The sequence below is a fragment of the Mobula birostris genome, chromosome 31 (assembly GCF_030028105.1).
Source record: "Mobula birostris isolate sMobBir1 chromosome 31, sMobBir1.hap1, whole genome shotgun sequence".
Taxonomy (NCBI): domain Eukaryota; kingdom Metazoa; phylum Chordata; class Chondrichthyes; order Myliobatiformes; family Myliobatidae; genus Mobula; species Mobula birostris.
Window position 1 is genome coordinate 6,059,397 of NC_092400.1, and position 249,816 is coordinate 6,309,212.

The 249,816-nt window shown below is 43.2% G+C and overlaps 1 protein-coding gene across 3 annotated transcripts; it reads left to right on the top strand.

Moving 5' to 3' along the window:
- Positions 1-14,412: 14,412 nt before the first annotated feature.
- On the top strand, positions 14,413-240,144 carry kremen1 (kringle containing transmembrane protein 1). 3 transcript variants are annotated; one of them, XM_072247518.1, is made up of 10 exons: positions 14,576-14,663; positions 33,086-33,197; positions 73,594-73,756; positions 138,746-138,837; positions 163,828-163,952; positions 165,422-165,575; positions 170,465-170,797; positions 176,663-176,827; positions 176,910-176,994; positions 236,315-240,144. In XM_072247518.1, the coding sequence occupies exons 2-10, from the start codon at positions 33,086-33,088 to the stop codon at positions 236,469-236,471; spliced, it is 1,386 nt and encodes a 461-aa protein (XP_072103619.1). In that variant the 5' UTR covers positions 14,576-14,663; the 3' UTR covers positions 236,472-240,144. The 3 variants fall into 3 exon arrangements, with proteins under 3 accessions (XP_072103620.1, XP_072103621.1, XP_072103619.1); XM_072247519.1 differs by lacking the exon at positions 33,086-33,197 and having other exon boundaries at positions 14,413-14,663; XM_072247520.1 differs by lacking the exons at positions 33,086-33,197; positions 73,594-73,756 and having other exon boundaries at positions 14,413-14,663.
- Positions 240,145-249,816: the final 9,672 nt, after the last annotated feature.

Sequence of the window (249,816 nt, forward strand, 5' to 3'; positions counted from 1 at the left end):
AGATTAAACAGAACATAAAAGGAGCAAAAATTATTGAGGCCAAATGTTTGAAAGTTACAAGAAATGGAAAAAAGTGTGATAGTTTATCAGTTATGATTAACTTTGATGAAGAGAGATTGCTGACTAAAGTTTACTTAGGGTATATGTGTTATGAGGTCAGAATATATATACCACTGCCTTTAAGATGCTTTAAATGTCAGAAATTTGGGCATATTGCAGCGGTCTGCAGAGGAAAACAAAGATGTGGAAGATGCGCTGGAGAACATGAATATGGGATATGTGAGGCGGGAGTTAGGCTGAAATGCTGCAATTGTGGTGAGGAACACAGTGCAGTTTATCAAGGGTGCATTATTAGCGAGAAAGAAGCTGAGATACAATTTATAAAAGTAACTCAAGGGATCAGTTACATAGAGGCAGTGAAAGCATTTGCTGGAAAGGAGAAGGCTATCCAGCAAAAAAATACAGGGAATAATAAACTGGTGAACTGTGAGGGCAGTAATATGATAAATAAGGATACACTAATTATGAGTAAGAAGGATTTCGTATTGTTTATGGTAGATGCAATTAACTGTTCAGCGCAAACAGACAAAAGAACTGAAAGAATTAAAATTATAGTCAAGTCTGCAGAAAAATATCTTGGTATTACAGGGCTTAGGTGGGAAGCAGTCAAAGATATGCTGAATGGAGGATCAAACAGTTCACAGAAAGGAAAGCAAGAAATTAATGGCTATATATAACAAGGGAATGCAAGGAGTCTTATCGCAAATGGTCAAGAATTTATGAAATATGTGTCAGAACTTAAGGAAAAACCTCAGTTTTATGTTTGCAAGAAAATTGGTTGAAACCTAGGGTAAATGTGCAGAACTCTATCAACAAGTAGAAGTACTCAATAAGAACAACTGTGAGCTGTAAGGAGATTGGATGAAACAGTACTGCATTTAAAGGAGACAGTTTCTGAAAAAGATGCTTGTTGTCAAAACTTCAGTGACATGGAAAACATATTAAAAATGGAGGAACTTATTCCAAAGTTACAAAAGAATAAAAGAATTTGTTGCAAAGTGGATTATCTACATTCGGATTATAAAATGAAAACATGGAAACAACTGAGGAAGAACTTTAAGATCTCAATAAACAACTACAGGCTTTGATTCAAGAAAAGGAAAACCTGGAAATTGCAGATAGACTTGGAAAACAGCAATTTTAAATGTTAAGCATGCGATAATGAATATTTTCAAACAAGAAGCTTTTAGTTTTACAAATGATTCAAATGAAATTAATGTATTTTGAGGTAATGCAATTATTTGGAAACCACGTGACAAAATTGGAGAAGGAAAACAATCTGTGGCATTGCTATTTAATGAGCACGTACAGCATTTGCAAGCGGAATTATAATTAGTTATACATCCTGCGGAGGGCAGTAATACGCCTAGATGCGTCTAAACTGCTGGAAATGGGAGAAGAAGAAGAGCTGATCATGGAGTCCTTGTGTTGAGAATGATTTGTCTTGTGGTCTCACTTGTCGCGCCACCAATGTACTGTTGGAATTCTTGTATATAACCTTTTGTTTCCATCTCTACGTGAGATTCTGTTGTTCCTCTGCACATGGGCTCAGTCATAGCCAGTGCACACTGTGACAGAAGGACTTCGAGCATCAATGGACTCAGTGGAGGTACAACAATGGCTTGGACATCGGTGAATTGGAGGTGAGGATACCTTCCTTTCTCAGTTCATGTCCTGAATCTTCCTTGCAAGCTTCTTCAGTCTATGCTCAAGACTTTTTTCTGAGATTCTCTGGGTCGGCAAGGTTTGTAAGGTGTCCCATAATATTCAATGTTTCTGAATTATATATGCAATGTTTCTGAGTTTTATAGGCAATGCTCCCGAGTTATATGCGCAATGTTCCACAGTTATATGCTCTATTTTGAATTTTTCAGCCTTGTCTCTCTGTCTCGGGTTTTACCAGATCTGACCTGAGTTCCCCAGAAATCCTGGGTCATCACGGGCCCAGCCTTAGGGAGAGAAGTACTGTCACGAGCCCTGCGGGCCGTAGAGCGTTGGCCTTCCAGGTTTTTCGAGCACATGTATTTCCTACTTGTTGTCATTAAGCCCTTGTGCTTTCTGTTTGATCCTCTCAGGTTAATTGTGTCTGGCACAGGTTCTCCGCTTTCTCGTTCAGTGCTGAACGCGGAGTCCTTATGTTGAGAATGAATTGTCCTGAGCTGGTGCTCAGTTGTGCCACCGATGCTCTGTTGGAATTCGTAATTATAACCTCTTGTTTCTGTCTCTGCATGGGAGTCTGCAGTTCCTCTGCACCTGGGTTCAACTGTAGCCAGCGCACACCATGACAGTGAGAGGCTGTTGTGGCACCACTCAGACTGATTTTCAATCTCCCTCCTATATGCCGATTTGTCACCACTTTTGATTCAACCAACAACAGCGGTGTCATCAGTAAATTTAAATATGGCATTGGAGCTTTGCTTAGCTACACAGTAAAGCGAGAAGTGCAGAGGGCAATGCACACAGCCTTGAGGTGCACCTATGCTGATGGAGATTGTGGAGGAGATGTTGTTGCCTATCCAAACTGACTGGGGTCTGCAAGTGAGGTAATCGAAGATCCAATTTCACAAGGAGGTATTGCGGCTAAGGTTTTGAAGCTTATTGATGAGTTTTGAGGGGATGATAGAATTGAATGCCAAGCTTTAGTCTATAAAGAGCATCCTGATGTATGCACCTTTAATGTCCAGATGTTCCAGGGTTTCCATTTGTCCTTCATTCTAGGAAACATTCACATCCGGCCTCAATACTATCTTTCTGTGGAGGAAAACCTGCACGATAATAAATAACCCACTCAGTGTTACACTCTATTCTCTACCTGTCTCCAACATTGAAATGATGCTAGTAATCTGCCTGACACTGTTCCAAAAAGCTTTAAATAATTCACAAAATTTCTTAGTTCCCTTTCCAAAACAGTGCTGGTTGATTCTTATACTGTAAAATAATTTTGTTTAAGAAATGGTATATATTAGGTGTTTCCTCTCAGCTTGGACCCCAGGAAGTAGCCCTGAAAGGTTTACTTCACAAAGCAACCCCAGCATTTTCACATAGTGGGGTGTGCTGGCAAGAAATGAATGTGTCCCCCAGTGAGGGAAGGAAGTGGAATATGGAAGTGTTAGTTTAGACCATTAGACCATACAACATAGGAGCAGAATTAAGCCATTCAGCCCATCGAATCTGCTCCAGCATTTCATCATGGCTGATCTACTATCCCTTGACCCTATACTTTATACTTTATTGTTGCCAAACAATTGGTATTAAAATGTACAATCATCACAGCGATATTTGATTCTGCGCTTCCTACTCCCTGGATTACAGATATTAAATATTAAAAATAGTAAATATTAGCAAATATTAAAAATTTAAATTATAAATAATAAATAGGAAATAGAAAAATGGAAAGTAAGGTAGTGCAAAAAAACTGAGAGGCAGGTCCGGGTATTTGGAGGGTACAGCCCAGATCCGGGTCAGGATCCATTCAGCAGTCTTATCACAGTTGGAAAGAAGCTGTTCCCAAATCTGGCCGTACGAGTCTTCAAGCTCTTGAACTTTCTCCCGGAGGGAAGAGGGACGAAAAGTGTGTTGGCTGGGTGGGTTGTATCCTTGATTATCCTGGCAGCACTGCTCCGACAGCGTGCGGTGTAAATTGAGTCCACGGACGGAAGATTGGTTTGTGTGATGTGTTGCACCGTGTTCACAATCTTCTCCTGTCTTCTCCCTATAACCATTGAAGTCCTCAGTGTTACATTCTTGCTTTTATTCTAGTCATCTCACAATGAATTGCCTTCCTTACCACCAACTCAACCTGCAAGATAACCTTTAGGTCATGTACAAGGACATTCAAGACCTTTTGCACCTCTGATTTCTGGAATTGCTCCCGGTTAGCAAATAGACTAAACCTTTATTATTTCTACCAAAGTGCATGACCATACACTTTGCTAGACTAATCTTAATAGTAAATAAACAGATGTACTGGAGTTCTGCTGCAGTAAAGGACAGGTTTATTCCTACTTACAGAAACCTTTCTTCAGGATCCTTGCAGCCTGTTCTTATTGTACGGGACAACAGCAGCATTAAAGCAGGAAATCTAATGCAGGGTGCTTCCTGGCCAGTGACTCTCCTGCTTTAATTGAGATCCATTATAAGCCACATGGATCATTAACATCTACAGAACATCAAGGCAACTCAGTTCCAGTCTATTTAAAGAAACATCGTTCGTTATAGGTGAACTTCATCAGTTTTCTAGAAATATACAGGTAAATATGCTTAACCACTGATGGCACATTTTTAAATCCATTTTTTTCTTTATTTAAAAAAAAAAGACTTGATGAGATAGTAAGTAGACTACCGTCTGACAGCTCCAGGAAACCCAGTTCGATCCTACCTCGGCTGTTGTCTTTGCGGTAGCTGTATGTTCTCCTGGTCACCGTGTGGGTCTCCTCCAAGTTCTCTGGTTTCCTCTCAATCCCAAAGACGTGGGCTGGGAGGCCATCGCAAACCATCCCTAGCATTTTAGTGAATGGTGGAATCTAGGGGAAATGGATGGGAAAGTGGGGAGAATAATGGAGGTTAATAGGTGCTTGGTGGTCAGCATGGAATTGATGGGTTGAAGGGCTTAATATGTGACACTATGAATCACAGGCATAAACCTTTCTTCTCAAAACTAGCACTGTACACTGACGGTGGATTAGGAAGTGCCTTATTTTTCTGTGGGACAGTCTATCCCTGTGATAGCAAGGAGGCACATGAATAATCTTTTGGATGGCGTGTGGCCAAGTGGTTAGGGCATTCGTCTAGTGATCTGAAGGTCACTAGTTCGAGCCTTGGCTGAGGCAGCGTGTTGTGTCCTTGAGCAAGGCACTTAACCACACATTGCTCTGCGACGGCACTGGTGCCAAGCTGTATGGGTCCTAATGCCCTTCCCTTGGACAACATCGCTGGTGTGGAGAGGGGAGACTTGCAGCATGGGCAACTGCTGGTCTTCCATACAACCTTGCCCAGGTCTGCGCCATGGAAACCTTCCAAGGTGCAAATCCATGGTCTCACGAGACTAACAGATGCCTAAAAAAAAGATCTGTGACTCACAGCCTCAGGCACATGTATTCAATCCTGACCTTGGGAGTACTGGAAGTGTCACATTTGCACATTCTCCCTGTTACTACGTGAGTTTCCTTGGAATGCTCCAGCTTCCTCCCACATCCCAAAGATGTGTGGGTTGGTAGGTTAATTGGCCTCTGTATATTGTCACTAGAGTGAGTATCTGGGGGAGTTATTGAGAATGCGAGTTAGTATAAATGAGTGGTTGATGGGCGGGCCGGACTCGTTGGTTGAGGGGCCTGTTTCTGTGCTGTATCACCCCGTCACACATCAATGGATAAAGATTCACTTTATTTGTCACATGTACATCAAAGCATTGAAGCATATGTTTATGGTATGCTGGGGAAAACCGGCATGTGTCGCTGCACTTCCAGTGCCAACACAACATGCCCACTACTTCCTAACCCTAACTGCTCTTCTTTGGCTGTGGGAGGAAACCCACATGGTTCTGGGGAGAACATACAAACTCCACAAGCAGTAAGCCTATGATATCATTCCTGTATTAGAGGGCATGTTTTCCAAGGCCTTGTCCCATCTCTAGATCCTTCCATTCTAGCCCCAAACTAGGCCTCGTGCTCTCCTTTGAACCGCACTGACCAAGGTCTTGTCCCTGCCCTTAACTTACACTGATTGGATCCATTTTCAATCCAAATCAACCAGGGCCCTGTTATCCCTTTCAATCTGGACAAGTCTCCCTCAAGTAATAGCCCAGTATGGCACAGAAATGGCCCTTCAGCCCATCATATTTGTTCCCCCCCATCCAGTTATTGTCTTTACTCTCCATTAATGGGAGATTCCCCTACAACTTCCCTCTGTACAAATGTTTGGGCAGCAAACATCATCTTCGCTGTCCAATGATAGTTCTGGCACCTTGTCCTTGACTGTCCACTTCCTGGGCAGCACAGTCTGTGGACAGGATGGAAGAGAAGAACTCGATGCTCACGGAGACAAGACCAGCACCGTGATGATATCTAAATCTGTAAAGCAAAGCCAGCTGCTTCACTGTCCCATGAACAACTGTAAATTAGGGAATGCAAACAAAAGCATTAAAAATCACGCGCAGTCTCAAACAGATAGCATCAAGCTGCAATCCTTCTGAATTGAGAAGTACAAATAAGCAAATTATGCAAATACCAGACTGAAAGCTTTTTGATTTGCATTTATGGAAATCTAATCAGTACACTGATCACAGCAGGAGGGAAATATTTGTGGTGCATGGCAAAATAAAATAAACACTTCCAGATTTCACATCTGCAGGATGAGAAATGGTGGTAGCCAGTACTCGATTTGATGGAGGATGAGAGAATGAAGGCTATTGATGCCTTGAGAATCCTCCAATCAGTTAGAATGCTGCAGCTGTTCGGAGGAGCTCGGGATTATGCTCTGAGGAAGATGTACAGGCTTTTTAAAAAGTTCCTGCAGGAGAGAAAATCCCTGACATTAGCCTGATTCTAGTGGATGAAGTGTGGTGACATAACCAGCAGCTTCTGGAGTCCACGTTCATGCGGTTAAATGGGGAACTTAGGAGACAGCTGACTGAGAGGGGTCTCTTGTCTCTGGACTCTCAGGATAAACGGAAGTTTCCTCCACTTAAGTTCTGGGAAGACCTAAGCCATTGACTTTATCCCTAGCCTTCATTTCCACCCTCTCGGTGACGCTGTCTGAAAGTGGACCGGACTACTGAGCGCATCTACAAAGAGCACTGCTGCAATAAAGCAGCGTCCATCATCAAAGGCCCTCACCTCCCAGGCCATGCCCTCTTCTCACTGCTACCATCAGGAAGGAGCTTCAGGAGCCTCAGGTCCCATGCAATAAGAAACCATAGAAACCATAGAAACTACAGCACAGAAACAGGCCTTTTGGCCCTTCTTGGCTGTGCCGAACCATTTTCTGCCTAGTCCCACTGACCTGCACACGGACCATATCCCTCCATACACCTCCCATCTATGCATCTGTCCAATTTATTCTTAAATGTTAAAAAAGAACCTGCATTTACCACCTCATCTGGCAGCTCATTCCATACTCCCACCACTCTCTGTGTGAAGAAGCCCCCCCTAATGTTCCCTTTAAACTTTTCCCCCCTCACCCTTAACCCATGTCCTCTGGTTTTTTTCTTCCCTTGCCTCAGTGGAAAAAGCCTGCTTGCATTCACTCTATCTATACCCATCATAATTTTATATACTTCTATCAAATCTCCCCTCATTCTTCTACGCTCCAGGGAATAAAGTCCTAACCTATTCAACCTTTCTCTGCAACTGAGTTTCTCAAGTCCTGGCAACATCCTTGTAAACCTTCTCTGCACTCTTTCAACCTTATTTATATCCTTCCTGTAATTTGGTGACCAAAACTGAACACAATACTCCAGGTTCGGCCTCATCAATGCCTTATACAACCTTATCATAACATTCTGGCTCTTATACTCAATACTTTGATTAATAAGGGCCAATGTACCAAAAGCTCTCTTTATGACCCTATCTACCTGTAATGCTACTTTTAGGGAATTTTGTATCTGTATTCCCAGATTCCTCTGTTCCACTGCACTCCTCAGTGCCTTACCATTAACCCTGTATGTTCTACGTTGGTTTGTCCTTCCAACATGCAATACCTCACACTTGTCCGTATTAAACTCCATAAGCTTCATTACCCTTCAACTATCAGGCTCCTGAACCAGAGTGAATAACTTCACTCATCACAACACTGAACTTATCACTGAACACAACCTTTGGGCTCATTTTCAAGGACTCTTGCTCCTTGTCTGTTTGTTTGTTCGCTTACTTATTTATTTATCTATATTTCAATTTGTCTGTCTTTGTGTAAAGCTTTTCATTGATTCTATTTTACTTCTTTGGTCCACTGTGAATGCCTGCAAGAGCAAGAATCTCAGTGTAACATTTGGAACATATATACACTTTGATAAGAAAACTTACTTTGAACTTTGAAGACTGTTTAGAACTGTATCATTCTTGAGACAGACAGTGAGGCAGACACACAGGTCAGAGAGTCAGAGGCAGACAGTCTGACCTTGAATTGAGATGAGGCCCTATCTCCATCTCCAGGGCTTACAGGCACAACTGGTGGAGCTGCTACCTCACAACCTCAGAAGCCACAGATGGACAATCACCATTTCTCCCTGAGTGGAGCTTGCATATTCTCCCTCTGACTGCATGGGTTTATCCCAGGGGTGCTCCAGCTTTATCCCACAGACATGCAGGTGAGTGGATGAGTTAAATTACCTCTAGAGTGGAGGAGGGTGATAGAATCTGGGGATAGTTGATGAGAAGGCTATAAGACATAGGAACAGAATTGGACCACTCGGCCTATCAAGTCTACTCTGCCATTGCATTATGGGTGATTGATTACACCTGTCAACCCTATTCTCCTGCCTTTGATGCCCTTATTAAACAAGAAACTATCAACCTCTGTTTTAAATATACCCAGTGACTTGGCCTCAACAACCATCTGTGGCAATGGATTCCACAGATCCACCACCCTTTGGCTAAAGAAATTCCTTCTCACCTCAGTTCTAAAGACCATAAGACATAGGAGCAGAATTAAGCCATCTAGCCCATAAAGTCTGCTCTGCCGTTCAATCATGGCTGATCTTTTTTTTCCCTATCTCCTCCTCAATCCCAGCTCCCGGCCTTCTCCCCATAACCTTTGATGCCATGTCCAATCAAGAACCTATCAATCTCTGCCTTAAATACACCCAACGATCCGGCCTCTTAAAGGGATGTACTTGTATTCTGAGGCTGTGCCCTTTGATCCTAGTCTCCCGCACAATAGGAAACAAGGTGGCAAGGATAATTGCAAATTTCACTTCACTCTTTATAAAGGAGCGAGGCAGAAGAAAGGAAATTATAGGTCAGTTAGCCTGACTTTAATGGTTGAGAAGATGTTGGAGTCTATTATTAAAGATGAATTTTCATGGTACTTGGAGGCACATGACAAAATAGGCCAAAGTCAGCATGGTTTCCTTCGGGGGAAATCTTGCCTTACAAATCTGTTAGAATTCTTTTGAAGAAATAACAGGCAGGATAGACAATGAAGAGTCAGTGGATGTTGTTTATTTAGATTTTCAGAAGGTGCCACACATGAAGCCACTCAACAAGCCAAGAACCCATGGTATTACACGGAAGTTACTAGCATAGATAGAAGGTTGGCTGACTGGCAGTTTGCAAAGAGTGGGAATAAAGGGGGCCTTTTCTGGTTGGTTGCCAGTGGTGTTCTGCAGGGTCAGTGTTGGGACCGATTTTCATGTTACCAGCCAATGATTTAGATAAAAAATTTAATGGCTTTGTGGCTAAATTTGTAGATGATATGAAGTTAGGTGGAGGGGCAAGAATTTTTGAGGAAGCAGGGTGTTTGCAAAAGGACTTAGACAGATTGGGAGAATGGGCAAAGAAGTGGTAGATGGAATATCGTGTTGGGACATGCGTATTCATGCACTTTGGTGGAAGGAGTAAAGGTGTGGACTATTTTCTAAATGTGGAGAAAGTTTAAACATCAGAGGTGCAAAGGAACTTGGGAGTCCTCGTGCAAGACTACCTAAAAGTTAACTTGCAGGTTGAGTTGGTGGTAAGAAGGCAAGTGCAATGTTAGCATTCATTTCAAGAGGACTAGAATATAAAAGCAAGAATGTAATGCTAAGGCTTAATAAGGCATTGGGTCAGACCACACTTGGAATATTGTGAGCAGTTTTGGGCTCCATGTCAAAGAAAAGATGTGCAGGCTTTGGAGAGATGCAGAGGAGGTTCACAAGAATTATCCCAGGAATGAGAGGGTTAATATCCCCATTCTGACCTTTCACTTCTTCTCACCTGCCTATCAGTTCTCCCTTGGTCCCCGCCTCCCTCCCTTTCTCCTATTGTCCACTCTCCTCTCCTATCAGATTCTTCTTTCCTCCAGCCCTTGATCTCCCCTACACACCTGGCTTCACCCATCACCTTCCAGCTAGCCTCTTTCCCCTCCCTCCACCTTTTCATTCTGCTACCTTCCCCCTTCCATCTCTATCCTGAAGAGGAGTCTGGGTCCGAAATGTTGACTGTTTACTCTTTTCCGTAGATGTTGTCCAACCTGCTAATTTTCTCCAGTGTTTTGTGTGTTGCAATGTACAGAATGAAGAGTGTTTGATGGTTCCTGCCCTATAGTTTCTGGAGTTTGGAAGACTGAGGGGGAATCACAATGATACCTATCGAATATTGACAGGATTAGGCAATGTTGAAAGGCCTAGATGGACTGGATGTGGAGAGGATGTTTCCAATAGTAGGGGAGTCTAGGACCTGAGAGCATAGCTTTACAATAGAGGGATGTCCATTTAGAACAGAGTTGAGGAAAAATTTATTTAGCCAGTGGGTGGTGAATCTGTGGAATTCATTGCCATAGATGGCTGTGCAGGCCAAGTCATTGGGTATATTTAAGACAGAAGTTGATAGTTTCTTGATTAATCAGGGCATCAAAGGTTACAGGGAGGAGACAGGCTTGAGAAGGATAATAAATCAGCAATGTTGGAGTGGCGGAACAGACTTGATGGGGTGAATGGCCTAATTTTGCCCCTATGGTGTTGTCTGCAATATTGCTGAGTTGGAGTAATATTTCTGCTAAATGGACACTTCAATGGTTTATTCTAATTCATCTATAACTTCTGCTACCTGGTAGGACAAAGGCAGCAATCACATGGGAGCATCATGGCATGTAAATCATTCCACTATCTGATTTGGAAGTGCATCTCTTCCCTGTCACTACGTCACATTCCAGGCCAATTGTATTAACAGAATTGGATTTCAGAAGCAACGCAGAAATGTACAACTACTTACACACCAGCTGTGTGACGCAAGTGAGAGGATGGATTTCTACCCCTGCATAATCCCTTCATCTGATTGGTTGAAGAAATACGCTCAGTGGCCACGTTATTAAGTACCCCTGTACACCTGCTCCTTAATGTATATACCCAATCGGCCAATTACGTGGCAGCAACTCGATCCATAAAAGCATGCAGATATGTTCAGAAGATTCATTTATTCAAACCAAACATTGGAATGGTGAAGAAATGTGATCTTAGTGACTTTGACTATGGAATGATTATATTGGTGCCAGAGTGTCGTAGAAAGTACTGGTCTCTTGGTATTTTCACGCACAATGGTATCTAGAATTTGCAGAGGATAGTGCACAAAACTAGAAAACCATCCAGTGAGCACTAGTTCTGTGCCTTGTTAATGAGAAAGGTCAGAGGAGAATGGCCAGACTAGTTAAAGCTCACAGGAAGGCAACAGGAACCCAAGTACACACGCGTCAAAACAGTGTTGTACAGAAGAGCATCTCTGAATGTACATGCCAAACCTTGAAATGGATGGGCTACAACCGCAGAAGACCATAAGCATACATTCAGTGGTCACTTTCTGCGGTAGGGGAGATGCCTTATAGAGTGGCCACTGAGTGCGTGTTAACTGTTTGACAACTTTATGTCGATGCCAAGTACTCTATAGAGGGCGCTGCACTGGAACGGCGCTGGTGACTGCCTCTCCCTATCTTGTCAGTGTCTCCAAAACCCGGAGTTCAAAACGAAACTCCATGCAAAGGAGACAAGAGTAAACGTAGCAATTAGAAAAGAATCAGCTCAAGGAGCAAATATAGGAATTATCAAAGCAACCAGAACAGAGAGAAAACAGGTACAGAAATGATGCTGCATGACAGGCAACTCAAGTTTAGACCGGGAAGATTACATCAACTGCTCGTGGTGAGATAGGTTTTTGCAGAAATTTATGGACTGCAGCATCTGCCGTTACAACAGTTTCATATATTTTAAGCAGACCTTTCACTGTCTGTGGTGTGAAGGGACAGGACATGTCTTGAGGGTGTGAGGTATGCCTGAGAATGTATTAGACTAATAGGAAACCTCCGTAACAAGTCTCTGAACACCTTTAGAGTGGGAATGAACCTGGCAGAATTGATTGGATTACCATCTGCTGCTAGACAAGGATGCACATGTTCCCTGATTTATTTAACCTTGCACTGGGAGCACTAATGAGTCGTGCACTAAGTGATGATGTTGGAGAAGTTCCTTTGTGCCGAGGCTTTAAACATTTGCTGATGACTTATTATCTTCTATAATGGATTTCCAGAGACGAGCTGTTTGTAGGGGGTAGAACATTTAAATGAAGTGTTCGGAAGAGGAATGCGTTGTCACTTGGAAGTATTGGAAAGGATGCACTTCAGTGCTGGCGAGGATACAGATAAATAGGTGGAAAAGTTTGTGTGGGATGGTGTCAGAGAAAGGCCAAGGATTACATCAGTAAAGGATTCGTTTGTTGCGTTTTGAACAGAATGGTGCGGGGAGAGGGGGTGGATGTAAAAGGGACCTGGGTGGTAACTACTTCATGCAGAAGATAGTGTGTATATATGGAATGAACTGCCGGAGGAAGTGGTTGACACAAATACAATAACAACATTTAAAAGACATTTGGATAGACAGATGGATAACAGGTTCAGAGGGATATGATGCAAATGTTGGAAATGAAACTAGCTTGGATGGGCATCTTGTTCAGCATGGACTGAATGGGCTGAATGGCCTGTTTCTCTGGGGTATTTCTCTATGACCCTTTAAAGCAGGATTTTTTTTGAAAAAGGTGAAGGCATGAGTTTATGCTGGGATACTTTTCTCCATATCGTCGTCCAGCAGGGACAAAAACTGTAAATTAAATCTTAAACACAAGAGATTCTGCAGATGCTGGAAGTATTGAGGAACACATACAACATGCTGGAGGAACTCAACAAGTCAGGCAGCATCCATGGAGAAGAATAAAAAAGCTGATGTTTCAGGCCAGATCATTCATCAGCTCACAGGGCTAGCTACATAAATAGAATATGGACGTGGTGCATAGATATTGCCAAGATCAACCTGTTGCAGAGAGGGAACTGGATAGTTAAAAGAGACGGACGACTTCAGAACGAACATTTGGCTTATTGTTGGATTGATAAGTTGGAACATGCAAGTAGTGGGCTGGGAAACGTTAGGAAAAGGTAACCATAAAAAAAAGCAAATTGCAGATTGTTGCAGGATCTCCTGTAGAGTCAGAGAACACAGTGCGCTCTGGAACTCCTGAGCTCCCTGGACACAGCAGTCCAATAGGTCCTCACATCTTTGAACTGGGTCTCTTGCAATCCACAGTATCTGCCTTGGTTACAAACCAGCTCCAAGCGAAATTTACTGGAGATTTACTCGTGCAGATGTCTGCAGACAAAATATATTTCTCCTTGAAATGAAATACGAAAGCACATCTGAAATGAAACTTTAAAAGGTGGGGTTGAGAGGATAATAAATCATCCATGATGGAGTGGCAGGCACACTCGATGGGCCAAATAGCCTCATTCTGTTCCAATGTCTTATGGCCTTAATACTATCGACAAACTTGGTTTCTTTGATACTTCCCAGCCTTGGCTCTTGACACCCTGGTTTTCAGTCAGATCTTCAGCTGAGGTCGGCTGTTTCCTCTCACATGGATACATAACAACACCCCCCCCCCCCCACGGTCGTCATTTCAGAGCAGACCAGGAGATGACTGCCCGACCTCCGGGCGGTTTTAGCCTGCGACGTGATTTCAGATCAAGTTTATTGTCATGTGCACAAGTACGGTGAGCTGCAGGTACATTGAAAATAAGCTCGCCTGCTGCAGTATCACGGGCACGTAGGCACAGACAACACACAGACTGTAAATTGTGCATAAGTTACACAAGGCAGTGGAGAGAGAGAAAAAACTGTGTAAAAACAAGGTCGTAGTGCAGAAAAGAAGACGCTGAGACAAATGTTCGGATAAGATCAGGGACAAGCAGGTCCGGTCGTGAGACAGGCGGCAGCAGGGACGCGGCTGCTCCTGTACCTGGGGGTGCTGGACTCCCAAGTTTCCGTATCTCCCGTCTGATTGAATTCACTGCCTATGGGATCTTGCTTTACATTCCCCGAGTTACGCCGGAAAATTCTCTAATTGCCGGCGAAGCTTTACGCGCGATGACACAAACCCTCTCTTTCAAAAGACTCTGGGTATGAGTACTTCGTTTTAATTTAGGGCTGGAGAGCGTGCACGACCGGATTTTATTGGGTTTTATTTCCTAACTGAGAGAGGGGACGCTGAACATCGCTCCCAGGTGCAGACCGAGTCGATAGCGAGGGTTTGTTTGCGGCTTACAGTCTTTTCCAAGCAGGTTTAGAGCCAGGCTTCCTGTCACATGCTCCCAGTAATAGGATCCCTCTTCGCTGGCTCGCTCGCTCTCTCCCTCCCACTCCCCCAGGCTGTCCTTAGGTACAGCTGGAGTTAGGGATCAGAGGGCTGAGAGGTGACACCAAGCAACCAACCTGACCTCCCCAGCCTGACTGGTGCCTCTCCGCTACCTGCCCCGCACAGCCATCCCCTCGCTCCCTTGCTCTGCCGTCTCAGCGATGGGTTCCTGGGCAGACACGCTCGCCCTGTACATGAGATTCGGATGTATAGTCACCCTCGGGTGGGCAGAGTTGAACACCGGTGAGTCAATTCGCTACCGCGAATGCACGGTTTTAATTTAATCACGTCTCCCGGGTGCGGCGATTGTGTTCGGGGTAGGGAGCGTTGAAGCGGCTCGGTGGGACCGAGGACAGGGTCCCAGCTCGCAGACAGAAAGAGGCACCAAGTGTATGCAACCGTAACCTGGCGTGGGGGGGAGTCGGTCGCTCCGAATTGATCGCTCTCAGACTTTCAGGATAGTTTTGCTCCATCATTTGCGACTTTCACAAAACCGACTGTGATCTTTGTTAAATACTGAAATGCATAGGAGGATAAAGAGGTAAATGAAACAATGCAGAGCTACATATAAATGTACCTGTATAAGTAACTGCTTATGACATCTCTAAATACTTATTATATAAATGATTAATTGTGCAAACTAATTAAACGTACAAAGATAAGCAAATAGATAGATAAATAGATAACTGCTGTATATATGAGGCTAAATATGTCGGTTGACTGAAAGCCAGCTAGATATGTAGAAGATGGATAAGCGCATGGTGGAAATTGTCAGACGCCTGACAGATCCCGCAAGTAGCTGGTCAGTGCACAGCGATCAACGCATGGCCGGGCACAGGCGGCTCGATATTTCAGCCAAAGCTGACACTGGCAGCTTGTACAGGCCGCTAGGTTCGGTTCAGACCCTTGACCCGTCAGCGTTCCGCTGTGATAAAGAAATCACTTTTACTGACAGTCCATTCGAGACTGTCTTGAGTCCATGATTAGATTGGAAAGAGGTCAAATATGTGATAATAACTAATACCACAGCGTGTCTTCGAGCTAACGAACCGATTCTGATTTAAACCCGTCCCTGGAGAATGAGACGTTAGCGAGCTGCGATCTGGTGTGAATTTCCTCTACACGACCGGGAAATTTAGTTTTAACATCTTTTTAAGTTCTTTATTGGTTTTCATGGCGAAAGGAAAGCGTGCGAAGATTTAGCTCTGAAATCCTGCGCGCAGTTTAACGTGGCTCAGGAAACACAATCCATTTCTTATCCCTTATTGAAGCCCCTCACACATGACAAATGATCTGGAGTCCGAAGCCTTCGTCTCATTAAAATAAAACGGTTCATTTTTTATTCTCTCTGCCAAATGTAGCGCTATTAATTAAGGAGCCCCGCTTTCCACAAATCGTCACAGGCATTAGTTCCTCAATGCCACCATCTGCGGACCGACATCCGTATGGTCTCGGTGCTCCAAAATTCAGCCTCAAATCTGCTCCCTGACGCGGTGACTGCTAACCACAACCTGCTGCCCGCCCGCTCGACCCTTTACAGCAAAGCTGTCTCCCGAAAGCTGCGGTACTGTACCCAGAAATCCTGCTATAAATGCATAGCCTTCCAAAACGATAAGTCTCCAAAGTTAGGAATCAGCCCGTCCCGTAAGATTGTAAAACACGGGAGCAGAATTAGGTAATTCGGCCTATCGAGTCTGTTCCGCCATTCCATCATGGCTGATTTATTATCCCCCTCATCCCCAATCTCTTGTCTTCTCCCCGTAACCTTTGACGTTCTTACTAATCAAGGACCCTATTAAAGCGGGGGTGTTTAAAATTTACCAAATGACTTGCTCTCCACAACCGCTTGTGGCAATGAATTCCACAGATTCACCACCCTCTGGCTAAAGAAATTCCGCCTCACCTCCGTTCCAAAGGGATGTCCTACTATTTTGAGGCTGTGCCCCAGACTCACCCGCTATAGGAAACAATGTGCCTCGGCACATTGAAAATGAAGTAAGATTGGGGCAAGCATATATATTTAAAAAACTGCAGATCCGGGAATCTGAAGTAGAGAGTACAGTTGGCACTCAACAGGTCAGGCGGCATCGGTGGAGAGAGAAACAGCTTCCAGATCGAGACCCTTTGTTGGAGCGGTCTGGGGGAATATTGGGACTGGTAATTATAGGAAGAATCAGGACGTAGTCAGATTAACTGATACAACAGTTGTTTTCTTGTTGTGAGTTGTAACGTCACCTCCCAGCTCCGCAGGGTGCCCCAGAAGCGGAGGCTGATCCAGTCTTGAGCTTGAGTCGGTCGTTACGATTAGCATCCGAGTCGTGGGGACGAGAGGCAACAGGAAGGGTGAAGGCCAGCTAAGAACTGCCCCCCTCCACCTGTCACGGTCTGGCGATCCTGGTTGACCATTGCAGGTTTGTGGAGACACAAGAGGTTCTACAGATGCTGGAAGTCTTAAGCAACCTGCGCAAAATGGAACTCCGCAGGACGACGAAGGGAAATGAACAGTTGGCGTTTCTAGGCCCGGAACATCGACAGGTCATTTCCCTCTATAGATGCTGCCTGGCCTGCTGAGTTCCTCCAGCGTTGTGTGTGTGTGTGTTGCGGGATTGGGAAAGCCGGTTGGAAGGAATCCTATCGATGCTCACTCTCTACGTTTGCGCTGTGGAATGATGCACCGAGATCTGGTGTGTGGTACTGTATATCCATCGCTTCGGGAACAGAGGAGTGGGATAGCGCCGCAAATCTCCCTAGACAACATGACACCCTTTAAGGAGAGACAAGGGACTGCAAGATGCTGGAATCTGGAAGTCCTGTTGCCGGACTTCGTTCCGAAACATCTCCAGTTCCTTTTCTCCAACAGCTGATACGCAACCCGCAGAGTTTTTCAAGCGGAAAGTTCATTATCCCCTTTATTTTTACCACGGAGGTGATTACACATACACCCCCATACCACGGAGGTGATTACACATACACCCCCATAAACAAAGCACACGGCGCCCAAGGTGTTAATTTTCAACGCGGGAAAAATACGTTAAGACCTGGACACAGAAATAATATCGGCTGCAGTTTGGAAGGTGCTGACAGTTACACTGAGTTAATTTTATTAACCATACCTATGGACGGGAACGCTAGTCATTTCTTGGAGCGGCATGTCACAGTTAATAATCTGGATACGTAATTTCGTTCTTTTTGTACAATGCATGGGCATTGATTAATATTAGAAGAATTTGGAGTTTAAATATTACCACTGGAATTTAAGATAATCTGTGTATAAACATGATTGGTGTCACTGAGAAGAAAATAGAAGGCAAAATCCCTCTTGGGAAGGAGATCCCAAGGTGAAAGGTACATTCCTGCCCCACATCTCCTGAAGTAGTTCATTTACCAACTTCCATTAAGTTCTACCCTTGCAGAGGAAGTAGAGGATGGGCATTAAACACCGGTGCTAGATACCTTTTAATGTGAACAATGTACCTTTGAGATGCAATAGGCAAATATGTTTAATTTTCATCAAACTTGGTTGATAACTGGCTGACATTACATACAACTACCGCTGAGTGAAAACAACTTTGTGTGTGTGTGTGTGTGTGTGTGTGTGTGTGTGTGTGTGTGTGTGAGAGAGAGAGAGAGAGAGATCACCTGAAGTGATTTCAAGGCAGTAATGTAATCTTGTGGCTTCACAGCACGATTATAAACTGTTCAAGTCTTGCTCAGGAAATATGTCATGTCATTGCACCCTTCAATTAGACTAGAGCCTTGTAATTGTTGCCAGATATCCATTATTGACTACACACCACACACATATGGACCAACGAGTTACTTTTCATTTAACCCTCTCTTATCAGTGACCCGACTAAAGCTCTGGTTCAATGGCATAATAACGTTCAATATCTTTTCTTGTATCAGAAAACAATTTGGACTCAGGAAGGGCATTGTTGGAACATTGGCTAAACCACAAAAAACAAGAACTCCAACTGCAAATAAGGCAATTATCTGTCTACAGTAATAGGTATTTATGTAATGTTAGTGCTTGGTTAAAACAGATTTTTTTCCCAAACCAATTGTTGCTGCATAGGCATATAGGGTGACCATTCTTTGATGGTGCACTTTGCAAGAATGTTGGTTGAGGGAGGAATGCTGGTGGAGGATTCAAGCAAAGTGCTATGGGATAATCAGTGTTCTCGTGAGTAGGCAGTGTATCCAGTTCAACATATCACTCAGCAGAACAATCTCTCTCACTCCAGAATTGCTGCAATGGGTGCAGAAGCACTATTGGAGGAATTCAGACCCTAAGCATCTAAAGCCAATGAGCTTGCTAGCAACAGAGATAAGTCTACAATAATAGGTATGATTTAGGAGCATATTCAAGCCTATAACACACACACCATATTTAAATGTAATGTTAAAGCCTTATAAAACAATTCAGCCATCTGTTATTCCTTATATAATGCAAACATAGTTGTCATAGAACATGACGAGAGGGAAATCGATTGGAATATAATCTAATATTTGCTTACGTCACACTGATGAATATTTATTTGCTGGAGGCTTACAGGAAAGATACCTCTATTATGCACTTAAATTCACTCCCCGAGTGGTGTATGGAAGTCTTCCTTCTCTAAAAGCTCTTATGTGATCTACTCATGTATAAAGGAGCCTTGGCAATGGCTCGTGGCAGATAGATGTCATGACCACTCACTGACTTGTCATTTCTGCCTAAAAGAAAATTGTTGTACATTGCTTCGAAAGCCTGGGACTAGAGGCGCTCAAATTAAATTTAAAGTGATCCAAATTGCATAATGGATAAACAAGTAACATGAAGGAACATTTCTGCTGTAGGACAGAGAGTCGGATGGGAAAACACTTCAAATACAATCTCCTCAAATAGTTTATCCTTATATTCCAGACCAAAAAAAAAATCAGAACCAGGGCTACACTCATGAAGCCAGTATCTATGGCCTGTTTCTAATCACCTTCGAAGAGGTGTGGCGAACCTCCTTCTTGAACTTGTAGTTCCTCCGGTAAAGGTGCTCCCACAGTGTTGCCCAGTAGTTCCTGGATATATTCCATAGCGATGAAGGCCATAAGACCAGAAGACTTGGAGAAATTAAGTCATTTGGCCTGTCGAATCTGCTCCACTATTTCATTATGGAACATCCATTTCCCTCTTAACCCCATTCATCTGCCTTCATGCTGTAACCTTCCACGTCCTGACTAGTCAAGAAACTATCAACCTCCACCTGAAATACACCCAATGACTTGCCCTTCACAGCCACCCGTGGCAACGAATTCCACAGATTCCTGACCTCTGGCTAAAGAAATTCCTCCTCATCTCCATTCTAATTGGACGTCCCTCTATCCTGAGGCTGTGCCCTCTGGCTCTACACTCTCCCACCATGGGAAACAGCTTCTCCAGATCCACTCTACTTAAGCCTTTCAGTGTTTGATAGGATGAAGAAATGGTAACATATTTCCTGGCAGATCTGTGCACTATTTGGAGGAGTAGCTGCAGGTAGTGGTGTTCCCATGCATCTGTTACCCTTGTCCTTCATGGTGGTAGGAAGAAGAGGCCATGTGAAGGGCTTTTGGAATATTATATGCAAGTGACCATGGTGGACTTTGGTGCTCACTGCATCTGCTGTCCATCAGAGGTGGTTGATGAGTGCCAGATAAACTGTCTGCTTTGCTTGGTATGTCAAGCTTTTTGATTCTTGCTGAAGCTGCACTCTGCCAAGCAAAGCGTGGAGTCACCTTCCTGACTTGTGCCTTGCAGATGGTAGAAAAGAGATGCATCTTTTGCCATGGAGTACTCAGCCTCTGACCTGTTCCTCAGCTGTTTTCTTTATGAGGTTGGTCCATTTGTGTTTTCAGTCAACAGTGAGCCCTGGGTATAAGGGTATAGACAGTGGTGGACTTGCCGTGCATTGTTAAGAGTAGCTGAAAGCTTCTCTTTTGTTTGGAAGACCATAAGACCATAGGACATAGGAGAAGAATTAGGCCATTCAGCCCATCAGGACTGCACCACCATTTGATCATGGCTGATTTATTTTCCCTCTCAACCCCATTTCCTGCCTTCGTCTCATAACTTTTCTCACCCTTACTAGTCGAGAACTTAACTCATCTACTTTCAATATACCCATCAACTTGGAACTTCCCAGTCATCTGCAGCAATGAATTCCACAGATTCACCACCGTCTGGTGAATGAAAGTTCTCCTTATTACTGCTCTAAAATGAGGCTCTTCTACTGTGAGGCTGTGCCCTTTGGTCCAACAATCTTGCACTATTGGAAACATCCTCGCCACGTCCACTCAAACTAGACCTTTCATTATTTAGTACATTTGGAGCTTTCCACTCATTCTTCTAATCTCCAGCAAGTACAGGCCTGGAGCCATCAAATGCTCCTCATATGTTAACTCTTTCATTCCAGTGATCATTCGTGTAAATTTCCACTGGATTGACGCCAATGCCAGCACATCTTTTCTTAGATATGGGGCTGAAAACTGCTCACAATGCTTCAAATGTGGTCTGACCAATTCCTTATAAAGCCCAAGTATTACGTCCTTGCTTTTATATTCTTGTCCTCTAGAAATGAATTCCAACATTGCATTTGCCTTCCTCACAACCTGCAAGTTGTATCATAAAGATACTTGTCCCTAAAACCATCCATTCCATCATCCAGATATTAACATACACCATGAAAAGCAGCTGACCCAACACAGATCCCTGCAGAACACCACTAGTCACTGGCAACCAACCAGGAAAGGCCCTCTTTATTCCCACTCTTTGCCTTTTTGTCAGTCAGCCGCTTTCTGTCGATACTAATATCATTCCTGTAATATTATAGGCTCTTATCTTGTTTAGCAGCTCCAGTTCTCCAGAACCATTCCATAATCCAGTAATTCTTGAAATATCACTACTGTCTCCAAAATCTCTTCAGCTACCTCTTTCAGAAGCCTGGAGGGTAGTCAACTTGGTCCAGGTGACTTATCTGCCTTCAGACATTTTAGCTTCCCAAAGTCCTTCTCTTCAGTGATAATGACCACTCTCACTTTTGCCCCTGGCCTCTTAAATTTCTGACATGCTGTTGGTGTCTTCCACAGTGAGGAATGATGCAATTTCCTTATCCACCATTACGCCTCTCCAGCATCATATTTTAGTAGTCCAAGGTCCAGCCTTGCCTCCCTTACTCTTTACCTGAAAATACTTTTAGTATCTTCTTTTATATTATTGGCTAGCTTACCTTCATATCTTATCTTTTCTCTTCTTATTATTTTAGTTGTCTTGTGTAGGTTTTTTAAAAACTTCTCAATCCTATAGCTTTCCACTATTTTTTTTGCTACACTGCATGCCCTTCCCTTTTCTTTTATGTTGTCTTCGATTTCCCTTGTCTGTAACGGTTGCTTCATCCTCCCTTTAGGATGCTTCTTCTTTGGGATGAACCATTCCTGAATCTTTTGAATCACTCTCAGAAACTCCAGTCATTGCTACTCTACTGTCGTCCCTGCTAGTGTTCCCTTCCAATCAATGTTGGCCAGCTTCTGTCTCATGCGGTCATTGTCCAGCATCACTGTGACATGAGGATTACTTATCAATAATTAACCCATGCCCGAATGTTGTCTAGGTCTTTCTGCACACAGGGATGGACTGCTTCATTTTGCTGAAGATTGCAAATGGATTTGAGTATTACATAGTCATCAATGAACAGTGTGACTTTTAACGGCTGGACCTAGGATATTGCACAGAGGAACACTTGCAATGATATTCTGGAGCCCGCAACCACAGCAACTTTACTTCTTGTGAGCTGTGACTTATCACTAGAGTGTTTTCTCTTTCATGTCCATTGACTTCAGTTTACCAGGGCACAATGATGCCACACTTAGTTAAAGATGCCTTGATTCCACACTTTCAGAATTCAATTCATTGGTCTATGTTTGAACTAAGGCTGGCATAGTCTTGAACCTACCATTTCTGACAAAGCCCAAAGTGGGCATCACTGGGTAGATTGTTGATGAATAGGGTCTGCTTGATAGTACGTGTATATGACACCTTCCTTCACTTTGCTGATCATTGAATGTTGGCTGATTGGGCAGAAATTAGCCTGACTGATAAACCCCACTTTTTGATAGCCGGATATCCTTGGACTGATGCTAGCATTGTAACTGTATTTGAACTGCCTGGCTAGACGAGCAGTTTGTTCTGGAATTTTGAAATGTTAATGGGCTGCTTTTTGGTCTCACAGTCTTTGTTGTAGTAAACAATGTCAGTCATTTCTTGAAGTCGCACAGAATGACTTGCATGGAGATAGATTTCTGTGACAGTGAGGGAATCTCAGGAGAAAGCAAAAGTGGATAATTTATTGGTGTCCACCGGCTGAATAGAGCTGCAAATACTTCAGCATTAATATGCTGGACTCTGCCATTGAGGATTGGGGTGTTCTTGGAGCTTTCTCATTGCATGCATTTTAATTTCTACCACCATTCATGACTGGATGTGTGGACTGTAGACCTTTAATCTGATCCATTGATTGCGAGTTTGCTTGGCTCCGTCTATTCCATTCTTTGGTTTGTTTAACATGAATATAACCTGCATTGTATCACTTAGCTACGCCTGGTGCTGCTTTCAGCAAGCTCTTCGTCATCCCTCATTGAACCAGAGTTGGTCTTTTGTGACAGTAATGGCAGAGTGAGAGATACACTGGCCATTAGGTTACAGATTGCATGGTGCACACTTCTGCTGCCCTTGATGGTCCTTAGTACCTCATGAATCCTTGCTTTTGAGTCAGTTCTACATCTATCCCATTTGCAATGCCACACAACACAATAAAGGATGTCCTTAGTGTGAAGGCATCAATAATGAAACGACTCACCCTTTCAGCCAGGGGTTTTCAACCGTTTTTATGCCATGTGCCGATACCATCAAGCAAGGGGTTCACGGATCCCAGGTTGGGAACCCCAGCTTTAAACTGACGTCTTGGAGTTGGGTTTTTGACTCAAGCTGAGAGAACTCTAGAGAGCTGGTCTTGACTTTTGCCTTTGATAGAAATAGCTGGGATTGGACAGGCTGCCTTTCACACACACACACATGAATCAGGTGCATGGTCCATTACCACCAATAATAAAGCCTGCATCAGCCTTGCACTTGATCCACCATCACCCATTATATTTCACTTGCTAAGTTCTGTGCATTATGTGAGCATCAACATTCAGCCCTATATTGGCCAATGTATATTCCATGTTAAATACCCTGCATTGAGTGGGATCTGATCCAATATTGTCAATTGCTAACTTGTGGTAAATATCCTTCTTAATTAAGCACCCAAGTCACCATCAGAGATTATATACCCTATTCTACGAGCACTGGGTCCTCGACTGACTATTTGATATCCCATGTTAAATGTGGGCCTGGCATACCTTTGGTTGTTACATATTGCATTTTAAATGGCAGTCCTCTATCACCCAGAGGACATATTACATGGTTTCCCAAATCCTTGATAGCCATTGCATAGATTTATTTGAACTAGCAATCACTCCTGCATTCACCTTCTGTACCTTAACAAGCAAGTGAGGTTTTATTATTGCAGATAACTTTCCATTTGTAAAGGATTAACTAAATTGTGGATTGTGCTCTCAGATGCTAGAATCCATGGGTGCCACTATAGCATAGTGATTAGCACAAAACTATTACACTATTTGGAGGAGTTCAGAGTTCAATTCTGACATCATCTGTATGTCCTCCCCCGTGGAATGTGTGAATTTTCTACGGGTGCTCCACTTTCCTCCCACAGTCCAAAGATGTTCTGGTCATTAGGTTAATTGGTCATTGGAAATTGTCCCATGACTTAGGCAAGGGTTAAGTTGGGAATCGTCGCAGCTCAAAGGGTGGGAAGGGCCTGTTCCACATCGTATCTTAATAAATAAGTAAATAAATAAATCTTACACGGTCTACTTTCTGACTTCAAAGGAAAAATACTGCTGTTTGAATCCAGCCGATGACAGTGCCTTATGAATGGCTGTTATTTTTTCAATACCACAATCAGTGTTCTACTGCTGCAAATCACATTTTTAAAAAAGGATTTTCCAGTAATTTCATTTCAAATACAAGTACTGTAGATGCGGTAAATTGGAAAATGCTAGGAATACTTAATTGACCTTCTATGAAGGTAAACAATATGAGTGTTTCAAGTTCAGGTTCATATTTAATCATCATTCAACCATGCATGAATATATCCAAACAAAAAAGCATTCTTCCGGGGCCATGGTGCAAAACACATTACCAACAGCGCACAGTGCACGGCATGCATATGGTCATGATAGCAGAAAACATACTGTAGCAAAAAAAATATGCAGTCCAAGTCCCTGAATGGCATGATGGTGCATGGAATGTTGTTCTGGTCCAGTTTGTTTTCCATCAGGCAAGCACTGGAGAGCAGCACCGAGCAAACACTGGAGAGCAGCACCGAGCGAACACTAGAGAGCAGCACTGCTGGGAGGGTCCCAACCCAGCATGGACTCCAGCGCACCCACAGAGGTCTCTGCTCTCTCTTATATCACCTCAGTGTCTTCTCTCCTGGACAGCTGCAACAGGCGACTCTGCTGCCTGAGGGCCTAGACATTGCCACAACCGAGGCAGCACAGTTCCCCCGCAGTCACATTTGCAAATGAGGCAGTGAACTGGATTTGTAGTATTCTACATTACCAATATCCAGCAGGGTCTTGCGATCACAAGAAAAACATCCAAGGCAATCACTCGCACCTTATTTTTTTTGTATCATGCACTAGCCTGCCATGACTACAGAACGCAAAAAGTCCAGGAGACAAGGTGACAATGGTATATAGTCAGTCCAGCTCTGTTGCTGTCAGGCAACTTGCTGATGGGGTAGACCTTCAGAACTTGATGTTCTTGATAACCAGCTGTGTCTTCTGATCACACAAAAAAAGACATAAACGACAGATAATTATACCTTTAGTTGGACCCGGAGTGCCCACTGTGACTGAGAGTGCCACCACCTTACCAGCCCTTTCAGGATACTGACTTATCATTTGAACAGAGCTACCTGTTTAAAATTGAAAGGGAAACTGTGCGCAAGACAGGATCGTTGTTACAGGATGGTAATTGAACCTGATTAGAGAACTTATTCATTTAGGCAATGACCCCAGGGAGCAATGAAAGCAAAAAATCTAAATGCATTTTTTTCTTAAATGCAGTTATATTAATCCCAAAAAGTACCTGAACAGGGTAAGATTGTCAGGGTACATTCCCAGCTATCCATATGTTCCATTTTTTTCTCTTTATGTCTCTTCATGTCATATGAAAAACAATAACCACAATCCCTGCACATATCGGGAACTTGTACAAAACCCTTCAAGTTTCCTCTTTGGCTACTGATGCTGGAAATCTGTTCCATATGTTGCTCACCCTTCTGCAATCTTGTTTATTTACATTAGGCTCCATTATCTTCAATGTATGCTGCTAGTTCTGAAGTTTCTGAAGAACGGAGCTCCAAGCATGCTGAACCACTTCATAACTTTAAAAGAACCTAATTAAATCTTCTCTTCAACTTCTCAAACAGGCAAGTCCAAGGAAACAGACCACGCAAACTAGAAATTGGAGTAGAATGTTTCAGCCTAAAATCCAGCACGACTTAATTCCATTCATTTGCTAATTGTGGTCAAATAGACCACCATGCTAGTTAATGTGGAAATGAGAGCAAAGAATGTTAAAGGTTCAGGATGAAAGCTTGTTGGTAGGATGAAACTTGTGGGGCTTAAGGCAGGTTATATTTATGTGAGATCTGTCTGATTTAGGAGGGACATTAATGCCACTGAATAAGAGATATTCCCTTCCCACATTAACTTTTTTCATGCTGTAGTTACTGAAGCCTAGTGATTGAATCAGATGTTGGCATTGGTGGTGGAGCCATCTGTTATTACCCTTCCTTAACTTTCCTTCAGAATATGGCGTTCAGCCGATTTCTGTGCTGTAGTCTGGTGTGCTACATAACATAAAAGGACAAAGTGATTCCAAAGTTGCCCCCAGAGTTCGCAGTTTAAATGAAATACATAAAATGTACAATCTTTGCTCTCATTGTTAATGATGCTATTTTTCAGATTGCAGCCTTGGAATTGCTCCCAGCTATCCATTACACTCTATGAACTGAAATACCTCATAAGTATATTAGGCAATGTTGTAATGATCGAAGGCATAATGAGCCAAATGCTTCTAAAGATGAACTAAATTACAAGTTGGCTAACATTGGCTTTCATGCTAGCTTCCATTGATTAGTGCAATATTTACTACTGACTGTGGTTGTTGATTAATTAATTGTTATCTAGGCACATTATCAGGCCCTTATTAATCTAGACCTTTTCTCCCTCAACTTCATTGGGTTTGTCCTCAGGAACTGTTCTTCCCCAAATCCAACAGGCTCATAGATTCTTGTCGAATGTCAAACTGATTGCCAGCAAGTTTCCATATAAGAATTGGAAAAACATTGCTTCCATCTTTATTTCAATGCGTTTTGTACCATGGAGGCTCTCTTTTCAAAAATAAAACCGTCCCAATCATTAGCAGAGGACACTTGACCAATAAAACAACCGTTCTCGTAGAATCCCCTACAACCTGATATTTTACTAAAGTACCAGTTAAGAACTAATATAATTAGTTGGCTATTTTATTCATCTTGAACTGTTAGGACTTTAAATACTTAAATAGAAATTATAGACATTTATCTTTGCACTGCCCTGAAACACAATATGATGCGCTTAAAACAAAATCATAGAAGGTGGGTATAATACTTAAAATGGTTAAAAGGAGTTGATAATGGAGGTATGGAATAACCTTTTCATAGGGTAATGAAGCACAAAGGAAGAACTAGGATTGAGGGGCCAAATGGCCTGCTCTGATCTCTATGTTGCAGCCGGTCAGGGCAAGGTTATTTATTTTCTCAGACTTGAAGTTAACGAAAGGGAGCGAAAGTTGTACTGAAAATGGGCTTGAGGGTTTTGAGTGCAGGCGGGGAGGGGAGGTGGTGCAATATTTCATCGGTGCAATATTTCATCAGTCCAACACATGCGGCAGTGAGCTTACAGTCTTTCTTGTGATAAGAAAGTGGAAATATGAATAGCTGACTACCAGAGAAAGGATGTGGCAGGTTTTTAAGAAAAAAATTGCTATTTGCATTACTGGTACTTTTTTGACCTTACTGTTATTGATACTAACACTTGGACGTATGTTCTGCAGGTAGGTGGATTTGGGAATGATGAAAGATGAAATGCTATAAAAATGTCAATGGTTTAGGTGGTATCTTTCAATGTGTTACTGCGTTAGTGGGGAGGTGCATTTCTGGGACGGTCACGCTTGCGACACCTGTTATTCAAAGTTTGAAACTCAAAGTAAAATTTTTATCAGAGTACATGCATGACACCACATACAACCCTGAGATTCTTTTTTTGTGGGCATACTTAGCAAATCTATAGAACAGTAACTGTAAACAGGATCAATGGACAACAAACTGTGGAAATGCAGACATAAATAAATAGCAATAAATAACAAGCTTAAAATAATAATATAACAATATAACAGAGTCCTTAAATGAGTGTAGTTATCTTCTTTTGGTCAAGATCCTGATGGTTGTGGAGTAGTAACTATTCTTGAACTTGGTGGTGCGAGTTCCAAGGCACCTGTACCTTCTGCCTGACACCAGCAGCGAGAAGAGAGCATGGTCTGGGTGGTGAGGATCTTTGATGATGGATGCTGCTTTTCTATGGCAATGTTTCATGTAGGTGTGCTCAATGGTTGGGAGGGTTTTGCCCGTGATGTCCTGGGCTGAATCCACTGCCTTTTGTAGGATTTTCCGCTCAGAGACATTGCTGTCCCATTCCAGGCCAAAATGCAGCCAGTCAGTGCACTTCCACCATGCATTTATAGAAGTTTGCAAGGCTTTTAATGACATGCCAAATCTCTGCAGACTCCTGAGGAAGTAGAGGAACTGTTATGCTTTCTTTGCAATTATATTTATATGACGGGTCTAGGGCAGGTCCTCTGTGATAGTGACACCCAGGAATTCAAAGCTACTGACCCCATCTATCTCTGATCCTCATGGACCTCTGGTTTCCCTCTCCTGAAGTCTTCCTTGGTTTTGTATGGACAGAGAATGAGTGTCTCCTCAACATGCTTGAACAGGAGGTTCAGGAGACTTGGGGCATTACACTGGGTTATACTAGACAGTTGGACCTGAATGCCAGGCTTTGGCCGCTGGTTCAACTCTATCCTCAACTTCTTTATCATGGGAGTTTCTTGAAGATACCTAGAGGATCTTGCAGTTGCTAGATGATAATGTACAAAGCTTTCTTATCACGGCTACCAGCTTGTGATGAGTGTAGTGGGAATGAAGAAGTTCTTGGATTTGTGACCAGGTCAGTGGAAGTGTAGTGTACCTCTAACTGCACACATTGGGCAACCTGAGAGTGCTTCTCCCCTCCATGAACTGTCCTCCCAATATAAGAATCCGCACATTCACTCGCGACTCCCTGGCCACCGCCAAACCCTTGACTTGTGACTGTCCACCCTCTGTCCTTCTGCTCACACCAGAAGATAGATGTAGCAAATACTATTTTCAGACAAACCTTAAAACATGGCTGATGATGGATAATTTTACTTAATTATTTATTTAAAAAATTTTTGAGATACTGCATGGAACAGGCCCTTCAGGCCCACTGTGCCATGCTGCCCAGCAACTCACCTGTTTAACTCTCGCCTAAGCACAGGACAATTTACAATGACCAATTAACCTACTAACTAGGACTTCTTTGGACTGTGGAAGGAAACAGGAGCACCTGAAGGAAACACATGCGATCACAGGGAGAATGTTCCAGAAAGCGCCAGAATCGAACTCTAAACTCCAAAGCCCTGGGCTGCAATAGAATCATGCTAACGGCCCCACAGGAGAGATACAAGCAAAACTGATGCTGGCAAGCAAGCTATTGGCTCTTTAATGTCCCATGACGAAAGTGGAGGCATCATTCAGAAGACGCCAGCTTGGGTTTCATACAGGAAGTACAGGGCACAGTTGTCCTGGATGAGGACGATGAACTCCGGGAACAGTGGAGAAATAGCAATCGGTGTGCACACATTAGAATGAGGTGGGTTCCAACTCCCAAACCCTGTTCCCTGTCAAAAGCCAGTCCTGCAGGTGGCCGTGCATGGCTCACACGAGCCCCTATTACACAATGTCAATGCACATCTCAAGGGAGTTGGGGAAGTAAAGTGTGATCTGTATCGAATGAGTTTAAAGCTGCTGCCTGGTGGTTGGCATAGATGCTGTGGGGCTGAGAGACGTTTTGCTGTGCTGTGGTACCATGACAAAGACACGTTCTTCTGATCTCTTGGCAACCCCGCACCGTGGGGCCCTGGATGCACATCTTATGTCTTCTGTTGCTATTTCTTGGAGGATACAGCACGTTGGAGGTCCCTGAGATGTGGCACCGTTGAGCAGCCCATAGTCCTGCTGTCACACGGCAGTCTCTTCTCTGCCAGCTGCTCTTATTCACTTGTGACATCGCGTGAAAGCCAATCTCGCTGTACTTCCCACTGCCGTCTGTAAGGAGTTCGTACGTTCTCCCCGCACCCACGTGGGCTTCCTCCGGGTGCTCTGGCTTCAGCCCACAGCCCTAAGGCATACCAGTTGGTAGGTTAATTAGTCATTGTAAATTGTCCCAGATTAGGCCAGGGTTAAATCAACGGCTTCTGGGCCCATCAGCTCAAAGGGCCATGCTGTATTTCTATAAATATATACAATAAATCCAGCAAAGTTCAAAGTTCAAAGTAAATTTATTATCAAAGTACATATATGTCACCACATGCTACCTTGAGATTCATTTACTTGCAGGCATTTACAAAAAAATGAAGAAGTACAATCGAATCTGCCAGCAAAGGTGGTGGTGGCGGATACGACAGGGTCTTTTAAGAGACTCTTAGGTACATAGAGCTTAGAGAAATAGAGAGCTGTGCAGTAGGGAAATTCTAGGCAGCTTCCAGAGTAGGTTACATGGTTGGCACAACATTGTGGGCCGAAGGGCCTGTGATGTGCTACAGATTTTCTATGTTTCTATGAATTTAAATATGATAAAATACAAGAGGAGAAGATGGCGGCGTGTCGGCAGTGCGCGCGGCCTCTCCAGTGAACGATATCTGTAATCTGTCAAGTAGGGGACCGTGCACAATTCTGATTTGATGGAGACGGACGTGAGAGTATGGAGGAACATCTGGAAAACTTCTGAAATGCCCGCTTCGCTGCCGCTGCTACTGTGTGGTCCGGAATCTCCGGAGGGGAAGGCCCCGAATCCTTGGCTTTGCGTGTTTCAGCGGCCGGGGCGAGGTCGAAGGTGCTCGGCAGAGGATGGCGCTCGGGAGGCAGTATCGGAGGGGCTGGTCGGAGGCCCGAAGTTTTCGGACGGATAGACTCAGTGTTGGCTGTGGTTAGCTGCTTCCAAGGCATCGGCAAGTTTGCGGAGCCTGGAGGTTTATGGCAGGGAGTTTCTCCCTTTTGCTGCCTGCTATCGGGGACTCGGGAGCCGATCGACTCGGGGACTTTGAGACTTTTTTTTACAGTGCCCTTGGTTTGTTCTTCATCAAATTATGGTATTGCTTTGCACTGCTGTAACTATATGTTATAATGATGTGGTTCTGTCAGTGTTAGTCTTTGGTTTGTCCTGTTTTTCTGTGATATCACTCTGGAGAAACATTGTATCATTTCGTAATGCATGTATGCATTTCTAAATGACAATAAAAGAGGACTGAGTGTTCTCATAATCTAAAAAAAATTCTATAAATAACAAAGACTGGTAGACAATTGTTATGCATACGAAGACGATAGCTCTAGAAAGTGAGATAGGCTGTGGGAGTCAGTTCAGCATTGCGGTGAGTGAATGATTAATAATTCGTGCTGGTTCACGAGTCTGATGGTTGCAGGGTATTAATTGTTCTTGAACCTACTGGTGTGGGACCTGAGGCTCCTGTACCTCCTGCCCAGTGGTAGTAGCGAGGAGAGAGCATGATCCGGATGATGGGGGTTCTTGATGATGGATGCTGCTTTTTTTATTGTGGCTGCACTCCTTGTGACCGTGCTTAGTGATGGGGAGAGCTTTGCCTGTGATGGACTGGGCCGTGTCCACAACTTCGTGTAGACCTTTACGTTCAGGTATCGGAGATGCTGTAACATAGGCATGAATCTTGCAGCTTAGGAAATACTTAGCTTTCTGGACAGCTGAAGGCCCGCTCTGAGATAAATGGCTTGAATTAGAGCTGCCAAGGTAAGGATGCTTAAAGGTGTCTTAGTGCCCATGGTTATTAATCATTCCGCGCTGACTTGGTTCCTGTAATTCAACATTGCACACAGCATGTCCGAATAACAGTGGGATATGTCATCTGCTAATGATGGGGCCCCATATCCCTATTTCCTATGGGGATTCATCGCAATGCCTCTAAGCGTGTGAGATGATAAATGTGGATTCTCTGTCCTTCCTCGGTGCTCTGCGCTCTCTTCTGCAGTGAGGGTAAGAAGACACCCATGAGTGAGATTAATGTGCTTCATGGATGAATGGAGAATATTTGACAAGGATGACTGTGAGAGAGAGAGAGAGGCATAACATTGCATGAAGAGAGGATTAGTATTTCCCAAGGGAAACGGGAAAGAATTGTGTTCAGTTCTGGTCGCCTCATTATCAGAAGGATATGGAAGCTTTAGAGAGGGTGCAGAGGAGATTTACCAGGATGCAGCCTGGAGTAGAGAGCATGTCTTATGAGAATAGGTTGATTGAGCTCGGGCTTTTCTCTTTGGAGTGAAGGAGGATGAAAGGTGACCTGGTAGAGGTGTACAAGATGATAAGAGACATGGATAGAGTGGACAGCCAAGACTTTCTCCCCCCAGGTTGCAAATGGCTATTACAAGGGTCATAATTTTAAGGTGATTGGAGGAAGGCATAGGGAGGATGTCAGAGGTTGTATTTTTTTTACACAGAAATTAGTAGGTGCGTGAAATGAGCTGCTAGGGCTGGCAACAGAGGCAGAGACATTAGAGACATATAAGAAACTTTTACATAGGCGTATGGGCAAAAGATCAATGGAGGGGAGTGTTAGATTGGTCTAAGAGTGGATTAAAAGTATGGCACAACATTGTGGGCCAAAGGACCTGTACTGTTCAGTGTTCTAAAGTGACAAAGGGGCACATGGACCTGCAAAGTGATTGTGCGGAGTAATGAGAATCTAAGAACATAGCAGCCCAATTAGACCTCTCGTCCCTTCAAGCCTGTTCCTGCCTCTCTATTGCTGAACTGTCCCAGGCCTCAGTCCCTGCTTTGTGCCAGTTCCCCGTAGCCTCCAGTTCTCCAATCTTCCAAAGACTGATCCACCTCCTCTTTAAACACCCCAAGAATCAGCCCTCCTTGGGGCTGAGAATTCATGAAGAAGTTCTTGTGTGCCCCATATTTAAATAGCTGTACCCTAGTCTTCTAACCATCACCCCTCATTTGAGGTGGAAAGTATCTCATTGTCTGCCCTGTCATTTCCCCTTCTGAACCTTTGGTGTTTTGTGGAACCACCTTAAGGTCCAAAGAAGATGCAATGCTGTGCAAAATCTTAAAAACCCTTGATTTTAATATGGTTTCAGATGGTGTGGGCTCCACAGATCCCTGATCTCAACATTGGATTACCAGGAGGGACAGGAGCAGACGAGACAGCCAAAGTCTGCACAAGAACTGTGGCTTTCTTCAAGGTTCTTGGTACAACCGACCAGCCAACTTTTTATAAGACTATATGATAGTGTACTTAAGAGAACTGATCCAGTTTCAAAGGCACACCAAGTATTGATTTGATTTAGTTTCTTTACTGTCTGCTGTTCTTTATAGTAAACTGTGTGATATTTAGGAACTTTTCATTTCATTATTTTTGAAATCATCTTCACGTGTCAGAATTTTCTTTTTACATGTGCCTAAGAGTTTTGCATAGTACTGTAGATCTACTTTCTTCAGCTGGCCAGCCCAGGAGTTAACTGAGTGAATCTTTTTGGATCTGCTTCCAATGGAGATAAACCTTTTTTTTAAATTAGCAAAATTATGCCTGCAGTTCCAGGTGTGGCCTTAGTTCCACGCAGCAGAACTATAACAGTGCATCCCTATTTCTAAACCCCATCCCTCTATCAACAAAGGCCAATATGTCCTTTTCGTTCCTAAGCACTTGCTGCACCTGTCTGCTAACTTCTTGTGATTTGTGCAGAAGGACACCCAGATCCTCTATACTTTACTCATTTTCTACTGTTGTCTCTGTTTAGATAAAAATCTGCCTTTAACTTCCTCTTAGCAAAGTACGTGACCTCACACTTTTACACAAGAGGTCATTAAATGCTTCCAGCACTGAATGCAGAACCAAGGGGCAGAGCTGCTGTACAGTAGTATTCCCCCACCATCTTCCTCACCTCTCATTAGAGGGACTGTAATGTATCCGTGGGCCCTTGAAGATGGAAGTATGAAATCAAAGGGGAAATCACTAATTTAAGAGGCAGTGTACACTTTGCCATCTGTGCTCAAGTTGCAGCTCTACACTCAACCAAATGTCGCTTTTAAATATCATGGGGCTAATATTGAGTCAAACCATTCTCATCCATCATAATCAAACAAACTGGTCAGAAAACCAAGCACTGATATGAGAAGTACTGTAGCTAGTTTGTAAAGCCAATCTCATGTATTCACCAGAGACCTCCAGGTCCTTTGCACACACCGCCCCAGTACTCCAACGTATGCTAATAGAGAAGGCTGTTCGTGTTCCAAACCAGAAAATGATTGGCTCTTCAACATTAATAGTCTTTTGGCTTTATAAGCACAAAATAACTACCACAAAAATCAATAAAACAAGGGTATTATGAGAATCTGTGCTGTTTTCTCTCTTGACTAGGCACATAACTCCAATTAATATAACTTAGACTTATTGATATTATCATCTTGTGGGTAGTTAATGGAGCACTGCAGGTTACAGTATTAGCAGAATAAAGTGATTATGGCTCTTCAAGGGGTTTGTGAGCTCCAGTTATACATACATTTGTCAGTACTTCAATGATAACAAATTGTGTTTAAATGGATCTATAAGAACAGAATGGGTGAATCATTTGGATGTGTGCAGGTTCAGAAGAACAGGGGGAGGGGCATGAGGCAAATCGACAAGTGATGGTTTTGGCGAGGACTCTGTGATTGTAGGGAAAGGGAAGATTGAGGAGATTACAGAATAAGCTCTGGAAAACAGCCATCAACGTTGGCTGTAGACAGATGCTCAGTATTGGAATTCCGCTTGCTATTGTGCACAATGTATATTCAGTTAAAACATTCTCCACTGCCTGACTTCTGTTGGTGTGGAACTGCCACCAGGAGCTCAGCGTATTCCTTTCCCACTCACCTTTGCACAAAGACTTTATTCAACGTCCTCCACTTTTACCTCTCTTTACACAACCTTGCATATAAAGAGATGTAGAACTCCAAACTGTCGTGGAAACATTGTGGATGCACAGTAGAAAGTAAAAGCCCAAGGCTTTGAAGTGGGCACTCTGAATATTTTGTGTTTATATTTGTTTCAAATTAAATGACATTTTACTTTGTAAAGTATCTATTTTCCCTTCATCAATTTCTCCATTTCCCTACATACCTGAAGTTGTTTGCTGTCTCACTCACAAGGGAGCCTGCATTTGTATTGTACTTTTATTAATTAAAATTTGACACACACACCTTACAAATAGAAAGATCCCAACAGTAAGTGAAAATTTTAAAATAAAAACATAGATTCTAGAAATAGAAAGTGCTATATGCACTCAGTATGTCAGGCAGCATCTGCGGAGAGAGGAAGCATAAACATTTCAGGTAAGGGACAATTTGTTAGAAATGGATGTTAGTTCTGTTGAAGGCTCCTGAACCTGAACCATTAACCTGGTTTCTCTTTTCTTTGTTTCCCTGGCCTGCTGAGTGTTTCCACTATCGTGTAAAGGTATATACCGTAGCAGCTTAAGACAGCATCTGTGAAGAGAAAGATAAAATTCATGTTTCAGATCAATGACTTTTCGTCTAGTATAACAGCTGTGTAAAAGGGGTAGATTTTTATGATCGACTTTAAGAAGGAGGGAGATATGGGGAGCTTTAGGGATGAAATTCCTGAGCCTAGGACCTATAAAAATTCAGCTGTAGGGCAGTAGAGCAGAAATGGATAAGGGCTGCAGAGATATGGAAGGAAATGAGGAGAGAGGAAGCCATGTAGGGATTAGAACTCATGGTGAGAATTTGGATATCTTGCGATTACTGTGTTGGGAGCCAATGTAGACAAGTCAGCAAAGGGGCGAGTTGTCAACAGAAAAGTACGTATTAGGATTTGTTCAACAGGGAAAATTCTTGCATAAAGTTTTATTTGTGGATAGGTGAATGTAATATGATTCACACCTACAAGCATTTGACAAACATTTTGAATTGTGGCCACTGATCTGTAGAACGGAAATTGTTCCAGTGACTTGGTCACCATCTGCTTACTTGCATAAATGACAAACACACCTGGCGAATCCCAGCTATTGTGTATAAGCTAGTTTTTAGGCTGTGTTACAGCGGAGCCCAGATTTCTTATTTAGATATTAAGAAGGATCAACAAAAGCTGCGGCTTTGTAAGATTGACAATTTGCAGAATTTAAGGCATCCGTTAGTCATGCGAGACCATGGATCTGCGCCTGGAAAGCCTTCGCTCTCCAGGGCGCAGGCCTGGGCAAGGTTGTATGGAAGACCAGCAGTTGCCCATGCTGCAAGTCTCCCCTCTCCACGACACCGAAGTTGTCCAAGGGAAGGGCATTAGGACCCATACAGCTTGGCACCGGTGTCGTTGCAGAGCACTGTGTGATTAAGTGCCTTGCTCAAGGACACAACACGCTGCCTCGGTTGGGGCTCGAACTCACAACCTTCAGATCGCTAGTCGAGTGCCTTAACCACTTGGCCACGTGGTTAAGGCATTCGGCCAGAATCAGAGTCATAGTCAGATTTATTATCACTGACATATGTCATGAAATTCATTGCTTTTCAGCAAAAGTACAGTGCAATACATAAAAAACTATAAATTATAATTAAGTATTATGTACAAAAATTAAATTAAACAAGTACTGCAAAAAGAGACCAAAAATAGAGAGGTGTTGTTCATGGGTTGGTTCATTGTCCATTTAGAAATCTGATGGTTGGGGGCGGGGGACAGTGGAGAAGCTGTCCCTTAAACATTGAGTGTCTCCTCAGGCTCCTGTACTGCCTCCCTGATGGTAGCAATAAGAAGAGAGCTTATTCTGAATGATGGGGTGTCATTAATGTTGGATGCCAGCTTTTTGAGGCATCGACTTTTGAAGATGTCTTCGGTACTGGGGAGGCCAGTGCCCACGATGGAGCTGGCTGAGTTTACAACTCTCTGAGCTTTTTCCAGTCCTGTGCAGTGGCCCCTCCACAGTAGACAATGACACAACCAGTAGGAGTGCTATCCCTATTGTACTTCTGTTGACATTTGCTGGAGTCTTTGGTGACACACCAAACCTCCTCAAACGCCTAATGAAATAATACCACTGGCATGCATTTTTCATAATTGCATCAATATGTTGTGCCCAGGTTCAGCCTGTCTACTCCTGACCCTACGATGAGGATTGCTGTGTATTAATGGCCTCTGCTTCTCTTTTGTATTCTTGTCCCAGACATCAATGCAGAGTGCTGCTTACTCACGCCCTCATATACTGACACTTTCTCCCTGCTTCTGTTCCTCATTGTTATTCTCTGTCACAGGGTCACAGAGAGATTTACTCGCTGAATCTGCTCTGACCAAAAAGCGTCCATTTTTTATGTTGATCTTACCCTATCCCATTTATTCTCCACTTACTCACTTACTGCCTGTTACGCCGCTGACGTTTAGGGCAGCAATGAAGGTCCTCCATCTCTGCCTGTCCTTGGCCATCTCCTCTATTGTGCCTCAGGTGTGGTTCAGGGTCCTCAGCTGCATGCAGATATCGAAGGATTTTTCATTGCTGTTTCCGTAACAATTTTTTTTGACCAGTCAGGGTTGTTAGCTCTGAGCTGAACCCCCAAACCTGGAGGACTGGTGGGTCACTATTAGTCTGGCCTCTACCAGTTGACCTCTTATTCTCCACCCAGTGCCATCAACTCCTCACGGATTTTACCACTCACCTACGTACGACAGTAGTTAGTTAATGAACCAACCTGTGTGCCTTTGGGATGTGGGAAGAAAGTGGGGCATCTGGCAGAAACCCATGCAGTGACCAGGAGAATGGGGAGAGTGCAGATGATCGTGGAGGTCAGGAATGAACTCTGATCTCCTGACTCCGAAGCAACCACTTTACCAGCTGCGCCCCTTTGTCGCCCTGTCAAGAGAGGAGAAAGAAGGGCAGTGAAGAGGCAGTGAAATTGGTGCAGGTGGACACGGTCAGGGATTGTCGGACTGGGGAAAATGGTGGGCTGTGGTTCTGGGATGTCAGCCCACTGTCTATCCCCCCTCTACCAGTAATGGGGATGTTAACTGGTTGCAACAGATAGAAGGCTAGGACTACGTGCGTGAAAGGGCGTGAGGCAGCCCACCCCTCTGGGCTGCCAGTGCTTCACTCCCTAATCCTCGCTACATAATGGTGACTGATGATTTAATAACAGCAGCTGGTTCTCAACAGTACCCGAGGGACAACCACATTACTGGCAGGTCCAAAATGTTTTGAAAATGAAGCATGTTTACGTAGCTTAAGAAACAAATATGCCTGCTGCCTTTTGGAATTACCACAATGAACAGAAAGTCAATATTACTTTTCCGCAGCCTTGTCTGTCTTGTTTGCACCCTGGCCACAATTTTTTGAAGCCTATCCTGCAATTTGGCAGGGCTCTACGTACAATTATGCACCATGTACCTGGCTCTTGTGCTGATTGATCTGGAGTATGAGCTGTAATTGAAATGTTGGTGTGGTATGTGAGTGGTATGATTGCAGAAAGGGGAGGGCTAGTTAGAAGATGGTCAGAAGTCATGTTGCTTGCCTGTGCTACACACATCACTTAATTTCCAAGCTCCTTCACTCACCCTTTGCAACACAATAAATACAGTCTTCTTCAGAACTCTGAAATTTGAAAAAGCTTTTGAGGAATTACTTTGTCGATTATGATCAGTGTGCAACTTTGTAAAATAGCTGTTTTTCTGAATGAGCTATTTCCAGCATACCTGAATTGTCATAGAGCCATAGCTTTATAAGCAGTAAGCTACTCTCAGTGCCCACTTTAATAGGTACAGGAGGTACCTAACAAAGTGGCCGCTGAGTACATGTTTGTGGTCTTCTCCTGCTGTAGCCTATCCGCTTCAAGGTTCAATGTGTTATGTGTTCAGAGATGCTCTTCTGTACACCAGTGTTGTAACATATGATTATCTGAATTACTGACGCTTCCTGTTAGCTTGAACCAGTCTGACCATTCCCCTCTGATCTCCCCCATTAACAAGGCATTTTCACCAACAGAACTGCCGCTTACTGGATGTTTTTTTTGTTTCTTGCACCATTCTCTGTAAACTCTAGAGACTGCGTGACAATCCCAGATGCTGAGCAGTTTCTGAGATACTCAAACCACCCCATCTGGCACCAACAATCATTCCATGGTCAAAGTCATTCAGATCACATTTCTTCTCCATTCTGATGTTTGGGCTGAACGACAACTGAATCTCTTGATCATGTTGCAAATGTACAGAAGGTCAGGTAACATCCGTAGAAAGAGAAACAGAATGAATGTTTCTGGTTGAAGCAGACTGCTCAGCAAACACTAGCCTCTCCCATCTATCCATCCCTCCCCCACCCTCTTTGCAACTTAAAGCTGACTTGTTTTTTTTTACTCCTTTCTGATCTAATGAAGTGTTAATGATATGAAGCATTAGCTCTGTTTCACTCTCCACAGATACTGCTTGACTGACCGAGTGCTCCCGGCATTTTTTTGCTTTTATTTCAGATTTTTCAACACCTGCAGGTTTTGATTTTCAAACGCTTTTTCCTGGTGGATTAATTTTGACTCCTTTTTGCAACATTTCTTTTACAAATTGGTTGCAAACAATGATGGCTACTCTCTAATGACATGAGGATTGCATATCTGGATAGACTTTATAAATGACACTGGAGGGTGTATACAAAATGGATGTTGATAGGCTCTTGATTAGTAAGGGCCTTAAAGTAAGGATGACAGGGAGAAGGCAGGAGAACGGGGATAGCAGGGATAATAAACCAGCTATGATGGAATGGCAGGGCAGACTTGATGGGCTGAATGGCCTATATCTGCTCTTTTGCCTAGTAATTAGACCATGTGGTTTAATTGCAGGATTCCCCATATTACAAGCTGCAAGTATCTGTCATATTTTTAAAGAAAAGAACTCTATTTAACAGAAAGCAAATTTATATTCCATTAAATATGACTTGACCTGAAAGTTAGGCTTGTGAGGAGGAGGGAGGAGAAGATGGTGGCGCGATGCAGCGCGCGTGGCCGTTCTGAATGATATTATATGTGTTAACTAGGGGCCGTGCACAATCCTGATTTGATAGAGACAGCCGTGAGAAGTACAGAGGAACACCTGGAAAAACTTCTGAAATGCCTGCTTCGCTGCCGCTGCTACTGTGCGATCGAGAATCTCTGGAAGGGAAGGCCCCAAATCCTTGGCTTTGCCTATTGCCTGTTGCTGGGGCCGGGGTCGAAGCGCTCGGCAGAGATGGTGCTCGGTGCTCGGTGTCGGAGGGCTGGTCGGAGGCTCGGAGTTTTTGGACGGACTCGAGAGTCGGCTGTGGTCAGGCGCTTCCAGGGTGCTGCATCGGCAAGTTTGCAGCACTGGAGGTTCATGGCAGGAAGAGAGTTTCTCTTCCTTCTACCGTCTGTGTGAGATGATGCGACCTTCGAGAGACCTTGAGACTTTTTTTTACCGTGCCCATGGTTTGTTCTTCATCAAATTACGGTATTGCTTTGCACTGTTGTAACTATATGTTACAATTATGTGGTTTTTCTCAGTTTTCAGTCGGTTTGTCTTGTGTTTCTGTGATATCATTCTGGAAAAACATTGTATCATTTCTTAATGCATGCATTACTAAATGACAATAAAAGAGGACTGTGTGTCCTCATAATCTAATCTAATCTAGTCTAATCTATTAGGTGAGGTAGGCATATGTGACCCTTTCTTCCATGGTATTTGGTGATGACTACTGTGTGTCCTGAAACATAACCATCTGACCAGAGTATAATTCTGTTTAGGATGGGGATATCTCATTTATCTTTTTGTCCACACCCATCCAAGGGAATGAGTGGTCACTTCAGATGAGGTATTGAGATCAAAATGTGAAAAGGATTCCTAATCCCATTAGGATGGAGTACGAATGTTGTACACAGGATTTATTAAGTCGCATTTGTATATTATGCATAAATCAAGTCACCATATTACAGGAAAGAAGGATTGCACTGGAGAGAGTGCAAATCAAATTTGCCAAGGATGTTGCCAGGACTGGAAAATGATAATAATGAAAGTAAGGCCATAAGATCGTAAGACGTAGGAGAAGAATTAAGCCATTTGGCCAATTGAGTCTGTGCTGCCATTCTATCATGATTGATTTATTATCCCTTTCAACCCCATTCTTCTGCCTTCTCCCTGTAATCTTTAACACTCTTACTAAGAACCTACCAACCTCCGCTTGCAATATACCCAACGACTTGGCCTCCACAGCCATCTGCGGCAATGAATTCCACAGATTCACCACCTTCTAGCTAAAGAAATTCCTTATCTCTGTTCTAAATGGATGTCCTTGTATTCTGAGGCTGTACCCGCAGGTCCTGGACTCCCCCAGTATTGGAAACACACTATTTACGTCCATTAATCCAATAGGTGGAATAATTTTTTTAAACAGTGGAGGCTGGGTGGAGACTTAATTAGGGTGTATTAAATTGTAGAGTAACTAGTAGGAGCAGACTACATCCCTTCACAGAGCAGAGTCAAAAACCAGGCTCTAGAGGTTTCAAATAATTGATTAAAGATAGGGATCTGCCACTCACTGACTGGAGAGGTGGTTGAGGCAGAATCCCTCATCTTATTTAAGCAGTACTTGGAAGTACACTCGAATGGCTGTGATTTGTAGGACCCAGAGCTGGGAGATAGGATTAGGCCTGGTATTGGTAGGTGTCCACCAGGTGACGGCACAGTGGCCTCCTTTTTTATCATATGCTTACTGTGACCCTGTGGTGCGTGGGACAGAGCTACCTGTCATCTCTTTCCCCTTCAGGTCATTTGTCTGCTGTGGGATGGTTGGGTCTAATTATTGTGAGCTCCTCAGCCTGTGATGGAGACTCTGCCGAGGGGGTGAAGGGAGAGCAAGCTTTCACAGCTTAAGCACAGAGCATGTCAACCTTGCCGAGGGTGTGCTTGGTTAGCCTCTGCAATAGACAATAGACAATAGGTGCAGAAGTAGACCATTCGGCCCTTTGAGCCTGCACCGCCATTCTGAGATCATGGCTGATCATCTACTATCAATACCCAGTTCCTGCCTTGTCCCCATAACCCTTGAATCCCCTATCCATGAGATATCTATCTAGCTCCTTCTTGAAAGCATCCAGAGAATTGGCCTCCACTGCCTTCTGAGGCAGCGCGTTCCACACCTCCACAACTCTCTGGGAGAAGAAGTTCCTCCTCAACTCTGTCCTAAATGACCTACTCCTTATTCTTAAACCCTCTGGTACTGGACTCTCCCAGCATCTGGAACATATTTCCTGCAATAGTGGGGGTACTGCCACGGGCTCTGATACACTGTGGGCTGTGATATATAACTGACTCTGGTAGACTGTGGACTGTAATATATATGTAACTTTCAGTTATATTGGCTCGTGTATGTCTAGGGGAAATCTCACCCAGAACCTGCCTCAACACTCCCCACAGGGTCGGTTGACGCCCGAATCAATCCCAAACATCAATCATCAGCCAGCACACCCAGTAAATTTTAACAGGTACACTTTATAGATGCTACTAATTCTATGACATTAATATAGATTCGATACAGAAAGGGAAGTAATGAAAAAAGGCACCAAGACTTATCAAAGTCCAAGTTCTTCGCGCGCTACCATTGGAGCTCAATCGATTCCTGACGACCACCCGGATCCTGTCGACTCCCAGCTCGGGACCACCCGGAGTGATCGACCGGAGCCTTTCCGCACATCCACCGTCCTCCCCGTCTTTCCTCCGACTCCCCGTCTCTCCGCCGACTCCCCGTCTCTCCCCCGACTCCCCGTCTCTCCTCCGACTCCCCGTCTCTCCTCCGACTCCCCGTCTCTCCTCCGTCCTCCCTGTCTCTCCCCCGACTCCCTGTCTCTCCTCCGACTCCCCGTCTCCCCTCCGACTCCCCGTCTCTCCACCGTCCTCCGTCTCTCCACTGTCCTCCTCGTCTCTCCTCCGTCTCCCCGTCTCTCCACCGATTCCCCGTCTCTCCACCGATTCCCCGTCTCTCCACCGTCCTCCCCGTCTCCACTCTGTCCTCCCCGTCTCTCCTCGGACTCCCCGTCTCTCCTCTGACTCCCCCCCAAAAACCCCGTCTCTCCACTGTCCTCCCCGTCTCCCCTCCATCCTCCCCGTCTCCCCTCCGACTCCCCGTCTCTCCTCCGACTCCCCGTCTCTCCTCCGTCCTCCCCGTCTCTCCCCCGACTCCCCGTCTCTCCTCCGACTCCCCGTCTCTCCTCCGACTCCCCGTCTCTCCACCGACTCCCCTTCTCTCCTCCGTCCTCCCCGTCTCTCCTCCGACTCCCCGTCTCTCCACCGTCCTCCTCGTCTCTCCTCTGTCTCCCTGTCTCTCCACCGATTCCCTGTCTCTCCACCGATTCCCCGTCTCTCCACCGATTCCCCATCTCTCCACCGTCCTCCCCGTCTCTCCTCCGACTCCCTGTCTCTCCTCTGACTCCCCCCCAAAAACCCCATCTCTCCACCGTCCTCCCCGTCTCCCCTCCATCCTCCCCGTCTCCCCTCCGTCCTCCCCGTGTCTCCTCCGACTCCCCGTCTCTCCACTGTCCTCCCCGTCTCTCCACCGTCCTCCCCGTCTCTCTTTCGACCCCCCGTCTCTCCTCCGACTCCCCGTCTCTCCACCATCCTCCCCGTCTCTCCCCCGACTCCCCGTCTCTCCTCTGACTCCCTTCTCTCCTCCGACTTCCGTCTCTCCTCCGTCTCCCCGTCTCTCCCCTGACTCCCCGTCCCCCCACCGTCCTCCCCATCTCTCCTCCGACTTCCCGTCTCTCCTCTGACTCCCCGTCCCCCCACCGTCCTCCCAGTCTCTCCACCGTCCTCCCTGTCTCTCCTCCGACTCCCCATCTCTCCTCCGACTCCTCGTCAAAAACCTCCGCATGTCCGCGGTCCTCCCCGTTTCTCCTCCGACTCCCTGCCAAAAACCCCCGCACGTCCACCATCCTCCCCGTCTCTCCTCCGACTCCTCCCCAAAAACCCCAGTCCACAGTCATATGATACAGCATTATCATCCGAAAAGAAAACAATACGTGACCACCCGCTGGTTAATAGCACCCTGCTGTCTACAATAACCCAAGCAACTGTCTAGTTAGAGACTTTCTCCGCATTCCTCAGTATCACATAACAAAGAAGCTATTTTAAACTTAACAAAAAAGAAAGACCCCGTACATATAACTGGCTCTGGTAGACTGGGGACTGTAATATATAACTGGCCCTGGTAGACTGTGGGCTCTGATATTCTGTGGGTACTGAACACATCATGGGCTTTTATGTGTGTGTGTGGGCTGTGATACACCGTAGGCTCTCACAAACTATGGGCTCTGATAGAATGTGAGGTATAACTTACTATGGGCTCTGACATGCCATAGGCCGTGATACACTGTGGGTTCTAATACGCCATGATTCCTGATACACAGTTGGCTCACATATACCATAGTCTCTGATAGACCACAGGCTCTAACACATCACGTGCTCTCCCAGACCTTGGGCTCTGGTAAACTCTTGGACACTTTGGGTCCTGGTACAGGCATTTTGTTTTAAAGGGGGTGCAACAGTCTAAACATAAAATATCAGGGTTTATTACTAAAGTGGGTTGCTATAGATTTGACACCAGATCCATTGTTCACTATATTGATTATATTAGAACGTATCAGGAATTGTTTTCAACATTAATTTCTAACCCCCTCTAGCTCTGAACCGTCAGTTTATAGAGAAAAGGGATTTCTTTGAAGTCTCTGGATTATATTTCAGTCTTGTAAAGCCCTGCTAGCTATTTCCTACCCTATCTGTTACAACCTGTAATAATACACCAAGTCATCTTTCATATTTAGCAAAGCAAGAGTGTTATGGAACAGTTCAAGGCCATCGTTCCTTCACAGCTTCGAATGACGTTTATAAAGTACTGGAATGACTGACAACCTTGATCAGACTCCTGTCATTTGCTCCACTTTTCCCTTATTCCAGATGCAATGGACAAAATAGGCAACCAGGAAAGAAGTTAAACGGTGTAACCTAATCAAGGGCTCAGGGTGTTGTCTATAAAGCCCTGTTGCATTGGTCTCACAGTGACATCTTTAAGACCTCTTGGTTGCGTTACATCTTTATAGCTGCCTCACAGCAATCTGTTATCCTATATGTTATAAATAAGACTTAGTAAGCATTTTGTGTTTGACAATCTTTTGATGTAGCTGTTTGATCTACTTGTTTCATTGACTGCCTTTGATCCAGAATATGAATTTGAACCCGACCGTAGACGTATGGAACTTGTGGCCGCCAGATGAACAAAATAGACCAGGCATTGAACAGGACGTCCTCGAGGGCATCTTGCTCTCTGATCAGCATTCAGTTCTGAGTACTGATGAGGGAGCTGTTCGCCTTGGGGGCAGAGGTAGAAACAAGTCCACTGTACCATATGTGGTTCAGCTGTACAGAGAGTGAGAGGGGAAGTTAAGAGTCCAATAATTACAAGGGACTCATAGGTGGGGAGCAGAGGGGCATTAGTATGATATGGTATGTTCCTTACTGGCTGCTGAAGTTAGAGATAACCTTGAGTAGTTGCAGGTTGTTCCAATGGGGGGGTGGGGTCTAGGGAATAAGAGGTCATGATGTTAGTTCCAATGACGAACATAGGAAAAGGGATGAGGCTCTACTGCCATATATTAAGAAAGAGATTAAGAAGCAGTACATCAAATGTGGTAATGTCTTTTGGAGGAGTTAAACTGTTTTGGCAAGGGGTTGGGCACAGGAAGTAAGGTTTACAAGAATGTGAAATGGAATTGGTAAGGTAAGTAGCACCAGAACATGAAATAGGAAGTTTTTAGACATTCTAAGATAGGAAACATACTTATGAATGCAGGTGTAGTAAATAAGTTGGCAGATGGCAGGAGGAATTACAGTACTATGTCATAGGAATAATAAACAGCTGGCTACCAGAAGGGCAGATATTGATTCCATATGTTCCTGGATGGTGTTTATGAGAGATAGGTAAGGGAGGAACAGAGAGGGAGTGTTAGTACTGATTAAGGAGAACATAACAGGTCTGGAGAGAGAGGGTGTACTTGAACGATAAGCTCAGAATCCATCTGTTTGAAGTTAAGTAATATAGATACAATTAATCTCATGTGATTGCTTTTGACACCAACTGGTGGGAAGGATGCTGAGGAGAACGTTTGCAAGAAATTGCAGAGATGTGAGAGACATAGAGCAGTGATAATGAGGAACTTCAAATATCCAAATATAGAGTAGGATTGTGATGACATAATGATCAAGGAGGAAGACGAGTTTCAGAAAGTGTGGCCAGGAGGACAGTCCTGATTATTTTCTGACCCAGTGAGGCCGAAGGGTTGCAGGAAGTAAGACAGGCCAATTTGTAACATATTGATGGTGGGGAGATGATTTGTGGGAGGAACATCTAGGAAACAGAGGTCATAATAGAAGAATATTTAGAATAGGGGTAGAAGATGATATGGACTGCTTCAAGATATAAACAGTCAATTGGAGAAGGGATGATTTCAGTAAGAAGAGAACCATCAGGATGCTCTTCATTAACTACAGCTCAATATTCAATATTATCGTCCCCCCCAAAACTCAATCAATAAGCTTCAAGACCTTGGCCTCAATGCCTTCTTGTGCAACTGGATCCTCAATTTCCACTCTTGCAGACCCGTCAGTTCGGATTAGCAACCACATCTGCTGCACAATCTCCATCTGCACAGGTGCACCGCAAGGCCATGTGCTTAGCCCCAGCTCTACTCATTTTATACTTATGACTGTGAGGCTAAGCACAGCTCTAATGCCATGTTTAAGTTTGCTGATGACACCGTTGTCCAAGACCGAATCAAAGGTGGTGATAAATCAGCATATAGGAGGGAGATTGAAAATCTGGCTGAGTGGTGCCACAACAACCTCTCACTCAATGTCAACAAGACCGAAGAGGAGGAAATGGAAGGTCCATGAGCCAGTTTTCATTACGGTGGAGAAGATCAGCAGCTTTAAATTCCTCAGTGCTATCGTTTCAGAGGACCTGCCCTGGGTCCAGCACCTTCATGAAGAAAGCAAGGCAGCAGCTCTACTTTCTTAGAAGTTTGTGAAGACTAGGCTTGCCAGATGAATCTTTGTCAAATTTCTATAGACACGCAGTGGAGAGTATACTGACCGGTTGCGTCACGGCATTCCCTGTTATAGAAACTCCAATGTCCTTGAACAGGAAAGCCTACAAAAGGTAGTGGATATAACCCAGCCCATCACAGTCCTTCCCCATCATGGAGTACATCTACATAGAGTGCTGTCGCAGGAAAGCAGCAGCCATCATCAGGAACCCCAATATCCAGGCCATGCTCTCTTCTCGCTGGTGCCATCAGGAAGGAGGTATATGATCCTCAAGACTACACCACCAGGTTCAGGAACAGTTATTATCCCTCAGCCATCAGGCTCTTGAACCAGAGGAGATGTCTGCACTGATCTTCATTCACCCCATTACTGAAACTGTTCCTTTCAAGGACTGATGTCACGTTTTTGATATTTATTCTTTACCTATTAATTATTATTATCATTTAGAAACGTAGAAAACCTACAGCACAATACAGGCCCTTCAGCCCACAAAGCTGTGCCAAACATGTCCTTACCTTAGAACTACCTAGCCTTACCCATAGCCCTCTATTTTTCTATGTTCCATGTATCCATTCAGGAGTCTCTTAAAAGACCCTATCGTTTCCGCCTCCACCACCGCTGCCAGCAGCCCATTCCACGCACTCGTCACTCTCTGCGTACAAAAGCTTACCCCTGAAATCTCCTCTGTACCTACTTCCAAGCACCTTAAAACTATGCCCTCTCGTGCTAGCCATTTCAGCCCTGGGAAAAAGCCTCTGACTATCCACACGATCAATACCTCTCATTATTTTATACACCTCTATCAGGTCACCTCTCATCCTCCATCGCTCCAAGGAGAAAAGGCCGAGTTCACTCAACCTATTCTCATAAGGCATGTTCTCCAGTCCAGGCAACATCCTTGTAAATCTCCTCTGCACCCGTTCTATGGTTTCCATGTCCTTCCTGTAGTGAGGCGACTAGAATTGAGCACAATACTCTAAGTGGGGTCTGACCAGGGTCTTATGTAGCTGCAACAAAAATTTTTTTTTTCTTTCTTTTTGTATTTGCTGTTTGTTGTCTTTTGCACACTTGTTGTTTGTCCATCCAGTTGGATGCAATCTTTCATTGATTCTATTACGTTTCTTGTATTTGCCCTGAATGCTCGCAGGAAAGTGAATTTCGGGGTTGTATATGGTGGCATTTACGTACGTTGACAACAAATTTACTTTGAATTTTGACCTTTGAACTCAGTTAGTGGAGTGTTAGATTGATCTTTGAGTTGGTTAAAAGGTTGGCACATCATGCTGTAAGGTTCTATGTTCTTACACTGGTGAGAGCCAAAATGATTACAGAACCAGTAAAAAATAAAGTAACAACGGCAGTAATAAAAGTAATAAATTAATAAAGAAAATAATTAAAATAAAGGAAGTAAAATATAAGCGAGGCAAAGAGAGAACTTGCAAAAAGACAAAGCAAACAAAAACAGAAGTCTAAACATAATAGTGAACAGGAAATCTCAATTCCAAACTGAGTCATGGGATGAAATTACTAGCGGCTGTAAATATGTAGAAAAAGAGTTAAGGATATGGGGGTATTCTTTCTTCTCCTTAAAGAGCTAAGCAATATCCCCATTGACTGCAGGGAATTTCCTTGTGATCAGTCCTTTGTCATCACTCAATGTGGACAAGGAAAATTTGGGCTTGTATAGAGACCTTCAGACCATATATCAGGAAAACACAGAAGATCTGAACAAAGTGATGAAGGACAGCACCTCAGAAACTACCCCAACTATAGGAGATTCTGGTTTTCCCAAACTGTCATCATTACTAATATTGGTAATAATGACCTCAGAACCAATAGAACTAGAGTGAAAACAAGTCAGCTTGATCTCAAGGATCTGAAAAGCATGAGAAAGGAGATACAAAGATGCAATAAGTTTGGTGACCTGGGCAGATCAGCAAAGGACCTGTGGTAGTATGACATTTCAGCTATAACTGACACATGGCTGGGTTGTGTAGGCGGAACTGACACCTTAACCTTCCTGGTTATAGGCCTTACAGGTGAAACAAAGGGATAAGAAGAGGGAGGTGATGCTGTAGCAATATTGGTTAAAAAAACAATCATGAGAGTGGAAGGACAATTAAACTAAGACATAATGGGTTGAAGAAACAACAAAAGTTAAGCCAGCACATTATTAGGAGTGTACTATTGAGCTCCAAGTAGTCTCAGGGAAATAAAGAGCTTATTTGAAAGCAATTTTCCAACAAGTATGACTTTAACTATCCTGGTGCTAACAGTGATGGAATTCGGCTAAAAGATTCAGAAGACACCAAATTCCCAAGTTGCATTCAGGACTTTGTACTTAACCAGTATATATTATAGTGTACCAATGCCTGATTTATGTACAAATGATATATACCAACCAATATTTGGGAGATAGGTCTCTCTGCAGGCCTCTTTATCCCAGAGATCTCATTTTGCAACTGCACTTCCAGCTTGAGAACTGTTTGGGTTATGAACTCTTCACAGGAATGAAGCCCTTTTGTAACCTGGCCAGAGTCTCCGCATGGTAAAGAGAAGAGTGGGAGATTGAATTCTGGGTGCTATTTCAAGCCATTAAGCAGAGCATCAGTGGGAAAACTATTTAGATTTGCGAAAAGGTAAATGCAGAATAAAAGTAAATATTCTAAACTGAAACAAGGATAATTCCAGCTATGTATTGGAAACATCTGTTGGGAGGTCAATCATTCAGATTCCAATGTGAAGCATTCAAGATGGAGGTTAAAGGGGTTCATGGTAAGCATACACAAAGCAAAAAAGACAGGGCAGCTAAGTCACAACCCCCTCAGGTCAAAAGATGCATAAATGGTAAGTTAAAGCAAAAAATGAGGGAATGTTATGGGAGTCACAGAGCTGTCCATATTTCAGAAAGCTTCAAAGAAAATGGAAAGTGTAGGGGTGAAGTTAAAAGAGCAAATGCAAAAGCAAGAGATATCAAATCAAAGATATTTTTATCAGGACATAAAGGTTGAGAGGATAATAGAGGAAAGAGTAGGGCTTGAAAGGGAAATAATGGAACCTATATGTGGAAGCAGAGTATGTGGATAAGTTTCCTTGCAACTGTCTTTGCAAAAGTGGGAGATGATACTGATAGAGTGAAGTGCTGTGAGTGAGACATGTTGATGAACATAATGGAGTGTTGAGGGGTGAGGAGAGGCCTGACTATAGTTTATAAAGTTACGGGAGGCGTAAGTAGGGGAGGCAGGCAGAATCTTTTTCCCAGGAGAGGAATGTCAGATACCGGACGGTATAGCTTTAAGGTGAGAGAGGGAAAGCTTAAAGGAGGATTATGTAGCCATGAGGAATTCTGCATTGAAGAGGGTCTGCACTCCAATTTTTTTTTTCTCTCCTCTTGTTGTTAGGAGAGAGGTGCCAGAGATTTGACAGACTGATATTATATCACAGTTTAAAAGGTAGAGAAGGGACAAAGACAGCAATTACAGGCAGACTAATTTAACTTCAGATGTGGTGAATTATAGGAATCATTTCCAAGGGACAGTGTAAACCTTCAGTTAGAAATCACGGATTAATCAAAACAATCAGATTAGTTTTGCTAAGTTATGTCTGAAGAGCTTAATTTAGTTTTAGTGGAGAAAGCAAGGAGGGTGGATGAGAGAAATGCAATTGAGATATATGGGTTTCAAATCATGGTTCCACATGGCAGACTGATCAAAACAGGAAACATTTGTGGGATCCCAAGGAAAGTAACAATTAAATTTGAAATGGTCTCAGTGCAATGAGCAATGGGGGAATGGTTGAGAGATGTTCTTGAGTTACCAGTGGAGTTCCACAGGGCTCATGACTTGGCTGATTCTCGGATGTAATGTTTATTTATAACTTAGACCTTAATCGTAGTGGGCACAATAAAGAGGTTTGCAGATGTTCGGCTGTGTGGTTGACAGTGGAAAGTCTTAAACCGCAGGAAGATGTGAATGGTCTAGTCAGCGAGGCAGAAAAGTTCTGAAAGAAATTCAGGGACAAAGGGGACTGGGGGAAGTCTTGAACTGCTGCATGAACTCAGTGGGTTGAGCAGCATCGCGGAGAGAAATGAACAGTCAACATTTCAGTTTGAGTCCATTCATCTGGCCTCTGTAATTCAGGTAAAGGATCTTGACCCAAGTCCATTTCCTTCCACAGATGCTGTTTAAACTGCTGAGTTCCACCAACAATTTGGTTTTTCTTTGCTCAATCCAGAGAAAATGAAGTGATACATCTGGGCAAGTATTCCGGAGCAAGGAAATATGCAGTAGATGCTATGAGCTGTGCAGGAACAAAGTAGACTTTGGTCTATATCCAAAAGGGATCTGCAAATATTAATTAGTTGGTTCTTAATTTTTTTTTAGCCAAGACATGGATAATGCAAACAGGAAGGTTTTGTTTTCTGGAACCATTTGCAGTAGTAGTTGGACATCTCCTGAAGTATTGTGTACAATTCTCGTCACCACAATACAAGGAAGATTAGACTGGGGTGGGTAAGAGGAGGTGCACTCAGTGGCCACTTTATTAGGTACATTTGTACGCTTGCTTGTTAATACAATTTTCTAATCAGCTAATCATGTGACAGCATCTCAGCTGGTCAGGCAGCATCCGTGGAGAGTGAAACAGAGTTAATGTTTCATATTGTTGATTTATCATTAGATCTGAAAAGGATTGAAAAAACAAATTAGTTTTAAATTGCAGAGGGTGGGGGAGGGATAGACAGACAGGAGAGGGCCAGGGTTGCCATGGTGATTCTACTGTTTGCTGAGCAGTCTGTTTCAAACCAAACCATTAATTATGCTCCTTTCTACAGATGTTACCTGACCTTCTGTGTGATTTTAGCATTTCATGCTTTTATTTGACAATATACTGTACACTCAGTCACCACATTATTAGGTACACCTGCTCATTAATACAAATATCTAATCAGCCAATCATGTGGCGGCAACTCGGTGCATAAAAGCATACAGACAGGGTCAAGAGGTTCAGTTGTTGTTCGGACCAAACATCAGAGTGGGGAAGAAATGTGATCTAAGTGACTTTGATTGTGGAATGATTGTTGGTCATTAACCGATAGGTGTTAAATTATGAGGTGCTTAAATGGGTTGAATAGATAAAAAAAATCCTGTTCCCTTCACAGGGATGTTAAAATAAAGGGATATATTTAAAGTATTTGGTAAAAATGGGGGGAAGAGATGAGATAAAGCTTTTTCATCTGGAGAGTTTATGGAGTATGGAACTTCCTCCCTGAAAGTTGGAAGCCTTTATCAGATGGGAAAAGTGCTTGAAGAGCTGTGATTGCAGGGATATGGACCAATTGCTGCAAGGTGGAATTAGCATGGGTAGTCTTCTTTGACTAACACAGTCATGATGGGTAGAGGGGCCTCCTCCAGTGTTATCAACCTTCTATAATCCCATAACCTGTGTCGTAGGATATTAAAATGTCTTTGTAAGCCATCCAGGATGTGGAACTCTATTGAGTGTGGCTCTGCAGGAGGGGCTGAAGTGCGAGCTAGCACAGCAAAACAGGTTGAAGGGATAGATAGGCTTCTCCATCCCAGGTTCCCCGTAAACAAGTCCTACTTACAAATCTACGTCAGGTGGATGAAAAAGACTCTCCTTTTGGACATCAATGTCATAAAAAGGACAAGGAAAAGATATTTCATTATGAAGATACAAGCATAGTCATAGTCATACTTTATTAATCCTGGGGGAAATTGGTTTTCATTACAGTTGCTCCATAATAAATAGTAATAGAACCATAAATAGTTAAATAGTAATATGTAAATTATGCCAGTAAATTATGAAATAAGTCCAATAAATAAGCAAATGAAGATGTTAGAAATCTGGAGAACACACAATGGTGCTGGAAGTACTCAATAACTCAGGCTGTGTCTATGGAAGTGAACACTAGATATTTCGGGTCAAGACCCTTCATCAGGACTGGATGGTGAAGTCTCGATCCGAAATGTCGACTGTTTATTTCCGTCCATAAATGCTACCTGACCTGCTGAACTTTTCCAGTGTCTTTGTGTGTTGCATAATGAATTGTCTTTCAACTCTGATTTCTGGATAAAAGACAGCTGCATTTTAATTTAACAAGTCAGTTTCCCTTGCCTGATCACATTAGCAATGTTAATAGAATATAGAAGATAAACCAGTATAGCACATATATTGTGCTGACGTATAACTGAGGCATTCTCAATACATGCTAAAGGAAATGGAAATCCACAGAAAGCAGCATGAATTGGCACTGATTTGTTATTTTTTCTCAGCACAGTAAAAAGATTTGACCCCGAGTACAGGGTCACAAGACCACAGTATTATATAGAACATAAAGCATAGATCTTCATAGCACAGTGCAGGCCCTCCGGTCTACGATATTGTGCCTACCTTTTAACCTATGCTAAGATCAATCTGACCCTTCCTTCCTACATAGATCTCTGTTTTTTTTCATCATCTGTGTGCCTGTCCAAAGGTTTCTTATATATCCTGAAAGTATCTGCCTCAACCACCACTCCTGGTGGCATATTCCAAGCACCCACCACTCTCTGTGTAAAAAAATTTTCTCTGACATCCACCCTATACTTTCCTACAAAAAATTACCCTAAAATTATGCCTAGCTATTTCTGCACTGGGAAGAGGTCTCTGATTGTTCATTTGATCTATGCCCTTTATCATCTTGTACAACTATATCAGGTCGTGTCTCAACCAAAGAGAAAATTCCTGGCTCAGTCAACCTATTTTCATAAGACATGCTCTCTAATCCAGACAGCATCCTGGTAAATCTCCTCTGCACCCTCTCTAAAGCTTCCATATCCTTCCTGTAATGTGGTGACCAGAACTTTAGCAGTAAGGCCTGATAAAATTTCCCCTATTTCGGCTGTAATATTAAGTTTTCATAAGATCATAAGACACAGGAGTAGAATTGGGCCATGCAACCCATCATGTCAGCTCCACCGTTTCTTCATGGCTGATCCATTTCCCTCTCAAACGCATTCTCCTGCCTCCTCCCCTTAACCTTTTACACTCTGACTAATCTAGAACTTATCAAAGACTCCACCTTAAAGGCACCCAGTGATCTGACCTCCACTGCTGCCTGTGTATAGCAACAAATTCCAGAGATTCACCACCCTCCGGCTAAAGAAATTCCTCCTCATCTCTATTCCAAATGGACATCCCTCTATTTTGAGGTTTTGCCCTCTGGTCCTAGACTCCCCCACCAAAGGAAATATCCTCTTCACATCCACTCATGCGTAGCACCTTGCCAAAGGCATTCTGAAAATCCAAGTACACAACATCCACCGATTTAGCCTATCCTGATTGTTATTTCTTCAAAGAATTCCAACAGGTTTGGCAGGCGAGACTTTGGCCTTGTTTTGTCATGTGCCACTAAGTACCCCAAAACCACATCCTTAACAATCGACTCCAACAAATTCCCAACTATTGAGGTCAGGCTAACTAGCCTATAATTTCCTTTCTTCTGTCTCCAGCCCTTCTTGAAGCATGGAGTGATATCTTCAATTTTCCAGTTCTCTGGAACCATGCCAGAATATATTGATTCTTGAAAGATCATATCTAATGCTTCCACAGTATCTTCAGCTACCACTTGCAGAACTCTAGGGTGTAGTCCATCAGGTCCAGGAGGCTTACCTACCCTCAGACATTTCAGTTTCCCAAGCTCCTTCTCGCTTGCAATGGCAACTGCGTTCACTCCTGCCCCTTAATTGCCTGTGTGCCTCAAGTTTAAGTATAGTGGCGTGCTGTACAATTGATGTAGTTTTATGAAAGAAAAGCTGCTTTCTGATTGGAGGAACTTATTATCACTGGTATACAGTATTTGTCTGGCAGCAGTACAACATAAGACATAAACCTTACTGTAAGTTACAGAAATAAATAAATGGTACAAAAGATGAAAAAGGAGGTAGTGTTTATGGGTTCATGGACTGTTCTGAAGTCTGATGGTGAAGCACCTTCAATAACTCCAAAAGACTGAGGTTTGGTAAAATACTGAAAGGCTTTTATTCGCTGTACAATACAACCTCCACGGTGAGTGTCTGCCCCCAGACTGAGGGGGAGGGGCAAGGCGAACACCTTTATACAGGACTCTGTGGGAGGAGCCACAGGGGCAGTCAGCAGAGGGACGTGTCCAGACAGTTAACCCAGTTACAACATATATATATGGTTTACCACAGATGGTAGAGGGGAAGAAGGTGAACCAAAGTCAAAGCCTTTGATTCACCCACTATCAGCCCATGCATTACTAGCACAAAGGAAAGGAGCTCATTGCTTCCAGGCCGAAGTCTGGGAAGTGTACTGAGCATGCTCGAACCATACTAGATGTTTCCCAGGTAGCATTTCACTGGCGCTGGTGGCCATGGGAGTTTACTAGCAGCTGCCCTGAGGTAAATATATTGTCTCTGCTTTGGCGTTCCGCTCTGATCTGATGGTGCTTCAGAGCACAGAGAATCGATTTCAAAGAGCAGCCCCTGCCTGTTGAATGCCTAACCCTGGTGGACTGATCGCTATCTGAGCAATTACATACTGGCAGTCATAACAAGAAGGGATGGTAGGGTCACCTGGCTGAGACCCACAGGAGCCCTATTCATGCTGTACCTAAATCATTGCAGAAAGCTAAATATCTCCCAATCTGTTGTTTGAGAACCATCACCCTTCTCAAACTGAATGTTTGATCTAATCTCGGCAGATTTTATCTTGTGGATTAGACTGATGTTTCGTTGTAATGCGATAATACCAGAGGAGTAAGAATTTTAAGCCTTTTGTTATCTGTTACACAAAATAAAACCTCAACTTTGCAGATAAAGCTACGTGAAAGGATTATCAGCGCAAAGCAGAATGGAATTTGCTCGTCTTGATGTTCAGCTAAAAGGACCGTGTTCTTATTTTCAGAACAGGTGATCATCCCATTTTCTGGAAAAGCTATAGGCTGAGCTAGAACAGCTAAGTCTCATCAGCAACAGGTGGTTTAGAATGAAGCCTTCTTTCATTCAATCTCCTTCTCTAACGATGCCACCCCGTGCAGCACACTCTATTAGTTCTTTCCTCATGTGCAATAAGTATCTAAATTAATCTCTGATAAGACATGATTTTTAAACAAGCCAACCCTCCTGAGTTGTTGTGGACTCTTCAGGAAAAAAAAGGTGAGAAATGGAGCAGGAATTATCTTAAAAATCAGTAGGAATGAAACCAGAAGGTGCTAGAAATACTCAGCAGCATTGACGATGAAACAATCTATGTCACAGGTATAAAGACCCTTCATAAGATTTTTTTCGAAACATCAGAACAATTAACTCTGTTTCTCTCTTGTGCTGATGATGCCTGACCTGATAAGTGCTTTCAGCATTTCTCTGTTTCAAATTTACTGCACCTGAAGACTTCTTTTCTCTACTTTTGAAACCTGAAGCAATTCTTTTAAAGGAAGGCTTATTTTTAGCAACTATGTAGATTGTTATTACAAAGTCGCTTTTGCCAGCCATCAGGTTGAAACCAGGGTAGTGCAAACAACGAATAGTACTTCAGCAGCTAACAATTACTGTTTACTTAGAGACACGACAGTCTGCAGGTCTGCACAACCATGAGTCTGGAATCAGGAGCAACAAATAAATTAACTGCGATGGAATGGCAGAACAGACTCAATGGGACGAATGGCCTAATTCTGCTGCTGTTCCTTTTCTGTTGGGGGAACTTGGCCAGTTGGGTAGCAGCTGTGTGGTGGGGCAGGGGAGAGTATGGGGGTAAGGAATGGACAAGATTTTGGGCTGAAATCCTGCACCAGGATTTGATCATCTAGTCATAGTCATACTTTATTGATCCCGGGGGGAATTGGTTTTTGTTACAGTTGCACCATAAATAATTAAATGGTAATAAAACTATAAATAGTTAAATAGTAATATGTAAATTATGCCAGGAAATAAGTCCAGGACCAGCGTATTGGCTCAGGGTGTCTGACCCTCCAAGGGAGGAGTTGTAAAGTTTGATGGCCACAGGCAGGAATGACTTCCTATGACGCTCTGTGTTGCATCTCGGTGGAATGAGTCTCTGGCTGAATGTACTCCTGTGCCCAACCAGTACATTATGTAGTGGATGGGAGACATTGACCAAGATGGCATTCAACTTGGACAGCATCCTCTTTTCAGACACCAGCGTCAGAGAGTCCAGTTCCATCCCCACAACATCACTGGCCTGACGGATGAGTTTGTTGATTAGCGAGGATACATCGAGCTCCTCCAGGAGATGTTATGTTGTAGTTTACTTAGAAACAGGATCATGCACAACACTTTTGAAGCAGCACAGTCGAGTGTCCATAGTATTAAAGGACACTTGTGCGCACAGCTTAATCATTATTTAGTTTAGATGATTATCAGAGGGATTTCCCTAGAACCCACTTCTGCACTTTGCCGATGTCTGTTTGCCCTCCCAAATACACTTGCCGGCAACATCCTTGCATCCATTCCTCTTGCATCTTGTTGCCTTAATCATACCCATCTTACTTGTGCCCATGCTTGCAACCTTTACATACACCCCTGCTATCACGAAGATCACACATGGCCTTCCTGCCATTTCCTTACAAGTGCTTGTTAACAACCCCCTTGCACTTGGCCCTGCTATCATCCCACTACAGAGACCCCCTGATCACCTGCTCCTTGCATAGACCTTTGCTTTCATACATATCTCTGCCATCACCCCTTTGCAGAGACATTGTTATATGTGCTTCTGTGGTACCACCCACCTGCTGGCATCACCACCCACTTTCTCAGACATTCCCCTGCTAGAAAAAAATTCCCACATATCGCTCTCCCCAACCCTCACCTCTTAAACAAAGCCAGCTCAGCCAGAATGTTCAAAGAGCGAAAGAAACTGGAGCTTGAAATAAGACTCCGTAATCTTCAATTGATCTCAGAGTAGGGGTAAAGGCTGTCACAACATCGTGGGCCAAGGGGCCCGTACTGTGCTGTGCGTAACATGCAAGAGGAATGCATGGAAGGATTTTGCTGGCAATCTATACAGGGTGTTTTTGTTAGTAATCCAGTAAGTGGAAGATAGTTACTCATTGCTTTGTGCTTGTTTTTGACCTTGGTAACATGTATCCACATTGTCAGCAGTTATAACTGACTTTGGAGTTAACCAACCAACTCTGAGCTTGGAATAGCCTTTAATTAACAGACAAAAGATATTGAAGAATTTATAAAAAGGTACTTTGTCTGGATGGAGTGGTGGGCGGTTGCGTGCCTTGTGACAAAACTTCCAGGAATACGTCCTTAGGGTATTGGCAGTCCTATTGGGAAACCTTGGCAGACGCCCAGGACTTAGAATGCTGGACACAGCCGCGTCTGAAAATGTCAAGGCAAAGGTGAAGTGCATCAGGATCTAGTGATTGGGTAATACAAGTTTACCACATGAAAGTCTGCAGATGGTAGGAGTGAGGGAATGGCAAGAGGGTTCACGGGTTAATGGCGTTGCAATCCAAGGTTAAGATCTAGATTCAAATTTATTTATCACATGTATATCAAAAGATACTGTGAATTACCTTGTAAGTGTTAACAACCAACATACTTGAGGATGTGTTGAGGGCCGCCTGCAAGTGTTGCCGGCAGAGCGTGCGCACAACGCACGGCAGAACAACACCGGGTCCAAAACAACAGCAGCAGAACAAGCCATGTTCTTCCCTCCCACCCCACTGTGCACATACACAGTCCTCCAACCCCTGGACAGGCACCTTTGGCCTCTAGCCTCCAGCAGACTAGGACTCAGAGTTTGAACTCCTACTTCCCCAGCGGACGCTCAGTGATTTGCAGACTCGGAGTGCTGGCCAACAGCCTTGACATCCGGACCACCATCAACCCTTACACCTTGGTATCAATCCCAGGACCTGCAGATCTCCGAATACCGGGCATCAAACTCCGGGCTCGCAGCTGAAAGCGGATGGGCTGACACATTTGGAGTCACAAAGACGCAAACCAAGATTACTTAGAAGTGGAAATGTGGATAATCAAAGAGCAAAGAATATAATTGTGTGTGTTAATTGTAAATGCTGCAAGCTGTGTATGTGGGACTGAAGTTATTAATGAATTCAGTGACTTCAAGCACTAATGTACAATGGAGGGATGAACTGAAACTGAAAATGCTGCAACCAATTGCCAAGGCAGGACAACGAAACTGACTCAAATTCCCTAGGTTAAAGCACCTTTGCTAAATAGAGGGGACTTCAGCTCGAAACATTAACTTTCCACTGATGCTGTCTGACCTGCTGTTTGGATTTCCATCATTGCATTTATTTTGCATTCCGGTGAAGGGGGACATTACTGGAGTTGAACTCTCTTTAACGTTCCATGAACAAGCTGTGCAGGACCTCTGCCGATAGACAGCAAACTGAATATTTGTCTGTCAATCTTCTGTTCTGACGTCCGTCCAGACGACAAATGCTGGGCTGAGTTTTTAAATCATTTATTGCAAAGATTGAAGAAATAAACGGAATGATCACTTTATTGGGTGCCTCCTGTACGTAATAAGGTGACCAATGCGTGTATGTTTGTCTTTTGCTACTGTAGACCATCCACGCCAAGGTTTGTGTGTTGTGCATTCAGAGATGCCCTTCTACGTAACACTGTCGTAATGCGTGTTTATTTGAGTTACTGTCCCCTTGCCATTATCTTGAACCAGTCTGACCATTCTCCTCTGACCTCTCTCATTAACAAGGAGATTTTGCCCTTGGAACTGTGCTCACTGGATGAGTTTTGTTCTTCACACCATGCTCTGTAAACTCCAGAGACTGAACATCCCAGGAGATCAGCAGCTTCTGAGGTACTCAAGCCACCTACAACCATCCCATGGTCAAAGTCGCTTTGACCACATTTCTTCCCCATTCTGATGTTTGGTCTGAGCCTCTTGACTATGTCTGTGTGCTTTTATGCATTGAGTTGCCGACAGATGATTGGCTGATTAGATATTTGTATTAACCAGCAGGTGTACCTAATAAAGTGGCCACTGAGTGTATCTCAGGAGAGCACTGCCTAAGGTTTTAGTGCTGGTATTCTAGGCCGTCTTATAATCGCATTACAGAAAGAACTGGAAGCCCTGGCATAAACTGTACATGGAGTGAGAAGTGACCCATTCAAACCAGACAACAGTGGCCCCGGAAACTGTCTCCGGTGTGTGAAGAGGGAGGGAATTGCTGTGTGTGATAGCCATCAGAAGCACATTAATAATGGTGGTACTCACTGTTGGTAATTATACCGATTTTCATGGATATTACCAATAGGAAGGATGTTTTTTTAATATTCAATTAATAAGACATTCAGGAAGATTGTCCTTGTGTGTGATTGTTATTCTGGGGATTCTTTTTCCATGAAAAACAATGTGCATTTTGTCTGTCTGCTTGTGAGTTTCCCCTTGGCTAAATGAACTTTCAATCCCCTATTCTGCTGCCTTCCTCCTCCAGCTGCGAGCCCACGCAGACTCGGTCCTGAAGCCCTCTGCTGCCTTTGTCCCAGTATTTACTCTGTGCTTCAGGTTGGCAGGGGGCATGTTCACCCATGCAGGAAGATGGGCAGGCTGCCACCATCCGAAAACAAAACAAGGCGTAGAGCTCATTACACAGATAATTCAAGTGTGGGCAGCGAAAGCTTCTTTGCCTTGTTGCTCAGCAACAGAGTCACTCCATGCAACCTCACTAAATCTGCTCTAGCCCCACAATCATCTTCTCTCTTCTTGGAACCTTGGGTCCAACTAAACAAGGTTCAGATGCAGTTATTACCCTGCATCCTTCAAGCTCCTAAACCGTTGTGGCTAACTTAAGACCATAAGACATAAGAGCAGAATTAAGCCCTTTGCCCCATCGAGTCTGCACTGCTATTTCATTATGGCTGATTTATTATCTCTCTCAATGCCATTATCCTGCTTTCTTCCCATAACCTTCGACGCCCTTACTAATCAAGAACCTATCAACCTCCTCTTTGTGCCAATGAAGTCCAGATTCGCCTCCCTCTGGCTAAAGAAACTGCTCCTCATCTCAGTTCTACATGAACGTCCCTCTGTTCTAAAGCTGTGCCCTCTGGTCCGAAGCCGACCCACTATCAGAAAAATCCTTTCCACATCCATTCTATTTTGGCCCTTCAATATTCAATAGGCTTCAGTGAGGTCCCCCATCATTCTTCTAAACTCCAGTGAGTACAGGCCCACAGCCATCAAATGATCCTCATACATTAACCCTTCCATTGCTGGAATAATTCTTGTGAACCTCCTCTGGACCCCCTCTAATGACAGCACATCTTTTCTCAGATAAGGGCCCAAAACTACTCACAATACTCCAAGTGCGGTCTGACTGATGCCTTATAAATCCGCAGCATTACATCCTTGCTTTTATATTTTCGTCCAGTTGAAATAAATGTTAATATTGCATTTGCTTTCCTTCCCACCAACTCAATTTGCAAGTTAATTTTTGGGGAATCCTGCACAAGGACTCCCAAGTCCCATTGCACCTCTGATTTTTGAAGTTTCTTCCTGTTTGGAAAATAATCTATGCCTTTACTCCTTCAAGCAAAGTGCATGACCATACATTTCCCTAGATGATATTCCATCTGCCACTTCTTTGCCCATTCTCCTAATCTGTCTAAGTTGTTCTGCAGATTCTCTCCTTCATCAACACTAGCTCCCCCTTCACCCATCTTTGTATCTGTCACAATGGGGTGCTGGGAACGGACCCAAATGCAAGACACAGACACTGAAGTACAACGAACAGGACTTGACTAGAGTAGGGACATGACAGGATTCAGACTAAGAGCAGGGACAAGAACGCAGACTTGGGCTACTTATATTCCAAGCCCCAAGATGGGAATCAGGTGCCTGTGATTAACTCAAACAAGGGACAGCTGGAAGATGCAGAGTCCTGAGTCCATGGACTGGACCATGAACTGGAATGTGGACTTCACGGACCAGACCATGACAGTACCCCCCTTCTATGGGAGCCTCCGGGCGACTGAAGAGGCTCTCCAGGACTATGGACAACTCGGGCGGGTGGATGGGAGGTTTCAGCACTAGGGAATCCTGGATGGCGAGAGTTCATCTCCAGTGTCTGTGTCGCTGGGTCCATGATTGGCTGGTTCGTTCTGTCACAATGGGGTGCTGGAAATGGACCCAAATGCGAGACACAGACACTGAGGTACAAGGAACAGGGCTTGACTAGAGTAGGGACGTGACAGGATTCAGACCAGGAGCAGGGACAAGAACGCAGACTTGGGCTACTCATATTCTAAGCCCCAAGATGGGAATCAGGTGCCTGTGATTAACTCAAACAAGGGACAGCTGGAAGACCCGGAGTCCTGAGTCCACGGACCGGACCGCAACAGTATCATCTGCAAACTTGGCCACAAAGCCATCAATTCCGTTATCCAAATTATTGACATATAACATCCTAATACCGAACCCTGCGGAACATCACTGGTCTCTGGCAGCCAACCAGAAAAGCCCCCTTTATTCCCACTCCTTGCCTCCTTCCAGTCAGCCAATCTTCTATCTATGCTAATGTCTTTCCTGTGATACAATGGGATCTAATCTTGTTAAGCAGCCTTGTCTGTGGCACCTTGTCAAAGACCTTCTGAAAATCCAAGTAAACAACTTCCACAGACTCTCCTTTGTCTATCCTGCTTGTTGTGTCCTCAAATAATTTGAACAGATTTGTCAGGCAAGATTTTCCCTTAAGGAAACCATGCTGATTTTGGCTTACTTATCATGTGCCTCCAAGTACCCAAAACTTCATACTTAATAATGGACTCCAACAACTTCCCAACCACTGAAGTCAGGCTAACTGGCCTATACTTTTTCTTCTGCTGCCTCCTCCCTTCTTAAAGAGTGGAATGACATTTGTAGTCCATCGGGTCCAGGTGACTTATCTGCCTTCAGACCTTTCAGCTTCCCAAACGCTTTGTTGCAACACACATAGAAGTTGCTGGTGAATGCAGTAGGCCAGGTAGCATCTCTAGGAAGAGGTACAGTCGATGTTTTGGGCTGAGACCCTTCGTCAGGACTAACTAAAGGAAGAGCTAGTAAGAGATTTGAAAGTGGGAGGGGGAAGGGGAGATCTGAAATGATAGGAGGAGACAGGAGGGGGAGGGATGGAGCCAAGAGCTGGACAGTTGATTGGCAAAAGGGATATGAGACTATCATGGGACTATTTATATACACACATTCTTTTTCTCTCTTTCCTTTTTCTCCCTCTGTCCCTCTCACTATACTCCTTGCCCATCCTCTGGGTTCCCCCCCCCTTCCTTCTCCTTGGGCCTCCTGTCCCATGATCCTCTCGTATCCCTTTTGCCAATCACCTGTCCAGCTCTTGGCTCCATCCCTCCCCCTCCTGTCTTCTCCTATCATTTCGGATCTCCCCCTCCCCCTCTCACTTTCAAATCTCTCACTAGCTCTTCCTTCAGTTAGTCCTGACGAAGGGTCTCGGCCCAAAACGTCGACTGTACCTCTTCCTAGAGATGCTGCCTGGCCTGCTGCGTTCACCAGCAACTTTGATGTGTGTTGCTTGAAATTCCAGCATCAGCAGATTTCCTCCTGTTTGCAAACACTTTGTTCTTAGGTGTTAACTGAAGTAACTACACTACACTCACTTCTGCCACTGACACGCTCGAATTTCTAGCATACCACTAGTGTCTTCCACAATGAAGACTGATGTAAAGTACTTATAAGTTCATCAGCCATTTCTTTGTCCCCCGTTACTACCTCTCCATCATAATTTTCCAGTCTCTCTTTTACTCTTTATATTTTTGAAAAATCTTTTGGTATCCTCTTTTATGATATTGGCTAGCTTACCTTCATAATTCATCTTTTCTCTCCTCAATGCTTTTTTAGTTTCCTTCAGTTGTTTTTTAAAAGCTTCCCTATCCTCTAACTTCCCACTTTTTTTTTTCTGTATTATATGCTCTCTCTTTTCTTTTTAAGCTGTTCTTGACTCCCCTTGTCAGCTACGATTGCTTCATCCTGTGTTTAGAATACTTCTTCAACTTTGAGATGGATCAATCGCTGTAATACTGATATATCTGACTTTATCTTCTCTGTCTCAAAATTGCTGGGTGAATTCTGTCATATTAGGATCACTGTCTCCCAAAGGTTCCATTACCTTAAGCTCCCTAACCAAATCTGGTTCCCCTGCTGGGCTCAACCTCAAGCTGTGCTAAAAAGTCATCTCACAGGCATTTGACAAGTTCTCCTCTTGGGATCCAGCACCAACCAGATTTCAAATCTGGCTGCATATTGAAATCTCCCGTGATAATCGTAACATTACTCCTTTTACATGCCTATTATCTCCCGTCTTAATTTGTATCCTATATTCTGGCTACTGTTCGGAGACCTGTATATGATTCCCATCAGGGTCTTTTTACCTTTGCAGTTTCTTAACTCTACCCATAAGGATTCTACATTTTCCGATCCTATGTCACCTCTTTCATAGTCATAGTCATACTTTATTGATCCCGGGGGAAACTGGTTTTCATTACAGATTCACCATAAATAATTAAGTAGTAATAAAACAATAAATAATTAAATAGTAATATGTAAATTATGCCAGGAAATGTCCAGGACCAGCCTATTAGCTCAGGGTGTCTGACCCTCCAAGGGAGGAGTTGTAAAGTTTGATGGCCACAGGCAGGAATGACTTCCTATGACGCTTTGTGTTGCATCTCGGTGGAATAAGGATTTGATTTTATCTTTTACCTACAGAGCCACCTAACCCCTTTGCCTGTCTGCCTGTCCATACCATACAATGTGTATCCTGGGATATTAAGCTCCCAACTACGATCTTTCAGCCATGACACAGTGACGCCCACAACGTTGTACCTGCCAGTCTCTAACTGCACAACAAGATCATCTACCTTATTCCGTATACTGCATGCATTCAAATATAGCACCTTGAGCCCTATATTCATCACCCTTTTCAAATTTACCCCCATGTTACACTTCATTTCTTGCCAGTAAATGCAATTTTGCCCTATCATCAGCCTGTCCTTCCTCACAGTCTCACTACACGGTGTATCCACTTGTACACCAAATGCCCCATCTTTAGCCCTATCACTCCGGTTCCCATCCCCCTGCCAAATTAGTTTAAAGCTCTTGCAAACCTGTCTGCTAGCATATTGATCCCCCTTGGGTTCTGATGTAACCCATTCTTTTTTGTAAAGGTCAGAGGAGATCTGAAACCTGCCCCCGCACCACATCTTCAGCCACTTATTCATCTGCACTGTCATCCTATTCCTGGCCTGACTAACATGTAGCATTGGGAGTAACCCAGAGATTACTACCTTGGAGATCCTGTTCTTCAGCCCTCTCTAAATTCCTGTACTCACTGTGCAGCACCTCTTCCCTTTTTCTATCCATGTCGTTTGTACCAACATGCACCACGACCTCTGGCGGCTTATCCTCACTCTTGAGAATATTCTGCAACCACCGTAAGACGTCCTTGAGCATAGCACCCGGGAGGCAACACACCATCCCTGAGTCTCTTTTTTGCGGCCACAGAATCTCCTGTCCATCCCCTAACTATCAAATCTCCTACCACTATCGCACCACCTGACTTGACCCTTCCGTTCTGTGCCTCGGAGATGGTCACAGTACCACTGGACGGCTGCTCCTGCTGTCTTTTACAAATGGTATCCAAATGGTATCCAAATGGGTATACTTTTTGCTGAGGGGAATGGGCACAGGGGAAACCTGCGCTCACTGCTTACTCCCCTTACTTCTCCTTCTGGTCACCCATCTACTACCTGAAACCTGCACTCTGGGTGTGACCACCTCAGTTAAAGTCTCATCTACGAGGTTTTCAGCCTCTCGGGTGGCGCTGAGTACAGCTTGCTCCAGCTCTATTTCCTTGAATCTTGTCAGTCAGGAGCTGAAGTGGAGTGGACTTCCTGCAGAGGTAGTCATCAGGGAGTTCTTTAGGTACTCTGCAATCTCACATTTTACAGGAGGAGCACTCCACTGATTTAACTATCAACCTCCTACACTTTTTATACCTTTGGCTCTAACTTTTTAAGCTTAACTTCTGCAATTAACTCCATGGACTCAGCGCCTTTAGCCTGTTCTCACCTAAGACTGCCCACTCCCTCAGTGGCTGCTCTGCTTGTAACTCCTTTCTTTTTATAAGACTCACTCCCGATGAGGCTTGGAGTTTTCAAATGCTCCCATCCTGCAAGATGTAGCACTCTCATTTGCTGCTTCGAACAATGACTTGCTCCCAATGAGATCTGATGTTTTCAAATGGCTCCTGCCCTGCAAGATGTTGTTCTCATACTTGTTACATGGAATGGTGACTCACTCCCGACAAGTCTTAAAATTTTCAAACTTCACTCACCTCAACTCTAAACTGATTTCAAAGACTATGGACTCAATGTCAAGGCCTCTTACAACTCATGTTCTCAGCATTATTTACTTACTTATTTTTCTTTGCGTATTTGTCCTATTTACACATTGGTTGTTAGTCTTTGTGTGTGGTTTTATATTGATTCTATTGCATTTCTCTGTTCTGCTACAAATGCCTGCAAGAAAATGAATCTCAGGACGGTACTCTATATGGTGACATACAATAAACTAAGGTTGGTAATAAATTTACATCGAAATTTGAATCTGAGGAACAACCTTTAAACTCAGTTTCTTGATGTTTTAATCTCAGAGCATTGGAAATCAGACTCAGGTACTGGAGCAAATGATACTCTTAAACTGGTTATATAGTTTACGCTTGATGTGGTGGCAATTTTGCTTATGGGCAGAGACTGTTCACATCTCAGGTGTGAAGTTTACAACACAGTCTTCACTTATTAATGATACATACGCCGAAAATCCCCTGTGTATAAACATAGTAAATTGCTTGTGATAATGCAGTGATTCTGACTCTTTAATTATATTCCTGTTGAGATTGGTGCTGACTGTCCTCAGAGGGGTGGCGATGCTGAGAGTATTTTAACACTCACTCACATAACCAACGAGAGCACTTCTTACTGCCCTGGTGGGACATTTCCATCGCCAGATATCCTTGTACCCTCAAGAGTGAGAGAATCACTTTAATACCAATTAGCATTGTGCTTCAAGCAGTTTTAAACACCAGACTTGCATTGACATGAAGCTGGATTAAATTTGCCTGCACTTGTTTCACAGAGCGTTTTATCCACCAGCAGAAAGAGGAGACTTTAATTTCAGGCACCTGGGCTAGACTTGTATTGATAGCACTCAAACCTGTCCTAAATGTCACATGATGCAGAGAATGATAATAAATTGTAAAACCTATTCTTTCAAACTTTAGAAAAAAGCACAAAGTAAATAGTCACTATCAAACACCTGTTTGTTGCACATCTTGGATAAATCCGATCTTACACTTCCCATCAATTATTCACAGTACCTAATACTTTCTTTCAGGACAGAGATGAGGAGGAATTTCTTTAGCCAGAGGGTAGTGAATCTGTGGAATTCATTGCTGTGGAGGCCAAGTTATTGGGTATATTTAAAATGGATGTTGGTACGTATTTAAATAGTAAGGCCGTCAAAGGTTACAGGGGTAAGGCAGGAGAATGGGGTTGAGGGGGGAAAATAAACCAGTCACGATTGAATGATGGATTAGACTTGATGGGCCGAATAGCCTAATTATGCTCCTATATCTTGTGGCCTTACGGTAGAATACACATGCACACCTGGGACAATTCACAGTGGCCGATTAACCTAGACAGCACGCATATCTTTAAGACCTTGGAGAAAACTGAAGCACCCAGGAGAAGCCCACACAGATGCAGGGAGAATGTGTCAACACTGCATAGACAGCAGCTTAGATCAGGATTGAACCTGGCTGAGGAAGTGGCTCTGCTATCTGTGCCACTGTGCCACCTCAGAATTTATAGAGTAAATATGCATAATTCGTCATGTACACCGGGAAAGCATTAGGTCCTTTTATTAACATAAGCATCTGCTTCTGGTGCTTTCAAATCTTAAAGTTGGTAGGTTTTTGTTTGCTAAGGTTATGGGATACTGAGCTAGGAGGGAAAGGTAGAGTTGAGGTAGATACTTGGTGGAACAGGATTGAAGGCACCTGCATCCCTGTTCTTTTCTTTTTAAATCTTTTTATTGAATTAGTACACAAAAGGTAAACCATGTAGACACCAATACACTGTTGCAATATAAATTTACAAGAGATATTAATACACAAAAAAAAGTTAGTACAAACAGTGCAGTTTAGATATAAAATAACAAGGTAATATAATAGTATACTAATTTTCCATACATATCAATAAGGAGAAGCATCCCTGTTCTAATGCTTCAAGTTCAGGGACTTGATTCAACAAAGCAACTGGGAGATAAGCAACACACACAAAATGCTGGAGGATCTCTTCAAGCCAGGCAGCATCCATGGAAGAGTAAACAGCTGACATTTTGGGCCGAGATCCTTCTTCAGGGTCCTGATGCTGCCCGGCCTGCTGAGTTCCTCCAGCGTTCTGTGTGTGTGTGTGTAGCCCAGATTTCTGGCAGCAGCAAATTTTCTCTTGTTTGTGCTGAGAGATAACATGTGGCAAGTTGTACAACAGATTAGAAGGTGACCCACTCAAGATGAAAGTAATGATAAAATGATTCAATAGGGCAGGTGAAAAAGCAGCTACTTGCTCTGAAGGAGTAACTCAGAAGAAAGAAGGTCAAGTGTTACTACTGAAGCTGAAACAGTAATGAGTAAGAATATCAGACAGTCTTTCATTTAATTTGAACCCAAAATTCTCTCCTTCAAAAGACAATACCCACTGAATCAACTAAATATTTAAGATGAACATTCACAGATTACTGTTAATGTGACATAAGACAAAAGACCTTTGTAATTTTCCTGGCGTCCCAGATACACCCCCCTCAGATCCATACCCTCCAGTCTTCATCTTGCAACCCAGTTGTTGTCTTTCCTTTTAATCCAAATCCGATTGCTGCTTTCTTCTGCTGCATTTGACAAGGACTTGATTGCTTGTTGGAGGGAGTGACCCCTCACCCCCATCTTCTTCAATAGACTGGTCGTAGATGTAGCAACGAATCCCCTGCATTCCACTTCTACGGGGAAAACCTTGGTCTTCCAGCCATTCTGGGCAGCTTCAGTTGCCAGTTCAGAGTACTTGGTCTTTTTCCTCTCATAAGCTTCTTCGACACCATCTTCCCATGGTACTGTCAATTCCACAACATATGCCAGCTTGGCTGTTGTAGACCACAGGACCATGTCTGGCCAGAGTATTGCAGCTGCAATGTCTGGGGGAGTCCTGACGAAGGGTCTCGGCCCGAAACGTCGACTGTACCGCTTCCTAGAGATGCTGCCTGGCCTGCTGCGTTCACCAGCAACTTTAATGTGTGTTGCTTGAATTTCCAGCATCTGCAGATTTCCTTGTGTTTGCATTTGTAATTTTAAAGTGTTCTGAGTTTGTTTTTTAGATAGGTGAGACCTTCATCCTTTGGGCATCATTTAGACCTTGTAAAATTCTCTTCCTTCTGCTCCTAGGCTTCTTCTGCAGTTAAGGATGCCTCTCTAAACCCTGAGATAACTAATGAGGCCAATCTGGGAACCATAAACTGTGAAAGAATTGATGGTTCCCATACTGGCTTCATGGGGACAGGTAGAGGGTGGTTGGGTAGTTTATGAGTGTGGGTACCACTCTTGCCACTTATGTAGTCCCCTGTCAATTCCTGATACATGAATTTGAGGATGTCATTGCAATCTAGAATAGTCTTTTTCTGAGAGATAATGGTTCACAGATTCCCAGGAGTGTCTTGGGGTCTTGTGTTGCTTCAGAAACGCTTTGAGCACTTTGAATAGCTTTCTCTGTCCACCTTGTAATGCACTCCTTTGACAGAGCCTGGAATTGGTTGTCTGACATTAGGAAATGGGCCAATTGTGTGGTGTGGAACCAAGGAACAGATCAGTTTGTGATCAAATTTAGGAGTCAATAACTGGGTGAGAAAGGAGAGAAGAAGCAGTGTGCAATAATGTAACCAGGTGACAGTTAAACTGCACATTACAACCAATCACTTTTTATTTCCAGTAATTGTACAATTAAAAGGTATTTGGAGGAGACAACTGCACCCATGAATATATCCATGACGCGTGATCCTCTTAGTGTGGTAAATTAGATCTGAGAATTCTTGATCTACTAGGATGTGCTTCTCCTCTGCAGAACTAGATGAGGAAAATCATCGCTACTTGAGGTTCTCACTGTTATGTGAAGGAATGGCAATCACTTCATGAATTCTTGGCTCTTGTCTAAACAGAGGAGGCAGCTGAATGGAGAATTATGAATTAAAAAGACAAAATGTTGGAAATAATAAAAATAAAGAAAGAACTGAAGGTGGTTTCAATCTGAAATAAAATCAGAATATGTTGGAAAAATTGAGTAGGCCAAGGTGCCTCCATGGACACAGAAGTGATTAAATTTTTAGATCTAAAACCCTTAATCAGGCTGTAAAAGAAGGTAACCAAGCTAATCTTGGTAGCAGCGAAGGGGTAGGGAAAGAGATGGAAATATTCAGCAGGTCAGGCAGCATCTGTGCAGAGATAAGTAGTTTCAAGTCATGAACCTTAATCCTAGTGGAACGAGGAACTATAAAGAGATTTAATTATCTCCATGTTGAAGGTTGGTTACTGATTAACATGTTAGCATTTGGCTGATGTCTGTGTTTCTTTAACGTGTTGTTACCTTCAAGCACACTATTGGGTCTGCAAAAATAGCAGGCAGGAGTCAATGCAATGTGTATTAATCATGAGTTAACAACTGTGTTAAAATAGTGCAGACAGAAATTTAACAAAAAAGTGTGACTGATATGATAAAAATAGCATGTGGAGCAAATTAAGTCCCCATGGGTGGTTATTTGGAGATGCAAAAGCAACTACTCCAAGACTTTCAATTTAGTTTGATGGAATTGGCTACATTTGAACCTCACACCTATGAAAATAAAAAATTGCATCATAACTATCGCCACTTCCTGCACACTATTTCCTTATTTCAAGGAGACAGCTTCTCAGTATCTGTAGAAACTGTAGAAATACCTGTCAGGTCAGGCAGCATCTGTGGAGAAATATTGGTCCAGGTCAATGGCTTGACTTTAGTGTTTCCTGAATTTGCTTCAGGTTTTCAGCATCTGCACTATTCTGATCTTTTGAAACGCTTGGGGAATTTGATTCCTTGCTGGAGTTTACTGCAGTATTCTCGTCTGAGTGGCCATTAATATGCACGTGGGAGCCCTGGTTATGGACACTGAAGGTTACTTCACCATGTGGGGCATCACGGCTGAGTTCAGCCTTATATTAGGCCAATGTCCAAGCCCATTTTGAACACTGGAGAATGACCAGGAATAAGAAAACTGTATCAATTCTGCATCTTCAAGGCTTGAACATTCCTGAGAGGATGCAACATTACTTAGTTACCTCCTGCTCAGACATTGTTTGTTCATAAAATTTATGTGGTCATTTATAACATAGAGCCCAGGAGATCTCAGGATCTGAACAAAGACGGTCTTCTATATGACCTTGGTCTCAGCAGCATTTGATGACCACCACATGAGAAGACCTTCAAAGACTTACTAACTTAGATTTTGCACCTCCAAGTGGAAGTACCAGCACCAAAGCCCAATAGTGTGGCAATGGGGTTACAAGCTGTTGATCCCATAGTTAACAGTAGAATCCACTGTACGTAAATGAGTATTTATTTGCTGTTGATGAGAACGTAGCCCACTTTTAGGTGGTGAAGATAGCAAAGGGTAGGAGAAGGTTGTTTGGCTATAATTACTTGCATTGATATGGACTTCTGCTTGAGCTGGTTCAAGCTGACAGGAGGGTGACAGCAACTCAAATCACCACACGTTACAACGGTGGTGTGCAGGAGAGCGTCACTGACTGCCCAACATGTCGCACTTTGATGGTGTGCAGCAGCACAAGACAATGAACATACACCCAGTGGCCACTTTATTGGGCACAGGAGGTACTGCATAAAGTGGGCACAGAATGTAGGTACATGGTAATCTCTGGCCTCTTTCTACTCTGTAGGAAGCATAAGATGCAGAAGCAGAACAGACAGCAGTTATTCTAGCAACACACATCAAAGTTGCTGGTGAACGCAGCAGGCCAGGCAGCATCTCTAGGAAGAGGTACAGTCGACTTTCTGGGCCGAGACCCTTTGTCAGGACTAACTGAAGGAAGAGCTAGTCAGAGATTTGAAAGTGTGAGGGGGAGGGGGAGATCCAAAATGATAGGAGAAGACAGGAGGGGGAGGGATGGAGCCAAGAGCTGGACAGGTGATTGGCAAAGGGGATATGAGAGGATCATGGGACAGGAGGTCCAGGGAGAAAGACGGGGGCGGGGGGGGGGGAACCAGAGGATGGGCAAGGGGTATAGTCAGAGGGACAGAGGGAGAAAAAAGGAGAGTGAGAGAAAGAATGTGTGTATATAAATAAATTACGGATGGGGTACGAGGGGGAGGTGAGGCATTAGCGGAAGTTAGAGAAGTCAATGTTCATGCCATCAGGTTGGAGGCTACCCAGACGGAATATAAGGTGTTGTTCCTCCAACCTGAGTGTGGCCTCATCTTTACAGTAGAGGAGGCCGTGGATAGACATATCAGAATAGGAATGGGACGTGGAATTAAAATGTGTGGCCACTGGGAGATCCTGCTTTCTCTGGCGGACAGAGCGTAGGTGTTCAGCAAAACGATCTCCCAGTCTACGTCGGGTCTCACCAATATATAGAAGGCCACATTGGGAGTACCGGACACAGTATATCACCCCAGCCGACTCACAGGTGACGTGTCGCCTCACCTGGAAGGACTGTCTGGGGCCCTGAATGGTGGTAAGGGAGGAAGTGTAAGGGCATGTGTAGCACTTGTTCCGCTTTCTGTTCTGCACTGAGTCTGCCTCCTATTCTTTCAGATTCAGGTTTGGATTTATTTATCATGTATAATCAACATGTACAGTAAAATGCATTATTTGCACTAACAACTAAGGACGTGTTGGGGGTTGGCACAGATATTGGGAGTGTGGCTTTACAATTCCAGTGCCCCATGGATAAAGTGTCTGTGACACGAGACTCTCTCTACCTGTTTCTACTTGTTTGTTGCATATTTACCAGTAAAGCTTCTGGGGCAAGATAAAGAGCCAAGTGAAATGGAACATTCCTAATTCCTTTAGGGATTGCTATTTTAAACATTGCATTGAAACTTAATTAAATCAGAAAGTCCCGCATGCTCCTTGTCCGACCGACCAAGTCAGCAGGAAAGTCAAGCAAGTAGTAATTGTGTCCTATCTGAGATAAGTCATGCTTCTGAAAATAATTCTGCGGGCTGAAATGGAGCTGTCTTAAAAAAATTTAATGTAAATTGGATTTCGCCTTCTAAAGCAAAATAAATGACTTTATCTGTGCCAACAGTACTAGATCAGGTGTCTTTCAAAAGGGCTTACTCAGACAGTTTAACAAGGTTCTTTCTATGCCGCTTATAGAATGCTACACAGCAAATGGGGCCGACTACCGAGGCTGCCAGAACCAAACCTCAGACCACGGAGGAAAGCCCTGCTTGTATTGGAATGAAACCTTCCAGCACCCCTACAACACCCTCAAGTACCCAAATGGGGAAGGAGGCCTTGGGAATCATAACTATTGCAGGTAACAAACTCTCTGCGGTGAAATACTTTTTATCCTTTGAATCTGACTTTTTTTTTTAAAAACTGGTGTGGTTTCTTCAAAGAAGTAGGAACAAGAGCAGGTCATTCTGCACACTTCTCTGCCTTTCATTAGACTATCGTTGATTTGAATCTAAGCTCCATTTATCAAAATCAATCTATCGCTGCTTAGAACCTTTCAGTTGGCTTGTGACCTACGTAGGAAGTAAATTCCAGATTTCTGCTGGCTTTTATGTGATGAAGTGCCTTCTGGCATTACCCAGGATGTGATATTTTGTTAGCTTTAGTTTGGTGAGAGGTGAATAAAGTACAGATACACATTTGAGATAAATAAAACTGAGTAGCTGCAGATGTTGGAAAACATCTCTTAATCCTTTCTGTGTAGCGACAAAGGATTATGACTGGAACGTCTACATAAACATAGATGTTACTTACTTCAATCTGCAGCTCCCTTCTGGCTGGTGGACATGTATCAAGATTTTCTTTGGCCTCATGTAAATATGAGTGCTACATTGATAGACCTGAATGCAATGCAGGAAACTGGAGAATGGGGCATTGGAGGTTGGGGGCTTTTCAGGTGCTTTGCAACCTGGACAGTCGATTGGGCTATGCCATTCAAAGACCCTGCCCATCTCAGACACTCTCTTCTCACCTCCTCCATCGAGCAGAAGATGCAAACACCAGAAAGCATGTTCCAACAGGCTTAAGAACAGCTACTACCCTGCTGTTATAAAACTATTAAATGGTTCCCTAGTGTGATAAAATAGACTCTAGGCCTCACACTCCACCTCGATATGATCTTGCACCTTATCGTTCACTTGCACTGCACTTTCTCTGAAGTTGTTACCCTCTATTTTGCTTTTGTTTTGCCTTGTTCTATCTCAATGTACTGTGTAATGATTTGGTCTGCATGAACAGTACGCAAGACACGCTGTTCACTGTATCTTGGTACATCTAATAATAAAAATCATACCCAGTTAAACATAGAACGTAGAACATAGGATAGTACAGCACAGTACAGGCCCTTCAGCCCACAATGTTGTGTCGACCCTCAAACCCTGCCTCCCATATAAGCCCCCACCTTAAATTCCTCCATATACCTGTCTAGTAGTCTCTTAAAGTTCACCAGAGTATCTGCCTCCACCACTGACTCAGGCAGTGCATTCCACGCACCAACCACTCTCTAAGTAAAAAACCTTCCTCTAATATCCCCCTTGAACTTCCCACCCCTTACCTTAAAGCCATGTCCTCTTGTATTGAGCAGTGGTGCCCTGGGGAAGAGGTGCTAGCTATCCACTCTGTCTATTCCTCTTATTATCTTGTACACCTCTATCATGTCTCCTCTCATCCTCCTTCTCTCCAAAGCCCTAGCTCCCTTAATCTCTGATCATAATGCATACTTTCTAAACCAGGCAGCATCCTGGTAAATCTCCTCTGTACCCTTTCCAATGCTTCCACATCCTTCCTGTAGTGAGGTGACCACAACTGGACACAGTACTCCATGTGTGGCCTAACCAGAGTTTTATAGAGCTGCATCATTACATCGTGACTCTTAAACTCTATCCCTCGACTTATGAAAGCTAACACCCCATAAGCTTTCTTAACTAACCTATCCACCTGTGAGGCAACTTTCAGACATGTACCCCGAGATCCCTCTGCTCCTCCACACTACCAAGTATCCTGCCATTTACTTTGTACTCTGCCTTGGAGTTTGTCCTTCCAAAGTGTACCACCTCACACTTCTCCGGGTTGAACTCCATCTGCCACTTCTCAGCCCACTTCTGCATCCTATCAATGTCTCTCTGCAATCTTTGACAATCCTCTACACTATCTACAACACCAGCAACCTTTGTGTCATCTGCAAACTTGCCAACCCACCCTTCTACCCCCACATCCAGGTCGTTAATAAAAATCACGAAAAGTAGAGGTCCCAGAACAGATCCTTGTGGGACACCACTAGTCACAATCCTCCAATCTAAGTGTACTCCCTCCACCACCACCCTCTGCCTTCTGCAGGCAAGCCAATTCTGAATCCACCTGGCCAAACTTCCCTGGATCCCATGCCTTCTAACTTTCTGAATAAGCCTACCGTGTGGAACCTTGTCAAATGCCTTACTAAAATCCATATAGATCACATCCACTGCACTACCCTCATCTATCTGCCTGGTCACCTCCTCAAAGAACTCTATCAGGCTTGTTAGACACGATCTGCCCTTCACAAAGCCATGCTGACTGTTCCTGATCAGACCATGATTCTCTAAATGCCTGTAGATCCCATCTCTAAGAATTTTTTCCAACAGCTTTCCCACCACAGACGTAAGGCTCACTGGTCTATAGTTACCCGAACTATCCCTACTACCTTTTTTGAACAAGGGAACAACATTCGCCTCCCTCCAATCCTCCGGTACCATTCCCGTGGACAACGAGGACATAAAGATCCTAGCCAGAGGCTCAGCAATCTCTTCTCTCGCCTCATGGAGCAGCCTGGGGAATATTCTGTCAGGCCCCGGAGACTTATCTGTCCTAATGTATCTTAACAACTCCAACACCTCCTCTCCCTTAATACCAACATGCTCCAGAACATCAACCTTACTCATATTGTCCTCACCATCATCAAGTTCCCTCTCATTGGTGAATACCGAAGAGAAGTATTCATTGAGGACCTCACTCACTTCCACAGCCTCCAGGCACATCTTCCCACCTTTATCTCTAATCGGTCCTACCTTCACTCCTGTCACCCTTTTTTTCTTCACATAATTGAAGAATGCCTTGGGGTTTTCCTTTACCCTACTGGCCAAGGCCTTCTCATGCCCCCTTCTTGCTTTTTTCAGCCCCTTCTTAAGCTCCTTTCTTGCTTCCCTATATTCCTCAATAGACCCATCTGATCCTCGCTTCCTAAACTTCATGTATGCTGCCTTCTTCCACCTGACTAGATTTTCAGCTCACTTGTCACCCATGGTTCCTTCACCCTACCATTCTTTATCTTCCTTAACAGGACAAATTTATCCCTAATGTCCCGCAAGAGATCTCTAAACATCGACCACATGTCCATAGTACATTTCCCTGCAAAAACATCATCCCAATTCACACCTGCAAGTTCTAGCCTTATAGCCTCATAATTTGCCTTTCCCCAATTAAAAATTTTCCTGTCCTCTCTGATTCTATCCTTTTCCATGATAATGCGAAAGGCCAGGGAGCGGTGGTCACTGTCCCCCAGATGCTCACCCACTGAGAGATCTGTGACCTGACCCGGTTCATTAGCTAGTACTAGATCTAGTATGGCATTCCCCCTGGTCGGCCTGTCCACATACTGTGACAGGAATCCGTCCCGGACACACTTAACAAACTCTGCCCCATCTAAACCCTTGGAACTAATCAGGAGCCAATCAATATTAGGGAAGTTAAAGTCACCCATGATAACAACCCTGTTATTTTTGCACCTTTCCAAAATCTGCCTCCCAATCTGCTCCTCTGTATCTCTGCTGCTACCAGGGGGCCTATAGAATACCCCCAGTAGAGTAACTGCTCCCTTCCTGTTCCTGACTTCCACCCATATTGACTCAAAAGAGGATCCCGCTACATTACCCACCCTTTCTGTAGCTGTAATAGTATCCCTGACCAGTAATGCCACCCTTCCTCCCCTTTTTCCGCCCTCTCTATCCCTTTTAAAGCACTGAAACCCAGGAATATTGAGAATCCATTCCTGCCCTGGTGCCAGCCAAGTCTCTATAATGGCCACTACATCATAATTCCATGTATGTATCCAAGCTCTCAGTTCATCACCTTTGTTCCTGATGCTTCTTGCATTGAGTTACACACATTTCAGCCCTTCTACTTTACTGTCTTTACACTGTTTATTCTGCTTCTCTTTCCTCAAAGCCTCTCTATATGTTAGATCTGGCATTACTCTATGCACTTCTTTCACTGTTCCATCGCTCTGGGTCCCATCTTCCTCAGAAATTAGTTTAAACCCTCCCGAACCATGCTAGCAAACCTACCTGCAAGGATATTGCTCCCCCTCGAGTTCAGATGCAACCCATCCAATCTGTACAGGTCCCACCTTCATCAGAAGAGATCCCAATGATCCAAAAATCTAAAACCCTGCTCCCTGCACCAACTCCTCAGCCACGCATTCAACTGCCATCTCCTCCAATTCTTACCATCACTGTCACGTAGCACTGGCAGCAATCCTGAGAACGCCACCCTTGAGGTCCTGTTCTTCAGCCTTCTGCCTAGTTCCTGAAACTCACACTTCAGGACCTCATCCCTCTTCCTGCCTATGTCGTTGGTCCCAACATGTATCACGACTTCTGGTTGCTTTCCCTGTCGTACCAGATGTCGTGCACCTGGTCAGAGACATCGCGGACCCTGTCACCTGGGAGGCAAGAAATCAGGCGGGTGTCCTTCTCACGTCCACAAAATCTCCTGTCTGCTCCCCTGACTATAGATTCTCCAATGACGACAGCTCTCCTCTTCTCCGTCCCACCCATCTGCACCGCAGGGTCAGACTCAGTGCCGGAGGCCCTGCCACCATGGCTCACACCTGGTCGGTCATTCCCGCCAACAGTATCCAGGACGGTAAACTTATTATTCAGGGGAATGGCTACAGGGGTGCTCTGCACTACCTGTCTGCTCACCTTCGCTTTCCCCCCTCTGACTGTCACCCAACGACCTGCTTCCGACAGCCTAGGTGTGACTACCTCCCTGTAGCTCTCATCTATGACTGCCTCATTCTCCCTTATGAGTCAAAGGTCATCCAGCTGCTGCTCCAGATTCCTTACACGGTCTTCCAGATCGCCCAGCCGTATGCACTTCTGGCAAATGTGACTCTGCGGGAGAGGGGCTTTCCCCCAAGACTGCCACATCTCACATGAGAGGCACATTACTGTCTCAGGAGACATTGTAAAAACTAACTGCGAGCTAGCTTGCCCTCTGCCTCTTCTCGTCGAAGCCTCTCGAGTCAAAGCCTCAAAGCTCCACTCCTTCACTGGCATCTCACGTGCAGTTTGAGTTGATGGTAAGGAAGGCAAATGTAATGTGAGCATTAATTTCAAGAGGACCAGAACATGAAAGCAAGGATGTAATGCTGAGGCTGTATAAAGCATCAGTCAGGCTACACTTGGTGTATTGTGAGCAGATTTGGGCCCTTATCTAAGAAAGGATGTGCTGGCCGTGGAGAGGTTCCAGAGGAGATCTCAGAAATGAACAATTTAATATTTGAAGAGCTCTTGATGTCTCTGGGCTGTACTCGTAGGAGTTTAGAAGGATGAGGGGGAGATCGCATTGAAACCTATTGAAGGTTGAAAGGCCTAGATAGAGTGGAAGGGGAGAGAATGTTTCCTATAGTGGGAGAGTCTAGGACCACAGGGTACTGCCTCAGAATAGAAGGACATCCCTTTAGAACAGAGATAAGGAGAAATTTCTTTAGCCGGTGGGAGGTATGTCTGTGGATTTATTGTTACGGACAGCTGTGAGGCCAATCATTCAGCATATTTAAAATGGAGTTTGATAGGTTCTTGATTAAAAAGTGCATCAAAGGTTGTGGGGAGAAGTGAGGAAAATGGGGTTGAGAGGGTTAAAAAATTGGTGAGGGTTAAAAAATTCTGCTCCAGTGTCTCATCTTATCAGTTCGTCAGGACATGGATTTGACACGATGGAAGACCTACAGTATTTTATCCTTAAGCTTTTGCAGTCTGAACCTAATTCTCAAAGGGCATGGTCCGAGCATAAATCTTCTGCTTTTTGGAATGAAGATAGGCACTGAATGAGGAGACTGGAGTGACAACTGGAAAATGCCTCACTGGCCAAGAAATACTGCATTCGATACTTTGGAAGAGAAGTAAAATATTGCAACAAAGTACAGAACAATTTATGTTGTTCAAGTGCTTGATAAATAACGTAAACATCCAACTTCTTTTTCCAAAGAAAATCTACACCACTGTTCATACTGGGCAGAGGAAACGTTGCCTTTTTATCTAACAATTGACTTGGTAACACTCAGTGCTGATAATGGGAGCCTGAAAAAAGAGCAAATTCTATCAACCTGCAATAATATCCCTCAGTTTAATCAGTTTTCTTAAAGATTGTTCTTAAGAATACCCAAACCCCGCATGTCATTCCAGTCATTAATATCAATGGATTTCTCTTCTTAAAGTTGAGTTAATTCCTTTTCTTTGCTGATAAGCAGACAATACACTTCATTTCTTCAGATTATGGCAGGGGCTTATGAATATTAACAAGCTGATAAATAGTGCACATAGACCAGAAATTCTGCAATCAAGCACAGTGTTCACTAGAAAAGGAAAACAACAAACCAGCGAAGCAATAAGCATTTCTAACACTATAATCTTTGGAGAGCTGTTCACCATGGGCAGATCAGCTAGTCAATAATTCTGCCTAATAGAAAGTGAGTTTAACCAGAAGTCTATTAGTTAAGGATGCATTTCATTTCCTGCTGCTTTCTGTACTCTCAAAGCTTTACTGACAGGACAGTGTGAATTAACATTGTTAAAAAGAACCTGGAATAGCTTCTTTAAAGTGAACCAGTGTGCTGCCCAGCCAACAAATTACTTTTGGACTGTAGCTGCAGGCAGTCAAAGTGCAAAATAACTACAGACCCTGGAACTCTCATCTAGCAGGTTGGGCCACATCTGTGGGTGAAGGAAAAGGGTTAATGGTTCAGGCTGAGAACTTTTCTTCAGAATCAGGAAAAATGACAAAACCACGTTGACTTAAATTGCAGAGAAGGGGTAGAGGTGAAGGAAATGTGTAATGGAGAGGTGACCAATGAGAGTGAATGGAACCAGTGTAGTGAACTGGTTGAGAGGGAGTGATTAACCACAGCCAATTTGTCTGGAGAAGGCATAAACGGGGGATGAATAAAATTGAGTCGGACAGTTCTCACACATGACAAACTGAGTAAATAATGGGTTAACCAAGATTTGGCAAGGAAGGATTAATATTGATATTAAAAAAACTAAATCGATTTGCCTTGCTGTTCTGAATAGGCGTATGGAGATTTCACGTAAATTTTATCCAGAAGGTGTCTTCTACGACAGAAGACAAGTGCCAGACTAGATTAAAAGCTGAAGACCTGGAGTGGAGCTTCTGATGCGAAGGTGCCGAACTCTCAGCCTTGCTGCCAGAAATTGATTAATGCTACCAGTGGAATTATTCCACCTGCTATCTCAGTAAAAATGTTAAACAATTTGTTTTCAGCTTCAATAACTATCAGTAAACCATTCTGTTTCAATTATATCATGTCCTGTGGCAGTATGTTATTGCAGGTTTCGGCTGACGTAAGATTGATTTTAAAAATGACGAAGAGAATATTACAAATGGGTCTTCTTTAAAGTGCATCTTATCTTAAATAAGGGCAGTAGAATAGCATAGCAGTTCACAATCAGGAATCAGGCTTGATTCCCGCCACTGTATGCAAAGAGTTTGTACGTTCTCCCTGGAGTCATGTGGGTTTCCTCCCACATTCCAAAGGTATACATGTTAGGGTTAGTAAGTTGTAGGCATATAATGTTGGCCTCAGTAGCATGGGGACACCTCATTTAGATAATAGTCTGTACTATTCCTCCTCTTACTTTAATCGAACTGTGTTGTGTCACTGACACAATCAATGCATTTCACTGTATGTTTCAACGTATATATGACAAATAAAGCTATTCTTTATCTCTAAATATAGATAGATGTTCATTGTCATTACAAATGCCACTATCAGGACCCTTGTATACAAATAGAATTAATCCAATTAATGACTTCTTGGATTTGGATATGTTATTGAGTAATCACTTTACAGTGTAAAACTCTAAGAGAGGGAAATAATTTCATAAAAAAGTGGATTGGGATAAAGTTCCTTCGGGTGGTCCAACAGATTATCATCATTTTAGGCTGTTCTCTGTTTCTTTATTCATTGTGGGTCTCCTAGGATTGAAGATGACTTGTTTCCACTCCAGCCTGATGGGTTCTGAGGTGACTGATGAAGCTAGTGATGGATCTGCACCTTTGGTGCTGACGGCTGGGCGGGTAGTTTGTGATGTCACATTCTGGGCATGGGTATCCTTGTCATTCGTGGACTTGATGTGCCATCCCGAAAGCTTCTTCTTAATTTTGAATGGTAATGGACGGGGATGCTGCACATTTTCCATGATGTTTTGAGAATGTCCTGTAATCTTTTCTTCCGTCCACCTGCTAATCTCGTTCCTTGAAGGAACTCAGAACAGCGTTTGCTTTGAGAGTCTGATGTCAGGCATGTAGCATGGCTTTGCTGTCGGTGCTGACTCTGTGTAACCGGAGATATTGGCCTGTGGGGGTGGTGGATGCTGATGTTGGTTTGCTTCTTCTACCAGTGAACTTGGAATTTTTTGTGAATTTTTAGCTGTAAGATGACTATTATTTGTAGTCTACATCTTAAAAATATACAGGTGTGAGAGAAGTGATGTGCTGGTTTTGAGGTCTTAATGCCAAGGCTGTACTGATTCACTGAAAACACTAATGCATTTTTTTTCAAGCAACACACATAAAAGTTGCTGGTGAACGCAGCAGACCAGGCAGCATCTCTAGGAAGAGGTGCAGTTGACGTTTCAGGCCGAGACCCTTTGTCAGGACTAACTGAAGGAACAGCTAGTAAGAGATTTGAAAGTCGGAGGGGGAGGGGGAGATCCAAAGTGATAGGAGAAGACAGGAGGGGGAGGGATGGAGCCAAGAGCTGGACAGGTGATTGGCAAAAGGGATATGAGAGGATCATGGGACAGGAGGCCCAGGGAGAAAGAAAAGGGGAAGCCCAGAGGATGGGCAAGGGGTATAGTGAGTTTTTTTACCTTCTTTCCTGGGATGTTGAAAGTTGTTGACGTAATTTAGAATAACCTTGATGGGAAATATTAATTTTTGAACTATGATGTGAGCTATAAACATAAATGAAACAAATTTTCTTCTGTCAGTTTAGTTGAAGTAAAGAGATTTTGAGAAATTGGATGCCAGTTTTGGGACGGTTTGGGTTTCATGATCATTTCATTTCATCTGTGCCTCCAAATCTGAGAGGTCACATAAATAGAGAGAACTGGAACCCAGTCTTGCACTGTAGTTCTCATCAATGGATTGAATTGTGTGTACAGGGAGAATAGGTGAAACCTTATGGATTTCCACTCGTCTCAAAATATTTGCTTTCAGCCTTTGGTTATCAGGGCTCGAAAGGAATGGTCAGTATTGGGGAAATGTGCAACACCATTGTATAGATGCAAATTTCAAAAATCATTGCACTCTAGCATGGTGCCAGAGGACCGGAAAATTGCAAATGTCATTCCACTCTTTAAGCAAGGAGGAAGGCAGCAGAAAGGAAATTATAGACCTATTAGTCTAACCTCAGTGGATGGGAAGATGTTGGAGTCGATTGTAAAGGTTGAGGTTATGGAGTACGTGGTGACACAGGACAAGCTAGGACAAAGTCAGCATGGTTTCCTTAAGGGAAAATCCTGCCTGACAAACCTGTTGGAATTCTTTGAGGAGATTACAAGTTGGATAAATAAAGGGGATGCAGTGGATGTTGTATGTTTGAACTTTAAGAAGGCCTTTGACAAAGTGCCACACATGAGGCTGCTTACAAAACTAGGAGCCCATGATATTATTGGAAAGTTACTGGCATGGATAGAGCATTGGCTAATTGGTCAGAGGCATTGAGTGGGAATAAAAGGATCCTTTTCTGGTTGGCTGCCAGTGACTAGTGGTATTCCATAGGGGTCTGTATTGGGACCACTTCTTTTTAGATTATGAGAACACTCAGTCCTCGTTTATTGTCATTTAGAAATGCATACATGCATTAAGAAATGATACAATGTTTCTCCGGAGTGATATCACAGAAAACAGGACAGACCAAAGACTAACACTGACAGAACCACATAATTATAACATATAGTTACAGCAGTGCAAAGCAATACCATAATTTGATGAAGAACGGACCATGGGCACAGTAAAAAAAAGTCTCAAAGTCCCGAGTCGATCGACTCCCGAGTCCCCAATAGCAAGCGGCGAAAGGAGAAACTCCCTGCCATAAACCTCCAGGCACCAATAACTTGCCGATGCCTTGGAAGCAGCTGACCCTGAGTCCATCCGTCCAAAAACTTTGAGCTTCCGACCAGCCTCTCCGATACAGCCTCCCAAGCGCCATCCTCTGCTGAGTGCCTTTGACCTCTCCCTGGCCGCTGAAACACGCAAAGCTGAGGATTTCGGGGCCTTCAGCTCCGGAGATTCTGGTTACTACACAGTAGCAGCGGCAGCGAAGGGGGCATTTCAGAAATTTTCCAGATGTTCCTCCGTACTCTCACATCTGACTCCATCAAATCAGAACTGTTCACTGTCCCCTACTTGACAGATTACAGATATTCATCACCGGAGTTTATGCTGTATAACAATGATTTAGATGATGGAATAGATGGTTTTGTTACCAAGTTTGCAGATGATACAAAGATTGGTGGAGGGGCATGTAGTGTTGAGGAAACAGGTAGGCTGCAGAAGGACTTAGACAGATTAGCAGAATGGGCAAGAAAGTGGCAAATGAAATGCAGTGTTGGAAAATACAGGGTCATGCATTTTGGTAGAAGAAATAAATGAGAAGGCTATTTTCAAAATGCAGAGAAAATCCAAAAATCTGAGATACAAAGGGACTTTGAAGTCCTTGTGCAGAACAACCAAAAGGTTAACTTGCAGGTACAGTCAGTGATGAGGAGGGCAAATGCAATGTTAGCATTAATTTCAAGAGGTCTAGAATAGAACAGCAGGGATGTGATGCTGCGGCTTTATAAGGTACTGGAGTATTATGAGCAGTTTTGGGCTCCTCATCTAAGAAAAGATGTGCTGGCATTGGAGAGGGTCCAGAGGAGGTTCACAAGGATGATTCCAGGAATGAAAAGGTTACCATATGAGGACTGTTTGATGCTCTGGGTCTGTACTTGCTGGAAGGGTGAGGAGGGATCTCACTGAAACCTTCCAAATGTTGAAAGGCCTAGACATGGTAGATGTGGAAAAGGTGCTTCCCATGGTGGGGGAATCTAGGACAAGAGGGCACAGCCTCAGGATAGAGGGGTGTCCATTTAAAACAAAGATTTTCTTTAGCCAGAGTGTGGTGAATTTGTGGAATTTGTTACCACAGGCAGATGTGGAGGCCTGTTTGTTGGGTGTACTTAGGGCAGAGATTGATAGGTTCTTGATTAGACATGGCATCAAAGGTTATGGGGAGAAGGCCGGGGAGTGGAGCTGAGAGGAAAAATGGATTGGCAATGATTGAATGACAGAGCAGACTCAGTGGGCTAGATGGCCTAATTCTGCTCTTATTTCTCATGGTCTTATGGTCTAAACACGTAGATATTATAAGTATATGTGCATTATCATGTTCTTTTTTTATGTATCATATGATCTTCTCCAAGTTGTATCAGGTAATTGTTCAGAATTCATGTTGTTTCAGTTGATACAATTTCTGAAAAATGATTGAGCAAAGAATAGTTTCAGTTCTTCTTCTCATCCACTTTTAAATGGGAAAATGTTAAGGTCCATTTGTGCAGTACACAAGCATTGAAGCAATTTTTTGCTTAAGACTGATCAAACATCATTATGAAACATGGACTTACAGCAGTTCTTCTGAACCAGGGAACTACAACACACTCCACAGCTCAAAGGTAATTCAAAGAAAGGTATGGCCAACTTTCATTCAATCCAAATTGGAGAGAAAGATTGTGGAAAGCAATTTCAGATAAAGGAAACAACAGAAGTCACAAGCAGAAGAGATTTAGCCTGCATGATAAAAGTTGTGGATTGGGTCCTCCCGACTGTTTGGAGGTGAGAAGATGGGAAACCAATGAAGTAACAGAGATGTTCTCTTCTGAGAATCATCAAACTTGGTTAGAAATTCAGAATAGAATCACACAGATCACTTTTTCCTGGCTCAGAGAATAGCGAAGAAGACGAAGTGACTATGTTACTGAAGTAAATCCACATTTTTCAATAAAAGCCAATACAGATTTATGATGATAGTCAAGATGAGACAAATCACTGAGTCCTGAGGTGGATGGCACTATATTCAATAAAATCAACAGATGTAGCATCAAATCTGTTGTGAAGATCATGGGGTACAATAATGGATAACTCAGTTAGATTTTGAGGCAATTTAAATCAGCTAATATTTTTATCGAAAAAAGGAAACATAATTTATGTAAATATATACAATACATTCATCTCTAGTAATATAAGCAAGTACAGTTTGAATCAAATGTGCATAAATCAGTCACACCTTGTCTTCATGTTTTATGTCTATTATGCCATGGACTTCATTAAACATAAAGAATCTGCAGAATGAACGTTCTTTTTAACTGGTTTATATTTAAGTGAACCAGGTGACAATTGAGATGTTTTCAGATGATATCAAAATTGTTTGTGTTTATTTAGTGGTCAGGAAGAATGTTCTCAGTTACTAGAACATAATGGTGGACAGTTTCGCCTGCTCACTTATGGTATGTGGAGTTCAACGAGGTAAGTAGTGAATTAGTGCCCTTGGGGAGGACAAACAAGACAATGGAACACACAGTAGATGGTAGGAACCGAAGAAGTATGAATGAAGAGAATTACCCACTAAGTAGGGAAATGGAGGGAGAGAAAGTGATTTTGGAAGCATATGGAATATGTCGAGTCTCTCAAAAGCAGCGGTGGAGGAGTATGCCTCAAGATCAACTCCTCTTCATGAGCAAATGTTATCAGTGTTTTCCAATTCTGCTCACCATACCTGGAATATCTCGCAATTCAGTGGCGTCCATTTTGCCTGCCACGAGAGATTTCTGCGATCACTTTGGTTACGGTGTACATTCCACCCCAGGCCAATGTCAATCAAGCTCTAGAAGTTCTGAGCAATGGGATCAACTTGCATGAAACAACACACCCTGATGCCTTCGCCATCATTTTGGAGCATTTTAACCAGGCCAGGCTGAAAAAGTCACTAAATAATTACCATCAACAAATCACACATAGCACCAGAGGAAACAACACCATCATCAGGAATGCTTACCATGCTATTCCACACTCTCACTTTGGAAAGTCTGCTCACCTAGCTGTACTTCTACTCCCTGAGTATCGACAGAGACTGAATACTGCAGCTCAGGTAGTGAAGGCCAAGAAGGTATGGACAAGGGAAGGACGAGAGCACCTTCAAATGCTTTGAATCAGTAGACTGGACAGTATTCAGGGATTCATCTTCGAATCTGGATGAGTATGCCACAGTTGTTACCAACTCCATTAAAACCTGTGTGGATGAGTGTGTGCCTCTAAAAACTTGCTGTACATTACCAAACCGTAAGCCATAGGTGAACTAGGAGGCTCATCGTAGGTGGAGGGTAGATCTGTGGCATTTAAGTCTGGTGACCCGGGTCTGTACAAGGAAGTTAGGTATGGCTTGTAAAGGGTTATTTCAAGAGCAAAGAAACAATTCTGAGTGAGGTTGGAAACAACATCGAATGCATTTCAACTCTGGCAGGGTTTGCAAGACGTTACCTCCTACAAAGCAAAACCCAATAGCATGAATGACAGTGATGCTTCACTACCAGATCAGTTCAATGCCTTCTATGTCTGCTTTGAAAAGGAGAATATAACTGCAACTGTGAAGATCCTTGCTGCTCCCAGTGACCCTGTGATCTCTGTCTCAGAGGCCAATGTTTTGAACGAGGGTAAACCCTGATGGTAAGGCTCTGAAAGCTCATGCCAACCATTTGGCGGGAGTATTCAAGGACATTTGCTATGGTCAGAAGTTCCCATCTGCCTGAAAAGGGCAATAATTATACCAGTGCCTAAGAAGAGTAGTGTGAGCTGTCTTAATGACTATCACCCAGTAGCACACAATTCTCCGGTGATGAAATGCTTTGAGAGGTTGGTCATGGTTAGAATGAACTTCCACCTCCGCAAAGACCTGGACCCACTGCAATTTGCCTATTGCTATAATAGGTCTACAGCAAACACAATCTCACTGGCACTTACACAGCCTTAGATCACCTGGACAATATAAACACCTATCTCAGGATGCTGTTCGTTGACTAGAACTCAGTGTTTAACACCATCATCATTACAGTCCTGATCGACAAACCACAGAACCTGGGCTTCTGTACCTTCCTTGGCAATTGGATCCTTGACTTCCTAATCGGAAGAACACATTCTGTGCAGATTGTTTATAATATTTCTTCCTTGCTGACGATCAACAGTGGCACATCTCAGGGATGTGTGCTTAGCCCGCTGCTCTACTCCCTCTACACCCATGACTGTACGGCTAGGCATTGCTCAAATACCATCTATTAATTTGCTGATGATACAACCATTGTTGGTAGAATCTCAGATGGAGATGAGAGGGCGTACAGGAGAGAGATAATTGAGTGGTGCAGCAGCAACAACCTGGCACTCAACGTCAGTAAGACGAAAGACCTGATTGTGGACTTCAGGAAGGGTAAGACGAAGGAACAAGAACCAATCTTCATAGAGGGTTCAGAAGTGGGGAGAGTGAGCAATTTCAAGTTCCTGTGTGTCAAGATCTCTGAGGATCTAACCTGGTTCCAACATATCGATGCAGCTGTAAAGAAGGCAAGGCAGCAGCTATATTTCATTAAGAGTTGAAAAGATTTCTATAGATGTACGATGGAGAGCATTCTGACAGACTGCATCTCTATCTGGTATAGGGGGGGGTGCTACTGTACAGGACTGAAAGAAGCTACAGGAAGTCTCTATCTTGGGTACTAGCTTCCATAGTATCCAGGACATCTTCAAGGAGTGGTGCCTCAGAAAGGCGACATCCATTATTAAGGACCCTCATCACCCAGAGCCTGCCTTCTTCTCATTGTTACTGTCAGGTGGGAGAAACAGAAGCCTGAAGGCACACACTCAGTGATTTAGGAACAACTTCTTCCCCTCTGCCATATGATTCCTAAATGGACATTGAACCCATGAACACTACCTCACTTTTTATCTTTTAAAAAAAATATTATTTCTCTTTTTGCAGTATTTAAAATCTATTCTATATATATATATACTGTAGTTGATTTACTTGGCTATTTCTTTATTTATTTTTCTTTTTTATATTATCATGTATTGCATTGAACTGTTGCTGCTAAGTTAATAAATTTCACGAATGGTGCCGTGAAAATAAACCTGATTTTGATTCTGATGAATGTTCTGATTCTGATATGGAATACTTTGTTGGCCAAGATGTAGAATAAAAGAGCAAAATCCTCAGATTCCTGCTGAAAATGATTTAACTAAAGAGGAGTTGAGGCCAGCACATATCAACCATGATCATATGAAATTGTGGGACAGTCTTGAGGGGCCTGTTAGTCTACTTCTGCTCCTATTTTCTTGTCTTCTTGTGTATGAAACATTAGACAACAGCCAGAGTACTTGTGTATTGTTCTGGTCACCATGGTTCAAGGAGGATGCAACAATACTTGAAAGGTGCAGAACAGAATTATTAGTTTGCCAAGACCATTGAATTATAAATGTGAAAAAGCAACTGACTGTCCTGGGATCAATACCTTTGGAGCACAGTGGGGAGAAATAACTGAGATGAGCAAAATTATGAGACACCCAGACCAGGGTAAACAGTGATTTAATTCACATAGTAAATAAGGACCATACATTAAAGTTAATTGTGTCACAGAGCCAAGCAGCACTGAAACAGGCTCTTCGGCCCGTCTAGTCAATGCCGACCTGTTTTTTGTTTTTACTGCCTATTTCCAACTGCCAGTACCATAGCCTCCATATATCTTCCATCCATGTCATCACCCAAATTTCTCTTTCTTGTCTAAATCGAACCCACATCCACCACTTCCACTGGCAGCTCATTCCACACTCTCAACAAACTCTGAGTGAAGAATTTCCCTTCAGATTCCCCTCAAATATTTCACCTTTCACCCTGATGAAATGTCCAATATGGGGGTAAGAGGGAAGATGGGGTGGAGAGGGAGGGCAGAACAGAGGGGCCGAGGCTGATTGGGGACAAAGAAACAGAGGGGAATGTTTATACATACTGTTTTTCAAAAACATAATTGTTTGAACTTACTTCAATTGGTACGAGATTTTTAGGGGAGTTATTAGAGAACAGTTTTATTGCGGGGATCACTGCCTGATGAGGTGGTGGAGGCTGAAACGCTTTGTAAAGAGAGGCATTTGATGAGCTATGGACCAAGACCGGGGAGTGACACTAACCTAAAGTTCATTAACTTAGTCTGACGTAAACAGTTGGCCACATGCTATGGTGTAATTTTCGGAGCCTGTGATTGCAAAGTCACCAAGAAAAGGCTTTCACTGTAAAAGCGTAACTCCAAGACAGAGAATTTAAGACGGCCTCAGACTCCAAATGCTTCAGTGAACTGGCTGATGAACTTTTCTCACTGTTAATGAATACAAGCCTCCTAAATATTAAGCTTCAGCAGGATGTCTTAAACCTTACTCAGAACTGTAATGGAAATGTCCAGTCAGTGGCCACTTTATGTGCATGATATTCTGCTGTCCCACCCTATCCACTTAAATGTTCAATGTGTTGTGCATTCAGAGATGCTCTTCTGTACACCACTGTTGTAACACGTGGTTATCTGAGTTACTGTTGCCTTCCTGTCAGCTTAAAACAGTCTGGCCAATCTCTTCTGACCTCTCTCATTAACAAGGCATTTTCACCCGCAGAGCTGCCGCACAATAGATTTTTTTTTTGTTTATTGCACCATTCTCTATAAACTCCAGAGACTGTTGTGTCTGAAAATCCCAGGAGATCAGCAAAGTCCGAGATACTCAAACCACCCTGTCTGGCACCAACAATCATTCCACAGTCAAAGTCAATTAGATCAAATTTCTTTCCCATTTTGTTGTTTTGTTTGAAAAACAACTGAATCTCTTGACCATGTTGGTATGCCTTCATGCATTGAATTGCTGCCTCACAATTGGCTGATTATATGTTTGCGTTAATGAGCAAGTGTACAGGTGTACCTAATAAAGTGGCCACTGAGTGTAATTGTATTTGGAACTGCCTTCATGGGTCACTGGGTTGTGAGAAATGGGTGCCACTCTCCCTCTCTTTAGCAATGTTCCCTCTAATTTGTAATGCTCAGTGTGCACAAAAATCTTGTGCTGTGCAATTTTTTGCCCGGTGACAATAACATGTGCAGACTGAATACTTTCTTCAATTAAAAACAGTATAAGTAAGCCAGTTCTAAAATCTGCCAACAAATCATTGCAAACTCTATGTTGTCAGCACCGTCTGCATCAGAAACTGCAGAAGGAAATGTGATTGTGTACGATTATGAAATATAATTAACATGCCGATGAAGTGGAAGGTTACAGCTGTTTGGTGCGCAGTTTAAGTTCCTTTGTGCGCCAGTAGCGCACACACACACACTTTAGAGGGACCGTTGCAACTTTCTTTTCCAAATACTTGTCCTTTCCCCCCCCCCACTCCAGTCAATGCCTCATGTAGCAGGAGGGTCTTAAGAAATCACAATGTGCCAGTAACAGGCATGTCCCATTAATCCAAACTGGTCTGACTTTGCTGATACTCCGAATGCATGCTGCATATGTAGATGACATCTGGTATTTGTTCTGCCATGCATCACATTTCATTGACTTACCAAGTTAAACACCAATGTTTGCAGCATACCTGGACAGATTTCAGCAAACTCTCTACTACCAATATTAGCACCTTGCTTAAGATTCAAGATTGTTTAACGTGCACAAGTGAAGGAGAACAAAGTAATTGATTCTCCAGATCTGATGCAGCACAAACAAAAACACAATAAGATAAAGAACATAATAATAAAAAAATCACAATAAATATAAATACATAAGCTAGCTAATATACATAGATTGAATGTATGTGCATAAAGTGACACTAGGCACAGGAGTGTTTGTGTAGAAAGCACCTCTGACAGGAAGTGATAAAAGTAGAGTGGTGGGGTGGGTTTTGTGTTTGGAGTTGTTCGTCAGCCTCGGGAAAAGCGTCTTGCGTTGACTTTATTTTGTAAAAACAGATTATTTTTCAGTAATCTCCTTTTAGACTCTGCAATGTTTGATGTCTTTGGGCTAAAAAATCTCTATATTGACTACATTGATATCACGCAGCAACAATGCTCTAATTAATATTAATAAGCTTTGTGTTTCTTAAGTGCTTAATTAATGAGATACAACTTTTCCTTTGCCAGTTCAATAATAATTTAAGGCATATTTTGATTTCTCTCATTCAAAGTGATTATAACAGAACGTGAGAGCAATGTAGTAATTGAGAAGTATTCAGGCCTCTGAGATGGTTTATTGCATTATTTTATTTAATCCACTTGTGCGAATTCAGCTCACATTTGTTTCTGGGTATTCTGAAGCTGCTATTCAAGCAGCTTGTGCTGTGGAGTTTTGGCAATACCCTTGTTGGTTTGGAATGTAGAAATGTTATTTTTCTTGTAGCTTAACTTTCCTGTGCTTTCTTGTAATTTTACGTAGTCGCTTATGAGCATGTAATTATTCAGTGAATTTTCCAGTGACTGCAGCACAGTAGCTTCCGATTTTTCTAGAAACTTCTTAGTTTTCAGTAACAGGTGTCACAACACTCGAATTTGACTATTTTATAGGTTAATTGTTATCAAATAGATTTCTTGATTATCTTGAGTCTGAGTACAAGAAGACCACAACTACTCTTTCCTTTGTCCTTTTCTGTTCAATCTTTATTCATGTAACACTTAATAAACTAGCTAACAATAGTTCTATGCCTCATTCTTCACTTCTGAAGAAGCTATGGATCACAAAAGAATGGGGGGGGGGGTGGGAATCTGATTGAAATATCAAATATTGAAAGGCCTACATGGGTTGGAGGTGGAGAAGATGTTTGCTATAGTGGTGAGTCTAGGACCAGAGGACACAATCTCAGAATAGAAGGATGTCCCTTCAGAACAGAGATGAGGAAGAATTTCTTCAGGTAGAGGGTGAAGAATCTGTGGAATTCATTGCCACAGGTGACAGTGGAGACCAAGTCATTGGGTATATTTAAAGCAGAGTTCGACAGGTTCTTGATTTAGTCAGGGCATCAAAGGTTATGGGGAGAAGTCAGTAAAATGGGGTTGAGAGGGATAATAAGTCATCCATGATGGAATGGTAGAGCAGACCCAAAGGGCCAAATCCTTTGTCTTAAAAGCATCAGAATCCAACAGCTGAGATATCTTGAGGATAATTCCAAGATAATTGACAAACAATCACAAGTAATATGAGGGACAAACATATGCGTCCAGTTGCTACTCTCTGGGATACTGTCTTCTGCCCAAAGCGGTGATGGAAAAGTATGATTTTTTTTCAGGCTAATTAAGCAATAGTTTAATTGTAAAAGTGCGCAGGGTTTTAGGTATAGATTGGGACCAGGAAGTAATTTTAAGTAGCATCAGAAATTTAAAAAAAAAACAGGAGAAACTCAGCATTGTAGGTAGCATAATTAGAGAAAGAAACAGAGTTCTTGTGTCAGTCTGATGACCTTCTTACACAACTGGAGACAGTGAGGAAATTGACTATTGCAATGGCAATGAAGGGGAGAGTTGGAGAGAACAGAATAATTGCCCTTGATGGAGTACATATGAATGGATGACACAGTTTGGACAAGGCTTACTAATAGAAACGAATCTACCTCCAAGAGTAGAGAGACGGAGGATATGGGAGTGAAGGTGAAAAAATAATCAGCATCCAGTTGCAACTGGATAGCTAGGAATGGAACAAGCAATTGCACTATGATATACCTTAACAATATAAACAACTAGACAAAAGTCATTTTATCATGGCTACTTATAGAGGATACAAAATCAGCTGCAGATGCTATTCTCTGGAGTAAAAGAATAAACTGAAGTAAGAACTCACTGGGTCAGACAGCATCTGGTAGATGCAGAGAAATTGTTGCTGTTTTGGGTTGAGACCCTGCAATGTTCAGTCTTGATGTACAGCATCAACCTGAAAATTCAACCATTTCTCTGCCTTCTCAGATGCTGCCTGACTTGATGGGCAGTCTGTTTTTTTTGGTCCAGTTACAGAGGAAGAGGTTGTGACATCTCAATTTCAGGTAGTGTTGGAAATCTTAGAAGTTCAGATTCAGAGATGAAGTTGCCATAAAGTGATAAATTGAAAGGACAGCAATATGGTCCTCATTAGTTCCAGTGTACCATATAAATGGGCTTTCCCTTGTGTTCCAGTGGTCCTAAAAAAAAGCCTTTTACAACAGTTATGATCGTTGATTGAATGAAATTAACTGTGTAGCTGTTTCCTAACTCATTTCCAGACCCCTATGATTACCCCACCTGTCACATGATGCAAAGCCCAGACAAATCCTCCATCGGAAAAAGACACTGAATCATCCCGGGTCACCCCAGGACAATTGGAGAGAACTAAGAAATTGCTGATGGGGGGGCAGATAAAAATCTAGGCAAAAGAATTGTCCAATCAAGACTAAATGGAAGCAATGGAATTAAGTACTTGTGTTTGAGGGGTCAAATGGAAACTGACATCAGCATGCCTGACTCAACATAAACAAAGTGGCCATTTTATTAGGGACACCTGCTCTTTAATGTAAATATCTAATCAGCCAATCATGTGGCAGAAACTCAGTGCATAAAAGCATGCTGACATGGTCAAGAGGTTCAGTTGTTGTTCGGACCGAACATCAGAATAAGGAACAAATGTGATCTAAGTGACTTTGACTGTGGAATGATTGTTGTTGCCAGGTGGGTGGTTTGAGTATCTCAGAAACTGCTGATCTGGGATTTTCACACAAAACAGCCTTTAGAGATTACAGTAAAACAAGTAAAAAGCATCCAGTGAATGAAAGTTCTGTGGGCGAAAATGCCTTGTTAATGAGAGAGCTTAGAGGGGAATGGCCAGAATAGTTCAAGCTGACTGGAAAGGTGACTGTAACTTACCTAATTAGGCGTTGCAACAGTGGTGTGCAGAAGAGCATCTCCGAACACACAGCACATCAAACCTTGAAGAGATCGGGCTACTGCAGCAGAAGAGTACACCGGGTTCCACTTCTGTACCTAATAAAGTGGCACTGAGTGTATAGTAGATTATTTTCAACACTTATCTTGCTTCATGTATGGTTGGCTGAAGAAACCACCATTCAATAGGGAACTTAACCAAAGTACATTGATTTCAATCTACATAATTGATCAGTCTTGGGAATATTTAAATTGCATTTGTTCTTGTATTATGATCTGACTAAAAGGTTTATTTAATTCTCACCGGGGATGATTTTAACTCTTGGCAGTAGTGGAAAACAGACAAAATCAGATAGGTTGCTTCTAAAACATTAAATGGACTGGAAGGTCAGGCCAGATATCTGACAGGCACATAATTAGAATATTGCCCATTTTACAGCAGGAGAGTGAGTTGACAACTTCTATCAATCCTTAAATGAATAACTGATGCTTCACATGGAACTTATATTTGTTTATTATGTTTGTCGTACTTTCATCTCTGGGAAGTTGCATGTTCAACTTTATCTTCAGAACGTGAAATATACTGTGGCACTGTCGTCATTTGAATAAGATGTTCAACTAGTCGTGTTTGCCACTCTTGTCTAAGTCGTGATCATAAATGATACAAAGGAAAACAGGCCATGCTTTGGGTTTCACGCCCTTTCTTTCTTCACCCTGACAAGTCACTACTCATCTCATCACTTTCTGAGCATGAGAAATCATGATGAAACGTAACTAAACAAATCTGACTCCCTTCTTCCTCCCATATGTATATTTTCTTAGTCTTGTATGTTCTCAATAACTTTGATTTTCGCTGTCTCAGCCGGGTATTAATAGGTCGGAAGTCACCTCAAAATGCAGCTGACAGCCTTACACCGTGTTAAATAGTGCACCTTATCCATGAGGATTTCAGAAACTTCGGTATTGTTCAAGTGGCGAGTCTGGTGTGGTTAATGCCTCAGAGCTCCACTTTAACCCTGACTGCTTGTCCGCTTGACCACTTATGACTGTGACAGCTCCAATGTCATATTTAAGTTGGCTGACAACACCAGTGCCATTGGCTGAATCAAAGGAGATGACAAATCAGCATATAGGGGGGAGACTGAAAATCTGGCTGAGTGGTGCCACAACAGTAACCTGCCATTCAATGTCAGTAAAATCAAAGAGATGATTATTGACCACAGGAGGAGGAAAGCAGGGGTCCATGAACCTCATTTGGGCATCAGAGGTGGAGAGGGTCAGCAACTTTAAATTCCCTGATGTTGCAATGTCAGAGTATCTGTCCCGGGCTCACCTAAGTACAATTATGAAGAAAGCACAGCAGCACCTCTACTTAGAAGTTTGCAAAGGTTTGGCATGACATCTAAAGCTTTGGCAAATTTCTATAGATGTGTGGTGGAGAGTATGTTGACTGATTGTATTACAGCTTGGTATGGAAACACCAATGCCCTTGAATGGAAAATTCTACAAAAACTAGTGGAGCAACATACATAAAAATTGCCGGTGAACGCAGCAGACCAGGCAGCATCTCTAGGAAGAGGTGCAGTTGACATTTCGGGCCGAGACCCTTCGTCCTAACTCAGTCTCGGCCCGAAACCTCGACTGTACCTCTTCCTACAGATGACACCTGGCCTGCTGCATTCACCAGCAATTTTTATGTGTGTTGCTTGAAATTCCAGCGTCTGCAGATTTCCTCGTGTTTGCATCTTTAAAAAAACTAGTGGATACAGCCCAGTCCATCATGGGTAAAGCTCTGCCTGTCATAGAGCACATCTACATGGAGCGCTGCTGCAGGAAAGCAGCATCCATCAACAGGGACTCCCTCCCTCCAGGCCATGCTCTCTTCTCACTGCCACCATCAGGAAGGAGGTACAGGAGTCTCAGGACCCACATCACCAGGTTCAGGAACAGTTATTACCCTTCAACCATCAGGCTCTTGAACCAAAGGGGGCAACTTCACTCGCCCCATCACTGAACTGTTCCCATAACCTATGGACTCACCTTCAAGGACTCTTCATCTCACATTTTTGATCTTTATTGCTTTTTTATATTTTATTTTTTTATCTTGTATTTGCTCAGTTTGTTGTCCATCCTTTTTTCACGTTGGTCGTTTGTCCATCCTTCTAAGTGCAGTCTTTCATTGATTCTGTTGTGTTTCTTGTCATCACTGTGCATGCCCACAAGAAAATGCATATTAGGGTTGTACAGGGTGCTATATATGTACTTTGGTAATAAGTTTACTTTGATGTTGTCTTGTCTGTGTGCAGTCGGCACATTATCCTGTGATTATGTGGGTTTCGTCTGCAAGCCATGACTCACTTCCACCTGCTAAAGACTTAAAACATAGAACATAACAGCACAGCACAGGACCTGGTGGACTCGTAACTTAATGGGCCAGTGGAATTTGCCACCAATGCGCCGATGGTTTACAGGATTGATGAGATTAAATTACAAGGAAAATTTGTGGGTGGTAGGGGGGAATTGCTCTGGGGACTGGCATAGATTTGATGGCCCAAATGGCCACCTTCTGCCTTGTAAGGAAGTATGGAACTAGAATGAAGTTCTATGCGTGATTGATTAATTATTATTAGTGATATCTCAGGAGGAAAATATTAATCAAGACAGAAGGCAAAGGTATCATTTGAGAGACAGACTGATAATATGTGTTTAAAGGAAACAAGAATTAAAAGTGCTGAAAGGTATGCTACTGTTGTGCAAAGCTTAAGATAGACTGCACTTGGTTCAGTAATGGATATTGCACCTCAGCAAGGATGAAATAAGCGCAGAGGTAGTGCAGAAGAAAATGATAGTTTGACTATGAAGATTGAGTAGAGTAGCTTCATATTCCTACACCCCTGAAGACCACAGGATGATTTGACTGAAGCGTTTAGGATGATTAAAGACATTGATTGTCTCAATCGAAAGAAACTTTTTCCCTGATGGAAAATTACAGGACTTAATCTTAAAATTAGAGTCCAGCCCTCTGAGAGGGATGTCTGGAAACACTTCACCACACACAAGGCATCTGGCAGTCAGGAACTGAAGTCGGGAACTCTCTGCACCAAGAAGTTAAAGATTTTGGTCCATATGTGTGACCGCCTTACTTGTTAATAAAGAGGGATGCTAAATATTTGTCAATAAAAGGCAGTGGAATGTAGAGGGCACTTGTTTCAAGGAAGATAGATAAGGGATAACAAAATCTATAGTCTCCGTTTACAGCAATGACTCAGGCCCTTCGGCCTACTGAATCTGTGTTGACCATCAAGCACCCATTTCCGCTAATCCTGCATTCTTCTCGACTCCAATCCCAATTCTACTGATGGACTGTGGGCAACTTACACTGACCAATTAAGCTATTGCATAAGTAGGTAACACCAAATTTCTACCTCAATAAACATTTCTCTACAACACTAGTGGGCAGAGACCCAGTTGTCCACCATGCTGGGACTAGAGGGTTTGTGTTGTGGGGAGAGACTGCTTGGGCTGAGGTGTTTTTTTTTCCGGAATGGAGATGGCTCAGGGATGACCCAGAGTCTGAGCCTGGAGGTTAGGGTCCCGTCATCAGCTAGTCCAGGGGTTGATCCCTGATGGCCGAAGCCTGGAGATTGGAGGCCCGGAGACTTGTCCTGGAGCTGGAGGACTGTCCGTGTGTGTGGGCGGGTGGGAGGGAGGGAGGAAAAGAGCTTGCTTTTTGCTGTTATTGTTTTGTTGCTTGTTGTGTTCTGTTTTGTGTTGTTCCGCTGAGCATTGTGGGTATGTTATGTTGGTGCCAGAAAGTGTGGCAACACTTGCGGGCTGCCCCGGTACATCCCTGAGTGTGTTGGTTGTTAACACAAACGACACATTACACTGCATGTTTCTTGTGATAAGTGACTCTGAATCTGAGTCTGACTCTGTGGAAGTGATGGGATTGTGAAGATTATAAGTGGGCTGATTGGTTATGGTGTTTCCTAGGGTAGGGGAATCTAAGACTTGAGGGCACGTTTAAGAGCGGGAAAAGGCTTAAAAAGGACCCAAGAGTAAAAAGTTCCACAAAGATGGTGGAGGATAGATGGGATGAGCTGCTGGAAGAAGCAGAAGAGGTGGGTACAATTATATTTAAAATTAATTTGGTTAAGTTCATGGATAGGAAAGATTTAGAGGGATATGGGCAAAATCCAGATGAATGGGTCTATCTCAGGTAGGCAACTTGCTTGGGGCAAGGGGTCTGTTTCCATGCTGTGTAACTCGACTGACCCACACATCTTTAGGATGTGACAGGAAACTGGAGCGACAGGAAGAAGCCGTCACTGTCACAGAGAGAAAGTGAAAGGTACACACAGGGAAGGTCAGAGCTTGGGATAGAACTGGTGTCACCGGAACTGAGAGGCAGCAGCTCTCCTGCCTGAACCGATTATACTGCCATAACAGGTCAGTAATGCCATCAAAGTGCAGTTGGCAGCCTTATAGCTGATTAGTCCAGCCACACGGGACAGATGCAGAAGAAGAATCTATCAGTTTTAAATGAAGAAACTTCAAACCAAGTTGGATGACTTGGAGTTGAGATGAAGACTTCCCATTGTCCATTTGAACATGGGCCATCTTCAATGATAGGAATACCAACTCTTCATTCTATTTCTAAACACTGCGACTGAACTAATGAGTTACTTTTCCTAAAATAATCCATTCTGCCTTTCTTCTGAAAGAATTTATGGAATGCAAATGTAAATAGGGCCTCACTATGATTGCTTTGAAGGCCCAGCAGTGTGATCCACTTTTGAGATTAGGCATTGTTGGAACATAAGGGGTTAAAATCTGGTGCTCTCGGGATCTGAATCTAAGTTTCAGACAGCTAATGAAAAGAATCTGACATCTGTCTTTAAATTCTGCTTTAGGCCATTTGGCTGTAGACAAAGCTGATGTTTAAATATTAATTCCAGCCATGAATTCACTATTTGGCTGCATCAGAATGGTAGTTCAAAGTGCTCTGCTTCTCGTGACCACTCTGCAGATGCTTGATATACCAACCTTCTGGGTTCTTATAGTAGCCATGGTGCTTGCTGTACTCAGACTGTGGGTGTATGATTACCCCCCGTTCAGGTCAAGGCTAGGTATACCCAGTCTACTGGGTCCTAGCTGTGGCCACCCTCTGGGCATAGGGTGTACCCCTGTGTCTGCTCAACGCACCCACTGTTTGGAAACTTAATGTGGCCACACTGTAGCCATTTGATGTATCCAGTCTATGCATGTGTAATGATAATACTCTCCGAGGATCATCACCTTGTTAAGGTGGAAAGGCTTGTGAATTCCTGAGATCCCAAGAGCAATGGCGTCTGGTACTCAGATCCTAGTAGGGTCAGCCATGGTGGTGAGGTAAAATAGGAGGTTCCAGATAAAGAGCAATCCCACCAGGATGCAAAGGTGGAGCTGTGGAAGACGATGACACGTCACACTGACACTGAAGGCGGAGGAAGGATGCGGCAGTGAAGGGTCGCCAGCTGTCCTGTATTTCACACCACTGGACTCTGACCCTCATCTGTCAAGAGCCACGTGGATGTCTGCCTGCGCATCAGCCACCCCACGTTAAACAAAGTCATGCACAGGCGTTTTCCGTAAAGGGAATCCACCCTAACATCCCGGATAAAGTCCCATGGTGATCAGCAAGTGGCAAACGGGGGCAGGTTTGTGAGGTCTGGGTGCCCCTAATCCAGGACATGTGGATCCTGGATCAGCCTCTACAACCACCTGAAGACCCGCCAACAGACAATCCCGTTGGAGAACAACGTACTAGACTTGAGTGACCGAGATGATAATATAAACATTATTATCTCTATGGAAATGCTCCAGTTGTGGATTCTAGTGTTCAATGAGGCTCCATGACATCACTTCCAAGCCCCAAAGCTAGTCTTTCAGCAACATTTTACAATCTCCAATATTATTTTGATGAATGAACAAAAAAAAATGGTCAAAGGAAATCAAGTATGCACATAGTTTCAGTGACACACCATCCAAGGTAACTTCAGGCTTTTCACAGTAGTGACCAGGAAATTAATTAGTAGTTTTATTGGGCTACATTCAAGTTGACAAGTACAGTTCTACTTGTGAATAGTATCTTGTGGGCAGAGCTTAATTTTTCTGAGTTATATTGGATCAAATTTTGGCAGTGTGTTTTATAATGTCAACCATGCTTTAAGAATGTGGCTTTGAAAATGCAGCTGATGAGTGTTGCTTATGGACTAACTGTATCTTTACACATGAGAATAATCTTCTGAGAAGCTTCTATAAGTGGATAAAGAGGAAAAGATTAACGAATGATGGATCCCTTACAGTTTGACACAGTGGAATTATACTGGGGGATAAGGAAACAGCAGAGAAATAAAGCAAGTAGTTTGTGCCTGATACAGAGTAAGACCCTGGAAAAAGCAGGGAACAGCTCTGGTGGTGGAAAGTAGGCCTGAAAGAAATTAGCAATGGTAACAGAACAGTGCTGGAGAAGTCAATGGAAGTGAAGGCAAATCAATTCTGATCTGATCTGATGAATTTTATCAGTAAGACATGCTTATGGAAATCATCGAGGCATCGCTTTTAAATTACTACAGATTTCAGTGTAGTTCATGCAGATATAGTTGTAATCTTTAAGAATGGAGGGGAGAGAAAGCTGGAAAATCAGATATTAGCCTGACCACAGTAGTAGTAAAAAAAGCTAGAATCTATTATTAATTGGATTCAAGCACTTAGAACATAAGACCATAAGGCATAGGAGCAGGATATGGCCAATCGGCCCATCAAGTATATTCCACCATTCAATCATGGCTGATTTATTACACTGGACAACAAAGAGTTTGCTGAATATTTTGAGTGTATCTTAAGAATTTTGGGCTGCTGATCATGAAAATCATCATGAAATTTCCCTATCATTCACCACTTTTTTTGAAGTTGCCTATATTTATTATTTCAATTCATAATTCAAGTCAATTAAAATGTTGCCCATATTGTATGCTGAAAAGTTTTCTATCTTCTCCAGGCGTGCCTAGGCATGCTCAGGCAAGGCAGATACTGCATGGCAGGACAAGTTTTAGAAAAGCAGAACATCGAGTCTAGAGGAGGCAGATGAAGATACCATGTTGCATGAGCCAGGGGTGGAAAATGACATGGAGACTGATGCAGATTTTGAACCCTTTATGCTGAGTGAACCTCATCTGATATCTCAATCTGAGTATTTATTGGACTACAAATCAAACAGGTCATCAATGATAGGCAATTCGATGAACTTCTACTGGGACCGGAGAAAATCACATGGAAGGCATTTAAGGATGTTGAAATTCTTCTTGGCAACTACAGAGCACCAAACTACATACAGTGGTTGACAACATACTTCAAGCATACAAAGCCATGAAGCGCAACATGTCACTACAGATTCATTTTCTGCAGTCCATTTAGACTTCTTTCCTGAAAATCTTGGCACTGTCAGTGATGAGCATGGTGAAAGGTTTCACCAGGACATTGTGGTCATGGAGAAGTGGTATCAGAGCAACTGGAATCCATCAATGCTGGCTCATTATTGTTGGACAATTAAGCAAAAAGCCTTAGACACTGAATACAAATGAAAACCTTCAACAGAGCATTTTTTAGCTTAGTTAAACTATTGCAAAGTGTCAGCATAATGATGCAATTAAATGCATTGTATTCAATAAAAGTTAATTTCTTGTTTCTCCAAATTCCTATGTAATACAAGTAGTCTGAAATTATATTTGTGTTCAGCTTCAAGCAGTCTATCATAAAAAAAATTCTGAGGAAGCAATACTTTAAAAAAAAAATTATTGTCCAGTGGTTATCACTCCCAACCCCATAACCTTTGATTAAACTTAGATAAAGTAAAACTGACTGTGCAGAGTCAGCATGGATTTATAAAAGAAAATCAAGTCTGATGTATTCATTGAGTTTTTGAGGTTGTAGCATGCAGAATAGATAAAGGGAAATTAGAATCAGAATCAGAATCAGTTTTATTATCACCAGCATGTGGCGTGAAATTCATTAACTTAGCAGCAGCAGTTCAATGTAATATATAATCTAGCACAGAGAGAGAAAATAATAATAATAAATAAAATAAAACATAATAATAAATAAACAAGTAAATCAATAACGTAAACAACAAGAATTCTGCAGATGCTGGAAATTCAAGCAACACACATCAAAGTTGCTGGTGAACGCAGCAGGCCAGGCAGCATCTGTAGGAAGAGGTGCAGTCGACGTTTCATGCCGAGACCCTTCGTCAGGACTAACTGAAGGAAGAGTGAGTAAGGGATTTGAACGTTGGAAGGGGAGGGGGAGATCCAAAATGATAGGAGAAGACAAGGAGGGGGAGGGATGGAGCCAGGAGCTGGACAGGTGATAGGCAAAAGGGGATACGAGAGGATCATGGGACAGGAGGTCCGGGAAGAAAGACAAGGGGGGGGGAGACCCAGAGGATGGGCAAGAGGTATATTCAGAGGGACAGAGGGAGAAAAAGGAGAGTGAGAGAAAGAATGTGTGCATAAAAATGAGTAACAGATGGGGTACGAGGGGGAGGTGGGGCCTTAGTGGAAGTTAGAGAAGTTGATGTTCATGCCATCAGGTTGGAGGCTACCCAGACGGAATATAAGGTGTTGTTCCTCCACCCTGAGTGTGGCTTCATCTTTACAGTAGAGGAGGCCGTGGATGGACATGTCAGAATGGGAATGGGATGTGGAATTAAAATGTGTGGCCACTGGGAGATCCTGCTTTCTCTGGCGGACAGAGCGTAGGTGTTGTCTCCCAGTCTGCGTCGGGTCTCGCCGATATATAAAAGGCCACATCGGGAGCACCGGACGCAGTATATCACCCCAGTCGACTCACGGGTGAAGTGTTGTCTTTCTCTCACTCTCCTTTTTCTCCCTCTGTCCCTCTGAATATACCTCTTGCCCATCCTCTGGGTCCCCCCCCCTTGTCTTTCTTCCCAGACCTCCTGTCCCATGATCCTCTAGTACCCCCTTTTGCCTATCACCTGTCCAGCTCTTGGCTCTATCCCTCCCTCTCCTGTCTTCTCCTATCATTTTGGATCTCCCCCTCCCCCTCCAACTTTCAAATCCCTTACTCACTCTTCCTTCAGTTAGTCCTGACAAAGGGTCTCGGCCTGAAACGTCGACTGCACCTCTTCCTAGAGATGCTGCCTGGCCTGTTGCGCTCACCAGCAACTTTGATGTGTGTTGCTTAAATCAATAACGTATATTGAATAGATTTTAAAATGTGCAAAAACAAAAATACTGTATATTAAAAAAAAAAGTGAGGTAGTGTCCAAAGATTCAATGTCCATCTAGAAATCAGATGGCAGACGGGGAGAAGCTGTTCCTGAATCGCTGAGTGTGTGCCTTCAGGCTTCTGTACCTCCTACCTGATGGTATTGTGAGAAAAGGGCATGCCCTGGGTGCTGGGAGTCCTTAATAATGGATGCTGCCTTTATGAGACACCGCTCCCTAAAGATGTCCTGGGTACTTTGTAAATTAGTACCCAAGATGGAGCTGACTAGATTTACAACCTTCAGCAGCTTCTTTCAGTCCTGTGCAGTAGCCCCTCCATACCAGACAGTGATGCAGCCTATCAGAGTGCTTTCCACGATACAACTATAGAAGTTTTTGAGTGTATTTGTTGACATGCCAAGTCTTTTCAAACTCCTAATAAAGTGTAGCCTCTGTCTTGCCTTCTTTATAATTACATTGATATGTTGGGAACAGGTTAGATCCTCAGAGATCCAGGAACTTGAAGCTGCTCACTCTCTCCACTTCTGATCCCTCTATGAGGATTGGTATGTGTTCCTTCATCTTACCCTTCCTGAAGTACACAATCAGTTCTTTCGTCTTACTGATGTTGAGTGCCAGGTTGTTGCTGTGGCACCGCTCCACTAGTTGGCATGTCTCACTCCTGTACGCCCTCTCGTCACCACCTGAGATTCTACCAACAATGGTTGTATTGTCAGCAAATTTATAGATGGTATTTGAGCTATGCCTAGCCACACAGTGAGATGGATCCAGTCTGTGCAATACTAACATGAAATATGTTGCAATGACAACATAAAGGTCAGTGCAGTCACATGGTTATCATTTAAAAACCTGAATTGCCTTAAATGTTATATCCGTTATGAGAACTATATACAGTGTGAGAGAGAGCAGAAGTATCTTACTGGAATTGTTTGGATCCTGATGGGACGGCATCTGGCATTCTGTGCCCAGGCCTGCTCTCCCTACCTAAAGACTTGCTATAAAAGGAATGCTGTGAAGAATCCTCTGTTTGATTTTTGGGATAGGAGGATAATGAGGCAGAAGTGGGGGTTGACCAGTAGAGATAGGTTAAACTAAATGATCTTAAATTATGCAGAGATTAGAAAGATGGAACGTAATCTAGTGCAATTCAGGGTAGATGCTGGGATGAGATTTCTCTTGGCCCTACACAGTCACAGTCTCCAAATACGTAAAGGGTTGGCCATTCAGGACTGAGATTTGTCAAAATATCTCCACCCAGAAGACGATGAACCTTAGGAAATCTCTACCCAAGAAGACGGTGGAGGCTAAATCACTGAGCATATTCAAGGCAACAAAAGAACTGTAGGTGTAGGTTTTTAGTGCAGGCAAATGGTGCTGAGGTACCATAAGCAATCAGCTATGATCATGTTAAATGGTGGAGTGGGTATGAAGGCTCAAATGCTTTACTCCTGCCCCCATTTCTTATGCTCTGATGACATACAGGTATAGCTGATACACAGATCAATGATGAAAACTGATTAAATCTTGGAGCAAACCTGATTTAGTAGAGGCTCAGAGGGAAATGAATGACTTTACACATGTACAGGTATTGGTTATCGTTATGACTGATGTAGCTGCAGTTTGTTATTGAACTCAAAGCTGCTGCATTTGCGTAAAGGTATTAATCGATAACCAAAAGAAATAACTGAAGAAACATTCTTGATCTTAAAAAAAGTTAAAACCAGAAAGCTGATGTCCCAGACAGAGCATAGGGACAGCTTTCCTGTTCTGCCATGATGATTTCAGAAGGAAATTTGCTTGGTAACATCCCCATCTCTGACCCCTGACCATAGAGAACAGTGTATTATAAGAAGCACTAGTCATTTGCATAGGGTTAACAGCCCTGAATAGAAGGGAAGGGATATAATCTATCATTTATTTTACTTCATTTTAATTTATACTTAAGACCTAGGTATTTTAATTATACCTCTTATTTCCTTATTTTTAAAATTTCAAGTCTATTTGATTAACAGAAACACATAACGGCCTTTGATAGTGGAAAACTGTCAAGGCCATCAAGTCCTAATATCTGAGGCTTGAGGCCAAGTCTGTATTTGTAGCCTTGAGGGAAATACTCTTGTGCAGGTAGGGTCAGCCCTCTTGGCCCTCAGTATCCAGATCACTCGCATGCAAGCAGGTGAGCCTAGTTGGTGATGGGTACAGCCATTTGTTTCCCTGTGTAACTGAGACTTTCTTTGAGATCCAGTCCTAAGCACCCTTGTGAACACAACAAATGACTCCCCTAAGATATTAGAACTATCCAGTTTAAGTCATCCAGCAGCAGACAAGACCAAGTTGGTGTTTCTCAATGTGCTGCAGCCTGTGTTGCTGTAATGGTGCAATCACTTGAATCGGGTAAGATGATCTCCTAAGGGTTGTCCATTGGTCGACCTTCAGATGGTTGGAGATGCTGATCCGGGATCCACATGCGCTGTGGACATGGGTAAGTGGTGTGGCTGTGGTTAGTGGTTTTCAGTTTCTCCTCTTGCAGCTGCCGCTTGTTCTCTGTGGCATGCTGGAGGTCGTTCTCATGTAGCGCAGCTCCCTCCTGAACGTATTTCCTCCAGGTGTACCTATTGAGTGCAATGTCTTCCTAGTTTTTAGATGTAACGATGACTTTCTTCAGGTTGATTGTGATGTTAACTTTGAAGCGTTTCCTTTGCTCACCAGGGGCTCTCTGATCTCCCTTCAACTGAGAGTATAAGATCTCTTTGGGGAGTCAGGAGTTAGGCATCCTGATGAAATGACCTATCTTTTGGAGTTGGTATAGTTTTACGATGATGGAGATGCTGTACATGTTGGCCTCCTCTACTATGTCGCTGTTAGTGTGTCCGTTCTTCCAGCTGATCCTCAAAATCTTTTATAAGGATATTTGGTGATATTTCCATAGATGCTGCCTGGCCTGCTGAGTTCCTCCAGCATCTTGTGGGTGTTGATCGGAATTCCAGCACTTGCAGATTTTCTCTTGTTTTTGAAGGTATTGTTCCAGGGGCTTTGGGCACCTTCTGTAGGTGGGCCACGATTCAGCTCCTTACAGTAATGTAGGAAGGACAACTACTCTTTCAAACAAAAGTTAGGCAGATTTTTAGCAAGGCTAAGGAGCTGATTATTGATGTCGGGAGGCGGAAACCAGCAGTCCATGAGTCAGTTCTCATTGGGAGATCAGAGGCGGAGAGAGTCGGCAACTTTAAATTACTAGGGGTTATCATTTCAGAGGACTTTTCCAGGGCCCAGCATGAAAGTGCAATTGTAAAGAGAGCACAGCAGCACCTCTACTACCTTAGAAGTTTATGAAGATTCAGCATGGCATCTAAAACTTCAATAAACTCTGTAGATGTGTGGTGAAGAGTATATTGACTGGCTGCATCACAACCTGCTATGGAAACACTGATGCATCTGAACACAGAATCCTACTAAAAGTAGTGGATACCGTCCAGTCTATCACAGGTAAAGCCCTCCCCTCCATTGAGCACATCTAGACAGAGAACTGTCGCAGGAAACCAGTATCCATCAATTCAGGCCAGGCTCTCTTCTCACTGCTGCCATCAGGAAGAAGGTACAGGAGCCTCAGGACTCTCCCCATTAGGTCCAGGAACAGTTACTACACCTCAACCATCAGGTTCTTGAACCAGTGGGGATCACCACCCTCAACTTCACCTGCCCGGTTACTGAACCGTTCCCATAACCTATGGACTCACTTTCAAGGACTCTTCATCTCATGTTCTCAATATTTATTTATTTATCTATCTATCTATCTGTTTGTTTGTTTGTTTATTTATTAGTATTTGCACAGTTTGTTGTCTTTTGCACATTGGTTGTTTGTCCATCTTCTTGGGTGCAATCTTCCATTGATTCTGTTCTGGTTCTTGGATTTACTGAGTATGCCTGCAAGAAAACAAATCTTGGGGTTGTATATGGTGACAATATATGTATTTTGATAATAAATTTACTTTGAACTTTGACTAAAAGGGGTGAATTTGCTGTTGTTCATTTTCTTTAACAGTGGACCTTCTCCCCAAATGGATATATTATCACTGCCTCCTAAAACATCTTAGCCTGCTCTCTTTGACAAAAAAAATGTTTTTGTCAGTTAAAGAATTTTTGAGGCTCTTTAAAAGCCAAGACATTGGCTCCTATTGAATATCACATTGTTCAAGAGATATAAGTCCTTATCAATGTACATCAGTCATGCACAATACCCAGATCGTGAAATGTTAAACGAAAAAAACCTTTTATTGTTTGTAGCTAGAGATCCTTATAACTTCTGTCCACATTGAGGATTAATTGATTGGTAGAATGTAAACAATATTCAGAGCACTGTTTCCCAAGTGTCTTTAGAGACAGGACTGCAATAATCTTCATCTAAAGTGAAACCAGCAGAGATCTGGTCATGACTTTGCAGAGTATTAATTGCACAGTTTTGGCAGTCTATCATATTTCAGATCAGGCTGCAGGAGCTCCCAATGTATGCAGTGGGGTGCAGTTGGGATCTATGCCGCTGCCTGTTCTAACGGCCCTAAGTAACCAGTCCTCCCACGATGTGTTCAACGTTTGCAAAGGGTGGCTCGGATGTGACAGGGGATAGAGCCCCTCAACAAATGTAAGAAATATTTCAGTACGATAGCGATCTCCACCCAGTGCTCCTGGTAGAATGTGGGTCAGCCTGTCTTACAAAACAAAAAGGCACAGTAGCCCTTTTGTTTGGCTTCCTCAGTGTCAATGGAACCCCTTAGGGGACAGCAGTAGTATCTACGAACTGTGTGGAAAAATAATCCCAGAATAGATTGTGCTTACTTAAGGATGAAATAAGTAAGGGGCAAACAAAGCAGCAGTTAAAACTACCAGCAGCAGCTTCAGAAATATTCTGTGGTTGGCCAAAAGGGACGCAGATTCCAGATCACTGGTGCCAACTGGTCTCGCACCTGTAATCCAAAGTGAAGCTGAGAATCTGTTTTTCATGTTGTGGTGGGTGAGTGGAAGAGACTGAGAAACCACAGGCCTGCTGCTGTGTGGTTAACTGCGATGGGGGGTAGTATGTGATCAGTTTTGGTTGCTTTTGTCTGTATGATCGGAATCAGAAACAGCTTTATTATCACTGACTTCCATAGTGTGAAATTTGTTGTTCAGTAGCAGCCAAACAGTATACTATACAATATAGCTACCATACAGGCATCCACAGTTTCAAATTGTTCCATTCAAGACTGAAGTTTTAATCACTGTGAAGGCTTTCTTACTCTTGTGGAATAATGTCTTCCCTGACAAGGGGGATGACTTTGTTTGGCAGGTGAGACTTGTGGCTGTCAAACAATCTCAGGTTCTGGGGGCTTTTCAATAGTGGTTGTAGGAGTTCACACTAGGACTGCCGGAAGTAGTTCTGACAGATCTGGACATCTTTCTTCTGGATGTGTTGGAATCCCAAACAGTGCATCACAAGCTTAATTGGAATATGTGGGTCACAATGTGCGAGTTCAGTGTCACATAGAAGTTGAATGTGGCTTGTTGGTTGTTGTGTTTCACTGTTACAATGTCATTCCCATAGGAGTTATCTTTTCTCCAGTATATAAGTTCTTAGTTGTCTATCTGCAGGCTTCAGTTCAGTATCTTTCAAATGCCATTAAAACTCATTTTGTGGAATGACTGAAACAGGCAAAACAGTGTCCAATTCTGTTTTAATTAATTTGCCATTCACTTCTGATGTAAGCCATATTGTTTGTCAATTGTTAGTTTTCACAGAGTAAACCTCAAAGCTACTCAATCCTGTTTCACTCTTATCTCCCTGTTTATCCTGACCTATCTCCAGTCGTCTTGACTCTCGTCTTGCCACTGGATCTAGATAAACTTGGACGAGAGAGTGAGGTTAACGACCTGTGTAACTCTCCCTCATTTTAATCAAATTCACGCACAAGTCACGACATCCAAAGCGGAGAGAGTGAGCAGCAGGCACCTCAACTACAGAACCTTCACACGCTTTCCCCACATGTGGGAAGTACTTCCTAGCCTGGATTGGACTCATCAGTCACCTCCAGACACATAAATAACAAACACACCAACCCAGGAATATCAGCGGTCCTTATTGCTTGCAATGTTGGCGCACACACACACTTTCATCACTATCAGATTTTTCATCAACAGTGTGCAGATTAGTGCTCCATTTGAAACTGCAACTTGATTTTTTTATCTTTTTCTTTTCCCTGTGCAGTCCACTTATTTTCGTCTGCTGACATATTCATTCTATGTGTCCTACTTTGTTGCATTTTCTGCAAAATTCACTTTTAAACCTGGATTGGCCTGGTGTATGTGAGCCACTGCCACAATGGTAACACAACTTGTTTAGCCAGGCTGGTTTCTGTTTAGACACTGCAGCTTTGTTCACGCTCACTTTCATTTCTGACTGCTACTCAATTGCATCTCTGTCTGCTGTTTCTATTGATATGGCTATTTCAACTGTTCTTTAAAATTTAAGTTGTACTTCAGTTAGGTGCTGTTTTTAAATGGTTCTTGTAAAACTCCATGAACTAAGCAATCTCTTAGTGCATCACTAAGCCTATTACTGAACTGACAATTTTCAGACAATCTCTTCAATTCAGCTATGTATGCTGAAAAAGCCTCTCCCTCATTTTGATTACACTTATGAAACCTAATGTGTTCTGCAATCAACAATGGTTTTGGTTCTAATTGTTCCTGTATTTACTTTCACAATACCAGCAAAGGTAACTTCAGCTGGTTTGGTTTGATCAGTCAAATTTCAAAGCAAACCGTATGCCTTTAAATCTAATACACTCAGCAAAATTGGCACTGGCTTCTCATTGGTGGTTTAAATTGTTTCAAAATAATGCTCAATTTGATCATATACCTAGTCCAGTTATCTTTTGTGCAATCGATCGCATCTATCTTTCTGATGTAGCCAGCCGTTTCTGTTCTTTTTAAAAAATTTATGATTATTATTACCCATAACTCTGTTTATGAATGTGTGAATTTGTCTATTATCTACTTTCTTTTAACTTGATCTTCTCTGTCTCCATTTCTGATGACACAAGTGCTGCATTGATTTTTTAAAACTCAAATGTCTCATTGTGCTTCAACATGTAGTTAGTCATCTCAGGTTCATTTAAAACTTACTCGTCACCACTGTTATGTTTTGTAAACATAAAACTAATTAAAAGCAAAAGACAGGAACCAAGGAGAATGGGTCTTGTTTTGTTTTTACTGTAAGTATGGTGGTGGTGTGATGACATATGTCATTTATGTACTTTCACATATGCACTAACCCATAAAGAATTATTTAAACAAAAATGAATGCTTAGTCAAACAATATATTTACAATATTACTCAAATATTACTGAAATATTAAATACACAACAGGAAACCTTTCTTTCTGAGAAGCCTGTTCAGGACAAGCTAGACTGTTTCTACAAAACAACTACATGGGGAGAGTTGAGGAATCTAAATGCAATATCCTTTAGGTTGCTCAGAACAAATTAAGGGTGATTTTTTTTTTGAACATGATAAACAGCAAAGTGCAGGCTGCTTCACTCCCACTGAAAGTCAAGAGCTGTGATTGGCTGTTACCTATTTCAGATTTCAATGAAACTGACTACAGTGGAATGAAATTCAGAGACACTGAACCTACCCTACTACTTAGCACAAATTTATCTATCGACTGAGAACGCATATCTTGACAAAATATCTTGGTCCATGGTGGGACTAAATGTAGAGCAAGTGACTGTTCTGTAAAGCTGTGCTTTATCCACCATGGTCATTTACAGCTCTGAGTTGCTAAGCAAATTAATTCACCTCCCCATTCTCACCATCGAGGACATCTTCAAAAGGAGGTGCATCAAAAAGGTGGCATCCATAATTAAAGGTCCTCCTCCTCTGGGACATGCCCTCCTCTCATTGCTAACATTGAGGAGAAGGTAAAGGAGCCTGAAGACCCACACTCAATGATTTAGAAACAGCTTCTTCCACTCTAGCATCAGATTTCTGAATGGTCCATGAACCCATGAATATTACCTCATTATTCCTCTTTTATGCTACTTAAATTATTTATTGTAATTTATGGTGATTCTTTTGTCTGACACTGTACTGCTACCACAAAACCACTAACTTCATGACATATAGTCATAGTCACAGTCATAGTCATAGTCATACTTTATTGATCCCGGGGGAAATTGGTTTTCATTACAGTTGCACCATAAATAATTAAATAGTAATAAAACCATTAATATGTAAATTATGCCAGGAAATAAGTCCAGGACCAGCGTATTGGCTCAGGGTGTCTGACTCTCCAAGGGAGGAGTTGTAAAGTTTGATGGCCACAGGCAGGAATGACTTTCTATGATGCTCTGTGCTGCATCTCGGTGGAATGAGTCTCTAGCTGAATGTACTCCTGTGCCCAACCAGTACATTATGTAGTGGATGGGAGACATTGACCAAGATGGCATGCAACTTAGACAGCATCCTCTTTTCAGACACCACCGTGAGAGAGTCCAGTTCCATCCCCACAACATCACTGGCCTTACGGATGAGTTTGTTGATTCTGTTGATGTCTGCTACCCTCAGCCTGCTGCCCCAGCACACAACAGCAAACATGATCGTTATAATAAGCATTCTGATTGTCCTCCAGGTTGAGGCAAAATACAAACTAGAGGAACAGCACCTTATATCCCATTTGCAAAATAATGGCAGGAACATTGAATTCTCCAACTTCAGGTAACCTGGTCCTGCTCAATTCCATTTCTCTCTCCTCCTGATCTACCCAGTTCCTCTTGCACACACCCCAGACATAAGTTCTTTTCCTTCCTCTACCCATTCCATCTGCTCATCATGCACAAAGTACAGCTACTGGGCTGCCTCCTGCACAATTCCCATCCGCACCGCCATCTCCTTTATTTTGTTCCGCATTCCACCTTCCTTCCCTGTCAGATTCCATCACCTCGAGCTCTTTGTTGCCTCCCCATCGCCTCCCAGCCTCCGGCACCGTTTCCATTCTTCCCTCCTCTACCTCCCTATTACTCCTCCTCACCTGGAACCACCTATCACTTGCCAGCTTTTGCTCCACTTAAAGCATCAACTGTCCATTTCCCTCTATGGATGCTGCCTAACTTGCCTAACCTCCAGCACTATTAGACACGAGGAGCTGGATTGCAGAATTGAAATGCTGTTTTCACTTGAACAGATGAACAGTTTGTGCTAGTAATTTGATAATAATTTTGCCTATCACTTGTGACACAAGTAGCTAATTATTCCTGAAATATCTTAAATCATGTAATTTTAACATCACCATGAAAATGATGTGTTTCACATTTCTCTTTGATAGAATGTTGCATTTGGAGTATTGTGTTCAGTGCTGGCCACACGTTATAGGGAAGATGGGGAAGTTTTTGAGAAGGTGCAGAGGAGGTTTACCAGGACACTGTCTCAATTAGAGAACATGTCTTCTGCTTTGGAGTGAAGGTGGAGGAGAGGCAATTTGATAGAGGCTGCCTGGAGTAGAGAGCTTAGATTGAGGGTAGCTTGAGCGAGCTTTGCTTTTCTCTTTGGAGGGAAGGGGGACGAGAGGTGATTTGATAGATGTGCATAAGATTACAAGAGGCATAGATAGAGTAGACAGCCTGTGCCTTTTTTCCTAGAGTGCAATAGCTAATAGCAGAGGGCATCATTTTAAGATGAGCGGGTGTAATTTTAGGAGATGTCAGAGGTAGTTTTTCTATACTAAAAGTGGTCTGTACCTGGAATAGACTGGTGGTGTGGGGTGTTTGAGGTTGATACAATAGAGCCGTTTAAGAGACTTTTAGATAGGCACATGCATGAAAGAAAAATGGTCAGAGGCTGTGTAGGAGGGAAGGGTTAGATTGATCATGGAGTAGGTTAAAAAGTTAGGAAAACATGATGGGCCGAAGGGCCTGTACTGTGCTGTGTTCAACGTTCTATTTTGTGTGCTCTGCCTAGAAAGTCAAATCTTCCATATTTTCTTATGACATGGAAAGAGACCATTTGGTCCATCATGTCTCTGCCTCTCTAAGAGCAATCCCATTCATACCATCCCCAACCTACTTCCTTACAGCCTGTTCTCTCTTCCATTCCCTGGTCCTCTCAACCACCCAGCTGGACTTGGAGAATGCAAGGAACCGGCTGATGTTGGACTGCTGAACTGTGAAGTTTGGAGCAATTTACAGTGGGTCAACTAATCACCCAATTAGAGTAACTTTGGGATGTGGAAAGAAATTGGAGCACCTGGTCATGGGAAGAATGTGCATACCATACACAGACAGCACGAGTGGTCAGGATCAAGCTGAGTGAGTGAGTGAGGCCTCTGTCAGTCAGGGTCAACCATGGATGTTGTGTCCTAGCTTTCTGGGTACATAAGCCTAGGCAGTACACTATGGAGAGCAAGCTGTTGCCCATGTAACAAGCTTCCCCTCTCCATGCATCTGATGAATCTAAAGGAACGGCAGAGACTGATACATTTTGGTACCAGCAACGTCGCAGAAGTTGTCAGTCATTTTTGATCTCAACGGAGGACTGCCTCAGGAACTCCAGGTCCGGATCTTTCCCTCAGGGTTTACTCCGGATGTTTTTCCCATGAGTGGGTATAGCTGTAAGGTAGCAGAGGTTTGGGATCAGAGTTTTCCTTCTCCTAGATGAGCTGCCAACCACGGCTGATGAGCCCCATCTGCCCAAAGCGACTGGTTTTAAGGTACCAGTAACCTGTCTTTGCCCCCTCTCCTGTCAGTAGAAACAGGTCTGCCAGGCCCAGCACCTAAGCTACACATGAAAGCCAAGAGCTGGACTTGGTTGTCAGAGGCTATTTGAGGTGCACGTCATTGGGAGCATTTAATAGGTAGTCAGAGCTTGTCCCCACTATCTCCCCAGCTATAATTACCTTAATGAACCCATGTCTAGAGTTGCCTTATTTGAAACAGTTTCAAATGAGGACAGGGATTAACTTTCAAGAAATATTCCAGTGGACTTTGTGTTTAAATAGGTTGAATAAAGTTGAACCAGTTAAATAAAGCACTCGTCTGACCTTTGGTGTGGGCATTACATAGAAAAAAAGCACAAAGGTCATTGGGACTAATAGGGCTAAGCTTGGTTTTAAGCTCCACTCAAGCACTATCATCTTAACCCTCTATTTCCTTCCAACATACATACATCTCCAATCAAGTTGTTGACTCCGTCATTCTTTGGATTTCATATTGATTTGCTCTTCTCAGCCAATGGACAGATTATCTCTCTCTATCTCTCTACTTTCATACTTTCCACTATATTAATAGCCAATATCAGGTTGTCTCATAGCCTTCTCTCTTTAAGGGAACAGCCGAGCTTATAACCTTATATTTCCAATATCACCTTTGTGAATCTTTCTAGCATCTGTCCAATACATTGTTATCCTATTTGTAATAATAATAGAAGAGGGCATTACTCCAAGTGTAGACAAGGTTCCTGTTCAGTTTAGCCTGACTTCTGTCTCTCTGGTACTAAACCTCAGTGCTTTATTTGTTTAAATTTTGGTGTTATTAACATTTGTCATCACTTTTAGTGATGATTTCACTTGTACTCTTAGATCCTATTGTCATGTATTTGTCTAATATGGAATTCATTTGTACCATTGTTATATTTCCTCTCTGTTTTCTATGTTGAGGCCCACCAGACCATCTATTCCAATTCTTGTCCTTTGACGCTGCATGATGTTACCTTAGTCTCTAATCTATAACATGGATTCTCTTTGATGACCTTACGAAAATCTAGGTATATTATCTATTCCTTTTTGTCTATTACTCTTTAAAGAATATAGTGAGGATGATCAAGCAAGACCTTCCCTTTTTGCTTTTCATTAATTCACCTAAATGTCTTTCTGATGTCTTTTTCATTTTTCCTGTTCTGGTATTAAACAGACTGTATTAAGTTCCTTGAACAACCGCAATCTCCCTTCATTAATTTTGCTACCTTGGCATTTCCTATCTACCTACTACTATTTTTAGGGTGGATGTTACTCTGTTGAAAATAACTTGATTAAGTCAAATTGAGTTAATAATTTGCTTTGGCTATCTTGTGTTCTAGCAGATATTTCTCTACGATCAGCTGTATTTTGCTGAGTTTATTCTACATTTTTTAAAGTTGATCGAATTTAGTCATCTTAATTTGATTTGACAGTTTTTGGTTCACTCCTGTCCTCCGATCAGTCGAAGAATGTGTTAACATCAGGAACTTCAAAAACCATAACAAGTTGCTGAAAAGTTGTGCAAATCACAAGGAGGACTTACAAGAGAAGGGATTAAGTAAAAGTTGCAGGTATAAAACTGATATCTTCTTAACAAAATTAAACTTTGTGCCTAAAAGCCAGTTATCCAGAGTTGTGAGACAGTGCTGAGTAAAGTAGGAGTTTGTTTAAAGAAAAGTTAATGTTATGATAGCTGTATTCAGCGATAGACTATTTCCCTTACTCCTGCTTATCCTGTGGCCATTGTACTTTCAGTCCCAACTTTTCTTTCCAGCTCTCTTGACCATTACCCTCAGAATAATATAAGTTTCTGGATGGTAGAAATTTTACCTGAGTTTATACTGAGGTAAAATCTGGATCCCATCCAGCTGGCAACTGATTGGTAGGTAGGCAAATTGTCTTTTGGTAGATAATTAGTACATTTGCATCCAAAATGAGACAGCGACAAATTGCAATTTTGAAATTTATATTTTTTTGGCTAAATTGAGAGGTTGATACCGCATCAGAACTTCATTCACAAATTTCAAAGTGCTACGAATCCTCAGTGCAAAAGCCTTAGAGGAACTGTCTACATAGGCTACAGATCAGCAAAGCAAAACCAAAAGATTTATTTAGGCAACTTTGTAATTTAGGGCTGTTTGTGTGTGGAGAGGGGATATGAAAGTGGGGTAGAAAGGCCGATGTGCTTTTGGTGATGGTGGGAAGCAAAATAATGGGAGCCCTACGGCATGGAGAAGAGCAGAGTTCTATGTACTTTAGTTTGGGGAATGAAAGGACTGTGTTGTTAAGTGGAAAGAGGAGCCTCTGTATGTTGGGGGGGGTGCTGGAGAAGGAGAAGTCTGTGTACTGTATTTACTAAACCTCCTTCTCTGGCTGATTGATTGTGGAAGGAACTCATTTTTGTATTTTATCAGGAGAAAAAGAACAGGACACCCTCAGCTGAAGATGCATACTATCTAAAAGTATATCTGTAATTTCATGTGAGACACTTTGAATAATTGAGAGCCAGAATGGCTTTCAAGTGAATCGCCTTATCTGCACTCTCCTCTCAAGCAGTAAATGGGATGTTTTGCTTAATTCAGACTGAGTTATCGCTCTCTTTTCTCTCATATATCTGTGTGCCCATTGATATAATACCTTGAGTGGGTGGATGGGAGTCTGACAGTTCTTAAAGCACCGTATTAAGTTCCTTCCAATTAATCATAGCCCATGGTAGCTACCTGACACCAATACCGAAAATTGGATTCATTAATTATTGCCCATTCCTAAACCAGTTTTTAGGATAACACATAGGTTAACATATAAAGTCAATATTTTATCAATTTCTCTATCTTCCAGTAAATTCTTTCCCCCTTCCCTTCTTTTTTTCATTGCCCATTCTGGCTCCCCTCTCACCCCTTCTCTTCTCCTCACCTGCCCATCACCTCCCTCTGGTACCCCTTCTCTATCCCTCTCCCCCAAGGTCCACTCTCCTCTCCTATTAGATTCTTTCTTCTTCTACCCCTTACCTCTTCTACCTATCGCCTCCTGGCTTCTCACTTCTTTCCTTTTACCCCCACCCACCTTCCCTCACATCTGGTCTTACCAATCACCTGCCAGCTTGTACTGCTTTTTATTTTGGCTTCTTCACCCTTCTTTTCCAGTCCTGATAAAGCGTCTCTGTCTGAAACCTTGACTGTCATCCCTCTCCATAGATGCTGCCTGACGTCTGAGTTCCTCCAGCATTTTGTGTGTGTGTTGCTCTGGATTTCCAGCATCTGCAGAATCCCTTGTGTTTAATGTCTTATTTAGCCTTGTTTTCTCCTTTTGCTCCCTATTAATATTCTGGAGAAGTTGTCACATTTAACTCTCAGCTGTAGTTCTTGAATAGATTCTAGACTAGAGACTACAGCATGTAACTATGAACAGCAGTCTGAGGAGGTATAGATAAAGGGATCATCGTTGCTGTTGAGGTGCTTTATTAAAACATTATGGTTCCGCCCAGTGTTTGTAAATGATGCAGTTTAACAAACCACAAGAAATGCTCCCTAATTGTTCACTTACTGCAACAGATTGCCTTGCCCACATTTTATTTTCTTTGGACGTTTCTGAGGTCAGTGTATTCTTTCTGAGAAATTGTGCCTGACTGAACACAACACTCCATAAGAGGTCTACCTAAGAGCAACTTCAAAGTTGAAGTTCAAGGTACATTTATTACCAATGTATGTATACCACACACAACCTTGAGATTCGTCTTCTTGCAGGCAGCCACTAAACAAAGAAAAACAAAAGAATCCATGAGAAAACACCCCACACAACAAAGACGGTCAAACGTTCGATGCTTGGGAAAAATGAACAAATCATGCAAACAATAAGAAAGTGAACAAATAACACTCAGAACATGAGCCACAGTGTCCTTGAACGTGAGTCCACACCAAGTAGCCTATTGAAGCATTATTGGTTACCGAAGCAGCGCTCTACACCTCTGAAAATTCTTTCTTTTCAAGTACTAATCCTGTTCAGATTTAGATATTACATCTAATTCTATTCCCACTACCTACCCCGGAATTGCTTCCCAGACCCCTCTACCTGCCGCATAAAAAAAAAGTTTTACCTAATGTCCTTTCTGATTCATTTGATATTTTACTTTCTCCCTTCCCAACACCTAAGGATCACTGGAAGGATCAGTTTCTAATTGCTCCTAATTGCCCTTGAATTGAGTGGTTATTTTGGAGGGCACTTAAGAGTCAACCACATTAATGATTCTGGGGTCCCATATAGACCATTTGTAGTAAGAATTTTGGAGATCCTCTCCCCATTATGAATCAAATGAGATTTTACAACCATCTGGCTATTTAGTTATTGTCTTTAAGTTCTTCTTTTAAGTTCATCCTAGTAACTAAATTTTAACCCTACTGACTGGATGAGATTTAAATCCAGGTTGCTGGACTGCTAATTCGAGATTCAATTTATTTGTCATGTGTACATCGAAGCATACAGTCAAATTGTCATTAACAACCAACACACTGGAGGGTGTGTTGGGCACAGCCCACAAGTGTCATACCCACAATGCTCAGCAGGACACCGCCGAACAATCCCGGTTCCTCCGTCCCACCACACACATACGGTCCTTTAATGGAGATTGCAGACTGGGTACATTACAGCCTGGTGTGGAAGCACCAATGAGCTTGTATGGAAAAATCTACTAAAAGTAGTGGATACAGCCCGGTCCGTCACAGGTAAAGCCCTCCCCACCATTGAGCACATCTACAAGGAGCTCTGTCACAGCAAAGCAGCATCCGTCATCATAAACCCCGCCATCCAGGCTATCTCACTATTGCCATCAGGAAGGAGGTACAGGAGTCTCAGGACCCACACCACCAGGTTCTGGAACAGTTATTACCCCTCACCATCAGGCTCTTGAACCAAAGGAGATAATTCAACTTCACTGACCCCCAACACTGAACTGATCTACAACTTACGAACTGAATTTCAAGGTGGTTTCAACTTTTGTTCTCTATGTTTATTGCTGAGTTATTTATTATTATTATTATTATTTTGTTTGGTATTTTGTATTAGCACATTTGGATGTTTGCCCGTCTTTGTTGTGTGCTTTTTTTTCATTGTTTCTATTGTGTTTCCTTGTGTCTACTGTGAATACCTGAAGGAAAATAAATCTCCAGCTAGTATATGGTGACATATACAGTATAAACTTTGATAATAAATTTACCTTGAACTTTGAACTATAAGATTATCCAGGTTTCTGGATCACTATATTGCCACTTAGTTTTGCATCTTCCGTTGTATTCTATTTTTATCCATTTAATCATTTTCAAGATGACTCTCAACCCCTTTGTCCCCAAGAGATCAGGCTTGACTTGTCTATATAACTGAAGTCACCTCTACTAGATCTCTTCAGCACCTTCTCTGAGGCAATCACGTTACAGTATTCCTAAAATGTGGTTGCAGAACTAGGTACAATTCTCCAATTATGATGAAACCAGTTTTTAAATGTATTCATTGACTAACTTGCTTTTATATGCATTTTAAAAAATCCACTACCCCACGCTTCTTTTTTTAACCAATTTCACATGTGACACAGCTGTCCTCAAAAAATTGTGAGATTGGATCCCAGGTTTCTCTGATCCTGTATGCAGTTTAAATTTGTTTCCTCTGCCTCTCATCATTCTTCTAATTGAAGTGTAGTACTTTGTGTTTTGCTGTTTTAAGTGTCATTCCATCATCTGCCGACAGCCTCTCTATAGCTGCCACAAGACTATTGAATAGTTCGTAGTACAACAAGATAGACTCTTGACCTCATAATCTACCTCAGCATGACTTTATACTTTATTGGCTACCTGAACTGCACTTTTCCTGCAGGCTTCACTTTATACTGCACCCTGTTATTGTTTTACCTTTTATTACCTTGATAGTCTGTTTAGTGAATTAATCTGTATGAACAGATGGCAAGATAAGCTTTTCACTGTACTTCAGTACCTGTGACAATAATAAACCAATTCCACTTCCAGTTTCCATATCCTCCTATTACTGTGCTCCTCACAGTTCTCTACCCGCATCCACCCTCTCCATGAAGGACATAGAGATCTATATACAACAGAACTCATGCTGATTTGTGTGTATTTCTATGTTACATTGACTATCGTATTTATTATAAATTATGATAAATTACTGTGATTGCACATTTAGACGGAGACATAACATAAAGGCTTTTACTCCTCATGTATGTGAAGGATGTAAGAAATAATGTCAACTCAGTTCAATTCTAAAAGACTAAGTCATTAATGTACATTAAAGAAAGCAGTGTTTTTAGTGCACAAGGACACAAGAAAATAGGAGCAGAAATAGACCACTCGGTCCCTTAAGTCTGCTCTACCATTCAAAATGATCATATCTGATCTTCCCCGGATGTCAACTCCTCGGATCTGGCAGCTATCCTTCAGGAAGTTCAAAGCACCTCACCCTCCTGTCTGAAGAGTAACTGTTCATTACTACTGTCTGGTCCTGTCACTTACTCAATTTTCCCGTCTTACTGCTATAGTCTTGTTTATTGCATGGACTTCAATCTCAATGAAAAGCCTATTAGACAGCATCGTGTTTTGTAATTACATATTCAACTGCACTTCCCTCAGTGACTTTCTCTATTACTTCATAAAGAAACTTTTATTAGTTGGATATGATCTGCCTTTATTAACTCTATGTTGTATTTCCCCAATCATCCTCACTTTTCCAAAGTACTTCTTCTGCTCATTATCATTTCTAAAGGTTTCCTCACCACTGTCGGTCTGTGGTTGCTCGGTTTATACTCACACCCTCTTTTGAAAGAATGTAATATTTGCAGTTCTTCAGTTCTCAGACACCAGCCCAATATCTGCAATGTTTGGTAGATTATGGCTAATATCTACAGTTTTCACCCTTACTTCCCTTGGCAACCAAACATGTGGTCTATTCGATAACACACATAAACTCCAGGATTGGGTGATCCAGTGGTCAGGTGGAATCTATGGAGGGAAAGGAACAGCAGACCTTTCAGGCCAAGACCCTTCATCAGGTAGTTATTCAAACCAGATGATTTAACTAACTGGTCTTTTCACTCCTCTGGTGTCACAACTACATCTTTCTTTGCTGAGGCACCAAAATAACAGCTTGAAGCTAATTCTTTTTTTACCTTGGCCTTGCTCTCTCTCTTCATCAGATAGATAGATCTTAATAGAAACTTAGAAAATAGGTGCAGGAGTAGGCCATTCGGCCCTTCGAGCCTGCACCGCCATTTATTATGATCATGGCTGATCATCCAACTCAGAACCCTGCACCAGCCTTCCCTCCATACCCCCTGATCCCCGTAGCCACAAGGGCCATATCTAACTCCCTCTTAAATATAGCCAATGAACTGGCCTCAACTGTTTCCTGTGGCAGAGAATTCCACAGATTCACCACTCTCTGTGTGAAGAAGTTTTTCCTCATCTCAGTCCTAAAAGGCTTCCCCCTTATCCTCAAACTGTGACCCCTCGTTCTGGACTTCCCCAACATCGGGAACAATCTTCCTGCATCTAGCCTGTCCAATCCCTTTAGGATTTTATATGTTTCAATCAGATCCCTCCTCAATCTTCTAAATTCCAACGAGTACAAGCCTAGTTCATCCAGCCTTTCTTCATATGAAAGTCCTGCCATTCCAGGAATCAATCTGGTGAACCTTCTTTGTACTCCCTCTATGGCAAGAATGTCTTTCCTCAGATTAGGGGACCAAAACTGCACACAATACTCCAGGTGTGGTCTCACCAAGGCCGTGTACAACTGCAGTAGTACCTCCCTGCTCCTGTACTCGAATCCTCTCGCTATAAATGCCAGCATACTATTCGCCTTTTTCACCGCCTGCTGTACCTGCATGCCCACTTTCAATGACTGGTGTATAATGACACCCAGGTCTCGTTGCACCTCCCCTTTTCCTAATCGGCCACCATTCAGATAATAATCTGTTTTCCTATTTTTGCCACCAAAGTGGATAACTTCACATTTATCCACATTAAATTGCATCTGCCATGAATTTGCCCACTCACCCAACCTATCCAAGTCACCCTGCATCCTCTTAGCATCCTCCTCACAGCTAACACTGCCGCCCAGCTTTGTGTCATCCGCAAACTTGGAGATGCTGCATTTAATTCCCTCATCCAAGTCATTAATATATTTGTAAACAACTGGGGTCCCAGCACTGAGCCTTGCGGTACCCCACTAGTCACTGCCTGCCATTCTGAAAAGGTCCCATTTATTCCCACTCTTTGCTTCCTGTCTGCTAACCAATTCTCTATCCACATCAATACCTTACCCCCAATACCGTGTGCTTTAAGTTTACACACTAATCTCCTGTGTGGGACCTTGTCAAAAGCCTTTTGAAAATCCAAATATACCACATCCACTGGTTCTCCCCTATCCACTCTACTAGTTACATCCTCAAAAAATTCTATGAGATTCGTCAGACATGATTTTCCTTTCAGAAATCCATGCTGACTTTGTCCGATGATTTCACCGCTTTCCAAATGTGCTGTTATCACATCTTTGATAACTGACTCCAGCAGTTTCCCCACATAGATATTAATTTCACTTTTATGCCTGCTAATAGTCTTTTTTCTCTCTCTCTCCCGCCCTCCCCCTCCCTCTCCCCTCCTCTCTCCCCTCCTTCTCCCACACCCCTCTCCCTCTCCCCCACCCCTCTCCCTCTCCCCCTCCCTCTCTCCCTCTCTGTTCCCCCTCTCCCCTCCTCCTCCCTCCCTCTCTGTTCCCCCTCTCCCCTCCCCTCCCTCTCACCCCCCTCTCCCTCCCTCTCCCCCCTCTCTCCCTCCTTCTCCCCTCCCCTCTCCCCTCCCTCTCTCCCTCTCCCTCACTCCCTCTCCCCCTCCTTCTCCTTCTCTCTGCTTTTGTCGAATTGCCCTGGTTTTCATGTCTCATTGATATCAATCACGCGTCCCTTTTCCTTTGTTTGATATTTTATCTTTTTGACCATCTGTGGCCTCTAGCTTTAAGTGAAAAATTGGTATCCTGGACTATAAAATGGACTAACCGATGGAGCTGCTGCCTTGCATTTCTGGTGGTCTAGGTTCAGTTCTGATCTCCAGTGTTGCCTATCCTGAGTTTGCTTGTTCTCTTTGTGACTCTGATTTCCTCCCACATGCCAAAGGCATGCAAATTGGCAGATTAATAAATGTCCCGTTTGATGTAGGTAGAATCTGTGGTGTTGATGAGAATGTGAGGAAAGCAGATGAGGTTTAGTGTAGATAGATGATTGATAACTGGAAAGTACATGTAGCATGACACGGTGAATCTACAGATTCCTTGGCACTGTAATAGAGCCAAACCTTCTCAAATGGCTATCTATATCTACACTTCTGCGTAAATCTTCAATCAGGGCCAGATCTGTTCTCATTTCACTAAAGTTGGCCCTTCTACAGGTGACTACTTCTATCTTACCGGCCATTTGCATTTCACAATGCGAGTCTAATTCAAGGATGCTATGAACATAGTTCTGTCGTGTTTACCCACTCTCCTTGGGCTGCTTCAATACCTGGATTGCAATATTTGCTTCTTCATTTGGCCGGGATTGTGCTGGGAAAGGAGGCGCTGATGCACAAAACTGAAAGTAGTTTTTCCTTTGCCTCTAAGATTACAACTATTCAAGCAGGTAAAGGGATAATTTAATTTCTATTTATCATTACTTTCATCATGCTCTCTTTCCACTGCTGCCATTGACAAGGGGGTACGAGAGCCTTGGGTCCCACACCACAAGGTTCAGGAACAGTTATTACCCTACATCCATCAGGCTCCTGAACTGGTGTGGATAATTTCACTCATCTCAACACTGAACACAACCTATGCACTCACTTTCAAAGGACTCTACATTCTCAGTATGTATGTATGTATGTATGTATGTATGTATGTATGTATGTATTTATTACTTTTTTCTCTACTTGTAGTTTTCCATTGATTCTGTTGTATTTCCTTGTTCTACTGAAGCCCGCAAAAATGAATGTCAAGATGTATATATATAGTCAAGATGTGTGTCATACACATCTATATATATAGTGACATATACATACTTTAATCCTAAATTTAGTTTGAACTTTGAACTTTGTAGTTCTGTGCATCTCTTAAATTTCTCTGAACTTTTTTTTGTTTCTTTCCTATTAACTCACGATCTTTAGAATAACTTCAGCATTGTGAGGACGCATCTGTTTTTCTCGACCCTAACCAGAATCTGACCTTGTTTGTACCAGGACATCATTTCTCCCAGATTATTCTCAGTCACTATTACCATCCTACTTCCTTTCCTCCCCTTCCTATCTATTCTGAACACTTTGGTCAAGAAATTTCTTTACACCTTCTATTTACTATTAAAAGTCGTGCAGGCCTCCCTGACACTGTTTATAGAAGTTACACAAAGGCTGAGAAAGTTAAATGCAAGGCTCGCAGAAGATCGAAGCTGGGTTTCCCTGTGCAATGCGAATTGTAGGTGGTCTCTACAATACCGACACAACCGATCAACAGACAACGCAGTATCCATGGCTCTACAAACCGTCCTTACACATCTGGAGAAGAGGGATGCTTATGTGAGAATGCTGTTCTTGGACTACAGTTCAGTATTCAACACCATAACTCCCTCCAGGCTCGACAAGAAGTTTAGAGACCTTGGCCTTCATCCTGCCTTGTGCAGTGCCATCCTAGACTTCCTGTCAGATCGCCAGCAGGTGGTAAGAGTGGGCTCCCTCACCTCTGTCCTTTTGACCCTCAACACAGGTGCCCCTCAGGGCTGTGTACTAAGCCCTCTCCTTTACTCTCTATATACCCACGACTGTGTCGTCACCCACAGCTCTAAGCTGCTAATTAAATTTGCTGATGACACTACACTGATTGGCCTAATCTCAAATATTAATGAGGCAGCCTACAGGGAAGAAGTCATCTCTCTGACACAGTGGTGTCAGGAAAACAACCTCTCCCTCAATGTCGCAAAAACAAAGGACCTGGTTGTGGATTACAGGAGGAATGGAGACAGGCTAACCCCTATAGACATCAATGGATCTGGGGTTGAGAGGGTGAACAGCTTTAAGTTCCTCGGCATAAACATCACTGAGGATCTCACGTAGTCCGGCTGTGTGGTGAAAAAGGCACAACAGCACCTCTTTCATCTCAGACAGTTGAAGAAACTTGGTATGGCTACCCAAATCCGAAGAACTTTCTATAGGGGCACGATTGAGAGCATCCTGACTGGCTGCATCACTGCCTGGTATGGGAACCCTACCTCCCTCAATCACAGGTCTCTGCAGAGAGTGATGCAGACAGCCCAGCACATCTGCAGTTACGAACTTCTGACTTTCAGGACATTTACAAAGACAGGTGTGTAAAAAGGGCCTGAAGGATCATCGGGGACCTGAGTCACCCCAAGCGCAAACCGTTCCAGCTGCTACCATCCAGGAAATGGTACCGCAGCATAAAAGCCAGGACCAACAGGCTCCGGGACAGCTTCTTCCACCAGGCCATCAGACTGCTTAATTCATGCTGACACAACTGTATTTCTATGTTATATTGACTATCCTGTTGTACATAATATTTATTATAAACTACTATAGTTGCACGTTGCACATTTAGGCGGAGACATGACGTAAAGATTTTTACTCCTCATGTATATGAAGGATGTAGGTAATAGAGTCAATTCAATTCAATTCAACGCAGCACTGAAACTGACAGTCGGTCTCAGTGGGCTCTCCCCTGCAGGTTCGTCGCAAGTTCTTGCAGGTGTCAGCATGTGTGATCTCTGCCACCAGCTCTGAAAGACACATATGACTATATAAGGAAAGCACTTCTTCCAGCTATTTAGGTGTGTGTCCATTGAATGAACGAATGGTGTAGTGATGTAAGGCAGTTAGATGGGACGACCTGGACAATTTAGTGAAGACATTGCTTAGGGCAAGTTCTTTGTGTTCCACAGAAGGTTTCCAGGGCTATAACTTGCTACTCCAGGCAACTTTCAGGGAGGTCGTGGACATGGGTGCAGACTCTGAATGCATTCACTTGGCAGGTAAGTGCCCCTGCCCACTCAATGTGCCCCTGAATATTGCCTCCTTCAGTCAGGAATTTGAGTGGCGTTCCTAGGACAGGAGTGAGTGGCAGATAATTCGAGGTGTGACTAGGAGCAGTGGCAGCCTGGAATAGTTCAGACGCTGGGAAGCTGAGAGGGACCATGACCTGGACCTCCAAGGGGAAAGCTGTCAATGCATCCCTGAAGACCTGCAGGAGATCCCAGACCTCAGGCTGGGTGAAGATTACCACTTGACTATTGGTTGTTCAAAAAGTATAACTTCAGAAGAAGTTGTGTCAGTAAAAGTTGGTTCTTCTGTGATAAAGGACTGTTGTGTTTAAGACCACTGAAAATCTCACCGCAGAGAAATGTGTGTTATACCGCTGTCAATGTTAATTAGCGGAGCTTTTCAGCAGAGCAAAACTGGTTGCTAAACTGGTTGTTAGATGTATTTTCGTATATTCAGTGTTTGCCCGATGTCCAGTGCACAGCCAATGATATCATCCAGTTTGCAGTCAACACACACAAAATGCAGTTGTGTTGGTTGGATTTCAAGCGTTTGCAGATTTTCTCTTGTTTGTGATCCAGTTTGTAGTTATCACTTCTTTAGAGAGCGGCTGTGAAAGGTACAACCTTAAATAACAGTAAAAAAGGAGAAAATCTCTGTATTGTGTACCTAAGTGTAAGATGCCATCTCAGTATCCCCATGCCTTCCAAGCATTTAAGGCCTTTTGTGGCATGGTGTCAATTGGGGGTTTAGCCCACTGTCTGGGAGGTTGCCCAGACACATTGGAAAGAATCATGCCCCTTCAATTTTCCTTACCTCCATGACAGCCTTTTCTGATGCTGTGTGTGAGTCTTTAAGATTTGACTCACTTCCCAGCAGTCAATAGGGCAGTAACATGGCAGCAGCAAACTTTGGGGGCAGTGCTTATGGGAAACATATCAAGAAAATTCTTGCCTGTGATTTAGTTTGAAAACCACCCAAACTGTTCCCAAATTTTCTTCACAAACAAGAGAAAATCTGCAGATGCTGGAAATCCAAACAACACACACAAAGTGCTGGAGGAACTCAGCAGGCCAGGCAGCATCTATGGAAAAGAGCACAGTCGATGTTTCTGGCCAAGACCCTTCAGCAGGACCTGAAAACCACAAACTTCCTTGCTATTTTATTGTCAGTCACCCAGGTTATCACGAAAGGTTGATCTCTCATTTACAGGTAGAATTTCCAAATTGGCGTTCAGTCATACAGGAAAGAAAGTGTGCCGGCCTGATTCTCAGCTGCACTGCATTGTATTTTTCACTTTTGTGCCAATAAATTTCCAGCCTGTTGTTTCTAGTCATATTTTTCACTGAATCTTGCCATTGTGTTCTGTTCCAACTCTGACATAAGAGACCGATTTCCATTCAATTTTTTAAACATTTTGTTTGAATCTGATCATTGATTTACACACCTACCTTGGACACCCGTGACTCCTCCCGTGCTCTCCTGATTCTCGTCATCTGGAGTATCTCCTTTATCATTTTCTGGATCTGAAGCAGCTGATCCTTACACTTCTCACCGGTGAACCCTGCGTCCTGGTCACTCTCTGGTCCCACTTTAATGTGACCTGAGGGTTTCAACGCTGTTTCTTCATCTGGACCTTTGATGGATAAATGAAGAAGATGGCCTGGTGGCCATTTTATCAGAGCACCAGCGTCCTGGGTTCAACCTGACACTGGGTATCTCCCGCGTGGAATTTGGATGTTCCTGTTGTGACCACACGGTCCAGTTTCCTTGCACCACCTGGAGATAGGTTGCTAGGTCAACTGTCCGCAGTAAATGTTGTAGGCCAGTGGTGGAATCCCTGGGGAATTGAAGAAAATGTGGAGAGTATAAAAATGTGATATTAACATCAGTTTAAGGTAGTTGGGTGGGTCAACACAGACTTGATGAACCGAAAGTTCTCCTTCCATGTTGTGTCTCTATAACTCAATAACTGAGGCCGCGGTTCAGCTGCTTAGGGGAAACGACTCTTCATGTTTTGTCAATCGAGTATGTGCAGTGTTTATTCCTGCTCTTTGTCTCCTATATCCCTTGTTATAAGGAAGTCTCTAATTTCTTTTTTGATAATCTCTTTTGTGGAACCTTATCAAAAGCCCTATGGAAATGTATTTATCTTCTAGAAAACCACACCTGCCCCTTCTCCACCCTGCCGATGACTTCCACATAAAACGTCAACTAAATTAGTCAGGCACCACTTCCCCTTTACAAATCAGCTCAAATGTGTCCAAGTACTCGGGCACAATAGCAGGCTTCTTCACATCTGACAGACTTACAGATCAACCTCGGGCACTTGTGCAACCTTATCCCTAGGAGCCTCTGCTCAGTAAAGGAGAAGCTCTGAAAGGAGAAAAAAATGCAGCTATGAACTACAGACCTATAAAGTGAATTATTTCCTGCCTATACATGGATGCAATAAAGAAAATGATAGTATAAAATATTAATGATCATTTTTCTGTGCCTAGCCAAAGATGTGCACTGTTTTTCACCACAGGAGTTTTCTTCACAATGCTGGTGCCTCTTTGCGTTTCTCAATGTTGCCTTGGTTTTAATGCAACCATTCATTGTGTGATGTGTTACATTTAATTCTGCCCCATTCTTAACTATTTGTTACAGCTGGAGATTAAGGTTGCATTGGCAAAGTATTGTGCATCATTTAAGCGCAAACATCCTGCTTTTAAATAGACAGACACCAGCAATTAAGCTGGAAAACTTAATAGCAAGCCAGCAACTGGAAATGGTAGGTCGTGGGAGCTGAGTAACCTTCTGTGCACTCCGCACACATGTTCCATCTGGGTGTAAGGTGTAAAGACTTCATGAGACAGCTAGTCCTAAATTCTTCCGTCAGTGAGATAACCTCGTACTTCACTGAGCTCATGGGGGTATGGAGTCATCCTTCATTAGAATTAGATCAACTTGCCTCAAAGGAAATTGCAGATAAAGCTGGGGATGCTGATGTGAGGCTGTAAAGACATGCCAATGAATGAACCTTCTGAGGGGCCTTGATTCTTAACATTACTCTCAAAAGAACCTGTGTCCTCCTGTGTTTTGGGAAATATCTCAATGAGGGATGTTATGTTTTGTAACTCCAGAAACTAATTGAAAAAACAACACAGGACCCAGGATATTGTCTAAGTTTTTAAAAATCTCTTTTTTAGTAAGATGCTCACATACGACATGGCGGAATTCATTGCCACAGGCGGCTGTGGAGGCCAAGTCATTGGGTCTATTTAAGGCAGAGGGTGATAGGTTCTTGATTAGTCAGGGCATGAAGGGATACGGGGAGAAGACAGGAGATTGGGGCTGAGAGGAAAAATGGATCAGCCATGATGAAATGGTGGAGCAGACTCAATGAGCCAATTGGCCTAATTCTTCTCCTATATCTTATGGTCTTATGATCTTATGAAAATGATGTATGTCATTCACATATTTCCTAGGCATAACCCATAATGAATTATGTAAATAAAGAAACACACACAAAATTTTGAAGGAACTCAGCAGGCCAGGCAGCATCTATGGAAGAGAGTACAGTCAACATTCTGGCCCGAAGCGTTGACTGTACACTTTTCCATGGATGCTGCCTGACCTGCTGAGTTCCTTCAAAATTTTGTGTGTGCTGCTAGGATTTCCAGTGTCTCATGTTTATGTAAATCAAGAATGCTTAATCAAACAATCTATTTACAATGTTACTCAAATATTACTGAAATATTAACTATACTACAAGGGACAGCACTACTATTGTATAAATTAGTTAAATTTCTTAATCATTTGTCCAAAAGGGGGAAATTTTAACCCCACAAAATGGGCAACTTTGGATCACACTGAGTGAAAAACAAATCAAATTCAAACCAAGGTTCAAGTCCAATTGCCATTCAATCATACAGTTGTATTCAGTTAAATGAAACAGTGTTTTTTCAGGGCCAGGGTGCAAATAGAGATGGGATAGGGCACAGCCAGTCAATCCTCCTGTGAGAGTTGGGCTGTTACTCAAAATATTTTGAAGTGTTTGTATGCCTTAGGTTTTACCTCAGATGGGTTGCAGCCTTGTTTGGCTGGGTTGCCCACACTGTAGGTGCTTGGAAATCAAAGATGGCTGCCTGGAAAGGTAAATACATTTGCAGCATTGCTTCTGGGTTAGGAGACACTGAAGTAACTCCTCCAACGCCTAGTGCTAAAGGAGTCCCTTTCTTCCACTGGAGAGGTGTCGGAGCCACCCAGTACAGGTTGACCTTCACTAAATCCGGCACCACTGGGACCTGAAGAGTGCCGGATTAGTGAAAATGCTGAATTCCAGAAGGATCACATTAAGCATAATCAGTGCCGGATTATTGAAAGAAACAGATTACAGGTAGTTGGATTAGTGAAGGTCGACCTGAAATTGAGCCCACTTGTAGCTATATATGACCAACCCACTCCTTGTAACTCAGGGACACCATAATCGCAAAATCCTTCCTAATGTGAACAAAACACACTAACAACATCTTCTTGGGCAGCAGTCACACCCTGGCCCTGTGGTCATTCCATGCACTCAACTCATCCACCTCACCCACCTTTATTGAAAATGGAATTGGAATTGGTTATTATTGCCTCCTGTACGTAGCTCGGTGAAAAGCTTGTCCTGCACACTGTTCATATAGATCAAATCATTACAAAGTGCATTGAGGTAAAACCATACCAGAATGCAGAATAAAGCGTAAAACAGCTACAGAGAAAGTGCAGTGCAAGATCATAGCGAGATAGATTTTGAGGTTACAAGTCCATCTTATCATACTAGGAAACCATTCGTTAATCTTATATCAGCAGGGTAGAATCTGTCCTTCAGCCCAGTGGTATGTGCTTCCTGGGATTTCTATCTTCTGCCCAACGGAAGAAAGGTGGAAAGTGGATGTCCAGGATGGGTGGGGGATTTCTGCAAGATGGCGCTGGTGTGCGGCGATTTATTGCAAGCTGCTTTCTACAGATCTACTCAATACATCCCCACACCTTCAATAGGAGTTCATCTTCCCCTGGGCTTCCAGTGTAAGCTATCACTGTCTCCTAGACATCAGGAAGCTGAGCTTGTCCGGCTGTCTGTCTTCTAACTAGGACCCCTGTTAAAAAATGAACAGTGGGCACTCTGATCAGGAATCAACAAACCATACCTCTTTGTTCTAGCTTAGAAATTCTATCAAATGAACATTGGAATCGGAGTAACTGTATCTGCTTAAGTTCTAATTCACCTGCTGGTATCTCATTGGGGTTAGAAGTGAAACTTTGACATTTGTCAATAATGTTATTAAAAAACTGAGACTGTGGCCACTGGGAGATCCTGCTTTCTCTGGCGGACAGAGCGTAGGTGTTCAGCAAAGCGGTCTCCTAGTCTGCTTCGGGTCTCGCCAATATATAGAAGGCCACATCAAGAGCACCGGACACGACACATTTTAATTCCACATCCCATTCCCATTCTGACACGTCTATCCACGGCCTCCTCTACTGTAAAGATGAAGCCACACTCAGGTTGGAGGAACAACTCCTTATATTCCGTCTGGGTAGCCTCCAACCTGATGGCATGAACATTGACTTCTCTAACTTCTGCTAATGCCCCACCTCCCCCTCGTACCCCATCCGTTATTTATTTTTATACACACATTCTTTCTCTCACTCTCCTTTTTCTCCCGCTGTCCCTCTGACTATACCCCTTGCCTATCCTCTGGGTTCCCCCCCCACCTTTCCTTCTCCCTGGGCCTCCTGTCCCATGATCCTCTCATATCCCCTTTGCCAATCACCTGTCCAGCTCTTGGCTCCATCCCTCCCCCTCCTGTCTTCTCCTATCATTTTGGATCTCCCCTTCCCCCTCCCACTTTCAAGTCTCTTACTAACTCTTCCTTCAGTTAGTCCTGATGAAGGGTCTCGGCCTGAAACGCCGACTGTACCTCTTCCTAGAGATGCTGCCTGGCCTGCTGTGAACACAAACATACACTCAGTGACCACATTATTAGGAACAGCAGGTACCTAATAAAGTGGTCACGAAGTGCAGGTATGCCGACCAACTCGAATCCATCACAGATAGAAAGGCATCTACTGAAAAGGTGAGCTCAAAGCAATCTGCCGGTGTGTGTAAGATCAGGATGGGTGGCTTGTCCAGCTTGACAGGACTTTTTGAGGCCCACATTGTGTTTGCATTTCGTTTGTGTGAGGGAGCAGGTGTCTCTAGACGCATAAACTGATATTGATATCAACTTCAGATGAAACAAAGCGGCCTGCTGCTTCAGGATCAGCAGTGATGTAGTTACATGTTTGAAAATGTTTAATTAAGGAGCAGTTCCAAGAATTGGTATTGTTTAATAACTGAATATTTATGTGCTGGCAGATAAACCATTTACTTAAGGAGAATCTTTGTAAATGTAGTTTTCAGAAAGTAATCTCAAAGGCATTTGATGTGCCAACTTATCTATTCTATTCGAGAATGATTTGAGCTTATCTTGTTTTTGCACTGGGCTCAAATTGGCAGGCAATATTCTCAGCCTGTAATGCAGAAAACTTTTCTTAGCTTCATCAGAACCATCCCCTTCACCAGTGAAGTCTCCAGACCTGGTGCTGATTTTCTCACCTCATCTTGACCTTCCAACTGCAGTCTATGTTTTCAAAAGCGTTTCCTCCCCCTGTACAGCCCCCACAAATCCTCCCTTTCTCTCTCCCTCTAACATGTCCACTTCCTTTCCTTCACAGTGGCAAAAAATAAAGCAGTTTTGCTTCCCCCCAGTGCAAAATGTTATGTTTATTAAGAGGGAAAAATTTAAAGAAAGACCTTATATTCATTTAGCACCCTTAACAATATTAGGATCATAAGACACAGGAGCTGAATTAGGCCATTTGGCCATTTAATCTGTTCCATCATTCAATCGTGGCTGATTTATTTTCCTTCTCAAGCTCATACTCCCCGTAACCTTTGACGCTGCTACTAATCAAGAACCTGTCAACTTTCGCTTGCAATATACCCAGTGACTTGGCCTTCACAGCCATCTCTGGCAATCAGATTCACCTCCTCATCTCTGTTCTAAAGGGACGCCCCTATATTCTGAGGCTGTTCCTTCCGGTCCTAGTCTCCACCACTATTGGAAACATCCTCTCCCCATCCACTTTATCTAGGCTTTTCAATATTCTATAGGCTTCAGTGAGATCCCCCCACCTCATTCTTCTAAACTCCAACAGGTACAAGCCCAGAGGCATTATGCACTTCTTATACTGTACATTAACCTTCTATTACTGGAATCATTCCTATGAGCCTCCTCTGAACCCTCTCTAATGTCAGCACATCCTTTCTCAGGTAAGGGGCCTAAAATTGCTCACAATACTACAAGTGTGGTCTGACCAATGCCTTATAAAGCCTCAGCATTGCATCCTTGTTTTTATTTTCTAGTCCTCTCAAAATGAATATTAACTCTGCAGAAACTCAAAGTGTTTAAAGCATTTTGTTCTTTATAAATTCTTTTGAATAAATTCTTTATGAAGCCAAAAGAAGCAAACTACTTTGAAATTCTGTGGATACTCAGTAGATTAGTCAGTGTATGTGGAGGGAGAAACACTGTTAACCGTTCAGATCAGATTCTTTGTTGGAATTCTGTTTTTACCTCCTCAGGTAACCCGTCAAGTATCCTTTGCATTTTCTTGTTTAATATCAGATTTCCAGCATCTTCAGGTCTCTTTTACAAGTACTGGTTAATTCTGGTTAACTGGGGCACATTGGGACCAGTATATTTTGGCCCAATTAAGCAGTTGATGCAATGAACTGAATTTTCATGGAAATAGTTAAAAAGCTATAAAAAAGACAAACTACCATTGAACTGAGTAACAAATTATGTATTTAAATGGAATGCGGAATAAATTAGAACACTATCAATGCTACTATAGAACTATAAAACCATTTCAGATCCTAATAGTTATCAATGGAATCCACCCAGAGTACGATGTGTTCTTTTGTTTGACTGTAAATGAACAAAATCAGTACATATACCTAGTGTAGATAATAGACTGTCTTCATACAATACTATCAACAATTGCATCCTCCTAATCTTCATTCTCATTGTAACATTTACGATGATTGTCAATACCTTCAAATTCTTTGTAGTTTCTAATTTTTGAAGTAGTGAAATTGTTTCATTTTCACTCCCGGCCGTTTCTGGCATCTCCAAGCCTGAATGCTTGAAAATGGAGTGAGAAAAATGATTCTGAATGATCTTACTGATTATTTATCACCAGCTATCAGTGACAAAAATCATTGCTTTTTGAACACAAGCACACACAAATGATGTTATTTTAAAAACTGTTTGCTCCAAGCACGGTGTAGTGCTTAATGGTCACACAGGTGCATGTGTCTGACACTAGTTAGAAACTGTTTGGCACAGTCTCCTGCCTTAATTAAGCAGCAAACTGTCAGAAACAAACAAAAAGCATCCCAGACCTTTTCGCAACTTTGAGAGTTGACCGGAACCCACTGTACCATGATGCCTGCTTTCCTGCTAACTGAAAGCGGTTCTGAGTTTCTCTTTAAGATGAGAACATATGTGTCTCTCTTTTAACACCCCTCTCTGACCTAGAGTATCCCAGGTCTCTCAAAAGGATTTACAATTCATACTTGATACACAGTCAGTCACTAATCTGCCAGCCTGCCCCACTTCCTACCTACTAATATGTTCATCTGGCTTAACACCTCCTCCTCCCAGTGGGGTACAATTCTCTTTTCTGAATACTGATAGCCTCAGACTACAACTTTTCCCTCACAGCTATGAAACCTACCCCTCCTCACTGCCAGTCTCACCCAGATTGTTAAGTTTACCTTCTTTCCAGATACTACAACTTTCCTGACCCTCACCTCACTTCTGATCACCCAAAGTGCTTCCAGCTTCACACCTAGTTGCTAAGCATACCTCTAACCATCCTCTTAACAAGTACTTTGACTAACAGTATCCCAGTTATCACTCATTGCCTGTTACCATCAACCCAGCTTTTTAGAATCTGTGCCAGCTAACCTTTGATGCAAGTCCCCTACTGTTTGACCAGTGCTACGTCCTTCCATTTTCTGATCTGTCCCCAACACATGCCACGCATCCCCGCCCCACCTTCCATCGTTCAGACATCGTCCCTCTTTGGATCTCCCTAGTTCCAGCCCTGGAACTATGCAAATGTTTTTGAGCATCTGTGAAGGAACGGCCTTGAGTGTGCAAAGTCTTTTCAATAGTGCACAACACATTGAGCCTTGTGTCATACTGAATTTCATAACAGCAGGCCTTTGTGAAAGCATTCCTTGGGTTCATCGTGTCTTTAGAGACATCAAATAATTTCTCAGCATGCCCTTCCCACTTAATGAACAAGTATAACACAAAGATTGCGCTCCAGCTTTCTTCAATAGAAACTTGATTGATTTTTACTTCTGTTGATTACAATAGTGCTAATACCAGAGTTTTGGTTTGTTGTCTATTGAAGATCACGCACACCGAACTAAGAGGAGGAAAGAATTCATCTCATTGTCTGGTCAACGCTCCTTTGTCAATTAACATTAGCAACATTTCATTTATTTCACTGGTGTTCATGGGCGATTACTGGTCCAAGATGGCTGCTGGTTTCAATTACTAATGTATTAATTTTGGCATGCATACCCAGAGCACATATGCAATAAACATGTGCTTTGTGCAACAACAGCACAGTACGTTGCAAACATAAATTCCATACCCTTGATAATATATAAATTAAAAATAAACAAAAGCCAAATGCAATGACATTAGTGTAAGTTGAGGGAGATATATTCTGAGGTAGAATTAGGGTTTTTGAGGTTGGTTTAAGAAACTGTTGGCAGTGGGGAAGAATTGGTGGATGAACCTTGAGGTGTGGGTCTTCAGGCACCTGTGCTTTCTGCTTGATGACAGTAATGGGAAGAGGGCAATGAGAAGGTTGGGAATCCTTAATAATGAATGTATCTTCCTGAGACATCACCCCTAGTAGATATCCTCAGTGACTGAGGAAGCATCTACTACTCTATTACACTCTTCGTAACACATCATTCCAAGAAATCAAATGACATGAAGCAACATCTATAGGGAATCTGGGTGTGCACTTGAGATTAGATCTGGCACGGTTGGAAGAGATAATCTTTGCCCAGGGATCTGCTAGATTGGGCAGTCTGTTCCCATGTCGTATCCTCTGTAATAAGGCTTATATATCTTTGGGAAATTTCTCCCACTTTTTGATGGCCGGTTTCCATTGTGCTCAATCATTCTGTCAAGTTCCAGTATCAAATAAAAATTCACACGGAAAATTACTCTCTCAGAAACTATGGAAATGATCATAACCATATGCTCTGAAAGAAAGAAGCTGTGGTTTCAGAAGGCACTGCCTTTGTGAGAAAGCAATTGAGTAAATAGGGTTTGTGTTTGAAAGCTCAAGATGGAAACCTTGTTAAAGATATTCTTGTGCATACTGAGTCTACAAAAAAACACCGTGTTTAGATAATTCCTATTTTCACTTGGTGATGATACTGGCAAGGCCACCTGTTTTTTCTGATGAAAGGTCTTGGCTCAAAATGATGACTTTTTATTCCTCTCCATAGATGCTGCCTGGCCTGCTGAGTTCCTTCAGCATTTTGGGTGTGTTTCTTTGGATTTCCAGCATCTGCAAATTTTCTTGTGTCCACCTATTTCTACCATGTGGAGAATGCATCAGTTTACACATTCCTGAGGCCTCCCATGGTCAAGGTCGGCCATGGATGTGGTGTCCAAGCTGTCTAGATACACAAGCCAGGGCAGTATGATATGGAGAGCAAGCTGTTGCCCATGTAGCAAGCTCCCCGACTCTACACATCTCATGAACCCAAAGGAAAGGCAGAGATCAATACAGGTTGGCACCAGCAGTGTCACAGGAATTGCCAGACAGTATTGAACTCAATGTAGGACTGTCTTAGGGATTTTCCCCTCAGAGTTAACTCCTGATGCCTTCCCCATGAGTGGTATAACTGCAAGGCACCAGAAGTTTGAGATCAGAGTTTTCCTTCTCCTACATGAGCTGCCAGCCATGGCTAAGGAGCCCCATTTGGCCAAAATGACTGGTTTTAAGGTGCCAATACGTTTGCCCCTTCTCCTGTCAGTAGAAATAGTTCTTCCGGGCTTAGTAACTAAGCCACACGTGAAGGCCAGGAGCTGGACTGGGTTGTCAGAGACTATTTGAGGTGCACGTCACTGACAGCATTTAATAGGTAGTGGGAGCTTGTCCCCATTACCACCCCTGGCTATAATAACCTTAAAGAACCACACATTCCAGTATTTGCATTATTATACAAGGAACAAAGAGTGGCCCATGATTCGGTCAAGGCAGCAACTGTTCTAAAGGAGAGTCTGCAGGTGATGTGATTTCACAACAACACTGAACATTGTCCTTTATTTTGGTAGAAGTCTCGGGGGGTGGGGGGGGAGGGGGGAACAACCTTGATGAGTTCCTGCAATTGTGCAGTGCAAGTGTATTAGTGCATCCACTGCATAGAGACCAAATGTCCTCCAGCCTGGTTCGAGTCCCCGATTAAAGTGAAAATTGAGTTTATTGTCATATGCAGACATTTGTGTATGCACAAATGCAATGAAAAGCTTACTCACAACAGCAGCATATGAGCGGCATTTGCAAGCAAAGAACCATAAATTGAACACGATTGTACATGAAAGAACACAATGAACTGTCCAGTGCCCTTCTAAAGCAACTGACTCAACAACAAGGTAGCCCACAAAACTGTTTTACGTGAAGAGGTCACAGAGTTGGTAACAATGTGTGGAGGGCAAGGGCTGACTGGTGATGAGCTCCCTAATGGATAGTTTCTTGCCTCTCTAGGAACCCAGACAATGATGTGAGGCCCTGGTGCTACATTGCTGAGCACGAAGACAGCGTGTACTGGAAATACTGCGACATACCAACATGTCACAGTGAGTAGGAGGCATGCTTGCGGGACAGGGATTGGGGCACCTCTGCGGCCATGATGTGTGTAACAGTTCATGTGTAATGACACAGAGGCAACCTGGTCACACCGCTCCCCCAGCAGGGAAGGCCCATCCACTGGGCAGGTTGGGCAGTGTACATTAATGTCTTCTTCCTGCACGAGTCTAGTCGAGCTCGTTGTCATGTGCACAGTATGGTGAGGTACAGGTACAAAGAAAACCAGCATCACAAGCACGTAGGTTCAGGTGACACACACAGCATAAATTATATGTATATTATACAAGACAGGGAGAAGAAACTGAGCAAAACAGCACATTAGTACATAGAAAACAGTTCATTCTCGTGCAAAAGGTGGTTCTTCCTGTTCAGTTTTATGTTGTCCATGTGGGTTCAAGAACCTGATGGATGTAGGAAGGCTGGGAGACCTTTTCACTGAACACCTACGCTCTGTCTGCCAGAGAAAGCAAGATCTCCCAGTGGCTACACTTTTTAATTCCACATCCCATTCCCATTCTGATATGTCTGTCCATGGCCTCCTCTACTGTCAAGATGAAGTCACACTCAGGTTGGAGGAACACCACCTTATATTCCGTCTGGGTAGCCTCCAACCTGATGGCGTGAACATTGACTTCTCTAACTTCCATTAATGCCCCTCCTCCCCCTCGTACCCCATCCGTTATTTATTTATTTATTATTATTATTATCAGTTTTTTCTCTCTCTCTCTCCTTTTTCTCCCTCTGTCCCTCTCACTATACCCTTTGCCCATCCTCTGGGCTTCCCCCTCCCCCTTTCTCCCTAAGCCTCCTGTCCCATGATCCTCTCATATCCCTTTCGCCAATCAACTGTCCAGCTCTTGGCTCCATCCCTCCCCCTCCTATCCTCTCCTATCATTTTGTATCTCCCCCTCCCCCTCCCACTTTCAAATCTCTTACTAGCTCTTCTTTCAATTAGTCCTGACGAAGGGGCTCGGCCCAAAACGTTGACTGTACCTCCTCTTAGAGATGCTGCCTGGCCTGTTGCGTTCACCAGCATTTTTTATGTGTGTTGCTTGAAATTCCAGCATCTGCAGATTTCCTCATGGATGTAGGAGGGTAGTTGTTCCTGAACCTGGTGGTGTGGGGCTCCAGTCTCCCGTGCCTCCTGCCGGGTGGTAGCAATGGGAAGAGGACATGGCCTGGAGTGTGAGGATTGCCGATGATGGATGCCACTTTCATGAGGGAGTGCTTCAACTAGATGTTGGCAATGGTTGGCAGGGCCATACCCACTACCCTCCTCGGTCTCCTGTATTCTTGTCCATTGGAAATTGCCATACCAGGCCATAACGTAGCCAGTCAGGATACTTTAAAGATTAAAGAAAAAAAGATGAGCTTTATTTGTCGCATGTACAATCGAAACATGCAGTGAAATGCATCAAGTTTTGTGAGGATTGTGCTGGGGGCAGCCTGCAATGTCGCCACACTTCTGGCATCAGCATAGAATGCCCACAACTTACTAACCCGGTCCCGGGGACAGGGGTGCAGTGCTAGCTGGAGCGCATCTGGCTCATCTTTAAGAAAAAAGCTGAAATAAACAAGCTAATTAATGAGGTTCTGCCCAGGGTGATTTGAGTATCTCAGAAACTACTGATCTCCTGGGATTTTTACGCACAGCAGACTCTGGAGTTTACAAAGAATAGTGCCAAAAACAAAAAAAAAATCCAGCGAGTGGCTGTTCTGTGAGCGAAAACATCTTGTTAAATTCACTCGCTGGATGTTTTTTTGTTTTTGGCACCATTCTTTGTAAACTCCAGAGTCTGCTGTGTGTAAAAATCCCAGGTGATCAGCAGTTTCTGAGATACTCAAATCACCCTGGGCGACACCTAATTAATTAGCTTGTTTGTTTCGGCTTTTTTCTTAAAGAGGTGCCAGACGCGCTCCGGTGCGCTTCAGCTAGCACTGCACCCCTGCCCGGGGAGAACGTACAAACTCCTTACAAGAAAGCGATGAGGACAACAGTGCATCAGTGGAAGTTTTCTTCTCCTAATGTGGGAGCAATATCCTTGTGGCCAGACAGAACTGCAGTTATGCTAAATTAGAATTTGTGACTGAACTCCATTAATTCTTTATGTGTATCTGTGGAATGTGAGAGTAGTTGATAAGCCTGGCATTTTTACATCTTTATCGGCATTGAGAAGATGGTGAGAACATCGGCACTCGATGTTGCAGTACACATAATTAGGGAGTCCCACGGTCTGGATCAGGACCAGTGAAGGGCTAAAGGTATATTCCAAATCAGGAAGGTAGGCATCAAGCCGGGCTGAGTTTATTGGAAGATGCACAAGTACAGTGAGGTACAGATACAACGACAAAATTGCTTGCAGCCGCACAATCACAGGCACATAGTTACAGTCAACACACAAAACACAAGTTATAGATAAATTATATCGGACAGTGAAGGCAAAAGTCTGCACAAAACAAGGAAATGTAACAAAAAAACACAATTAGAGGTGTTTTCATGTGTCTGTAGCCAAGTTCATTCACACTCAGGTTCCCCTCGATGGGTTCTCAGTGTAACCCTGGTCACTAGTGAATGGAGGCGGAGGGTTGGGAGAGAAAAAGTGAGGGTGACTGGTGGGTGGAGGGAGACAAGATGGGCACAACACACATATGTAGATCTCATCTGTCATTTAGTAATGGTCTGGAAAGTTCAGAAGTAACCGATTAGACATTGCCAAAATTGGGACTGGAATTGGTTTACAATTGTCGCATGTACTGGGGTACAGCGAACAGCTTGTCCTGCATACTGTTCATACAGATCAATCAGTTACACAGGGCATTGTGGTAGAACAGCATTCAGCAAAAGAATACCAGAATGCAGAATAAAGTGTAACAGCAACAGAGAAAGTGCAATGAGGTTTGACAAAGCCATAACAAGGTAGACTGTGAGGTCAAGAGTCCATCTGATCACATTAAGGAACATCCAGTAGTTTTATAACAGCAGGGCCAAAGTTGTCCTCGAGCCATGGAATTAGAAATAAAAATGTTCTGGTTTTCCCTCTGCTGGAATGGGAATTAGTTTGTGAAATAGGGAAGTTGTTCTTCTTTTCATGCATTACAAAAGCATTTCATTCCTTTAGAAGTAAAGACCAAGTAGAAAAAAATCTCTTCAAACTTGCTGAGGCTGTAGGCCCCTCCTGCTGTGTGGCGTATACTGCATTTATGCATAGTTTGCACTCACTGATCTGTAATACGTAGACATTCACCACACGAACCTGGGGCGGTAATCCTCTGCGAAACAGGGTCTGATTCTTCCAGCAGGAAATGAGCTTTGCAGTGGAGAGAAGCAGCAAAATTCTGCTCTTTATCTTGTGTTGTTAGGGCTGAATCAGTTCCAGGAGAGCACTCATCACCCCGCTACAGGAAGGATGCGAAGGCTTTGGCGAGCATTCAGAAGTTTACCAGGATGCTACCTGGATTAGAGGGTATTAGCTATAAGGACAGTTTGGATACACATGGGTTGCTTTTTTTTTTCTGGAAGATCGTGGCTAAAAGGAGACCTGATAGAAGTGTATAAAATTATGCAAGGAAAAGGTAGAATAGACAATCAGAATCCTTTTCCTGGTGTTCAAAGGTAAACAGTACAGTGCATAGCTTTAAGCTGAGGGGGGGAAGTTTAAAGTGGATGAGTAAGGCTGTTCTATTTACAGAGTGTAGTAGGTGCCTGGAACGCACTGCCTGGCATCTATTGTCCTGATGAAGGGTCTCAACCCGAAACGTCAACCGCTTATCCCCCCACTGAGATGCTGCCTGCTGAGTCCCTCCAGCATTGTGCGTGTGTGTCGGGAAGGATTTCCAGCACCTGCAGAATCTCTTGTGCTTATGATTCGCTGCCAGGGGTGGTAGTGGAAGCAGAAACGACAGTGGTGTTCAAGGGGCTTTTAGAAAGACACGTGAATATGCAGGGAATGCAGGGATATGGATCACGTGCCGGCAGAAAGGATTGGCATCATGCTAGGCTCTGGCATAATGGGCCAAAGGGCCTGATCCTGTGCTGTTCAGCTCTGTGTTCAACGGTGGCGCCAGTAGTGCAGCTGCCACGTAGGTGTGAGTGGAAAGTGTGCTGAGTTAGTCACACAGGTGTGAGTGGAAAGTGTGCTGAGTTAGTCACACAGGTGTGAGTGGAAAGTGTGCTGAGTTAGTCACATAGGTGTGAGTGGAAAGTGTGCTGTGTTAGTCACACAGGTGTGAGTGGAAAGTGTGCTGAGTTAGTCACATAGGTGTGAGTGGAAAGTGTGCTGTGTTAGTCACACAGGTGTGAGTGGAAAGTGTGCAGAGTTAGTCACACAGGTGTGAGTGGAAAGTGTGCAGAGTTAGTCACACAGGTGTGAGTGGAAAGTGTGCTGTGTTAGTCACACAGGTGTGAGTGGAAAGTGTGCAGAGTTAGTCACACAGGTGTGAGTGGAAAGTGTGCAGAGTTAGTCACACAGGTGTGAGTGGAAAGTGTGCTGAGTTAGTCACACAGGTGCGAGTGGAAAGTGTGCAGAGTTAGTCACACAGGTGCGAGTGGAAAGTGTGCAGAGTTAGTCACACAGGTGCGAGTGGAAAGTGTGCAGAGTTAGTCACACAGGTGTGAGTGGAAAGTGTGCTGTGTTAGTCACTTAGGTGTGAGTGGAAAGTGTGCTGAGTTAGTTACACAGGTGTGAGTGGAAAGTGTGCTGTGTTAGTCACACAGGTGTGAGTGGAAAGTGTGCAGAGTTAGTCACACAGGTGTGAGTGGAAAGTGTGCAGAGTTAGTCACACAGGTGTGAGTGGAAAGTGTGCAGAGTTAGTCACACAGGTGTGAGTGGAAAGTGTGCTGAGTTAGTCACACAGGTGTGAGTGGAAAGTGTGCTGTGTTAGTCACACAGGTGTGAGTGGAAAGTGTGCTGAGTTAGTCACACGGGTGTGAGTGGAAAGTTGCAGAGTTAGTCACACAGGTGTGAGTGGAAAGTGCGCAGAGTTAGTCACACAGGTGTGAGTGGAAAGTGTGCTGAGTTAGTCACACAGGTGTGAGTGGAAAGTGTGCAGAGTTAGTCACACAGGTGTGAGTGGAAAGTGTGCAGAGTTAGTCACACAGGTGCGAGTGGAAAGTGTGCAGAGTTAGTCACACAGGTGTGAGTGGAAAGTGTGCTGTGTTAGTCACTTAGGTGTGAGTGGAAAGTGTGCTGAGTTAGTCACACAGGTGTGAGTGGAAAGTGTGCTGTGTTAGTCACACAGGTGTGAGTGGAAAGTGTGCAGAGTTAGTCACACAGGTGTGAGTGGAAAGTGTGCTGTGTTAGTCACTTAGGTGTGAGTGGAAAGTGTGCAGAGTTAGTCACACAGGTGTGAGTGGAAAGTGTGCAGAGTTAGTCACACAGGTGTGAATGGAAAGTGTGCTGAGTTAGTCACACAGGTGTGAGTGGAAAGTGTGCTGTGTTAGTCACACAGGTGTGAGTGGAAAGTGTGCTGAGTTAGTCACACGGGTGTGAGTGGAAAGTTGCAGAGTTAGTCACACAGGTGTGAGTGGAAAGTGCGCAGAGTTAGTCACTTAGGTGTGAGTGGAAAATGTGCTGAGTTAGTCACTTCGTGTGAGTGGAAAGTGTGCTGAGGTAGTCAATCAGCGACTGAGACTGGACTCCGCATTGTAAATTTCATTGCTCCAACGAACACCCTCCTAAACTCTCACTGCTCAGCATGCATCCGAAAGCACTGTTTCACAGGCTTATTCTCTTCATGAGTAGCGGTGATTGATTTCCATTCTGTGTTGCTTCAAATCCACAAGTGTTCAGTGCTTTCCAGAGTTCTCAGTCTCCGTGGGATGATTAACCAGAGGCTGATGGAAGCAAAGTTTGTGCAGTATTCCTAGCACCTGCATTGTGAATAAAGATGGACTTCTTGTTGCAAGCTTTCCATACACTTATTGCTGTTTCTCTGACACATAAGTGATGTGTAAGATGCAAAATTAATTTCTGAAAAGATTTTCAATCAAATCATGATTGGCACTCTTCTGTCATAGTGGCTGTGTTTAATAATTGAATCCCTTTTAAGGGCATAGTTACATCCCTCCTGTACAGCGCTCTGCGGAGCAAACCTCAAGTAGAACCATGCAAACTTGGTTCTCATTCGATGGCTGTCTAGTGGCTTCAGCAGGTTCCCCTCTGAAAGTATCGAGAGGGAGTCTTGCAGAAAGGGAATTAGTTCTGTCTCCACCAGTTCAAAATCTGGAATGAAAAGTCTGAAAGCACAGGTTTGCAGGGAGCTCCTGTAAGGGTATTAGTGTCCTCTTTATACGTCACCTCTTTCACGAGCCCTGCCTGCCAAAAATTACATCCAACTGAAATGTAAGGCTCCCCAGTTGGCCAAGATTTTCTTGACTTTTTCCTTGTAGCAGTGTTATGTATGGCATAGCTCAGGAACGACAAAATCCCAACACAAAGTTTCTAAGACTGAAGGTGATCAGACTGAGAGCGGTGCGGGCGATTGTGACTGTTCCCTGGACTATTCTCAAATCCTCAATTAACTCCTCAGGTGAAGAACAGGGCTCCCAAATGCAGACATCAGGACCTTTTATAGACACCTTTCCTGGCTACCTCCTCCTTCGCAAGAGGAAGCAATCTCCTTGCACACACTGTTGCTGAGTAACCTGTGTTGCTTCCTTCATCCCTGTAAGGACTTATAAGGACTACTTCCTGAGTTATGAGCAGAGCTGTTACTCCCACAGGAATTTCAATCCTTAACACATGCTGTTCCTGAAACAGAGCACCATTTATCAGCAAGACCACTAGTTCTTTCATGGAGCTGGCACTGATAAAATCCATCATTTTCTTGGAGAGTTTTTGGAAATTGCAAGGCTGACTGCTGAAGCCATCTCGGTGCTGGAAAGGCTCCACCTTTGGGCTCCAGCTGGCTGAACCAAACGCACACCTCACCCAGCCCCATGCAAGGCCATGCTGACTCTCCTTAATAAGTCCGCAGTGCGTCAAATATGAGTATATCGTATACCTAAGAATCTTAGACCTTAAAACATAGCAGCAAATTAGGCCATTTGGCCCATTGAGTTTGCTCCACCATTCCACCATGGCTGATTTATTATCTCTCTCAATCCCTTTCTCCCGCCTTCTCCCCATAACTGTTGACACCCTTACTAATCAAGAACCTTTCAACCTCCTCTTTAAATATGCCCAACGACTTTGCCTCCACAACCAACTGTGGCAATGAATTCCACAGATTCAACACCCTCTGGCTAAAGAAATCCCTCCTCATCTCTATTTTAAAGGGATGTCCCTGTATTCTTAAGCTGTTCCTCTGGTCCTAGACTCCTCCACTATCCTAATAATCTTCTCCAAACTTTTCTCTACCTACAATTTCTTGGTTTTCCCTGTTGCCCCACTTCAAAAAAGAAGAGTTACTTAACGGCTTGAGATGAACCTTGACAAAGACCCTCTCACCCTTTGCCAGGACACCTTTGCAAATCCCTGGTCCATAAAGAGGAGGGTGATCATCTCGTCTTCATCTCAAAAAGTGGTGTGCACTGTGGGTGTGACTCTGACTCAGTAGGAAGGGTCTCATGGGGAGGTCTTCTCCCAATTCCAGCCAAGTGAGCTCTTATTGGCGAGTTCTGGCAATGAGTCGTTCTGACAATCTGCTTGAGCAGCCAGCCCATAGGATCCATCATATCTTTCTCCTGCAGTGCCTGAAGGATGTTCCTTGCTGGCCACTAGCTGATGGACTTGTGGTCAAAGGTGACATCCAGAAACAACTTTACCATAAAGGAGAGCTAGTGTGACAAGATACAACTGAATACAACACTGCGGGACAACAAGGCCAGGCCCATCCTTTGCAACATCAGGGACACGTAGAACCTCTGATCAGTGACGCTAGGTGCCTGCACACTTCCATTCTATACAGACCTTAATGCAGCCACACACAAAGATGGCCATCAGGATGAGGGCAATGTTGGATACACATTCTCCCACACCCCCAGTATCTGGGAATTTGTATGTTGCTGCCCATTGGCCACTCTTCATCCTCCACCTTCTGGATCTTTAGTTGAAAGATAAGAACTCAGGAGACAGCCAGAGTGAAGGAGGAGGGTATAGGCGACACCTGTGCCAATTTCTTCCCCATTCTGATGTTTGGTCTGAACCACAACTGAACCTCTTGATTATGTCTGTATTGAGCTGCTGAGTAGATACTTGCATTAACAAGCAGATATGCCTAATGAAGGGGCCTCTGAGTATACTTTGACTCTTTCTTTCTAGAGATCAGTACTTTAGAACATAGAACACAGTACAGTACTGATTCTTCGGCCCATGATGTTGTGCCAACACATATAAACCTATTCCACAATCAATCTAACCTTTCCCTTATACATAACCCATAATCCTCCATTTTTCTTACATATATGTATCTAATAGTCTCTTAAATGTCCCTATTGTATCAGCTTTACAACTACCCGGCAGTATATTCCAGGCAGCCACCACTGTCAGTGTAAAAAAAAAACCTTCCTCTGACATCTCTCCTAAACTGCCCTCCATTCACCTTAAACAGATGTCCTCTGGTATTGGTCAATGACGTCATGGTAATAAGATGCTTGTTGTTCACTCTATCTGTGCCTCTCAAAATCTATACACTTTGGTCAACATCTTCAGTCACTCCAAAGAGAAAATCTTTAGTTTGTTCAACCTTTCCTCATAAAATATGTTCTCTAATCCAGGCAGCATCCTGGTATATTTCCTTTGCATTGTCTCTAAAGCTTCCACATCCTTCCTATAATGAGGTGACCAGAAATGAACAGAATACTCCAAGTGTGGTTTGACCAGGGTTTTATAGTGCCAAGAACTAAATACTTCAAGTTCCAAGAAATAGGAAAGAGTCTTTTGCAAACCTGCTGTTGAGTATATGCCATTTTGTAGATACTGGGGCAGGAATAAGTACTCTATATAGTCCCAGGACTCTTGCCTCCAAGTCTCAAAGTATAGGGTGTAGGTTCTTATCCCACACCAGTCAGTTCAGAATGAAAACCTTGCTGTAATCTCTAGGAAGAGGTACAGTCGACGTTTTGGGCCGAGACCCTTCGTCAATCCTGACGAAGGGTCTCGGCCCAAAACGTCGACTGTACCTCTTCCTAGAGATGCTGCCTGGCCTGCTGCGTTCACCAGCATCTTTGACGTGTGTTGCTTGAATTTCCAGCATCTGCAGAATTCCCAGTGTTTACTTTGGTGTAATACCAGATTTGCTTCCAATGAGGCACATGTATTGGGTAGTCGTTTTATCACTTTTCGTTGTATAGGTTCTTCAAAGTTCAAAGTAACTTTATTATCAAAGTATGTACAGTAAAGGTCACCATATACTACCCTGAGGTTCATTTTCTTGCAGGCGTCCACAGTAGAATAAATAAATACAATAGAATCAACACGCACAAAGACCGACAAACAACCAAACTGCAAAAGATGATAATCTGCACAAATACAAAAAACAAGTATTGAGAACATGAGTTGTAGAGTCTTTGAAAGTGAGTGCATAGGTTGTGAAACCTGTTCAAAGTTAAGGTGAATGAAGTTATCCATGCAGGTCCAGTGCCTGATGATTGAAATGTGGTGACATATTTGTGAAGCAGATGATGTGGGACCTAAGGCACCTATATGCCCTTTCCAACGGCAGCAGTGAAAGGAGAGAATAGTCTAGATGGTGGGGATTCTTGATGACGGATGCTGCTTTCTCGTGGCAGTGCTTCTTGTAAAAGTGCTCAGTGGTGAGGAGGGTTTTCCTTTGATGGACCGGGCTGTATCTATTGTAGGCTCTTGCTGCATTAAAGAAGCTATAAAGATGGTTTCAACCAGTTGCAATATTTAGTATTTTGCTCTGTTCTTCCAAGGCAGAATATTCCAGAAACAACAACCAAAGAAGGAAGTTTGTTATTTCACAATCCCCCTCACCTCTCCACCCTCTGCCTCCTCCAAACTATCTGGAAACAGTTCATGCAAAGTGCTGCATCCTATTAATTCTTGGCATGCACTTTTAACTGCTCTGTCTGTTTCTTTTAATAGGATGTCCTATATCTGTGCAATTCGAGATTGCTCATATTACAGTAGATGCCATTGATTGCGACTCAGTCTTTGTTCATTAGTATTATAGTCGAAGAGCTTGAGCTCAGAATCTCAGCTAGCACGCAATCCCACTATAAACTAGTAAAGCAGCTCTCTTGCTCTGTTACAATCTCTCCAATATCGACAGTCAATGCATCACAAGAGTAATTCATTTTACATGGAGCATATAAAAATACAGGTTCACTTGTTCACTTCAGCTCACCATTTCTCCTAATTACTTTTTATTATTCCACATCTTTCTCATTCACCACGGAAAGAGTCTCAGTTTCTATTCAATTGTAAAGTCACAATGGCCCAACTTTGAATTAAAACAGTCATGAACTAATTGGCTTCTGTAATTATGAGTTTTGATTTTGGAACATACATTTTTGATTAATTAACAGTCTTTGAAACGTTATATTGAAACTACGGATAGGTTGACAATAGATTGATGGTGACTGAGAATGGGTAGTCAACCAGTCCAAGATATTCTGCCCATCTATTGTTACGTTTGTATTAGAACCAACTGCCACATGTTTGCTGCCACATGTTTGTAGTAGTCAGTCTGGTTTACCTCTGGCACAGCCCTCCCCAACATTTACAGTGAACACTGTCTCAAGAGGGTGGCAGCTATCATTAGGTGTTCCCAACCTTTTTTATGACACGGACCAATACCATGAAGCAAGGGGTTTGTGGACCCCAAGATGGGAACCACTGCCCACCATCTTGTTTTTGCTGTTACTCTCAAGCCTGAAGTCCCACACCGCCAGGATCAATAGGTACCCTTACTGTCAGAGAAATGTATACGATATACATCCTGGAATTATTTTACTTTGCAAACATCCACAAAAGCAGAGGATTGCCCCAAAGAATGAATGACAGTTAAATGTTAGAACCTCAAAACCACCCCCCCCAGCTCCCCCTCCCACACATAAGCAGCAGCAAAACAATGACCCCCCTCCCCCACCAGCAAAAAAGCATCGGTGCCCCCACCCCGCCGAGCACTCAAGCGTGCAGGAAAGCATCAGTAAAGACACAGACTTGCAGTACCCCAAAGACTACTCGTTCACCCAGTAATTCAACATACCACAGACTCTCTCTCTCCTTAATAAGGGAAAAAGAGATGTCTCCGTTTCACAGCGAGAGGGGACACATAACAAAACAACTCGCTGATTTATGGTGTTAGAAGTCTGTTGCGTCACTTTTTCCAAAGAACTCAGGTCTCTGGGCACACAACCAGCAGCCAGCTCTCTGCTTCCGATCTTCCCTCTCCCACAGCACAACAGTTGGCGACGGTGGCACCAACCTTGAATCCGCCGACCTCCAGAGCCACGAAAATCCGGCACCCTGAAGGCGCGCCGGTCTTCCAGGCCGCGTCCTTGGCATATCGAAACAGGAACAGCTACTTTCCTATCCATCAGGTTTTTTGAATTAACCTGCACATCCTAATCCTACCCAAGCAATGGAACACTATGGGCCATCTCTTACACTACCATCGACTTGTTTTGGCTGTTTTTTTTTTGCACTAATTTTATTTTGCATATTCTCTTTTTCCTTCGCTATCTCTAATGTCTATGCATAATTTATATTTTATGTATTGTCTGAACTTGTGCGCCTGTGATGGTGCTGTAAGCAAGCTATTGTTTGTACCCGTACCTCACTGTGCATTTGCGCGTGGTAATAAATTCAGCTTGATTTGGGATGTTGTCACAGGCTGCTGCCAGTACGAGAGCTGGATGATGATTGATCCAGAAACAGCCAATGACTTCATTGCTTTTTAATCCCACCTTCCTCTATCCTATGACCATCATCCCAGCCCCCACCTAATAAAGGTGATCAACTATACCTGTGGCCTAAATTAGGAGGAGGAGAAGATGGCAGCGTGATGCAGCGTGCACGGCCACTCCGGTAAATGATATCTGTTATGTGTCAAGTAGGGGACCGTGCACAATTCTGATTTGATGGAGACAGACGTGAGATTACGGAGGAACATCAGGAGAAACCTCTGAAATGCCCGCTTTGCTGCCGCTGTTACTGTGTGGTCCGGAATCTCCGGAGGAGAGGGCCCCGAATCCTCGGCTTTGCTTGGTTCGGCGGCCGGGGCGAGGTCAAAGGCACTCGGCAGAGGATGGTGCTCGGGAGGCTGTATCGGAGGAGCTGGTCGGAGGTTTGAAGTTTTCGGACGAATGGACTCAGAGTCGGCTGTGGTCGGGTGCATCCAATGCATCGGCAGTTGTCGGTGCCTGGAGGTTTATGGCAGGGAGTTTCTCCCTTTTGCCGCCTGCTATCGGGCACTATTGGGAGTCGATCAGGACTTTGAGACTTTTTTTTTTACCGTGCTCATGGTCTGCTCTTCATCAAATTATGGTATTGCTTTGCACTGCTGTAACTATATGTTATAATTATGTGGTTCTGTCAGTGTTAGTCTTTGGTTTGTCCTGTTTTTCTGTGATATCACTCCAGAGAAACATTGTATCATTTCTTAATGCATGCACTTCTAATCTAAAAAAAATCCACATTCCACGGCAGTTCAGTCAATTTCCTTTCCTTTATGACACCTCTCTGCTTAAAGTTACTTAACAGCTGCCTAGTCTTTTGAAATGATATCCATTTATTTTAAGCTATCTTCCAACTTTTTCTCATATCCTTAGTAGAGATCTTTTCTTAGGGAGGCACGGTAGCCTTGTGGTTAGCACAATGCTTTACAGCACAGGTGACCTGGGTTCAATTCTGCGGCTGCCTGTAAGGAGTTTGTACGCTCTCCTTGTGACTGCATGGATTTCCTCCGGGTGCTCCAGTTTCCACCCACAGTCCAAAGACGTACCGGTTGGTAGGTTAAATGGTCATTGTAAATTGCCCCGTGATTAGGTTAGGATTAAAATGGAGGGGTTAAACGCTGGGTGGAGTGGCTCAGAGGGCCGGTGGGGGGTGTCTATTCCACATTGTATCTCAATAAATAAGTAAAAAGATCGTAGAAACAGGAGAGATGATTGTTTAGTCTCTTGAGCCTGCCATTCAGCCTTCTCAGCATTTTATCTTCACCAGATGATCCTTCATATCCAATATCAAAACCGGGGAAGAGAACCCCAGATTTCTAAGACAGATTGTGTGAGGAAAATTGGCCTGAACTTCCTCCTTATTGAGAGATGCTAATTTTATATTCCCCTTTTTTTCCCTACCAGAACCAATTGTTCTCCCAGATCCATGGTTTTCTGATTTTCAATAGCTGAATCTCATGTTTGCACAGACATCTGTATTAAGTCAGGTCATATTTATGGAAATAAAAATCTCATAATTTAAGACAGTAGAGTTGTACAGACCACCACATCCAAGCCAAGCCTTTTACACTGATCCTATTTGCCTCAATTAGGTATCATCCTAGCTTTGGGTTCCTCTAAAAATGGACCATTAGTATAAGAATCATCATAAAATCCATTCAGGAAAGAGACCAGTTTCCTTATTGTGCTTCTGCCATCTGTTTGCCACAGCAGTTTCCTGCCCTTTAATCATAGCCTTTGAATGTTTATTTCCTTAGGCAATTATGTAATTCTCTTTTGAACGTTGCTGTTGAATCTGCTGCTACCACCCAGTTAAACAGCGCATTGTCATACCGAAGAATCTGTTCAGGTTCACATTTAGATTCAGATTAGTTTATTGTCCCTCACGCCAGGGTCGAACGAAATTCCTTGTTCACGTGAAACTCACAGTGTTAGATAGTGTACAAGATAATAACAAGTGCAACAATTGATAGTGTTGAGTGTTGGGTGGCAGGGTGGAGATGGAGGTGTAAGGCATTCCTTCCCTTCGCTAGCCTGCAGGTCACCCTTGGACAAGGTGTAGCACCTGCTTAGCCACCCCCCCCCACCCCCGATTAGGGTCAAGTGAAGCCCTGGGAGCTGGTGGTGCAAGGTAGAGTCCTGAGGTAACGAGGAAAGAAATGCTAAGGTGACATAATGGAAGAGGTAGAATTAAAGGTTTGAGAACAAGGCAGCACCACCAAGAAGAGGCTGTGAAAGGAGATTGGTTCAGAAATCTGATAGCAATGAGGAACAGTTTCAGAAACCAATGTCAACCACCTTAGATTTATGTCCTATTATCACTGGAACACAAATTTGTTTTTTTTTACTGGTTTTGACCTTTTAGTCAATGCTTCTTCATGGTGTTTGTCTGCAGAGGGGAACTTCAGCTTCTCCAAATACTGGGACCCCTTGTCATCTAGTCATTCTAGCTGATCAGTGCTGTGCTCCCCCTAATGCTGTAGGAAATAAAAAAATCAAAACACATTTGATAGTGGAGCTGTTTCGGTGACACTTGCTGCTGAATTCACTGGGCTTCTGCTATCAGAGTATTCTGCTATCATGTAGGATCCAGCAATTGCTTTGAAAGCAGAATCCTACACCTGTAATCTGCTTGCTTTTTTATTATCTGTCTTGTAGTAAAGACTCTTGTCAGGTATATGTGGATTTATTGATTTCAGAGTATTGCCGGCATGTATTTAATCTTCACGCTGAAGGACACCTCTTTAGGATATTGTGGGAGCACTTAGTCGAAGTTGGATGAGATAGGGCCCTGGAGTGAAGCTGGTGTCAGCTTTGCACCAAGTTTAGTCTTCAGTAAAAATCCAATGATCTACTCTACAGTTAACGAAACTTCTGATGGTTGGGCACTTGTTGCACCAAGTGATATTTGCTGCAACAAACCGCCTTTCAGTACATTAATGCAATAGTTTGTGCACCACCCTTACTGCTCACCAGCACCCTGCTATGCTTTCACCCATTAAACTCTAGTTTCAGCATTCTCTTTAAACTTTCTAGGATTACAGGGACATTTGTTATAATACTATATGACCTAATACAAAAGTGAATTTGGAACTTTTCATGGTATTAATAGAAATAATGTTAAATAGTCCAAAAAGTATGTTTGATTGGCAATGCCCCATCATGCTGGATTTTTGGAAGTTCTACTATCACTCTTCTGCTCAATGCAGAATGTTAACCACATGACAGCTTACAATGTTGAACGCATATTGTGCGAATAGTTGATCTTCATAGGCTGTTATTGAGGACCCCAAGGATCCTTGTCCTGTAGGTTCCAAGGTGAGCGATGAGGCCAGTGGGAAATGCAGACTCTTCCGTAGATGGGACAGGTAGTGGTTGATGGGACAGTGGGTGGTTAGCTCGTGAGGTGATCTGTTTGCCGCTCATGCAGGCCATCTGTATATTTCCAATGCAGGATTCTCAAAGCCACTTACAGCAGGGAAATCATTGACTTATTGGGTATTACAACATAGGAGATAATGTAACAACCACACTGTTTGCCTGTTTTAAAGTTCCCAAGTCTTACATTTCCTTTGATTTAAACAGAGAGGCCTGTGTTCCCTTGAGGAGAAGAGTTACAATGTGAAGTAAGGGAGCTGTGTCAGAAGATTAAAGGATTAATTAAGTTATTTCCTCCTTGAGATTGAGTCTAAAAAGAAGGGTGTAGCTTTACAAGTTGAGCTAAGCTTTCTTCACACAAAGTGCTGAGGAATTTTTGAATTCTCCTTTAAAAGCCAAGTTTGGACCAAGTGAAAATTTCTACACCGAGACAGATAGATTTCGGTTAAGTAAAGATATTAAGGTGATAGATGGTGTTAAGGGTACAGATCAATTATAATCCAGTTCCATAAGGGTTAACTTGCAAGTTGAATCAGTGGTAAGGAAAGCAAATGGAATCATTTCGAGAGCAATAGAATATAAAAGTACGGATTTCATGCTGAGGCTTTACAAGACATTGGCCAGACCACATTTTGAATATTGTGAGCAGTTTTGGGCTCCGTATCTAAAAAATGGATGTGCTGGCATCAGAGAGAGTGTAGGGGAGTTTCACATGAATGATCCCGGGAATAAAAGGATTAATGTGTGAGGAGACACATGCACCTTCTCCATTTCCCGAATATCCATGCTCATCTCATCCTCCTGCCACCTTAACAGTGATAGAGTTTCTCCTGTCCTTACCTCCCACCCCACGGGTCTTGCATCCATCACATCTTTCTTCGCAGCTTCCACCATCTCCAAAGTATTCCTACTATCAAACAACTTTACTACCCTCCCCCACCCCCTCCGCTTTCTGCATGGATCGCTCCCTCTATGATTTCCTTGTCCAGTCACTTAACCCCTGCAAGCGAACCATGTGCTACAATGCCCGTTCACCTCCTCCCTTACCTGCGTTCAGGGCCCAAGCAGTCATTCCAGGTGAGCCAACACTTCACCCCCTCTACAATGGTGAAACCCGTCATAAATTGGGGGACCACTTTGTCGAATACTTCCGCTGCATCTGCCAAAAGCGGAACTTCCCGGCGGCCAAACATTTTAAATCCGATTTCCGTTCCCACCTACCTATCACCCCCCTGTGTTCTCTCCTCCTTCCCTTTCTCCTATGGTCTACTCTCCTCTCCTGTCAGATCCCTTCCTCTCCAGCCTTTTGTGTCTGTTGCTTTGGGTTCCAGTGTCTGCAGAATCTCTCATGCTTAACATATGAGGAGAATTTGATGGCTCTGGGCCCTTACTCACTGAAGTCTAGAAGAATGAGGAAATCCTTAGGTAGCGTGGACATGGAGAGGATGTTTTCTACAGTGAGGGAGTCTGGGACCAGAAGGCACAGCCTCAGAAAACAAGAGCTTCGCTTTAGAACAGAAATGAGGAGGGATTTTGTTAGCAAGAGGGTGGTGAATCTGTGGAATTCATTGCTACATGCAGCTGTGGAGGCTTGGTCTTTGCATATACTTTAAAGTGGAGGCTGATAGATTCCTAATTATTGAAGGCATCAAAATTTATGGGAAGAAGGCAGGAGAATAGGATTAAGAGGGGCAATAAATTAGTCATGATGGAATGGAGACTTGATGTTGCCTCAATAACTGAAGATCTTGTATAACATCGTCTGCCAGCTTACCAGCTCTTGTGTACACAATGCTGTAAAGTTGAAGTCATCCTCGGTGCCTCTGTGGTTGTACAAGGGCTTTTGATCTCTGCTATATTTCCACCAGAGCCCCAGCAGTAGCAGATGAAATAGCTCGACAAACCCACAAACACCTTTATTCCAAATGTCTTATTCCTGCATTTCTGCGGTTTATGTGCTTCAGTGCTTTTTGGTGGGATTTTCAGAATTTTGATTTTTTAAAAAAATTGAGATCTTACATGACTGTATGGACCCCATGATATTGAAGTAAATGGCTTTGTCCCCAGTAAGGTCTTAATCAGAATTAAAAAGTTAAGAAAATATTCGAAAAAAAACACAAGCCTTGAAAATCTTAGTGATTTGTGATAACATTTTATTGTAAGCTGAATATAAGGCAAATGACTTGAGTCATTGATTCTGTAATGGTTATTATTCTATGGATTTGTTGAGTATGCTTGCAAGACAATGAATCTCAGGGTATGTATACGTTGATGTATACAGTATGTACTTTGATAATAAATTTACTCTGAACTTTGAACATTGAGAGGTTAACCAGAATAGGAAGTGGAAAAAGAAAGGGGGAGAGTAATTACTAGTACTTAGAGAATTCAATGTTCATACCATCAGGTTGGAAGCTACTCAGGCAGATTATGAGGTGTTGTCCCTCCAGTGTAATTCTGGCCTCATCGTGACAGTAGAGGAAGCCCTGGACAGACATGTCAATATGGGAATGGGGAGTCAAACTGAAATAGGTAGCCACTGGGAATCCTGCTTTTTGTGGTGGACAGGGCAAAGGTGCTCAACAAATTGGTCCCTTATTCTGTGTTGGGAGACATCCAGTACTGATCTAATAGATTCCCTTCAGAGACTGATCGTAATCCACCTGCCTTTGAATTAAGAAAGTACATTTTCAAGAGGGTGCTGAAGGACTTCCCAGTGATTGTCACCATACTACAAATATATCTGTCATGGTATTTACTGAGGAGGTACAGAGGACATTTACAAGATGGGTCAAGAGTGGACAATTAGAAGTGTGGTTCAATTGGACCAGGTGAACATGTTCAGAAATTGGAAGGATGAGGAGCAATTTAATTGAGGTACATAAAATTATGGGAAGCCTAAACAGAGTAGAAGAAAAATGGGCCTGTTTCCCTGAGCCGTGGGGTCAATAGACTAATGGAATTGGAGACTTGAAAAACACTTACTAAAAATGTTTTTGAACTTAGTTCTTAAAGGAGTGGTGGAGAAGAACCCTTACTGCATTTAAGAATTACTTTGACAGGCATTTGTTATGCCAACAACCCTAAGACTCCTCCTCAGGAACATAAGGCTGGACTGCTCATTCCCAGACAGCAGAGGAAGGCTGGACTGAGAGTTATCAATTCATTCCAAAGCTTTCGTATAAGGAATTGAATGGCTATCCAATCGAATTGGTAATATATACAGCACACACTCAGTGGCCACTTTTTAGGTCATTCCTGCAATTAATAAAATGAGCACTGAGTGTGTTCATGGTTTTCTGCTACTGTAGTCCATTCACTTCAAGATTCGACATGTTATGCATTCAGAGATGCTCTTCTGCACACTACTGTTGTAATACATGAGTTACTTTCACCCTCCTTTCAGCTTGAACCATTCTGGCCATTCTCCTCCGATCTCTCTCATTAACAGGGTGTTATTGCCCACAGAACTGCTCCTCACTGGATTTTTTTTTTTTTGTTTCTGGCACCATTCTCTTTAAACTAGAGAGTGTTATGCATGAAAATCGCAGCAGATCAGCAGTTTCTGAGATACTCAAACCACCCTGTCTGGCACGAACAATCATTCCATGGTCAAAGTCACTTAGGTCACATTTTTTCTCCATTCTGATGTTTGATCTGCGTAACAACTGAACCCCTTGACCATGTCTGGATACTTTTATGCATTGAATTGCTGCTACATTGATTAGATATTAGGTATTTGCATTAATGAGCAGGTGTACAGGTATACTGAGTGTGCATATATCTGTGTATTTGTGTGTGACTGACCTCTGAAAAGAAAGGGTCAAAATATATGGGTGGTGCTGTGGGAGGGGAAGTACTAGTTGTGTTCAGGAATCCTGTATGTGAAATCATGACTGTTAACTGGGCTATTAACTCACCCGCACGATTCTCCAAACAATCATTTAGCTGTTTAATTATACCCAAAAGAATTGAGTGAAAATACAGCATGGCAGGTTAAATTGCTTTTGATAAATGGTAAAAGCAATGATTACAGGCATGTTTTACTATCTGTACTTTTGACAATAGAATTTAAATAAATATATATATAGGTAAATGTAGACCCAGGTATAGATAGAGATATATTTTTTATTATAACACATAAGTAAGGTGCTTGTCCCATCAAGGCTATGTTATCTCCCAGAGCATTCCTATTCTCACAAGATTTCCCTGAATCCCATCCTTAGCTCACGCCTGTCAAATTTTTCTTGATTGTCTTTTCACCCCGCCTGCAATGGGGATAATTTACAGTAGCAGATTAATCTACCATTCTGCACATTATTGGGATGTGGGTAAAAACAGGACCACCAGGAGGAAACACACACAGTATGGTCAGAGGAAGAAATTGCAAACAAATAAACTCTTCTTCGGCTTCCAGCTGGGTACAGGTATCTATTTTAAGCAATGTTTCGATGACAAACTCTACCAGGTTCATCAGGGATGATGCCGTGGTATATCCATTCCAGTGGTATATGTACCCCTGTCATCTACCCTTCCTGATTGGTTAGTCCTCAACCAATCAGTTGTCTGCTGTTCCACCTTACTTACAGTTTAATTCATTCTTAGTGAGAGCGAGGCCTTCGCCTTTGTTAAAGTTCCTTTTCTCTGGTTTTATTTCATTGATTTCCTTCACCAGGTGTTCCCAAAGGCCATTGGCGTGAACTCCACACTGTCAATTTTGGAGGTGTTTGAAGCTGGTTCGCTGGAGACTAAGTGTTGTGCCCCTGTACTGCTCATATTAAATGGATTTGAGAGCATCTCTGGTGATGATATCAGGGTGACCCAGTCTTAATGTCAGAGGCAGCTCATCCAGGAAAGAAATCAGAAAGCACTTTCTCACTGTTATTGGAAAAGTGGAAGCCGTTTCTCTGAGGAGGCTGAGATCGATGGGGAGAATTGCAGCTTACAAAATCAAATTAGATGTGTTGTGCCAAGCAACAAAACTGAGGGATACGAAGCAAAGGCAGGTGCAGAAAGATGAGGTGCATGTCAGCCCCAGTCACGTTAAATAGTGGAGCAGTCCAGAAGGCTGGAGGCCAGCTCCTACCTTTCTTGATTGCATTATTCCATTGTCAAGGTAAGTAAAGAGTAAAGGGACAAAATGGAAAAGCCCATAAATGGATGAGACAGTCGTGAAAAGAATGCAGGGATATAGAGTGCCAAGCTAATACCACTCATCTTTGTGCATAAAAAAAACACCTGTAAAACTGAAGCTTTCGTCCTGTGGCTTTCGGCTTTTCTTTTTCTAGAGGGATTGGAAATATGCTTTCCTTAGTTGAGCTCAGAGTTAAAATAGCATGCACATCCCCATGATATAATGAAGATTTAGGTTTACTATTTAAATATTGCCCTCATCCCATCACCAGTCACGTTTCATCTTAGCTGGGCACCACCTCCTCAGTTTTGAAATAGATCTTCCCAGCTTCGCCATTCCCACTTGGTGGGAAGGGAAGGAATTAAGGTTTTTTAAGACCGTTTTACCAGAAACAACTGTGGAAGCAGAATTCTTAACCAATTGAAGAGAAACAACTGTGTTGGAAGAGCGGAGAAATGCTAGTGAACAGCTCTTAAAGAGATTCAGCACAGTGTGGTAATTCTATCGGTGGCTTATATTGAAACTTCAGGTGTCAGGGGAAATCAAAATGAATCATTACCCAGGGGAAAGGAAACAAAACTGCAACTTACTCCACCTGTGCAACTCTCACAAAATACTGGAGGAACTCAGCAGGTCTATGGAGAGGAAGCTGATGAGTCAGGCCAAGACTCTTCATCAGGACTGGAAAGGAAGGGGGAAGAAGCCAGGATAAAATGGTGTGGAGAGGGGAAGGAGTACAAACTAGAAAGTAATAGATGAAAGCAGGTGAGGGGGAAGGGATGTGCACCAACTTGGGTATTCAACCAGTGTGCAAAAGACATCAAACTGTGCAAATACAAAAAGAAAGGAATAATAATAATTAAACAACAGGAATTCTGCAGATGCTGCAAATTCAAGCAACACACATCAAAGTTACTGGTGAACGCAGAAGGCCAGGCAGCATCTCTAGGAAGAGGTACAGTCGGTGTTTCAGGCCAAGACCCTTCGTCTAGTCCTGACGAGGGGTCTCGGCCTGAAACGTCGACTGTACCTCTTCCTAGAGATGCTGCCTGGCCTGCTGCATTCACCAGCAACTTTGATGTGTGTTGCAATAATAATAATTAGTTTAGATTAGATTATGAGGACGTGCAGTCCTCTTTTATTGTCATTTAGTAATGCATGCATTAAGAAATGATACAATGTTTTTCCAGAATGATATCACAGAAACAAATGAGAAACCGACTTAAAAATGAACAAAAACCACATAATTATAACATATAGTTACAACAGCGCAAAGCAATACCATAATTTGATAAGAAAAGACCATGGCACGGTAAAAGTCTCAAAGTCTCTCGAAAGTCCCATCATCTCACGCAGACGGTGAACCTCCAGCGCTGCCGACTTGCCGATGCAGCATCCTGGAAGCATCCGACCACAGTCCGACTCCGCGTCCGTCCGAAAACTTCGAGCCTCCGACCAGCTCTCTGACACCGAGCACTGAACACCACCTCTGCCGAGCACTTTGATCCCGGCCCCGGCAACAGGCAATAGGCAAAGCCGAGGATTTGGGGCCTTCCCCTCCGGAGATTCTCGATCGCACAGTAGCAGCGGCAACGAAGCAAGCATTTCAGAAGTTTCTCCAGGTGTTCCTCTGTGCTTCTCATGGCTGTCTCCATTAAATCAGGATTGTGCATGGCCCCCTAGTTAACACATATCGATATTCATTTGGAACGGCCACGCGCACTGCTTCGCGCTGCCATCTTCTCCTCCCTCCTCAATAAATAGATAAGCAATAGATATTGAGAACATGAGATGAAGAGTCCTTGTCCCCATAGGTTGCGGGGATATATCAATGATAGGGTAAGTGAAGTTAAGTGAGGTAATCCCCTTTGGTTCAAGAGCCTGATAGTTGAGGGTAATAACTGTTCCTGACCTGGCGGTGTGAGTCCTGAGGCTCCAGTACTGAGGCAGTAGTGAAAAGAGACCATGCCCTGAGTGGTGGGGTTCCTGGTGATGGATACAGCTCTTCGGTGACAGTGTCCCTTCTCTTATCCGCACTTGCCCATCAGCTCCCTCTGGTGCTCTTCCCTTTCTTCCATAGTGCACTGTTCTCATCTCTTTACCTCTCACCCTCTCCCTCACCTGCTTTCCTCTATCCTCAGCCAACTTGTACTCTTCCCCTCCCCCCACCTTCTCGTTCTCGCCTCTGCCTCCTTCCTGCCCAGTCCTGATGAAGTGTTTCGGCCTGAGACGTCGACTGTGTATTCCCTTCCACAGATGCTGCTTGACTTGCTGAGTTCCTCTTGCATTTTGTGTGCATGTGTGTGTTGCTCACAATTCCCAGCATCTGCAGTAACTATTCTGTTTGGATGTCTCCATGATAACTTGTCCCATGTAAAGAAAAACATGACAATCATTGCAGATAATTGCCTGCTCACCACTTCTAGTGGCAGGCTTCGTGAGCTACACGTGCTCACCAGTGCCACTGATTGGCTTAGAATACATGCAAGGGCTAAATAGTCCCAGAGGCATTGAGTGTAGAACCAGGCCCTTCAACTCAACGGGTCCATGATGACCAAGATTCAATCTAAGCTGGTCTCATTGGCCAACAATTGGCTCATATTCATCTAAGCCTTTCGGCACCGTGTACTTTCCCAGCTATTTTTCAACTATTGTTAATGAAGCTGCTGCAACCACTTCCTCTGATATTGTATTCTCTATATGGACCAACATCTGAGTGAAAAGGTTTCCCCTTGGGTTCCTATTAAGTTTCTCTCCTCACACTTTATGCCTGTGTTCTCTGGTTCCTGATCCACCAGCCTGAGGAAATCGGGAAATAGAGGCATAGATTTAAGATCAATCAATTCATTGCAGCGTGGTCTCTGTCCAACCCCGTCTTGGTGAGCCGAGGGCAGATTAAATTGTTTGTGTTGATGTTTGAAGCGTTAGTAGGAGAAAGGAGCAGGGGTGGGTTTTCCAGCCGGAAAGCCTACTCTGGCATTCATGAAAATCATTACTGACCTTTACAACAGCATCACTTTCCAACAGCACAACCATAACATCTGCGTTCCTCGATATCCAAAAATCTATTGATGTTTGTTTTGAATGAACCAATAACTAAGCCTCCACAACTCTCAGATGAGAGAATTCTAATCATTAACCAACTTCTGCCTGAAGAAATTTCTTCTTGCTTCGATATTCAGTGGTTTCTTTTTATAATGAGACTCTCAGCTAGGAGAAACATTTTCCCTCGCGTTCACCCTGTTGAGCCCTGTAATGATTCTGTGAGTTTCAAAAAGATCATCACTCACTCTCCTAATCTTTAGAGACTACAGGCTGAGCTTATTCAATTTGGAGAATACGATCTGAAGAAAGAAACCATGAGGACTCGAGATTGAGAATAATTCCATGATCCAAATTGATATTTGATGTTTCTGTCTTCCATATGTACTTCAGTTCTAATTGAACTGTAGAGTGCAGAATTAGCCTGCACAGGTAGGTAGGATCAACTCTTCACCTACTGCGTGCATTAAGCCAGCTGAGGTTGCCCTTGGGCTAAAGGGGGGAAACAGTGCCCTGTCCTTCCTCCTTCCTCATCACAAGCTGGTGAGACAGCTGTGAGATGCTGTTGCATGTATGAACACAGAATGAGCCCACAGTTTGGCTCCTGTAGCGGATTAGCTTGCTTTATGCAAAGCAGAAAGAAAAATATGTTTTGTGTAGCATGTAAAGTCATTCCAAATACTGCAGGCAACAGAACACTTTTGAAGTACAGTACAGACACTGTTGTAACTTGTGCACAGTTAGATCTTGTCCATAGCAACCTGCTCAGTACTTAGTGATGTTAACCAGAGGAGAAACAGGGGAGAATTGCTCTTCCTTTCACTAGAGTGATATGGGATTATGTCCAGGTGTGATGATAGACGGGACCTCAGCTGAACATCTCATCCAAGAAATAGATGCTCCAACAGTACAACTCTCTGCTGATTCTGCCCTTGCATCCGAACTCAAGGTTTGTCCTCCCAGCTTGGTATTGTTACTTGAACCAGAACCTATTGGCTTTGTGCAAGTGTCCTACAGAGACTGCAGTTTCTTGTGGAAACAAAAGTTCTCAGGAAGGGGAAATGGAGAGAAGGTGGGGACAGGGAGGAATGAAATGGGAAGCTAGAATGGGTCTTCCACTTTAAGCTAGCACAATTAACCACGGTGGCCACAATTCGGCCAGTTTCATTAGACTGTCCTAATTAGGTTTATAAGGAGGATAAATAAAGAGATAACTAGTTTCAGTCATATTCAAGTGTTGGAAGCTAGGTAAGCATCTTGAATCCAAATTCAGGTGGTCTGCAGCTCAACGAGTCACACCCCCACCCACCCATCCCCATTTCAATGCTATTTACCTGTTCTGGTCTTAAGTGAAGCAATAACATTTACACATGGAATTTAAACCATAGAACAGTACAGCATAGGAAGGGGTGCTTCAGTCTAGGATATTGTGCCATATTATTTATGCTAATGACACCTAATTGCTTCTGCCTGCACAAGGCAGAAGTGAGATATCCTCTACTATGGTGTTTTGAAGAAGCCACATGTGAAGCTGATTTGATATGTTGTGATTATCCTTAGTGCCGGGCTACCTAGGCTGCTTTAAGGACAATGGTGACCCTCCGCCACTATCGGGCAGCAGTGAGACATCCAACAAGCTGACCATCCAGACCTGTATTAAGTTTTGCAGGAGTAAGAGGTTTAAGGTAAAGGACGATAGATTTACTCATTGACACAGTTTTGAATGGATTGTTGAAGTGAAATGTGGAAAAATGTTTAAAACTGAATAAAAAGCCAAGATGATCATTGACAGAGAAGAGATAAACCCAGTGCCCAATCCCCGTGGATTTCTTATCAGAGCAGAGCTCATCTGAATCTCATGGGGCCTAAAGTGAAGTAGTTGGTGGAGAATGGAGAAGGGGAGATGAACACTTTGGAAAGTCGGGTGGATGAGTGATGATAGAGGGTGAGGGTGAGGATGCTGGGGGAGGTGGAGGAGGGTGGGAGAGGGTGGGGCTAATTGTGGAGTGTGGGAGGTGGAGAGAGAGTAGAGGGAGTGGGAGAGGGTGAAGGATGTGGGTGGTGGGTGAGGGAGGGGGTAGGAGAGGGTGGATGATGGGTGGAGGGTGTGGGAGGATATGGGATTGGTGGTGGGTGAGGGGGGCAGAGGGAGGGTGTGGAGGGTGGAGGGTGAGGGGTGGGTGGGGAGAGTGTTGGATGTGGGAGGGAGTGGGAGAAGGGGATGAGTGGGGAAAGGGTGGAAGAGGAGAATGGGAGAGGGGGATGGATGGGGACAGTGTCAATCAGACCAGAAATTCTGATACTTCCAACAGTAATCCAATGGTGACAAGAGTGTCTCAGATTGGTGCAAAATGCAATTACCCTATCAATTTTAGTAGAATGAATGTGTTAGATTATAGTTCCAATTTAATAAGATTGAAAATTAATGCTTTAAGGTACTTCATTAAATTAATGAGGTTACAGTCATGAAATGAAAGCCACCTCATAATGAAGACAGATGTGATTCTTTTTAATGGTGAATGTTTGGATTGTGGTTGTCCCTGGAGCATTCAGACAGATGCATTGCTATTCTCGATGACATCTGTGCTTTCGGATGAAGATGGCACAGTGTGTAAGACAGGGCAACTTTAGTTTTAACTAGTTTACTTTTACCAGGTAGCTCCACAGAGAGATGGTTTATCAGTTTATGCCAGCCTTCTCACAAATATCCCTTTACATAACTTCCCCTGGTATTCCAGCTCTGGTCCCAGGGAACGCAGAGAAGAGGGAGTCGAGAGAAATGAAGAACATAGAGAGAAGCGGCTTTGGCTCATTTGGTCCAGACCCACTAAGATGCCCATCTAAGTTAGTGCTATTTGCCTACGTTTGGCCCAGACCCTCTAAACCAGGAGTTTCTGACCTCTTTAAGCCATGGACTCTTGCCATTAACTGAGAAGTCCTTGGATCCCAGGTTCGATAGCCCTGCTCTAAACCTTTCCTATCCATGCACAGAGATAAAGAAAAAGCATGAGACAGAAGCAATTCTAAAGAAGATTTACATTGACAATGATGAATTGCGTGTCATCTAGCTGCATCTCTGTATAAAATAGCCCGGCTCTTTTGCATAAATTGATTACAGCTGTTTTGCTTTATTATCACTTTCAATTTGTTGAAGCTTGCTGGCATGGAGTCTGGCTATGCATGTTTCTGTGGGAATGATGCTGATTACTGGAGACACGGAGAAGCAAACAGCACCGAATGTAACCATGTATGCTTTGGTGATCACACTCAGCCCTGCGGAGGGGACGGCAGGATAAACATCTTTGATGGTGAGTGCCAAACCCAAGGTTCTCCTCCTTCCCTTTCTCACGTGGTCCACTCTTCTCTCCTATCAGGTTCCTGCTTCTTCTTCAGCTCATTACCTTTTCCACCTATCAGCTCCCAGCTTCTCACTTCATCCCCCCTCTCTCCCACCAACTTCTTCCCCCTCACCTGGTCCACGTTGCAGATCAAACTTGCCTACAATGATTGTGTCCAGACTTCCTGCTTAGGGAAAGCAGATAACGTAATCAAGAACCCCTCATACCTCAGTCATTCTCCCTTCTCACCGCCCCCCAATATAACCAAAGATACAAGAACTCAAGAGCTGAAACCACCATGCTCAAGGGCAGCTTTCACCTCGCTTTTAGCAGACTCTTGAAGTGACCTTTCATATGTTGAAAGATGAATCCTTGATCTCCTAATCTACCTTGTCCTGGTTCTTGCACTTTATATCTAAAGACAAGAGACTCTGCAGATGCTGAAAATCCAGAGTAACATACGCAAAATGCTGGAGGAACTCAGCAGGTCAGGCAGCATCTATAGAGAGCATGAGATCAGTACTCGTCTCGGCCCGAAATGTGGACTGTTTATTCCTCTCCATACATGCTGCCTGACCTGCTGGGTTCCTCCAGTTATTTTATTTCTCTACCTGTAATCTATATTCTGCACTCTGCTTTCTTTTCACCACCTTGATGTACATACGTATGGAATAATCTACCTGGATGACAAGCAAAACAAAAACTTTCCTTTATATCTCGGTAAATGTGACATTAATAAACCAACAAACCAAACTCGAGGCGACTGTGTCTGCTGCTTTGTAAATCTTCGACTTTTCATCACTTTTCATCACAGCCTTGCCTTCAGTTGCTTTGGGCTATGGGTTGTGGACTTCAGCCACTGTGCTCCTCTGTATCTATACCCTCTTCTCAGCCCCTTTAAGATCTCCCAAAACCTGCTCTTTTGATACAACTGCAGTACGTCATCACACATTCAAATATTTTGATACAGCACTCAGTGTAAAATTATGTTTCTATAATGGTGCTGTGAAAAACCAGGAAATTTCACTGCAATAAAATGCTATGTAAGAGCAGAGTGTTGTTGTTACTACTGAACCCTCCAGAGATCACCGTTTCCAACATGTCCTCCCTGTCAACATTGCCCCATAATGGTAGCGGAGATGCCATCTCCCAGTGTTTGGGAAATGGCCAGCACGACCAGTTGTGCCAAAATCAACCATGGCTCCTCAGTTCAAAGGCACATCCAGCTGTAGTGTGAAGGAAAGACTTGCTGTGTGGGAAAGAGCTTCAATTTCCTTGTTTAACTATGATTCATTTTCTCTTCTGAGGTGTGTCTTTTTTTTTTACACACACTACAGGAAGAGATTTGAATTTGAATTCTGTCAGGAAATTTGGGAAAACATTCCTAATGAGTTGTTGGATATCTTAGGACATAGAACTTTTTTTTGGGCGATTTATTCTCCTTGAGGGGAAAGCACAACTGAAAGATTTAAAGATTAACATTGGCTTTATTTGTCACATACATCAGAACATACAGTGAAATGCATCATTTGCATCAACGACTGACATTGTCCAAGGATGTGCTGTGAGCAACCTACAAGTGTAGCCATGCTTCCAGTGCCAAGGTACTGTAGCATGCCTACATCTTACCAAGCCTAACCTGTACATCTTTGGAATGTGGGAGGAAACTGGAATCAACCCACGCAATGACGGGGGAAACGCACCAAGTCCTTACTGACAGTGGTGTGAATTGAATGATCTAGGCTTTGTTTTGTTTTTGAGTGCTTTACGCAGGCTGAGGTAGGTGACTTCCTGCTGCACAATCCTCTTGATCATGGTGATCCCTTGGTACTTGCTTTAGTCTCTCGGGTATTCCTTGATCACAGGTACTATTTGCTGGTGTCTCAAGCATTGCTTGTGTTCCAATAGTCAGTCCCTGTTCCTTGGGTCCTGTTTATTGCTACATTTCCCTGGCTCCATGGCACAATTGACTTCCCCCATTTCCCTGGACAGCACATTATTACCTTGCCTGAGCTTCATAGTTGATGCTCTTTGATGACTGACCTCTTCACATGATTCTTCATTGGGAGCACGCCACGATTCCATTGGTCCCCCCTTGCCCTGGTTCTATGAGCACTGCTCATTGGCCTTTCACCTTGGTTCCATGAGCGTTGTTCATTGGTCCGTTGTCTTGGTTACATGTGCACTACCCATTGGTCACTTGCCCTGGTTCAATGTACGCTGCCCATTTTCTGCTGCTTTCTTTTGGTTTCACGTGGTACTGAGCACAACTGATTTGTGAACTGTGACTGTGGCCACCAGCAGGATGCTTAGCCGTGCGAGACCTTGCCCTTAGCCAGTGTGCACATCCATCCCATTTCTCAGAAGGGATAACACACGCGAAACGCTGGAGGAACTCAGCAGGTCAGGCAGTATCCATGGAAAGGAATAAAGAGGGAATAAAAAAGAATTCCTACAGGGGCATTATTGAGAGCATCCTGACTGGCTGTATCACTGCCTGGTATGGGAACTGTACTTCGCTCAATTGCAGTACTCCACAGAGAGTTCTGCAAACAGCCTGGTGCATCTGTGAATGTGAACTTCCCAGAATTCAGGACATTTATAGCAACAGGCACGTAAAAAGGGCCCGAAGGATCACTGGGGACCTGAGTCACCCCAACTCCAAACTGTTCCAGCTGCTACTATCTGGGAAATGGTACCGCAGCATAAAAGCCAGGCCCAGCAGGCTCCAGGACAGCTTCTTCCACCAGGCCATCAGACTGATTGTATTGCTATTGTATTTCTAAGCTATATTGACTGTTCTGTTGTAAATCTTATTGTACATACTATTTATTACAAATTACTATAATTTGCACATTGCACATTCAAACGGAGATGTAATATAAAGATTTTTATTCCTCCTGTATGTGAAGGATGTAAGAAATAAAGTCATTTCAGTTCAATTCAATTCAAGAGTCGATGATTTGGGCTGAGATCCTTGAGTCCTGATGAAGGATTTCCAGCATCTGCAGAATCTCCTGTGTGCCAGATGTTATCACTGGTTAAGACTGGCTTCGTTATTTCTTAAAGCATTGCTTCACTGTCAAGCATTGAGAAGCTTCTATTTAATGTATGAACTACACGGGAAAAACTAAAACATACATTTGGGAGTGCAGTGTTATGTGTTTTACTGGAACGGGGTTGCACGAGGACATACCCGATCAAATCTTTTCCATGGACGGCTTCCAGACCGTTCGGGCTGGCCGGAAGTGCACTGAGAGCGGTAAGCGTAAAGGAGTTGGGTGCTTACTGTTCTGGTTAACAACGGATGGTGCAATCCGGGGCATATTACCATCGAGGAACGTGTTTGTAGACCAGATATTGAACTGTATTCGGCCGTATTCCACCGAGATACAACACTGGGTGTCACGAGAGGTTGTTCCTGCCTGTGGCCATCGAACGTGCAGCTCCTCCCGTGGAGGGTCAGACACCCTGAGCCAATAGACTGGTCCTGGACTCATTTCCATCTGGTATAGTTTGCATTTTGTTGTTGTGATTGTTTGTGGTTTTTGTATTGCTATATTTATGCTCTATTCTTGGTTGGTGCAGCTGTAACGAAACCCAATTTCCCTTGGGATCAATAAAGTATATCTATCTATCTATCTTTGGTGCTGGTGAAGCTAGCATTGGGCGCACTGGCCGGTTTTGGCACCAAAGCACAATGGAATAAAAAAAGAAAATCATGCGTGTTAACATCTGAAAAATAGAGCAAGAGGTGGAATGCTTACAAGCCTTTAAAATTGCAAATGACTGAATGGTAATAGAAATCTTACCTGGTGGAACATGCTGCTTTCCAGTTTCAGATGTAGACTAGCCTTCTGTGCACTGTCTGGGCGTATCCAGGCCGTCCTTCAAAGCTTTTCTCAGTCTATCCTTGGCTCACGAAGGCTGTCACCTCCCCGCACCAAAAAATGAAGAGAAGATCCAGCCCTTGCTGCTTTCAATTATCTGCCCTTGCCACACCAAAACACGGAGCTGAGCATTTCAAGAATTAAGTACGAAGGAGATCCATTGCCAAGTTAAATGTGGCAAGAATACCTGGGAACAATTATAAGCCATTATTCCAGTAACAATGTATAGATGATGTCATACACCACACCAAAAATTGTTGCCTGCAAGTCACTCCACGCTATATGCTTTTTTATAGCATAAGCCGGAGATTTTATGACTCAGCTTTGAGTCTGTTTTCTATTGCAAGTTGCACAAGTTACGCATCTTAATGTGAGCCATCAGCACTGATGCACGATAATGTTTCTGTAAGTGGGGGTCCAATGTTGTTGAGGACACTTTGCTGCACCCTTACTCAGTCATGTCTTGTCAATCTGAGAGCAGGATGCAATGTTTTTACTTAATGCTCATACACACTGCACATAATCTGCATGTACTGGGATGTGGAAAATGATCCCATTACAAGCACATAGTGATGAGATCAGTCTTTCCAAGACCAGGTATTGAGCAGTTACAAAATGGAGCTTCCTCTGAGCTCTCTGAGTGACGGTTAACCATTGACCCGAAGTCGAGCCCCATCAATGTCTTAAGCATGCTAGACACTTTCCTATAGTTTCTTCAGAAGCCAATGGCTTAATTCAAACCAAATTCTTCTACTGCCTTCAAAAAATATGGCAAAATGAAATTGCAATGTTTGATGGAGATATCCTAAGTTTGTATTTTATTCCCTGTTTCATTTGAATGAATCCCCCCCAATTTTTATATTTTTTAAGCTTGCTATTTATAAACTTCTCTTGACATAAATCAGTAAGAGTTGAATTTGTCCTTTCATTCACAATTTTTATTGACCACCTGTTCCCTCTATTTTGCAGCAATGATTGGGGCCTGTGGCGGGAATTACTCCATGGATGCCGGCATCATTTACTCCCCTGATTTCCCTGACAACTACGCCAGTGGCAGAGTGTGTTACTGGACCATTCAAGTGCCGGGTGCTTCTCTCATCCGATTTGACTTTGCCTTGTTTGACATCAGGGACTCGAGTGACATGGTGGAGTTTCTGGACGGCCATAGCCACCATGTTCTCGCCAGGTTCGATGGGAGGAACCGGCCAAACGACAGCCTGAATGTGTCGGCCAGCTTTGTGATCTTGTACTTTTACTCCGACCGGGTGAACCAAGCTGAAGGATTTGCTGTCTTGTACAAAGGTAGGCAAGGTGCCTGGTTAGGTTTACTGCCTTCATGGTTTACTGATACCTTTGAAACCAAGCATCAACTCTGCACTAATGTGGGCAAGAAATCGATGATTTAAAAACAACCCTTTCAGAGACACAGTATTTGTTATTACATCAGTAAGACTGTGGTTTTCACATACCGATGCTATCTCCGAAAATAGGCAGAACGTTCTGTGGGATTCTCAGGGTAATTATGTGTTTTCTTTCTTTTCCCTGTCGAGGATAAAGCTTTTGGAACAATAGTAACTGGAAAACTTAGGTAACACACATAAAAGTTGCTGGTGAACGCAGCAGGCCAGGCAGCATCTATAGGAAGAGGTACAGTCGATGTTTCAGGCCGAGACCCTTCGTCAGGACTAACTGAAAGAAGAGCTAGTAAGAGATTTGAAAAGTCTTGCTTTTTAGCAACACACATGAATACGTGCGTGCACACATGCACACACAAACACGCATGCACACACGTACACCGACACGCACACACCTACTGAGTCACTCTTGCAGTCAATCCCTTGTGCCACACTTACATGTCCCACCCTGGACATGATCCACACGTTCACACATAACATCCACGCAGAAGCAGACAGCTTTATTCACAACTTTATCTCAATCTTGTGGGCCTGCTTTGGTTAAAAATAAAATGAGGTGTAGCTTATTTTCATTGTCCTGCCATTGAAGTGTTGTCAATTCAGCCAGGTAAGGTACTTCCGTTGAAACTGACGCTTTTTCAATGTCATCAAATTATTGACGCAATGAGTTCCTGACAAGCAGAGTGAGTTTCTAGCTTCTGTATACTTAGCAACTTCTTTGCTTTTATTTTGTTTACTATAAAGAAATAATTCGTGACTTGCTATGACGAAGTGCCTTTAAATGATTTATCTGCATGGACGATCTCTGCCAGGGTTTGCCAGTTGTATTGTCTTTGCGAAAGGCAATTCCCCCCATCTGAGGTCCAATTGCATCCAAAGTCATTATAACTGGATTAAAATCTTCTAACATGGGGAGGGGAAACTTGTAAGGGAATTATCATTAAACACCTAACAGGATATTTCCCTGCTACCTTCCTTCTCTCTGTCACAGTAGCTCCCTGTGCAGTATACACTGGACTGTGTTAGAAGCTAGAATTGCATTGTGGATGGTTGAACCCTCACAATGGTTCTGGGTGCTCCCTGCATGTGGAGCCGGACCAAAGGCACAGCTCTTCTAACTGCATGAGCACAAGCAGGGGCAGTCATTGGGGGCATTTGTTCCCTCACCTCTGCTGAGCTTTCATTGATCCCTACCTCATGCTTGAGCACAGTCCTCCAAGCTCCACCATCCCCTCGCCCTCGAGCTTAACCAAGCCAGCTGCCTTTATTTGCGAATGTAATGGGAATGTGCTCTCTGCTTCCACTGTGCTGCTGTAACCTTAGTGATTGTACAGTATGAGTATACTGGGTTTAATTTAGAGATACAGCATGGTACAGGCCCTTCAGCCCAATAAACCTGTACTACCCAATTACACCCATGTGACCAATTAACCCACTAACCCGCACGTCTTTGGAATGTGGGAGGAAGCTGAAGGAAACTCATTCAGTCACGGGGAGAATGTTCAAACTCTTCACAGGCAGTGGTGGGAATTGAACCTGGATCCTGGGTGTAGTGGCAGCATTACGCTAACTATTACACCACTGCGCCGCCCCATTCTTCTGCTACTTTCTGTTTTGTCTCTTTGTGACGTCACCGGGGATGTTTCACACTGAATATCTGCTTTAACCAAAACACTGAAGCCATGACTGTAATTGCCTGTTACTGAGGTATGACAGCAGGGGGGGAGTGGAGACATGTCCTGATCACACACGGCACTGAATAAATGTGGTGTGAAGGCCTACGTCCATGTTGTATGTACACATACATGGAGAGCCCAGTCTAGACATTAAAGTGTAATACACGTGTCGTTTCATACTTCACCGGGATCTGACCTGGACAGTTAAAAGTGGCATGTCGCAAAGATAATGCTACAGTTGTTATGGGGGATTTCAACATGCAGGTAGACTAGAAGAATCAGGTTGGTGCTGGATCCTAAGAAAGGGAGTTTGTGGAGTCCCTCCGAGATGGATTCTTAGAATAGCTTGTACTGGAGCCTACCAGAGAGAAGGCAATTCTAGATTTAGTGTTGTACAATGAACCGGATTTGATCAGGGACCTCGAGGTAAAGGAGCCATTAGGAGGTAGAGACCATAATATGATAAGTTTTAATCTACAAATTGAGAGGGAGAAGGGAAAATCGGAAGTGTCAGTATTACAGCTAAACAAAGGGAACTATGGAGCTATGAGGGAGGAGCTGGCCAAAGTTCAATGGAAAAATACCCTAGCAGGGATGACAATGGAACAACCATGGTCAATGGCAGGTATTTCTGGGAATAATGCAGAAGATGCAGGATCAGTTCATTTCAAAGAGGAAGAAAGATCCTAAAGGGAGTAAGGGAAGGCCATGGCTAACAAGGGAGGTAATGGACAGTATAAAAATAAAAGAGAAGTATAACATAGCAGTGACGAGTGGGAAGCAGGAGGATTCTGAAACTTTTAAAGGGCAACAGAAGATAACTAAAAAGCCATACGCGGAGAAAAAATGAGGTACGAAGATAAGCTAGCCAAGAATTTAAAGGAAGATAGTAAAAGCTTCTTTAGGTATGAGAAAAGGAAGAAAAAATAGTGAAGACCAAAGTTGGGCCCTTGAAGACAGAAACGGGTGAATTTATTATGGGGATAATGGCAGATGAGTTGAACAGGTACTTTGGATCTGTCTTCACTAGGGAAGACACAAACAATCTCCCAGATATAATAGTGGCCAAAGGACCTAGGGTAATGGATGAACTGAAGGAATTTATATTAGGCAGGAAATGGTGTTGGATAGATTCCAGAAAATTAGTCAAGCACGATTTCCCCTTCATAAATCCATGCTGACTCGGACCTATCCTGTTACTGCTATCCAAATGTGTCGTAATTTCATCTTTTAAAATTGACTCCAGCATCTTTCCCACCACTGACGTCAGGCTAAACAGTCTATAATTCCCTGTTTTCTCTCTCCCTCCTTTCTTGAAAAGTGGGACAACATTAGCCACCCTCCAATCCACAGGAACTGATCCTAAATCTATAGATTGTTGGGTCTGAAGGCTGATAAGTCCCCAGGACCTGATGGTCTGCATCCCAGGGTACTTAAGGAGGTGGCTTTAGAAATCGTGGACGCATTGGTAATCATTTTCCAATGTTCTATAGATTTAGGATCAGTTCCTGTGGATTGGAGGGTGGCTAATGTTGTCCCACTTTTCAAGAAAGGAGGGAAAGAGAAAACAGGGAACTATAGACTGTTTAGCCTGACATCAGTGGTGGGAAAGATGCTGGAGTCAATTATAAAAGATGAAATTACGACACATTTGGATAGCAGTAACAGGATAGGTCTGAGTCAGCATGGATTTATGAAGGGGAAATCGTGCTTGACTAATTTTCTGGAATTTTTTGAGGATGTAACTATGAAAATGGACGAGGGTGAGCCAGTGGATGTAGTGTACCTGGACTTTCAGAAAGCCTTTGATAAAGTCCCAAATAGGAGATTAGTGGGCAAAATTAGGGCACATGGTATTGGGGGCAGAGTACTGACATGGATTGAAAATTGGCTGGCTGACAGAAAACAAAGAATAGCAATTAACAGGTCCCTCTCAGAATGGCAGGCGGTGACCAGTGAGGTACCGCAGGGTTCAGTGCTGGGACTGCAGCTGTTTACAATATACATTAATGATTTAGATGAAGGGATTAAAAGTAACATTAGCAAATTTGCAGATGCCACAAAACTGGGTGGCAGTGTAAAATGTGAGGGGGATGTTATGAGAATGCAGGGTGACTTGGACAGGCTGGGTGAGTGGGCGGATGCATGGCAGATGCAGTTTAATGTGGATAAATGTGAGGTTATCCACTTTGGTGGTAAGAACAGGAAGGCAGATTATTATCTAAATGGAGTCAAGTCAGGAAAAGGGAAAGTACAATGAGACCTAGGTGTTCTTGTACATCAGTCACTGAAAGTAAGCATGCAGGTACAGCAGGCAGTGAAGAAAGCTAATGGCGTGCCGGCCTTCATAACAAGGGGAATTGAGTATAAGAGCAAAGAGGTCCTTCTGCAGCTGTACAGGGCCCTGGTGAGACCACACCTGGAGTATTGTGTGCAGTTTTGGTCTCCAAATTTGAGGAAGGACATTCTTGCTATTGAGGGAGTGCAGCATAGGTTCACAAGGTTAATTCCCGGGATGGCTGGACTGTCATATGTTGAAAGATTGGAGCGACTGGGCTTGCATACACTGGAACTTAGAAGGATGAGAGGCGATCTGATTGAAACATATAAGATTATTAAGGGATTGGACACACTGGAGGCAGGAAGCATGTTCCCACTGATGGGTGAGTCCAGAACCAGAGGCCACAGTTTAAGAAAAAGGGGTAGGCCATTTAGAACGGAGTTGAGGAAAAACTTTTTCACCCAGAGTGTGGTGGATATGTAGAATGCTCTGCCCCAGGAGGCTGTGGAGGCCAAGTCTCTGGATGCTTTCAAGAAAGAGATGGATAGAGCTCTTAAAGATAGCAGAATCAAAGGTTATGGGGATAAGGCAGGAACTGGATACTGATTGTGGATGATCAGCCATGATCACAGTGAATGGCGGTGCTGGCTCAAAAGGCCTACTCCTCCACCTATTGTCTATTTCCAAATTGACACTGGAGTGAAGAAGGCTGAGGGATGACCAATTAGAAATATATAAGATTATTAGAAGTACAGATAAGGTAGATAGTCAGAAACTTTTTCCAAAGGGTATCAAAAACAAAGATTTAAAGATTAACTTCCTTGAAACATGCAGAGAATTGTTTCTGTGCATCAAATCAAATCAGCGAGGATTGTGCCGGGCAGCCCACAAGTAACACCACATTCCTGAGGCCAACATAGAATGCACGTAACTCCTTAACCCTAACCCATATGCCTTTGGAATGTGGAAGAAACCAGAGCACACTGAGGAAACCCACACACTCTCGGGGAGAATGAATAAACTCCTTGCAGGCAGCGGCAGGAATTGAACTCCTCTCGGTAATCACTGGTGCTATAATGCGAAGCACTACTGTGCCATCCCAAGCAGGCATAGCAAAGCATATAACGTAAAGCGTACACAGCAACAAGAAAGCGTGGATTCAAGGTGAGAGGTAGGAGATTTAAAGAGTATTTGAGTTTTTTTACACAGTGTTTGATCTGGAACACTCTGCCAGAGGAAGTGGTGAAATCTATTACAATTAGTACATTTAAAAGCTATTTAGTCAGTCTCTTGAATATAATCAAGGAATGGAACAATACAGTTCCAGTGTGGGCAAATAGGATTAGTGTAGACGGGCGAAATATTTGGCTTGGAAGTTGTGGTCTGAAGGGCCCGTTTCTGTTGCCAAATGACTGCACAACAGATGGCAACAGTGATGGTTCAAATATCTCCCTTTGTAGTGGTTAGGATTTCCCTTTTTGGTTTTAGATTATTTCTCAGTAAGGTCTTGAAGCTTTGGCACCAGAGTTTCATAATAATGCTTTCAGCCCTTTTTAAATAAAGCTCTGGAATAATTGAAAAATGACTGAAGGCCAGTGTGATTCTTTGTCTGAGGTAATTGAAAGGGTTGTTAGGGAAGTGGATTTGTTTTAAATTCAAACCTAAGACAAATTAGACCTCAAGATTGTAGAAGAGATGACTTTGAAGTGGTTTACCACATGAGATATTTTTGAAGGATGTTTATTGTTCTTAAATGCCATGCAGTTTTCCCTCTGCTGACTTGCCATTTCCACAGCCATTAAAGACGAACCTCAGTCCCAGCCTCCGGTAAGCAAGAATGATCTAAATACATCTGACACGTTGATGGAGAAAGTCAGTCCTGGGACCAACGCAGCGCGGTCATCAAAGATTCTCTACTTCATTACAGCAAGTCCCAACCAGCCGAACCAGAACATGCCAGGTAGGTACCACTCTGCTGCTGAGCACTCCTGTCCTGCTTAACATCTTTGCTATCCATTAATCATCACTGTGCTTCCTTACAGTGTGGACCATCTATGCCTTGGCGGCCCTGCTGACACTGACGGTGATAGCAATGGTCTCAAAGATTCTTCTCCATCTAACAATAAAGTAAGCCTCAATGTTTCGCCTCAAAGCTTATGATTTTCAATGAACACAAATTGAATGTGGGTGCTCAGTGCAATGTTGGTGGAAGTGAGGTGCATGATGCGGCATTGGTATGGAGTTCTACTGTGGGCACATGGCCAAGTGGTTAAAGCATTGGACCAGCGACCTGAGTTCGAGCCCCAGACGCGGCAGCATGTTGTGTCCTTGAGCAAGGCACTTAACCACACAGTGCTCTGCAATGATACTGGTGTCAAGCTGTATGGGTCCTAATGCCCTTCCCTTGGACAACATCGGTGTCGTGGAGGGTGGAGACTTGCAGCATGGGCAACTGCCTGTCTTCCATACAACCTTGTGAGGGCCCGCGCCCTGGAGAGTGAAGACTTTCCAGGCGCAGATCCATGGTCTCGCAAGACTAATGGATGCCGCTACTGCAGGAACATTACTGGTGCAGTACCCAGTCTATGCTGAGCCAGTTTCAGAGTTTCACAGCCTGACCCTGTGGGATAGGCTGCAAATCAGTGAAATACCATCAATTAATTCCTGCAATCTTCATATTGACAATGACAGTTCAATATCATTCCCAGAAACCATTCTGAGATGCTTCTACCAGTTTTGTTCCAGGTGTCTAAAAGACGTCATGTTGGCTTGTATAAAGTATATCATTTTGTATCAGTCAGTTTAACCTGTCTCTGCCATCTCACTTATCACTTGTATTAATGTTCTGGAGTTCTCAGCTGTTTCCATGCACCTGCAGACCTCTTTTAATGTCACCAGAGAGTCTGACATTCTCCTGAATCCAAGTTACTCCCATAAATGGTGAAAAGAGGAACCACGCTGTGTGCAGTTCATCAGGTGTTCACACATATATCCTGTTTAATTACACCATGCTGTCATTGGTAATAAAGTTATATTTAAGATGTTCTTGGCAGCACTCCTCATTTTTTTTTGTGATATCTTGGAACAATTACCATCAGGAGATGTACGCAGTGAATGGCTAACAGCTGGAGAAACAATAAGATTGCAACAAGGAATTTTTGATACAATATAGGGACAATGCCTTCGGCTCCTGAAACTCCCATCCAAGTGTATATGCAATTTCTCCTGTCTAGATTTGTGACCGGCACCTATCTCATCCACATTCAATGTTCTGATATCCAATCCCATGCAAGGTTTTACCGTGGGCATCCAATCCTATCAAAGCTCACACCTCCGGTACCCAATCCATTACAAGCTAATGTCTCCAGTTTATAACCTCATGCCACGTTTTACCTCTGGTACTCAATCCCACACAAGCTAATACTGTCAACGTTTCAGGCCGAGACCCTTCGTCCTGACTCGTCGACTGCACCTCTTCCTAGAGATGCTGCCTGGCCTGCTGCGTCCACCAGCAACTTTGATGTGTGTTGCTTGAATTTCCAGCATCTGCAGAATTCCTGTTGTTCAAGCTAATACTTATGGTATTCAATGCCATTCCGCCTCATGCCTATTCACGCTTTTATCTCTAGTACCCTACTCCATCCAAACTCATATCTCTGGTGCCCAATCTCATCCAAGTTCACACCTCTGACATTCATTTCAAAATCTAATACCCTGCATTGAAGTTAATCTGTCCTTTGCTCTCTGGCCCACTAATAATTGCAGAACCATGGCAATATGTTTTTTAACTGCACTCTGGATAGCTCATTCAAATCAGGGGCATTTAGGGAAGGATAAGAGTCCAGCCAAATAACAGAATGAACATCAAGCATTTTGGGCGAGTTGTGGAACACACAGAATAGATGGCAGAAAGTTAACATCGGCTGTTACAATTTGCAGTACCTGGCAAAGCTCAGCAGGCAAATTTCTGAGTAAAAAGACAAATTAAGTTTCATAGGCATTTAAACCATGCAGTGACATCATGTCTGCTGAGTGTTTTGCCTTAGCTACAGTTCTTCCTTTTGAATGCCTTTACCTTGATACACTGCAGAATATTGTCACATTCCAGGGCTGTGTTTGGTTTGGATTGGGGGCCTGCTGGAGAAACATGACAACCCCTGTGGTGTGAGTGATTGGGTGGGCAAACGGCAAACCCCAGGAGGGGGGAGAAGAGAAAACCTGGGGTTTGTCAAGGTGCAGGCCAGAGACTGGAAATGGAAGCATGTTGGACTATCTGCTCCATTTCATCAGAGACCTCATGGTACAGAGTACAGTTTCTGCACTAGCACAACTCGGGTCTGGCTGTAGGAATGGACAATAAATGCTGGCTTTTGTAGCAAATACTGTAGCAACCATTATAAATATAGATGTTAAGCAAATGGGTGTCCAACTTCACATGCTTATCTACAACACTATTAATCCAAAAGGAGCTGAAGATTGGATCATATTCTTTTAAGTATGAACCATTAACAAGAATAGAATTTTACTGAACAATGTGTTATTTAGTTGTGCGATTCGAAGTACCTCAGGTTGTCTAAATACAATATTTGGGTTCCATGATGAAGGCTAGTTCATCAGTCGCTTAAGGTGGGACATAAGCACCCATCTTTGGAAAGAGGTAACTGGAGAGAATACTGGTGAATGCCAGTCAACTGTGACAATCAAGTGAGTGTAAAACAACCCTTCAAACCATTCAGTTATGGCAGAACAAGGGATCAAGGAACCAAGAATGAGGTCAGTTCCAGTGTTAGAAAGTTGCTTAGACAAAGACCGAGCAAGGCACAGTTGTGGTGGGCCACTGTTATGGCCTGAAGCTTATTTTAAAATGGAAAAGAAAGTATGAAAGATCTAGCAAGAGTTTTATCTCCAAAAAGAAAATCAGTATTCAAATGATTTGATCTGTAGCAAGCTCCATGCAGGTCATTTTTTTTTGGTTAATTTAACAGATCAGGTGTTATTCTTTATATTCTTGGGGAGAAGTGGGACAGAAAGAACCGTGTTTCTGCTTAGATTTAGAACGTGGTGTTGTCATTGTGGTCTCCATCACACCCTTGAGTGTTTACAATGGGTAGCTATCAGTGCTGGTTGTGGGTGCATTATTAGGTGAAACAATAGAGCTGGTGGAGCTGGAAGTAACTCAGCAGACCAGGGAGAACATGCAGAACTGGCCTAGCTGTTCCACAGACAGTTCCTCACTGGGTTCTGGGGTGGATGGTGAAGTCACTGTGGGACTGGAAGTCTCTTGGTGTCAGGTGCATGAGTTGACTGTGGGTCTGAACAAAGCAGGGCTGGTACATCCTGCAGTGTGGGGGTGAGGTGGGGGGGGTGGTTAGTTTGGCTAGTGGTGCCCTCTCTAGTCCACCTACGCTGGACTTCCGGAAGCTCCCAACATGTGCCCATGATGTTTTTGAGTGCCCTCCCAAATTCTCCTCCTCCTTCAGCAATTCTTCTCAGCTTCCTCCTTCCCTGAGAAAGCACAAACAGACCACAAACTGATTCCCAGAAGTTAGTTGCATGTTTGCGCTGTCTCGGGGAGGTTTTGGAAAATTGTCTTATTGGTTCACCAGTGCTTGTAGCAGAGTGTCTCTTTCAGGAACCTCATGTCAGGTATAGGGATAATAGAATATAGAATAGTGCAGTACAGTACAGGCCATTCAGCCCACAATGTGGTGCTGACTTTTTAATCTACTCCAAAATCAATCTAACACTTCAATCCCATATAGCTCTCCATTTTTCTTTCATCCGTGTACCTGTCTAAGAATCTTCTGAATTTTCCAATGTATCTGCCTCTACCACCAACCCAGCAGTGTGTTCCACTCATCCACCACTCTCTGTGTAAGAAAACTATCTCTGACATTCCCCCCCACCCCCCGTACTTTCTTCCATTTACCTTGAAGTTATGTCCTCTTGTATTAGCTGCTCAAAAATGTGAAGCAGGGCACGACATACTGGCGATGAGAGAAAACTGAGCCAATATTACAGATGGATGACAAAAGTGGCTGGTGGGATCTTGCTTCAGGAGTGGGAGTGAAGTGGGTTGAACAATTCCCTATTTGTCCCGTGCACTAGCTCCACTCCAGCACAGAGCTTATTGCCAATGAGGTACAATGTTGCAGCAAAAAAGTGAAAGGGTGACAATTCAGCCCAGATTGACACCAGTCTGCAGTGAGACAGGGTCTGCGGTGGACCTGGCATCGGATAGAGGATCTGGGATGGAAATCAACTTAAAAAGCGTTGAAACGGAAACAGAACTCAAATCCACCCAAATCAATTAGATTGTGCACAATACTTATCTGTCTTTACCTTGTAACTAAGCTGGAATGTACCTACCTCAAAGTTAAAAGCTTGTTTTAGTATTACCTTCCCTGGGGGTAAAAATACTCCCAGTTTCTACTGGCTTTGAGAAAGTGCTTCAGACTTCACTCCCACATGACCTAACTGTAATTTTGAGGAAGGGGGTCTTAGTTCTTGATCTTCCTCATCTGGGGAAATACTTTCTCCCGTTCAACCATACCAAATCCACTTCGCATTTAAGTATCTTCTGCAGATCACCCTTCAGTTTTCTATAGAGAAGACAAGCCAAATTTATCCAATCTGTTCTTCAAAGCCTGTCATACTGCTGTCAGTCATAAGGTGCAGTGCCTACAACTGAATCCTGGGCTCCAGATGGTTCTTACCAAGGCTCCACACAGCTAAAGTATAGCTTTGTCCCACTTACTTTCTAGTAACATATACAGTAAATTGTTTTCTTGTCTGATCTCTGGATCTGGGTGGCATCATAGTCCTTGGCTTTGAACAGAGTCCCAATAAAATAAGAGATTACATTTAAAAGACACCTTCCTTCTCCAGGCTGCACTTCAAAAGTGCCAGACATAAACTCCAAGCCGCATATCAACTATAAAAGTGATCCAGACATTAATAAGCTTCAGACCAACTAATATGAAACATTAGCTGTAATTATATAAAAGACTTCTGTAAAACGCCTTCAAAGAGCAAGTGATGGTGAGGACATCAGGGAACAAGCTTTGAGAAACTACTTAGAAATAGCTTGAACTGCTGGGTTTGAAAAACGTACTATAATAATAACATATACTGTATAGTGTCAAATCTTTATTAATAATATTGAACAAGATTATTTAATATTATTGCTAAATCATGACCTGGTGCTCGTAATGGTTCATGGCATGATTTTGGCATAATTGCTTATAAGTAACATGGGTAAAATAGGTTCAAATAGAGATGAACTCATCTCATTATCATGCCAGCTCTCAATGTTCCCTTCATTTATTTTTTGCACTAATAGCTTAAGCAAAATTATATTTTTGTTTGCCATTTTGTCGTCGCATGGAATTTATGATTCTCATCTTTGTGATCAAATCCTTCATTCCTCTTGGTCTCTGTAAACTCTTTGGACTCTATAATCCTGAAGGAACTTTTCATTCCCCTGGTCCTCACTTCTCTCGTCATCAATAGGGCAGTGTCTCCAGCTGCCTTGCCCCCAAGCACTGGACATCCATCTTAGACCTTTATCTTTCTCTTCTGAGCTGCTTTGAAATTCACCCTCTTTGGCATTGTGTCAATTTTATTTTGTTCTGATCACTCTCCTTGTTGGATATAGTATAACTGGAAGCAGTCCAGAAGAGATTCACTGGGTTTATTCCTAGAATGAGAGGGCGTCATTACACGCACGCCAGAAGCTGAAATCTTTGGAATTTTGAAGAACAATGCGTAATCTCATTGAAACATCTAAGATCCTAAGAAGGCTTGACAGGGTAGATTTTGAAATGTTTCCACTAGTGGGTTAGTCTCAAATAAGGGAACACAGTTACAAGATAAGGTGCAGGCTATTTTAAACAAGATATATAGAAATTTCTTCTCCTGGAATTTCCAGAATTCTCTACTCAGAGGCTTGAAGAGCAAGATCTCAGGAAGTATATAGCTATAGTAGAAGGTAGGAAAATTGTTGATAGATTAGGAAACTGAGAGTTCTGTCCTTCTAGCAAAAAAGAGCTAAGACCTGGAGTGAATTAGCCATAATATTGAATGGTGGAGCAAGCTTGAGAGAGCAGATGACCTCTTTCTGATCTTATTGTCTTGTGGTCCAGCAGACACACTTCAAGGCAGTTTGAAGTACTGACTGGTACATAAGTACTGTAGTTTGGATGAATTTTCACGGAGTGCAGAAATCAGGGACAAGAGCTTTATTGTCCATCTCTAATTACACAGACATTTCTGGGATGATCAAATGGGATTTGGGTTCACATACAGGCTAGGCCAAAGAAGGGTGGCAGATTTTACTTCCACTGGAGCATGAATGAATCAAGTGGGGTTACAACCAATAAACAGGTAACTTCATGGTACCATCATTAAATTACCATTCTAGATTTATTTAAATCCCTGCAACCCGATGGTATGAACATCGATTTCCATAAATTCTGGTCATTTTTCTCCCCTCCCTCCTTCTCTCTCTCTTTTCCCACACCTTCTCTTCATCTCCCTCTGGATCCCCTCCTCCTTCCCTTTTTTTCCATGGTCCACTGTCCTGTCATATTAGATTCTGTCTTCTTCAGCTCTTTACCTCTTCCACTTAAGACTTCCCAGCTTCTTATTTCAGTCCCCTCTCCACCACCCAACCATCTCCCCCTTCATATGCCAGGCTGTACTCCTTCCCCTTCCCTCACCTTCCTGTTTTGGATTCTTCACCCCTTCCTCTCCAGTCCCGATGAAGGGTCTCAGCCTAAAAAGTCAACTGCTTATTCTCTGTGGTTGATGCTGCCTGTCTTGCTGAGCTCCACCAGCATTTTGTGTCTGTGTTGTTCAAAGTTTCCAGCACCTGCAGAATCTCTTCTTTATAAATCGCTCATCTGCTTAGTGGGAATTGGACTTAATACTGAACTGGCAAATTACTGCTGCTTTAACTGCCAAATTAAAGTAAATGTATGAAAGAAAAACTCAACCAAAAACTGCTAATTCTGATCGTAACAGTGTTAGCTTTTAAGTTTCACCTCAGCCCAGTTGATAGCACTTTCTACCTTCAGTCGGGAAGATGAGAATGAAATCGAAGGAATGGAGTTTCGTAGGTAGACTGCAGCTCATAGCATAAGTGAACAATGATGCTCTCAAAAGAGCCATTATACAGGGAGAAACTGGACTGCAACCTAATAAGCCTGCAGTCAGGACCATGGCAAACTGGTCTACTGGCCTCTTCTGTTTATTACTGTTGAGTTGCAGTGAGCAGAGAAAGCTACTGCTTGCCAAATGCTAGATTGATCAATTGATTTGGTTGCCAGAGGGGTTGCAACCCCAGCAAAGCTGGCAGCTGACTGGATTGAATGAAGGTAGGAGGCACATCAGCTTCTACAAAAGAGTAGGGAGGCCACTTAAGAACTACCAATGGCTGCCAGTTACGATACCCTTGGTCTGCCAAGGTCATTCTCCACCTCAAGCACTACAGGCACAATTCAAGAAAATGAAACAGGCTCTCTTTTCCTCCCCAATCCCCTCACTCCGTGTGCTGGCTTTCAGACGGGAGTCTTGGAGGCCATAACTAAAATAGCACATTGGCCATCCACATCTCTTATTTGATCTTTAAGGCAAGCATCATGGACAGAGCTTTTGGTCATTAGAGGTAAACAGTTCCTGAGCAATGGCAGTGGCAGGTACAACAATACGTCAAAAGGCAGATTCATTTTGTACTCCTAGTTCTTAGTGGTGAAGCAATTCTGGAACGGCTTGTCATACAGAACCTTAGGTTGCTGCCTAACATTCATAAAACAGGAAAGGATGTGCTTCAGATCTGGACCCTCTACCCCCATATGCCAACTTAGGGGGATTTAACAATCTCATAGTACAATACTCAGAAATCTCTGAGCATTCTGACAGATATTCCTTCGTCAACCACTCCAAGACAATTTCAAGTGATCCATTTGCTGTCAGTGTGGTTTAATGAGCACAGGTTGGTGAAAATGCTGTTGCCTACGTAACACTAGTGTCTGCAGCACTTACACACTGATTATAACATCATATTGTGTGTTCTGGTAACCAGATGTGATAGAGTACAACTCCAAATGCTTTTCTTCTCAATTAATATTTTCTTTCTGAGAAGGAACTTTCAGAATCACATACGTTCATTTTTAATTAATTGTATATCTGGGTAGTTTAGGAAGCAGAATAATTTTCTTCCCTGTGGACATTCCCAATTTGTAGGTAGATTTCTGTTTTACTGCAGAACATCTTAAAACAAAATTCTTTTAGATATTCCAGGCCTACACAATAAATTGAGCACCAGTTGATTCTGAACCTATTTGCTCGAGTTCTCGTATAAAAACTGGAAACACTCAGCAGATTAGGCAGCATCTGTGGAAAGAGAAACAGCTTTGATATTTCAGTCAATGAAACCTTGTCAGAACTGGGAAAAAGAGAAAATGTGGGATTTATGTTGCAGAAAGGGAGGAAGGTGAATAGATAGAACAAAGGGAATATCTCTGATAGGTTGAAGACAAGGTTGCCATGGTGATAAGAGGTTTATGGAAGCACTGATTCAGGAACAGCTTCTTCCCCTCCATTATCAGATTTTCAAATGGACAATGAACCAACCCATGAACACTACCTCACTATTGCACTACACTACACTAATTATTTAATTTTTTACAGAACATTTCTTATGTAATTTAGAGTTTTTGTGTATTACACTGTACTGCTGATGCAAAACAACAAATTTCACCACACTCGTCAGTAAAATTAAGCCTGAGTCTGATTGATAGAAGTACCAAGGGAAATTAAAGAGAGAGAGAGTATATAAAAAGAGGAACATGTAAAACTTGTGAAATGCAGAGATGTAGGAGGTGTCCAACAATTCAGGCACAGTTGAGCTAGAGAATAAAACAGAGTTATTATTACAGGATGATAATCTGCAGCAGATACAAGTAAAGAAGGCAAGTTACCTAAAATGATTGACTCTAGAAGGTTCCAACAAGCCCAAAAGAAAGACCAGTACTGTTCAACTTATTGTGGGCCTTGTTATAACAGATGAAGAGGTGACAGACAGAGAGGTCAGACAGGGAATGGGACGGAGAATTGAACTGACAGCTAAGTGGATGCTGAGGATTCTGTCTGTCTTGTCATGGTAAAGACATATGCCCACCTCCTTCCCCCCACAGTGCAGGAGTACTTTTAATCTATTAATATGGACTGAATTAAAATGCTCAGCCAGGGAATGGGCAAAGCAGTAACTCACTAATTATTATTTGGTACCTCAGTCATGACATTTCAGCACTGCATCCAATGGAATCACGTGGTACAAAGACCATTGGGCCCATTGAACCAAAGAGCGAACAATCCATTCTATCCCACTCCCTTACTTTCCCCCACAGTCCTGTGATTTTTGCTCTTGCAGTGAATTGCATGAACACATTGTACAAGAGCAATCTAATGACAGCTATTTGATTACAGCAATACACTGACTCAATAAGGAACAAATCTGGCTAGATCCTTTTTAAATCTGACTCCTGTTTTGAAAACCTTTGCTTAACTTGAAAGCAGCACTGTCAACAACATAGGCCTTGTTATTTAGATGTGCTCAAGGTGATCACCTGAAGCAACGTTAGCATGCAGATCAGGACTTGATTGCCGAATCTCTCTGAGGTCTGATGTAGACAATACCGTCAGGTCTTGTTAAGTCTGTAAGCTTCTCTCTTACACTATTAAAAGAAGAACTCGGAGCCTCATCTGACTGTTTATTATTTAACAACACATATTCCCCTAGCACAGCAGCTGAGTTTAATTTGCCAAGGCAGCTGGCCAGGGACATGCAGTCACTGCCTTCACAGAAGGGTTGTCAGCAGAGGTTCATCTGGCTGTACTGATGATGGGGCCGTGTCAACTTTCACCATCTAGGCTATGTTTGGATGGGAGAGGGGCTGCAAGTGTTGAATTTCCAGCCAATTAAAACTCCCTGCTGCAGATAAAAATGGAGCTGTTTTACTTTCAAAGTGGACAGTGGGACCCCGGAGGCATTGAAGAAATGGTGTTCAGGTAGAAACAGAAAGGACAGACTAGGTAGAAGAGGGCAAACAGGCTGCCAGGTAATGGTATCTTCTGGGACTTTGCTTTATAGAGAATGGCCTAAGCATTGGCAGTCAGGGCAGAATGAAATCAAGCAACTCACATGAAATGTTTCCTGAGGATATTTATAGGTGCTTACGGTTGGAATTGAGGCTGTGTAGTACCTTTGCAAGCATTGCATTCTTTGGAATATATTCCTGGTTCACTTTACTGTGCAAATGATACTGTATGTTGCTATATGGTGTCATCTATGCACATATAAAATGCCATATACAAATAGAAATCACCCTGATTAAAACCTGAAATAATGGAAGAAACTAAATTAGGGTGAGAGAGGACAGTGAGGACAGTACTTTAGTGGGCTTCTTACTGGACTAGTAATTAAAAGACCCAAACCAAAATTCTAAGAGACACAAGAAGAAACTCAACTCAGAGGAGGATTCCAAATTACTTATTATACATAGAGCTAAAAGAGAGTGTTCCATCCTTACCTGTTCTGACTGATGTGTCCTGTTCAAATACCCTTAAGGACAAACTGCCTCTCAGTTGTATCAGATCCCTGCCAGAAGCGATTGTCTAATCAAAACTGACAGATCACCTGACACAGTCCCAGGCACCAGACACAATAGAGACTATCTCACCAATATTTGGAGATGTGTCAAAATTCTGAGAGCTCTCCCATGGTTGAGCAGAGTGATGGCATAACATAATAGTGGTCTTCCATTGGCTTCCTGTCTGAGCAGCTGGAGGTGAGAGCCAACATGAAGGAGAAACCATCTGACCCGCATCCTAATCTATTTCATGCATCTGCCCATGAAAGCAACGGCAAAAGCCAGCATCCATAGTGTTGTGTTTGTGGTTCATTGCTGCTGTAGCCCATTCTCTTTGAGGTTGTTTTTCACACCATGCTCTATAAATTCTAATGAACTATGTGAGAAAATCCCAGGAGATCATCAGCTTCTGAGATACTCAAACCACCCAATCTGGCACCAGCAATCATTCCATGGTCAAAGTCACTTATCACATTTCTGCCCCCTTGTGATGTTTGGTCTGAACAAGAACTGAACCTCTTGACCATATCCGCATGTGTTAATGCATTGCGTTGCTGCCAATGGGCCTTGATCTCTGGACTTCAGATCAACCCTTGGGCCTTGACATTGATCCGGGACCCACTAATCACTGAACACAAGGCCTCGAACTCTGGACTCTCACACTTTGTTTCCTGTCTGCCAACCTTTCTATATCCAAGGCAGTACATTATCGCCAATATCATAAGCTTTTGTTTTGCACGCTAATCTCCTATCTGGAAACATCTTCTGCTGGCCCAAATACACCACATCCACTGGTTCCCCCAAATCCCCACTTCTTTTTGAAAATTCCACTAAATTTAGTGAACATGATTTCCTTTCTGTAAATCAGTGCCGACCTTGACTGGTCTATTGCTGTTCTATCGCATGTTTAATAATGGACTCTGGGATTTTACCACTGACGGTTTATAATCATCTGCTTTCTCTTTCCTTCCTTTTGTTGTAAATTATGGGCTTAGATTGGCTTTTCTCTGATCCTTGGGAACTAATGCAGAGTTGAAAAATATGTTAGAAAATGATCACTATTGCATCCATTATTTCAAGGGACAACTCTTTTTATAACTACTCTGGGATGGAGACTATTGGGCCCTGGGGATTTAGCAGCATCCACTCTCATCAATTTCCCTCACACTACTTCTCTGCCAGCGCTAGTTTCCTTCATCTCTTAGCCTGTCATTAGAAACAAGGTTCCTCAGTGATCCTGGGATGTTGCTTGTGTCCTTCTTTGTGGAGATACAGCCAGAGACATTTTTCCATTCATCTTCCATTTCTTCGTTCTGCATTATAAATTGTCCAGTTTCTGAACGTAAGGGGCCCAAGTTTGTTTTCTCGAGTGTAAACAGAATAATTTACGCTTAGTTTTAAACTCATTATATTCCGCTTTCCTCCTCTTATTAATCCCTTTCTTGCATTCTAAGCTGTTTCCCAGCACTCAGAGCCCCGATCCGAAATGTTGACTATTTATTTATTTCCATAGATGTTGCCTGACCTGCTGAGTTCTTCAAGCATTTTGTGTGTAATGTTCTGATTTGCTACTCTTTTTCAGCCAATTTATATTGATTTTAAATCTATCCTTAATTTTCTTTTATCACCACTTTTAAGCCACCTTTCCTGCTTTACTTCAGTCCCAGAAAGAAACTAGCAATTGTTGCAGCACACACAAAATGCTGGAGGAACTCTGCAGGTCAGGCAGCAGCTATGGAAAAAAAGTCGAGTCGACGTTTCGGGCCGAAACCCTTCAGCCGGACTGAAGAAAAAAAGCTGAGGAGTAGATTGAAAAGGTTGGGGGAGGGGAGAGAGAAAGGCCAGGTGAAAGGTGAAACCTGGAGGGAGGGATGAAGTAAAGAGCTGGGAAGTTGATTGGTGAAAGAGACAGAAGGCTGTGGAAGAAAGAAAAGGCGGGGGGGAGCACCAGAGGGAGGTGATGGGTGGGCAAGGAGCTAAGGTGAGGGTGTGAAAAGTGGATGGGAAATGGTGAAGGGGAGTTGTGACCAGAAGTTTGAGAAGTCAATGTTCATGCCATCAGGTTGGAGGCTACCCAAATGGAATATAAGGTGTTGTTCCTCCAGCCTGAGTGTGGCCTCATCACGATGGTGGAGGAGGCCATGGATGGACATATCGGAATGAGAATGGGAAGTGGAGTTAACATGGGTGTCCACTGGGAGATCCCACTTGTTCTGGCAGTAAGAGTGTAGATGCTCAGCGAAGCGGTCTCCCAATCTACATCGGGTCTTACCGATGTACAGGAGGCCACACCGGGAGCACCGAACACAGTGAATGACCCCAACAGACTCACAGGTGAAGTGTCGCCTCACCTGGAAGGGCTGTTTAGCATTTCTAGCATCTGCAGATTTTCTCTTGTTTGTGAACAATTGTTGCAGTTTATTTGTGTTCTTTTTCGGTGTTTGCCTTTACAGATCCACCATCAACCCTGGAAATAATGTTCACCAATTTATCTGAGCCAACTCTCACCTTATACTGCCAGAGCTCCCTTTATTTAGGACCAAAACCTTGGTCTTAGAATCAGCTGATACACACTTAAAGTGAGTTATGGTTGCTATTCCCCATCCAATCTCACAACATGATTGCTAACTAACCCTTTCTCATTCTATAATACCCTGTACCGATGACGAAGGGTCTCGGCCCGAAACGTCGACTGTACCTCTTCCTATAGATGCTGCCTGGCCTGCTGCGTTCACCAGCAATTGTTATGTGTGTTGCTTGAAATTCCAGCATCTGCAGATTTCCTCGTGTTGGCCTTGTTTTCCATTTGGTTCCTCAAAGTATTAGTCCAAAGTCCCATCCTCCAGGACCAGTGTAGGTTAAACTCATCCATGTTTACTGTTATGTCCTTATTTATTACAACTCTAATTTTAAGCACAAGACATTTTGCAGATGCTGCAAGTCAATAAGACAATAAAACATAGGAGCAGAATTAGGCCATTCAGCCCATTGTGTCTGTTCTACCATTTCATCATGGCTCATTCATTTCCCTCTCAAGCCCATTCTCTTGGCTTCTCCCCATAACCTTTCACACCCTGACTAATCAAGAACCTGGCCTAGTCAGATGCCTGTGGCAACAAATACTACTGGTTCACTATTCACTAGAAATTCCTCCTCATCTCCATTCTAAATGGATGTTCCTCTATTCTGAGGCTGTGCCCTCTGGATATATACTCCCCAATTATAGGAAACATCCTCTCCACAACACTCTAACATTCAATAGGTTTAAATGAGATCAATAAATTCCAGTGAGTACAAGCCGAGAGCCATAAAAGGCTCTTCATATGATACATTTTCATTCCCGGAATCCTTCTCATGAACCTCCTGTGAACTCACTCTAATTTAAGCACATCCTTTATTATTTAATAGCGGCCCAGAACTGCTCACAAACTGCAAGTGATGCCTCACCAGTGCTTGATATAGCCTCAGCATTACACCCTTGCTCTCATATTCTAGTCCCCTTGAAAGGAATGCTAACATTGCATTTGCCTCCCTCACCAGTGATTCAGTCTGCAAATTAACTTCAGGGAATCCTGCACGAGGCCTCCCAAATCCCTTTCGACCTCAGATTTTTGGATTTTCTACCTGCTTAGAAATGAGTCTATGCTTTTATTCCTTCTACCAAAGCGCGTGACAACACACTTCCCAACACTGTATTCCATCTGTCACCCCTTAGCCCATTCTCTAAATCTCTCCTTCTGCAGTCTTTCTGGTTCCTCAACACTACCTGCCCCTCCATTTATCTTCGTATTGTCCGCAAACATGGCCACAAAGCCACCAATTTCATCACCTGAGTCATTGATATACGACATAAAAATAATCGGTCCCAATGCAGACCCCTGTGGAACACCACAGCCCACCGGGAGCCAATCTGAAAAGGATCACTTTATTCCTACCCTTTGCCTCCTGCCAATCAGCCAATGCTCTATCCCAGCGGTCCCCAACCACCGGGCCGCGGACTGGTACTGGGCTGCAAAGCATGTGCTACCGGGCCACGAGGAAATGATATGATTTGGTGATATGAAACAATATGAGTCAGCTGCACCTTTCCTCATTCCCTGTCATGCACTGTTGAACTTGAAATAACCTACCAAATCATACCAAATAACACATAAAACCTAAAATAACACTAACATATAGTAAAAGCAGGAATGATATGATAAATACACAGCCTTTATAAAGTAGAAATAATGTATGTACAGTGTAGTTTCACTTAACAGAATTGGGAAGATTAAGCCAAAACCGATTTGTAGAAAAAAAATCGGCACGTACACGAATGCGCACGTCACGCATGCGCACACAGGTGCCTGCGCAAGGCTTCATAGTCGTGGTGGTCTTTCTCGGGGTAAACACAAGTGTCCTGTATTTGACTGCTACTTTTGTCCCTTATTTGGGAGTGAGAAAGTTGGCAACCCCACTTGAACACCAACCCCCCCACCCCCCGTCGGCTGGTCCGCAAGAATATTGTCAATATTAACCGGTTCGTGGTGCAAAAAAGGTTGGGGACCCTTGCTCTATCCACACTAGTATATTTCCTGTAATGCTCTGAGCTCTTATCTTGTTTAGCTGCCTCATGTGCAGCACCTTGTCAAAGACCTTCTGAAAATCCAAGAGCACAACATCCACTGATTCTCCTTTGTCCGTCCTGATTGTTATTTCCTCAAAGAATTCCAACAGATTTGTCATGCAAGATTTTCCCTTGAGGAAACCATGCTGACTTTGGCCTATTTTATAATGTGTCTCCAAGTACTCGGGAACCTTATCCTTAGCAATCGATTCCAAGGTCTTCCCAATCACTGAGGTCAGGCTAACTAGCCTATAATTTTCTTTCCTCTGTCTCCGTCACTTACTTCTTGAAGAGTGGAATGATATTTGCAGTTTTCCCATCCTCCAGAACCATGACAGAATCTACTGATTCTTGAAAAATCATTACTAATGCCTCCACAATCTCTTCATCTATCTCCTTCAGAACTCTGGGGTGTAGTCCATCTGGTCCAGGTGACTTATCTACCTTCAGGACTTTCAGCTTCCCAGGCAGCTTCTCTCTGGTAATGGCAACTGCACTCTCTTTTGCCCCCTGACACTCACAAACATTCGGCACCTTACTATTGTCTTTCACAGTAAAGACTGATGCAAAATACTTTGTTCGCCTGCCATTTCCTTGTCGCATATTACTACATGTCCAGGGTCATTTTCCAGCGGTCCAATCTCTCTTTTCCTCTTACATAACTGAAAAATATTTTGGTGCCCTCTTTAATATTATTGGCTAGCTTACTTTCATATTTCATCTTTTCACTCTATATGGTGTTTTAGTTGCCTTCCGTGGTTTTTAAAAGCTTACCAATCCTCTAACGTCCCATTATTTTTTGCTCTATTATATGCCCTCTCATTTGCTTTTATGTTGACTTTGATTTCCTTTGTCAGCCAGGGTTACGTCATCCTTACTTTGGAATACAACTTCTTCTTTGTGATGTATCTGTCCTGCATCTTCCAAATTATGTCCAGTCATTGTGGCTCTGCTGTCATTCCTGCTAGTGTCCCCTTCCAATCAATGTTGGCCACCTTCCCTCTCATGCCTGTGTAATTCCCCTTACTCCAGTGTGTCATACGGACACACCTGAATTAGCTTCTCCCTCTGAAATTGTAGGGTGAATTCTATCATATTATGATCACTGTCTTCTGAGGGTTCCTTTACCTTAAGCTCCCTAATTAAATCAAGTTATTGAGCAACACACACAAAATATTGGAAGAACTTGGGAATTCAGGCAGCATCTGTGGAGAGGAATAAACAATCAATGGCTTGGGGTGAGGCACTTCATCAGGACTGGAAAAGAAGGGGAAGGTGCCAGAAAAGAAGGTGGGGGAAGGGCAGAAGTACAAGCTGGCAAGTGATAGCTGAAACCAGGTGAATTTTTGTTGGAGATTTAAAATAGATATATTCTTTTAAGTTTTATTTGCCTTCTGCTTCTCTGGCGCTACCAGGGGCTTCTTTCTCTTTCTCTTTTGCTTTCTGTGTATAATGTAGCATTGAATCAACCATTTCAAATTAAACTCTCCCTATCACAACCTGGTTGCCTCAATAAGCATTTCAACTTGCTTCCTACACAGAAAGGGTTAAAACAGAAAATGCCCAAAACACTCCTGCAGCACATGTGGTAAGTGGAACAATTAATGTTCAGATGGCAGATCCTTTGACACAGCTACAAGGAGGCTGTTTGGCCCATCAGATCCGTGCTAGTGCTTAATAAAACAATCCCAACAATTCCATGCCTCCCCTCCTTATTTTTCTGGAGTCCTCCTATTTTACTTCCTCTGTTATGCCCTGATATTTCAGTCTCATTACGTAACATAAGAATATAGAAAGTAGGAGCAGGAGTTGGCCACCTGATCTGCCACTCAATACGATCCTAGCTGATCTGGCTGTGAACTTAGTTACACCTAGTTGCTTTTACCCCATAACCTTTCATTCCACTGCTATCAATCAATCTATCTAAGGGTGCCTTACATATATTTAATAAGATAATGTCTACTGCTTTCCTGGGCAGAAAACTCCACAAAACTACTCTTGTCTGGGAAAAGCTCTCTCCTCATCTCCATCCTAAATCTACTTCTTCAAATCTTGAGGCTATATCCCTTAGTTCTTGTTTCACCGGAGGAAGCAATATTCCTGCTCCTATCTTATCTATTCTTTCATAAATTTATATGTTTCTATAAGATCCACTCTCATTCTTTTGAATTCTGGCAAGTTTTGATTTCTTGTCATGGGTTAACCTGCTCTGCAATGCCTCCAAAGCTAGTATGTCTTTCCTCAAGTAAGGAGACCAGAAATGCGTGCCAGGGGTGGCTTCACAGTTGCAGCAAAAATTCCCTACTCTTAATTTCAATCTCTCTTTCTCTCTTGTAATGAGGACCAACATGCCATTTTAAAAAAAAACTTGCTTTATTTGTCATATGTACATTGAAATATACAGTGAAATGCATTGATTGTGTCAACAGTCAGAGATGTGCAGGGGGCCATGCAAGTGTCTCCATGCTCCCAGCACCAACATGGCATCCCACAGTTTATAATCCTAACCTGTATGAATGGGGGAGGAAACCCAGGTGACACAAGGAAAATAGAGAGTGTCGGGAATTGAACCCTGATCTTCCGATCGCTGATGCTTTAAAGCATTTCTCTAACTGCTATGCCACCAAGCCACCAATTTGCCTTCTCGATAACCTGTTGCACCTGCAAACCAACCATTTGTGATTCATGCACAATCACTCGCAAGTTCCTCTGCACAATAGCATGCTGCAATCTTCCACTCTTTAAATTATTAATTGAGGAGTTCGCCAAGTGGTTGTGATGTCCGCACAGATCCCAGATTTACCATGGAAGGTGATTCACTGAAATGTTTTTTTGTTCATTACTAGTTGAATTGCCATGTCTGTACAGTGGCTGTGACAAAAAGCTGATGTTGTTCATTCTGGGGGACTGCAGAATCTACGTGTAATTGATTCTTTTACAATGGTCACATCTCTGAAAACAAGGAAGCTTGCTCAGGCCCAAATTTTTTCTAAATGTTTGCAATATTTTTAATAAGATTCTTCCCTGTTGAAATATCCATTTCCTGCGATTTCTAGAAAGTGAAATCCACTCTTACGGTATTTTTTGATTAAGTGGAATCGTGAACAATAGCCAGATCAGAAATGCTGATCAAGTCAACTAGTTCCCACAGAGAGCTCTGACAGGCCAATCAGATGGTTCACTGCTGCTCAGTGATAACAGGCACAAGGGTCGCTAGCCCCTGTACCCCAGAAACACAGCTGAGCAGCGCGGCGGAGGTATGTGCTATGCATGACCTGATCTGAAAGCATCATGTTGACTCATAACAGATCGTGCTCACGGTGGAACAGCTTAGTCAAGGATGGGGTGATCTGCACAGGTGGACAAATTATACCTCCCCTACCCCTTTCCTTCTCTAAGTACCATTAACCTTGGAATCACCCAAGTCATTGCTCATTTCTGAGTTTGGTCGATAGGGCAGTTAAAGATCCAATTTTTCAGCAGACAGTCAAGGTGTGACAGCTAGCCTTGTATTTGCAATTAAGGAAGAATAAATCAAACAAGAAAATGATCTGATATGTGAACCTTGCTTGAATTATTCTGCCTTAATTGCAAAACATGAAGATTGACTGTCATTTCTTTATTGTCACTCTCGATCTGGCCAATTTTCCCTGTACAAATCAGGAGTATCATACTGTTTAGCTCCTGGTTGGATAAACTGACCATTCATTCATTCATTGCTTGATTCAACTTCAGTTTACTGAACTCAGGGACATTATTAAGAAACAAATGATGCATTATTAACAAGTCACAGTACAGAATCTTTGAAAGGCTAGAGAAGAAAGCAAAAGCACTTCCACACAAAACACGATTCTGTCAAAGAAGCTGAATGATTATAATGGAAAATCGGATTGCTCCTATTGTCACACAAATATTCTGGTAGACCACAAACATCAGGCTACAAGCAATTCCTTAAATCTATTCAGAAATGAAATTTAATGGAAATTACACCAATAAGTGCAACATCTTTTTCACTAGATTATATTAACCAGTATATAGAATGCAGGGGTAGGGGGTAGGATGGAGTGTTATTTCTACATTCCATCCAAGTATGAAATGGACATTCTAGATTAGAAAATTTTTAAAAACTGCAGATGCGGGAAATCTGAAATGTAAAAATGCTGAGAATATGTTCTTTTTCAATATTCATGATTGCTTATAGTCATTCTTCAGTACACGAGTGTAAAAGAGAAAGAGAATAAAATAATTGTTACTCCATCTGATGCAGCTTAAAAAGCACAATCAGCATAAAGAACACAATATAAAACACAAAACCAACAAAATAAAAGCAATCCTCAAAGTTCAAAGTAACTTTATTATCAAAGAACATATATGTCACCAAATACAGCCCCGAGATTTGTTTTCTTGTGGGATACCCGGTAAAGCCAATAATCATAATAGAATCAATGAAAGACCCAACATGGGTGTTCAACCAGTATGCAAAAGACAACTGTGCAAATACAAAAATAAAGAAATAATAATAGTAATAAATAAACAGACAATAATGATCGAAAACATGAGATGATGAGTCCTTGAAACCAAGTCCACCGGTTGTGGGAACATTTCTATGATGGGGCAAGTGAAGTTAAGCAAAGTTATCCCCTTGGATTCAAGAGCCTGATGGTCGAGGGGTAATAACTGTTCCCGAACCTTCGTCATGGCGGCAGCAGCAAGAAGAAAGCATGACCTGGCTGGTGGGAGTCCATGATGGTGGACATGATGCTCTGTGTAGGTGGGCTCAATGGTGGGAAGGGCTTTACCGGTGATGGACTGGGCCATATCCACTACTTTGTAAGGACTATCCATTCAAGAGCATTGGTGTTTCCTTACCAATCCTATAGAACATAATTAATAAGTGATATATACAGTATATATAGACTGTATGTACATAAAGTTGTACTAGATGGTGTATGTAGTGGTCAGGATTGGTGGGGTGGGTTAATGGGCGAAGGTGTTGATCAGCTTGATGGCTCAGGGGAACTAAATATTTCTGACTGCAGTGGTCCTGGTGTGGATGCTGCATAGCCTTTTCCCCGATGGGACTGGAACAAAAAGTCCATAAGCAGGGTAGGTGGTATCCCTCATGATATTGCTGTCCTTTTGTTATATATTTATAACAAAATAAAAATAATTTGGAGGGCTGTACCCTCCAAATATCCAGACCTGCCTCTCAGTTTTTTTTTTGCACTACCTTGCTTTCCATTTTCTAATTTCCATTTATGATTTATAATTTAAATTTTTAATATTTACCATCGATTTGTACTCCAGGGAGCGGGAAGCGCAGAATCAAATATCGCTGTGATGATTGTACGTTCTAGTATCAATCGTTTGGCAACAATAAAGTATGAAGTATGTTTTTCTGTATATACTGTACTTTCTTGGTGGGTGGGCTGGTTTTCCTGGGTCATTCTAGTGTCAGCCTTTAGCAAAGATTATTGAATTTAGTTTCTGATAAAACAAATAGAAGTTGAGATCAGTAGTATCTTTTATAACAAGTAATCAATGTGACGTCAATCTTATGTGCAGTGTATAAACTTATCTCTTTCAAAATATGTTGTTGGCATATTTAGGTGGCTTTCTGTGGTACTTTGAACAACTTTAAAATCTGGATGAACTCCTTTTATATGGAAAAGATGGTGTTAAGCTCATTTATGTGAATGCAAGGTGTCAAGAGGAATATTTCCTGAACCAGGTTTATAATGCATGATTCCAATAGGGACAAATGGGCACCGAAACTAAACCTTTCACAACTAAACCCAACTACTAATTGAAAATCACTTTTGAAAGCATGTTGGATCCATTTATAAAATTTGAGCCAGAGAAACTGACCAAACTGACCAAGGATCTTCCCGCTCAGCTATTGCTGATCCAGTCCACTGCTCTCATTTGAATCTTCCTCCTTTCATCACTTATCACTTAGTTGTACTTAGTTAAGGACCCTGTGATCCACACTAATTATCTCCAATACCTGGTGTCCTTTGGGTTTAATTCTTTTAAAGTTGGTCAGCTGAGCAGAGGTGTTTTTGAAGTGACATCAGGACTGAATAATTAAGATTATTTTCTGTGCTTTTCACATTCTGGAATGACCAGAACTTAGCTAACAAAATGCTGTGAAGTCTCCTATCATGAGATTATTCTGTCAATTCAAACAAGGATGGTCTTAAATTTACCACAATATATCCTGGATTTACTTATTCCTTCTTATGCACTTTGAAACTGAAATTTGCTAAGCAAATTTTAGATTTATTTCAATATAATTACATGTGATTTGAATTGTAGTATTTTAGAAGTAAGGAGGCATGGCCAAGATAAATGATATGCAAAATGATTTTTTTATTCTAAGACTGTATAGAGTAGTGAGGATGGGATGAATATTCAAATTTTCTGTCTTTGTAGCAAGTTAATGGTTCAGTATCTGCTAATAGCAGCTTGATAACTCACGGAGTTCTACCATGCAGCTGGTAGAACTTTGGTGTTATGGGTTCAATCCTGGCCTCTGGTACTGTGCAGTTTTTACATTCACTTGGTGACACATGGGCTTCTTCCTAGTGCTCATATTCCCTCCCACATCCCAAAGAAGTGTGGGTTTGTAGATTAATTTCCTCAGTAATGTAGATGGGTGGTAACATCTGCAGGAGGTGGATAGAGATGTGGGAAAATCAAACAGTATTCATATAACATTAGTGTAAATATGTACTTGAAGGTCAGTGTGGACTTAGTGGACAGAAAAGGCTGTTCCTGCACTGTACGTCTCATCGAATGACTCTAGGCTTTCTAGTGGGAATGGTATCCAGTTTATATCTGCCATATCTTGTGGATTCAAAACAGAGAAGTGGTACTAGTGTGCAGCAATGTTACGGTTGTGCAAAATTATGTGGTTTTTGTCAGTTTTTCAGTCTTGGTTTGTCATGTGTCTCTGTGATATCATTTTGGAAAAACATTGTATCATTTCTTAATGCATGCATTACTAAATGACAGTAAAAGAGGACTGCGTGTCCTCATAATCTAATCTAATAATGTAATTATCCATTCCTGGAAGAAAGCAATAAATGAGTTCTTATCTGGGTACTGCTGAAATTCACCAAAGTGTTAATGAACATTAAATAGTTAAATTTAACTAGTCTAGAAAGTTGATAATCATTCCAGTAAAGCTGCTTCAAGTGGTTGGGAGGATTAGTTGAAACAATTTCCTACAGTTAGCTGCGGAGGGGGTGCAAAGGAGATTTACCAAGATGCTGCCTGGATTAGAGAGCATGTTTTAGGAGAATAGCTAAATGCACCAAGGCTTTTCTCTTTGTAGCGAAGGAGGATGAAAGGTGACTTAATAGAGAGGTGTAAGATGATAAGAGGTATATATTGAGTGGATAACCAGAGACTTTTTTCCCGGGGTGGAAATGGATAATACAAAGAGGCATAACTTAATGTGATCCGAAGGAAGTATAAGGGGATGTCAGAGGTGGTTCTTTTTTAAATGGAGAGTAGTGAGTATGTGGAACGCCCTGCTGGGGGTGGTGGTAGAATCAGATACATTAGGTTATTTAAGAAACTCTCAGATACTAGAAAAGTAGAGAGCAATATGGGAGTGAAGAGTTAGATTGATCTTAGAGTAGGTTAAAAAGTTAGTACAACATTGAGGACCAATGGGCCTGTACTGTTCTGTAATAGTAGCTGGGGAATGTAAATCTGGATCTGCTTCAGTAACCATCACTATGAAAAAACTACATCTGGTGCACTGATGTCCTCCAGGGACGAAGTTCTGCTGCCCTGATTTGGTCTGGTCTACATGTAACTTCACTCCCATTGATGTGGCTTACTCTCAATCACCTCCTTAGTTTAGGAATGAACAATAAACGCTGGTACTGCCAACAATGTAGGAAAAAATCGTGATGTCTATCCTTACTAATTGTCTAATTGTCAGGGTTTAAAACAAATCTAGGTAATAGTTTCTACCATTAGCTGAATAAGCTTAGTTCCATTCTAAAAATAATTGCTACTGTTATGTTCAAATTAATCAGCAGATACCAAGGACATGTTCTATAAATGGCCATTGGACCAACTTCATAGAAGCTTTGCAACCCAAGAACAGTATGGGCTTGGAGCCCAGATTCATGCCGTGGACAGACATCTTTAGAGCCAAAACTGGAATACTTTTTTTCTTTTAAATACTGCTTGAAGAACGGTTTCTGTTCAGCACATCAATAGGTTCTGAAAGTAGGGAAAAGATCCTCCTGTCATTGAAAGAAAGATGGACCTCGCACTTGACAAACTGAAATGTCAGCTGAGGTTGTGGATAATGAGTTCAACGGTACAATGTTATTTATTGGAAGGCTGATGGTCTCTTAAATCTTCCTAGTGTGTTGGGAACATGAATACGAAGATAAGAGCAAGAATAGATCACGCAGACTCAAGCGTGCACTGCCATCCAGTAAGGTCATGGTTGATTTGAATGTAGCATCAACTCTGCAGTTTTGTCCATGTCTGGTAACCTTCAACTCCATTTTCTTATTAGTCCTCTATCTGCCTAAGTGTTAAACATCTGCTCTTTGATGAAATAAGTTCCAAAGACTCGTGACAATCTGTGAGAGAAAAAAAATTACCTCATCTCTTCCTAACTGGGTGATGAGGTATTTTTAAACAGGTCTGTTTTTAAGCAAGTTTCTCCTCCAGGAATTCTAATGACAGGAAGGAGCATGCATGCACGATGTGCCAGAGGTTTGCTGCCTGACATTTTGGTATTTGCTGAATCATTGGTACATAGGACCTGAAGTTTGAATATGTAAATAGCTGGGCAGCTGTTTTCAGGAAAATTAGGACAAAGATAGACAGATTTGAATATCACAGGTCATGGAGAGAAGTGTTTTTAAGCGAACAGATGGTGCTTAAAGGGACAATGGCCGAAACACTAAGGAATTAATAGGGAGATACAAGACACTACAGATGCTGGGATCTGGGGCAACAAACAATCTGCTGGTGGAAGTCAGCAGGTCGAGCAGTATCTGTCAGGGTAAAGGAATTGTTGACATTTTGGGTTGAAGCCCTGCACAAGCAATACATATTGGCTTGAAAGTCAGGCCAGAATAAGATGGGGAAGGAATAAGCCTCCCAAGCACATATGCACTCTTGTAGACTAGTGACAGACACAGCACACCCTTTCTCTCTTCTTGTAACATTGAGCAGTAGCCCACCGCTTGGCATTTCCTCTCCTGACTAATCCCACCTCTGCTCATTACCTACTCCATCCTGCCCAGCACCAGTGCATTCTTCCCAGTGTAATCACTCTTCCTGTGACCAAGTCCAGTGACCCATCCCAGCTGCATGATCTTCCCAAATACCCTTCTCAGTTGCCTACTGGAGGATTAACACTGCATCTTTCCAGCCTCTGATTCCTCTTCGAACTGCCTGAGGGTGGATCCCGTGGTGAGGGTGATAACACTCGGGACCAGTGTCACTCATGCATCATTCCTGGTTCAGTGTTTAGACCATACAAGATAGGAGAAGAACTAAGCCATTCGGCCCAACAAGTCAGCACCAATATTGCATCGTTGCTGACTTTTCCACCTGAACCCCGAACAGCCTTTCCCGCACCTTCCCACCCGACAAATGTTGTTCGATCCCTGAGCTTTTTCAGGATATCGTTTACTGCCAGGCATTAGGACTGTCCATCTGAATGCAGGGAATGCTCGGTCCTTCTTATAATTTTTCTGATACCGAGGAAGGGTTGCTACAATGGAACAAATTCCTTAGCTTACAGTATGTTGACACACTTGTCCACTTCCCTGCTGGGTCCTTTATAACCTCAACACGGGAGGAAGTTTGCTGTTGATTACACTTGTGAGATGAAGTGAGAGGATTAGCTACCTTTGCCAGCTGTGCACTGTTCGGGTTTCTGCAGTCCATGCAGCTAGCTCTGGGGAATTGAGGCTGGGGAGTTGATACCTTCACACTATTTGGCATAAGTAACTGAAGACAAATTTCTCTGCCAGGAATTCTGTGCCGAGTTAAACTTGAACATGGAACATACAAATGTTTGTAGTTTCTTCTTTAATGTTGCACACATGAAAATGAGTAACTTCTGGAGTGTTATGATCGCAGGTCCAATTGCAGCACTCCAGGTTCTCATTATGTTCCATACTTAGGTCTAAGTCTATGAGAGATGTACATGGTATGGTGTAATTCCACATTTGAAACCCTATTAAGAGCTGTTCTCGTGAACGTGTGCCAAGTGTTCTGAGGCGTGCCTGCCACCGAGCACTCTCAGAACCATGATGTTTTGAGATAGACACAGGGCACTCCACATGATGGAATTTGGAGCAAAAAAAATAATAACTGCCAGTGGAATGCAGTGGGTCGGGTGGCATCTGTGGGGACAGGAGTGTGGATGATGTTTAAGGGCAAGACTCTGCATCAAAGCACGACGTTCTGACGTGTTAACAGGTCTCCTCACTCAACAGCTCACAAACTAAGATCAGGATATTCTTTCATAGAACATAAAACAGGGCAACACAATGTTGTGTCGACCTTATAACCTCCTCTAAGATCAACCTAACCCTTTCCCTCCTACATAGCCCTCCGTTTTTCTATCATCCATGTGCCTATCTAAAATGTTCTTAAATGCGCCTAATGTATCTGCCTCTATCACCACCCAAGCACCCACCACTCTGTAAAAACTTACCTCTGACATTCCCCCCCCCCATTCTTTCCTCCAATCACCTTAAAATTATGCTCTCTCATACTAGCCATTTCAACCCTGGTGAAAAAGTCTCTGGCGATCCACTGGACCTATGCCTTTTATTATCTGGTTCTCCTCTGTCAAGCCACCTCTCATTCTCCTTCGCTCCAAAGAGAAAAGCCCCAGCTCTCTCAGGCTACCCCCATAAGACCTTGGGCCCCCACCATTGTACAAATCCTCACCATCAATCTACTGAGTTCCTTCCCTAAGCTCCCTGACTCCTTCCTACCCTGAGTCCCCCAATCACTCCTCCACCTCTTCAATCATTCCCTGGCTCTTAATCCCAATGTCTGACTCCATGGTTCAATACCTAGCAGAGCCTGGACCTAGCTCTGGACCACTACACAGATCCAGATGATTGGTGAGCTATCTGCAGTAATGAATTACCAGCCCAAGGTATCTTCAGGCTATGTCCACACTAGACCAGATAAATATGTAACGGAAGCTTTTTCTCTTCGTTTTGACCCTCCGTCCACATTGAAACGGCGTTTTCCTCTCCCAAAAATGGAGATTTTCTAAAATGCCCTCCAGAGTGTGTAAATTTGAAAATGCTGATTGTACAGAGAGGTGTGGACAGGGCAAACGGATATTTTTTAAAATGCTGTCATGACTTGCCGGAACAGACGGCGGCAGCGCGGCATTTCATTGTTTTCTCGAACGCAACCCCCCCACACAACCTAACAATTTCAGAACAGACGGCAACGAGACTGAAGCCAGAAGAGTTAGAAATGTACTCACCAAATACTTTGACCCATAGCTTACTGAGTAAATAAGTATACTCACTTTGCCCTGTTTTCTGTCCTTGCTTGTATGAAGGTGGTTTACCTATTTATGCAAGTACTTCTCTGACAATGGATGTGTAGCAGCCTAATGTAACATTGTATGGAACAACAAGATAACACTGATGCAGACATGTTTTATATATCTAACAAGGTGCTTTATTAATGCAACAGAGTTAAACAGTTTTTCAATGTTCGTCGTCAGCTGGGTCATACTGTCCGTGAACTCCCTGTCGGTTGCCTCCATACGCTCTAGTATTTGTTTATTTTTAGTTTTAAGTCCTCCTGCGCGAGAGCCAACAGCAATTCCTTTTAAGTTTTTCTAGTCTGTAACAGGACAAACGCGCACCAAGTATACCGTTTCCTCTTCGCTTTTTTCTGTGTGTCCTGCGCATGCCCAGTAGGAGGAGATTCGCCCAAATATCCATTCTAATGTGGACGGAGATATTTTAAAAAACGCCTGGTGTGGACACCTATCGCTTTTATGCAAAACTAGCATTTTCAAAATTATCCGGTCTAGTGTGGACGTAGCCTTATTTGTTATGGATATTACTTCCTACTGACAAAGACAATGCTATAATTGTGATGCAATAATAATTCAGAATTATTTAAATGGCCATGAAGCATTTGGTCAGCCCAATGCCTCTGAGCTTCAAAGACCCACATTCAATCCTGATACCTGGTGCCGTCTGTGTGGAGTTTGCATGTGCTGTCCCTGGCTGCCCCAGTTTCATCCCGTATCCCAAAGATGTGCTGGTTAATAGGTTAATTGACCACTGTATCGTCCCCAGTGTAACCACTATAATAGAAAGGGATGGAAATACTCAACAGGTCAGGATGCATCTGTAGGAAGGGAAACTGAGTCAGTGCTTCTGCTCGAAGGTTATTTCCAGCATTTTCTGTTTTTAGTTGCAAATCCATTCCAGCGCCAGGATTTTGTTTGAATTTTATGCCCAGAGTGGCAGAATTTGGACGTGAGGTAATTGATGGGAATAGGCGGAAAATAGTTACAGCGAGTAGTGTAGTAGGATTGTTTTGTGGGCCAGCATAGATATGATGCGCCAAATATCCTACTATGTCATGTGGCAAATTGGAAGTATAATATGTCACCTAAGGTCCCAAAGAAATGCACTATTGTTTTTTAAAGTTCTAACTAATGTCTTTCCAATTGACCTCCAGTGGCTGTGATTGCTGGTAGTTGCTAGATGTTCAACCCCAAGGACCAGAATTAAACTTCAGTTAATCATGCCAGTCGTGCGGTGTGAACAACCTGTAATAACAACATGCAGTTTTATAAATGCTTTTGCATCCTTTCCTCTTGACCCAACCTTGCTGATGAAACCAAAGTGTGTCGCTGGCACGTAAATTCTTATTTTGTTTCAATGCTCCGACGTGTACGATCAATATATCAGATAGATTATTCCTAGTGTTGTGGGCAGGCTGCAGAGAGTCATGTAGATCTTGGCATAAGTTTTTCGGATGATGGTTTTGGGTGTGATTGTCGGAGACATTAATAGGAATTTTGCAGATGACATGAAGATTGGTGGAGTTGTTGATAATGTGAGAAGTGGGGTATACAGCCCAGTCCATCACAGGAGAAACCCTCCCCGCCATTGAGCACATCTGCAAGGACCTTTGCCACGAAGAAGCAACATTGAACCCCACTATCCAAGCCATGTTTTCTCCTTGCAGCTGCCATTGGGAAGGTAGTACAGGGGCCTTAGGTCTCACACAGTCAGGTTCAGGAACAGTTAACCTTCAAGCTCCTGAACCACTGTGGATAACTTCACTCACCTGAACACTGAATTGATTCCACAACTTATGGACTCACTTTCAAGGACTCAACAACTCATGTTCTCAGTATTATTTATCTATTATTTGTGTTTTTGGTATATGCACAATTCATCTTCTTTTGCACATTGGTTGTTTGTCAGTCTTTGTGTCTAGTTTTTCATTGATTCTATTGTATTTCTTTGTTCTACAGTGAATATCTGCAGGAAGATAAATGTCAGAGTAGTATACGGTAACATATACTTCCTTTGGTAATAAACTTTCTTTGAGTTTGAGTAAATTTTACACCCCAGGTAATGTCTCCCTGTTAACGAATTGGACTAATAAATGGCAGATGGAGCTAAATCCTGATAAATGTGAGGTTATTCGTTTTGTAAAAAGAAACGAGTCTTGGACATTGACGGTGAATAGCAGGTCATAGGAAGTGGTGAGGAACAAAGGAACCTTGGTGTTCAGGTACAAAGATCCTTTGCATAGGCAGAAAACATGGTTAAGAAGTCATATGGGATATAGGCTTCATTAGCTGGGGCGCTGAGTACAAGAGAAGGGAAGTGATTTAAGAAATGCCTAGAATGAACACTTGAATCACCTAGACATAAGAGGACTGTGCATCAGATACTGGGCAATGAGGATAATAAAAGGGGCTCTCTGGTCAGTATGGACAGGTTGGGCTACTATGATTTCATGAGGACTCGTCAACCATTTCAAAACCCCTCTGAACTAGAGTGGAAGCACTTATTCAAGAGGCTAGGTCAGTTCTTCCTGGAGCACCGAAGGATAAGAGGGGACATGCTTGAGGGGTATAGATAGAACAGATATCAGGAAACTTTACCCATTTTGGAAAGAAGTAAAGTTAGAAATGCTGAATAAGAATAATGGGTATAAGATTTAGAGTGGATATGAGAGGTTAACTTGCCTAGGCATGGAAGGCATATGCTGGAAAACTGGATGAATATGGATGGCTGCCCACGGGTCAGCACTGGCATTGTGGACCAAATGGCCTGTTTCCATGCTGTATAACTATAATTCATTGGCTTCTCAGTTTTCTCACTTAAAAGTCTTAAGGGAGGAGATATATGGGGTCCTTAATGTGAGATTTAGGGCATCTTTTGTCGGCAGCCTGCAGTTAGCTGCTTCTTGTAAGCGGAAAGAAGCAATGCACATCTTGAATCAATGATATTTCTTTTCTCATTCTCTCCCTGCTCCATGAGGGTGAATGGCATCTTATTAACTTGCTGATGCAATGCACGTCTCAGAATACTCGCCAGCTTCAGCCTACCGTGGAAGGCTTAAGCGCTCTGCCACTGTGCTTGTTCTTCAGCCATATTTCACAATGGAAGTCACTGCAGTGTGATAACACATGGCCGTCAATCGTACTTCCACTGGTCTGGCAGTAATGATTAAATGTAAGGGAGGTGGTTATTAGAACTACCCCTGCCATCTCTTTCTATATAACTCTACCAGCAATACAAAATCATTGATCATCTTCTGGTATCACATCTAAGTGACAATTTTTAGCTGTTAATACTACAAGTATTTTTTAAATCCACTTGATCATGGGAACATTCCAGAGACTTGAGCACATAATCCAGCCTGGTACTTCGGAGTGCTACAGTGATCTGGGAGTGGCATTTCAGATGAGATATTACACCAATGCTCTATCCAGAATTGGGAACTATGGGGATATAATGGGAAGAAACGATTTGTTTTCTTTGTTTAACGAAAAGCTCTGTCTGTTACATGTACATCAAAACATTCAGTGAAATGTGCCAAGTGCCAAATCAAATTGGCGAAGGTGTGCTGGGGGCAGTCTGTAAGTGTTGCCATGCTTCTGTCACCAGATAGCATGCCCAGAACTCACTAACCCTGATCCGTACATCTTTGGGAGGAAACTGCAGCTCCCAGAAGAAACCATAAGACAAAGACCATAAAACACAGGAGCAGAGTTAGGCCATTCTGCCCATCGAGGCTGCTGTACCACACGGTCACAGGGAAATCATATAAACTGCTTACAGAGAGTAGCGAGAAATGAACCCCGACCAATTTTACAGCTGGCACCGTTTTCCTATCCAGTACTTGGCCCGGAGCAGCTCTGGAAACAGGTTGGGCAGTAGCAGTGGAGAAACAGGGTTAGCAGTTCAGGTTGGAGACCCTTCAGCAAAACTGGAAAAGTGAGAAAACTATTGTGCTTAAAGCTGCAGTGAGTGGATTGGGTGGAGAGAACCAAGCTTGTCCAAGACCCTCCAGATCATTTTAATTCTCCAACCCCCTCCCACTGTGGCCTCTCTCTCTTTACACTCCAACTACGAATCCTTAATAATCTCAAGAAACAGCAAATCATCTTTGTCAGGATAGAGTCTCGGCCCGAAACGTCGACTGCACCGCTTCCTATAGATGCTGTCTGACCTGCTGTGTTCCACCAGCATTTTGTGTGTGTTGCTTGAATTTCCAGCATCTGCAGATTTCCTCGTGTCTGCGTCCATAGGTTGTGGGAACATTTCAATGATGAAGTGAAGTTGAGTGAAGTTATCCCCTTTGGTTCAAAAGCCTGAAGAATGAAGGGTAATAACTATTCCTGAACCTGGTGGTGTGAGTCTTAAGGCCCCTGTAACTTCTTCCTGATGGCAGCAGTGAGAAGAGAGCAAATCATGGGTGGTGAGGGTCGCTGATGATGGATATGATGATTATGAAGACATGTAGTCCTCTCTTATTGTCATTTAGTAATGCATGCTTTAAGAAATGATACATTATTTCCTCCGGTGTGATATCTAAAACACAGGACAGACCAAGACTGAAAAAACTGACAAAACCACATAATATAACATATAGTTACAACAGTGCACAATACCATAACTTGATGAAGAAGTCCATGAGCACAGTAAAGTTCAAAGTTTCTCAAATGTCCCACATCTCACGCAGACGGGAGAAGGAAGAAAAACTCTCCCTGCCATGCCGACCACAATTCGACTCCGAGTCATCCGAAAACTTCGAGCTCTGATCAGCTCTCCGACACCGAGTACTGAGCGTCATCTCTGTCCGAACGACTCGACCTCCTCAGTCGCCAAAAGCAGGCAAGGCCAGGGATTTTGAGTCCTACCCTCCGAAAGATTCCCGACCACACAGTAACAACAGCAGCGAACGGGCGTTTCAGAAATTTCTCCAGATGTTCCTCTGTGCTTTCACGTCCATTCTCCATCAAATCAGAATTGTCCACGGCCCCTATTTAACAGATACGATATCATTTTTCACCGGAGTGCTGCACACACGCTTTCCTGTATTTCCTGTGCTGCTTTCCTGTGACAACATTTCATGTAGATATGCTTGATGGTGGAGAGGGACTGGGCTGTATCCTACTTTTTGTCGGATTTTCCATTCAACTGCATTGGTATTTTAAATGTCATGCTGAATCTTCACAAACTCCTAAGAAAGCAGAGGTGTTGCCATGCTTTCTTCTTAATTGCACTTACATTCTAGGCCCAAGATAAGTTCTCTGAAATAATAATACTGAGGAATTTAAAGTTGCTGACCCTCTCTCCCTCTGATCCTCCAATAAGGACTGTCTCATGGAACTCTGGTTTCCTCCTCCTGCAGTCAATAATCAGCTCCTTGGTCTTGCTGACATTGAGTAAGAGGTTGTTGCTATGGCACCATTCAGCCAGATTTTCAATCTCCCTCCTATATGCTGTTTCATCACCGCCTTTGATACGGCCTTCGTCAGCGGTGTCATCAGCAAGCTTGAATATGGCACTGGAGCTGTACTTATGATTTCAGCATGTCTTTGTTGTCCCTTCTCTCTGAAGCTATTGATTAGATGGCTCCAAAAAGCATTGTGTTACCTAGTCAGCCGTACTCTCCACGTTGACTGAGACGTTCCCTCATTTGGCACCAACCATCCCCCCTCTACATCTTGAACTCACAGTAAATTATGTTAAACTATAAACAGGTCACCTGGGCACCTGATTTTAATGACCATTGGATTCCTTGCATTATACTAGCCACTGAACTTTAGAAACCTGGCACATCTTGAAGTTATAAAAGATACGAGAGCAATGCGGAGGAGCAGGTCAGAGGATGGCTACCCTGCAGCGAATGACTTCTGCCCTGACATCCCAGAACTTTTCCATTATCTACAGCGTGAAGTTGCGAGTGCTATGGAAAACTTTTCTCTTGCCTGGGGTGTGAAAAACTCTCAAGGAGCTTAATACCATCCAGGGTAGAGTACCCACTTGGTTGACACCCCATAAAGTTTCCTGAACACCTCGTTCTCTCCATCGCTGGCACTCAGTAGCTGCAGCGTGCAAGTATCTACCATCTTCAAAATGTAGTTCCTCCAAAAGAAGAACACAAGTAGTAGGTATTGGGAACATCACCATCTATAGGTTTCTCTCCAAGTCATACACCATTTTGCTTTGGAAATTCATCACTATTCCTTCGTTATTAATGGGTCCAACTCCAGGAAGAGTCTCTGCAACAACAACCCTAAAGCAAAGCTTTGAATGCAAGCTAGCAGCGTTAGACACACCCTCCTCAGTAAGTTTTACCCTCCCATTCCTTGTTCTATCCCGCTCTTCTAATCGGGCCTGACAAAAGATGGCATTCTGCCTGAGAGGGAGCTGAGAGGCCGTTTGTTTTGTTAATCCTTCAGCTGAAGTGGTTTCTGGGAGACTTGCCAAGGCAGCTGGGATGCAAATCATGTGCCATTCTCAAGTCATTGTTTGATCCTTTTAATAAAATTTCTGTTTTGTCTTGTGTTTGTCTCTTCCTTGTAGTTGCACATACTTGCATGCAGGAAGGTTTCCATATTTGCTTTTTTTTTCCAGAGAAAATCTGATTACAAAACTTGCAAGGGATTGAAGGTGTTGGAATCTGAAGCATTAAGTAAACTGCTGGAAGAAGTAGCATAGGTAAATGCAAAAGGGATGCCTCAACATCTTTGTTCAAGACATTGTATTGGGACTCAGAGTGTAGAGGGATGATAGCCAGTTGCAGAAGTGAAGGACAGGGGTGAGACAGAGCCTGTCAGCTGATAGATGGAAGCAGATGAAGGGATGGGAGCTGATGGGCAGGTGGAACCAGTTGAGCAAGGGGTTAAGACATGAAGACCATAATATATAGGAACAGAATTAGAAACATAGAAACATAGAAAACCTACAGCACAATACAGGCCCTTTGGTCCACAAAGTTGTGCCGAACATGTCCCTACCTTAGAAATTACTAGACTTCTCCATAGCCCTCTATTTCTCTAAGCTCCATGTACTTATCCAAAAGTCTCTTAAAAGATCCTATCATAGCCGCCTCTACCACCGTTGCTGGCAGCCCATTTCACGCACTCAACACTCTCTGAGTGAAAAGCTTACCCCTGACACCTCCTCTGTACCTACTTCCAAGCACCTTAAAACTATGCCCTCTCATGCTAGCCATTTCAGCCCTGGGAAAAAGCCTCTGACTATCCACATGATCAATGCTTCTCATCGTCTTATACACCTCTATCAGGTCACCTCTCATCCTCCGTCGCTCCAAGGAGAAAAGGCTGAGTTCACTCAACCAGTTTTCATAAGGCATGCTCCCCAATCCAGGTGACATCCTTGTAAATCTCCTCTGCACCCTTTCTGTGGTTTCCACGTCCTTCCTATAGTGAGGTGACCAGAACTGAGCACAGTACTCCAAATGGGGTCTAACCAGGGTCCTATATAGCTGCAACATTACCTCTCGGCTCTTAAACTCAATCTCACGATTAATGAAGGCCAATACACCGTATGCCTTCTTAACAACAGCGTCAACCTGCGCAGCTGCTTTGAGCATCCTATGGACTCGGACCATAAGATCCCTCTGATCCTCCACACTGCTAAGTGTCTTACCATTAATACTATATTCTGCCATCATTTTTGACCTACCAAAATGAACCACTTCACACTTATGTGGGTTGAACACCATTTGCCACTTCGCAGCCCAGTTTTGCATCCTATCAATGTCCCGCTGTAACCTTTAACAGCCCTCCACACTATCCACAACACCTCCAATTAGGCCACTTCTCGCAATGCGTCTGCTTCTCCATTTAATCATGGCTGATTTTTTTTTCAACCTCGCTCTCCTATCTTTTGCCCTTAATCTTTAACCCCCTTTTCAATCAAGAATCTCTCGATCTCAGCCTTAAATACACCCAATTGCTTGGTCTCCATGGCCTTTTCTGCAATTGATTCCAAAGATTCACCATCCTCTGGTTGAATTAATTGCCTCTCACCTCAATTTTAAAGGGCTGCCCTTTTACTCTCAGGCTGTCCCTTCGATGCTCTACTCTCCTACTAATGGAAACATCCTGTCCACGTTCACCCCATCCAGGGGTGGGAAAGGTGAACCAATTGAGAAGAAACGCAAGTGGAGAGATATGCGGGTGATGGCAGACGGGGCCAGATGGGTGAGGGTGATGAGTCTCTGTGATTGGGGGTGTGGTGGAGAGGGATTCTTCTCCCCTGCTTCACGAATACAACTGCTCACCTTTGTGATGTGAGGGAAAACCCACACAGCCACAGGGAGAACGTGCAAACGCCACAGAGACTATGCCAGAGGCCAGGATTGAACCCAGGTCTCTGGCACTGCGAGGTAGTGGCTGCCCGCGTGTCCTGGTGTTATAATCCCATTTTGTCCTAACTACCACAGTGGTTTTACTATTAAAAGTGCAGCCTCACTGTGGAGTTTGCATGTTCTTCCTGTAGGACTTCCCCATCCTCTCCAGCTTCATCCCATAGACATTGGCACCCGTCGGTTAGTTGGCCACATAGATTGGAGATCGTCAGTAGAATCTGCCGGATATTGGGGCGAGGAGTGGGTGATGGATATGAATAGATTGATGAGAAAATTAGCAGATAATCGGGATTGCTGTGTGAACCAGCATAGACTCAATGGGCTGAAATGGCTTCTTTAAATGCCTTAAAGAAATATGAATTATTAATCTGATCATAACCCATGCAAGCAGGCATCCCAAAATATTCCAGGTAAAGAGATAGATACGAGTTAGTTTTTTTAGCATAATACGCTTGAGCTGACAGTGGAGTGAAGCACTCACCTCTCCAGAGGGGTATGGAGTTACTTGGTTGCTTCAAATCACAATATTTATAACAGAACAGCAAATAAAACAGGCAACAGAATTCAACACATCTGGGTTTGTGAAAACTGAATTCCTGACCCGCATGTTGCTAGTCTTGGCTGTGATTATAAGATAAAATACTTCTGTGAACAAATAAATAATGTATTCATAATGGGGCGTGAACAGCAAGCGTTGCTTTCGGCCATTGGTCAGCTCGTGCAGAGGAGTGTGGGAGAGCGCTGGACAGTGAGAGAATTGTGCACTTGCATTTGCTGTGATTCCCCATTAAAGCCCTTATTGATAACTGAATTTACTTATCTCAGTTACACAGCAGAGAATTCTCATTGTGCTGGCTGGAATAATTGAAATTCCAGCCTGTCAAGAGAGAGGCTCACCAAATAGGCGAGCAGTACTTTGTTAGTAACTACAGGCAGAAAGTGCACACAGAGCGAAAGTTTTTACTTAAATCGAACTTGCCACCTATGATAGCACTTAGTAAGGAAACAGTAAGCTCTGGTTTTACATAGGCTGTAGGTGTACTTATTTGGAAAGACATATCTCTTGCCTAGACATGTGTGCAACAGGTGGCTGATGGTACGAGTGCTTCTAATAACAGGGCAGCGTTTAAAGCTGTGTGAGATAAGGTGGGCCGGGGAAAGGAACAGAATGCAGGTAGAGCAGTCTTTAACAGCAAACTTTTACTGTCCACATGCTTGACTTGGAGTCATTTCCTTTGGGTAGCCATAGGAGCACAGGAGATGTGGTAGGTCATCTGTACCATGGTTATAATTAACTTTGTCTCCCCAGCTGGGATCATCATCATAAGGATGCAAGAAAATAGGGGCGAGAGTAAGTCCTTCAACTCCACCATTCTGTGTGATCGTGGCTAATCCGCCTCGGACGTCACCTCCCTCACTGTGCCCGTTTCCCAGTGCCCTCAATTACCTGATTTGTTTGCCTTCTCTTCTAATGCCCCTATCTATCTTGCCCCCACAACTCTCCGAGTTAGAGAATTCCAGAGATTCTACAAAAAGAAATGCCTGTGCAGCTCAGTTTCAAGTGGCCTTCCCCCAATTTTGCAACAATGTGCCCTCATTTGAGATTGGTATTGGTTTCTTTGTTGCCACATGGACTGAGATACGGTAAAAAATTTTGTTTTGCATGCCATCCAGACAGATCATGTCATACATAATTGCATGGAGGCAGAATAAAGGAAAAGGGATGCGGGATACAGTGGCACAGTTACAGAGAATGTGTGGTGCAGACAGAGGAATGAAGAACAGAGATGAGGAGGAATTTCTTTGGTCAGAGGTGGTGGATCTGTGGATTCATTTTCACTGTGGAGTCTAAGTCTTGGGTATACTTAAACTGGAGGTTGATAGGTTATTGTTTAGTAAGGACATCAAAGGCAGGAGAATAAATCAGCCATTGTGGAATAGATTCAAAGGGCCAAATGGCCTAATTCTGCCTCCATGTTTTGTGGTCCAAGTACAACAGCTACAATGAGGTAGGTTTGGGAGAATTCATTCTTTAGCTTATGACGGGTTTGTTCGAGAGTCTAATAATAACGGTGGGATAGACATGATACTTGAGTCTGTTGGCTCAAGCTGTCAGGTTTTTATATCTTCTACCTGATGGGATGGGGGAGAAGAGAGAATGTATGGGGTGGGAGGAGTCCTTATTTAGGTTGGCTGCTCTGCCGAGGTAGCAGAAGGTGTAGACGGAGCCAACGGAGGCAGTTTCTGTGATGGTCTGAGCTGATTTCTCTGCAATTTCTTGTCGTCTTGGACAAAGCATTTGCCGTGCCAAACTGTGATGCACATAGGTGAGCTGAATTCCATGTTGCATCTATAAAAATTGGTCGGTGTCATCAGGGATAAGCTGAATTTCCTTGGCTTTCCGGTATGGTAGAAGCAATGGGGTGCCTTTTTTGGCCACTGGATCTTTGTCGGTGGAGCAGGACAAATCATTGGAGATACTTACTCATAGAAACTTGAAGTTCTCAATTCTTTCGCTCGTAGAAGTAGTTTAATATCTAGCTTGCCATTCCACCTCAGGACCTTTCAACAATTTTTTTAAACCCTGAGAAATATAGATTTGATTTTTAGCCACTTATGATAATATAATTGCTAAGCTTATCTTAGAAGGATCTATGTTTTTTTTTCTGAGTTTTTCATTTAATCTTGACTAAGCAGCTCTGGAGGGTATAGTACCTGCTATTCATCATCCACTCTCATGAAGACTGCTTCCGTATTGTTCTGGTCTTTAGAGGTACAGTTCCTTTTGTATGAGTAGTACCATTCACACCATTAGGATAACATCAATACATAGAACTCTGCTCAGAAATACACTACAGTGAAAAGGTGTACTGTGAATTTTCCTTCCGTGACTGGAAATGACCTTCTGAGAAATTGTTATTAATGTAAGAACGACTTCGCTCTTTATGCTAACCTGTACATCTTAACTTGTATATCTGTACAGCTTCCTGTATGCAAGCTGTCTTTTATGAGTACCACTTCCTGCGCAGGTAGTTTTATTCTGATTTGAAGCACATGAAAGAAAGGCGTCTACTTCCATCCACTCTCTATTTGCCCTTAAAATAGCGATATCGTTTCATTTTATTACCTTCACTGTGTGTGTGTGTGTCCACGCGTGCGCACAGCTCTGCAGTTTCACAAAATCTTCCCCACTGAACAACCTGAAAGAAAGCTTCTGACTCGGACGACCTTTGAGAAGTTGTTTAGCTTGCTGCTCCACTGTGTTCACGTGCATAGTGAGGGCAGGAGACTTACAATATCTTCTCCCTGTATCTCTCTGATGTTTTGTACCTAACTCTGCAGCATGAACAGGGTCATAGAGCAACACAGTATTGGAACAAGCCTTTTGGCCCAACTTGCCAACACTTTTCAAGATGCCATCTAAGCCAATTGCATTGGCCGGCATTTGGCCTATGTCTCTCTCTTCCTATCCATGTATCTCCAGTTTGTCTATAGACCTTCCTTTTACCAGTCAATGAGAGGTTAGGTGCATCAAGCTTCATTGTGACCCAGTGAAGTGGCCCAAAACCAAACAAAACAACACTGGCCCCTCGCCATTGCTGTGACTACCCACGTCATCAGTTTTACATTCCCATGCTTACTCTCTTGGGAAATCAACTAGTGAGATTGCCGATTGGTTGGTGTTGGAGGAGAAAAGAGATGAGGTCACCCCAACTCAGAAATGAAAATCCACCTTTGTTAGATTTGATTGAAAGATCAGGATCGGCTTCCTCCCAGTTTTAGTATCTACGCTCCCCCAGCCGTTTCCTCTCCTTATCAGCTACTCACACTGACTCCTCAACGCCACACTTGTGTGGGTGCTTGGCCTCACTCCTCCTTGGAGTCTGAGCTCAGATATTGAGTGCTGGTAGACCTGGGGGCATGGGGGAGGAGAGCATCACATTCTCGCCTCCACTCCCCACTTCCCAACAAAAGTGCATTGCTTGCTGCCTGTTGCCAGGGAGCTGATTTATCCCCTCAAAATCAAAGCCCATCCTAATGCCCTGAAGTTTTAGGTGATTATTTACACTTTCCTTCAGCATGCCATAAAAACTTCAAATGCATTCCCATTCAATTTGCACAACATGAATCATGGTGATGAGCAGTTTTTGTTCTGTGGCTGCATTGCTATCGCCTGAAAAGTTTATTCCTGCTCCCTATAGGATACCATCAATACATAGAACTCTGTTCAGGAATACACTGCGCTGAGAAAGTGTGCTGTGAACCTTCCTTCCGTGACTGGAGATGAACTTCTGAGAAATTGTTACTAATGTTATGCTAACCTGCATATCCTAAGCTAAGCTTTGGCAGGAGTGAAAGGAGAGCACAGCTTCTGAGGTAAAACTACTTCAAACCAAACACATCTGTGGAGTTTCCTTTGGGATATGGTCCATGCCTTTTTTTGGGGCCCTTATCTAAGAAAAGATGTGCTGGCATTGGTGAGGGTCCAGAAGAGGTTTTTGGAAATTAAAATGTTTGATGGCTCGGGACCTGTACTTGCTGGTGTTCAAGAGAATGACAGAGAATCACATTGAAATCTACTGAATACTGAAAGGGCTACATAGAGTGGACATGGAGAAGATGTTCCCCATAGTGGGGGAGTCTAGGACCAGAGGGGACAGCCTCAGAATACAAGGACGTCCCTTTAGAACTGAGATAAGGAAGAATTTCATTCGCTAGAGGGTGGTGAATCTATGGAATGCATTACCACAGATGAAATGAAGTCATTGGGCATATTTAAAGTGAAGGTTGATAGGTTCTTGATTAGTAAGGGCACCCACGTTTACGGAGAGAAAGCAGGCAAGTAGGATTGAGAGGAGTGATAAGTCAGCCATGGTGGAATGGTGCAGTAGAATCAATGGGCGGAATGGCCCAGTTCTGCTCCAATGTCTCATGCTCTTATGTTAAACAAAATATTTACAGCAGTTAATCACTTTGATTATGAGGACGTGCAGTCCTTTTTTATTGTCATTTAGTAATGTATGCATTAAGAAATGATACAATGTTTTTCCAGAATGATATCACGGAAACACATGACAAACCAACTTAAAAACTAACAAAAACCACATGATTATTACATATAGTTACAACAGTGCAAAGCAATACCGTAATTTGATAAAGAACAGACCATAGCACAGTAAAAGTCTCAAAGTCTCTCGAAAGTCCCATCATCTCACGCAGACGGTAAACCTCCAGCGCCGCCAACTTGCCGATGCAGCATCCTGGAAGCATCCGACCACAGTCTGACTCCGTGTCCGTCCGAAAACTTCGAGCCTCCGACCAGCCCTCCGACACCGAGCACCGTGCACCATCTCTGCCGAGCGCTTCGACCCCGGCCCCGGCAACAGGCAATAGGCAAAGCCGAGGATTTGGGGCCTTCCCTGCCAGAGATTCTCGACCGCACAGTAGCAGCGGCAGCGAAGCAGGCATTTCAGAAATTACTCCAGATGTGTTTCCGTGCTTCTCACGGCTGTCTCCATCAAATCCGGATTGTGCACGACCCCCTAGTTAACACATACGATATCATTTGGAATGGCCGCGCGCGCTGCGTTGCACCGCCATCTTCTCCTCCCTCCTTCAGCACATTTAAGGCACTTAAAGGAACAAATTAACCATTCTCTAGTATACAGCTTATATGGACGACAGACTGAGTGTTACACTGAAGAGACAAGAAGCCTCTCTGAGAACTGCTGGCTCAGTTTTCTTTCATGTAAAATGCATGCATTTGGTGCAGTTATGAGCCTCTGAAAGAGGAACATTTCATTTCCACAGTTTTTCTCCAAAGGAAGTTTAATAAACAAACTTCTGCCAAAGACATTTTCATATTCTAGAATTCTGCCACTGCTGCTGACACCATCTGAATTACTGTGAATGTACTAAAGACCCAGAACGATGCGCAAATGTTCAGGAGGTCAGGCAGCCTCTGTGGGGGACAAACAGTTAATGCTTCAGGTCAATAATAGTGATCCAGATAAAGGAGGTTAAAGTTAAACTTTCTTTTACAGTGATTTATAGTCAACTTAGTATTTGCAGTAATCTTTTAAGGATGTTTACTGTAAGGCATTGTAACTCGGTGGTAGAGGAGGGCTTAAAGAACGCACAAAGACATTAAGTTGCTTCAAAACATTCAGGAGTTTTGTGGTCTCTGTGGATTTCTATCATCCAACGGTATACCTGTAGAGAATGCAGCAAATACACACCACACGCAAGAAGCTTAAAGGCACATCCTCTTGACTTAAGGCTGTTCGTGGAATGCCTCACTAGTTGCATCTCGAGAGCAGTTCATCACATGACACAAATCTTTGAAGGAACTTAAAGCAAGCAATCAACAGGAATTCTGCAGATGCTGGAAATTCAAGCAACACACATCAAAGTTGCTGGTGAACGCAGCAGGCCAGGCAGCATCTCTAGGAAGAGGTGCAGTCGACGTTTCAGGCCGAGACCCTTCGTCAGGATTAACTGAAGGAAAAGTGAGTAAGGGATTTGAAAGTTGGAGGGGGAGGGGGAGATCCAAAATAATAGGAGAAGACAGGAGGGGGAGGGATAGAGCCAAGAGCTGGACAGGTGATAGGCAAAAGGGGATACGAGAGGATCATGGGACCTCCTCTACTGTAAAGATGAAGCCACACTCAGGTTGGAGGAACAACATCTTATATTCCGTCTGGGTAGCCTCCAACCTGATGGCATGAGCATCGACTTCTCTAACTTCCGCTAAGGCCCCACCTCCCCCTCGTACCCCATCTGTTACTTATTTTTATACACACATTCTTTCTCTCACTCTCCTTTTTCTCCTTCTGTCCCTCTGAATATACTTCTTGCCCATCCTCTAGGTCCCCCCCTCCCCTTGCCTTTCTTCCCGGACCTCCTGTCCCATGATCCTCTCATATCCCCTTTTGTATCACCTGTCCAGCTCTTGGCTCTATCCCTCCCCCTCCTGTCTTCTCCTATCATTTTGGATCTCCCCCTCTCCCTCCAACTTTCAAATCCCTTACTCACTCTTCCTTCAGTTAGTCCTGACGAAGGGTCTTGGCCTGAAATGTCGACTGCACCTCTTCCTACAGATGCTGCCTGGCCTGCTGCGTTCACCAGCAACTTTGATGTGTGTTACTTAAAGCAAGCAATTCTTGTTCACAAATAGTACTGCATCCGGCACTACAGGATTGAATGTGTAAGCCCTAGTCATACTAACCCCCTGGGATTTCCCTGTCAGTTATTTGTCGGTAATCAGAGTGTTTAGCAACAGCGCAGAATCAAATGAAAATGTCTCCATGCCCTTCAACATTCAAAGGAGCTGGAGGAACTCTGTGGGTACTGATGAAGGGACTCGGCCCAAATAATTGTCCATTTTTCCCCCTGAAATCTTCCAGCTCATTTGGATGTTGATCCAGAATTACAGTATCTGCAGTCTCTTGTGTCTCCATACCTTACTCCAAAAGGGAGTGAGGAGGAAGGAAATGAGAAGATCCAAAGGTTCCCCCTTACGTAACAAATTCAGTTTGAATTTGTTACTTAAGATTGGATCTGTTGATGCTTTGTCCTGAATTTGGCAGCATAACTTTCTCCAAAACACAACATACTTCAAATTGAAAGCTCAGCTCACCTTTGCTCAGGCCTCAGCTTATAATATGCACCTTCGGATATGATTGCCATCAGATAGGAACCAGAATTTTTGCAACTGTCCTGTCCCTTTCAGAGTTTGAATTTGCACCATACAAAACAAAAAGGTGCTGTCTTTAACTAGGTCGGTTTATTTTGATTATGCCTTATACCTTCCATAGAAACTAATCTCTAAAAATCAATATAACTATCATGATTATGAAGACACATAGTCCTCCTTTATTGTCATTTAGTAATGTATGTGTTAAGAAATGATACATTATTTCCTCCGGTGTGATATCACAAAACACAGGACAGACCAAGACTGAAAAAAGTCATTATTCAACTAGTTAATCAGAAACACACCAATGAAAGCCTGCAGACATGGTCAAGAGGTTCAGTTGTTGTCAGACCAAACATCAGAATGGAGAAAAAATGTGATCTAAGTGACTTAGACCGTGGGATGATTGCTGGCGCTAGATGGGGTGGTTTGAGCATCTCAGACACTGCTGATCTCCTGGGATTTTCATGCACAATAGTCTCTAGAGTTTACAGAAAATGGTGTGGAAAACAAAATACATCCAGTGACTGGTAGTTCTGTGGGCAAAAGCACTTTGTTAATGAACCATGTCAAAGGAGAATGGCCAGACTGTTTCAAGCTGACAAGAAGGTGACAGTAAAATGATAAAAATAGGCCGTAGTCAGTGTGGTTTTCTCCAGTGAAAATCGTGCCTGACAAATCCGTTGCAAGTCTTTGAAGAAATAACAAGCAGGATAGACTAGGAGAATCAGTTGCTATTGTGCATTTTGATTTTCAGAAGGCCTGTGACAAGGTGCCACAAATGAGGCGGCTTAACAAGATACAAGCCCATGGTATTACAGGAAAGATTCTAGCATGGATAAAGCAGTGGCTGACTGGCAGGAGGCAAAGAGTTAGAATGAAGGGAGCCTTTTCTGGCTGGCTGCCTGTGACTAGTGGTGCTCCACGGAAGTGTATGTTAGGACCAATTTTTTTTTTAACCGTTATATGTCAATGATTTGGATGATGGAATTGATGGTTTTGTTGCAAAGTTTGCAGAGGGTATGAAGATAGGTGGAGGGGCAGGTAGTTTTGAAGAAGTAGAGAGGTTACGGAAGAATTTAGACAGATTAGGAGAGTGGGCAAAGAAGTGGCAGATGGAATACAATGTCGGGAAGTGTGTGGTCATGCACTTTGGTAGAAGAAATGAAAGAGTTGACTATTCTCTAAATGTAGAGAAAAAATGAAAAACTGAGGTGCAAAAGGACTTGGGACTCCTTGTGCAGGATTCCCTGGAAGTTAATTTGCGGGGTGAGTCTGTGGTGAGGAAGGCAAATGCAATATTAGCATTCTTTTCAAGAGGACTAGAATATAAACGCAAGGGTGTAATGCTGAGGCTTTATAAAGCACTGGTGAGGCCTCACTTGGAGTATTGTGAGCAATTTGGGGTCCCTTATCTTAGAAAGATAATGCTGAAACAGGAGAGGGCTCAAAAGAGGTTCATGAAAATGATTCCAGGTTTGAATGGCTTGTCATATGAGGAATATTTGATGGCTCTGGGCCTGTATTTACTGAAATTCAGAAGAATGAGGGGTGACCTCATTGAAACCTTTTGAATGGTGGAAGGCCTTGGTTGAGTGGATGTGGAGAGGATGTTTCCTATGGTGGGAGATTCGAAGACCAGAGGACACAGTCTCAGAATAGAGTGGCACACATCAAAGTTGCTGGTGAACGCAGCAGGCCAGGCAGCATCTCTAGGAAGAGGTACAGTCGACGTTTCAGGCCGAGACCCTTCATCAGGACTAACTGAAGGAAGAGTGAGTAAGGGATTTGAAAGTTGGAGGGGGAGGGGGAGATCCAAAATGATAGGAGAAGACAGGAGGGGGAGGGATGGAGCCAAGAGCTGGACAGGTGATTGGCAAAGGGGATATGAGAGGATCATGGGACAAGAGGTCCAGGGAGAAAGACAAGGGGGGGGGGACCCAGAGGATGGGCAAGAGGTATAGTCAGAGGGACAGAGGGAGAAAAAGGAAAGTGAGAGAAAGAATGTGTGTATATAAATAATTAATGGATGGGGTACGAGGGGGAGGTGGGGCATTAGCGGAAGTTAGAAAAGTTGATGTTCATGCCTTCAGGTTGGAGGCTACCTAGACGGAATATAAGGTGTTGTTCCTCCAACCTGAGTGTGGCTTCATCTTTACAGTAGAGGAGGCCGTGGATAGACATGTCAGAATGGGAATGGGATGTGGAATTAAAATGTGTGGTCACTGGGAGATCCTGCTTTCTCTGGCGGACAGAGCGTAGGTGTTCAGCAAAGCGGTCTCCCAGTCTGCGTCGGGTCCCAATAGAGTGGTGTACTTTTATAATGGAGATGAGGAGGAATTTCTTTTGCCAGAGAGTGGTGAATCTTTGGAATTTGTTGTGGAGGCCAAGTCTGTATGTTAATTTAAGGGAGAAGTTAATAGATTCTTGATTGGTGAGGGGATGAAGGGATATTGGGAGAAGGCAGGAGACTGGGTGCTGAGCGGAAAAATTGATCAGCCATGATGAAATAGCAGAGCAGACTCAATGGGCCAAATGGCCTAATTCTGCTCCTATGTCTTATGGCAATTCAAATAACCACACGTTACAACAGTGGTGCACAGAAAAGCATTTCTGGGTGCACAACACATCGAATGTTAAAATGAATGGGCTGAAGACCACAAACATGTCTTTCCCCATTCATACCTCAGAGAGTAATTCTACATTGGAGCCATTACATCCTTCAACATTGTCAAATGTTGTCAGAAAAACAACTTCAAGTGAGGCTGACTGTCACAAAACATTAGGCTGCAGTTTAGGCTGCAGTTTACCTGCTGTTTATTGATTACAGATCAGCATTCAACACAATCACACCCTCAGTTCTAAGCAACAAGCTCCAAAACATGGGCCTCTGTACCTCCCTCTGCAATAGGATCCTTGACTTCCTCATTGGAATACACAGTCTGTATGGATCAGAAATAACATCACCTCCTGCTGACAATCAACTCTAGTGCACCTCAATGATGTATGGTTAGCCCACTGCGCTACTCAGCCTACACACACGACTGTGCGGCTAGGCACAGCGCAATTGCCATCTATAAATTTGCCGATGACACCACTATTGTTGGAGACATTTCAGGTGGTGATGAGGAGGCTTACGGGTGCAAGATAGGTCAGCAAGTTCAGTGGTGTCACTACAACAACCTTGCACTTAACATCAGTAAGACCAAAGAATTGATTGTGGGCTTCACGATGGGGACGTCAAGGGAACACACACCTGTTCTCACTGAGAAATCAGCAATGAACAGTTTCGAGTTCCTTGGTGTCAACACCTCTGAAGAGCTGTCCAACATATTGATGCAATTACAGAGAGGGCATGATGGTCACTATATTTTATTAGGGGTTTGAGGAGACTTGGTATGTCTCCAATGACTCTCACCAATTTCTACAGATGTGTTGTGGAGAGCATTCTAACTGGTTGCATCATCCTCTGATTATGGAGGGGCCACCTTCTTGTAATGAGCCTGACCAAAGTCTTGTAAGTGATTGGTTGGAGGGAAAAACCCTGGTTTTATGGCCTTGTTGTAAAGAAGCAGGCAAGTTTTTATAGTGGGCTGAGGGGAAACATGTTACGTAGTTGAGAAGTAGCTGCAGTTGCCCCGTGCCCTCTTGACATCTGTCCTTTGTGTATTAATCAAGATACTAAGGTCAACAGCACCACTGCCTGTCTCAAAGGGTATCTGTATGTTGAGGGGAGATCTGATAGAGGTGTAACCCCCAGGTTCTGTCGGCCATGTAAGTCTAGGGAGGACAATCTCTGGCCCCACCAAACGTGTGGGACTGAGGAGCAAAACCTCCTGTTGTGTGGACGCTGCGTGATGTGTCACTCTGTTACAAATCAGTACCACAAAATACACCATAAGCAATTAAACGATTTAGCTTTATAATTCTTAATTAGACCAAAGGGTTACTATAGTAAAACAAAAAGAAAAGGGCCCTTTTTAATGAAACAGTCTAGTTTGCACTAGTTGGAGCTCACGGTTTCGGTTCCGCTGGTCCTCCATCAATTTCCCCGGGTTTCGTTGACCCCTGGCCCCACTCCAAATCCACTCCTTTCTGGTGTCTACGACCTCTCCTTTCTGGCATCTTCTCTCTTCATCTTCTGCCGAACAAAAGACCCGGATCACCTCGGTCTCAGGCACACAACAAGAAAAAGAACACTCTCTTCATTGGACAGCGCAGATTCCAAAGTCCCCATTAACTCTAGCCATAACCCAAACACTGCTTCTACAGGAGGACCATTACATTAGCAGTGAAACCTTTCTCAGGGTGTTACTGATGTTTATAAGATTATGAGAGGAATAGACAGAGTAGACAGACTGTATCTTTTTCCCAGAGTTCTAATGTCTAATTCCAGAGGGTATGCATTCAATGTGAGAGGGGGTAGGTTCAAAGGAGATGTGAGGGGCAAGTATTTCACACAGAGAATGGTGGGTGTGTGGAATGCACTGCCTATGGTAGGTAGAGGCAGATACATTAGGGACTTTTAAGGGATGTTTAGATAGATGCATGGATGTGAGGAAAATAGAAGGATATGGACATTGTGTAGGCAAAAGAAGTTAGTTTAATTGGCCATTTTATTACTGATTTAATTGGTTCAACACAACATTGTGGGCCAAAGGACCTGCTCCTGTGCTGTCCTAGTCTACCTTTGTTTCAATAGGATAGGAAAACCCAAAACAGGAGACAGAATAGACTGAGAGGTAAGGGGTTATGGGGATAGGGGCAACAGAGACGATACACAGGACAGAGCTTTCGATAGTGAGCAGTTGTAATGCTGGCTCATAAATTACACCTCGTCGGTGGCAATTTGATCATTTTGTGCTGGAAGGGTCACTTTGCTTCTGTTACCCTTCAGTAACAATATCTGAATGGTCCCATCAGAAGTGACTGGGATTAGATCAAGTTGTGTCAAACTAGAAAGTTAACAAAAGCTGATGGACGACCTTAAACCTTTTTATGGATCCAAAGCAGTCTGATGGGGAAATGTAGTCATGAGGTGCAAAATTTTATATCGCAGGTGTACTCCAGGTGTGTTTTAGGAAAAATAAACAGGTAATATAGGCAGGTATGAAGGCACTTATTAAATTTAGGGGTGGTCACTGCTGCAATGAAGAAAGTACACCTGATGATGTGTTAAGTCCCACATAATCCGTTGTTTAAAATAAAAGCAAAAAATGTTGGAGCAAGGAATGGAACAGAAACAGCTGTAAACACTCAGCAGAAACACAGCTAATACAGCTTAAGTTTCAGGTTGATGGTTCTTCTGATGCAAAACATTAACTCCTTTTTTCACATACATTGCTTGACCAGTTAAGTATTTCTAGATCTCTTTATTTTTATTTCTGATTTGTCAAACCTGTAGCTGTTTTCTTTACAAAGGGGTAAAGGGCGATACAGGGGGATGGCAGGAGAGCTGGCCAAAATTGATTGGACACTAGAGGGGTAATGTGTTGCTATTACTAAGGAAAAGGTGCTGGTGAACTGAAAGGTCTGAGGGTAGGTAAGTCACCTGGACCAGATGGACTGCACCCCAGGGTTCTGAAAGAGGTGGCGGAAGAGTTTGTGGAGCCATTAGTAATGATCTTTCAAGAATCACTAGACTCTGGAATGGTTCTGCATTCCAGTCCACTCTTTAAGAAGGGAGTGAGGCAGAAGAACGGAAATTATAGGCCAATTAGCCTGACTTCAGTGGTAGGGAAGATGTTGGAGTCCATTATTAAGGATGAGGTTTCCTGTGGTAAACCATGTATATAGGTTATAACTGGGTTACCTGTCTGGATATGCCTGGACACGCCCCTCTGCTGACTGCTCCTGTGGCTCCTCCCACAGACCCCTGAATAAAGGCGATTGTGTCACTGCTCCTCCCACAGACATACAACATGGACATGGATCCATTTTGCCGTTATTAAAAGCCTTTCAGTATTTACTCTGCTTCTAGTCTTTTGGAGTAACAGATAGTGCATCAATTTTATTAACAGTAATTTTAAGGCATGGAACATTCCCTGAGACCTGACAAGTTAGACCTCGACCTGCAAACACCTGAAGCCGGAAACGCTTTCAAACTCTGGCTAGCCTGCTTTGAATCATACATGGAGGAGATTGAAGTGACCGAGCCCACCGCGAAGCGCAGAGTTCTCCTCTCCAGGGTCAGTCCATGGGTCTAGAGACCAGGTGAGCTACAACAGCGTGATGAGCGACCTCAGAAGACAATACTTGCGGCCGACAAACACCACCTATGCGCGACATTGCTTAGCAATGCGGCAGCAGCGGCCTGGAGAGTCGAGCGCTGAGTTTGTCTGGGCCCTACAGACACTCGTGCGGGCCTGCGATTGCCGGCGGCTGACGGCCGAACACTATGCGGAGATCCTAGTAAGAGACGCCTTCATCACTGGGACCAGATTGCTGGAACACGCCGATCTTACGTTCGGTGATTGAGCTGGCCAACACGCTGGAGGCCGCTCTGTACAACTCTGAGGCTCTCCGGGCACGTGATCTCCTGACGGCCTTGTGGATGCCACGGACCCCGCAACCCGCTGGCGAATCGACCACAGCTGCTGCCAGTCGCGAGTCTGCGAAGTGCTACTTCTGCAGACTCGAGAAGCACCCCCGGAAACGCTGCCCGGCCTGAGAAGCTACCTGCTCCAGCTGTGGAGAGAAGGGCCACTTCGCCAAGACCTATAAGTCCAAACCGCAAGCGGGATCGAGCAGTGCCACATGCGAGGCATGGGGGTCGCCATCTTGGCTGTCACAATCTTGTCTGCACGCCACCACCATGTGCGAGACATGGGGGCGGCCATCTTGGTCGGCGCCACCTCGAACTGCCTATGACCCACGGGTGCTCACGAGGCACCCCACCGCGCTGGACCAAGACAGCAACTCAACTCTGGCCTCCATTACCCTCGACCAAAGCGCTCCCCACCAGCTCGCAAGGTCAATGATGGACATCCTGGTGGAAGGGTGCAGGACAAGCTGCCTGTTTGACACGGGAAGCATGGAGAGTTTTATCCACCTGGACACAGTGCAGCGTTGCGGACTCACGATACGGCCGGTAAGTCAGAGGGTTGCCATGGCTTCCGAGTCGCATACAACAGACATCTGGGGGGGTTGTGTAGCGACGCTAGTGGTGCAGGGCACAGAATATCGAGACTTTACATGCCTCAACTGTGTGCCCCTGTGCTATTGGGGCTCGACGATGCTGAGGATGTTCTATGAGTCTGTGGTGGCCAGTGCAATCATGTTTGCTGTTGTGTGCTGGGGCAGCAGGCTGAGGGTAGCAGACACCAACAGAATCAACAAACTCATTCGTAAGGCCAGTGATGTTGTGGGGATGGAACTGGACTCTCTGACAGTGGTGTCTGAAAAGAGGATGCTGTCCAAGTTGCATGCCATCTTGGACAATGTCTCCCATCCACTACATAATGGACTCGTTGGGCACAGGAGTATATTCAACCAGAGACTCATTCCACCGAGATGCAACACAGAGCATCATAGGAAGTCATTCCTGCCTGTGGCCATCAAACTTTACAACTCCTCCCTTGGAGGGTCAGACACCCTGAGCCAATAGGCTGGTGCTGGACTTATTTCCTGGCATAATTTACATATTACTATTTAATTATTTATGATTTTATTACTATTTAATTATTTATGGTGCAACTGTAATGAAAACCAATTTCCCCCAGGATCAATAAAGTATGACTATGACTATGACTATGACTTCCAGAGCCGCCTGAGAAGTGTGACAATGGAGTATGATGGGCCCCACCCACCGATCACTGTTGGAAATTTTCAGTTTTGTAGGAATACCTCACATACCCCGCTACTGACCACCCCCACACACTGACCCGCACATCCCACCCAACACCATGCCAACAGCCGCACTATGGACACCACTTGCGGCCTCTCCACCCTCAAGATCCCTCCCCCACCACTGTTCGCCAACCTGACCCCCGACTGTAAACCTGTGGCAACTAAAAGCAGGAGGTACAGCGCGGGGGACAGAGCTTTCATTAAGTCAGAGGTGCAGCGGCTGCTCAGGGAGGGGGTCATTGAGGCAAGCACAAGTCCTTGGAGGGCGCAGGTGGTGGTTGTTCGGAACGGGGAGAAGAATAGGATGGTCGTGGACTATAGCCAGACCATCAATAGGTTCACACAGCTCGACGTGTACCCCCTACCCCGCATCGCGGATATGGTCAATCAGATAGCACAGTACAAGGTGCACTCGACCATAGACCTCAAATCCACTTACCATCTGCTCCCCATCCGCCGGGAGGACCGCACTTACACCGCCTTCAAGGTAGACGGCAGGCTTTGTCACTTCCTGCGCGTCCCCTTCGGTGTTACGAATGGTGTATCTGACTTCCAGAGGGAATGGACCGGATGGTGGACCAGTGCCAACTGAAGGCACTGTCCCTCTCACTATACCCCTTGCCCATCCTCTGGGTTTTCCCCCCCTCCCCCTTTTCTTTCTCCCTAGGCCCCCCATCCCATGATCCTCTCATATCCCTTTTGCCAATCACCTGTCCAGCTCTTGGTTTCATCCCTCCCCCTCCTGTCTTCTCCTGTCATTTCTGATCTCCTCCTCCCCCTCCCACTTTCAAATCTCTTATTAGCTCTTCTTTTAGTTAGTCCTGACGAAGGGTCTTGGCTCGAAATGTCGACTGTACCTCTTCCAAGAGATGCTGCCTGGCCTGCTGCGTTCACCAGTGACTTTGATGCGTGTTGCAAACAGAGGGAGAATGTACAAATTCTATACAACAGCAGTGGAAACGGAACACAGTTCACTGGTGCTTTTTATCGTGCTACGCTAACCACTACGCTACCTGTCACCCCGAAGTATTCAAGACATATGCTCCTGGAAAATTAGCAGAGAAGCAGACCACTTAAAAAGGAAATGCTGTATGCTTTTTCTTCTGGATTCCTTGCAGGAATATTCGGGAGATTATACCCTCCTGGAGACTCTTGGACAGTCTCAGAGCACTGGCAGTCCTGGTTCTCCACTCAGTTCCTGGCAAGCCCTTTCATCAGGTTTGCAAACATGCCTGGACAAATTGTCTGCTGCTTTTTAAGTTTGAGAGCATTAGGATTTGAAATGCATGAGTTTCTCGATGGCAGGATGGGTCCCTGCTGTTTTATAAGCACAACAATTCATTAGTGGAGTTGATATTCAGTGCGATGTTTAAAATACAGTGGCATAACCAGAAAATTGGCTGAAAAAAAATCTCATTTAAAAATTGATTTGATGGAAGCTAATCTTATAGAGAAAAATAATCAAAATCTCACCAGCTGTATAACAGTATTAGTCTCAGAACTTAACTATGGATTCCATTTGAAAATGAGATTAAAGGAACAGCAAACTGCGGTGAATACTTGGAATGTAAATTAATTACTCCAAGATATGTTCCATGTGTTCAGTCTTTATTTATCTCATCCACTTGTTTTGAAAACGACAGAACCCAGAAGGCGCCTGTCCCCTTCATAGTGAGGTCAAGAGAATAATATTTGGTAATGTCAGCCAATTGGATCCCAGCCGATGAAGTCCAAGCCCAATGTCATCTTTGTGCTCGTCATGTTCTAGATGCATCAGTGACCATTTTCAGTGATTTCTCTTTACCATTCCACTCTTGCCTCTGCCCCGCCACACGAGAAACTGAAGAGGAACAAAGTTTTCTTTTTTTTAAGTTGAGAGTCAGTGAAATCCAGTAATGGGCTCTTACAGACTGCCAGCCCCGGCTCAGATTTTTGGCTTTGGGTCAGGATGCAATGAGTTGGAGACTCTAAAGACATGGCTGACGCTTTGGTAGCACTGATACAGTCATGATCTGTCAGATGTGATGTCTCTTTGGTGTGGCCTGTTCAGAGAATGAACAATCCCACAACATCATTTTATATAATGACAGAAAGGTCTCTCTGGTGTTGGGACGACCACTTATAATTTAACCAGTATGACCAAAATAACATCTGGGCATTAATATTTGGGATCTTGCTGTGCATAAAGATATGGAAGGCGCTGGCGTGGAGGGCTATGAACGACATGAAGGAAATCTGGAAGTCGAACCTGACCAGAGGGCTTAAAGAGAGGATCTTCATAGCAGTCATAGAGTCCATTCTCACGTACGGATGCGAGACATGGACACACACCAAGACTATGCGAAAGTCTCTAGGTGGTTGCTATACACGAATGCTCCGGATGGCTCTTGATGTGTGTTGGCAACAGCACATGACGAACGTTGAGCTCTATGACAACCTACCGATGCTGTCCACTAAAATCGAGGCGAGAAGACTGCAACTAGCGGGGCACTGTCTACGCCACCCTGAGCTACCTGCCAGCCTAGTCGTCATATAGGAGCCCAAGCACAGGAGGATGAACCCTGGGCGCCCTCCCAAGACTATGGTCAACACGCTTCTAGAAGACAGCGGCGCGGCTAATGTAGATGAACTGAACACACTGATGAGGGAGAGGGAGAAGTGGAGAGTCCGTCATCGTGCCCAACGCCAGCCCCCTAGGCCTGAGTCGATGTAGTGAGTGAGTGCTGTGCATGACAGCTGGCTCCCTTCCAATATAAGAACAAGACCACACTTCCAAGATGTTGATCAGCTGTATTGTGAGGTTGTAAAAGGTGTTACATAAATGTAGATTTATTTTCCCTTTTCACTTTGCCCTGACAAGAATGGAGTTGTAGGTAATATGGTTGGCTCAGACTCCAGTGATCTGGGTTCGATCCTGACTTCTGGCGATGCCTGTGCGACCACCGATGCTCCCGTTTGCTCCCTCACTTCCCAAAGATTGACTCGTTGGTAGGTTAAATGGCTGTGGGAAGTTACCCTCAGTTGAGTGATGGAAAAACAGGAGTGAATATTAATTGGAGAACTTCCGGTAATTTGTCCACCCCTCCTACACCATTCCCCATTCCGACTTCCCTCTCTCACCTTGTCTCCTTACCTGTCCATCACCTCCCTCTGGTGCTCCTTCCCCTTCCCTTTCTTCCATGGCCTTCTCTCCCGTCCCCCTTCTCCAGCCCTTCATTTACTTCACCGATTGACTTCCTAGCTCTTTAATTCACCACTCCCCCTCTCCTGGCTTCACCTGTCACCTACCACCTTGTACTTCTTTCTCCCCCCCCCCACCTTCTTACTCTGACCTCTCATCTTGTTTTCCCCATTCCTGATGAAGGGTCTCGGCCTGAAACGCCAGCTGATCACTCTTTTCCAGAGATGCTTGCCTGGCCTGCTGAGTTCCTCCAGCATTTTGTGTGTGTTGCGGAATATTAGTGGGCGTGTGTCAGGGTTTAGACAACAGTGAAATAAATGGGGGTTGGGATTGCTCTGAGAGTCAGCATGATGATGCCCTCTATGTCTCCACCGTTGGCAAAGTCAAAGCTGAATATATTATTATATTTGTAATATAATATGTAATATAATTAAAATGTATTGTTATATTATAATATTTATTATCATTAATTATTACATGCACAAGTACATGTTGTACACGTGCAATCAAATTTGTTGGAGCAGTATCACGGGTACATGAGCAGCATTCACAAGATAAATATGAACATAAATTGTACGTCATTTTCTACAGGAAAAACAACAATTGTGGTTCAAAGTGGTCTAAGTGGACATAGTGTTGCTATATAGAGGTAGTCATTAGGGTTGTGTAGGTTGGCAGAAGAACTGAGTGGTTGAAGGGAAGTAGTGTTGGACTCGTCTTCTGTACCTCCCGCCCAAGAAGCTGTGAGACCATGGCATGGCCTTTTCAAACAGCAGTCTCTACTTATAACTAATTTTTCTACTCTTTCTAAATTACCAACATCCATAAAGTTGGACTAGGTCCTTTGCCTCCCTGAATAGTTCTTGATGTTAGACTAATAACTCTTTTCCTGGCGTAAAATGATCTACAACTGCAGAGTCAATACTCCGAGGAACATGCAGAATTACGTAACACCCTTTTTTGCTGACACCAGGATTAAAGAGTGGAGATGACGGGAGAAAGGGCGCTGTGGGGCTGTGGAGGGGAGTGGTGGGGTGGTGGGATAGGTTAATGGGTGGAGGCGTTGATCAGCATTTAAGCTAGAGTACAAACCACCTCTGACTGGAGATGGGGGATTGATGTGTATAGAAACTACACTATCTCAAAACTAGAGACAGCATTGGGAGCATTTGAAAGTTCTTTTATTTGTTTTAATTCTGGGCATGTTGAACTGCTGACTAGGTATTCTTCCAAGAGGTGGTTTGTCAGAAAAGACCTCTATTACTCAGTAAAACAGGACAAGTTGCAACAAGGTAGCCCAACTGAAGAAACAGCCAGCGAGTTGAGTTTTTTTTTACATTTGCCCCAGTGTCACCCCTAACTGCACAATTGGCAGGCTTTCTGTCTTAGGCAAATTAAATGCAAGCACTTGTACATTCAATGTAAAGAACAGAGCTCAACTTGGCCTTTGATGGTTCAACAGTTTCCATGGCAATACCTCTCTTTAGTTTCATCCTCACGTATTGTAAGAGTAAAGACTTTAAAATGACGGGACTGTCAGCTTATAATTATACCTGATAATGGGGCTGAAAGCCTCTGGAGTTCCTTCAGTTCCTTCCCGCCTGTAAATGCCTTCAAACCAGCCATTGACCACAGCAACCACAGATGAGCCTCTGGCATTTGAACAGATATAATCATCAAAGAAGGCAGTGGCCTGAACAATCCATTGATCCTTTTAAAGTTTAAAATCAGAAAAGCTGGCGTTTTGAGTTTGTGGTTCAATGTTTTTCACGGAGATTTTCTGTTTTGGGCACGAGGCAGATTCCTGATGTCTGCTGAGTGATGAGAGTGCTTCTGCTGTTCCGATTATTATTCCAGGTGTAAAGCAAACCACAAAAATAATGCCAATAAATGCAACTTTATGTGTAGTGTCTATCAATAGGTGGAAAATCAATTTGTAAGTGGATTAGGGTTAGATTTGATTTGTAATGTCTGATACCTCAGGCCTTGGTGCTTCAATGGGTCGGAGTTGATATGCACCCCAGGCTGCCAAGATAAAGTACAAACATGCTTCCTTGTGCGGCCGAGGCAGCGGCAGTTTGCAAGGGCAACATGAACGTGCTTGACTCCTTCACCATGAGGCCCTGTGCACCAGATGGGCCATCTGGGACACATTGTGGAGGAGAGCAAGCTCCACCCATATAAAAAAAGGTGAGAAAGCTTTGACAGCTGGCTAAGCCACACCCACAGATGGGCCAGAACAGTCAAAACTGTCAAAAGACGTACAAAAACAATTATAAACTATTGACATTAAAGATCCTTAAAGGCATTAATACTTCAAAATGTTTAAAAATATTTTGTGTTATTACAAATTAATCATATTCACAGTATTTGAAGTATCTACTAGGACTAACTTTGATCTGAATACCTCATTACAACTCCAATCTAACTGACAATGAAACATTTGCTACAATGAGCTGAAACCAGCACAGGGTGTTCATAAATTCCCCAGCATGTGTGACGGGGAAACTTTATGATCACTCTGTGGTACTCAAGGAGTGCTTCCATGAGCCATCCGACACTGAAGAGCAGGTAGGCAAACAATGGCAAATGGGTAACTGCAGGTTCAGGAACTCTTTATTTGTGGGTGAGCGTCCTAAAGTTTCACAGAGAATTGTCAGCAGTTTCATGAGGATTCCCTGCAAAATCTAGGCCAATGTTAAGCTATTTATTAAAATACTGTTTCTTGATTGGTTTTAGCTGATCAGCTGTTCATCATAAACACAAGATATTCTGTAGATGCTTGAAATCCATGAGACCATAAGACATAGGAACAGATTAGGCCATGTGACCCACTGAGCCTGTTCCACTGTTCCATCATGGCTGATTTATTATCCCTCTCAACCCCATTCTCCTGCCTTCTCCTCATAAGCTTTGATGCCCTCACTAATCAAGAACCTATCAACCTCCATTTTAAAACACCCAGTGAGCTGGCCTCCACGGCCATCTTTGGCAACAACTTTCACAGATTCGCTGCCCTCTGGCTAAAGAAAGTCCTACTGATCTCTGTTGTAAAGGGGCATTCTTGTACTCTGAGGCTGCACCCTCTAGTCCTAGACTCCCCCACCATAGGAAACATCCTCTCCATGTCCACTCTGTCTGGGCCTCTAAATAAACCATAGGTTTCAATGAGATGCCCAGAGCACCACACAAAACATTGGAGGAATTCAGCAGGTCAGGCAGTATTTATGGAGTGGAACAGCAATTGAAATTATAGATTGTGACCCCTCTCAACCCATAATGTCATCTGATCACTAGCGCTCTTGTTTGAACTCTCTTGTCATTCATTGACACTTTGAGTTAGTGTGATGTGGCTCCTCATCCTACTTCAGGGACTTTGAACTGAAAGTGGAATCTTCCTTGTAAGTTTGGTTCGGTACAATGAGCTACCTGGACCCCGAACAAGATCCCTGGCCTTATCTCCTCCTTAAGCCCATCACCCCTGCTGGGGTATAGGCTGTAAATAGCAGCTCCCCGGATTCCTCTCCCTGGGGGAAGTCTTTCTAGTCATCCAAAGACATAAGCCCAGCTTTGAAGATCTATAAATATTGACTTCCCTAACTTCCGTTAATGCCCCTCCTCCCCTTCACACCCCATCCCTTATTTATTTATTTTACAGTATATATTTTTTATTTTTCCCCCTTTTTTTCTCTCTCTCTTTTTTCTCCCTCTGTCCCTCTCACTATACTCCTTGCCTGCCCTCCACCCTCTGGGCTCCCCTCCACCCTTCTCTTTCTTCCCTGGCTTCCCGTCTCGTAATCCTCTCCCTTCTCCAGCTCTTGGCTCCATCCCGCCCCCTCCTGTCTTCTCCTATCATTTTGGATCTCCCACTCCCCCTCCCACTTTCAAATCTCTTCTAACTCTTCCTTCAGTTAGTCCTGACAAAGGGTCCCGGCCTGAAACGTCGACTGTACCTCTTCCTAGAGATGCTGCCTGGCCTGCTGCGTTCACCAGCATTTTTTGTGCATGTTGCCCAGCTTTGAAGATCCTTCCTCTCCCGGGATGATACCTTTGGAGCTTCTGTTGCCATTTCTGTAGCACTGGGTTTTGACAGGATGGGGTGCTAGCCCCTTGCCAAACCCGCCTCCTTTTGCAGCTGGGATTGGGACCATCCATTGCGGAGTTCTGAGCTCTTCTGCTAGCTGAGATAACTGTGATAAAACCACACAATGATAACCTATCAAAAATAATGGAAGAAAAGATGGTGATTTGGAGGAAAGTTCTTGTCACATCTCCTTAGCTGATGTTGACTTGGTTTGTGTGACAATTATATCCATGTTTAATTAAGATGTTTAACGCATTGGCCCTAAGATGGACCATGGTTCAGCTAGCAGAGCTACTTCCTTACAAATCGACCAACCTCAGTTCGATCCAAATCTCAAGAACTGATGGTATGGACTTTGCAGGTTCTCCCTGTGACTGCATAGATTTCTCCTGGGAGCTCCAGATCTCAAAAGTAGATTGGCAGGTTAATAGACGCCTGTAAATAATTATCCCCTTATGTGCAGGTGCGTGGTAGAATTGCTAGGGAGAATTGATGGAATGCGCAAAGAATAGGTCACAGGGAAAAATTAATCAGCAGCATACGGAATTTTTCTGTGATTTGGTATTGACTGAATATGTCAAATTTACCTATTTCTGTGTTGTATACATCATACCGTGGGCACTTTATTAGCCACACCTGTACAGCTGCTCATTAATGCAAATATCTAATCTGCCAATCAGGTGGTAGCAACTCAATGCATAAAAGTATGTTCAAGAGGTTCAGTTGTTGTTCAGACCAAACATCAGAACAGGGAAGTAATATGATCTAAGTGATTCTGATTGTGGAATGATTATTGGTACCAGACAGGGTGGTTTGAGTATCTCAAAAACTGCTGATCTCCTCGGATTTTCATGCACAACGGTCTCTAGAGTTTACAGAGAATGGTGTGAAAAACAAAACAAATCCAGTAAGTGGCAGTTCTGTGGGTGAAAATGCCTTGTCAATGATAGTAGTCAGAGGAGAGTGGTAGACTGCTTCATGTTGACAGGAAGATGACAGTAACTCAAATAACCACAAAAATAACAGTGGTGTGCAGAAGAGCACCTCTAAATGAACAAAACTTTGAGCCTTGAAGTGGGTAGGCTACAGCAGCAGAAAACCACAAACCTACACTTAGTGGCCAATTTATTAGGTACAGGAGGCATACAATGAAGGGGCTGCTGAGTGTATATAGTTACCATAGGTCAAAAGAGTTGGGACAATTCAAGCAATTGTTATCCCTCTCTATGTGAAGTTATCCCCTTATGCCCATGAATGCCATGAGTGATTCATATTCATTCTGAAGGGAGTGAATACCATAACAATATCCCTTTCCCCTCCTCCCTAGGTGATAATGGACCTGTGACTGCATGTGATGAATGGAAAATATTATTAAAATTAATGTAATGAGATGCAAAGTGACTAAGAATTGAAAATAAATGCAGTTCAATATTTAAAATGTCATTTTTATTTTCTTTAGATCTCGTAGAATTCCTGCACAGAACAGTTCGGAAAACTGCAGCCAGCCATCCCCATCTGAACCCTGGGTCATCACGTACAAACCCTCAACCATACTGTTCTTCAAGAAAAAGCTGAAGGATCAACATGGAGATCGAAGTCCACTTGTGGGTGACTAACCCACTGCAATGACAGAGACCACCACTAGTCCTCGCCATGAAAGCTCCTTTAACTTATCTTTCAGTTGCAACATCTGGCACTTTGATACCTCATTGTGAAGATGACTTTAAGCTCACTGAATTAAGCACTTCACAGCAGACACAGGCATTATTGCATGTCCTTTCGAAACACCATCAGACCAGTTGACTAGCATCTCCAAAGCAAGTGTCCAATAAAAATCCAAGATCTTGGAAATGTTGGTACAAGGTGTTTCTACAGTTCATAGATATTTGCTTGAAGATCTACTGGGCCAGTTATTAAATGGCCAGTTAGCTCATCTGACTCCCAGAATCTTAGATACTGATTCAGGTTGGTGTCAAATCAATTCTTCGAGCAAGAACACTTTTGCAGATGATTCCTCTGTCAAATCAATGCCAGGACTATACAGCTCTTCTAGTCCATGCTTGTCTGCACTAGTTCGTTGAACTCTACGGGTTATTTCTTGTCAACTGCAGAAGATTAAAATGTTTTCACAACAAACCTCCTCTTAAATTCTTGAACAATCAAGTTCTGGGAAAAGACTATATTAGTTTCCTGCAGGAAATTGTTGCAAAAGCAGCAAAAATGGGCTCACTTTAGCCTTTGAAGTCTTTGATGTATGACACGCAAGCAGATTGCAGGACATTGAAAGAATCACAGGAAGGGTCCAGGAATATATTCAACTCTATACGTCTATAACAGCAATCCATTGGGAATAAAAACCCACGAATGGACTTTGTGCAAAACGTAATTCCATGCTTGCTACAGCTGGCAATTCTGGTCTGGCTGAGTAAGCTGGTAATGGGTTAGTTATGCTGGGGTTGTCTCCATATGGCCAAACTGAAACGATAATCAAGTCTCTCCTGCCTCTTTAGAAAAGCTTAAATCCAAAATAAGGAGTGTTTTTGTGTGTGTGTGTGTGTGTGTGTGTGTGTGTGTGTGTGTGTGTGTGTGTGTATGTGTGTGTATACATAATTTTGTTTTATTTATTTACATTTACTCCTCTCTTTATTAACATCTCACTGGTGGACACTTCACCTGGCACCCTTTTTCTTCTCCTAGTTCATCACTGGCACTAAGGTGTTACAGGATTCACAAGGAGAACTGTTAATGACTGGGGTTGACTTTCCCTACAAGAAGAAAGCATCTAACTCTTGTTCAACACTTGTTCCATACTCTCCTTCATATCCCTGGGTAAAGATGAAAATTCTGCACATTTATCTCCAAGAAAAAGCACTTAAACCACCACCAAGACAAAGAAGGACTTCAAGCTGATTTTTGTTGGTTGAGATCATCAGTAAGTCAGGCAGAGCATCCACTGCTCAGGGAGGCATTAATACATCAAGGTCCTGAAGACTATCTGTACAAGAGTATCATTAAGTACAAATGCAGGAAGAAATTCTACACAGAAGTGAGAAGTTCAAACTTAATTAAGCCCTTTCCATATGATGTAAACTCTTTGTTTCCAGTCAATTGTGCAGAGCCATTATATGGTAGAGGGAGTGTTGACACTGGCCTGAAATTGTGACTGGCGCCTCATTATCATTGATGGATGAGCTACTGTTGGATGTGGAAGGATAGAAACATGGAGCTGGGGCCTGAGGCAGCAGGCAGTCACCGTACAGGAGATGGCCCACACACATTCTCATCAACTTGCTCCATAAAAGTTGCCACAACATTTTCTTTACAGCACATCTCTTTTGGAAGTATATTTAAGCATTCTTTATATGTAGGATACTAATTCCCCTAATATTGGGCTTTGGTGTGAAAAACGTATGATACAGATTTGTTAAAAAAAATATGGTTGCCACTGTAGCATAGTGATTCGTGCAGCACTATTATAGCTCGGGGCGTTCTCTGGAGTTCAGAGTTCAGAGTTCAATTCTGGCACCTTCTGTAAGAAGTTCCTATGTTCTTCCCATGTGAGTGAGGGCCTCCGTCAGTCTGAGTTGATCATGGATATTGCGTCCTAGCTGTCTTGATACGCGGGCTTGGGCAGTACAATATGGAGAGCAAGCCGTTCCCATGCATCTGAAGAACCCAAAGGAACGGCAGAGACCGATACAGTTTGGTACCAGTAGCATCGCAGGAGTTCAGATTGAACCAGTCAAGATTGAATTTGATGTAGGACTGCCTTGGGGGTTCCAACTCTGGCCTTTTCCCTCGGTGTTTACTCCCAAAGCCTTCACCATGAGTGGGTATAACTGCAAGGCAGCAGAGGTTTGAGATCAGAGTTTTCTTTCTCCTAGGTGAGCTGTCAACCACAGCTGATGAGCCCCATCTGCCTGAAGTGACTAGTTTTAAGGCACCAGTAACCCAGCTTTGACCCTTCTCCTGTCAGTAGAAATGACTCCACTGGGCTTAGTAGCTAAGCCACTGTAAAGGCCAGGAGCTGGACTTGTTTGTCAGAGGCTATTTGTCCTTCCCATAAGCGTGTGGGTTTCCTCCTGGTGCTCCAGTTTCCTCCCACATTCTCAAGATGTACCAGTTAGTAGGTTAATTGGTCATTATAAATTGTCCTATCATTAGGCTAGGGCTAAGTAGGTGGGTTGCTAAGTGGATGCTTGTTGGGCTGGAAAGGCCCTAAGTAAGTAAATTATTAAAATAGAATAGGTACAAGGAAATACCTTCTTCAGCCTGTTCCATCATGCACCGAGATCGTGATTGATCCTCAAACTTAGCATGGTGTTAACCAAATCCCTATAATCCTTAAAGCGCAAAGTTCTCAGCACCAGGTGCATTCACTGTCTGAGCATCCATTAGTTGCTGGGTTAGAGGTTTTTGTGTGAAAAAATAAGTTCTTCTCATCTCAATACAAAATGGCAATTATTTCAACCTGAGACTACATCCCTACTTCCGGTCTCCCCATCTGGAGCTTTCTCAACATCTACCGTGTCTGTCTCTCTTAAAAGTTTGTACTACACTAAGGTGGTCTTCCATCTCGATACCCAAGAGGGCATGTCCAGCACTTGTTTCATGCTTGTCAAGGGGTCAATATACTTCCATTGGGATGGTGGTAGAGGCAGATACATTAGGGACATTTAAGAAACACTAATATAGGCACATGGATGATAGGAAAATGAAAAGCTATGTAGGAGGGAAGGGTTAAATTGATCTTAGAAAGTTGGCACAACATAATGCGCTGAGGAGCAGTTACTGTATTGTTGGGTTCTATGTTCTATTTTAGTCTGGCAACTGATTAATTTAGCTGGGGATGTCAAGATTTATATTAATTTACCAAAAAAGAGAACCCTTAACAGTAATTCAATGGGAGTGTGACGCAAGGAAGAGCATGTACAGGTTCTCTGTCGGAAGGAAGTGCTGCTGATTGTGGGGGTTCAGTACAGAGCACCAGAACAGCACCTGAATAGAGACAGAATGGCGTCTTTCACATCTGAGGTAAATGTCGGTGTTTGGAGCTCTGGGCTAGTCATGCATGAAATTACACCCTGCCAGACATTAAAGATAGACCAAAGCCTAATAAACCTCAGGCTAAATATCTCAGATATCTGCTACAAACAGTCAGCCTTTTCAATACATCAAAGGCCAAAGTGAATGTTGCTAGTTGCTAAAAACCTCTCCCTTTTGTTGTATATATATTGTGACAGGATTAAGAAAAATATTGTTTTTACCCCTAAGCTACATTAATCATAAATGCACTGAAATTGAGCAAGGTTGAAATAAATTATTTTATGAGAAAAAATTTTGAATGTATTTGCAGCATTTGGCTCTTTAAACCACCATCTAATCAGAGTTAATGAGTGATGGCATGTTGACATGTGCTAGAACTGACTGGCAAAGTGCCAGAATCTTCCTATGTCATCTCACAACTCTGTGGGATTATTTTTTTGAGGAACACTGGTAATACTAAGAAAAATTACTGTGGGGGGAAATGAAACAATATCCACCTCATGTGAAACGTATCCAGTAAAAGGTGTGAAAAACATATCAAAAATGTAAACAAGAGCTTCCTTGATATTCCAATGCACAGGTGTGTATGTTGCTGTGTAAGTCCATGCAGACTTAGTCCAAAATGAGAAAGTACATTTAATATTCAGAGATGTAACATGAAACGGGTTATTGAACAGGATAGAGGCACAGAGCCACACAGAAATATGGATTCAGTCCTTTGACATCCCTAAATAATCATCTTCTTGTATTGGCTTGACATTTACAGCCTGAATGAAGTCCAGCAGTAAAAGGACCAAGTTTAGTTTTGGACTTTGGAAGTGTGCTTTAAATGGCCGCGTTATTGTGAAAGTGCATTATGTGCCCATTTGTGAAAGTGTCATCAGTAAGATTCCTGAATATTTCTTCAAAGGATCCTGTGAACAATACAAGGTCTCTCATGTTGCAATACAGGACTTAGAGTGCTGCCAGTAGGATCCAGTTTGAAGTTACACGTTAATAATACATTTCAAACTCTGGAAGAGTTTTTAATTACTTTTAGTATGTGAGGGGCAACACGAATTTTCAAGCTTTTTGAGAAGAAACAAATCTGCATACTTGGCATGTTCTTACATGCACTGTTGTCCTTTCTTCTACCAAAGTTGGCTTTTAATTAGGGTAATTGAGCAATGATAATTAAGGTCTTGTCCCTTACTTTGCATGGGATGTTTTCCTGATTTTCTTTTTGTTAACATTAGTGTGGGGGAAGAACTTGGACTTGTGGAAATTTCATTGTCTTTATCAGGAACAAGATGATGTATTGATTGGAATGTAGTTAGGCCTAGTGATTGCTCATTTGATTTTTCATTTGAGATCATTGGCCCTGCTTTTCCTACAATGCCTGTTGCCTCAAGTTATCTCACTTTGGTTGAGAGCATGTCATTGCCCTGGCCCCAGACTTTTCCATTTTAGCTGTTATTAAGTGAACATTACAGTATTAATGTGGTTCAGTGGAATAAATTCCAACAAGCTGAAATTTTCTGCAGTCAAGATGCAGTTTGAAGTTTGACTGACTGGCCTCTGAGAAATCTGGGCAATCAATGGCATTTTTTAAAATTCATAAACATAGCTGGGGTTTTTGAGGCCATAAATGTCCATCTCAGAGGCAATCAATAATAGATCAAACCACTGCACACCCCATAATCATAGACTGTACCTTGTGTTATCCATCTTCAGTTATAATTTCTCCCTTACCCTTGTACATAGCCTTGTTACTGATCCGACACTGAGGCGTAAGGCTCTTGTACTGAGATTTGGATCCTTGACACCATCAGAAACTTTGGAATAAATGGATAATGTTAAAGGGGAGGAAACGGCTGACATAATGGCATGGATAGTCGGGCCACAGTTTTGCAGCTGCAATGACCTGGGGTCAGTCCTGTCCTGTGGTGCTGCCTGTGTGAAGCTTCCACAGGGTCTCCCTGTGACCGCATGGGCTTCCTCTAGATACTTTGGCTTGCTCCCACGTCCAGTGGTATTCTATATAGAGTGGTCATTGGCCACTGTAAACTGCTCCTAGTGCAGATGGATGATAGAATCTTTGGAATGGTGAGAAGGGAATATAGTGAATATAGATTGCAAGGGAAATTAGTGGAGAGAAAAGGATTGCTGTGTGAGCTGGAACAGACACGCTGGCTGAATGGACTCGAATGTCAGTAGTCTGTATGAATACTAAGTAAAATGGAAATTCTCAGTAGGCTAGAGAGCCCACACAGGGAAGATAGATACAGAATTCACATGTCAGGTCAACAAGAAAGAATTCCTATATCTACAGTAAAATTCTAATTATCCAGCAAGCTTTGATAGTGCAGGACTAGTAGATTTCCGGACTACTGGATATTACACTGGCAGAGGCTGATATATCAGCATGATTACCTGAGACAGTGTAACCACAGGAAAGGACGATAGGACGGTTATCCCACCATGATAGGACGGTTCAGAAATGGGGCACATATTCAATCTTCTGGACAAAAGGCCCAGACGAATGAGAGGAAAATCTTGTCTTGACATTGTTAATATCTGAAATTCATTGAAAACAAATTAATTAGAGTTCTTAAGGGGGAATTGGATAGGCATTTGAAGGAATACACTTTGGAAAGAAAAATGGAGAATGGGTTGAAATTGCTTTACTGGAAGACGGTGTGGATTCAGGGGCCAAATAGACTACTTTTATACCACAATAATTCTATGAGTCATGAAACCTTAAATTCTAGTGTATAATACACTCTTAATCTGCATTATATAGATCATATTGGTATTTAAGTTACAATGCATTGAAAAGGCCAGTTTTGCAAAATTGGTATCCAATAGAGATTCATATACTGGATTTTATTGTGGTCACTGGATAATGAAAAGCATCCTTGCATAAATCAGTCACTTGTCCCAATTTGTTTTTGTCACCCCGTCTTAATTTTTCTAAGGACTGTTCCTTCAGTGTTGCTTTAGGCTTTGTTTTCTAAAACTAAAGAGGGGCTCCACTTGCTACATTGGAACTTATGATCATTATAATTTGACAATGTGTTTTGTATACCTTGTGATTAGACTCCGATTACCCTTAACCTCAGTTTGGGCCAGGGTCATCTGGAAGTGCTGAGCCACTGTTGAGAGGATTGTCGGATAGACAGCCAGATGGCCCCATTTTCTGCGTTTCCTTTTTTTTGGGCTTTGAATCCAATTATTGCATCAGATCACTTTTCATTAAGTGCCCTTGGCCATCTTGAGGAAAGCAAACAACAATACCTGTCAAAATTACCATTAATCCTAAACAAAGTGGGCAGTAAACATAAGGTACATTTTACACAGTTCAACAACTTTAAGATAGCGGATGGTTGGGAAGCACTTAGAACCAATCTTCAAATTAAAGGGAGGATTGCATTCTCTTTTATGTTGGAAATCATTGCCAGGAATACCACCGATCCCTTTTACAATAAGCAAAAAAAAAACAAGTGGAAAGAGTTTGTGGGGAGAGAAATTCCTTTCCAAGATCATAAGAAAATGGAATTAAGCTTTTTTCTTGTTAGGCCTTTCCAGATATGTTAATATAAATCTCCACAAAAGTGCCAAATGCTAATCTTGGCAGAATATTGTCTATAAGTGTTAGACACTTGCTACAAACTATAGAGAGAATATAATGAGACAAGTCTCTCCTGGAAAGAAGTTGCAAAATGTGGAATTTATTTTATTGAGAAATGTGTTTTTGGATACATAAATATTTCTAAAGCATTTAGAAACTGAAATTATCTTCATTTATACTTGGTCATGCTTTGGAAGATAAGACGAAGATATCTGGTGTAAAGTTATATTCTACCGGGGAACTTCTTAAGCTCCTTTTATGTCTCCCATTCTCCATTAAGAAAGTGGAATTATATATGAAGATATTATAAGCAATAATTTGTACAGTAAATTATTCCTTTTTTCTATATGTATGGGATGTCAATATTTACAACTTAAATTATGAAGAGTACTGTAGTTTATTAAATAAGTGTTTTAATAAATTTGCATGTCTTAAAATATAATGTTTTGCAATTTCTCCAGCATCAAGTTTTCCTTTCCTTGAGTAAATAGACTTAGTTATTCAGAATCAGAATCAGGTTTATTATCACTGCCATACGTAGTGAAATTTGTTTTCTTTGCAGTAGCATTACAGTGTGAGAGATAAAACACTAAAAATTACAATAAGAAATATATAAGGAAAAGTTTGTTTTTTGACTGGCGAATGATAGGATTGAACAGTTAGTAGTGAAGGCAGATTTGTTTGTAGTGTTCAACAGGGAGCTGAATGCATATCTGGGAGGAAAGAATTTGTCGTGCTGTAGCGAGACATATAGTGAGTAACACCAGCTGGATTACTCTTAGATCATGGACCCAGTGCGCCAAGTGCGTCCTTCCAAAGTGTAAACATTCTTTGATTCTTCTGTGAAACCCATTACAGCAGGTATCTGGACACAATTCAAAGTGTTGTGTGCAGTGCCACATGCAGCTGTGGGTTTCTTCTGTTGTAATGCTTCCTGTTCCTCTCATGCCTTGTTTTCTGCGTCAGTTCCATTTTTATTTTTCATTCTCCTATCACATTTTGCCAATTAATGAGTAACACAGTGGGAAAACTGCCATAGGGAAACCACTACAAAAACCCATGAAAACAACCATTTCAGGATAGCGAGAAATAGGCAACAACACCATGAGTCAATTGAATTACTCAAAATATGCTTCAAGAGGAAAAAGATTCTGTATCTGATAGCTTAATGCCCTGATGTGTTTTGAAATAAATCTTTAAAGTGACAAAGTTTGTGTTACAAGTTCAATGTTACACATTGAGTTAAAAAGTTAAGGTCTGTCCCAAGCCTTATATAGGCTCATCAGGCCGGTGCCCGTGGCGTGAAGTGACTGAGAGTACAAGACTTACCCCCCCACCAACAGATAGGATGCCAGTCTATCGCGAGGTTAACCCCCAGCATTTTGCCAGTACCCATTTTTAGCTGGGTGGACTGGAGCATTGTGTGGTTAAGTGCCTTGCTTAAGGACACCACACACTGCCTCGGCTGGGGCTCGAACTCACCACCTTCAGATCACTAGTCCAACACCTTAACTACTTGGCCATGCACCACGTTACACATCGAACTGAATTACTGATTGCAGTTCAAAGCCATCAGGCTCCATGTGTGGCCTAAGCAAAGAATAAGACTGAAGCAAGAATGCAGCCAATCCAATGATCATACAGGATGAAGAATTCACTAACGTGCATTAATTCTGTAGTAACGTAGGAAGGACTTTCTCCTGAGAAAAAAACCCAGATTAAATTCTCAAACACAAGTAATTCTTCGGATGCTGGAAGTCCTGAGCAATACACACAAAGCAAAATGCTGGAGGAACTCAGAAAGTCAGGCTGCATCTGTGTAGGGGAATAAACATTCAATATTTTGGGCCGAGAACCTGTATCTGGATTGGATAAGATAAGAGCGCAGAAGCCAGGATAAGAAGTTTGGGGGGGGGGGCGGGGGAAGGAAGTGTAAGTTGGCAGGTGAAATCGTGAGGAGGAAGGTGGAAAGGTGGAGGAGGAGGGATGAAGTAAGAAGTTACGAGGTGATAGATGGAAGAGGTAAGGTGTTGAATGGACATGGGAATTCAAGTTGAACTAGCCACTGGAAAGTCACACCTTTTGTGGTGGATGGAGTGAAGGTGCTCAATAAAGTGACCTCCCATTTCAATTCATCTTCTATTCCCATTCTGACATGCTGGCCCATGGCCTTCCGTAGTTCATAGTCTTCAACCCAGAGAAGTGTGAAGTGATTCGTTGTGGAAATTTGCATTTGAAGGGAGAGTGCAGAGTTAACGGCATGATTTTTGGCAGTGTGCAGGAACAAATGGATCTTGCAGTCCATGTCCATAGATATCGCAAATTTGCTGCATAATTCGATAGGGTGGTTAAGAAGGCATATCATGTGTTGGCCTTCATTAGTCGGGGGATTGTGTTCAAGAGCCACGAGATAATGTTGCAGCTCTATAAAACTCTAGTTAGACCACACATGGAGTATTGTGGTCAGTTCTGGTTGCCTTATTATAGGAAGGATGTAAAAGGCTTTAGAAAGGGTGAGATTTACCAGGGCACTTGCTGGATTAGAGAGTGTGTCTTATCAAATTAGGTTGAAAGAGCTAGTGCTTTTCTCTTTGGATGTTGAGGTTGACAGAGGTGTACAAGATGATAAGAGACATAGATTGTGAAAAGCCAGAGACCTTTTCCAAGGGAGGAGATAACCAATACGAAGGAGCATAATGTTAAGGTGATTGTAGAAAAGTATAGTGGGATTGTCACTTTACCCCACTTTAGAGAGGGGTAAGGGTGGTGGTAGAGGCAGGGACATTAAGAAACTCTTAGATAGGCACATAGATGACAGAAAAATGGAGGGCTATGTCAAAAGGAAGTGTTAGATTAGTCTTAGCAGGGTAAAAGAACAGCAGAACATTATGGGCCGAAGGGCCTATACTGTGCTGTGATGTTTTATGAGCTTCAGAAATGCTTATCCTCCTAACATCAACATAGAGTGATGGGATTTTATGACAACATGCATCTCTGTTGTGTGAAGTGTCTTCATTGGTGCTACCTCAGACTCTTAATGGTTCATGGAGGCTCATTGAGTTGAAGGTCCCTTTTCTGTGCTGCAATGCCTCTAAGATGGTAAAAGTCTCCCAGGCCCAACTAAAGTGCTCCCAATATAAGATCTGCTAATATGATTGCCACTACTGACTATTTCTAATATCAGACTGAACTGCTGATGTTATCGTCGACTGTGATGCTGCCTCTGGAGAGGGCACTGCACAGGAGTACTGAGTAACACATCAGAGAACCTCTTCATCAGGTAAGGGTCAGAGAACAACCCAATTAAAAATAAACTTGTATATTAACAGTAATTAATCGTGTCAATGAGACAAAAAATATGTTCTGAAGCCTAAAACTACAGGAAACTAATTTTTAGTTGATTGATGTGTCAGATGCTCACTCATGGTTAAACTGTGGTGATTCTGTAAGTACATTCTTCTGCCAATGAGTCTCACCCGCGAAGAGTATAGGCCACACATCGGGGTATAACGCAATGAGCCTAATTCTGTGATCCGCATTCTTTCTTAATAACATTCCATGCCAAGAGCATGACTGCCTCTTATGTTTCTAATAAACTTTAAGGGTTCTCCATAAACTCTCCATCAACTCAAAGCACGTTGAGTTATGTGTTTGGCTGGCGTGCTTTAATTAATTTTCCCATGTGTAGAATGCTGGCAGTATGTTTTTCAGTAAGAGACGGATCAGGATCAGATCTTCAGCTATTCCTGAGCTATTGACATGTGTCTCAGGTCACCGAATGGCCTTCCTGCTGTTGATGGCTTGCGGGGGGGGGGGGGTTTGCGTGGGAGGTCTTCACTGGAATGGGAGACCCAAAGTTCAGTTTCTTAACAAAAGGGTGAGAGAATTGTCTGTAAAATATCAGCTAACAATTTATTTTGTCACAGATGTGCAGGCTGAATGTTTGATGAAAACAGATGCAATAACGACTAGGAAAGGGAAGAAAACAGTGACAGACGAGGGAAAATCTGCAGATGCAGAAAACCGAGCAACACACACAAAATGCTGGAGGAACTCAGCAGGCCAGGCAGCATCTATGGAAAAGAGCAGAGTCGACTTTTCGGGCCGAGACCCTTCGGCAGGACTGGAGAAAAAAGGCTGAGGAGTGGATTTAGAAGATAGGGGGAGGGGAGAAAGAAACACAAGGTGATAGGTGAAACCTGAAGTGGGAGGGATGAAGTAAAGAGCTGGGAAGTTGACTGGTGAAAGAGATACAGGGCTGGAGAAGGGATGTCTGATAGAAGAGGACAGAAGGCCATGGAAGAAAGAAAAGGGGGAAGGAGCACCAGAGGGAAGTGATGGGCAGGCAAGGAGATGAAGTGAGAGAGAGAAGATGGGGAATGGTGAAGGTAGGGGGACATTACCAGAAGTTTGAGAAATTGATGTTCATGCCGTCAGGTTGGAGGCTACCCAAATAAGGTGTTGTTCCTCCAACCTAAGTGTGGCCTCAACATGACAGAGGAGGAGACCATGGATTGACACATCATAATAAGAATGGGAAACGGAATAAAAATGGGTGGCCACTGGGAGATATCGCTTTTTTTGAGGGAGCATAGGTGCTCGGGGAGGCAGTCTCCTAATCTACGTTGGGTCTCACCAATATACAGGAGGCCACACCGGGAGCACCGAACACATTATATGATCCCAACAGACTCACGGGTGAAGTGTCGCCTCACCTGGAAGGTCTGTTTGAGGCCCTGAATGGTAGTGAGGGAGGAAGTGTAGGGGCAGGGATAGCACTTGTTCCACTTGCAAGGCTAAGTGCCAGGAGGGAGATCAGTGGGAGGGAACATATGGACATAGGCAGCGATCCCTGCGGAAAGCAGAAAGTGGGGGCGTGGGGAAGATGTGTTTGGTAGTGAGATTCCGTTGGAGATAGCGGAAGTTGCGGAGAATTATGTGCTGGGTGCGAAGGCTGGTGGGGTGGTAGGTGAGAACAAGAGGAACCCTATTCCTGGTAGGGTGGCGGGAGGATGAGATGAAAGCAGATGTGGGTGAAATGGAAAAGATACGATTGAGGGCAATGGTGATGGTGGGGGAAGGACAGCCCCTTTTTTTTGAAGAAGGAGGGCAGTTAGATTGAAAAGCCTTATCCTGAGAGGAGATGTGGCAGAGATGGAGGAATTGAGAGAAGGGAATGGCGTTTTCACGGGTAGTAAGGTGGGATGAGGTGTAGACTAGGTAGCTGTAAGAGTCCATGGGTCTGTAATAGACAACTGTGGATAAGCTGTCTCCAGAGATAGAGAAATGCAGTGGGGCAGGAACAAGCTGAAACAATGGGTCTACTTGGACAAGTGGGTTCGTGGATGACCTTGTGACAGAGAAGACAGAGGGAGCACACCACCTATACTGTAAAATTCTAAATTTCTAACAGCATATTACGAGACTGTCTACACTTGAAATCTGTACTTCAGCCTTCCTGCTTTGCTACGCGGGCAAAATACCTTTTTACAACAGTGCTAAGTAGAGAAAGTAAATTACTGCTGCACTATTTATAACCTCAGGGGAAACGACAGGAATTTGCCCAAACAATTACTCTTTAATTAAGCATAAGATATGCAGATGAGCAATAGATTGCTAATTGCCACGAAGGTGCATCCATGCCACACTGTTTGCATTTGGCAGCAGATTGTGTACCACGTTACACACTGCTGTACAAGTGCTTTCATCGGACTAAATACAGAGGGAGGCCATTTGGTTCATCATCCCGTGCCGACCATAAAAGGAACCATTCCATTCATTCAGCCAATGGCAAGAGGTCAGCTGGTATGTTTTACCTGCAGTAGTTATCAGCAACAGGTAGGATTGGACTGGATAAACTCTTTTATACTCAGCAAAGGTTTGATACATTTCAGGAGCAAAGAATCTATAGCCTGAGAAAGACACATCGGCAATGACTACATACAAAAATTATCTTCTTACATTCCACTTTTAGGTACAGTATCTAACATCGTCAAATTGGCCTTTAATTTCCTTGGTTGTCCTAACAAAGCACTGTCCTAAATATACCATAATTTTATATTGTATACATTAAGAATGTTTATTGGGAAATGAGTAGAAATAGCAATTCTTATTGTATTTTACAGCATGTTCCATGCACTCTGTTATGCAACATGTTCTGCGCACCCAATTGGGCAGCACGTTCTGTGCACCCAAGTTCTGCAGCACATTCTGTGTGCCCAGTTCTGTAGTAGGTTTCATGTATCCAGTTCTGTAACGTGTTCCATGTGCCCAGTTCTGTAATATGTTCCATGTTCTATGTGCCC

Bases quoted from the DNA above. Each gene is read 5' to 3' on its own strand.
- kremen1 (XM_072247518.1), top strand. From the start codon at position 33,086: ATGGTGTGGGCTCCACAGATCCCTGATCTCAACATTGGATTACCAGGA. The intron at 73,757-138,745 runs GTAACAAACTCT...TTGCCTCTCTAG, and splicing joins GGGAATCATAACTATTGCAG to GAACCCAGACAATGATGTGA. The intron at 176,995-236,314 runs GTAAGCCTCAAT...TATTTTCTTTAG, and splicing joins CTTCTCCATCTAACAATAAA to ATCTCGTAGAATTCCTGCAC.